At 42.9% G+C, this 288,358-nt stretch overlaps 1 protein-coding gene across 2 annotated transcripts; it reads right to left on the bottom strand.

Annotated features, from left to right (window-relative positions):
- Nucleotides 1-32,290: 32,290 nt before the first annotated feature.
- On the bottom strand, nucleotides 32,291-159,457 carry AMOTL1 (angiomotin like 1). Of its 2 annotated transcripts, none has more exons than XM_061204038.1 (13): nucleotides 158,988-159,457; nucleotides 100,657-100,803; nucleotides 95,365-96,298; nucleotides 79,690-79,981; nucleotides 71,615-71,759; nucleotides 70,337-70,426; nucleotides 51,578-51,723; nucleotides 48,040-48,189; nucleotides 42,296-42,486; nucleotides 38,591-38,716; nucleotides 37,281-37,507; nucleotides 33,881-34,156; nucleotides 32,291-32,782 (listed from the first exon to the last, which is right to left on the bottom strand). In XM_061204038.1, exons 1-13 carry the CDS (start codon nucleotides 159,091-159,093, stop codon nucleotides 32,676-32,678), a joined length of 2,937 nt encoding a protein of 978 aa, XP_061060021.1. In that variant the 5' UTR covers nucleotides 159,094-159,457; the 3' UTR covers nucleotides 32,291-32,675. The 2 variants fall into 2 exon arrangements, with proteins under 2 accessions (XP_061060021.1, XP_061060022.1); XM_061204039.1 differs by lacking the exon at nucleotides 158,988-159,457 and adding an exon at nucleotides 134,990-135,252.
- Between the last annotated feature and the right edge of the window lie 128,901 nt (nucleotides 159,458-288,358).

Genomic DNA, 288,358 nt, shown 5'->3' on the forward strand with positions numbered 1-288,358 from the left:
CACACATATGCACAGCCCCTTCCCCTCCAGGTTTTTTTGTCCTTGGAAGTCTTGAAAAAGGCTTTCCCTGGGGTGCTAGGTAAACCTCTGAGCCCAGATGAGGATTCTAGACATTCTGCAGATTTTATTTTATTTATTTATTAAACTTGCCTTTTTTAAAAATTTTTTTATTTTTGATGTGGACCGTTTTTAAAGTCTTTATTGAATTTGTTACAATATGGCTTCTGTTTTACGGTTCTTTGTTTTTTTGGCCGCGAGGCATATAAGATCTTAGCTCCCCGACCAGGGATCGAACCCACACCCCCTACATTGGAAAGTGAAGTCTTAACCACTGGGCTGCCAGGGAGGTCCCCATTCTGCATATTTGAAATATCTCTCTCCTCCCAGCCTCATGCTCTATTGGACAGATGGCTGTTAAGGTGAACTCTGTGCCCTTTACGTTAGAGATCCAACACATTAAAAAGCTGTTTAGAATAATGGAAAAGAGCAATGGTCTGGGACTCAGTTCTACCATAAAGAAGCTCTGGACCCTGGGCAATTCACTCCACCTCTCTGGGCCTAGTTACCTTAGCTGTAAAATAAGGAGCTTGGACTGAGAGATCAGTGGCTTTTTCTAAACATCTAGAATGCTGTGCCTTAGAAAAAATGACATCATGAAAACTACAAGGGAAGAACAGGACACTTGAGAAAAAATATCTTAGAAAAAGAAACAGCCCATCAAGTCCAGTATCCTCCCCACGATGCTCTGTTGCCCCTATCTCAGGATACATATTGCTCTGACCTTGTGTTACACTGTTTACATAGTGTTAGCCCTGCAGCTGGACTGCCAGCCCCGGAGGGCAGGTTCATGGCATTGTACTTCTCTGTGTCAGGAGCAATAGACAGGCAGAGCTCTCTGTGCTGAAACAGTAACTCACTTAATCCCCATACCAGTTCCCAAGGCGTGATCTATTATTTATCTTCTTTTTACAGATGTGGAAACTGAGGCACAAAGAGTTTAAGGAACTTAACCAGATTTGCATAGTTACTAAGTAGACCAGTGAGGACTCCAGCCCAGACAGACAAGTTCCAGGATCCACCTGTACGCCTTGTTGGGCTGCAGCTCGCAGGCCTGCAGGCCATGGAGGTGCCCAGCCTCAAGACCGAAGAAAGAGCCCAGAGACAGCAACAGAGACATCGCTGGTTTGTTGGACAGGGGATCTTATACGTCCAAAGCAACAGGGTCCTGGAGGGACACACCACCATGGACGGTAAACGGCAGGCAGGACAGGACAGCAATCTTCGCGTCTTGGGGGAGAAGGAGGCTACCATTTACAGGGGGAATTGATAGCAGGTTGGCTCATCAGTTACCGGGGAAACCAGTGGCTGGGGCAGGGAGCAAGCACGAGGCAGTTACTGATTAAACCCTATAATTAAGAGGATTGGATAGTCATGTGAATGAAACAGGGACTGGTCAAGCAGGGGATGTACAGAGAGCAAGAGAACAGCCATTTTCAATGGCCTGACTGTACATGCCTCGAGCAGGTATTCAGTCACTATTAATTGACCCAATGAATGGATCTGTCAAACGAGGCCTATAGTCCTCAGGACAGGCCCCAAATTCTGCACAGAGCCAGGAAAACACACTGCAGGAAAAGCACCCTTGTAAAGGGCTAGCCACCCCCAAAATGTATATTTTTAAATAGTGAAAAACAAGACACCCATAATCCACAGGGTGCCACACCCACACCTGGTACCGATACTTACCAAGATTATATAACAGCCCAGCGCACACACACACACACCTAGACCTCAGTGAAACTGGCTGATTTAACCCCCAAACCCATCTCTCCCAAGGATTCATTCATGCTCAGATTCAGGAGAAACTACCAGGTTTTCATCTCTGAGATTTAAAGAAAACAAATAATAACAAAGCCTGCCTGGCCTGCTACATATTTGCACGCAACATCCAGGGACTTTCTCTCCAGATGGCACACGTGTAAATGACAGGCATCTGTTATTCACCAAGCACAGAGGTAGCAGCCCTAGAGGCAAGACAGTGGTTTGCGTCCCAGCTCCTCCATTTGCCTGCTGCGGAATTTATATCTGAACCTCAGTGTATGCAGCTGTCACATCTCCTAAAGCCTTGGGAGGACCAACTATAGATGAAAGTCATGAAATGGGCCTTGTTCAGGATTGTTCTGAAAAGGGCACCATTCCCCTTGTCTGCCCCATCTTGGCCCTGGAATGGCAACTCCCGCTGTTGCTTGGTGTCTCCAGCTGTTGGTCCATCCTGCCAGAAACTTGTCCCAAATCATGCCTGAAAGGGCTCTTTTAATTCAGGGTATCATAAGAACTGCAAAAGGACGAATGGAGCAGAAACAAACACAGGTTATGGAGTCAGCATGGCCGGGTTTATTAAGTCTGGGTTGGCCCCAATCACATGGGGGCTCAGAGCACGGCCTGGGAGTCAGGCAGGTCTGGGCCGAGCATTCACGCTATTGCATCTTCTGAGGCAAGTGACTACCTACCTAGGTCATAGTTTCCTGTTCTCTAAAATGGGAATAATAAGAGTAAGCACTGCATAAGGTAGCTGTGAGGATTAAGTGTGACGGTGTTCGTTTAGTTCTTAGCAGGGTCACCATTACCCATCTTCATTGGATTGTACACAGCACGCCAGCAGCACACCAACATAATGCCTTAGGAACAAGGCTTCCCTACGATTGGTGAGGCAAGTGGCCAGGGTGTGCGTGTCCGGGTCTGCCCTCTCCTCCTCCATCGTCCTGTTTCTGGATCACCTTCATCATCCAGGTTCCATTCTGGTACATATCAGGACACAGCAGGGATGACTTCCTTGAGTCATGGTGGATCTGCTGCTGTAGACAGGTTTAGTCTCGGAACACTCAAAGACTCGCTGTCTTAGCTATGCCGATGCCTTCAGCTGCCCAGACTTCAACTGCTCTGGCTCTTTCTGTTCCTCTTTGCAACTGCACAGAGTCATGTATTACAAGGGAATGCTGGAGATGCTTTTAACCATCCTAGTGCCTTGCCCAATGCCTGGATCAAAATAGATGCTCCATAAATATTTATGGAATGAATGAATAATGCTTCTGAAAACTGCCTCCTACAGAATGCTTACGAATATGCTCATCCAAACTGAGTAGCTACAGTGGGAGAAGTTACCCGTGCCCCATTTTCCAGTAGCTTTTTTCTTTCCTGGGCATCAAATGTTCTTAATGCAGCAGCTGGAGCTATAAAAAAAAATCTTGTTCCCTTTCAAGAAAATGTAGCTTTGTCCCCACTTTTCAGTGGAACTGTTTCATCTTCACTGCATAGGGATTTCAAATGTAGTTTGAAAACTGGGAAGACCCATAAAAGCATAATTGCTACTGTTTCATGTGAGGTAACAAGGTACTCGAGGTTTAAAGTAAAAGGAGCCTGAGTGGCTCTCTAGTCCTAATTTTCCATAGATATAGCTATTTTTAAATGGGTTCAGTGTCGCAAAATTGCATTTGAAAGAAACAAAGGAAGAGAAACATAAGATCAAGAATTCTTTCCAGTGACTCACTAAACAGTCGTTTGATTCCTAGGAGTCTCTTATTCCTGTAGGCAGCAGACCTCAGTTACATCAGTGAAGCAGTGAGGCAGAAAGCTCACACTTCAGGCTACTTTTTTGCTGTGGCTGAAGGTCGTCAGTGTTTAGAATTTTAAAAAAGGCACACCTGACCCATCTCTCTGACTCTAACCATCCACGATACAATGGCCATAGGGGTCCTTCTAAAACACAGATCCAGTCTTGGTTCCTGGAACACCACTCTCTTCTGGTTTTCCTTCTACTATTTTGGTTTTTCCTTTTCTGTCTCCACCGAAGACTGACCTTTCTCATTCAATTCCTCCCATGAAGCTCCTCAAGGCTTCAGCCTAAGCCCTCTCAGTACTTTTTCCATGTGATCTCCCCCCAAAACCTCAAACATATAGGTTTAATGCCCACTTACAAATAACGAATATATTTACTTCTCCAGCCCAGGTATTTCCTCTGACTTCTAGATGCATTCATTCAGTTGCTTCCTTGACATCTTTACTTAAACATTTCAGCGGCATTTCAGACTCAGACAGTTCAAAATGAACACATGATCCTTTATTTTTTTGCATTGTCACTTGTGTTGGCCAATGGCCCTGCCAGTTGTCTGGCTGCACAAGCTAGATTCAACTGTCATCTCCAACACAGTCCTCTTCCTCTAGTTCCAAGTCTATCACCAAGTTTTCTCTCATTGAAGGACAGATAGCATATAATGTCACTTACATGTGGAGTCTAAAAAAAATGGTACAAGTGAACCTATTTACAAAACAGCAATAGAGTCACAGATATAGAAAACAAACTTATGGTTACCAAGAGGGGAAGGGGGGATCTGGAAGGGATAAATTGGGAGATTGGGATTGACATGACATGTACACTACTATATATAAAATAGATAACTAAAAGAACCTACTGTATAGCACAGGGAACTCTACTCAATACTCTGTAATGACCTATATGGGAATAGAATCTATGTATAAGAACTTACTGTATAGAACAGGGAACTATATTCTATATCTTGCAATAATCTATTATGGAAAAGAATCTGGAAAAATATATATATATTATGTATATGTATATATATATGTGTGTGTGTGTGTGTGTGTGTGTATATAACTGAATCACTTTGCTGTATACCTGAAACTTTGTAAATCAACTATACTTAAAAAAAAAAAAGAATAGGGCAGAACTTCGAGGAAAGAAGGCATCCATAGGCATGTCCAAGAAATCAACTGGAACTGAGTTGGAGATCAACATCAGAATGTTTGTGGTATTCATAGTTGCTTTGGTTCTTAGTTTGTTGATCAGTTGTACAGGACACAAGCACATTGCTGCTTTAATTTTCCCTAATTTCTGCCTTCACCTGCGCCCTGTGGAATCTCTTCCCCATCTATTACCAGCATGCTAGGCAGGTCCCAAGGTGTGCCTGTGAAGTTGAGGAATTAAAATCCAGTCCAGTCTAGTCCTGTTCAAAACTCCATCTTATTAGATTCAAAATTTTCCTCATTCACGATTTAGAGAAAATTCAGAGAACCATGTTAAATATATGCTTTGGGGATGTAATTAGTAAAATCCAGACTCTGGACAAATGAAATCAAACAAATGACTCAGTTTCTTCAAAAAATAAATTGTGGGAGTGGGGGTGATTTGTGGGTGGAGGGGAAGAGTGATGAGTGAGAAACATGTAAATTAAAAGAGACAAAAATATATCAGCCAAACAGTCAGTGGACCTTGCTTGGATGCTGATTTGAACCAACTGTAAAAAGTTAACATCTATTACTTTTCGAGACAAGTGAAAGTTTGATATCCCATTTGATATCAAGAAACCATGAAGTTTCTTTAGGTGATATTAGTATTGTGGTTTTATTTTTTTATTAATTTTATTAAAGTATAGTTGATTTACAATGTTGTGTTAATTTCTGCTGTACAGCAAGAAATACATATATACCTATGTATCAATTATACGTATATATTCTTTTTCATATTCTTTTCCATTATGGTTTAACACAGGATATTGAATATAGTTTCCTGTGTTATGCAGTAGGACCTTGTCATTTATCCGTCCTATATATAATAGTTTGCATCTGCTAATCCCAAACTCCCAATCATTCCCTCCCCCAATCCCCTCCCCCTTGGCAACCACAGGTTCTCTATATCTGTGAATCTGTTTCTGTTTCATAGATATGTTCATTTATGTTGTATTTTTACATTCCACATATAAGTGATATCACATGGTATTTGTCTTTCTCTTTCTGACTTACTTCGCTTAGTATGATCATCTCTAGGCCCATCCATGTTGCTGCAAATGGCATTATTTCATTCTTTCTTATGGCCAAGTAATATTCCATTGTATATATGTACCACATCTTCTTTATCCATTCATCTGTTGATGGACATTCAGGTTCTTTCCATGTCGTGGCTATTGTAAATAGTGCCACTATGAACATAGGGGTGCATGTATGTTTTCCAATTATAGCTTTGTCTGGGTATTGCCCAGGAGTAGGATTGCTGGATCATATGACAACTCTCTTTTTAGTTTTTTGAGGAACCTCTATACTGTTTTCCATGGTTTTATTTTATTGTTTTTAATATCCTTATCTTTAGAGATATATCCTGAAATATTTATGGACTAAATTACATAATGTCTGGGATTTGCTTCAAAATGTTATGAGAAAGAGGAAATTGATGATGATATAGAGGAATAAGACGGGCCGTGGGTGGAGAAATGTGGAGTTGGACCTCTCCCAACGGTGCAACGGCAGAAGATGCCAGGCCTCCCCAAGGCTCAGGAGGCCTCCACCTCCTCCCTCAGAGGGAGCCATGGGCCAGTCCACACTTCCACATGGAGGGAGGCAGCCTTCCCAGGAGGCACTCTTCCCTGGGGGCATTCCCCAGGGACCCACACTCTCCCTACAGGGCCTCCAGCCTCCATCCCTCTGATCCCCACCTGTCCTCATCTCCCAACCTACCAACCAGAGTGGAGGCCACAGTGGACTCACCTGTAAGTGCATCTCACAGCCCTTAGGATGGAGTCCACACCCCATGCATGTGACCCACGAGCCCCCTTCCCACTTTTCCAATCTCATGTCTGTACAGTGCCCCCCGGCCACGCCTCCCCAGAACTCGGCCTGTTTCAGTCCCTCCAAGCTTCCACACAGGCTATTCCCTCTACCTGTTCCCACTCCCCACCCATCCCACCTTTGTACCTGGTGTCTGTCCTTCACACCTTGGTTTAGATGTTGTCTATTCTAGGTGTCGTCCCTCTGAGATAGACATGATGCTGGAAGACCCAGGTCCCCCTTCAGGGAAGCTCTTTCTGCCCTGTCGTGAGGAATGCATGAGTGGACAGCACCGCTGACAGCCACACAGCTGCTGCATCCAGCCGCTGAGGAAGGCGGGGGAGGGACAGGCCCAGCGGTGTCAGCCCCACTAGGAACCCTGTGACAGGCAATCTTCTCTCCAGAGCCCCACACCCGGTGGACTGAGGCTTGTTGAGACTGCATTGCAGCTCAGTTTCTTCCTTGGCCCTGTCCTGCTTCCTTTGCCTTCCTTTCCCAGGAGTTGACCCCATGGAACGTCTCACACCCTAAACTCCATCTCAGCATCTTCTTCCCAAGAACCCAACCTGCAATTCTGTTCTATCCCACACCTCTTTCTGCTCCCACTCTGGAGCAGAAAGAACTCTTCTAGTTCATCAGCCAACACCCATTCTTGTCCCATTCTTTCAGGTCATCCCCCTGCATCATAACCATCTATGTAAGAGTCTGTAGCCCCCACGGATCAGAAGCTACATCTGGCAGGCTCACCCTGGTGCACTCTGGACCTAGCACGATTCTAAGTACATAACTGATACTGAGTCAACTAACAGAAATCCCAGAGAGCAGGGAACTGGTAATCAGTATGAGAATCCCACTGTTTATGGTATGCATAAATGAATGAATGAGTTCCCCTTTTTTTGAGATTTTCCAACATTTGGCCTAGGAAGCCATTGTTAATGAAATGAAAGCATCAACATTTCAGAGCCATAAGAAACTTGAGAGAAGAAGCACCATTCTTAAAAATAGGTGGATCATTAAGAGAACCATGCTAAGATGAGGTATGCAATGGATGTAGCCATTCCTTGCATCTGTTAATAAAGAACTTTGTCGCCTGGACAAGACATTTGAGGACACCATCCTACAGATATGTTCAAAGGAAAGTTTTAAAAATACTCATAAAAGCTGAACATTGAATGGGAACTGGCATCCCATGGGGTGTGGAGGGCCTGAGGAGTAGTATATATATAGTAAGCCTTCCAGCATTTACTTCCTTTAACAGCCATGGGACTCTCTAGGGCCATTTTAGGCCCATTTTCCATAAGGAATCTGCAGCCAGAAAGAGGCTGTCTGGATTCTCTTCCTGAGTACCTGCAGGATCATCAAAGCACAGAGAGAAAAAAAGCCTCCTCTCTCTTTCCTACGTCCTGCAAGCAGATCTGCCAAATCTCTATAAAGCAAAATGAGTAATAAGAATACCTGGCATTTGCTGACTGCTCCATATGCACCAGGCCTGTGCTGGGAACTTGATGTGGGTTATCTAAGTAAACAGGTTGCAGGTTGCCAGCAGCAACCCTGGGAGACAAATGGTATCCCCAAACAGGTGCAGAAGCTGAAACTCAGAGATTAAGTTGCCCAAAGTTTGTAGGAACATCAAAATCAAGGTTTGAATCCAGGTCTCTTTGATCCCATAGCCCATTGTCTGAGCCACAAATGACATCACCTCACAAAGACCGTGCCTGTCCTAGGGACTGACTGCGGCTGCTCTCAGGGCAAAAGGAAGACACTGGGAGCAGTGAGACAGCTGCTTCACTGGGCTTATGCTCTGTTGTGTCGGCAAAGACCCAGTTTATAAAGGTCCAGAGCCTGCCTTGTACTTCTTTCTGAAATATGCTAAGTGCATTAAAAGTTCTGGGACCAATTCCAACGTGGGGTGTGGGTGGAGGGATGGCAGTGAGAGGTGGTTCCCACACACCACCAAGCAATTCTCCAAACACCAGTTGGGTGTCCTACAGTTTAACTCAATTCTGACACTTTCAGGTTCCAGTCTGAAGGCTCAGTCCTACGAGTCTGTCCCCCACCCCACCCCCACTTAAGACACCAATGGCAAGCCCAGAGCAACGGGCTACAGACTGGAGGTTCCAAAGACTTCCTCCTGGGGTTTGTTTAATCTGCTAGAGTGGCTCCAGACACCAGTCACAAGTCCAGATTGTTACCTCTTTGGGTTCAATTAATTTGCTAAAGCAGCTCATAGAGCTCAAGAAACCTGTTTACTTACTAGATTACCAATGTATCTTAAAGGGTATTAAAGGATACAAATCAACAGCCGGATGAAGAGATACATGGGGAGAGGTCCTGAACAAAGGAGCTTCTGTCCTCATGGAGTTTGGAGTCTGACATGGTGGCACTTGGAAGTGTTCTGGTTCCACAAGCTGGAAGCTCTCTGGACCTCCTCCTTTTGGGTTTTTATGGATGCTTCATTACATAGGCATGATTGATTAGATCATTGACCATTGGTGATCGATTTAACCTCTAGTCTCTCTCCCCTCCCTGGAGTATGAGGAGTGGGACTGAAAGTTCAAACACTGTCTTCAGGGTTGGTTCCCATGGCAACCAGCCCTCATCCTTACCTGCTTTCCAAAAGTCACCTCATTAACCTAAACCCAGTTATGGTGGAAAATGGCTTGTTATAAATCAGGGGTCCCCAACCCCCGGGCCACGGACCGGCACCGGTCAGTGGCCTGTTAGGAACCCGGCCACACAGCAGGAGGTGAGCAGCAAGCGAGCAAGCGAAGCGTCATCTGCCGCTCCCCATTGCTCCCATTACCGCCTGAACCATCCCCCCCCACCCCCACCACCGGTCCATAGAAAAATTGTCTTCCACGAAACTGGTCCCTGGTGCCAAAAAGGTTGGGGACTGCTATTATAAATAACAAGACACTCATTTTGCCTTTGTGGCTCTGATTTCAGGAACTGAGGACAAGAGACCATAAATGTAAGGGTTTATTACTAGACTCAATTCCATTCCATTGATCCATACGTCTAAATTTACGTCAGTACCACACTGTTTTGATAATGTAGCTTTGTAGTGTTTTGAAATTGAGAAGTGTGAGTCCTCCAACTTTGTTCTTTTTCAAGATTGTTTGATATATTCTAGATCTCTTGCATTTCTATATAGATTTTATGATTGACCTGTTGATTTCTGCAAAAAAGGCAGCTGGGATTTTGATAAGGATTATGTTGCATCTGTAAATAATTTGGGAGACTAGTGCCATCTTAACAATAGTAATTAAGTCTTCTGCTCCATGAACATGTATGTTTTTCCATAGGTTACTTTAATTTCTTTAAAGAGTGTTTTATAGTTTTCAGTGTACAGATTTTATAATAATCTTGTTATATTTATTCCTAAATATTTTAATCTTTTTGATACTATTGTAAATGGAATTGTATTATTAATTTCATTTTCAGGTTATTCATTGCTAGTGTATAGAAATACAGTTGATTTTTGTATATTTATCTTGCATCCTGCACCTTGGTAAGCTTATTTATTAGTTCTAATTTTTTTTCTTGTTCCTGCAGTTGCTTTGAATTCTTCAGGATGTTCAATATACATGATCATGTCATCTGTGAATAGAAATAGTTTTACTTTTTCCTTTCCAATCTGGATGCCTTTTATTTATTTTTTTTTTTGGTCTGATTGCCCTGGCTAGAACTTTCAATACAATATTGAATAGAAGTGATGAGAGCAGACATCCTTTTTTTGTTGCTGAACTTCGGGGAAAAACATTTAGTCTTTCACCATTAAGTATGATGTTAGCTGTGGGTTTTTGGTAATTGCCCGTATCAGGTTGAGGAAGTTTCCCTTCTATTCCTATTTTATTGCATGTTTTTATCATGAAAAGATGTTGTATTTGTCAAATGCTTTTTCTGCATCTATTAAGAAGATCATGCTGTTTTTGTCTTTTATTCTATTAATATGGTTTATTACATTAGTTGCTTTTGGAAGTTGAACAAACCTTGTATCCTGAGATAGATTAATTATGGTATATAATCCTTTCTATATGTTGCTGGGTTTAGTTTTTACTATTTTGTTGAGGATTTTAGCTCATATTCAAAAAGATATTAGTCTGTAGTTGTTTTTTATTTTTTGTAATGTCTTTTCTGGTTTTAGTATCAGGGTAACACTGACCTCATGGAATGGGTTGGAAAGTGTTCCCTCCTGTTCTATTTTGGGGGGCGGTGGGAAGAGTTTGTGAAGGATTGGTAATAATTGCTTTTTTAAGCTTTTGATAAAATTCATCAGAGAAGCCAGGTTTTCAGTAGATTCACAGAGTTGTGTAACAATCACTGCAGTCTAATTTTAGAGCATTTCTATCATCCCAAAGAGAAACCTTGTGCCCATTAGCAGTAAATCTTCCTTTCTCCCAGCCCTAGGCAACCAGTGCCCTACTTTTTGCCTTTATAGATTTGCCTATTTTGGATATTTTATCTAAATGAAATCATGTAATATGTGGTATTTTATGACGGATTTCCTTCACTTAGCAGATTGCTTCAAGGTTCGCCATTGTTGTATTAATACTTCATTCCTTTTAATTGCTGAATAGCATTCTATTGCATAGATATACCAAATTTTGTTCTTCATCAAATGAGAGACATGTGGGTTGTTTCCACTTTGAGCTATTATGAATAAGGCTGCTATAAACATTTGTGTACAAGTTTTTGTGTGGATCAGCAATGTTTTTAAAAATACGATTTAAAAATTTTATCCAGCATTTTAGTTGTTTTCATCAACTGAACTGCCAGAAACAGAAATCAAGTTGTGCCTTTCCCACTCAACTTGTGCCTCCCTTTTAGGGCGAGGGATATGGCCAAAGGATTTGGTGGCCCAGCATAAAGAGAATCTCCAGCAGTTCCATAACTGAGGGCTTTATGCGGGGGAATATAGGACCCCGAATGAAGGAACAAAGAAGTCCACCCACCTATAAATACCACCCATTAATTAATAGTTTTTGAGCATCTACTATGTATGGGCCAGGCCCTGTATGGGAGGCTGAAGATACAAGAGACTGTAAGACAGACCTGGTCCCCTGACTCAGAGAGCTTACATTTTAACAGAAAACAATCAAACAGGCAAGCTGCAATACAATATAATAAGTGCAATGAAAAAGGAAGAACAGGGGAATATGGGAGTGAATAGGAGGTCTCACAGCCTAGTGTGGAGAGAGCAGGAAAGTCTTCCCAGAGGCAAGACTTCTCCTTCCCAGAGGAGCTACTTCAGTTGTGTTTCTGTGAGGCAGGAGGTTGACATGTGAATGAAATTTCCTTGTACCGCTCATAGTCTGTTATCCAGAGACCCTGACGCAGAAATACACTTCAGCAACCCAGGCCCTCCTCCTGGTAGGACAATGAGCTTAGCACAGTGCTTGGCAGACGCATAGCAGGTTCTGTGTGTGTGTGTGTGTGTGTGTGTGTGTGTGTGTGTGTGGATGTGTGTGTGTGTGTATTTGTATGGGACACACACACACCCACATACACACACACAATGAATGAATCCATGCCAAATTGAGTTGTACCCCCCAGGTGACTGTGATCTAGGCGTCTTCCTAGACTTACAAACTGCTGCATGAGAGCTTTCTTCTTGTAGGGCAGAACAGAATTGGGGAATGTAAAGCTTGTTCTTCAATTCTCTAGGCTGCAGGGCTGTCCAACAGAACTTTCTGTGATGATAGAAATGTTCTAGATCTGTGCTCTGTAATATGGTAGCCACTAGCCACCCGTGGCTACTGAGCACTTGAAACGTGGCCAGTGTGACTGAAGCACTGAATTTTTATTTTCACTTAATTTTAATCGATTTAAATTTAAATAGTCACATGTGGCTAGTGGCTCCTCTATTAGGACAGCATACCAGAACATTTATGGATGCAGTTTTCAAAGAGCTTTCACCTCCCTTGTCCCTTACTGTCTCTTTTGATCCTCACAACAGTATTATGAGAGACAGACAGCAGGCATCTTTCATCCCATTTTACAGATAAGGAAACTGAGGTTAAGAGTTGCCCCAGCTAATGACTGAGCTTGACCTAGGGACCAGAGCTCTTGAATAATCGGAGAGAGTGAAGTTCTTCCCTCTAGACATCAGAAGATGACCATGAAACCCAAATAATGTCTCACCTCATTGCTATGACTGTTTAAAGGGTTGGGCATCTGCCGGGAGCCAGCACTGGACTGGCAGAACTTCCAAGTCCAGATCCTAGAGCGAGAATGGTGGCCAGTCCCACGGTGGACCACTAGAGGGGGCTACTGTCAGAGGAGCAAGCTCTAACACCAGGTTGTCTCCCTTATTATAGGCTTTTCAAAGGTGGAACAGATGGTCATCTTCTTGGTGATATTTCCATGTCATATGCAGGAACTGGCTCCCAAATAGCTTTCCCTGAGGTCCAAATGCACTGATTAGATTTGAGGGTTTGTTTGGCCTAAAGTTATTTAGAGGCAACTTTCCAAAGAATCATTAAGACTTACCAATCATTTTTTGAAAGTAGACTTGAATAGGAGTAAGAAAAAATAGAAAAGTAATGGGAAGAGGAGCAGGGTGGGAAAGGGGTAAGATTTGTGGAAGGAATAGGTCACTGAAAAGGTAGGAGCAGAGGAAACAAAAGACAAACCTCAATTACTAGCCCAATTCCTCTCTCACTGGGACAAAAAACCACATAAGGACTTAAAAGGACTCCCATTATCCCCCCTGTGGCTGGATGGGGAGGTAGGGAGGGTTGCAGGTCCTTCTGGGACTAGGTCCCAGTCTCTGATTTTTAATATTTCCATCTTATCCCAAGAAGAAAATTCTCCCCTGGGTCTTAAGCAACAGCTCTTTCTTATTTCCCTCTTCAAAACTGTGAACAAGTTAGACAAGGGGGCAACACTACATGCTATCAGAAACTGAGCTTCAGTGAGCCCAGTAATCTGCCTGAGATCACTCAGCTGGTAAATGGCAGAACTAGTGTAGAACCGGGTCTGTGTGACTCGGCCTGACCAGTATGGTTGTATAGGTTGGGCACTAGCCAATTGCAGGAGGTGACTTGAACTTAGGCATCTCCCTAGATGTGAATGTGCATAATCATAGTTCTCCAGCAAATGGTAATCAAGTGTCTTGAGGGAGAGTGCCTTTTTCTACTTTGCTAAAAGTGACGTTTGAGCTCTCAGCAGCCCTGGCATGGCTGCAGTCACTCCTCTGCGAGGAAGTAGAGCCATGATGGGTGGTTCCAGAAGCCCAGAAGATCAGCCTTGAGGGCTGCTCTGGCTCAGTTGGCCCCTTTATGTACCTTTGCTCAGCCTAATTCCAAAGTCTATGAGAAGCTGCTGAATCCCAGCCAGGCCTTTGGGTAGGGATAGAGGCTGGAGGTCAGAGGAAGATGCCCTTCAGTGAAGAAGAATTTGCTAATAATAATAATAGCAATAAAGAAGAAGAAAGAAAGGAAGGAAGGAAGGGAGAAAGAAAGAAAAAGAATAAGCCCATTCCTTCTTGACCAGGAAAGGAAGAGAAGCACCCGTGGGAAGATAACAAGCATGGATTGTGGAGGCAGCCAGACTGTGGGCCAAAACTGGCCTCTATCACTTACTAGTTGGCTGACAGGCAGCAAATTCCTTAGCTTCTCTGAGCCTTGGTTTCCTCATCTGTCAATAGTGGGTAGGGAGGGGGTCACACTTTTTCAAAGGTTGTTGTGAGGATTAGATGAAATAATGTATGCAGAGGGCTTGGCACGGTGCCAGGTACAGTCCGGGCTCCACGAAGTTCAGCCACCATCATTGCTATTGTTATGTCTGGTCAGCAGTCAGAGCTGTGGAGCCAAAGGCTAGGCTGGGAATGTGGAAGTCACGGACCAAGAGCCGAGAAACCCTCTGCCGTCCTGGTTGCAGCCTGAGGAGACTGGGCAGCTGGGGAAATCCCACCCTGAATTCTTAACAGGAAAGTTGTTGAGAGGGATGGTCTATCTTGGGTATGCCAAGAATGCAAGGCCCTCACTGTTCTTTACCCAGACCATTTTTCAGGGTTGTATTTGCAGCAAGCAACCTTGAAGAATGGGATAATGTCTCCCTCCAGACAAAGAGGAAGCTTGCTTACCACACTCTATAAAAGCAGTGGCTGCCTCAAGCTCAGTGATCTCCAGCTTTGATGCAAACCCACTGCGTGGACAGCATCCACCTGGGCCCCTCTGCATGACCCTGTGTGACGTGAGGGCATGGAAAACGGATACCTCCATGGTGCTCACACTACTTTCTGTGCCGCGAATAACAAAGTCCTTTGTCTCCGACTCAAGAGTGTCCTGTCTTCTGCCAGCCTCCATGGAACAGAAACAGGCTAGCTTATTACCTGGGAAGTGGGGCAAAATCCCAGACCCAAACAGGAGGCTTTGGCAGCCTTCTGTATGGAAGGAGGGACTATGGAGATTTGTCACTTAGAAATTCTTTTATTTTTAAATTTTTTATTGAAGTATAGTTGATTTACAATATTGTGTTAGTTTCAGGTGTACAGCAAAGTAATTCAGGGAATATATATATACTTTTTTCAGATGATTTTTCATTATAGGTTATTACAAGATATTGAATATAGTTCCCTGTGCTATACAGTAAATCCTTAATATTTATCAATTTTGTATATAGTGGTGTATATCTGTTAATCTCAAACTCCTAATTTATCCCTCCCCTCCCTTTCCCCTTTGGTAACCATAAATTTGTTTTCTATGTCTGTGACCCTGTTTCTGCTTTGTAAATAAACTCATTTGTATTATTTTTTAGATTCCACATATAAGTGATATCATATGATATTTTACTTCACTCAATATGATAATCTCTAGGTCCATCCATGTTGCTACAAATGGTATTATTTCATTCTTTTTTATAGCTGAATAATATTCCATTGTGTGTGTGTGTGTGTGTGTGTGTGTATGTAAACCACATCTTCTTGATCCATTCATCTGTTGATGGAACATATGGTAATTCTATTTTTAGTTTTTTAAGGAACCTCCATACTGTTCTCCATAGTGGCTGAACCAGTTTACATTCCCACCAACAGTGTAAGAGGGTTCCCTTTTCTCCACACCCTCTCCAGCACTTATAGAAATTCTCGAAGTTGCATCTGACTATCAAACACACTAGGGGCAGGAGAACACATTGAAATGTATCGACACTTCTGCCCTTCCCCACAAACATCCCCTTTGGCATCATCACAGCCTTGGCTGGGGCCTCATGAGTCAGGCAGGCAGATGAGTTGCATCAGGAGGCCTGCCACCCTGGCCTGCTTCTGGCTGTGTCCTAGATGGCGCTGCTGGCCTTGGCGAGAGAGTGGGGTGAGCCTGCAACGCTTTATTGACTCTGAAGTGTGCAGACTGCCCTGCCTCCTAGGAAAGGTCTGAGGCCAAGTGGCTCGACTTTTAAGAGATTTCAAAATTCTCTTATGTCACCGATCTTCAGCATGATTAAAGAAGAGCTGAAACTGGGAATTTGAAATCACAAACATCAAGGGTCTCCAGCTTTTATTTTATTAACCATTCTGTGTGTGTGTACTTTGCTGTTAGCCACCTGGAATCCTTGTGGGAAAGATGAAAGGTAAAAACAAGCCAGCAAACAAACGTCAGAAAGGCAGAAAGCCCACACTCAGATCTCCTGCGGGAGATGCTGGCCAAGTTCAAAGGAGGTGAGAAAAGGGAGGGATGGAGATTTTCAGAACACAAAATTGACATGCTCTTTGAAAGCTGTGTATAAACAGAAGTTTTATAAAACTCCCACTTGAAACGCACAGCGAGGCGGAAGGGATAATTCCTCATCTCAGGACTCTCCGGAGGCCCATGGCTACTGTCAAGAAGGTGGAAGTCTAAGGCATATCTATAGTCTTTAATGTTGATTCTTGTTTTTCAAAAAGGAAAGGAAATGAAAGGAGCAAAGGGCAGATTTAGCTGACAAGGAAGCCTGCAGAGGTGATACTATAGAAAGAGGGGCAGACGTTCTCATATTTGGAACCATCAGAGGTCTGACAATGGGGGTCTCCAGTGATGACACACTGGGGTCTGGTTTTGAGATGTTTGGAAGGAGGCCATGCTGTGGATTCTCTATCCTCATTGTGGGCATGAGAAGCAAGCTGCCTGGGTTGAGCCAGGAGCCCTCCTGTGCTTACCTTACTTGGGACTAGAAGGACCCAAGTTGCCAGCTTGGGCAAGAGGAGAGATGTTTTGGCACCTAACCAAATCACCAGAAGGACAGGAGCGCTCTGGGGCTGGGACGACAGGAACCAAGGGCAGGAACCCCGGTCACTCCTCTCCGCTATGTTCTCTCTCAACCGTGCTTCCAAAATGTGGGGTGCCTGTCCACCAGATGCCAGCTCTACCACCAGGGAGGGACTGCAGCCTGGCTCAAGCTGAAAAGGTCAGCATACGGGGGGATGCAGAGTGCAAGGGAGGACTGTGTACCTCCCTGTGTACAACCAGAGAGCTCTCTCCTTTCTCCTTGAAAGCAAAAGCGGGTTTGCCCAAGAATGGAGGTCACAGGTGGTAAGATGCTGACAATCATAGGTGGCTCCTGCTTCCTCGTCCGTAGCTCCTTTGTTAACCCAAAGCACAGGAGCCTAAATCCAGGGCCTCCCCCCATCACGGGACACAGCTGCATGGGCCCTGACTCAGTGCATCAGTTACAACCCTGGCTTTGGGACCAGCTCTCTGCACTTTGCAGCATCCATGAAGCTGCACGGTGTCTGCAAAATTCTCCCTCCCCACCCACCACCTCATCTCATTGGTTGGCTTATCCCTTGCACCTGGCTGGACAGATTGACCCCCCACCTCCGCCCCAACAAGGCTAGTAAAACAAGTTGCTTCCTGGGCCTCTGAAGAAAACAATGCATGTCTCTGCACCATAAGAACTCACCTTCGGAGCTTCCCTAGTGGCGCAGTGGTTGAGAATCTGCCTGCCAATGCAGGGGACACGGGTTCGAGCCCTGGTCTGGGAAGATCCCACATGCCGTGGAGCAACTGGGCCCGTGAGCCACAACTACTGAGCCTGCGCATCTGGAGCCTGTGCTCCGCAACAAGAGAGGCCGTGATAGTGAGAGGCCCGCACACCGTGATGAAGAGTGGCCCCCGCTCACCGCAACAAGAGAAAGCCCTCGCACAGAAACGAAGACCCAACACAGCCAAAAATAAATAAATAAATAAATAAATAAATAATTACTAACATTAAAAAAAAAAAAAAAAAGAACTCACCTTCTACAAGTCAATCCCAAGGAGCCCTTGGTACCAGCCTCCATACTAAGAACAATAGCTGACATCCATCGTGTGCTTTCTCCAGGCCAAGGTCTACATGGCGTACTGTCCAGACATGTCTTATACTCCTGATGGGAATCTCTATGAGAAACAGACTGTATCCTCATGTTATAGATGAGGACACTGAGGCACTGAGAGGTTAAGTGACTGTCCCAGGCTCACACAGCTAGTAAATTGTGGAGCTGGTTTCCAGTTGACCAGTCTGACTCCAGAGAGGGGTCTTCCTAACCACTCCATGGCTGGTGGTGCCCCTGAGAGGGGAGACCATTGGTTCATCTATTCATGACATCATGTTGCTGGATGGGGAAGGGATTCATGGAAGGGAGGTGGGAGGCCCTTGGGGGTGATGCCCTCTCTATGCAACATTAATTAATGCCTTTAAGCCTAACAACAGCAGCAACAATAATACTTGTCCCATAGGGTTATTGTGAATATTAAATTAGTTAATGCACAAAAAGTACATAGCACAGAGCCTGGCACTTGGTAAGTGGCAACTGTCAGCTCTGCCTGCTTGGTAGTTGCACTGACGACCACAGGAAATGCTTGTCATCTGGCATCTATGATGCAGACACAACACAAATTCAATTGGTCTGCAGATCTGTTGATTCAGTTTCCTATTCAGCTCATAAATCACCTGCCCTTCTTAGTGGTGACAACATTCCTTGGCAGAACAATGACTTTGAATTAGTCTGTCTCTGTGCTTTCTTTCCCACGCCTGAAGCTGCAGCAGGGAGAGGGCAAGAGACCTTGGGGTCATTAGACTTGCACACAGAATCCAGCTCCATCACTTCTTGGTGTGTGATTTCAGGCAGACCTCTTAACATCTTCAAGCCTCAATTTCCTGATATCTAAAATGGGCAGGATAATACCTACTTCATAGGTAGAGGGGAGAGTAAGATGAGAAAATGTATGTATAACTTAGGATACTGGGTCTGACATGTACCTAGTGTGACAGACTTTATTTTCCAAAATGGTCACAGCAATAGTAATATCTCTAGTCCCTTGTGCTCTTCTAGAACCTTGCCATTTCAAACACTTGAAGAGATAAAGTCTATCCTGCTTGCCCCCCACCTGCCCTTGAACCCTGGCAGGTCCTTGTAAATGCCTTGAATAGACATGGCAGAGTGATTCTGCGTGACATCTGAGGCCAGGTCATAAAAGGCAATATGTCTTCTGCTGGGTGCGCTACCTCCCTCCCTCTCTCTCTCTCTCTCTCTCTCTACATATATATATGCCTTTGACACCCTGAGCTACCACATAAGACGTCCAACCACCCTGAAGCTGCCACACTGGAGAGACCCTGGGAGAGACCATGGAGGGAGATGCCCCGGGATTCCCCACTCTTGTAGCTTCCATGCTTTTGAGCCACCTCAGCTGAGCCAAGCAGAGATGAAATACCACGCCCCCCCCACCCCAAGCCCTGCCCAAAGTGCAGTTCTGAGCAAAATAAATGGTTGCTTTATGCTGCTAAGTTTGGGAGTAATTGTGACATGGCCATAGAAATGGAAACACCCAATGTCATTATTGTCCCTTCCTCATAGTGTGGACTCAATACCCTTGGTTATCTTTCTATAAAACAGCGTCGATCGGATCACATTCCTGATTAAATATACTTTTGCCCACTCCCAACATCTATGGCCACAGGACAAGGGCCAGAATCTTTGGCACGGTAGCTCACGGATCTAGAGGACCACCCAGACTCATCCCCACCAGCCCCTGCAGACCAGAGCCGTGGTTTCCTGGGCACGCCCTGCCTCTGTGCCCACTGTCCCCTCTGCCCTCTGACCTCAGCACTGTCTCCTTTTCTCACTCATCCACGTTCAACTCACAAGTCGCCTGCCTATTTCCCCACTTCTTTAGACCAACAGAACAACCTGTACAACGCATGAGTTTGACATTTACTATACACGGTACTGTGGTCCCCTCTGGTCTTTTCACCCAGACTATGAGCTTGGGGGCATGGGGCATGGAAGGCAGGTACAGCATCTTATTTATCTTTGCATCTTTCATCTAACACAATAAAGGTTTGTTGAACTAATGTGTGTGTGTTCCCTTTAAGCGTGTTTCTCAGTGTGAATCACGAGTTATTTGGGATGCTTTGTACATCCTCCACATACTGAGAATCCTGAAGAATCAGTTGCTACAGGTGGTCCCTACCAGACTGTGATGGGAGGTGTCTCTCCCACCCTGTTTCTCAAATGCAAAGGGGCCCTGCATCTGCCATCAGCTCTGTTATCCCTGGGAGAGGCCCTTGTCTGTTTTCATCTGCCATCTTGCTGCTGTGGTCATTCTCATCTCAGCACCGCTGTAAAGTCATAGGTTTTGAGGCTGTCAAAGGAAGAGTCCTCAAGCATTGTTTGCTGTGATCCCACAGTCCTGGGCCCTACCTGCCTGGCTCTGACACTGGGAGAAATCCCAACCTCTGAGCCTGGAATTATGCCTTTATGATATCTCTTGGCTCCTTAGACAAACGAGTTAGATGTGAAGCTCTTCTCAGGTGATGGCCCGACCGATTCACATCACACCCCTCACTTCTTGGTTTACTGATCCCCAGGCAGGAAAGGGGGCAGGGCTCTGAAAAGACCCGATGCCCACACAGCATCAGCACAGAGGGATCCCTCTGCCCAAAAAGCACTAAAAGGGCTGCAGGGGAGCCCAGCTCTAATCTGGCTCTGCTGGCACTTCACCATGACCTTGGGAAGGTGCCCCAGTTCTCTGTTCTCATTCTCTCAGCTGTGTAACAAGGAATCACATAGCCATCCCTAGACAGCGCTAATAGCATATAACTAAATAGCAGTAAAAGACACACTTAGGTTCTTTAGAAGAAACGCATTTTGCACAGGGTGGGGATGTTATTAAGTAGAGATTTCACATTTATCAGCCACTCATTGGATGCCTGGTGTTACTCTACGGAAAACAAATGTGGGTGGTGGTGTTTTTTTGTTACCAGAAGCCCTAACGAAATGCGCTCCTCTCCAGATCACTGTGATGGTCTTGACTGAGAGGCACAGACGACTTGAGCAGTGGCTGGCTCTGCCTTTTCCGTTGATTACGTCTGTTTATCACTGATGCATGACGTCAGTTGCACGTTCCTGGACAGCTGTGACATGTGCCCAAGCCTGAGTCTGTGAATTCTGTAGGAAAGGGGAGCAGTGACGTGACAGCGGGAAAGAGGTTTTTATTTTTCAAGATATAAACTATTGACATCTAATTTTAAAATTATTATTATTATTATTATTATTATTATTATTATTTTGGCTGTACCGCACGGCTTGTGGGATTTTAGTTCCCCGACCAGGGATCGAACCCGGAACTTTGGCAATGAAAGCGCAAAGTCCCAACCACTGACTGCCAGGGAATTCCCCCCAAATTTTTTAAAATAAAGATACTGCTTATGGTTATTGCCTCCAACTACCTCCCTTCCAGGTGAAATGGGATTGAGAAAGTAAATAGACCAGCGAGAGAGGAGGGCAGGGAACATCACGGGCTTCTTTGCGGATCCCCTCTCCGTGGCTCTTCTGGAAAGGCTGGGACAGGACAGCTGATGGGCCCTGCTGGTGGCTGTGGAGCTCTTAGAGACAGCAGAAGGGGGAAAAGAAAGACTCTGAAGAAGAATGGATATATGCATATGTATAACTGAATTACTTAGCTGTATACCTGAAACAAACACAACACTGTGAATCAACTATACTCCAACATAAAATAAAAATTAAATTAAAAAAATTTAACCGCCCTCCCAAAAAAAAGAAGGGGGAAAAGATTCAGCCTGGGTTCTCTCACTGGGTCCTGACTGTGAGACTGCCACATGCAAACGTTGGTGGAACCTCTGTTCTTCCCATAGACCCCCCTCACCCCGGCTGGGGACGGCAGCGCGTGACTGAGTACCATCAGCCAAATGCTTGATTCCCAATTGCTGAGTGTGGTGGGGTCTTAACATATCTGTCCAGGGGCCTGGTGTACCTGCCCCAACAAAGATGCGCAAGGAGCAATTTGTTTCCTGTACCCGGGACCTCAATTAGACTTAAACGCAGAGGCTGCATGGTATAATGGGAAAATCTTGACTTTTATGCACCCAAACCTAGGCTCATATGCCACCCGGCCACTTACCTGGGTAAGGCTGGACCTTGGGTCATTTCCTGAACCTCTCCGAATCTCCCTGTACTTGCTGTCCTGAAGACCCAATGCAGTGACTGATGTAAAATGCTTGGCTCACAGTAGGTGGTCAGTTCATCTCAGTCTCCCCTCCTCTTCCTTCAGGGCTGGAATCGCCAGAACAATCTGTACCTCCTGGCTCGCCCCACCGCCACCCCCAGGATCTGACATGTGCTGGGCACATAATTAATTTTCAGTAATAACATGATAAGTGAATTGTGAACTGGGCTTCTGTTTACAGGCTATTCCTAAAGCTAAATATTTGTAAAAATCTGATAGACACTCTGCAAAATGAAAATGCCGGGGACAAGACAGGGATCAACATGACCAACATCACTGGACAAAGTCAGACTGGGCTCGTGTTGAGCTGGAAAATGCCAGGAAAATGTGTCCTTCTCTGGGCCAAAGGCTAGGACATTGGATGGAAAATGAGCCTGTCAGTTAGAACTGGCAGGTTTTCTGGATAGAAACAGGGCAGGCCAGGCTAGGCTGGGCCTGAACCATCAGCTGGGGCCATGGCACTGTCAAGTCCTTGGGGTCCCAGTGTCATCGTGCTTGGACAGGCCAATGGAAATGTTACGATGCCCTGGAGGAACTTGGGGACAGCGTTTGGTCAAGCCTGACACAAATTGTAAGTTTTGGCCTCTTTCTTAGCAGTTAGCTCTCCCTTAACCGCTGGGAAAATGCTGTAGGGAAGCTGGGGGTGGGGGGGCAGCTACGGAGCATGGACTTCAATCAACTCCCCTCTTCCATACAAAGGAACACTATGCAGCCACCAAAGATAAGAAGATAGACCTATATATGCTGGTAGAGAAATCTGCCTGTGATCTATTATTGAGTGAAAAAGAATTTTGTGTGAAACAGCATGCTCTTATTTTAAAATGAATATTCATTCTCACATCTGTATACCTACCTATTTGGTTGTATACACCTGTTTACGGTGGTGACTTACAGGGATTTAGAGCGGGGAGTGGCTTCTATTTTGTACACTTCCATATCATGGGATTGTTCTTTTTATAACAAACGTGGATTACTTGCATCGTTTTTAAGTTTGATTTTACTCTGGTTTCTTCTGCCGGTTTCCCTGAAAACAGTTGCTGAACACATGCAAGCCACTTGGGAGAATTCATATTCGGTTCAAATCTTTATGAGCATCTACTCTGGCTACAGGACAGGGTTCCTACCCCAGATGGACGAGCTGATGACAGACACTGCTGTATGCAGTTCACTGTAATAGGAGGCGGACTAAGCCTGGGAGATGCCATGATGCTCAGAGCCGTCCTGTGGGGAGGGCCTACCATGCGCAGGCACTTTCCAACTCTTCCCCCATGAAATTCTCAGGGTTGATTCATTCGGTCAACACGTGTTCGAGCCCCTATAGAGTGTCATGAAATATACCAGGGCCCGATTCATATTAGTGGAGAAACAGACACGGTACCACCCCCATGTCATCTTACAGGTGAGACGTTCTGAGAAGTTCAGCAACTTTCTCGAGGTGGTTCAGCTACTAATGGAGGAAGGCCGATGCCTGTTGACCCTTGGGGTCTGGATTGCCTCCCTGACGGAAGAGACATTGGAACTCTGCCTTAAAGGATGAGTAGGACTTGGACAGACAGAGAGCGGGGATCCGAGCCAAGGGCCGGAATGGAAACGCACAGAGCAGATTCGGGGCATGGAGGTGGCGGTGGGGTGACTCGAGGGCCGGAGTGGGAGGGAAGTGGCAGGAAACCAGCCTGGGGCCTGGGCCGAGGCCGAGGATTATGGAGCATGAAGGCTTTATCAGCAATTTGGACATTCTTCTGAAGGCCACTGGGAGCTAATAATTCTGTTGTGGTTCCCCTCGAGGGGGTGATGTGATCAGACTTTAACAGCTTGAGGGGAAACAGTGTGGCCTGGAGTCTCTGGAGCTAGTCCGCCAGGTTTGGATCCCAGCCCTGCCATCCACAAGCTCTAGAATTTAGGGCAAGAGACTTAAGTTCTCTGCCTCTTAGTTTCTCCTCCAGTAAAATGGGGATCTAGTAACAGTGCCGGCCTCAGAGTGACCGTAAGAATTCAATATCCTAAGGTAGGAGTGGCTCACAGGAGCGTGGGGTGCATAATGACAATAAATAAACGCCAGTTATTCCTCGTTTCTCTGGTGTCCGTGTCAGGGATGCAGTGGGAGCATTGGGAGGCGGGAGGCTCCTGAAATTGTCCAAGTGAGAGATGAGGTCTGGAGCTAAGGCCGTGAGGATGGAGAGAATGAAAGGAGAGAAACAACATGGGAAGGTGGAGTGAGTAGCCAGGAACAGGGGGCGGGAGGGAGGAGCCCAGATGAGTTGGGTTCCCAGCAGAGGTGATGGAGAGGATGGGACAGCGAGAAGAGCACAGAGGTGGAAGGGAAGGCGCCAGGTCTGGACCAGGTCTGGGGAAACCCACACAGAGAGGTCTGTCAGAGACAATCCAGGACTTCATCTGACCGGAAAAAAAAAGGCACTTCCGTTTTACCCTCAGCATCTCTGGACCGCAGTTCTGTGGGCTCAGGTTGTGCCTGAGGAAAAACAAGAGTGGGACCCCAGCCCGAAAGTGGGCCCTGCGACCACATCTACCTTGGGTCCCTTCTCCCTGGTGCTGCCCCCCAAGTGTACCTGCATCAGTACACAGTCAAGCCGCTCTACATTAAGTCCTCATCTTACAAAGAGACCAGAGGCTTGGATCCAAACTGTCCATCTACACAGGCCTTCTGCTGGAAATACATTTCTGAAAAGAGCCATTTGCCTACCAATTCTCTCTATAAAGTATTTTTTTTTTTCAACTAGCCACTTGTCTACCAATTCTCTCTATAACTATTAAATCCCAAAACAAGCAAACAAACCATTAAAAATAAAATCCACTAAAGTCAAAGGCCACGATGCAGTACCGGAGAGAAGGATGGGGACTTAAAACAAGCCGGCCTGGGCTGGACGTGCAGCCCGACACACATTACACTTCTCGTGAGCCTACTTCCTCATCTGAAACTCAGGGATGAAGATGCCTTCACCTACCTTGGAGGTTGTTAAGGTGAAGCAATATTCCAAAGCCAAATCAAGAAATGTTAGGTCCTCCTTCCCTCAAACAGTCAGAGGGCTGAAACCAATCAGGATGTAAAGTTCCGTAGTATGTTTCCAACACTAGGACTAAGATTCACATTATTTTACTCCAGATTACCCAGCTACATAGTCTGTGAGCCCTGTATTCTCTGTTTTCACATCAGGAACTTGGGAAGCGTCACCCTTTGATAGAAATCCACACCACATGGGAAGGGTCTCCTTCTGGGCTGCATAAGGGGAGAGTTTTGAGGGAGACAGACTCGCTAACAGAGAATGTCTGCCTGCCAGGAACAGGGCAGGTAAAGGTAGCACATCGCAGACATGGCTGTGCCTGATAAAAGGGCCACAGAAACAGGAAAACGGCAACATTCTTTAAAGACCTAAAGCTCCTTTTATTTCATCACCGAGCTTCGTATATTTTAAGAAAGGAATTTCAGAACTCCTGATTTATTTCTCATCTGGGACGTGACTCCTGATTACGATGAGACCAGGCAATCTAAAAGGCATTGCTCCCATTCTTCGCAGTGCAGAGGCCCCAGCCCAGGATCCAGGACAGAGGCCTGGGCACCTCCCACAAGTGGCAAGCATGGGGTCAGGGCAGGGAGATGGCAGAAGTGGATGCCAGCTCGGAAGTGTCCTCATCTGAGCCCTGAGGCATGCGGGGCCTCCAGCTGTCTTTCCAGAGTAGTCCCGGGAGGTGGAGGCTGGGGAGCTGCCAAGTTTGCCCTTTACTCTCACGAGTCACATCTGCACGCGTGCAGGGATCTGGGGGCCCCTGCAGAGAATTCCTTTGGGTAGAAGGCAGGACAGGTCAGAACCCAAGCTCCCAGCCCCTACCCACCTTTCACTGCAAGTGCACGGGCTCCTGGTCAGGTAGATCTGGGTTCAAATCCTGCCATCGTTCGCATGTTATTTGCCCAAAGTTGTTTGAGCCTCAGTTTCCCTGTCTTTAAAATGGGGATGCCCAGGTTGTTGTGAGGACTGAAGATGGTAATGCGTGCAAACCACACCAGCCGCCACTGGGGGACAAGAGGTGCATCCCTCGCTCTCCCTACGCTCACATTTAGGAAGCTCTACCCATGCTTGGGCCAGGGGTGGGCGCGAGAGGCTTCTGCTCAAAGAGACACAACTAGAAAACAAACAGAGGGCACCTTGTCCTCCCCAGCAGTGTTCCCAGGTCACTGTCCCCTTCGGGCGGGGGGGGGGGACCCTTCACTCGGGGACTCTGACGGAATTTGTCCCTTTCTCCTGCTTCAGCCACTGTGGTTCCCACCTGAATTTCACCACTTTACCATGTGACTTCTTTCTACCAAAGCCCCCCACATTTCCTGTGACCCCAAGACACTAAGAAGGCAGCGACATCTGCCACGTCCATCATGGGGCGCAGACACACTTCCGACTCCAGCTCAGACTCAGGGCCCAGGCTGCTTGGGTAAATTCCTGAGTGACGGTGGTCACTGGCAGGCCCTGAACCCAGGAACGCCCAAAGAGGACACTCAGATGTGATCAAAGTGGCCACCGTCTCCCGGGCCCAGGTCCCCGCGTTTCCTCCTTCTGTATTTGTCTGGAGGGGTGGGTGGCGGGGTGGACGGCAAGTTCCAGGGGTTTGGATGACTCATGTCCTCCTCGGAATCAACAGCATGAGGCCCACAGGGGCTGGGGGCAGGGAGGGGAGCACGTGGGATGCCTCTTGCCTCTGCAAGCAAAACAGCAAGTGAGGCTGCCTCCAGCAGTAAAATGAGATGAAATTCAACCAACATTTATTGAGCACCTGGTATATAAGTTCCTTGGGTCAGAAAAGAGCAAGCGTGAGGGAGAGAGCCGTTTTATCCATTTATTATATACAATATTAAGGCACAAGTTTAAGCAGCAAAGAATAGGAAAATCTTTGGCTGACCAACAGTATCAATATTTGCTGTGAGGGACATGCCGTCTTCTTGGATTTCCCCGCTCTGGACACAGACCCAGCTGGCCGTGCAGCTCTGTACCCTCCACCTCTGCTTCAATACAGACTAGCAATGCGAAGATGCCAGAATCTTACATCAGAGTCTGCTGGAGGGAACACAGCACACGCCACCAAGCAGGGCGATGGCACACACAGCTGGCGGGAAGTGTGGCGGCACCCGGGGCCGTTGGAGCTTTGGCTGAGGTGGGTGCACAGCCTGCCCAGCCTCACAGAATGTCCCAGATTCTGCATGCGCCTCACGCGGAAAAGGAGCCTCCCCTCCCCCTCCGCAAAAGGGGAAAACACCTTAATTCAAAGAAAATCACTATGGATCAATTTGCTTACATTCCGGTTTGTAATAAATACTTACAGGTGTCTCTATGTGAACGGAATCTTAGGCAAACCACATGTAAACACACCACTGGGCACCAAAACTTCGGGAGCTGATACAAGAAAATACTGTATATGTACTTCATTATATTGAAAAAACAATATTTTAATTCTGTGAGGAAGCGAAGTTTCATGACAAAGAAACACCTCAGTCTTGGCCTAACATGACAATAACATGCACTTAAGTCTAACAGGATTTTACAGAATTCCTACTGGAGGCGGCTACTCCTGAATGTGCACTTACACTCGCGTGTACGCAGAGACGTGAACACATACAAGGTGTGGCAAGAGATCAGGTTTTTAAAAACGAATCCTCTGGAAGGTACACCTACTAACGATTACTGTCCTCCTTTGAAGTGGTCACTCTGAAAGCCTCTGAGGGTCCAAAGACTCATCCCCCAGGAACAGCTTAAGGACTTCTTTTAAAAAAAAAAAAGCTAAAACGATGTGACTTACCTTAATCACCCATCTTTATTTATCCAACTGAGTGAATGACTTGGGATTATTTCCAAACTTAAACCTGCCTTCAAAGGATGATGATTTCTCATCTCTAAGGATAACCAGAGGAACATGCCAGGCCCCCAAATCCACTCTAACAGAGGCGCCTGCAAAATGTTTCTACTTAGCACGGCAGTAATCAGCACAGAGTCTCGCAAAGGGTCACCTCTTAAGCAACGTGGGGTGAGATGAAACACTTGGATCTTCTGGATATTAAGAAAAGAAACTCGACATACAACCTTATAGTCACACCTCATATGTATGCACTGACATATACATGTCTTTATACCATTAAATTACCAAATGAGAAAAGGGGATACTACTTAAAAGGGACAGAAAATAATTGCTCATTATTGATAGTTCCAGAAGAAATCCATTTACTGAAATGCTGACTTTTCCATGCTCCCAGCTGATCAGCTTCTGGTAACTTCTTAATTACTCTGCCCATCTCCCATGGAGCCACACACCAGAGGCAAACCCATTAAACAACCCTCATGTTGAACGAAGACATTTTAAACCCACTGATTAATCAGCAAGAAAAAAGAAGAGAAAACCAACATTTATAAAGTGTAAACCATGGCTGTGTCAGACTTGGGGAGGAGAAGCAGGAAACGGTGGGCTGGACATTCTCTGTTTAAGAACACTCGCCCGGCTCCCTTGTACCACGGTCCTCCTAGGCTTAGGAGGAGTGTGAGATCACTGGGGGCAGAGAGAAAGCATGCCCCACCGGCACCAGTGCAGACACGCAGCAGGACTTTGTTCTGGAAAACATACCTCTTTGCTCAGCTCCCAGCAGCCCAAGCGTGAGCTCCCTGCCTCAAAACCTTGCAACCCCTCCACCTAGTCTCCACAGACCCCGGGGCCCTGCCCCACCTGACGTCTGTGTTCACATCAGTCTCTGAGACTCAGGCTGCTGTAGGGAGAATTTCTCTTGCCATCAGCTATGGACGAGGACGCAGGAGCCACCTGCAATCGTCGGCACTCAGCATCATAAGGACACAGGAGGCTGCGGGCAAACCCGGGAGAGAACGAACAGCAGTGATGGCTGGCTTCTCTGCAGGGGGCATTCCAACGGCCTCCCCGCTGAGCAACAGAACCAATGAATTCTCTCTTCCAAGTTCACAACCCATTGGGAGCAACTGTCTCCATCCAACCCAAGTCCTGTGTAGTCAAATGCACACATAGGTTCCAAAGAGCAAGTTCTGCAAAACTGAAGAAGAGAGACGTGTCCCCACTCTCTGCCCTCCAACCCAAGCCCTGGGAGGGACGTGGCAGCCCTGTCCTGCATGCCTGCTCCAAGCAGACTTAGCATGACACTGTGGCTGGCTTCCCAACTCCGGGAAGCAGAAGAAAAGCTAAGAAGAAAAAGCTATAAGGAAAGGTTCTGCACACGCTCTGAAATTAGTGCCGGAAAGCAGCAACATCTCCTTCTGCATACAGAACCCCGGGCAGCATGCAGAAACTGCCAGGCGACACACTGAAGGAAGAAGCGGAGTTTCTCCAGCACGTCATCACACAAGGCCGAGGCCTTTACCCTTCACCCTGAGACAGAGCCCGCGAGTTCAGAATCAGACACCACTGAAAAGCTCTGGAGAAGGCCCGGCCTCTGGACCACTCGCAAGTAAGTGCTTTTTAACCAGACTTTGTGGTCCTGCTTACAACGGAACACAAAGACTCCTACCTATACTTGTGTTTATGGGCAGTTCTAGCAGTTCTGGGCTTTAGTCCTATTTCTTAGCTCCCGGGGTGGCAAGGGGGCAGGAAGCTGTGTGTGTGTGTGTGTGTGTGTGTCTACGAGTGCACACATCACATACAGGGGACAGAGCGGGTCAAGCTGTGGCGCTTATCATCCCCAAGTCAGAGGCAGTCCAGCCTGTGTCGAAGGCACAGCTCCTCTGCCAAAGCCTCGGTTCAGATCCCAGCCTCTCCTGGGGAAGGGACTTGACCTCCTGAGCCCCAGTTTCCTCCTCCGTGAAATAAGGATGATAAACTCGCCCCTGCTCCCACGTGGTCTGAGGACTCATTAAAAGGGACTTACCCCAGTGCTTGCATACAGTTGGCACTAAAAAAATGGAGCTAGGATTATTTTCTGAAAATCCAATGAGATCATATATTGTCGACTGCCAGAACACACAGTGGGCGTTCAGTACCTGCATTTCTCCTAAATGCAAGCAAGGCTTCGAGCTATGAAGATGAAAAGTGTCAGGGCCCATAAAAGAAGACATTTCAAAACTATAGGTCCCTCTTCTTATGGAGGAGTCTTAGCAGGTTAGAAGAAAAAAAGATTAAGAGACTGCAGCACAACTGAAAAATGGTGACATCTGTGTTTGCATTCTGACAATTAACACGCCTGGCAACTCGGGGGACCAAGGAAAGCAAATGAGCCTTGTGCCTGAGCTGCCAACAAGATGTGCTGGGGCATAAAGATGAGGCTTTGTGGGAAACTGGGCTGCGGCTGTCACTCTCACCCGTTTCTAGGGGACACAGCCCAAGTTTGGGGTAGCCCAGACACGGATGATGGGGGCTGGCAGAGGTGATGTGCCCTCTTACTTCTAGACGTTTTCTTTCCATCCCCCACATTAATCAGGGGTCAAAATGTCCTTAAGAGAGTTAGTTGCCATCAACTGAGCCTCATCACCTATAAAAAGTGACGGGGAGCTGAGACTGGGATGGGGATCCCTCTGCCCCATCCCTGCCCCGACGTGTCCATACTCACCTGGCCCCCACACCAGCCATGGGGCCTCGCTGCTCCCTCCTCACACCCAGGGCTGCTCTGGTTTCCCAGGCTGCACAATCCTCAGCGATGGTTAACGTGGGACTGCAGGAGGCAACAGGCGCGATGCACAGCGCCTACCGCAGAGCAGGGCTTGAGCAGCATCCGTTCTGCTTACTCTCCTGACCACTAGGCAGCTCAGAGGCCCCCTGGGCAAAGCCATTGGTTTCCTTCCCCACCTCTCCCTCTCCAGCTCACACCTCTGTCATCCTTCCACCACCTCAATTTGGGGAGGCTTCACCCAGGTTACACTCCAAAGACCAACTCTAAAATGAGCTACCCAAGCAAAATTTCCTAAGTGATGCTGTCTTCAGGGTTTCATTTGGGTGGGACTTGAAAAAGCCTCAGACCTGGGGCTTTTTTTTTTCTTTCCTTAAGTAAGTATGAGGAAAGGGACCTGGGAAAACACAGATCCAGCTACCCTGCAGGGAGAAAACTATCAGGATCCTGCATGAGCATCTGACAGCCTGACTAGCTTCTCTCTTCTGATCCAGCACCTTCTAGATTTGTAAAGAAAGCCGATATCTGAGGAGTCAGATGGGAAACCTTACAGCACAGGGATGAGGCCCACGACCTCACTCACTCCTGGCTCTTTGACCTGGTGTTTCCGTCTTACTTTGGACAAGTTGCTCCCAACTGAAATCTTGAGAAACGTGACCACACTGTATAGACACTGGCCTGTTAGGTCACAAAGCAAGTTCCTGGCAGGGCAGAACTGATGTGCTGACACACCCGTGCTGACAGTCACAGAGTCTGCGTGCTCACCAACAATGCCCAGAGGGACGCGAGGGGCGGGCAGAGCGGCGGCCACAAACAGTAGAAAGCGGGACAAGGTGCCTGGGGAGATTCTGGATGCCACCAAGTCAAGTGTCACTTGTTTCCCAGAGTGCAGTCCTGAAAGTCCTACCTCAACAGAGCAATGAGGTGGAGATACCAAACTCCACGCAAGAGCTGATGTGAGAGAGAAAAAAGTCGGGGCCATGAGCTTAATGCAAGACGTCACAGTGCTCATGGATCTTCCGCCTAGTAGGAGCTTACCTAGTTCATGGTCAGAATGAGATCAACCACTGCAGCCCAACTCCTCAAAGGTGGAGGAAGCAGCCAGGGGACCCGCCATATGGCTTTGTCCCACTGGTCACGATGAATGATGACTCTTCAGTTACTGCTCTGATAAACCCCAGAACAAAGGAATTCTGTCATGGTTTGTTGCAAAAGGAAAAAAAAAAAGAAGGAAAAAAGGGTAAAATTAAAGAGTATGAAGCAGAGACAGAGATGAACTCAGAGAAGTGAGGGAGGCTGAACACCAAGACCAGAAAGCTCCCATCCTGTTTAGAAAATACTGCTCAACCCAGAAAAGCTAAGAAGTCCAAACCAAGCAGGTAATGAGGTGAAGATGGCCTTTTAAATTCCCCATCACCCTGGACATTTCTCCTCCCTGCCACACCCACACGCATTCACAGGACACCCCATGGAGGGCACAGGTGATATTACATTATATCAAGACGGACTCTCCGAGATTTCTAGGAGGTTCTTCTCAAACAAAACAAGCTAAGAGGCAAGGAGAATGGGCGTATTTCAAGGAAGATCCATGCTCAGGTTTATCTGTTTATAACCAGAGAATGGGTGTACACAGACCCTCCCCAAGAGATACATTTTCTGTACAACGGAAAAATTCCATTTCCTATTTCTTCTTTGTTTCCAAACCTACATGCATCCTCTCTCTTCCACCATAAGCAGTAAAAATCCACGACATCGTCTTCATTTTCAGTCATGTAGGTCTCCTGTTTTTGTTTTGTTTGGTTTTTAACATTTATAAAAAGTGTTCTCATTACTCTGAAATCCTGATCAGTTCAAATTATTCCTGATTTCCCGTCCACAACCTTCTTGATCTTTCTTTCCCTTTGCCACGTTCCTTGCTTGTCAATGTTCTGTTGCAAAATTCAACAGGGATGCCGGTGTTAGATGAGAACTTCCATCATCTCCCCGTCAGGGAACTCGGGCTTGTGGAGCAGGCTGCTGACGCGACCCTTGTGGTCAGGTGACTTCCCGTGGCCAGGCGAATTCTCTGCCAAACAGAAGGGACACGTTAGCAGCCTGTTCCCCAGGAGGAGCACAGCCTTCCCAGCCGTCTCTAAAACGGAACCATTGAAGTACCACCCCTCACCGTCGGTGCACGCAGGTAAGGCCGTAGGAGTCCAGCCCACGGTGGACCAAAGCTAAATGACTGGCCCTGGGATTCGGACACAAAGAACAGAACTAGGACGTGATGGGAGAGGTCTGAGTGGGTGAAAGTGGCATCGGGACTTTGTGCGGAGCCCTCACCCCCGCTCTCCTCCTCTCCTCTAAACAATCAAGTGCACGCCACGAGCCAGGTCCTTCTCACATGTTCCCTGCCTTCCTTGCAAAAGGGCATCCCAAGAATTAAATCTCCGAAAATAACATTGTGTTTATTTGTCTATTTTGGAGGATGAACACAGGGAACCCCTTTGGAGGAAACAATTCATTTATGTCCAGTAGCTCCCACCTCCTCCTCACCCCATGACTACGAACAGTCCAAAGCCAAGTCTATTCTTTCCATGGATACATCTGGACTCATTGCCAAGCTCCTCCTAAGCTGTCTTCTCTTAAATATTTGACAGCAACTCCTTAGAACTGGCCTGAGTACTGGGCCAGTTCGCCTACTTTAAATCTACCTTCTCCCTCAATCAGGAGGTGCTCTCGACCCCGAATCCTTGACGAGTAAACACCTTGAAGGCAATGTCTTTGTACCTGATGCTCTTGATGGACCTGGTGCCTGGTACCAGCTCCCAAACATACTGGGGGCGGGGGGGGGGGAACTAATTCCCTAACATCCCCTGGAGGGTATGTTTGCACACCTTCTGGGGAAGGGCTAGTTACAAAGCATACACTGAAAGGACAGATGCAACTTGTGGACTCCTTTAAATGGTAATAAGTTAGGAGTCTCTACACACATTTTAATTCCAGAATAATAAAGGGCATGCAGAGCCTAAGTGCATTAGGGTAACCATAATCATAAAATAACCCGTAAAATGAGAGTTGATTGGTAGCCCTTCTCCCTCCCCAGCTCAACAAAAGCCTCCCCCTGTCAGGCCAGGGAGCTCTGAGGATCCCTGGAGCGTGAGAGGAGGCGGGGACCTCATACCCAGCTTCTCTGCCGTGCCCTTGGCCGCTGGGTGCTTCAGGACCGGGCTGTTGGAAGGGGTTCCGCTCAGCCGGCCGCGCGTGGGCAGGGAGGCCACACTGGGCCAGAAGAGCTCGGCGCTCTTGTCCGTCTGTGTGCTGCTGTCCTTGCTGCCTGTCTTCGCGTGGGCGCTGCTGGCCGAGGTGGCAAGGGCCGCAGGAGATAGCGCTGTGGCAGGAGGGGTGGGCAGCACGGGGGTGGATGCGTGTTCGTGGGGCTCCCTCCCCAGCAGCAACCCTGAGGGCGGAAGAACAGCTTTTTCAATGCCATTCTTTAAAAACAAAACCAAAAAACCTAATCTGGGGCGGGGGAGGAGTTGTCAAGTAAATTGGTTCTAATATAACATGACAAATGATAGGATACTATTATTCTTAGGGTGCTATGGAAGAATGGAGAAGAGGCACTTTATAGGCAGAGTGTCAAGGGGTGAAGGCATTCCTGCAAAGTGTTCTAGAGGCGATGCTTGCTTTACCTAATATGGCCCAGGAGGGCTAGTCCTGAGCAGTGGCTGTGTGCTTCAGAAAACCTGAAGGCTTCCCTGCTCCTAGACACGGTCCCATCAGCCTGCTGCTCTGCCTAATAGCCCCCGACACCCCTCCACTCTTGGTAACAGATGGTCTCCTACAGGCCCCGGGTTAAAACAAACACGCTTCCTGGTCAGGGCAACACAGAGCTGTGTACAATATTCCCCAAAGAGATCCTTGCAGTGGAGAGCCATGTCCTCCAAAGAGTAGGAAGCCAGCTGGGCTCCTGGGAAGGATCACTCAGCCCTCTTCTCCCTCCCTGCCCGCCCCAAGAGCAGAGAGGCTGGGGCAGGAAGAAGGCGGGCTGGCTGGGGAAAAGGGAGGCATGATGTGCTGTGGTGTCCCTTTTCCTCAACGTCTTCCTACAAAGCTGGACAGGACAGCCACTGTTATGATGGTGAAATACGGCCCACGTTCAGAAAAGTGCCAGCACTCCAGAACACTAGCCTGTAGAAAACGCGGTAAGCACAATCGAGTGTCTGTTCAATTATTTAATGAGCCAGCAATTCATAACGTCTCTTTGCCAGGGCTATTTCAAGGTGCCCATTCATAACAGAATGCAACTCAATCCAGTCTGTCTACAGCAATGCTTCTCAAAATGTAATGTGCATATCAATTACTTGGATATATGGTTAAGATGAAGATTCAAGTCAGTGGGTGGGGCCTGAGAGTCTGCTTCTCTAACAAGCTCCCAGGAGAGGGTGGTGTCGTGGTCCAAGGACCACACCTCCAGTAGCGAGGGGCTTTGGCTAGGTGCTTCACACACAACATCTCATTTCATATGAGGTAGGGCCTGTTGTGATCCTTTGTCTTACAGAAAAGGAAATGGAAGCTTTGAGAAATAAGTATCTCACAGTTAGAAGTATCAAGTGCAGAAATGGGATTGGAAGCCAGCTGTGCCTGCCTTTAAGTCCACTCTGCGTTCTTTCCACCTCATCGCCCTGTCTGGTGAAAAGCCACCGTCTGGCAAGGATGTTTTGTGGAACCAAGTCACTGGCCTGTCTTCTCACCTGGGAGCCCCTGAGCCATCGGGAAGGTATATGTCATCACCTCTACCTCCTTCCAGAGCCCCTCAGGCAAGAGACTGTGGAAACACTTTGGGGACTGTGCACTGTACCTTCGCGAATTGACTGTGTGCCTCTGCCTGGAACCTCAGAGGGCCCCGCTCTGTTTTGTTATTTATTTATTTATTTATTTATGGCTGTGTTGGGTCTTCGTTTCTGTGCGAGGGCTTTCTCTAGTTGTGGCAAGTGGGGGCCACTCTTCATGGCGGTGCGCGGGCCTCTCATTATCGCGGCCTCTCTTGTTGCGGAGCACAGGCTCCAGACGCGTAGGCTCAGTAGTTGTGGCTCACGGGCTTAGTTGCTCTGCGGCATGTGGGGTCTTCCTAGACCAGGGCTCGAACCCGTGTCCCCTGCATTGGCAGGCAGATTCTCAACCACTGCGCCACCAGAGAAGCCCCCCGCTCTGTTTCTGTGACACGTGGACCCCAATCACAATAACGAGGAGGAACACCAGTGCAGAGAACACAGCAACTCTTCCCGCAGCCGGGTCCTCTGGCTCCCAGGCCTGGTTGAGACACATCAAATGCTAAGGGTACAGGCACAGACCCCAGTGAAATGCCTGCCTGGCTGGATGTCACAGACTGGCCTCTGCCAGGGAGGTTTCTATGGGAGCTGAGCACATTCAGACTCCCCTTCCAGGCCTGCCTGAGCACCGCTTCCAAGGCTCTCTAACTGGGCTGGGGAGCTAAGTGTCCTTGGGAGGGTCTTTGAAGATCCCAGCTGCTGTCCACACACGTCCTCTTTGAAGTGCATTTCCTTGGAGGGCAGGGGCTGCAGAAGTAACCCGTGGGGGAACTTCAAACAGAGATTGTGGCTGGGTGCCTTTGATCACCCCAAGCCTGTCACGTTCGTTCTGGAAGCCCTTATCCCCTTTGGCACGAAGCAGCCAGGCTCCTCTGGGGTTCTGTGCTGAGAAAAACAGCCTCTCGGCTCCTTAGATAAACAAAACACACTCTGAGCCGGGGAAATGCATCAAAGAAAGGCCAGGCCCCTGGGGTTGCGGAGTGCCGGGGACAAGAGCGGAGGATGCGTGTCAGGGAGCGCTGCCTGCGAGCCGGGCGGCTCTGCCGCTTCTCTCCAGACCCAGCCAGCCCCCGTCACCCCAGGAAACGTGTTCAGGGCTGAGACCACGTTTGCAGAACTCTCCTCAACATTCTGCCTGTGTAACAACAATCCGACAAAACCACCGCCACCAGAACGTTGTACTCGAGAGCACCGCTTCCCAAGCGCTTTCTCTCCATGATCTCATTTTGCCCTTGCCATGACCCCATGGGGTACAGCAGGGCAGACACCTCCAGACTCCGCCCTGCTCTGCGAGACACAGAAGCAGAGGCGGAGCAGTCTTACCACTGGTCTGGGGCAGAGCCAAATTCAGAGGCCTGAGGTCTCTGGGTTTTTCCCCTTAGAACATTTTACATTAAGGGTCACCTCAACTTTCAACAATAATGATGATAATTATGATGTGAATCAACCCGTGGTTAACAGCGACTCTGGTGGGGTGGTCTTTGCTTCCACCACCAAAGTGTGATTGATTATCCTTCCATGCTTTACGTACGAGTAAACTGAGACTCGGGAATACTCAATATTTCTGCTTTCACAAGGGTGTCTGAACTCCTTTGGCCAGATGAGGTGTCTCTCAATGTTTGTGTGGCTCCTTCTCTTCAGAGCCTCACCTCAGGAGGGGCGGGGCTTGCCTGAGGGGGCGGGGCTTGCCTGGGGAGGGGCGGGACTTGCCTGAGGGGCGGGGCTCGCCTGAGGAGGGGCGGGGCTCACCTATGCTCCCCTTCCAGGTCTTCTCCTCCTTCCTCTCCTCGGCTAACTGGCTGCTGGTGAGCGAGGTCTGGCGGGAATGAGTCCCAGTGGCTGCAGCGATGGACGGGACAGAGCGAGCGGGCCGCAGGCTGGAGGAGTCCATCTTCCCGGCGTCTTTACGGGATCGCTGCTGGAGGACCTTAATCATGGCATCCTTCTCTATGATTTTGGCATGGAGATTTTTAATACTGTGTAACAAAACAAAACAGTCATGATCAAAAGCCATTTGGCTAGAATAACATGAACATTTCTCTCAAGATGCCCAGGGACTTTAATTATAATTCAAGGACAGAGAGTTAAGCGCAGTGTTAAGTCTTCAGTTACAATCTCCAAATTGTAGAAGACGGATCTTTTGTAGTAGCTGAAAAGGGTGCACCTTCTCTGGCCCCTCAGGAGACTCTGGGATGTCCTGGGACCCCAAGGACACACAGTTTGAGTGACCATGGCCACCCAGCAGGGACCTCCTGGACTGAAGTGTGTCTAGGACCCTGGTAGTGGGAGGCGTGGAGAAGCAGTAGGAAAGCACACAAACTCGAGGCTCACACAGGGTGGGCTGCTCAGGAGAGTCAATTTCCCTATTTTCTGAGGAAAAAAAAATAGACAGGTTTTCTGTGAGAAGATGATGTTTTCCTCCCTGAAGGTCAAAGATGAGAATCAGAAAACACGTGAGTTCTTTTCACAACCCAAATAGTAACTTGCTGAGCTTACCAACGACTCAGCCACTCAGTCCTATTTTCACATCTGCAAAATGAGAAGCTCAGCTTCCCAGGGCTCCGCGGGGAGGGCTGGGGGTGGGCGGCAGGCTAGCTCCATTATGTTACCAAGCCCGCTGGACGTCTTGTTTAGTCCATGAGAAGAATGCATTAGCTATATAAGTTTTTTATTTCTGGCTGGAATATATAAATCCTGGCTCAAAATCTCTGAGACTTTGGAATATGATGTTTCCCCTGTCCAGCTGGTAATGTCTAGGATGTTGTAGAGACAGACACCCAGAAAACACATGGGCATCTAAATTCTTGTTATTAGCCTCCATCTTAAAACCTGCATCTGACGTGAAATTAGCCCCCAGAGACTTCAGGCTCCAGGCCCGTTGTTGAGTGGACCCTTTCCCTTCTCTCTGGGGCAGGGTGTGAGGGAGGACCTAAGCTTGAAGCTGTTCAGAACAGGAAAGGGCTGAAGTGTGAGAGCAAACATCAGGCTGGCGGCCCCACTGGGGTCTTGAGGTAAGTGCCCAGAGTGGAGCCTGGTGGCCGTGCACAGCTTTCCCTTACGTGTACTCCATGTCCTGACATCTCCTGGTGGCCTGCACCACCTCCTCCTCCTCCTGCCAGATGTGGGCCTCCAGCGAGCTCTCGCCATAGCTGCCGTTCCTCGAGTGGTTGATGATCGTGGTGTCCCTGGCAACACAGGATGCACACAGAGAATGATGCCAGTCCTTGTGGGGAGGGGTCCAAGGGTGCCACACTAAAAATATCTCTCCACAGACTCCTTCACCCTTTGCCCTCTCCTAAATCCTGGCCAATTCTCTCCCTAAATTGCTAGAACTAAGACAGTATCTAAGGAAAACAAAATAAAACCCCCAAATCCAAATTCCCTGCCCATTCTACTAATGACATTGAATTCTAAGCTATGTGGCGTGCTCTGAACACGGACACTACTGCACATCTACAGGTTTAACCTCCTGACAGGTGGATACTGATATTACCATAATGGTTAGTATTTCTATGCTTGTAATCGTTCATACTCACTTCTCCTTTCTCAATCAGAGTTAAAGTTTTATTTCTACTTCTCACCCATATAGCAGCTATTTCAAGTATTTTACAGTAAATGGGGACTCAGTAAATCCTTGAAACGGAGACTGGCCCTCCTGCACAGCGAGGTTCCAGCTGAAGTCCCCTTCACGTTTGCATTCGAGCTCACCACTTTTATGAGCCCCTGCCTAGGATTCAGCTCCGTTCAGAGTGACAACCGTGCTGGGCAGCAGGGCACAAAGATGAGGAAGACACACACCCTGTCCTTGGAAAGTCCAGTCGAGGGGGTAGAGTGAGGGGAGGGACAGACAGAGGGAGACTGCAAAGCAGTGTAGCCGGGAACAGATGCCTGACTGAAAATCACTGGTCCAAGGTAACTGTTCCTCCTGCCACTGGTTTTGTCAATTGAATTACTCCTAATTAATGACGACTGGTAAAAATAAGATAACTGTGCCATCTAAGTGATCCAAGTATGTCTTAGGCTGAAAGGCCCAATAATGTCTCTGATCAGTGAATCTTAAACTAGTAAGAAATCATCCAGCCAAATATTTCACATCCCTTTAACTTCATATTCCAGTGTTACAATCATATTCATATTTAAAATCTTACAGCTCTTTTCTAGAACACCCAAGAAAGCAAAAAAGGGGGCCCTTCTTTTGTCTCTTTTAACAACAGCTATCCATGAATGAGCGTTTCCTTCATGCCTGGCCCTGAAGCACGCTACCCGTGGTATCTCATTTAGTTCTCTCAGGAACTTGTGCAGAAGGCATTACTATCCTCATTTCACAGATGAACAAATGGGTGACTTTGCAAGAACACCCAGTTAGTGAAGGTGGAAAGGGATTCAAATCCAGATATCTCTGACTCCAAAGTCCATGCCCGTAACCATCACTCTACACTCCCAAGTTTCCTGTATCTCTATGAAGAAGGCCTCAGCAAAGGTACATGAATGATAAAATAAACCAACGAAGAGGGCACATGTGAGAATGTGGCTAAGTGCAAACTGACTGAAAACCAATCAGAAAGCCAAATAACACAGAAAACCAGCAAAATGCTTTAAACATACTGACAAAATTATAAATTCACTGCATGGTACACAAAAATCATCAATATAGGAATTAGTGGCCAGAAACATTTTCAACTGATTTATTTTTGGAGAATTTGCATAGAGCTGGAGACAAATTTAAAAATTCATGTTTATACTGTCAAGGACGGCAGATACAACTAGATGAAAATGACTTCAAAGGTAAATACACACAACTCTCAGCAAAATATTACATTGCTTTGAAATGCTCAAAAAGTTTCAAAAGCTTCTCCACCCACACAAAATAGGCCCAGCCTCTCAATCTTCTGATCAGTGGTGCCAAAATGCACCAAGATGGCAAAATCAGTTGGTATACAAATATCACACTGCCTGTAAACATGAAGTATGTAGCAGTAGCTGAAAAGTCACAAAACTAATGGCTGGAAATAGTCATTTTTACCAATTTTTATGTAGCCATTTAGATCTAGGCAATAAAAGCTTAGAATTTTGACCTTTCTCAAAAATTCTTCAGTTTCCTTTTCTCCCTTTTTGTCAACAGAAAAGCGATGCTAAACTATAGAGGTCTTCTTTGAAAAGAACATTAAGATTGGAGCTAAAAACATGACCTCCTCTGAACTGATTTTTCCCAAGACTGTGGGAAGCAGTGGTCAGTAGAGGGGAGGGTAGTTCCCCATGGAACTGTTAGATGCTCAATAGATACATGTGGAAGCAAAGAATGGGGGAAGGCAGGGATGGTGGAAAGGGTCCCCATCCATCCATCCATCCATCCATCCATCCATCCAGGACTTCAAACAGAGCAGAGGAGGAGAGCAACAGGGCTGGGTAAATCGCAAAGGATTATTCTCTGAGGGCAAGAGGTGTTTCTCCTGCTCGAAGGATGACGGCCAAGGCTGGGCCTAGCACAGTGTGAGTGGGGCTGACCATCTGTGGGCTCTGGCTGGTTCTACTCACGACATCCCCCCACCCCCATCCTGTGCCCACCCAGGAGTCTCATGCCTCAGACCAGTTCATTCCCCTACTTCTTTTACATTCCATTCCCATTCGTCCTAGGACCCCAAGCATGCATTAATCTGATAAATCAGAAGAGTTGAGACAACAATGACCCGTAAAAGCCCTGGGTCATGCTTCCAAGGTAACGCACTTACATTGTTATTGGGGCTCTAGTGTCCTCAGCCAGGGGAATACGGTCTGGTTTCCTGCTCATAACCAGTCAAGAATTATAATTTCCATTTCAGAAACTAGGTAATTTCTGAATAAAGTGACACTCAGAAAGGCTGGTGCAGTCACACACCTATAGTCCGCAGCAGAGGGACAATTCAATGCTCAATATATTGAATAACTTATGGGTGAAAAGCAGGGCTGGTAGAACGCACAGCCACGCAAGTCAGGCGAGGTCCAGCAGTCAAGGGAAACTACCTGCTCATTCAGACAAAGGTAGAGCTTAACAGGATTATTTTGTGAATTATCGAGCATTTCGAGCTAATTTTTAAAGAAAAAAATAAGGCTGTGTGACTGCAACAAAGGAAATAAAGCAACAGAGGTAATAACTGACAGCAGCAGAAAACTACTGCAAACCAAGTGAAATCAGGCTTTAAGTCAGACAAATTTCAACACTTACTACCAGTGTGATCTGGAATAAACTACTGCATCTTTCTAAGCCTCATTTCTTCACCTACAAAATGAGGATAATAATAGTTCCCACGCTCAGGGCTGTTATGAGGTTTGCATATTCTTGTCTGGTCCATGAAACATACCCACTGCTTAAAGGAGTATAAAGTATACTTTCCAGCATCATTCTTAAAGACCACATAGTACGCCGCTGTGTGGATGGAGTTTAAATTATTGAATGAATCCCTCTTGTTGGGCTCTAGGCTATTTTAAATGTATTGATGTTTACAACCACACTGGGATAAAAACTTATATAACTTCAGGCACTTATATAATATAATGATTTCCTTAAGATAAATGTCGAGAACTAGAATTTTGGAACCAAAGGAGAGGTACATATTGCCAAAATCATCCTCAGAAACATTATACCACCTTGCTCTCCAACTAGCACTACAGCCACTTTATAATTATTTTTAACTGCTCTCACTCCCTGGGATGCATCCGTGAACCCCTTTGGACACTGTGTTTTTCCAGCTGTGCTTTTCCGAGCAGCACAGTTCCATGGGACTCACCTCTCGGCCGCTGCAGTGGCTGCAGCGTTCATGGCGAAGTGCCGGATGGCGCTCTCCTCTACGTATTTCTGCTCCCACTTGGTCATGTCAGCCTCCAGCGCCAGGATCCGCTCTTCCTTCTCCCTTACGAGTTCCATGAGGGCCGGGGCATTGTATTCCGGCAGGCTGGCTGGCTGGCCGTTTCCGTGTTTCTGGAGATGCGAAAGAAGTAACATCTTGATGCTGAATCGGGGCTATAAAGTAGACCCTGGTTGGGCAGAGTTACCCACGTGGAGCACACACGGTTCACCCAGATCCTGCAGCACAGTCACACCCTTGCTCCCTCTCCAGCACTGATGACCCGAATGGGGGTGGATTCTGACACCATCAACCTCTATCCCCACTTCCTCTATCTCATTTAATTCTCCTCGAGCTGTATAAAACAGAGAGTATTATCCCAATTTTACAGATGGAAAAACTAAGCTGCTGAGAGATTGAATGAACTATTCCTTGTCTTTAAGCTGATCAGTAGCAGGGTCAGGGTTCAAACCCGAGTCTGTCTGCCTATATCCAGCTTTGCATGACAGGAAGTGGCTTGTCCAATGTCTTGCAGTTAATTTATACCAAGAGCCAGAACAGGAAAGTTTGGCCTCCTGGTCTAGGGCACTTTCTCCAGAGTTCAAGGAAGTGATTCAGCTGTTTGCTTCCCCTGAGGCTGGGAGACAGAATGTGAAGGCACCGGAAGTGGGAGTGAGATGACTTAAGGGCATGCTTGCCCAGCCTCTCATCTGGGAAACAGAAATTAAGACCTGCCCCAGATGGAAGCCCAGCAATCAGACAGGATCATAAACATGAAAGCACTTAATACACTTTAAAGGGCTAACCAAAGTACAGTGCTACCAGAAAAACCTCTAAGGCAAGTCAAGCTCATTTTCCAGCCCTTTCTCTCCATCTGTGTCCATAAGAGAGAAGTGTTATTCAGATAACACAACACAAAGCGGCTGTGTTATCTGAATAGCTCATGAGCTGAGGATATTCACTTTTCAGATTTTCTCCCTTCTAACTCAGGGATACTATTTCCTCTAAACAGATGACTTATTAGAGGACGAGGAGGTTTGACTTCTGGCCAGTGGGTCATCTCGGGAACTCAGGGCTAGGAGATCAGTCGGGCCTGAGCTACTCAAGGGGAGAACGATTTCATCCCAGCTCTTCTCTGTCCTGGGACATGCATTCCCCTCTTGTTTCCCAGTGATCACAAACTTTAAATGCAGAGTTGTTTGCAAGGTGAGAGGTACCTTTCACCCTGAACCACATAAATTACCCAGAGCAACAGCTGGGCATTTGAGTTGCACTGCTGGAACCTAATCCCACCAGACAGAAGAGAACAAACGGGCCTACGGGCTTTTTGTAAACCATATGCTTCTATTTGATTCTTGAAAGCTACAAATACAAATTATTCTAGGATCCAGTGGTAGCTTGCCAGTGGCCGGCATTTAAGCCAGAATAGAGTGGAAGGCATGTACCTGTCCTCATCAGCCTGCATAGGAAGTCACTGACCCCATCAAGCCAGGCACCTGGCCTCAGGGCAGGAGGACAAACAAACCAGTCCACTGAGATGAGAAACTACCCTGTTTTTAGAAACTTTCCAAGAAAAAGATCCCACAGCCTCACTTAGCTGCCATCTATGTCTGTCAGTTTCTATCCAAATCCCTTGTGTTGTCATCTCGGCTGGTGACCTGCTCAGGTCCTTAAGAGCTGTTTAAATAAACGCAAGAATTTAGACACTCAAGTGTTCAGAGATAGCACAGTCTAATGGGTACGTATGTTGGCCAGAAAAACAGATTAAGGGTCAGGCAGGCCAGCTTTTGCTGCCCGTTCAGCTAGTCACCAAATATTTACTACGCATGCACCCTGTGTAGGGGATACCACAGTGAACAATGCAGATAAAAACCTTTGCCCTCAGCGTGTTCACCTGGGAGAAAGGCCTTAATTTGCTACATGACCTTGGGCTGGTCTCTTAGCTGCCCTGGGCCTTGTTTTGCCCTTCAAGAACATTCCCGCCTTCTTTCTTCTACCTCCTAAGACTACTGTGGAAGATGTGAAAATTACTTTCAGCTCTTTTCCAGAAAGGAAAGATTGTGAGTTCTTAAAAATGTTAATTTCCCTTCCTCTTTTACCATTATTTCTATTTCACTTCCCCCCAACTTCTAGTAATGCTTAAGTACCACACTTTGCCTCCCAAAGTAGAGGGAGATTACTTCTAATAACAGAACCTGTTCATTGAGAGCTGCTCTTTCCTGCTGGTCCTAGTGTCCCGACCTATCTTCCCTCTCCGCCCTTCTCAGTCCAGCCACACTTGCCACTTTTTTTTTCAATGGGATTGGAAAAGTTGGAGTAATTTGGGCACCAAAGATGCCCTATGCCATCAAATGACTCTGAAGGTAATGATGAGAAGAACAGCAATGGTAGTTATTCTTCCTTCACCAAGTGCTAAGTGTCAGGCACTGTGTAAGTACTTTGTGCAAATTTTCTTATTTGTAGTCACAAGTATATGGTAAATATAATTTATGTGCCCCATTTTAGAGACAAGGAAGTGAAGGCTCAGAAAGATTCCTTTTGTAGTAGGAGGAGAAGGCAGCCTAACCCCAGAGCCTATGCTCTGACTCAGTTCACGATTCTATGCCACTCTGCTCACCTCCAGCCTACCCACCCTTCTGGAAGGTTCCAGAAGGAATAACTTGCAGGAGTAACTGGAGCTCACTTAGGAGCTCTGTGGGGAGAGGGCCGGGTGGAGAGGCTCAGCTGTGTCCTGGTGTGGGTCTAGGGCAGAGCCCTTGTGTGGGGTGTTGATTCAAAAGTGCTCTAAGCTGTTCTCTCAACGGTCCCTTCAGAATGATTCTCTATGGGAAGAGGCAGGCAGTGTGGTCTCACTGCTTTGTTGAGGGGAGAGATGACAAGGGGCTTTATTTATTTTGTGTGACCTCAGTATGCCTTCTCATGGGGTCAGATAAATGCCTCGGTGACACCGGGGTGAAGGAGCAGTGTGCGAGGTGGGTTGCCCACATCTGGGGTGGACACACGTGTGAGCTCCTCAGAGTAAAAAGGAGGAAGCAGATCAGAGAGGCAGAGTTTCTCGGGTGACCCCGCGCTCCACAGTGGACGCTGGTCATCCCTGCTGGGGGCCAGCAGAGCTGTGGTCGCCACACTTGTCCACAGACTCCAGGCAGGAGTTGGACCAAACTATAGTATCGGCCACGTGGAACTATTATGGTATTTTGGTGGACTTCTTTGTAACAACATTTTTGTCTTTTCTGGTTATAGAATAATGTATGCTCATTGGTAAAATGAGAAAATGAAGTATTAAAGGAAAAAATAAAAAATAATACTCATCTTTTTAATGAGTAGGCAAAAGCAGGGAAAAGTAGGGAAATCCCCAAGTGCCTTTCATAACAGAGGAGATAGATTAACACTCCCATTAAAAAAACAATTGTAATATTATTTTAAAGAGATGCTGGGCAGCAAAGTTCTGTTTAAAGATTGTCTCCCCCTCTCTGGTCTCACGTCAGCCGTACACAGCTGGGGATCTGCTATCAGCTCCCGAAGACAAGTCCAAAATGCAAGCCACGTCATTCCCCAGGAGAGCCCTGATTCTGAAACTTCTGTCCTCCACAGGCAGCCGAAATCTGACAGCATCCTTTACAAACAGTGGGGAAGTTGTGTTTGCTGCTCTGAGGAAAAACAAACGGGGCCTGAGTGTGTGTGGGTCTGAGTGTGCATACGGGAATGGTCCTCTGTGGCAATAGAGAAATTTTTCAAATAATGCTTCCTTCACATTTCTTCTTGATACACAACAAGGATAATGGAGCTGAGTCTGGTTTCTTTCATCCCCCATTTTTTTTTTTAAAGAAAAAGACATCTTGCAAAACTAAACGTTGATGATATGTACAGGAAGACATTCTTATACATTTTGGATAAATTGGTATATTTACTTTGCAGAGTGATCTGGCAATATCTAGTGATGGTTAGCATATGCATTCGTTATGCAGAAATCCCATTTCTAAGTATATCCTCTTGGGAAATGCTTACATTTTTTTGCAAGGAGACGTAAAAAGGCAGCTCATTAGAGTACTGCCTATAACAGCAATACCACTGGCACAAATCCCAAACGCAATCAATGGGAGAGATACAGTTTAGAATACATATAGTAGCTGAAATGAACGAAGAGTGTTTTCATAGCACTCAAGATAGAAGATCCAGGGATATGTAATTTAACTGTAGGGTGTGGGTGGCACATTAACTGGAAAAGAACATTCTTTTTTGCTCTAAATACTGAGATGTGCCCATTCTGTCAGCCAAAGACTCATAAATACCCACCAGGTGCCAGCACAGTACCAGACACCAGAGAGCCTGCCCTCCAGTTGGAGAACTTACGATCTCAATAACTGAGCAACAGAAAATGGCTGAAGGGTGGCCCTGAAATGCCAGGGAATGCGGCACAGGTTAGAAGGATCAGAAGTCCAGAGACAGACTCACTTTTCCCTGTGAGCTATCAACTAAGCCAAGTTGGTAGGGGCCTGGGTGGGCTCCTTGATTTTCTGGGCAATCTCGCTAACACCTCCATCTCCAGCCAAGTACACACGCCCAGAGGGAACTGTGTGCGCTGCCATGAGAAAGGGCTGAGCTGGCCAGAGCATATGCTTTCAAGTGTTTCAACCATAACCACTATGCCCTATCCACCAGATAATTCCATGGAGTCCTGTCTCGCATTTCCCTGGTTCCAAACTTAGAGCACATTCTTCACCAGCTGCATAGGTGGCTTTGACCACCACACTGGCTGATGACACACCAGGAGCCCTTGACCCGCTTGTAACGGAGCCCGGCCCAGCTATAGGACTTCTCCTCTTGCCAAGGCCCACGAGGACCCTGGGCTGGGGTGTTTTACTCTGAGTTTATTTGTAGCTGAATTACATGAACAGCTGTTACCAGGAGAAAGAGGGAGAGGCAGAGGGACAAGGAGCTTATGGCCAATATTATTTTCTAGGGATAGTCCTGATTCCTTCCTGTCCTTTACCTCTGAAAACTCACTGATGATCCAGTCCTCCCAATTTCACCCCCGTTCTAGGTCCCCCGGGGACTCCCACTGTCACTACACCCTAGATGACACTAACAGCCTTCAGGCTGGCCTCCCTGACTTCAACATCTGTTCCTCCAGCCCCTCCTCCGACACCGCCAGAGGGCTCCTCCTCTGATCCTACAGGAAAAAAAAAATCCAGTCTCTCAACCTGACCAAAAGCCAGCCCTCCACAAACTGGCCGTTGCCTCCAGCTGGTATGCTCCCGCAGCTGGCTGCCCCCAGCTGTCCTGGACCCACCATGTGCCTCTCATCTCTCTCCTCCATGCATACTCCTCCTCTACCTCCGACGCTTCCCCCAGAATGGCCAACAAACTCATCGTTCCAAGTCCAACTCAAATGTCCTCCGCTGTGAAGTCGTCTGCACTCGCATTCCCCCATACCCAGCCCCCAGGGGTCACCACTTTCTCCCTGTCAAGACGTTTGTCTCTCCAGTGAGTGGACTTATTGGCTCCTCCACTGGCCGCTGTGCTGGACCACGGAGGACAGCAAGCTCTCGTTTATCCCTGAATCCTCAGCGCAGAGCGCAGAGCCTGGCGGGCAGCAGGTGCTCGGCTCCGTGGCGTTCACAGAACGCATGCGCCAGACTCCGAGGGCCCCGCCCCGCCCCGCCCCGCCCCGCCCCGCCCCTCACCTGCTGGGTCCTCAGGGCGTCCAGCTCCCTCTCCAGCCAGGTGCGCAGTCTCCGCTCCATCTGTTCCCGCTTCTCACACGCGGACTGCAGCTGGGTCAGGGCCTGCTGCAGCTTCTCAACCTTCTCCACGTATGCCTGCTTCTCTCGGAGCTGAGCGGAGGAGGAGAGTAAAAAGGAACACGGAATTTAGACAGTGATCCTCAAAGCTGGGGTGGAAATGGGGGGTGTGTGTGTCAGAGTACCTGGAGACACTATTTAAACTACAAGTGCACGTACCTTCTCCACTCCTATCCCTCAGGTGTGCTGGGACAGAAAAGATTTAGACGAAGGCCACCAGTTACACCTAAAACAGCTGGGATGCTAGGAACTGAAGACCCTAACAGGACACCTGCTTTCAGTCATTTATACAGCTCTGAGCTCAATCCATGGTTATTGCTTAGTCATTATAGCATCAGCAGGCATTGGAAATGAGGTTAATAAAGATTTTTTAAATGTTATAAGGAAATGCTTATTCTGTAATGTTAACTGAAAAATCCAGAATCAAAAATTATATACAACATTACCACAACTATGCCTGCCTATCTATCTATCTATCTGTCTATCTATCATCTATGTATGAAAAAAGACTGAAAGGAAATAAAAGCATCAACTGTGTTTGTCTGTATGGCAGAATAATAATTTCTCATCTTCTTTACTCTCTTCTGTATTTTTCAAATTTTCTATAACTACCAATTACTATTAGAAAAATTGTGTCTGTATGTATTTATGCATGTGTACCCATTTGTGTATGTGTGAATGAGTATGACAATATCTGATTATAGATACTTGTGGAGTAATTTCCTCCTAAAGATGTCAGAGCCCTTTATGGATGACAGCCCTGGAGAGACAGGAAAGGCCTAATGAACACGCAAACCACACAATCACTGAGGAGAGGCAAATTAAGGTAAAAATTGATTTATGTAAATGTCACATCAGGTATGGATTTAGACTCACTGATCAACCACTTCAAATTCTTACCCTCAGACTTTGTTTTCTTCCAGTTAGGAGTTTGGCCCATGTTCATAAATCCCAGGCACATTTCTAACTTTCTGGGGATTGACTGGTGCCAAAAATCAGACTGAGGCTTTTCCTTGATCTGGTCCTGGGTGAGAAGACACCAGATGCTATTTCCTGTCACTCTGCACCTGGACATGCAGATGCCTTGCAGGTGATTCAGATCCTGAGTTCAACCCATGATTGCACTGGCAAGTTGGAACATGCTAGCGATTTAAGTGCTCGCTGCAAAGGGTGGTTTCTGACTTAGCAGGCAACCCTGCCAGGAGCAATGCCTGTGCCCTAGCCAAAACCACTGTGATAAAAAACGAGGTGCTTCTGACCTTTGGCCGGGGGGCACGGACAGCAACTTATAGCCTTTTCTACACCTGCTCTTGGGATTAGTTTTCATCTGACTCTTTCATTCACTGTGCCTTTGATTGTTTGAGGACCTACTAACTGCAGGTTCCTATGCTAGAAAAGCCTCATCTGATAAACTATTTTGTGAGTACCATGTCATAGACTGTATACCATTCTCTGAGTGTGTAGCCCCTAGAATATAAGTGCCACGAGATTTGTCTGCTTGGGGCAGAGTGCACAATATGTCCCCAAGGCCTGGAACAGCACCTGGCATCCAGTTGGTACTCAATAAGTATTTGTTAAATGAATGAGTTAATATTATCACTAACCAACTGCAAGATTCTTGGAGGCATCGATCTCTCTTATTCACCCTTGGATCAGCCTTAAGTCTAGCAAGGAGTATATAATGATGACGATGACTAGTGGTAACAGTAATTAATCAGCCAACATTTTGGAGGCACTACCATGCCAAGCTTTGTGCTTTATATGCAGTATCTCGTTTAATCCGCCCAATAACAAGAGAAGGTAAACTCTTTTATTACCTCCATTTAACAAGTGAGAAAACTGAGGACTGAATAGGTTGGTGACTCACTCAAGGTCACACAGCTGATACACCACCCGTCTAACTCACGTGGTCTGCCTCTAGAGTCCAAGTCCTTAACCATCATGGGAAGTTCTGGTAAGCGCTCAGTGTGAGCCATCTAAACTGAGTTAAAAGATCCTTCAAAAGAAACTTTAATAAGAACAAGGAGGGACACTGGAAGCCAGACACATGAGACATTTTGAAGAAGTTACATACAATCAATCAAACACAGATCCTATATAGATATAATGACGAGAAAAGACCCATAATGCTCATTATAAAGAACCTGTCTTCAAGGAGTTCACAACTTTTGCTTTAACAGAAATATTAAAATTAAAATATTTCAAAATTATCACTTTCCTTTGCTCCATACATGGAGATGGAGCCTTGATAAGTGCTCTCAGAATGAGTTCTGGCCTCCCTTCCTCAAAGCAGACCTCCTGTCCTTCAGGCGTTAAGGTCACTTTCTGTAGCAGATGTCTTCCTATTTAATGAGTTGCTTGCTGGTGACAAGGAAGGGACTCTGGGGCTGTTGCCTGGGATCCTCATGCTAGTATTAAAACTGTACATAGGACTTGTGGGGTTTAACGGGACAGGTTGAATGGACAAGACCCTACTGACTTAACAATCTTCCCCTTTAGCTGCATTAGCCTTGAAGCTGAAGTTTGCTGAGACACCCAAGCCACATGGCGCCAGGAGATGTTTCCTGAAGGAACAGCTTTTTATTGTCGACAACAACAACAACAGCAGTTGGATTAATAACAGTGCTGTTTCCTGCGTGCCAAGCACCAACTCGGTCCTGGTGGAGAATATCTCGGTCATGCCGCTCTGTGACTTTGAGTTTCTACTCTCCACGGTGGGTCTGCTCGGCTCAGCCTCACCACACACAGCGGATGCAACAGGCTCCCCTGTGCTGCTGTGTCTACAGCCCGGATCCCCTAGCCGGCACCTCAGGAGTGGTCATTCTACTTCCCCAGTCAGGCTTAAAGGAAAAGTCTACTTCTTGAAACTTCATCTAAAGGCTGGATTTCATCAGAAACCGCTAAACCCATCACGCTTGAGCGGCATCAACGTTTCCTGGATTGGGGGGGTCATTACCTGGCCAAGCCAACTTCTGAAAATTGGAGACAGGTTTGCTGAACACCACCCCAATCCCACCCCATCAGAAGACTTGGCCTTTTTTACGCAATCGAGAGCCCAGAGACACAGCACTTGAACTGTTAATTGAACCTCTTTTCTCCACAGGCACCAGTGGTTCCCAGTCCTTCCATTTATTTTCAGCCTTGGACACCTGCCAGCCAGTGGGCAGCAGCCTGGGTTTATGGCTGAGACTGAACTCTTTGCTGATGGTTATTCACGTCTGCCTCTCATCCTCTGACCGGCTCTGGGGTGGATAAATTCTGTTTTTATTCATTTTTATCTGGGAGGTCACCTACCTCGCTCCCCTGACTCAACTCCCTTGGAGTTGGCTGTGGTTAAAGTTGCTGGGTTAGGAAACGGAAACGGAGGCCCTCGGGGCTCTGCGCACCGCACCCCACCCCACGCCCCACCCCGCGGGCTCACCTCCTCTTCCAGCTTGATGACCCTGGCCTGGGCGTTGCTCAGAGCCTGGTCGAGGATCTCGATGTGTCTCCGGTGGTCCTCACTCGCGGTCCGCACTGCCGCTAACTCCATTTCTAACTTCTCCTTTTCCTTCAAGAATTCTTTGTCTAGAAGGGAGATGGGAACAAAACGACCTCTATCAGAAAGCACTCACCCTCTGGGCTCATTGCCAGTCTACATCTGGCAAGGATTAAAAGTAAAAAAAGCATACAAAAAGTAGAGGGTTGAATTACTGCCTTTGCTCCCTATTCATAGTGGTGGTGTATAAAGCAAGGATTTTCTCAAAAACCACTGTCAACTATAGGTATAGTCCAGGTCACAGTTCCAGAGATGAACGGCACAAAAAGAACCAGTGACCCTGTGTTCTCAGGGGCTCACTTCTGTTCAACATTTACTTTAAGGCTTCAAATTAACCTTGGACCTATGATTTCCTTTCAGGCTCACAAGCTCTCCAGCTTCTACCTTCCAAACCAGTGATGGAAAGGCAGGCAATACTAACGATAATACTAACGCTCTCATTCATAGAAACATAAACCAAGGTCCAGAAGGTTAAGCTTTCGCTCTGAGGCCAGGCAGTAGAGGGGAGCTTCAACCCAGGCCTCCAATCTCTGGCTGGGTCCTCTTCCATATGACCTGGCCTCACCTTTTCTCTTAGTTCTGCTCAAGAGAGGAAAGACAAAGTGCTCTGGATGTGGGGAAACAGCTTTCCTCTCACTCAGTGACACTCTAGCTGCTGGTGATCACTGTTTCTCTGCACAGGGAGAGGAAAGGCTGCCTCACAGTGGCTTCCACACAGCTCTCCTATAGACTCATCCACCAATTTACTTAAGCAAGCAGGGCCCACGGTGTCATGAGATCAGTATTATTTACTGAAAACATTTCTCCTGTTACAAAAGCAATGCAGGCGTGCCTCAGAGATGTTGCAGGTTCCGTTCCAGACCACCGTAGTAAAGCAAGTCACATGATTTTTTTTGGTTTCCCAGTGTATATAAAAGTTATGTTTACACTATATCGTAGTCTATTAAATGTGCAATAATAGCATTATGTCTAAAAAACAATGTATGTACCTTAATTAAAAAATACTTTATTGCTAAAAAATGCCAAAACAATGAAAACAGTAACATCAAAGATCACTGATCACATATCACCATGACAAGTATAATAATAATGAAAAAGTCTGAGATACTGTGAGAATTACCAAAACATAACATAGACACATGGAGTAGATGCTGTTGGAAAAATGGCGCCAAGAGACTTGCTCAATGCACGGTAGCCACAGACCTTTAATTTGCAAAAAATGCAATAAAACAAAGCGCAATAAAATAAGGTATGCCTGTATATTTTATTTTTAAAGTACTTTATAATATTTAGATATGCTGATTATAATATGGAAAAACTTGAATGGACTTACTGTGTAAGTTAAGGGATTGGTTAAATAAACTACAGTAAACCCTACAACAGAACAGGATGCACCCATTAAAGCTAAGTAAGAGAATATCAGTGATGAGGAAAAAAATCATCATTGTTGAAAAAAGGTGGTTACAAAACCCTATGCACACTCTTCCAAATTTGTAGAAAACAGGGTGTATAATTATAAGGGTAAGGGCAACAACAACAGTTAGAAATTGATTTCTCTGTGCCCACACCAGTCAGACGCCTTGTACTGGTTATCTAGTCCTCCTAGCAAACCAAACTGAAACACCAAGAACCAAAGTCTGCAAGCTATGCAAGCACGTGACAGTGGTTTCACTCATTCATGATTTCCTTGTATAGCCATTCATTCATTTAGCAAAGAGTTATCAAACATTAAGGACCAGCCTTATGGGCACTGAAGCAATAGAAAGAACGCTGTCTGTAAGGAGCAGGAAAAATGTGGTTTTGAATACAGGGCAAAGACACTTCAAGGCTGCCAATACTCAATAAACAACTTGCAATTTTAAAGCCGGAAGGGATCATAGGAAACGTCACCATCCAGTTCCGCCCCCTTTGTTTTACGGGTAAGGAAAGGAAAGCCCAGGAGCAAAGGCACTCATCCAAGGTGCCCCGCCAGCTGGGGCAGAGCCAGGGCCAGATTCCGGGTCTCCTGATGGCCACTACAACGTCCTTCCCACTTGACTGCACTGCCCTTGCTTTGTGAGCTTATGTCGACGGGAACAGGGTGCAACGGAGCAGCTTCGGAACGAACAGAATGAAGGAGCAGACTTGTAAAGCGAGCATTGGCTGTGATGCCTAGAAATAATGGCGCCTCTCGGAAACAAAACGAGGCCACCAAGATTCTGACCCAGAAGAGAGCATTACTTTTGGGCTCTTATACCCCATTGCAATGACCAACTGCCCTCCCCCCTTCTCCCTTTCAGTGGCATGAAATGCTGCCTCTGAAACTTCCTTCCCAGTGCATGGAGAACGGGCATGCAAGAGGCCTAAACAAATGGGCCAGGAGCAGCCCACTGGCTCTGGGCCCTACCATCCTCTGCCCAGGGCGGACCAGAGCATTTCACGCTTTCTGTGCAAAATTACTGACATTTGAGCACTAGCCTCCTGGGTTTGGACAACATCTGAACAGGCATGGTGCCCACTGCCCTTGTCCAGGCTCTGGAGGGCACCCGGGAGTTAGTTACTCAGTGGGCAGGCCTGGGAATGAACCACCGATTTCAGAGCTTCTACCTGCTTGTCAACCTAAGCTTAACAGTTCTTGTCTTTGTTGAGGGCAGTCAAGGACACATCAATTTTGGCCAGAGGCAAAGTCTAGAGGCCAAAACCAAAGCTTCTTGCAGTTTTCAAATTGATGGTCATAATTATTGCTGTGTCACAATGACAAACATTTGGATTTCTGAATTAATGAATACCCCTCCCCTCCAACACACATGTGCGGGCACACACACACACACACACACACACACACACACGCGCATCCAACAGTTGCTATTCCCTTGATAGGCAGTATCATATTGTGGATACAGAATGGACTTTAGCATCAGAAAGAACTGGGTTCAAATCCTAGGTTCACCACTTTCCAGCTCTGAGGCTTTGGGTACGGTATAACCTCTTTGAGTCTCAGCTCCCTCATCTATCAAACGGGAAAGATAACATTTAGATCATGGTGGTGTTGTGATGACTCTGTTGACGGAGATGATGCATATAAAGTATAAAAGGACCTAAGTATCTAAGACTTTACCTGTTTAGGTCATTATTGATTCCCTGAGCCTAGAACATTGTCTGACTCAATAAATATTGTTGACTGAATGAAGGAATGAATGAATGAGTCTCTACTGTGTGCCAAGTTCACTGCCGATGGTATAATAAATGGCAGCTCTTGTTAGCGTTTAGCATTTGGCATCCTTGGGATCTCCTGACAGCCTTTGTTATGCAGCAGTCCACTCTACCTCTGAAGCCACCACTCATCAGATGGCTGGTACTGACCTTGAACGTCTCTGGTTCCCTTCTCTGCCCAGGCTCCCTGAACCTCACAGTGTGCACATCAGGACGAAGATGTGGGTGTCAGACGAAGACTCCATCCATTAGCTCTGGAATGCTTTTCAGGTCTCTGGAATTCATGGGTCCAAACATCTTTGTCCTAAGTTTGGTGACTTTAGACTTCAGGCTGAAGCAATATCAGTTAGTATCACTCACACTGGCTCAGAACTCCTTGTCCATTGACAGGAAGTAGTGTTCTCGATGGCAAAGTTTTAAAAACCGATGTTCACGACAATTGTGATAATAACAAAACCTGCTCACGTTTGTTGAATGGGTACTGTGTTCCAGGAATGGTGACTTATATTATTCCCTTTAATTACTCCATTTATATTATTTCCTTTAAGTTTACTCTATGAGGTAGGCACTATTATTATTTCCATCTTCCAGTGGAGGAACATGACATTAAGAAAGGATAAGTAACGTGTCCACAGAAGTGATGCTCGTCAGTGGGAGAGCGAGAACCGGCATCGGCCTCTCTCTAATGCATGTTCACAGGCACGGCGCTATACTGCCTCTGCTGTGCAAGGGTGCGGGGATGAAGACCCACAGAATAACAGAAGCAGGGGGCGTGGGAGAGCGCCATTGTAACACAGCTCATTGTGGCACAAATTTAAGTATGTCACAAATCATATCCTGTATCTCAAAATACAGCAATTAATCCTCATGTGTGTCCCTTTGCAAATATTAATTAATTAAGCATCTGCTACATGGAGGCATCACAGAGAACTAGATAAAAGCATGGATCTAGAATCAAGCTTCCCAGGTTCATACCCAGCTCTACCACTTATGGTTTTGTGACATGAAGTAAACGAACATCTTTGTGCTTCAGTTTTCTTGCCTTTAAGGTGAGGATCACAACAGTACCCACTTCAAAGTGCATATAGTAAGTACCCAGTAAATGTCAACTATGATAACGCCAAGGTTATTGTTGTTGTCGAAAAATTGTGATAAATTCTTGGGCTACATGGGGCGGAGGACGGAGCATTCTGCTCTCAGCCAGGTGGGAAGAGAGGCAGGGACACAGGCAGAGGCAATGTGACCAGCTGCTCTAACAGATGCTGGCGCAGGGACTGCAACAACACAGGAAGGACCCCTACCTCAGGCCAGGGTGTGAGGAGGAGGTGGTGTCTGGGCAGTGAGCCTATGTGGTGGGGGTCACTGTGCCCCTTAACTCCCTGGAGACACGGGAACTGGGTGTGTCAGAACCACTGGAAAAAGTTATCTCTTGGGAGATGCCAAGGGTGAGTCCCATGAGTGAAACCACCTCACAGGAAAAGTCCTTTCAGTCTGTTTATTAGCTAAGCCCCCTTGGGATGGATCTCAACAAAGATCAGCCTCACACTGAACTTTTGGCTGTGCTCCAATGTATATACTGAGAATTCCTAGAACAGGCAAGTTGACACAAGGGAACTCTTGCCCAGAATGGTCTGTTTACTCAGTGGATATGAATTACCCTCAACTGTGTGGAGCAGGGCGTTGTTTAGCCTGATGGCTCCGGTCCCATTTACACAGAGGATGTCTGCTCGCACACAGTTTATTCTGGAAACCACAGCGATGGCATGGGCTTTGTAGCCAGGCCGACCTGGTGTGATTCTGGCACCTTCAACATACTGGTTCACTTTGGACACGTGACTTCCCCTCTCCAGACTCCATCTCCTCAGACGGAACTAACAAGACCTATTTTGCAGGACTGTTATGAGGATTAAAATGATGACCTGTAAAACACCTACTATGGGGCTTGGCACATAACAGATACTTACTTAATAGACAGCAAGAGCTAAGACACATGACACCCAGGCACTGTGCCTTCAGTTTTACAACAGAACCTCATTTCCTGAATCCTTATATCAACTCTACTTGACAACTGAAAAATCTGAAGCAAGATGAGCTATGATACTTGCAACAGGTCAAATGGTAGTTGCTTTTGTGCCTCTACGCCTAGGTTAGTCTCTTTGCTTGTAAAAGAGCAGAAGTGGATGGAAGTGAGAACAGGGCCCAGAATTCAAAGACGTTCCCCTTCCATCTTACCCTCCTTTGCCAGCTCTGCGTAAGGTTCGAAGTGGACAGTCTGGTGAAAGAGTTTCTGCAATTACTATCTGAGCACTAAGCTTGACTGCTAGCTGGACCATTGGGTGGTGGACCCTAGTAACCTCTGTTGAGAAACAGGTGGAACATGGGCGTGGGATTTGGCAGTGGAGGTGTCAGGGCACCGTGCGCTGCGCTGCTGGTTTTTAAGGCAGTGCTCCAACTTATGGCTGGAACTCACGGCGGGGTGCAAAGCTGGAACCTGGCCCTTCTCAAGGAGGAATTAATTTTCTAGGCCTTTCCTGATAGAATGGGTTTTTGATGAGTTTTTCCCTAAGCCCAATACAGCTGGAGGGACGGAGGAGTCTGGTTGCCACCAGCTTGACCAAGGGGTGACTAATTCACTAGAATGCTTGGAAGGCCAAAGAGAGGTCTTTCTCCAAATAGCAATGATATCACCTATAGGTGGAATGTAAAAAAAATGATACAAATGAACTTATTTACAAAACAGAAATAGACTCACAGACATAGAAAACAAACTTATGGTTACCAAAGGGGATGGTAAGGAGGAGATAAATTAGGAGTTTGGGATTAACAGATACACACGACTATATATAGATAACCAACAAGGACCTACTGTACAGCACAGGGAACTATACTCAATATCTTGTAATAACCTATAATAAAAAAGAATCTGAAAAGGACTATATATGTATACGTACATACATACATATATATATACATACATACATATATATATATATATATATATATATATATATATAAAACTGAACCACCTTGCTGTACACCTGAAACTAACACAAAATTGTAAATTAACTATACTTCAATTAAAAAACAAAAAGAGGCAAGTGTGTCCTCACCTGGAGTAGACAGCTTTCACAGTGGCTGCTCAGACAACACTCCACTTGGAAGCATGTCTACTACACTCCTCCCTTCACAGGGCTAAGTTCTGAGCAGCCCGTCTGCATCACAAGACCCTGCCCACCCTCCCCTACCCACCACCCCCCATTTGACAGGATCAAACCTGAAGGGCCCTGTGACCCGAGAAGAGTCACGGAGAGTCTCTGATCTGGGACCGTGTGAGGGGGAGCCTGGGCGAGAGGGGGACGCAGACACGGAGAGGCAGCCCAGCTCTGAGGCTAGTGAGCACATCCCGCGTGTGCACTGGAGAAACAGAGCAAGCACACGGTGGAGAGTGAAGACTCAAGCAGATGGACATGGAGAGATGGATGAGAGTCCACGGTGAGAAGGAGAGCGGGAAACAGAGCCACACGGACAAACACGGAGCCCCCCAGAACCATCTGCCCCTTGATTCTCACAAACAGGCCAGCCCAGACCCCCAGCCCCCGGCCCCTGGCCCCTGCGAGGCCTGCCTACACGTCCTGCCTGGGGCCTCCTTCACACACAAAGATACTTCTTTAAAAAAAAAAAAAAAAAAAAATTCCTCTTATCTGGGCCTAAGCTAGCCCAGTTGGATTTTTCTTTTTGTAACCAAAAGATCACTAAGACACTCTCTGTTGTTTCTTTACACCTCTATTCCCATCTCCACCAAGAAAGGACTTGATAGTAACGCCTTAGGACAAGGCTGACCAACACTAATGGCACTGACTCTGGTAACTAGTCACTTCACCATGCTGATAAAATGGACTCCCTCTTCTGAAAAGATATCTGAATAATTACTTGCCATATTATCTCTTCCTAAAATGTTTCCTCCTGTTTCTTCTTCCTCAGGATTCTTTGGCCCTGAGTTCCATATCCCGGCACCATATCTTATAATTCTGAGCAGCTGCTGGGAAGGAGACTATTCCGAGGGTCAGCTATGATTTATGGGGTAACTGAAGTCAGATCCTCTTGGAAGTCCTTTCTTTTGAGGTTGTGGGAGTGGAAAGACAATAGGAAGGTATTCCAACTACTTCACTATCCGCAAAGCTATTTAGGTTCATTCTGCCTCAAAGACCTGTTACCCTTGGAAGCTCATTCTTGTATCTGCCCTCACCCCTTCACCCCAGTTTGAGTGTCAAAGTGACAAACCCGGAAAGAGATCCTCAAAATATAATCCAAACAGAGCACTGTTCACATCGTGTAAGAGTGATCTGTTCACATGAGGTTTATTTGATGCAAAACAACATAAGAGATGACCTACCTTTAAAAGCCACACTCATTCATTCAGAAATGAAAAAGTGATAGAATACAAAGCTGACCCCATACGCCCCTGGTTTGGCTTTCTGTTATCTTTTAAAAATTTGCTGATAAAGTTTCTCAGGTAAGGAAGCTCGTTATTTCAGAAAAGGGTGTTGGGCTCTCTGCCTTCCCTGTATGCGTGTGCAGGTTGCCATGGTTCCAGGCAACGGGAGACAAGGGTTGTGAGTGGGAGACTAAATAGGTCTGTTAACAAACACAGGGACACTCCAGCCAGGGCTTGTTTTAAATGGCTGAGAGTGAACTGTTTTAAAACGAATTCTGTAATAAAGAAAATTAAGAAGGGGAGTTCAACCAAACTCTGTTCTGTGGAGCCCTGGGAGAGGGAAGGATGGGGAGAGGAGAAAAGGGATGCAGTGGGCCAAGTAGGAAGGGGGAGGCTTCTGACAAACGCACCCCTGTCTCAACCAGAAATCTGTTCGGGTTTCGTGCGTTTTACATACTGGGCTTCCAGATACGCTTCCTTTTAAACAAGAGCTCTGAGTTTGAAAGCCAGTGGCTCAGACATCACAAGAGAAACACAGATTTGTGGAAACGGCTGTTGTTAACATGTAGGGAAGACATTTTTTTGGCGAAATGAATCAATACGAGAAAGGGAGGCAAAGCCTGAAGTGTGAAGGATTTATTCAATCTTTGTTGCCCCAAGTTAAAAGGAAAAGAGAAACTTTCCCTTTTACAAAGTATTATGGCACAGCAGAATTACTCTAACATGCAAATTAGTTTCCCAGGCCCACCCTAAAGGCTACACACTGCACGAAGCTTTTCTGATTCCTTCAGTAAAACAGATCTCTCCTGTACGGGAGAACCTGCACACATACACTTCGCTGGGGGAAGTAGTTCTTTCACGAGTCTTTATACCATATTCTGCTTGTACTCCAGGTACAGTGGCTGATGTCTGTCTGACTTATCCTTCCTACTTGGCTTACTTCATAATGTGTCTAAACCCCTCTATCTTTGTAGGACTTTAGGAATCTAAGATAGCGGAAGTGTTGCGTATGTGAAGAAAGAAATATGACAAGTTTAGGCAACAGTCACTGAATAAGAGGATCCTATCGATACAAGATCAAATTCTAACTGGATATTTAAAATAAAATTCGAAAATGATCCTTTTCAGATGCTTATCACTGGAAAGTAACAAAGCCTAACCACAAAGTCTTCTATTAATCTAATGGAGGAAAACAACACATTTTGGTCTTAACATACTTAATTTATCTATTGCTCTTTAATATCCAGGAAGTGAGTTTAACACCCCAAAGTGCTACTTTTTGTAGCACCAAACGTAAACTATCTCAGGTATGATTTGCTAAAATATTTATTTGAATACGAGTAAAAGCTCTCTTAATATAACATTTTCTAATCTACTCATTCTTCATATTGCATTTTTATTTTAGAAGCTATACTTATACACCCAGGTATAAATCATAGGTATTTTTTTACCTGCCTAGATCTATACATATGTAGCCTGCAAACTCACTTGACTGAATATACACCCATTCATCCAGCTCAGCTTCCACAGGTACTGTTCAACCTTCCACTTTATTTTTTTTTTTAACTTGAAGTAAAAACGTACTGCTACTTCGGTGTCACTGCAGACAGCATAATAACACATTAAGCAATGAATTAAAAATGCCACATAGATACAGGATGCACAGGGCATTTGATTTTGACTATACACCTACGCGTGAATCGATGATCAACTAAACCTGATACCTTACACTTTCTATAACCTCCACAGAAGTCCTTTTTTGCTTTCTCTTTTCTTAATACAAAAAAGATAAATAACATACACGTCTATTTTCAGGTATGACAAAGTAAGACCCTACCAGACAATCTGGCTGCCCCTGCAGAAAACAGCCATGAAGCCTGGATATAATGCAGAGAGCAATGACCTGACAGGAGTGAAAAGTGAAGCAGGCAGACAGATGGCGTGGGAGGCCACTCACTGCAGAGGACAGAGCTGCACCTGTGCTGGGGCTGGACTGCGGCCATTGTCACATTTCATGGCACTGTACACTTAAAATGTGTACACTTTATTGTGTGTACATATAGGTATATATTATATACCTATATTGGGTTTAATTAAGGCATTATTATAATATGTATAATAAAACGATGTTTTCTAAATGGGCCCTTTGAAGGGCAGATATGGCTTAACACCAAAACCTGGCTGAAAGATAGAAGCTGATGCTGGGGAAATTGTAATATCTGGGACAGAAGTGACTCAATCTAGGACTGACCAGGGAGAAAGAAATGCATCACCTGCAATTATATGTTCTCCCTTCCTTTAACTTCTGCGACCCCTCCCATTGTCATTTTTGTAACTTGCTTTGAGCAGATCCTTTTATTCTTCTTCTTTCTACCAAACCACAGTCTTTGTCGGCAAGAAGAAAATTAGTAGCAGATGCAAGCTTATTTTTAATGGTCCAAGACCAAATTTTCCGAACTTAAAGCAAACACTTTGTCCTGTCAAAGTTCTTGGATTCCATTAAGATACAACTGTATGTTCTCCCTCCAATTCATGAACCAAAAATAAGTTCAAAAACTAATTGTAAGAAACTATACCACAGGGTTACTCATTGTATTCTGCTAATTTTTTATTCTTATCATCCAGAGAACAAAGAGTTTAATTTCATAGATATTTTGAGAAAACTTTTAAGAGTCTAAACTCCATGCTGGTCTCAACAATTTTTTTGTTTTTGTATCTGTAGTGGATTATCCAGCAAGGCCTTTTATTATAATTGGCTCTGGTTCAAAGACAGATGTAGAAGTCAGAAACACAGAATGTTCATTCCAGTAGTTAGAACTCATTTGAGATGACTTGAATACATTATTATTAAGTCACAGTACTGGGCTAAATAATTTGCAGTAAGACTTCTAGTACAAGAATTATTTATGTTTGCTTACTAAGGCTGGATTCTTCTCTGGGTAAAAATGTGAAATCTTTCATCACCCCCAGAGCCAACAGAGTTGACCTTTGGAGAAGGGGAAGGAAAAAACAAGAAAAAGGAGGTGTTCTTGTCATGGTCTTGCATTAAGCGCCTAGGGGGCCTTGGACAAGTCATCTGATCATCCTTGGTCACAGTTTCTTCTTTAACGAAGCATGGAGGCCATGCTAAACGAGCTCTAAAATCATGGGGAGTCCAACCCTGCCACCTCTTCCCACCTCCCTGGTACACAGGAAGTAGCTCTACAGAGTCAGGATGCCCTGGGTTCAAAACCTGTCTTCTCCACTTACCTGCCTGTATGACCATGAACAAGTTACTTAACCTTCCTTTGCCCCAGTTTCCTCATCTATTAAATACGTGTAACACCTACCTCACAGGGCTGCTTGGAGGATGAACAGAGACGGTGTACCTACAGAGGCTAGCACAGTGCTTGGCTCACAGTAAGCGCTCAGTCCGTGGTGGCAGCTGTTACTGCCGTTAGATGACCTGAACCAGGACCTGAAGGCTAGATGACAAGGGAGCACCCCTGCAACTCCACCTGAAGATAAACTTTGAACCATCAGATCAACAGCCTCCGGAAACACTGTCACTCACAACGGCCATCAGATGGCCTTTTAATGAGCTCTGGTTCAGAGGACACGTGTATTGCTGGTAACCAGACTTGTGACCTTTCAGGTCCTTTCCAACCCTGATATATAAGATCTGCAGACATCATCTCACAGCAGGATGCTTATGGGAGGATTTATGGCCCTGCTGGGAGAGGCACCCCTGAGACCTCACTACCCAGGCAGTTACTAGCCGTGGCTAACCACAGGGCTGTCCTGCCCAGCCCTGTCTCCATCGTTAGCTAACTATGGATCCCCACTGGGCTAACTAAGGTTTGTGACTGCATTTGTATGTGTCTCAGTTTATCTAATGTGAAATAATCACGCTCACCCGATTAGGAATTAAGTAAAAGATGACTCTGAAACTCTCCCAGGAAAGAAAATAACAGTTATATCCTGATTTATAAATTAGGACAATTTACAAAATAAGACCTAAATACTTCTGAAGTTCTTTATTTTCCATCCTCCTTTTGCTGGGGTTTCTTCTTTCCCTTTCTCTTCCATGACCAGTGCCTGGAGCAGAGGTTCACAGACTATGCCCTGCAGGCCAAATCCAGGCCACTTGTCCACGGCTCGTCTATGGCGGCTTTGGGGCTACAGGGACAGAGTTGAGTAGTTATGGCCCCCAAACAGAGAATTATTTACATTCTGGACCTTTACGGAAAGAGTTTGCTGACCTATGGCCTAGAACACTGAACATGCATGGTAGGTAGCCAATAACTGTTTTTGAATAAGTGATAATGGTCATCATTTCATTCAACATCCAATAAATGTTTATTAAATGCTTCTAAGCACCAGGCACTGTGCCAGCTTCTGAAACACGGTGACCTGGGAATACGATGGTGAGGATGACAGTCAGGGTCCATGCCCTCATGGTGTGGACAGTTTAGTAAGGGAAGAGAGAAGATGATCATCCAAACAGTTCCTTATTTGCAGTATGATGACTGTTTACAAAGGGAACAGGCTACTGGCAGAGTATATAAAAGGAAGACCGGATCCTATCTCAGGCAGCCTTCTCTGAATAACTGCCGTTTAATTTGAGCCGAGACCTGAACGTGGATTTCTTGCCTCTGAACTGCCAGCGAAAGTGAGGGGTCCCTGATGCCACATGAAATGCAAATGGGTTTCAGTCTGTTTTTCAGTCTGTGCTTCCTCCATCCATCCGTCTAGCTACGAGTGCAAGGAACACAGATCGTAATGAAGTTCGAGACACTTGATTTTTCAATCCCCAAACAGGAATGCTAAGCAAATAAATAATTTAAAAACCAACAAGGTGAAAATCATAAGCCACGTTCACCTGTTAGACACTGGATATCAACACATGACCAAGAGACCGTTCTGCCATCAGTTCTGTTTTTTTATGCACGGAAAATCGGTCTAAATTGAAGAACATTACTTTTCACACTTGGGGAGAAGATTTGATGGAACATAAACAGATGCCCTGCAGCCTGGGTGCGCTGCTGGTTGTCATGGAGGTTTGAAGTTTCTTGGTGCTGCCTGTCAAGGTTGATCAAGCGGCTTAAGCACTCATATGCTCTGCCTTCCAAACCCAGCAAGGCTCGGCGGGCCACCCGGGCATTCTTTGGGAACACGGCCCATTGACCCCACCCTGAAAACTGGCAGGTCCTTTCAGAGAAGGTGGAGGAAGGATGCAAAGGAGCAGGAAGAAGTGTTGCAGAATAAATGCGTGGTATAAAGTCTTCTTTGCATTTCCTATCACCGATTAGCCCAAAGAGCTCTGCTGCCTAAATGGGGAGATTTATTCCTCTATTTCTTTAGAGGAAATGTAGGTACAGGGAGATTAAGCATCTAACTTCAGGTCACTGAACACGTCAGTGAGAGCCCAGGAACCAGAAGATGCAGTAACTGATCCAAGATTAGTTGCTTTAGCCCATGCCTACAAAATCTTTGCTTTTTAGAATCGCACAGTCCTACGAAATATAGACGTCATCTAAAAGATCATCTCCTTAAAAGGAGAATCATTAATTTAGGGCAAGAGAATTTTCTTGGTTTAAGAGATGCATCTTGGCAGGCTTCGTGGACGATTCCTTCCCCTTTGCCCAGTAGCTGATCTGTGGTGTCTGGCATGGTCTATGGATTGGTTAGTGTGAAAATATGGCCGGCTGCTACAAAAACTTTCATATACCATAGCCAGCTCTCATCTCCAACATAACCACAGCAGAGTAAAGAGAAGGAGTCAGGGAACCAGAAGTCAACTATACTGTAGTATAGAGCAGTCATTTTCATGAAAAAATACTACTGTTCCTCATAGTAGAAGATTTCCCTTACCTGGATATCTTCCTATTTGAAAAACCAAGGAAGGAAGGAAAGGGGGAAGGTGGAAGGCAAAAAAAAAAAAAAAAAAAAAATCAAGCATTTTTAAGTTGCTTCTTATTTTGAAGGTAGTTCATTAATAATTTCACCTAATAGCTTGAAATAACTGAGCAAAACCAGAGGTAGCTCCCAACATGACTGTGAGACATTGAGCTAAAAAGAACATTTTGATACTGATGCACCATGATGAGAATTTCAAGCCTGTTGTTACAGGGATTTCCCACTTTTACTCAGTCCCTCAATAAACATTTATTGAGTGCCAGGTACATAAAGATCCAAAGGGTTTTAATGAGGGTTGGGGATGGATGTTGGTAAAGAATGCCTATAGTTCTCTCACCTAGTGGAGGAGATCCATGCAAAGGAATGGTGCCCACAGAGAATGTAGGCAGAGTAGGTGCTTGTAGTAGGGGTTTCCCATTGAGTCAGGAGCTGCAAGCACCAGCAGGCCCACAGAGGAGGAAGAAGCCCAGTGCATCCACGTGTGATAACATCTAACCTCTCCTTCCTACTGAAGCCTGATAGAAACCCACAACATGATGTAATGAAACCCAGTGAGGATTCAGAATAAGCTCCTTATGCTCTATGTAGGTCAACAGAATTAATGTTTATGTCATTGTAGTTTCTGCTTTGTGTTTCACACAAGCCCTTAGAGGAAATACAAAAACCAGAGATTTTCTTTTAGGAAATTATTTTTGTCTCTTTTATGTTGTATAAGAGACAGAAAATCAAAGTACCTAAGACAAAATTCAAGGGTAAGATGACGATTATAAGATACATTGAAAATGGCAAGTTACTATTATTTTTAATGGAGTGGTCCCACACTTCTTTTTGGTTCATTTTTAAACCCATGGGGATTATAAGGGAAATCAAATCCTATGAATTAGTCTTGACTGATTTACACCCATTACTTATTAATTTAAACAAATAAATGAATGTCCAAAAAACCTTTTTTTCTTAGACAGGGACATTTAACAAAAGCCAGAATCTGACTTACATAGACTTCAGTTTAACCGAATATGCTGAATCCATGGGGCCTAAAGAATCCTAAGGGGGTGGAGGTGGGGAGATGAGTTGATGGCCATCCTGTAACATGACTGGGTTTCATCCTGGAATAATACAAGTGTGCCAGAGCTAATCAGCTCCCCCTCCACTCAAGAATATAAGAAGATCATCTGTGCCAGTCTAGTTTCCCCACATCTAATATTTTATTTTTGGCTTTCTGACCTACTAGCGATGGAAATTCTGCAGAGTTACCAATTTTCAGAAAGAAACAGTTAAAACATTTCACTTATTTAGAAGACAGAGCTAAGAATGATGACAGACATTCCCAGGGCACTGCGTTTAGTGGACAGTGGCCTGTGTCTGGTGTGTGTGTGTGTGTGTGTACACAAGCACACACACATACATGTGACAAATAAGTGAATGGGAAAACTAGGAATCTCAGTAAGTTAAAAAAGCTAAAGGACCAAGAAGTCCCAGTTTCACTCAGCCAGATCAGAAAGGAAATTGGCTAGATGCCCTGTTTTTAAGGAGCAATTTGGCTGCAAACATATTTGGAAAAACAAATAAGTAAAACCAGAAAACACACGCACAAATTTTTGAATTCCTCCAAAGAGAAAAACACAATGCCATGAGGTGATAGGGAAAAACACTCCTCAGAGTCATCAAATTCCTAAACACTTCATTCAGCAAGATTTTTAATACAGACAAATCTCATGTCCGAGAGGAGCACGATTATCGCCCTGTTGAATGTCCATTTCTACTTGTAGAGCTAAGTGGTAATGACCAAGGCAGTCCTTCCAGGCCTTCCTCAGGCTCCAACTAAAGAGCAGAATTCTGTTCCTTTAAAGAAAAACTACTCTGGGCAGCAGGGAAATTTAGAAATCATGCCAGGAAGGATGTTCCCCTTCCGTTAGCTGAGAGTTTACAGAAGTCCTCCCAACCGCTCATGCTTCAAGAGTGCCTTGGGTGTTCTTGGACCCGGACCCCGAGCTTCAACTTGAACACCGAGCAAAAAAGTCAAACATGTTAGTATTCCCTTTCCTTCTAACTTTTCCACTGGCCAAGGTGGTTGTCAGGGGCTTCCCACCGTAGCCTTAGCTCCTGGTAGGCATGATCCAGAGAAGACACTACTATTTGCTATGCAGTCAGACTTGCCTTTCTCTTAGCCAAGCATTAGAATCTCAAAAGACTCATTTGAAAAGGAGTAAAATAGATAGCTAGTGGGAAGCAGCCGCATAGTACAGGGAGATCAGCTCTGTGCTTTATGACCACCTAGAGGGGTGGGATAGGGAGGGTGGGAGGGAGGGAGATGCAAGAGGGAAGAGATATGGGAACATATGTATATGTATAACTGATTCACTTTGTTATAAAGCAGAAACTAACACACCACTGTAAAGCAATTATACTCCAATAAAGATGTTAAAAAAAAAAAAAAAAGGATGGCTCCTCTCGAGTGCCCAATGTTTATAATTATGATTACTAGGCACTGAAAAGTACTCTTACAATAGAGCTTGTAAAAAACTATACAGATAACTGAACACATTAATAATTGCGAAGAGAGATAGTCATTTGTGCCTGCCATTCTGTGCCCACGTGCTAAAAGGAAAGCCTGACAGAGAGCACCACCCATCACCAGCCTCCAGGGTACGTCTGCACTTTGTTATTACACCTGCTCACTTAGCTATGGGCATGAGATGACTCAACATGCTCAAACCTTCACTGGTTACTTAATCCCAACTCCTCCTGCTCCTCCTGCTTTTTATTGGTAAAGGATGATCATACATCTAGTGGCTCTAGTCACACTCTTTTCTCTCTCTCTCTCACTGTCATTATTCAATTGGTCACCAAGTCCTACTAATTTGTCACTTGTTTATCTGTCTCCTACCCTCCACTACTACTTCTGTCTTAGTTCAGGACCTCTACCTCTCTTGCCCAGATACTAAAATATCTGTTAACTAGTCTCCTTGCCTACAGGTTAGTTCTTCATGAATTTCTCTTCTTCTGTGCCTCCCTAAAATATAAGCCTTGCAAACAATGAAATAATAAACATACTTGAAGAAAACATAGGTGAATATGTTTATAATTTTGGAGTGGAAAAAACATTTCTAAGTATGACATAAAACCTAGAAGGCATAAATACAGTCACTTGAAAAATCTTCTGTAAGATAAAGAACACTATATTCAAAGATAAAAAAACAACTGGGGAAAATATCTGCACTATATTTGGCAGGGGACATGCTAATTTCCTTCATATACAAAGAGTTCTTCCAATTCACTAAGAAAAAAACCTACTGTAAATTTGAAATAACATCTCAAGTCCATCTCTTGGCTACACCAGGAGACGAAAAGCTAATGCAAATAATTATAAAGCTGTGAGGAAGGCACAACATGTCCTGAAAAGACCAGGTACTGAAAAATTGGTTAGCTATCACTGTTAGCAAACCTGCTTCAAATGTCCTGCCAGGATGCAATTACATCACATGTCAACACTGAGGCACATTTCAACAGTTGAAAAATGCCCCTGGACTCTCTTGTTTACGCCTCTGGAACACAGCAGCGTATGTTTGCACAGAACAAATCATTCCCTGTAAAGCTGGAAGGGCCTCTTTGCCTACGTTATTGATGTTTTAGTTTTGAGCCAGAAGGTTAAAATCTTTGGGAACATTTCTGAACTCACACGACACCAAAACCTATTAGTCCATTAGCACAGCCTAGGCTGGGAGGTTACAGCAAATGCCCATCAGATGAAACTCACTGACGTTTCCATTTTGACCCAAACTAAGTGACAAAATAATAGCCCCTGACAAGAAGGCAGAGTATCAGCAAAGTGACATCACTGACATAACTGCCACAAAGATACTTACTCTACCTAAGCACACGATCACCCAAAATTAAGGTGTCAAAATCCTAATTGCAAATAGTACAGATGACTCATTTTTCAAATGAAAGCTCAGATGAAATGGTAAATCTACTGCACCCATGAGAAGAAATAACTTTTGTTAGGAAAGTGAATAATTCAAGACGCTGATATATATAGCTTTGTATGTGAGTCTGGAGCATGGGCCAATTCACCTAACTGCAAGACTGCAAAGGAATCTGATGCAAAAGCCCAAGACTGTATTAGTGTCCATTTGCGAAAATAGAATTTTAAAAATGAACCTGAGACTCAAACTGGAGTGCAATCATGAGTAAATCTTGGAAAAACAAAGGCGCTTAACCCCAACGAATAGTACTGGAAATTAGAAAGTTTAACCAATTGTTTCCCAGCCTTGAAAATGTAGAGCTGTGTTGAGGGACCCAGGCATCAGAATACCACCATTATACAATGGATGGCCAGAGTCTGAGCACAGGACTTTTTGTTGTTCAAACTGTCTTTAGTTTGTGAGCACTTAACTCACAATGTTGTTGAGAATTATGACAGAGAAATGAATTCAGTTTTCTAAACAGTTTCCCAAAAAAGCCAGTTGGATTTTTACATTTCTGACTTGGACAATGAATGAATGTGCAGAAATTCGAACCTTAATCGATGGTTTCTCAAAACCCACTTGCTTCTGTCATTTGTCTCTGGTGAAATTAATAGAATATTCTCCCAATAAATCTCGAGGCACAGGAAGCCGTTTTATTCCTGGCTGAAATGGGCTCGATGGTTTGCAAGCGAGCATCACCTACTGAGGCACGTGCTGGGAACGTTTAGGTGGCTTCATGATGCCAGGGGCAGCCAGTCCAGAACTGCTCAACCTAGGCACACACAGAATGTGACGAAAGAGCAAATCCCACCACAGGCTTCCTTCCCTTTCCATGGGGAAAAAGAACTGTGCCTTAGTCCAAGTGGTGAGTGCCAGGAAGTACTCTATAATACCCACGGAGGGCATTAGGGAGAAACAGAAACTGTAGCTAAGGAGGTCGGAATAAACTTTGCTGAAATAATACACATCAACCTTGGCTTTGTCTCTGGCAGACCTAGGTGGGTCTCATCTTCAGCCTAACAGCTTATATGTTAAATTAACAGACAAAAAGCAAGCAGCACAAAACTTACTTAAAACTAACAGGGTTCTTTCCTCAGGCCCCCAGTTTTTAAAACTACCCAGTTGGGATAGGTAAGCATGGAGACTCACTCTGGGAAGCGTAAAGCCCCTCGGCCGCTCTGTCTTCGTGTCCGTCATACTCCCTGCTGGACAGCTGCCTGTTGGCAGTCTCCAGTCGATCTGTGCACAGAGAGGAAACGATTACAAAGAAATGCACGTGCATTTAAGTCATCCTCCAACAGGCAAATGACCTGGGTGCTGAGAGCTGGGTAGGGAGAGATGCCCAGGGAGGAGCCCCAAATTGAACAACTCTTGGGGGGGAACAAGACGCTCCAGAACATCAAAAAGAAAAGTCCTTAGACGCCACGCTGTGCCTTTATGCAATCTAATGCCAAGGTGTGCACCAGTGGCAGGCAGAGAAGAACAGGTTCCTGCAAGGCCAGCAGAGTCCTCGAAAAGGGGTTGAGTCCCCTTGGCCTCAAACCCAGCCCTCCTCTAACCTTGACCATCAGCCCTCTATAGCTGGGAAGCAAAAAATTAAAAATAACAATTAAATAAATACCAGGAAACAAGTCAAGATGACCTAATGGATGAAGATTCTACTCAGTGAGTTCTAGGTTTGCTCATGCCATTTGGTCAATCTTCATCTATTCAATTAAATAATTCAGCCTAACAAGTCTTTATTGAGTTTACATAATACCCAAGACTAAAGGGTTTGCAGTAATAAAAAAAAAAAAGGTAGGTTCCAGCTACAGACTGCCAGTACACTGAGTCTTTTGACACGAGGGAACTGAAAAATGGCTTGGCTGACTGAAAGTGAAGTATGATTTCATGGGTCAGATCATTCTGCGTGTTGGAGGTTGCCAAGATCCTGTAACAGGGGGCCCATAGCTTTCAGGAAGTTGATATATATCTACTCTTTTCACAACTGTAGGTTTTTTTTTTTCTCCAAGAGGGACATGTGTCTAACTCTGCCTTCTACACTATATACCAAGCAAGTGTTAACTGTTGGCTTTCAAAGAATGCAACTAAATGCCTCAGCTTGATGTGGCAAGGGTTGTGCATGGAACATTGGTCTTTTCAGACATTCCCATTCACAACACAAGTCATGTTAAGTACTTTTAAAGCAAGAAGGAGCTGCACACATACTCCCTCCCTGTCAGGGACTCGTGCATAGAGGTTGTCACTTCTCAGGCTCAGTGCTGCAACCTACAACCTACAACGTGAAAAGAACACTTCTGCTCTCTGGTGCCCCTTTCCCAGGGGGTTGGGATTTACAAGGTTATGTAACATAACTTGGACCTGAAGTCAGGCTGTCAGCAACACGGGGCGTTTAGGGTAGAGAAAACATGAGTGAACTTGACATGCCTCGGAGGTCTCTGTTGAAATCATGGAGCCTTCGAATCTCGCCTTCGAGTTTGTTTCTCATCGCCTTGTCCAGCGACTCTCGCTTGGTGGTAGACTTGACCAGGCTCTCATAGGCTTCCGAGATTCTCTGAAGTTCTTTTTCAAACTGAAAGAAAGAAGCAGCACGAAAGTGAGACTTCTGACATTCCCACCCATGCCTTAGCTATGCTGATTCTTCGATACTCCGGCTGTGAAGGCTGTATCTTCAATGCAGCCTTTCTGTGTCTTAAGTTTGTCTACCAAATCCTGCAACCGACTCCACCACCCCCCCATCTGTTTCCCAGGGCCACATTAGGATCCTGTGAATTACAGACTCACAAGTCTGGTGGGACCATCTGATGTCACCTGGTAATAGTCTCTTGGTACAAATATCAGGAAGGGGTGAATTTAAACATAACTTAGGACTTCCCTGGTGGCGCAGTGGTTAAGAATCCACCTACCAACGCAGGGGACACGGGTTTGAGCTCTGGTCCGGGAAGATCCCAATTGGTGCGGAGCAATTAAGCCCGCTAGCCACAACCACTGAGCCCGCGAGCCACAACTACTGAGCCATGTGCCACAACTACTGAAGCCCGCATGCCTAGAGCTCGTGCTCCACAACAAGAGAAGCCACCACAATGAGAAGCCCGCGCACTGCAACGAAGAGTAGTCCCCGCTTGATGCAACTAGAGAAAGCCCGCGTGTATCAACAAAGACTCAACACAGCCAAAAACTAAAATAAAGTAAAATATAATGTTTAAAAAAATAATAAACATAAAATAAACATAACTTAAACCGCTTATATTAAGTATGGCAATTTACAACTATTATTATTTTTCCTAGTTAATGTGAGGAAAATATTAAAGTACAGGAAAACTAAAGGATCACAAGTAGAAGTCTAATTTCCTGACTCCAAGTACAGTGCTCTCCTGAGACCCTCCTACCCATCCCCAAAGGAACATAAAATCCACACGAAGAGAGGTTTCATCGCTCAGCCTTGTTATCCCTTTGTCTATGAAATTATCTATATAAAGGACTAATGGATTTGTATCTAACTGTAAACCATAGAAAACCCCTTTATATGTGGGAGTTGAAAGACATGGGATAAAAAACCATTTTTTTTTTTTTTGTATTTCACGAAATCAAGAGCTGTCACTGGGAAAGCCTTTAATCTACGGCATATATAAATCTATAACAAGTAGCTATAACTGATAGAACAGGAGTCTAACATAATAGCACGTTTTAAAGTAGAAATTAATAAATCCCATTTTATTGTTGTATAACATAAATGCAGGAGAAAGGGTAAAGAGTACCTGCAAACCTGGCTACCAAAAGTTGGAATCAGAGGCAAAGTGGCAGGGTTGAGAACATTAGCGCCTCTCCCTGGGCACCAAGAGACCTGCACCGTGTTTTGGTCCCTCCACAGAGAGCTATGTCACCATAAGGCAGACACCCCGACTGCCAGAACTCCAATTGCCCAGATCAAAAAGTCCCTGCTGGGCTTCCCTGGTGGCGCAGTGGTTGAGAATCTGCCTGCCAATGCAGGGGACACGGGTTCGAGCCCTGGTCTGGGAAGATCCCACATGCCGCGGAGCAACTGGGCCCGTGAGCCACAACTACTGAGCCTGCGTGTCTGGAGCCTGTGCTCCGCAACAAGAGAGGCCGCGATAGTGAGAGGCCCACACACCACGATGAAGAGTGGCCCCCGCTCGCCACAACTAGAGAAAGCCCTTGCACAGAAACGAAGACCCAACACAGCCAAAAATAAATAAATTAATTAATAAAAAAAAAAAGAAAAAAAAAAGTCCCTGCTGAGACTCCTATAAGTAATACATACCCTAACAGATACCTATTGCACACTTACTATGTGTCTGGGTGCCGAGGAAACAGATATAAGACAATTCCTGGTCTTTAGGGTCTCACAGCCTAGAGCTGGCCTGTATGCAGATACATATGCTTCTACAGTGCAATGTGACAAGGGGTGTGGTGATTTAATGCTATGGTAGCCTAGAGACAAAGTTATTAATTTTACAGGGGTGAGAAGGGGTTTCTATAAAAAAGATTCCAGAGAAAATGCCATTTTAAATGAGTCCTGAGGGATGAACAGGAATTTGCCAAGCAGAAAAGAAAAGGCCAAAGGGCTTTGGCATTCTTGGCAGAAGACAGGGCGTGAGCCAAGACAGAGCCACGAAGGGAAGTGCATGTCTCTGACATGACAGGTCATCTGGGGATGACAGCAAGGGGCAAGTGGCAGGAGCAAGCGCCATAAGGAAGGACTTTACGGGCAAAGGTAATTGTGTGTGGGGGGGAGAGCTTGGGGAGGGGACAGCAGCATAAATCGCACCTGAGGTTTTATGGAGATCATATTAAAGGATGGGGTTGCAGGGTGGGTGTAGGGAGAGAAGGCAGGAGAAAGGAATCCAGGTAAGAAGCGAACATAAACAGCTTAATGACAGGACAAGGGCATGAACCCAGATTACTAAAAGGACAAATTCCAAAGACACTGAAGAGTAGAATCAATAGGTCTCCGTGACTGTTCTGGACGGTAAGGGAGAAAGAAATCACAGACATTCATAGCTTAGAAGACAGAGTAACAAGACTTAACCAAGATAAATGATAAGAGAAACAGGTTTACCAAAACCAAAAGTCTGGTTTTGGAGATACCATGTCTGAAGTGCCTGCAGAACAGTTAGCAGGAAAGAGACAGGTCTGAAAGTCAGGTGGGCAGTTGTTTCCCTGTGCATAGATGACAGATGAAGTCACAAAGTGAGACCACTTAGGGAGATCAACAGAAGATCAGAGGGCCAAGGATGGGAGCGCTGACACTGCAGGAGAAGGCGGGGCAGGAGAACCCAGGAGAGAGACTGATGCCAGGGGTGCCATTGCAGCCGGGAAGCCAAAAACTTCAAGAAGGAGACCGAATGTGGTCAATGCCCCGGAGGTTACAGACGGAGCCAAGACCCATCTGAGAAGAGGTGGGTGAAGAGGCTGGAGGGCATCAGGACTTCTGCTCAGTGGCCTCCAACCAGGGAGGGGCCCAACACCAAGGCTCCCTTCGGCACCAGGGGATGCTCCCAAAGGCCTCCTCATAGCAGAGTTGGTTGTTCCACAGTCCCCTCATTTCTACAAGGCCTTTCTATCTCTTCCAAAGATATCATGAGTGATTAGTCATGTGGCAGCAGAAAGAACAGCACGTCCTGAATCCTGTTCACAGTTCTACCGCAAATTATGCTCCTTCCTTTTAATTTTGTTTTCAGAAGAGATGGCTCCAAAATATACCACCATTTCTACGCTAATTCCATCTGTAAAAGGTGGCCTTTGTTTTTGGACAGTTGGACCATCCCCATCTAGACCGAAGGCATCACCTAGTCCCCAAGGAAGCTGAGGGCACCAGAAACCCTGAGGTGTCCACCGTGAGACAGTGCTCATGTTTCAAGCCCAGGGCAACTAGGATGCCTTCCTCAACTAGGCCACCCATAGGAACTTCCCTCCATCTGATGTCACATACTTTCATCTGGAATTCTGATGCATTTTGTGTCTCTGATTTGACTGTCAGCTACCTGAGGGCAGAAACAGTCCCTACAGCCCTAGACCTGTGCCTTCCTATGACAAAAGTACTGACGGTTTACTCAATCTTTATATTTATAACTCCTAAAGACAGACTTGGACATTGATAAAACTACACCCGGTTGTGGTTTCTTTCCTTTCATGAAAAGAACTTCTGTCCGCACGCTATAAAGGGAAACTGTAGCGTCCCCGAGACAGCATAGTTTACCGTCTCAGATACTCAGGCAGACAGGAACTGGGTCAGGGTTATGTGCTTGTAGCTACCAAGAGAGAAAGGGCAAGGGTCATAGTTCTGAACAATGTATTTCCTGTAAGAAGCGATACCTGTCGTGGTGGAGACAGATGAGTCTCCTTCAGTGTGACCGGAGAGGACAGAAGTACAACTAAACGCAGCAAGTTAATGAGATGAGACAGTGATTCAACATATGGAAGAATTTCCTAACTACCTCTCCCAAAAGTCTACCCAGTAGTGAACTTCTCTTTTCTAGCAACATTCAAGTAAAAAATGAATGACTTCTTTTCCGAGACATGAAGCAAGGGCTTCTAAGGGGTGGGAAACTGGACTAGAATTATTGAAATAATTTTTAGTCTAAAGCTCTACAGTTTCTGACTGCATACTCCTTCAGAAGGAGAACCACACCCTCTTCTTCACATCGGCTGCTCCAGAACATCTTCAGTTCCCCTTGATGTGTGTTAGAGGTGAAGGGAGGTGGAGAGGCTGCCTTTGATATACGGACATCTGGGCCAGTTCAGAGTCTGAGGATGATCGTGTGAAGAGGATACTGGGTTTGCCTCCATAGCTCCCATCCTGCTTTCCAGCCTAGACATCAGGAAGCTCTTAGGCCAGGCTTGCAAGATCCCCTGAAATCACATGGAGAAGCACTCCCTGGCCCAGAAATAGAGCTACGAGCAGAGGGGAAAGCCTCACACAGCTTTCACTGGCATTGCTGCCATGAAGCAAATGCACAAAAAAGTGTCCGGAGAAAATCTCAGCCCTTTCCAGCTCTAGAAACTGGCTTGTTCCCTGACAGCTCAGGGACCTACAGAATCGAAGACAGGCCTGCCATCCAAGCCTCAGACTGCCCAATCACAGCCACCGCTGTTTCGCTGACAAAAGAAGAGGGTCTTTGCTAAAGCAAGCCCGGGGGAACAGTAAACATGGAGCCCTTTCCCTTCAAACGTCCATCTCCACCCTGATGGCTTCTGACGCCAACCAGCTCATAGTCTGGTCCAGCTGGAAATTCCGTCCATGAACTATGTTTCAGGGAAACTGGGAGGAAAAAGAAGCAAAATGAGTGCCCAAAAGGAAATAAAGAAAAACCACTGCTCTTTCTGGGGGTCCCCAGCCATCATTCCAACACTAACAGGGATAATCACCACCTTGTGCCTCTCTGGAAACAGGGTCTTCGTTTCCAGGCAGTACTTTGGCAGCCTCTGAGTTTAGTTGTTGTTTCCTGCTGTGTTCCTGGCTCAGTGCACGCAGGCTAAGCACTGCAATTAAAAATTCATCTATTTTTGGTTCTGCCCTGACGATGAATCTCTGCGAGTGCCCCCGAAGCTGTGAGGAAGGATTCTAGGTTGGATGCTCCTGCCACTGGCACTGGGCAGCCACACCCTACGGCGCAGCACCATGGTTCCACCCAAAGTGGGGGTCATCATCCCCAAGGAGTAAAGTCACCTCATTGGACAGGCCTCTCCCTAGACCTGAGGCTTAAATAAGCAGCTGCTGAGACACAGCGGAGCCGTGAGGCCTGGACTAGGATGACCTCGGGAACACAAGCCTTCAACTGTCAAGTCACGATTTCACGCCGCTCTCTGTCTCTTGGCCCTAGCTGCTGAGAAGAGTTATGGAACTTAGTGATAAATATGGCAAGTATCCATCAAAACCTGAGTTTTCAAATTGACAATTCCAGCTCAACATATGACAGGTTAATGAAATATAATATTTATGGAACCATTCATGACATTCAAGGGACTGAAGGAGTCTGGGAATCCAGAAGGGACACAGCTTTTGATTTTTCTCCTTAAGTCATCAAAATGCTTTTGGTCACAAAGTTTAAGAGTCATCCCCGGGCTTCCCTGGTGGCACAGTGGTTAAGAATCCGCTTACCAATACAGGGAACACGGGTTCGAGCCCTGGTCCGGGAGGATCCCACGTGCCGTGGAGCAACTATGCCCGTGCGCCACAGCTACTGAGCCTGCGCTCTAGAGCCCGAGAGTCACAACTACCGAGCCCGCGTGCCACAACTACTGAAGCCCGTGCGCCTAGAGCCTGTGCTCCGCAACAAGAGAAGCCACCTCAATGAGAAGCCCGCGCACCACAACGAAGTGTAGCCCCCTCCTCACCGCAGCTAGAGAAAGCCCGCGTACAGCAACAAAGACCCAACACAGCCAAAAATAAAAATAAATTAAAAAAAAAAAAAAAGAAAAAAGAGTCATCCCCTGTGCAGGGAAAATGAGTCACTGGGAGGCTGATTTTGGTTTTCAAAATGAAAATGGGCATCAACATCAAGAAATAGACGTATAGGGGACTTCCCTGGCGGTCCAGCGGTTAAGATGCCATGCATCCAACGCCGGGGGTGCAGGTTCAAACCCTGGTCGGGGAACTAAGATCCACATGACGCGCGGCCAAAAAAAAAAAAAAAAAGATGTATGTTACAGGCCCATAAAAAAGTGTATCTTAATAAAAAGTCAACAGAGAATCACAAGACCTCCCAATTTATGCAGCCTCCTTGCAACTGTTCAAAAATATCCATGGAAAAGACAGAGAACCACACTCTGCCCTCAGGTGAGTCTGCACGGCTCCTGAAAGCGTCTGCCATAGGGCTTCACTAGGGAGAAGAAAAAAATGACTGATTTCCCAGGAAATGCTGAGTTGGCCTTTCCCAATTTTCAGCCTGTACCAGGAAAGAAGCTACCCCAGGAAGCATCAGAGGCAAGCCTGGGCCTAAGCAGTGACTTCCAGCCAAGGCCAGGAGCCAGCACGTGTTTCCCAACTTCTAAGGGTACGACTGAGGCTGGGAGTGAGGCCTCCATCCTTAGGCAGCCCGCTGGTTCCCGGCCCTCATTTGTTCCCCTCCAATAACGGCAGCCAGACTTCTCCGGGCCAAGCCTGGTCTTGACTCCAGGGAGCTCCAGACCCTCTCGGTGGAAGCTCTGCACAAATGAGCTGGGGCAGGTCCTGTCTGTGAATGTTTGCATCATTCCACCCACTGCTCCCAGCTGACTGCTGCCAGCCCTCAGGGAATCACAGGGGCTGACTGTTCTGACCCCCAGACCAGCAGAAAGGCCAGGCTTAACTGAGAGATCAACACGGCACAGCGAACACCATGGGCCAGCCAGGAGCATGTCCTGTTACACAGAACCAAGTGGCAATGCTTCTGTAGCCAGGTGAGTTTACATTCTCACCCTTTCTCTTTACAAAAGCCCCTGACTGCCCAGGACAGAGCAGGCACCCAGACTCTTACGAGATGCCTTCTACCACCCATGCCTCCTTGCCTCCAGAAAGGAAACTCGAGTGCCCTGGGGCTCTGCTGCCCGAAAAGATCCTATGACTGGGTGGGATAGGGAGGGTGGGAGGGAGACGCAAGAGGGAGGGGATATATGTATATATATAGCTGATTCACTTTGTTATATAGCAGAAACTAACACAACATTGGAAAGCAATTATACCCCAATGAAGATGTTAAAAATAAATAAATAAATAAAATTTTAACAAAACATTGCTTAAAAAAAAAAAAAAAAGATCCTATGACTTTTGCCCCTCACCTCTTCCTTTCTACCTGCGGCATTTCAGGTGCTGGCATGTGGGTCATCATGAAATCACTGCCTGTGATTTCACTCTCGCTGGATGTCTTCCTGCTGACTTTGGCTTTCAGCGTAAAGCCCTAAGAATGAAGGCTGCCGTACATCCTAATATTCCCACGACAATGACACAGGCTGGAAATACGCAGCATCTCCCCACCTGTTAAGTCATAAGCATAAGGAGAGCGCGCAGTAACCTGTACTCTGCCCTCAGTGCTGAGACATCGCTGCTTTTTGCAGAAACCAGCTAATGAAACCAACATGGCAATCACAAGGTTCCTGTCTGAGATCCCAGATTTAAAGGAAAAACCTGTCTCTCTCAACTCACTGCTTTGTGTTACTCTCGGTGTCCCCTTTTCCACACTGTCCATCTGGGGAAATGCTACTCAGCCTCTGAGTCTCAGGTCCAGGGGCACCTCTGCTGCCCCTCCTGCAGCCTCTTGATGTCCTACTGCAGGTTTAACTTAGGCAACTCTGCCCCTTTTGGACTATAAGCTCCTCCAAGGAAGACACCGTGGCATATTTATTTTTGTCTCCCTAAAGCCTTGCTCGGTGCCTGGCATAAAAAGGGGTCTAGTTAAACTTTGGCCAGTGAGTCAGGGAATCAACCCGCCATGGGCAGGTGAGGAATTGTGTTCCCCTTCCAGAGAACTTTCTCCCTCCCCTCCCCTAGGGAAGTCCGGTACCTTGTGGAGCTTGTCGGTGTTGTCGTAGTAACCCTGAAGTTCCTGGTGCAGCACCCGGTTCTCCTCCGTTAGGATCTCCACCATCTGCTGGGCTCGCTCCACGATCGCAAATGCATCCGGACCAAGCTGCTGGCTGGGGGAGGCGGCTGGCGTGGGCTGCGAGGCTGCCAGGGTCATCGGAGGTGGAGGTGGCAGGGACACCGAGTGCAGCGGCCCGCTGACGGAGGAGTTCTGGGAGGACATCGGGCTGTGCTGCTGCACCGTTGATGGGAAAGGAAGCTGGCAGGGGCGGCTGCAAGGGAACAGAAGACCAGCAGTCAGACCCCAGGGCCGTGGTGGGGAGAGGAGGGAAGCCCAACCACATGGGCACTATGGATGGTTTCTACTGCCAGGGGTCATCACTGACGCACGGTCCAAGCTAGGTTGAGTGAAGCAGCTTCAACCCTCCATCCCACAGATATTTAATGTGCTCTCCCCATCGGAATCAGCACTGCTCTGGTCACTGAGGAAAGAGTGGAGCAGACAGACAAGGTACCTGCTCTCATGAAGCTTACGTTCTCGGGGAGAGAGACAGGCACACACCATCACACGATAAACACACAAAGCCAGGTATTGAAAAGTAATGAGCCCTCTCCAAAGAATCAGGGTGACAGGCACAGGGAATGACTGAGAGGCTAGGTCATACCGAGAGGTCAGGGGTAGACGCTTGAGTTGAAGTCTGTTGACAGACAAGGAGGAAAAAGTGGTTGAGGGCAGGGGGTAGAGAAGTGGGAAAAGTATTCCAGGTAGAGGAATCGCCTGCGAGTGGGGCTTAAGGCAGGACTTAGAGGAGAAGATCAACTGGAAGAAAGCAAGTCGATACAGAGCACAGCCAGCAAAAGCAGCACAAGATAAGGCCAGCGGGATGGGCGAGGGTCTTTGCGAGCCAAGGCCAGCCCTTCCCTTAGAGTGCGAAGGGGGGCCAGTGGGGGAGCTGCTTCCACTCTGAGTGGCGTGTAGATGGGATGTACGTTGGCAAGGATGGACCAAAGGTGCCCAGTGAGGAGGCCTGGGTGTGGTCAAGGTGAAACCTGACGAAGGCTCAGAGGGTAGCAGCAGAAAAGAAATAGTCCATGGATCTGGGGTATGTTTTATTTATATTACGTATGGGGAGAGAGAAAGTGAGAAAAAATTTTAAATTACTCCTAGATTCTGGGGTCCACACAAATGGACAGGGGTACCATTTAATGAAATGGGAAAGTCCTAGGGAAGGAACAAACTTTGCGTGTTCTGATTTGCTGAGATAAGGAGGTCTGAGAATCGAAAGTCTGATTTTAACCAGGTTAAAAGGAACACACAGAGGTGTCCCTTGATGGTTCAAATTCTGGGTACTAGCTCCTTTACTTGAATTTCCACCTCCTGTCGCCCCTCCCTAACGATCCCCTCCTCACGATTCTGTTAACCTATTTCATAAGAATCATTGCATTTTCTTTCAGCCTAAGCCAAGGGCTCCTAACAACAACTTCTATAGGTGTAAACAGCAAAGACAGTCTTGGCCTCTAGTTTTCCAACCACGGCTGTCGCTCTTCTGCAGACTTGGGAAAAACCGGTTTTCTTGCTGTCCCCTTCAACCTTTAGGTCTCAGTCTGGGAACTGGGGTGCTAAGAATTATCAGCAACCCCCAAATCATCAACTTTCTCTATCAAGGGGTTGAGATCCTTCTACCCCGTTACAGTTTCCTGTGCCACTTCCCATTACTTGTGGCCATCCGTGGCCAAAACTCTCAGAGCTACCCCACTTTTTCTCGGGAGCTCATCTGGCCTTATATTTCCTTTTGAGTATATTTGCTGGAATGTTTTTGGACCCTGTCAGCCTCCATATCTCTCATTTTGTAAGTATCCCTTAGGGCATTTTAAGCATCCTCTGAATGCTGACTCCTGGCAGCTAAATGTCAAACTCTAGCAGAAAAGTTGACAACGGTCACCTTAGCCCTCCCTACATGGAGATGCAGTTACTCCTAAAGATGACCTCAAAAGGAACCCAGCAGATCCCACCAGAGTGACTAACCACAAGCTCTGCTCTGGTAACCAATGTGAGAGCACTCCACCGCGGCTTAGGAGATAGTTCCCAACTAGATTTCCTTATGCCTTAGATCTAGGCGCCCCATCCATTTCATGTTAAAATAGCTGGGATCTAAGTTCCCCAAGTCAAGGTAGAGAACCATGGAGCTCAATGTGGTTCTTTATTCCTTAAGTGTCTCAGATTTCAGAAAGGAGTACTGTCGATGGGGAAGTGTAAACCCTCCCTCCTCCCTCCCTCTCCGCACCTATTATTGAATACTTAACTATCTGGCCGTTATGAAATAAAACATTTCTGCATTCTGATGAATTTGTGCCCCTTCCACACTGAAGTGTATGTGAATATGTGTCGTCCCGTGTGTATGAGTAGGTCTGTGTGTACAAAGTCCACCTCCATAGTGAGAGTGAGATGCCCCTGGCTGCTCTTCACAACGCCCAACTTTCACCCCAGATCACAGGAACTCCTATCAGTCGTGGACCCAGAAAACCATAGATCCTTAGTGAGTACGTGCATTCCCGCAGGCTGGCTAAATACTACAGTGCAATTTTCATGGAAAGAGGTTACCTTGGCAAGAGACAAAATGCCACAAATTACACTGCCTCAATTCAAAAGCAGACACCCATCCCTACCTCCTCGGTTCTCCCTTCTCACTTCATCCAACGCAAACGACAAGCATGGCACGTCTCCTTGGAGCTGAAGTGGGCACAGATGAGGCATCCGGGCTTGCCTTTGACCCAGGCAGCTTCAGGCTGGGGCTTCTACCTTTTAACATTTATTGGGCTCTGGGATTTGGAACTCACAGTCAGTGATGGGCTTATCTTCTCGGTCATCCTTTTCCTTTATATAACAAAAAGGGAGGTTTTTCATAATGCCAGCCTAAGCCATCCATGACAGTGACGAGTTACCTGAGTGGCAATGCAGGAAAAGGGTGTCTGCCAAGCTTGGAGACAGAAAGAATGGGTTTTTCAAAATGGGAAGTCTTCTATTAAATAGAGAACACCGGCCTCACAAAATAACTCGGTTACACATTCAAAGAAACCGTATTACAGTGGACGACGTGCAGCCGGGAGAGCAAACCTCTGTTCCGTGGCTTCGCTACTCAGCCAGCTGGGGCTGGTAGGCTCAAAGGTCTGTACAAGGCAAATCTGGCTGAGGGTAAATGAAGAGGAAAGAATGGTGGGGGAGGGCAGGAAAATGTCACGATCATACCAGTGCTATGAAACAAGCTATCCCCAGCTTCCAAAGATAACGCTACTGATCAGCCACCGTCAGGATAAACCCTTCCTCATAATGGGGACACACAGAAAAGGGAAAAAGAGGAGATGGGAACCAACATTTATTGAGAAACTACTTGTGAATAGAATTCTATGCCACAATCGTCTATTTGGGAGCCTACGCCCCCTGTTAGAAAGTGAAGGCAGAGAGCTAGGTTACTTGACATCATGTGTCTCCTGGGACCACCCACCACTTGGCTTATTGTTAAAGGACTTAAGGAGTTAATATGTATAAAGCCAGGCACAAATTAAGCAGTGGACAAATGTTAGCTATTATCACCATTATTGTAATTATTATCATCTGTATCCCAGAGCCTAGCCCTGAGTGTGGCTTTCATGAGCAGTCCAATAATTTTTTTCTGTTATGGCTAACATTTACTGGGCACTTTTTACATACCAGTCACTGTGGTATGCACCACTACATGCATCACCTCATTTTGACCTTTATAATTGCCTTATAAAACAGGCATCATTGTCAAGTCTCTGTATTTAGATGAGAACACAAGGCACAGGACGGTAAGTAACTTGCAAAATGGAACAGAGATAATAGAAACATAAAGGAGATCAAAGCCCAGGCTTTTCAATTTCAGAGTCCTTGTAGTTCACTCTTTCCCTGAACAGACCAGGTGAAAGCAGGGAGGGAAGGCAGCCACCCTTTGTCCTCTGCTCCCGCGTTCCTGTGGCTCAGTCTGAGCCACCACCACATCCATGGCTCACGTCCTAACAACAGCATCAGAGCTTTTTGTAGGCTTGAGCCACCTCAGGGGAAGCATGAAGGCTAGAAACCTGCCCCTGAGTTGTTCTCTTGGACTGTTACTTACCTTCAACATTATTATCTTTCATAGGTTAATGTCCCTTCTACAGAGAGCATTCAACTCACATTTATTGAGGGTCTATGCCATCTGCCAGGCAGCACATTTCATCACCTTGCTTAATCCTCACACAAACCAAGGCAGGACCACCAACAGGTCCTGCTCCTTTCTCAAGGAACCAAATGAGCCTTGGGACACCCCAGAAAGTGACCTCTTCCCACATGCCACTGAACTGACCAGTTATTTAAATACATCTGAGCAGGGCTGAAAAAGCCTCTTTGCCCCAAGCCCACAGTGATGTATTAGAAACAAGAATCAAGGAGCATTTAAAGAGCCACATCTAAGAGACAAAATAGGGGGTCATACTGGGAAGCCGTGCAGGCTGGTCTTCCATCTTCAGTGACTTGGACCATGCCAGGCATAGCCTGACCCCAGAATCTGCACCCGCTTCTTGCTTCCAAACTTACAACCTTGCCTGAATCACAGACCTGACAACCTACCTTCTCTTGAATTTTTAAATATAATATTATTTAATTTTTTATGCATGTGTGTATTCTTCTCCCTAATTATTAGCATGCATGTTTTTTTGAGGGTAGAAAATCAGGACTTATACTAAGTTGGTACCCAGTACATTTTTGTCAATTGATTTGGCCCCTGAACCCAAGAGCAAGTTAGGAGACCATATATGCTTGATGCACTTTCAAAGACTGACTCAACCTTCAACATTGTTTTATTAAGGAAGAGACCTCTGGTATTTAGATTCGTTCTGGATAATATAGGTAGAATCTCCAATCATGACATTGCCAGTATAATAACATAGCTCCACGTCACTGCCGTTCTCATGTACTGAGCAGTCACAAAATGCAGCTCAAAACTGGAGTGACAAGGTTATTTGGACTGAGGAAACAAAGTCATTGGAGACAGCTAATCAACAGTCCATTTGCTTCTCTCTGCATACAATAAGCCTTCATAAATAAGCTTGTTTAAATGTATGTGTTTACATTATACCTGTACTAAATGTGCCATGAATAGCACTTTACATCCACTGTCATTTCATTCTCACAAGCTTGGGCACTCCCTGCTCTCACACCATATATTATTATTCTATTTTTAAAGTATGCAAACTAAGGCTCAGAGGATCACAAACCAGAGATCTCAGTCTTTATAAAGCAAAACAATGGGCTATGAACTGGGGGTTGGAACCCACATACTTCCACCACACCAGGGCTTTTGCCCCATGTTGGTACAGGAGAGCACTGTTCCTTAATATGGGGTCTCTTTTCCCTGCTTCTGCTTCTTTCTAGCCAAGTAACCATGGGCAAGTTTTTAACTTCTTCGTCACCTTTAAATGGTGATAATAACAGTATCTACCTCAAGAGTTGTTGTGAGAATTAAATGAGATAATGCACAAACAGCACTGCACATAGTGTCTATCATTAGGAAACTACTGATACTTAATAACTGCTAGCCTCTGCTATTATCACACACTGCTAATGGGTGTTAGAAGAAAGGCAAGGGAGAAATGCACCCTTGGGTGTCGCTTCCTCTTCAAACACTATGTGTTGAGAATCCCAGTCCCTAACACTAAAGCTTCAGCAAGGAATAAAACCAAATGCTAGCACCATAGAATCTTCCATTTCTGAACTGTTTTCTTGCAATGCAATGCAGAACAAGAGTATAAAGGTGATGCCTGTACATGTCAGGACACTCTCTCTTGAACACAGATTCTCACTTTCTTCTAGACCTGTGCTGTCCAAAATAGTAGCCACAAACCACATGTGGTTACTGAACACCTGAAATGTGACTCATCTGAACTGAGATGTGCAGGAAGTATAAAAGGCACATCAAAATTTGAGGACAGTACAAAAAATGTAAAACATCTCATTAATAGTTTTTTATGTTGATTACCTGTTGAAATCATAATATTTTGCATATAATGGGTTAACTAAAACATGTATCTAAAAATACATTTTTAAATGGATTAACTAACTGTATGGAGGTTCCTTAAAAAACTACAACTAGAGTTACCATATGATCCAGCAATTCTACTCCTGGGCATATATTTGGAAAAGACACATGCACCCCAATGTTCATAGCAGCACTATTTACAATAGCCAAAATATGGAAGCAACCTAAGTGTCCATTGACAGATGAATGGATAAAGAAGATGTGGTATATAAGCACAATGGAATATTACTCAGCCATAAAAAAGAAAGAAATAATGCCATTTGCAGCAATATGGATGGACCTAGAGATTATCATACTAAGTGAAGTAAGTCAGACAAAGACAAATATCATATGACATCACTTATATCTGGAATCTTAAAAAATGATACAAATGAACTTATTGACAAAACAGAAATAGACTCACAGACATAGAAAACAAACTTACGGTTACCAAAGCAGAAGGCAGGGAGGGATAAACTAGGAGTTTGGAATTAGCAGATACAAACTACTATATATAAAATAGGTAAACAACAAGGTCCTACTGTATAGCACAGGGAACTATATTCAATATCCTGTGATAAACCATAATAGAAAAAAAAATTTTTAAAGAATGTATATGTGTATGTATAACTGAATCACTTTGCTGTACAGCAGAAACTAACACAACACTGTAAATCAACTATACTTCAATCTTTAAAAATGGGTTAACTAAAACATGTTTTTAAATTAATTTCACCTGTTTCTTTTAACTTTTTAAAAATGTGGCTGCAAGAAAAATTTTAATTAGATATGTGACCCAGATTATATTCTTTTTTTTTTAAGGATGTCAATGTCTTTATTTTTTTTTAATTTAGCCATTTTATTTTTTTTTAATTTTTATTGGTGTGTACTTGATTTACAGTGTTGTGTTTGTTTCTGCTGTACAGCAAAGTGAATCAGTTATACACTGATTCTTTTAGATTCTTTTCCCATATAGGTCATTACAGAGTATTGAGGAGAGCTCCCTGTGCTACACAGTAGGTCCTTATTGGTTATCTGTCTTATATATAGTAGTGTGTATGTGTCAATCCCAATCTCCCAATTTATCCCACCCCTCCTTCCCCTCCTCACATCATATTTCTATTGTTCAGCACTGCTCTAGCCCGCATTGCCTGTACACCAAAAGGCCTCATTTTGGAGACAATTCCAGAAATCAGTGAGCAACAGAACAATTCATGCAAACAGACCAGCAGTCCCCACTCTACTGTCCCCAGATCCCCAAGCATCAATGGTGATCAGCAAGCTATATTCAATATATTAAACTATATATTTATCTACAATTAGGCCATCATGCTAATACTTAATAAATATGGCTTGTGTGACTGACAAAAACTGTCCAAAACACAACAGGAAAAGAAACATCAATGGATAAACAGATGAAGGATATGATCAAGTAATTCAAAAGAGAAAATGCAAACAGCTAAATACATTTCCCAAGGCAAACTTCTTAGTAGAGAAGTAAAATCAAAACAACTCTTTTCCATTTATCAACATTAACAATTCAGTTCAATGAATGTTTACTGCGCCTCTAAGCAAAGATTCTTTAAAATTCTCAAGATATGATACATATTAGGATTTCACCTGAGTAAAAAATAATATATAGAAAAATGACTAGAAGGAACTATGACAAAAGGTCAGAATGACTATCTCTAGGTGATGAAATTAGGGATTTTTTTTCACTCTTCATATTTTTCTGTTCTTTATATAATTTCTACAATGAACACGGATGGCTATTCAAAAAAAATTTCACTAAGTAATATATGTTATAGAAAAATTAGAAAATAGAGAAAAATTAGAAAATAAAGATAAGCCAAAAAAAACAGCACTGTTATTCTAATAATCAGAGAAAGTAAACAAAATAAGATAAAAGAATTTTAAAATGAGATGAAATTAACAAAGGGCTTCTTGGCTGTGAAGAGGTTCAAATTTTAAGACTTCTCACTCAATAAAAATACCTCTTATTTACCTAGAGATTTCCAACTTAGAGTATTTTCTTATAATTTTCTAACCCTCAAAGCAACAGTGAACGGAGTATTTAACACTGGTTACGGCTGGATAATGGGACTGCAGGTAATTTCTATTTTCCTTCTTTTTTTTTTAGGGAGTGGAGGAAGTGGGAGTTACCTATATTTCTAGATTTTCTACAATGAACATGTTTCATTTATGTAAGGAAGAAAATCAGTTAGTTTTAGGAAAAATCAGCTCTAACAAGTTGCAGATAAGGAAACTGAGGCTCTGAGAATGTATTCAATTTGCTACAAAGTGAGAGAGCCAGGACTCAAAACCCCTCAAACCTTCTTTTCCCAAACCCACAGCCTTCCCATCTGGATCCCTTTGGTGGTGCAGACACGAGACCCATCAATGTTCAAATTGAGACTAGGGTCTTGGGTAAGCTAATATCAAAATTATTGCTATGCAGGATGCATATGGATAATCCTCTTGTTTGGAGAAGCCACTCATTTAATGCATTGCTGCTGGAACTGTGTTAGATTTCCTGAGAAAGTAACCTGAACTTGACCCTAGCCTTTTGAAATTCCCACACTGCAGAGTTGCTTCTCACAATAAACAGGGCATTTTATTTGGCTCATCCAGCCATAATTCAGCTTAAAAACTGTACAAACTCCTGAGCTTTAATGCTGGTATTCAAAACACATGTTTAGCTGGTGGAATTTAAATAACACTCCCTGGCCTCACTTTTCTTAAGAGCAACGCATAGTTGTTAATCCAATAGCCTTGGGTCTAGCTCACATTTTGATGCCACAGAGCAATTCATTTTCATAACTGTCTAAACTGCAAATCAGCACTTTGGAAACACACTTACTCCAAAAATCCTCCTTCGCCCTCCAGCCGTTTCCAACTCAGAGTAAGACGGGACCATCCAACATTCTTTCTTGTACTACAGCACATTCCAGACCTCACGCCCACCCAGAGTAAGACCTGTTCTTTAGACCGTATCTTTATGCTTGTTCACATTGTAAACTGCATTCTGGCTGCACTGTTGGATCGATGTGGGTTCTTGGGGAGAGGCTTTCTCTCTCTCTTTAATTCGCCCCATGTGCCCCAGGGCTGTGTCCTCTTTGCTCCCTCCCTCCTCCCTGCGCTGTCTTTTGACATGTTCCCAGAGAGCATCAGGAACTTTGACTTTATGCTAAATAAAACCACACCAGGAGGTTTATCTAGGGGAAAAGGTACAGGGCGATTTGGGAGACCAGTCACACTATAGGGTCCCTCCATTAGTGCAGGAAACCGCGAGCCCCTTGCACTGATGGGAAGGATGGTGGTGGTGATGCTGCCTTGTGAAGAAAAGGAGTAAATGTGCTCTGTGGAAGGGGATCCACGGCACCGCTGGCTCTGACGTCATCTTGTAAGAAGATGCTTGTATCAGCCCAGGACAGAAGGGCTGGGTCAAACGCCACCACTCCTTTCTTTTATAGTATCTATCTACACACCAAGAAAAAAATGAATACATTCATAGATGAATAAACTGTCAATAAGCAGTTATCACTCTTCCCTCTGCTTCTGGGAAGCTAGTAAATCAAACCCCATACGCTGAAAGGCAAGATGCAGCCAAGAAAAAGGGCAGAAAAGGTAATGGACAGGCAGAAAGAGAGTGCCTTTCACTGACAGAAGTCATTTTTAGTCTTTTTCTGATACTGCCTGAAACATAAAAAATCATAAAAATCACTAAAAGAGTACTTATCATCTTCCATAACGGAAACATTCTGCTAAACACAGGCTAAAGCAAACAACTCCATATACTGCTGGTATACTGCTTCAAAGTCCCCGACCTCCAAATGAAAGCAAACCAAAGACAGCCGAAGCTCACAACCTACAGCTGTCAGCAAGGTTCAGGGTGCTCCTGAGTCTTCCGAGGTATCTGGAGAGAAAGGGGATCCTGGTCCTCCTGAAAAAAACAGGGGGGGCAGAACACAGGCTGGACATCAGGTGTGACATATAAATCTGATTAGAAATTCACCGGCTAAGTGATGCCAAATAAAACCGGAAATCTTTGGCAGTGGTTGAGTGTTTACACTCATGGGAGAGGCACTGTGGGGCAGAGAGGTCCAGGGCTGCAGCCCGGCTCCCGCACTTCCAATCTGGTGTCCATGACTAAGTTACTTTATCCTCTCTCTCTCAGCCTAAGTTTTTATCAGATCATAAATCCCCATATCATAACATGGGGATATTCAGAGTATCCATCCCTGAGAACTGTTGTGAAGATGGAGGGGGATGACCCACACTGTGCCTGGCAGACAGCAGGCACTCAGAATCCTATGCTACCACTGCCTCTGTTCCATTGTTACCTGAGAAGGGTGGAGATGGAGTTCCAGAAACTGGAAAATCAGAGCAAGTATTAGAGAAAACAGGTTTTAGTTTCTTCTGAAGCCATGAAAATATACGGATCATATGAACACAAAAATACCAAGGGCCAATTTTCAAAATCAAATCAATCTAACTAGTCAAATACACGCTCCCCACCCAAATTAACCAAGCTAATAATTGCAAATGAAAATTAAAAATTAACACAATTTGCCTATTACATTAGCAAAGTTTTTGTAATTATGATGACTAATATTGGTCATAGGGCAGTGAAACAGGCACTATAATGTTTTCATAAAGTTATCTGGTATCAGAAGTCATTAAATATTTAACTAAAATTTACCCAATAATTTCATTTCTAAATAATGATGCCTAAAGAAGTAAACCAAAATATGGAAAATTCGATGTGCATGATGACGGTCTCTATACTATTTATAGAGAAAAAGATGTAAATGATATAATTTATGAAATATTATGCAGCAATAGAAAGGATGGTTATGAAAACAAACATTGTAGAAAAAAACTTGTAATGCAATACTATCTAAAAAGAGCTAGGATACTAAACGGAATATAATCTATGATTACAACATGTGAAAAAATTAATTTGTACAGGAAAAATGTCAACAGTGGTTGTATTAAGGAAGTAGGATACTTTAAATAATTTTTTAGCATCTTTAGTTTCCACTTTTGGAAATATGGACAGATTTCTTTGGAAAACAAACATACATTTGACAAATGTGCTCCAAACTGCTTTGATGAAAATCAGATCATCCACTGGTATTCATTCGTGCATTCACCTCCATTAATGGTACAGACTGCATAAGCCAAGTCACAACTCTTAGATGTGCTCTGTCTCCACAATGTCAGAGTTAATATCAAAATTCTTCCTTTTCTTTATTTTTTTTAAAGCCTAATTCTCCATAGAACAACCTGTCCAATTCTCACCTTGTCCTTATTTATATCCATTTCCACTTTCAGGTTGAAGGAAACGGAAGATGGGGCAGGAACAAAACCAGAGTCTCTATCCATGGCCGCTCATGGTCCCTGGAGGTCCCCACCAGCCACCTCAGTAGGGCCAGGTCGCCCTAGTCCCTCCATCTCCCCAGCCTCACTAGCACGCTCACGAAAAAGGCCAAGGTGTGCAAGTCAAGCACACCTTGACTGGTGGTCTCTCCATGGTGTTCCCCGCAAAAGGAGCCCATAACCCACCACATATCCTATCGTTAGCAGATCAGAGCAGGTGAGAGAATTTGTAAGCTATGGTGACTCAGTAATGAAGGCAAAAGAACTCCAAGTTCTTCCTCATCTTATCTTAAGCTCTATATTTTTGGACCTTTCCACCTCTATGCAAAAAGAACTGAAGTTTCGACAGCCCGATGGGTTGGATCAGAACACTGAACATTCACAACATACTGAGGCCATTTTTGCAGCACGCGGCCCAGACGTGGACCCAGTAATCTCAGTCAGAGGCCTCTCTGACTCAGAGGAGTCTATGATGTATTGACCCGACAGCCTGCAGCTTCCCAAACCATCACTATTAATGACAAACTGATAACCCGTTAAGCATAAGTGAATGTGTCAGTGAAATTAAAAGGAGCCCTGCTCTTCTTGTGGGTCAAAGATAACTTGAACATCACACACTGCTGAACTTCAGATCCAACCCTTGGAGCTCAGGCCACACTGAAGGTGTCTGAAGCAGGGCTGGTGTGGATGCAACTTTGTTTACCCTGTAGACCAAAGGCTGCACTGCTGGAGTCATGCTGGCTAGGCGTGGCCAGGCTCACAAAGGCGCCTTGTAGCTCTGCAGCCCAGCCTCAATGGCCTGTCTGTTACATTTTGATGTGTCATGTGGACCCAGCTGTCAAGCCTGGCAATCAGGTCAACTCCTTCATACATTTCTTCTTCTTTTTAATGTCATAACTTTGAGACAAATGACACCGCCCACCAATAACTGGGTAGCCCTCCAGGAAGAGCTTCCCTCCTCCCCTTACTGTGTCTCCCACTCACAGCACATCTACTGCCAAATGACAAAAAGCAAAATGATCCACTTTATGCATGGCCATTTAACAAAGAATAAAGCCAAGCAGACGGAAGGAGACTTCGTCTGGGGATATTTTCACTTTCTATCAGGCTCTAGAGGCTGACTTAAACAAATGTGAACGATCACAAACCAAACTCTGATATGATTCTGGGATAAACATCATGGATTATTTAACTCCGACAAATCAATGTTCTAAAACCCAGAGATTTGAAGATTTATTTTTCTTCTTCAAACCTGATAGTTTTTAAGTTTAAATTTCTCCCTGGCTTAAGGAACCATAAAAGGGTAAGAATAAGAGCCCTCCCAGGCCCCATCTTGATTCCCCAGTGGGGTCAGACTGTGCCCACTAAGTTCTGCTGCCTGTCAGGGGCCTAAAGGTTGGTATAGTGCTTCACAGCTGCCATCCCCCACCGACTGCAGGGAAATGTGTCAGCAGCGGGGAAGTAAGTGGGAGGACGATCAGCCAGCTCACTCTCTCTGCCAAGGCCGAGTCACTCCCTTTTTGCAAGATGTACAGCCAAAGTATGCCCTGCACACTGCCATTGGGGTGGCATGGGGAAATCTCAGCTCATTTGATTTAGAAACAGATGAATAAAGCCTTTGGTGAGAATGAAGACATATCCATGATAGGAAGTGGCCACTTGTCTTCTCTTCCTATGCTCCATGCTCTCCCTGAGCAGAGCAAGCTCAGAAACATCTAAACGCTGGTGATTCCCAAATGTGTATCTCCAGACCCAGTTTCTCTCCTGAGAGTTTGTTTTCCAATTGCCTTATTTCCAGCTGCCCTATTATTCCTCAACGTCCACAGCTAATCAATCATTAAATGATGTCAATTCTATTTCTCTTAGCATATAAGGCTCCCCTATACCTATGGCCTCAAACCTAGGCCAACCTCACCAAGTCTTATCTGGACAATTGACCAGGTCCCTGAGGCCCTCCTGGCCTCCAGTATCCCCTTCCTCTAATTCATCCTTCGCTGCCATTGAAGTCAGCCTAGTAAACATCAACATAGTATCTACTGAAAAACACTGGTTCTCCTAATTGTTTATGGATAAATTCTGAACTCTTTAGTATGGCACTCAAAGACCTTCACCAACTGGTCTCAACTTCCCTGTCCAAACACATCTTCTGCTACTTTTTACCCCACCAGTGCTCTGCATTATTGCAGCTCATGCCAGACAAAACCTCCAAAGCTTTTTGCCTGAAGAAATGGCATCTCCCCTGCATAGTACCTACTGCTACTTCACCTCTACCCCACAACTCTTATTTATTCTTCAAGACCCAACTCAAATGTCACCTCCTCTGTGAAGCTCTCCCTAAGCCCTACAGCTGTGAGTCACACCACCCTCTCTGGTGCCCTAATGCTCTCTGCATATTTCCATCCTAAAACAGCACACTGCACCACGAGGATCTGTTAAGATGCTGGTTTCCCCCAAGACGATGCTGGAAGGACCCTGAGGGGAGGAACCATATCTTTATCTCTGGACCAAGTACAGGGTTGCACAGAGTACACACTCGGTAAGCGTTGTTGAATCCATCAATCAGATGTAGGAGGAATTAAGGCAATGGAGGAATAAGGTTTTGACAGTCAGGATACTTGAGCCTTGCTCCAAATGCCGCAGAGTCGAGTACTGTGGGAATTTAGTTTCTCATCTGTTGAATATGGGGGTGGGGCTATATGATTTCTATGGTCCCTTTAACTCCTCTGTTCTAGAACTCAGACTACATTTTCCTTTAAAATCTACAATGAAGAAAGACTCTATAAAACCCCATGGTAATAATATGTTCCAGGAGTTTGGACACGCTCCACAAAGCCAGCCAGGAAAATTGCTGCTCTGCCAGGCCGCTGGGCTGAGCTCCCAAGGACGGCCAGCAATGGAGGCTCCTCCCCTAAACTCATAAATCCCCAACTGCCTTCTGTTACATTTGGAGAAAATACCCAATTGCCCTCTTTTCTGTTTCACTCTGCATATTTTGGCCAAAATGCTGCTTATTAAATATTATGCACCAGAAAAAAAACGACGACAAAAACCTAACACGCCTTGAAAATAATGAGTGCTAAAAACATGAATTAAACCACTAGGCTTACTATGGAAAACAGTATGGAGGTTTCTCAAAAAACTAAAAATAGAACTACCATATGAACCAGCAATTCCACTCCTGGGTATATAGCCGAAAAAAAACAAAAACACTAATTTGAAAAGATACACGCACCCCAATGTTCACAGCAGCATTATTTACAATAGCCAAGATATGGAAGCAACACAAGTATCCATCATCTGATCAATGGATAAAGATGTGGCATATATATACAATGGAATATTACTCAGCCATAAAAGAAGAATGAAATAGGGGCTGCCCTGGTGGCACAGTGGTTGGGAATCCGCCTGACAATGCAGGGGACACGGGTTCGAGCCCTGGTGCGGGAAGGTCCCACATGCCGCGGAGCAACTAAGCCCATGTGCCACAACTACTGAGCCTGTGCTCTAGAGCCCGTGAGCCACAACTACTGAGCCCTCGTGCCACAACTACTGAAGCCCGCACGCCTAGAGCCCGTGCTCCACAACAAGAGAGAAGCCACCGCAATGAGAAGCCCGTGCACCGCAACAAAGAGTAGCCCCCGCTCGCCGCAACTAGAGAAAGCCCACGTGCAGCAACAAAGACCCAATACAGTCAAAAATAAATATAAGTAAATAAATAAATAAATTTATTTTAAAAAAAAAAGAATGAAATAATGCCATTTGCAGCAACACGGATGGACCTAGAGATTATCATAATAAGTCAAGTAAGTCAGACACAGAAAGACAAATACTGTCTGTTATCACTTACATGTAGAATCTAAAAAATACAACAAACTAGTGAATACAACAAAAAAGAAGCAGACTCACAGGTATAAAGAACAAACTAGTGGTTACCAGTGAGGAGAGGGAAGGGGGGAGGGACAACGTAGGGGCGGGGGATTAAGAGGTACACACTATTATGTATAAAATAAGCTACAAGGATATATTGTACAACATGGGGAATACAGCCAATATTTTATAATAACTATAAATGAAGTATAACCTTTAAAAATGGTGAATCACTATACTGTACACCTATAACATATAATATACATCAACTATACTTCAATAAAAAAAAATTTTTTTTAATTAAAAAAAAAAAAACTTCTAGGCTTGATAATCACCTCGTTACCCCATACTCTGGGGGTGGCTGGTACCTCAGGACGGCCACTTCTGTCCTCGCAGGCTGGGGAGCAGGGTAAGGCTTGACCATCTCGTGGAGCATCCCCGGGTGCTGGTCACTGTAGAAAAGTCCATGCTCCTGGGTCTTGCCCACCGGGGACATCATTTGCTTGGTCTTGAAGGGGTACTCGGGTGGAGGACCTCGGGGGTCCAGCACTTTAGCTGCAGGCTGGGCTGGGGAGGGCCCCCCGCCCGCCTTGAACCCCTTTCCGGTCCCTGGGCCAGGGAGGTGTTGCTTTGCCCCGTTCCTCTCCAACGACAGCTGCATGATCCGCTCACTGAGAGAGCGGACGTGGCCCTGCTTGAGTTCCTTCAGCGCCTCGTCCTTGTGCGCCTGTCCGCTGTTGGCGCGGTTCACCGTGGGCCTGCCCTCAGTCCGCGCCTTCTGACTGGCGCCCCCGGCCATGTAGTAGCCGTGACCCACGGCCCCCTGCTGCTGCTGCTGCTGCGGTGGCGGCGGCTGCTGCCCCCGGAAGAACTGGGACTGCGCCTTGGCCTCCTCATACGTGGGCAGCTCCTCGGTGTTTTGCTGAGGCTGCGTGGACCGCACCTGTTTCTCCATCACCGTGTTGTCCACCTGGTGTTCCTGACCCTGCGGTTCCTGGCGTGCCGACTGGTAGACCATTTGTGGGTCTTCTTGAGTGAGGTTTTCCGTGGAAGAAAAGTTGTTTGTGGGGTGGGCTGGTCCTGCACTCCCTGTGGCCTGGTGCTGAATGGCCAGCAAGTTCATGTTCTCGGTCGGGGTACCATAGCGCAGTTGCTCCTGGATCAGCCGCTGTAACACTGTTCCAGCTGCCGCATCCTCGGAACCTCTCATTTCCACCTCTGAGATCCTCGGGAAGTTCGGCGGGTGGAAGTTACAAAGAGGATCCTCAACTAGAAGGTAAACATGGGAAAAAGATGTCAGGCTGTTCCACGCAGATATAGGTCTGGACGTACGTGGTGAATAACGAACTTTCTAATGACAGAGGCATTTAAAGATTTCCAATACACCGTCACTCCCATTTACCCTACAGTTTCTCATGGAAGCATCTCTCCAAATCAAAGTGTCTCTACTACTCTCCCTTCCCTTGCCTACTGTTTCCTCCTAGACCTTACTTGGGCCTTCAAGCCCTCCCTTTCCTTTAAGCTCCCCACCGACCCCTTCTCTTCATCATATAAACAGGTCAAGTCTTTTCCGTCTTAAAAAAAAAAGAAAAAGAAAAAAAACAAGCAAAACTCAGAACCAAACAAAAAGAAACCATCTTTTCATGGCTCTACAGAAACCTCTAAGTGCCACCCTGCATCTCTCCTCCCCTTCTAATCGTCCTCAGAAAGCAATGGATACTTGCCATCTCCACTTTCCAAACGCGCCGTCCACTGCCCTCCCTACCGCTCTGATTAGTAATCATTCCCAGGGAGAACTTTCCAGCCTAACCTTTCTGAAGCATTTAGCATGTTGATCACCCACTTCTTGAAATGCTCTCCTCACTCAGCATCCAGGCCACCCCCTCTCATGGTTCGGGATCCTGCTGCTTCTCTGTACACTCCATCTCTGGCTCCCTTTTCTCCACCTGCTCCTTAAATTCTTTCCCACAGCTCTGCCCTGAGCACTCACCCACCCTCACTTCGACAGATTCTCATCTCATCCACCACTCGTCTGAACCTACTGACCCATGGCCCACCCATTTACAACCACCAGCCGATGGCCCACAGGTCTTCCAAACTCAACGTGTCTTCCTCAGCCCATCCAAACAACCCCTGTATCCCTGCCTCGTCTACTCTTTGCCAAGCCAGAAAACTGAGAGTTTTCCAAAATTCCTTCCTCTCCCTTACCCCCAACATCTGGTCAGCGCCTGCCTGTCAATTCTACCTCCGAAATGAAACATCTCTCCCAACTCTCCCCTTTATTCCCCTGCCAGTCTCCAAGTTCATTATCAATTACCACAGTACAACCACAAAAACCATTTTTAAGGAGCATATGATGTGCCAGGTATTGTACTAAGTTCCCTCCTTTATTTAGTTTAGTCCACATATAATCGCATGAGGCAGGTATTAATTCCCCCATCTTACAGATAAGGAGAGAGGTTTAGAGAAGGTAAATCACCAAGGTCGCAGAGGTAGGAAGAGACAGATCCAGGATCCGACTCATTGCACAACGAAATCTGTGTTCATTCCGCGTGACAAGCCCATGGAGCCTCATACCCAAACCATTCCAACAGCCACCTAATCTATTTCTCTGACACTAGTCTCTTTCCCACTTCCAAACCCACCCCCTCAGACTCCAACTTATCTTCCCCACTGCCCTAAGATTGTTCAAACCGAAAAACTTAATCATATCACTCCTCTGCACAAAATTCCTCAACAAGTAATTATAGGATGAAACTGACAATCCATCATAGGGTGTAGCAGGCATTGCTTTAACCATCCAGCAACATTTCATGCCATCACTGGCCCCCTCACCGGCAACCCCTTGGAGTTCAAGTTCCAGCAATACCCTAAGAAGTTCCCAGACATGTTAGCTCTCTCTGGCCTCCAGGACTTTGCTCCCATTCATCCCTCTGCCTAGAAAGATGCATCTCACCACATCCTTCTTGGGAAATTCCTAGACATGCTTTGAGTGATGGCTCCAAAGCTACCTTCTAAGTAAACTCCTTCCTGCTGTAGCCCAGCAGGCTTGAGCCCTCCTTCTCCAATGTCCGGGCTCCATTATTATACCTCCCTTAGAGCAATCATCACAATAGATGGCAATTACTTATGTACACAGACTCTAAACTCCTTAAAAGCAAAGATCTTGCCTCCTCACCTGGGTATCCCTAGCACACAACTCAGTGCCTGCATGTAATGGGGGTCAAACATGTAACCAGTAAAAGAATATCTGAGCACCATGAAATATATAATTCACCCCATTTCACAATAGTACTAAGAAGTAGTGTATTGAGGATATTTATAGTGTTAGGATAGTAAAAATTCTACTACTTACTACTGGCAAGACTTTGAGCAAATCACTTGCTCTCTTAGAGCTCAACATCCTCCCCTGTCAATAGAGGGATCTGAGCTAGCCCCTTAGAGACAAGCAGCCTTAGAGATAGCAGCCTTCACTCTTACAATTCCATGAAGTGATGGTTCTTTGTTTTTACATATGCACAGGCCACATCATTTTCCCCCAAACTGTCTTTCTTCCCCAAGGTTGCCTTTTTTTTTCTACGAATGGCATCCTCATCAGAGTCAACCAGATAGAAATTTCAGATTCAATTTTGATCCTTTTGTCTCCTTTGCTCCCTACATTTAATCAAGTGCCAAGCACTTTTCAGTCCACAGTGAAATGAGAAAAAATGAAGGTGGTGTGATAAGTGAAATGAGAAAAAATGAAGGTGATGTGATATGCTTAACAAGACAGAGAAATACACATATACATGTGTATATACCTAGATGTATGTCATTGGGTTTATTGTCTTCTTTTGGCAAGGGATTCTGTCAAGGATTACATCCCTCTTACACTTTTCAGTATTAAAATATGAGAAAAGGCGACCGTAGATGACATTTTGAGTGTCTCTGTAACAGCAAAGACTGCAGCCCCAGCTTCCATGCCCTCAGCTACTCCCCGGGTTCCAGCTCCCTAACCAGTTGTCTAAATGTCCTGAGCAGCCTAATATCTCTTGCCTCTGGCCTCTTCTCCTTTTGATCAACACTGTATTTATCTGTATTTGTCTACTAGAATTCAAGCACCAGAGAATAGAGAGTTTTATCTGTTACGTTCACATGCTGTATACCCAGTGCCTAGAATACTACCCCAATATACAGAAGGCATTCAGGAAAGAATTGTGGGGGGCAGGGATAAATTAGAAGTTTGGGATTAACATATACACACTACTATACATGAAAGCGATAAACAACAAGGACCTACTGTATAGCACAGGGAACTATATTCAGTATCTTGTAATAACCTATTATGGAAAAGAATCTGAAAAAGAATAGATATACAGATAGATAGATAGATATACATATAACTGAATCACTTTGCTGTACACCTGAAACTAACATAGCATTGTAAACTAACCCTACTTCAATTAAAAAAGTGGTTAAAAAAAAAATAAGAGAAAAAATAATTGCCAAATAAAGAACTTTACAGACTGGTTCCTGAAGCTCAACTCTGATTGACCCCAAAATCACACCTCTGTGACCTCAGGCAAATTACTTGGCTTCTCTGAACCTCTCTGCTCTGTATAATGGTCAGGCTTCATATCTGCCTCACGGGACGGCATGTGGAGTAAATTCAAACTTATTCCTCACCTTCAGAGAAGGTGTACAGTAACTGAGATATAAACCAGAAGTTCAACAACAAAAATTTTTAAACAACAAAAACAGATCATTGAAAGTCCACACAAAATGAATTGCCAAATAATTGTAATAAGTGATGAACAACCCTAGGAAAGTGATTAACAGTGTGGGTTGAGTTGAGCCATCACTCACTCTACAAATATCAACTGCCAACCTGTTATATTCAGGCATTCTGATAGGTGCTGGGGTTAGGAGAGTAAAGTGGACAGTCCTTACCTTCAGGGCTTAATGAAACAAGCAAATTCAAATAAAAATCAACATTTTAAAATAAAATGAATAAAAATTCAAATAAAAATATATATCCAAAGGAAAAAGATATTTTTTGGATGAATAATAAAAGGAATCGTGTCTCATCAAGCATGAAAACTACTGAATTTCCTTTTCATAAGCACATTTGGCAAGAACCCTGAGATCTTCTTTAAAGTGGTTTTGAAGCTTCCTTTTCATGGTTTAACCAATCTCATAAACCCTCAAAAATAGGCAGAAAGTTTTTTACAAAGGAAGCAGTTCCTTCCCGACTATAGTTTTGAATTTCTCTGAATTTCTGAATCATTTGCAAAAAGAGGTAAAAATGAAAGCAGAGAAGAAAAAAAGGAATGAAAGATTCTGGGAAAGAATACAAAAGAATATTTAGGAATTAGAAGAAAATTAGGGCATAAATGGTATAATTCTGAAGTTCCTACATACTTAGGAACTCTGTTGAGAGGGTCACATATTATAGTAAAACAGTCTATTAAAACCTTGTTAATGTTAACCAAACATTAAAAATAAGGCACCTACCAATACAGAGACAACCAATAATCGAATATGCTGATATTTAAAACAAGGATACAGAAAAAATTACGCAAGAGTGAAAAATGAGAAACATGAGATTGTTCTGCTTTTCCAACACAAGTGCCAATAAAAGAACTTACCAACTTTTTCCCTGATGCTACTGTTTGCCTCCACCGTCAAAGATGCTTCATGCCTCCCAGGATAGAGCTGAAAGTCTGGGAAAAAGTAGTTGGGGTCTTCCAGAATCTGGATGGGACTACTGGGGCTGTAACAGGCAGGAGGGGGACCTGGGGGCAGAAAGCAAAGTGCATATTAGTGCCAGTGAAGTCCTCCTCTCCCACTTTGCCGTGTGACTCACACTAGCTGTTCTCCCACACACATTTCCACTGGCAGTGGCAGCTCTGTCTTTTCGATTCATAAAATTCCAAAGTTACTATTCAGAATCATCACAAGTCTAGCCACCCACCAAAATGACCCGTGAGGTCACAATAACAATTTTCAAGACACGCTGAGTGAAGGCAGGGACCCTTTCTCACAACCTACTTCCAAGGGCAGCAGCAGAAACACTGGCAGAAATCAAGTCCCCTGAGGAACTGGACAAATCACTAAGTTTGGAAAGGTCAAGGTGGGGGACAGAAAGGAGGGAGGCAGGGAGGTCAGAAAAGGAAAACTAAAAGGGGAAGGGCAGCTGTCTCTTGGAATGTATGAAAGATGCAGAGAGGGGTGGTCATTTTGCCAGACCACGTGTTAGCAAGGGCCTGTCCCAACCCAGGACAGACGCTCAGCCCCACTCTGAGAGTTCTGGAGCCCTGTGTGGCAGTGTGAGCCCGGGTCATGGGTTCTGGCCCTCTGCCAGGCACTGGCCTTTCAGCTCCTCTGTATCTGCTTCACACTCAAAGCAGAGTGTGCTTCCTGTTTCAATTAAACGTGACACTGTGTTCAATTCTACAGTCACTGAACATGAGATACCACGACAGCGACACCGATCTGGCATCTACAACATCGTGGGAACACTCAGCGGGATGGGTCTGGGCTGTCTTTCCTCTCTGCACTAGTTTCTCTGCGTGGGCACCAAGTTGAAGGCTCTTTCTGGGAAAAGTAACTTAGTTTACTCTGGGGAAAGAGTCAGGCTATTTTTTTTTAAATTAAAATCCTTGCCCCCAAGGATTCCTCAATATACGCAAATCAGTCAATGTGATACACCATATTAACAAATTGAAGAGTAAAAACCATATGATCATCTCAATAGATGCAGAAACAGCTTTTGACAAAATTCAGCACCCATTTATGATAAAAACTCTACAGAAAGTGGGCATAGAGGGAACCTACCTCAACATAATAAAGGTCACACACGACAAACCCACAGCAAACATCATTCTCAATGGTGAAAAACTGTAGCATTTCTTCTAAGATCAGGAACAAGACAAGGATGTCCACTCTCGCCACTATTATTCAACGTAGTTTTGGAAGTCCTAGCCACGGCAATCAGAGAAGAAAAAGAAATGAAAGGAATACAAATTGGAAAAGAAGAAGGAAAACTGTCACTGTTTGCAGATGACATGATACTATACATAGAGAATCCTAAAGATGCCACCAGAAAACTACTAGAGCTAATCAATGAATTTGGTAAAGTTGCAGGATACAAAATTAATGCACAGATATCTCTGGCATTCCTATACACTAACAATGAAAGATCAGAAAGAGAAATTAAGGAAACAATCCCATTCACCATTGCAACAAAAGAATAAAATACCTAGGAATAAACCTACCTAAGGAGGTAAAAGACCTGTACTCAGAAAACTATAAAACACTGATGAAAGAAATCAAAGATGACACAAACAGATGGAGAGATATACCATGTTCTTGGATTAGAAGAATCAATATTGTGAAAATGACTATACTACTCAAAGCAATCTACAGATTCAATGCAATCCCTATCAAATTACCAATGGCATTTTTTACATAACTAGAACAAAAAAAATCTTAAAATCTGTATGGAGACACAAAAGACCCCGAATAGCCAAAGCAGTCTTGAGGGAAGAAAACGGAGCTGGAGGAATCAGACTCGCTGACTTCAGACTATACTACAAAGCTACAGTAATCAAGACAATATGGTACTGGCACAAAAACAGAAATATAGATCAAAGGAACAAGATAGAAAGCCCAGAGATAAACCCACACACCTATGGTCAACTAATCTATGACAAAGGAGGCAAGGATATACAATGGAGAAAAGATAGTCTCTTCAATAAGTGGTGCTGGGAAAACTGGACAGCTACATGTAAAAGAATGAAAGTAGTACACTCCCTAACACCATACACAAAAATAAACTCAAAATGGATTAGAGATCTAAATGTAAGGCCAGACACTATAAACCTCTTAGAGGAAAACAGGAAGAACACTCTTTGACGTAAATCACAGCAAAATCTTTTTTGATCCACCTCCTAGAGTAATGGAAATAAAAACAAAAATAAACAAATGGGACCTAATGACACTTCAAAGCTTTTGCAAAGCAAAGGAAACTACAAACAAGACAAAAAGCAACCCTCAGAATTGGAGAAAATATTTGCAAACAAATCAATGGACAAAGCATTAATCTCCAAAATATATAAACAGCTCATGCAGCTCAATATTAAAAAAACAAACAACCCAATCCAAAAATGGGCAGAAGACTTAAACAGACATTTCACCAAGGAAGATATACAGATGGCTAAGAAGCACATGAAAAGCTGCTCAACATCACTACTTATTAGAGAAATGCAATTCAAAACTACACTGAGGTATCACCTCACACCAGTTAGAATGGGCATCATCAGAAAATCTACAAACAACAAATGCTGGAGAGGGTGTGGAGAAAAGGGAACCCTCCTGCACTGTTGGTGAGAATGTAAATTGATACATTCAATTTACAGGTACGGAGTTTCCTTAAAAAACTAAAAATAGAATTACCATATGACCCAGCAATCCCACTACTGGGCATATACCCAGAGAAAACCATAATTCAAAAAGACACATGCACCCCAATGTTCATTGCAGCACTATTTACAATAGCCAGGTCATGGAAGCAACCTAAATGCCCATCGACAGGCAAATGGATAAAGAAGATGTGGTACATATATACAATGGAATATTACTCAGCCATAAAAAGGAACGAAATTGGGTCATTTGTAGAGATGTGGTTGGATCTAGAGACTGTCATACAGAGTGAAGTAAGTCAGAAAGAGAAAAACAAATATAGTATATTAACGCATATATGTGGAACCTAGAAAAATGGTACAGATGAACCGGTTTGCAGGGCAGAAATAGAGACACAGATGTAGAGAACAAATGTATGGACACCAAGGGGGAAAGCAGCGGGGGGTGGGGCTGGTGGTGTGATGAATTAGGAGATTGGGATTGACATGTATACACTGATATGTATAAAATAGATAAGTAATAAGAAACTGCTGTATAAAAAAATAAATAGGGCTTCCCTGGTGGCGAAGTGGTTGAGAATCTGCCTGCCAATGCAGGGGACACAGGTTCGAGCCCTGGTCTGGGAAGATCCCACATGCCACGGAGCAACTAGGCCCGTGAGCCACAGTTGCTGAGCCTGCGCGTCTGGAGCCTGTGCTCCGCAACAAGAGAGGCCGCGATAGTGAGAGGCCCGCGCAACGCGATGAAGAGTGGCCCCCACTTGCCACAACTAGAGAAAGCCCTAGCACAGAAGCGAAAACCCAACACAGCCATAAATAAATAAATAAATAAATAAATAAAATTTAAAAAAATAAATAAATAAAATAAAATTCAAAAATTCAAAAAAAATAAAAGGCCTTTTCTATTAAAAACTATATATATACATATATATAGACATATATATATGGTAGCTAAACATGAATATCAATTAGATTAGTTACAAATACAAGGAAAAACAATTTAGAGAGTTAATGGCTAAGGACATCTTAGTGCCTTTTCCGTTAATGTGTAACTATAATGGATCATTGTATAGTTTGTCCTGGTCTTCTCCTCGTCACGTGTAGAATTAATCCATATCAAAACTTTCTTGTAACCAAACCTGAAGGTTTGTCCACAGCTGTCCAGGTGTGTCCAAAGTTTACCTCGACAGCTTCCCTTCCATCCCGGATATCCTTTCCCTAGCATTCTGGACAATGAGCCCTCCCCTCTGATTCTCCACTGTTGGTGGAGATAAGATAGATGGTACAAAGCATGCCAAGAGACTTCACAGCGTGGCGGCACCTCATTGGGTCATCAGCATCCAAATTTTGCCAATTCATTAATTTACCATGAGAAACACAACTGCCAGAGGAAACAGTCTCTTATGCCCTCCAGGCCAGCTAGCACGTTTACTGTTTTGACATTTCCACAAGAAGCCAAATTACAACATGGAAGTTGCATGGTGAGCAAGGAATCCCAGTAAGGGAGGTAGATGCATCCTCAAATGATGGATGCCACTAGGTAGAGTTGTCTGATGCCTCCATAGCCCTCAAAGGAATTTTCCCACCCAGACACCCAAGCAGCACCCATTTCACCGTGGCAATTTACCCGAGTTGTAGACAAAGCTTTTAGGAAAAATATTATCTGAGATGCTTGTGTTACTGACTGTGGAACCCGAAAAGGAGTGGGCAATACCAAGCCTCAGAATTAAATCTGATTACTTTGGTCTATAGTTCCAACAGAAATTGTTTCAACATTTAGTCAGCATGTGCCTGGCATGTTCTAAGTCCCAGGCACCATGCTATAGCGATAAACAAGACAAGAACTCTGCCGTCAGGAGTCTCAGAATTCAGTATGAAGCAGACATGTTGGCTGGCAGTTACGATGCAGGGTAGCGTTGGCTGTAACAAAGGCTTGTTCTAGATACAGTGGGAGCTCAGGACAAAGGGCCTAACCCTGCCTAAAGGTCAAGAAAACCTGCACAGAGGCCAAGGAGCTTAAGCTGATCCTACTTCAGTATCTGATTTTTCACAATGAAAGAAAATGTATTTTTATGATTATATATTACCAATAATACAATCATATAGAGAACTGCTGTTAGTCTTATGGTATGTTTCTGTTTAATTTTATACATTAAGATTTGTACATACAAATTTGGAATCATACAGTGTCATGTTGCTGTCACTTAGCGTGATAACATGAGTTGTTCTCCTGCGATGTAATAAAAATACATTAAAAAAAAAAATCCTTGCCCCAGAAGTAATTCCATTAGAAGAAAAATCATGTTTTTCAGCCATCACTTCAAACAGGTCATTTGCAATTTCTTGCTAGGATTGTTATCTACCCATTTCCCATAAGGCCAAAGCTAGTAGTAAGCAACTAATTATTCTAAGAGGCTGTAAGATGGAAATTTACTCAACTTCTTCCTGAGTTTCTCTACCTCAACCCATGAAATAATATTTGCATGTGTGCTCACATGTATCATAAGCATGTTTAGACTAGAGAGAAAAAGAGAAAAAAGATTTTGACAACCAGAATATTTATCTTACAATGTTAAAATAAATAATGTAGTTGTGACTTAGATCTTAAGGATGAATAAAAACCGAGTATGAATGACATACTATATAAAGATCAGCCTAAAATGACAGTTCCAATGCCTGTGACAGTATCTGTCAGCGTTCTCTTTTTGGCCAACCCACAAAGGACTACTCTGGAAAGAAACTCAGCCCTTTCTGGGCCTCATCTTCTACATCTATAAATCTAAAAGTCAAGGCTAAAATTAGGAATCATCAATGGCCTGGATCCAAAGGCAAATCCTGGCCTGGCTTCTACTTCAGGCAGGTGGAAAATATTGGTGGAAAGTTGGAGAGACGCACAGAGCAACCTTGGCCACCTGTTAGGATCACCTGGGGAACTTTGCCAATGCCAGTACCCCAGTCTCACCCAGACCTGGCCAATCAGAATCACTGGGACAGGGCCCAGGCATGTGTATTTTATAAGGCTCTTCATATGATTCCGATGTGCAGCCACCGCTGAGAAGCCCTAAGCTAGATGGAGAACAGTGCACACAGGCAAAGAAACAAAAAAACACCAACACACCTTCTGCACCCTCCGCCCTTCTCCCACCAAATCAGAGCCAGTGAGGAGTTGAGGACCCATACGCTTGAGTAAAGAAAGTGTGACAGATACACATTACTATATATAAAATAGATAAACAACAAGGACCTCCTGTGTAGCACAGGGAACTATATTCAATATCTTACAATAACTTATAATGGAAAAGAATCTGAAAAAGAATATATATATATTTATATATATATATATAAAAACTGAATCACTTTACTGTACACCTGAAACTACACAACATCGTACATCAACTATACTTCAATTCAATTAAAAAAAAAGTGTGGTGTTCTATTACGATCTGGGTCAGGAATGGCACATGCCAGCAGATTACAACTCTTTGGGCCCTACCATCTAATCATGTGACTAAAAATTTTAAATGATAACAGAGAGTACACTGCCAATAAAACTGTGGCCTACCTAAGAATATATATGTGTATATGTATGGGTGTATAAAGGTGTGTGTAGGGAATGTGTGTATGCATAGATACGTGCTTTCAACATGGAGCCCAGTTAAGAACCCTGCAGTAAGCCATTCCCATCATCACAACACTGGTATAAACTGCTTTTCCACACCTTATCCAACGGCCTGCCGAGTGAGAGTAGGCCCCAGGGCTCCAGGACACAGGGCGCTATAGAGAGAGCAGAGCTGGAAGGGGGGGCCTGAGCTCAGGGGGCACCAAAGATGCGCCGCCTCTCACCATTTCTTCGGCAGGCCTCGGTATTAAGAAAGAACTAATGCTCTTCGTACGTGCACGCACACACACACACACACACCCCTATGCAGACTGAAGGACAGGATGCCCAACTCCATATGAACAGTCATCTAAGACTCAGTGGCCCACACACTGACCGAGAGTTCCGTTCCCACTCTGCCCCCTCTCCTTGGAAGTGCAGAGAGAAGTCCGGCTGAGCAGATGATCCGGACAGACCCTGCGGACAGCCAGGCCCAGGAATGATCACTCCACTGAGCCAACAGACAACGCAGTGAGCTTTCCCAGCACTGCCACACCTGAAAGGAATCATTTCACTTCCAGCTCCCTCACCTGTAAGACACAGTAAAATGACAATAACGTGTATCACAGGGTGGCACGACATTCCTGGGCTACACAGTAAAAATGCAACAGAGACACCATCCGCCGTCCCACGTGCACATAATCTTTCCCTTCCTGTTCTAGTGCAGGATCTTTGTTAGGAACTCCGGTGGCACGATTTGAGTCTGTTTTCTTATGTAAAAACATAGGGTATATAATGTAACCAACAGGGTCAAGGATCTCTGAAATCAGAAACTGGACATCAATACCTGTCATAAGCAGAAATTCGGTTTTCCTTGTTAGCAGGTCTCCAGCCCCAGGAGCAAGAACTGTGAGAAACCACAGGAGATGCCCGGACACCGCCCCTATCCGGTGAGTGCTGCGAGACCTGGCTGGGGCCCAGGGCCTAAGTGACAGTGCAGGTTTTAGGGGAGTCCACAGCTGACCAAGGATTCTGCTTCTATGTAATCTGTACATGGAGTTGCCTCTCAGGGTTTCCATGTAAGGTTCTCTTGACTTAGTAACTTGCAGTCACCTACTTTCAACCCAAACCTTCATCTAAGGACCATGGCTCACACAGCTTTAGTCTGCGTGGGGAAAGTGGCAGAAGCAACAGCAAACCTGCCCAGGGTCTCCCTCTGGGCAGGGGGCTTGCAGCCCCTCGGGCTCCTGCCTGAAGTAAAGCTAGACATTTGTTTGTGCTGTACTCGGCAGAGGGTGAAATTCTGCAATTTCAGTTTGAGGGTTCAACGTTTCTGCCTTATATTGATGATGACCCATTTCAACAAGAACAGTTCCTTTCTCTTTGCAAAAACTGCATGTCATTTCTCAACAAGAATCCTTTGCTTCTCTCTCTACGAGCATGACTACTTTTGGCTGGCTTCTAAAGCACTGAAAACTTCCTTCCCATTATGGTTTTACTCTCTCACTTTCTTTGTAACTGTCCAGAGGCCTTTAGGTAATGTGACCCTGAACACGACTTTTTTCCCTCCCTCCATAGTAGGGATAACAAAGGCCTCGTTGTTGAAGGAAAAATGAATCAAGGTAAAAATGAAGTGAGTTTCCTGGGGGAGGCGAGAGGCACAGCAAGAATCCTGGTCACCTGCTCATCTGTTTCACCTCCACTGTAACTGATTCGTTCCCTAAGATCAGATCCGGAATCCATAAACAGACCAACACAAGAGGCTCAGGAGTCTCCTTCGGGTGTAAACACCAGAGGACATTCAAACCGTCACCCCACTATCATCCTGCCCTCACACAGCTGGGAATCACCTGTCCTTAATTAAACTCCACTGCCAGCATGCCACTCCCTTGCACATAAACATATCGGCTACAGCTTCAAGTTCAAATTCTGTTCGGTTTTCAAGGCTGTCTACACTCGGCCCCCTCTTTTAGCTGTCAACATTCCTGCTGGTCCCCTCAGCATCCCAGCATCCTGTGAACATGCCACCCTCATTCTCCAAGGCCCTGCTGGGAATGCCATCCTCTAGCTGCACACTCCCCTCCCCAAGTCCTCTAAGGTTCATCCCAATACATTTACCTCTTCAGGTTACCTCCCCTACAGTGGTCTGCCTTCCCCCAGTGGCCACGGTAATTATGATCGAAAGCACACAGCTGAGCACTTAAACATCAAGTGCCTAGTAGTTTGCAGTAGTCACTTAATATAGGCTGGTGCATCCAACAATCCCACTCCTGGGCATATACCCAGACAAAACTCTAATTCGAAAAGATACATGCACCCCTAGGTTCACAGCAGCACTATTCACAATAGCCAAGACATGGAAACAACCTAAATGACCATCAACAGATGAATGGATAAACAAGATGTGGTACATATATACAATGGAATACTACTCAACCATTAAGTAGAGGCACATATCTAAAAAACAAAAAGACTCACGGCTATACAGAACAGAGTAGTGGTTGCCAAGGGGAAGGGGCGATGGGAGAGGGAAAGACTAGGAGTTTGGGATTAGCAGGTGCAAACTATTACATATAGGACGAATAAACAAGGTACTACTGTATAGCACAGGGAACTATATTCAATATCCTATGATAAATCATAATGGAAAAGAATATGAAAAAGAATATGCATATGTATAACTGAGTCACCTTGTTATACAGCAGAAATTAAACACAACATTGTAAATCAACTATACTTCAATAAATAAATATATATATATATATATATATGCTGGTGCCAGTGCCCTGGTGAAGCTTGAAGACAAAGCACCATATGGGTACTTGCTACTTTCTGTATAAGGTATATGTTCCCTTACTACCTGCTGACTGATGGAAAACTTGGCATATCCTCTGGGATGGTGTCACTACCAAGTTTAATGAGAGGGTCCCTTCAAAGCCAGTCTCTGAGAGTTCCCGATGATTCCCTGGCCCTCTCAGTTCTCTAAGATGAGGAAGCACTCGCTCTCCCCTTTGCAGCTGGCAGTGATGCTCTGGGGCCTTCACTCACTGCGAAAAAACTCCCAGGTGTCACTGCGCCCAAGTGCAAGACTTTCTGCCAGCTCCATGGAAGCCAAAACCACCTAATGCCTTTAAAAACAATTCCACTGTCGAGATTAGAATAACCTCCTCTAACCTCATAACAGAGCTTTTAACCACAAGCAACAGAACAATTCTGTGGCTTCTACCTTCCTTTTCAAAGAGCTAAGGAATTTACTGAGTGCGCCAGAGGCCGCAAAGTTAAATGTAAGCAAGCAAGCCTTCGGATTCTGGCAGAACTGGAGGTTTCTCCGGGGAGTAGAATACTCTGCTCAGGGAGACAGATGCCCTAGAAACAATGTTTTTAAAGGGAGCATGGAGACTCCACGACCAGTACCTGAAAAATAAGGGGTAGTGTGTTCACAAGCCCTCATGTGAAGCCAAGCTCCCTCCCTGGGGTAGCCAAGTCACACTTTTGAACCTGAGGCCTGAAGGAAGCAGACGGGTGCTGGCACCCCCCTCTATGAACGCCTGCACGCAGCACACACACTGAAAAAGCAAACAGGGATCTCCAACACTAAACTGAAGGCACACACCTGAATATACCTTCTCACTCCCTTTCTCCCAAGGAACAATTATTTGAAACCCAAGATGGAGGGAGTGGGGAGGAGGTGGGAGCAGGGAAGATTTCTAAAATTCCCAGCCTCTACAGATATGGTCTTCCTGGGCATGGAACTTGAATTTGAATCCCTGGAATAATCCATCCATTGTAGAAAACAAGAAAAATAAATACACCTATTTAATTTAGACTCTCTCAAAGTGGAATTTGTGATGAATACCTTTAAAGTTGTGTGAAGTTTAACTTCGTAATGCTTATTTAAAAATATCTCTGAGATAGTATCAGTGTGGACCAAAATACAGAATGTATGCTTAACCTTTAAAGTAACAATTGAGTTCAACAGGGCCATGTGATGTGAGCTATAAATAACAAAGAAATGAGTAAGACCATCCTTAGCCTTAGGATATTTTGATTCCATTCTGGAGACAACATGCACCCAACTATCCAAACTTCATCGCAGAGTAAGTGCTCTATTAAAGGGACACAAAGCTTTGGAGGCTCAGGAGTAATTCCTTATGACCTGATGATTGACAGAGGTGATTCGGAGCTAAAATGGCAAGGAGAAAGAGACTCCTGAGCTGAAGTGGAAAAAAGGAGGATGTTCATCTGCTTCAGGGTGAGGAGAGGGTGCTAGTGAGGAAAGATGAGCCCAAAAACGTAGAGGTGAAGCATAGGGACTGAGTCACCAAAGTGTTTGGTCTCTTTAAGCAATGGAGAATTCATTGGTGCTTGGGTATGGGTAAGGAGGAGGTTGAAGCTGTATCTGCAGACCCAGAATCCAGTATTTAGTTTTAAAAGCCTATAGGGTTATCATATGATCCACCAATCCCACTCCTGGGCATATATCCAGAGAAAACTCTAATTCGAAAAGATACATGCACCCCAATGCTCATAGCAGCGCTACTTACAATAGCCAAGACATGGAAGTAACGTTAAGTGTCCATCAACAGATGAATGGATAAAGAAGATGTGGTACATATATACAATGGAATATTACTCAGCCATAAAAAGGAACGAAATAATGCCATTTGCAGCAACATGGGTGGACCTAGAGATTATCATACTAAATGAAGAGAAAGAGAAAGGCAAATACCATATGACATCTAAACTATGATACAAATGAACAGAAACAGAAAGGGGGTGGGGGAGGGATAAATTAAGAGTTTGGGATTATCAGATACACACTACTATATATAAAATAGATAAACAATGAGGTCCTACTGTATAGTACAGGGAACTATATTCAATATCCTATAATAAACCATAATAGAAAAGAATATGAAAAAGAATATATACATACACGTATGTATAACTGAATCACTTTGCTGTACACCGGAAACTAACACAACATTGTAAATCAATTGTACTTTAATAAAAATAAATAAATAAAAGCACTAGTACATTATTTTCATAACACTACAGAAATGGAAAATAATTTAGAATTAGGTGGTTCAACTTTCAACTACTACCTATCATATCCCTGATAGTCAACCACCTCTAATTAAATACTAATAGTGTTGGAGAACCCTGAACTCACTGTGTGAGCCTTGGAAGCTGGGTCTACCTCCCATTACAGAAGCCAAAAGGTCCCCTCCCTGTTCTAGCAGTTAGGAGGACCGAGGCCCAGTCAACTGATATTCCAAACAAAGACTTTGAATCTTGAGGAAATGACACAAAAACAAAGGATGCTGATAAAGTATCTATGGTAACAGTACCCCCAGGAGTCCAGGAGCAACAGTGGTATACATGGTAGCCGCCATCATCACAAGACAAGTAGCCTACCCCTGCCTGGGTTGCCAGTATATCTTCACCTACGTTCCTGCTCATTTTCTGAGCCTTTCCATTAATATGTGAGCTGCCCAATGTACTTCCAATAAATTCTTCTTTTGCTTAAGTTAGCCAAAGTTACTTTGCACTGCTTACAATCAAGGACTTCTGATAGACATATATCATAGGTCTATATGTGGAATCTAAAAAAATTACACATATGAACTTATTTACAAAACAGAAATAGACTCACAGACATAGAAAACAAACTTACAGTTACCAAAGGGGGTGGGGGAGGGATAAATTAGGAGTTTGGGATTAAAATATATATACTACTATATATAAAATAGATAAACAACAAGGACCTACTGTATAGCCCAGGGAACTATACTCAATATCTTGTAATAATCTATAATGGGAGAGAATGTAAAGAAATAATATATACATTTATGTATAACTGAATCACTTTGCTGTACACCTGAAACTAACACAACATTGTAAATCAACTATATGTCAATAAAATTTTTTTAAAAAAGAACTTCTTATAGATACAGAGACTTACTTTACAAAAAACTTTAATTGTTCTGACCCCTATTCTAAGAACACAACACTGTATGGTAAGTACTACATGACTTAGCACAACCTGCCTTGAATTATAGCAACTCATGTCTATTGCCCCAAATATCCTTTGCACAAAACCTAGAGAAATACTTGCAGTTCCCCCAAAGTTTCCTCCATCTGGAGGGCCTTTCTCCCTATACGGATCAAGGAAACTCTTACTTCGGCACACACTAAATGCTAAAATATATACCCTGACTATCCAAATGTCTCTGGAAGCCCTCCTCTAGTGCCACTTCCTCCAGGAAGCCATCTACCCCTCCTCCCCCAATTTTGTATATGCCACTCACCTGCATTCCCATCACATTTCATGCATATTTATGCCGCAATATATTACATTGCCTGTGCATTTAATTTTTTTAGTTTTTTTTCTCTCCCCATTAACTTATAAGTTGATTAACAGCAAGGACCTTGCCTTATTCACCTCTTGTATCTCCAGTTTCCAGCAGGAATAAGATCAAAGTAAGTGCTCAGTACATATTTATTGAATCAATGACCCATCGGCATATGTTCACAATCCCTAGCAGTTTCTAGCACATAATGGGCACTCAATAAATATACATTAATGGAATTAAGATACATTTTAAAATAACCAATTACAAACATATTCTTAATTCTACAGAGCTTAACTCAAAGGCGAGTTGTCTCTTTCAATCTACTCAGGAGACCAAGGCTTGGTAAAACCTAGTGGGGGGAAAAAAAAAAGAGAGAAAGCCATCTAGTGCTAAAACAGGTTAATTACAAGCATGCTGTGATCCAAATCCTGCAGAGGCTTTGTACATGTTAGAGGTAACAACATCACAGGGATTTTGTAGCTTAAACACAAATTCACATTTAGAGAAAGGGGCTCTTTGGCTCCACTCAACACCCACAGCAGGTCCCAGAGCCCTGGGACTGTGTGCTAAATACAGCCCTTGGTTTCTGCTTCCTCACATGTCTGAGAGCTGGTGCAGTCAGGAGACCTCTAAGGGTATCCACTCATGCACCGTTAAAAAAATAAATACATACAAGGAGTCATCGCAGTCCTACCACCCAGAGTCACAGGGAGTATACAATGAGAGCGTCCGTGATAAAAGGACCCTATCTACCAAGAGGAAATCATTTTTTAAATTTGGGTTTTACTATCAAATCCAAAGGCTACATAAATATCTTGACTCAAGTACACATAATATCATAATTCATATTTCATGTTGATGTATTTGGTGTTTAACTTAGCTAAAACTAAAAGTACCTGGACTTCAGAGATTCCTTTCCTCAGATAAGTTTTTTTCTTTTAAACCACTTTATTAAGGTATGATTAACACATAAAAAGCTGTACATATTTAATGTATACAGCTCGATGAGTTTGGGGATAAGCATACACCGTAAAACCATCACCACCATCAAGGTCACAGACATATCCATCACGTCCCAAAGTTTTCTCCCACCCCCTCTATTATTTGTGTGTGTGTGTGTGTGTGTGTGTGTGTGTGTGTTAAGATCTTAATCTATCCTCTTGGCAAATTTTCAGTATACAATACAGTACTGTTAGCTCTAGGCACTATGCTGTATAATAGATCTCTAGAACTCATTTACTCGGATCAGTTTTAATAAATAAGCCCTATATTAATTTAATAACTGAAATTTAAATAATCTTTAAACATACCCTACTTGTTTATACTTATCTCAGGACCACAAAGGGATTCTTTCGGGTGCCCTGGCTCACATTTTGTTCCCAGTGAGGAAAAACAATTATTACTAGCAGGTAAGCTCCATTGCTCAAACGTGTTTCTATCACTGTTTGCAGACAGTAAGTACTTAATGTTTTGGGAACAAAGGAAAACAAACAGGATGAAGAGCCTTAAAATAAACCCCAAGACTTAAAGTGACAACATGAACGCACATATGTGCTCCTCAAAGCTCCCTCTCACCCACACTGCAGAGAGAGGAACAGTTCAGACACGAGGATCTTAGGACCCTCCAGCCTTCCGGATCCTAAGAGAGCGTGCTGTTGCAGCTTAGTGACACCGAGAGGTCTGCCAGGTGGCAGCGTTTCACAGGCACTGGGACTCTGGAGAGGCAAGTACATTTCTTCTTATCACTCCCGCCCACCTCATAAGTCAGTATCGGCTCATGGATGAGCTACATAATTTAAAGCAACCAATATTCCCCAAGAAATTAAACACCCCTTTAGTAAGAAGAGTATAATCAATAATAGCAGGGGCTACCGTTTACTGAGGGCCTATTAAGTGCAGGGATGATATAAAAATTATTGTATTTAATTATCACCCTATTCCCATTGTACAGATAGGGATACCAGGCTCACGGTGGTAAAGTCATGTCCAGAGTCACAAAACTAGCCAGCAGCACAGCTCCTAAGCCCTTCCAACAGCAAAGCTCTTTTTACGATGCTATTCTGCCTTCCAAAGATCCCCCAATCATGCACACTTAATTTTTTAAATTGAAGTATAGTTGATGAACAATATTATATGTTATAGGTATACAATATAGTGATTCACAATTTTTAAAGGTTATACTTCATTTATAGTTATTATAAAATATTGGCTATATTCCAGGTGTTGTACAATATAACCTTGTACCTTATTTTATACCTAATAGTTTGTACCTCTTAATCCCCTACCCCTATATTGCCCCTCTCCCCTTCCCTCTCCCCACTGGTAACCACTAGTTTGTTCTCTACATCTGTTGAGTCTGCTTCTTTTTTGTTATATTCACTAGTTTGTTGTATTTTTTAGATTCCACATGTAAGCAATATCATACAGTGTTTGTCATTGTCTGACTTATTTCACTTAGCGTAATACCCTCCAAGTCCATCCATGTTGCTGCAAATGGCAAAATTTCATTCTTTTTTATGGCTGATTAGTATTCCATTGTGTGTGTCTGTAGATACATATTTACCACATCTTCTTTATCCACTCATCTGTTGATGGACACTGAGGTTGCTTCCGTATCTTGGCTATTGTAAATAATGCTGCTACGAACACTGGGGTGCATGTATCTTTTTGAATTAGTATTTTTGTTTTTTTCAGATATATACCCAGGAGCGGGATTGCAATGCATACTTAATTCTAAGTCCTCTTTTCCTGCCTAATTTCTTATATTAATATTAGAGGAGTTTTAATGAAATGTCCTTGCTTGTGGATAATGGGGAAAAGCTCTGGGAAAGTTTCCTTCCCTCCATACATGCCTGCATAAATGCCAGTATATATGAGGCAGATTTGTGTTATTTCTTATAAAAGCTTAGAGTAATAAGAGCACAGCACCTGCCAATCACCAGAACACCAAGGCAGTTGATGAAACCACCCTTCCCATCCCTTCCATTTGGCCACATATTATTTTCATGATGGCGTCTCCACTTTAACAGTGAATCCTAAACCTGTGGTGTGTCAAAGTTACTCATGGAGCATGTTAAAATGTCACCTCTAAGCCCCCATGTCAGACCTGTAACATCGGGATCGCCACAAGTACGGACCAGAAAGGAAGTTTTTGGCTATGCTTCACGGTTGATTTGAATGCAGAGTCAGGTTTGGGAAGCTTGTACTTCTCTGCCATATAAGATCTTATACAACACATGAACTGAAAAGTTGTGGTAAACTGAAACTTTATAAATCGATCACATTTTAAGCCAAAACATGTTAGATCTGAAGAATCCAAACAATGATGAACAATTAAAGGAGACAACTTTTCCTAAAACCAACCAGCCAACCAATCTGCATTGACTCCTTTAAAGTGAAAAATCCTTTGCATAAATGTGTTACTTTTTAATAAATTCAGATTTGAAGTCAATAGTTTTAGTGCCCTATATTTCATAATAGCTAACCCGAATGACTGGTAAGGGAATATGACTATTTCAGCTACATCTAAAATATTGTTATAAAGATACAATAAAAAAGTGATCATACAAAAAAATACATCTAATTCAACATGATGAGAAAAAGCCTGGAAAACTGCCTACCATATTATATGATAAATACTTCTAAATCGGAAACTGAGAAATCACAGGGCCAACTATGCCAGCAAGTCATGTAAAACAAGCAGCTATCTAATTATAGGGAAGGAAGGCAAAGAAAGTAACATTACTGAGCACGACATGATACACAAACATTATCTCAGATAATTCTCACATCTCTGAGAATTAGGTTTCATTATCTCCTTTTTTCCTAAACAAAAAGCAGGAATGTCATGCTCTGGGTCACACAAAAATAAACAAATGGGACCTAATTAAACCTAAAAGCTTTTGCTCAGCAAAGCAAACCATAAATAAAACTAAAAGATATCCCACAGAATGGGAGAAAATATTTGCAAACGAAGCAACCAACAAGGGATTAATCTCCAAAATATACAAACAGCTCATGCAGCTCAATATCAAAACAACAAAAAACCCAATCAAAAATGGGCAGAAGATATAAATAGACATTTCTACAAAGAAGACATAAGGATGGCCAAAAAGCACATGAAAAGATGCTCATCATCACTAATTATTAGAGAAATGCAAATCAAAACTACAATGAGGTATCACCTCACACTGGTCAGAATGGCCATCATCAAAAAATCTACAAACAGTAAATGCTGGAGAGGGTGTGGAGAAAAGGGAACCCTCCTACACTGTTGATGGGAATGTAAATTGGTACAGCCAATATAGAGAACAGTATGGAGGTTCCTTAATAAACTAAAAATAGAGCTACCATGTGATCCAGCAATCCCACTCCTGGGCATATATCCGGAGAAAACCATAATTTGAAAGGATACATGCACCCCAGTGTTCATTGCAGCACTATTTACAATCGCCAAGACATGGAAGCAACCTAAATGTCCATCAACAGATGAATGGATAAAGAAATGTGGTATACATATACAATGGAGTACTACTCAGCCATAAAAAAGAATGAAATGATGCCCTTTGCAGCAACATGGATGGACCTAGAAGTAAGTCATACTAAATGAAGTAAGTCACACAGAGAAAGACAAATATCATCTGATAACACTTATATGTAGAATCTAAAAAAAGTGATATGAATGAACTTATTTACAAAACAGAAACAGACTCACAGACATAGAAAACAAACTTATGGTTACCAAAGAGGAAAGGTGGAGGGGAGGGATAAATTAGGAGATTGGGAGTAGCATATACACACTACTATATATAAAATAGATAAACAACAAGGACTTACTGTATAGCACAGGGAACTATATTCAATATCTTGTAATAACCTATATGGGGAAATAATCTGAAAAAGAATATATATATTATATATACACATATATATAATATATATACATATAACTGAATCACTTTGCTATACACCTGAAACTAAGACAACATTATAAATCAACTATACTTCAATAAAAAATAAGTAAATTTAAAAACAAACCTTTTCTTGGATATTCCTCTATATTCTATTACATTAAAATCTACTGGTCCATCTTTCACTTTGAAGGGACTTTTCTTTACCAGTGCAGGATTTCCTAACATCATACATTGGTCATTGGGAAAATAATAGTTCACCAAACTATACAAAATCTTCCATACATGGAAATATTTCAAGTAAGCAATATCGACAAAATTGACAAAATCACATTTCTTACTACAACACAGATCGCAACCATCAAAAAGTCTTTTACGTATTGGGAAGTTGTCAAGCTCATGGTGGCAAATCCAAGTTTTCCAAGATTCTAATTTTCACTTGAAATCTTGAGTTTTATCATTGGTAACAAATACTGTCCATTGATTTTCTTGACGTAACAGTCTCCCTTTATTCACTTTTGAGAAAACAGCTATCAAATATCTAACTCAGAATAACCATAGTTTGTCAACTGTTCTTTCAACTAAAACTGAGAAAAGCTGCTATTAAGGTCACGATTCAAGTGCTTGTCACACAAGGGATCCTCCTCAGTTTGCTGCAGCAGCACTTTATGTGTACTTCCCACTTCGTCACACAAGACACTAAACAGATGTACTTGAGGTCGGAGATTTAACAGAATTGATCATTTGTACTGCTTCAACAAGAACATTCTTAAGTGAAACGGGCTTTTTATACTGTGTGCTGGTGAGAAGCAGCCTGACTTCTAGTACAGTCGGGGGCCACTGCCTTGATTCATGTGGACCCACCTGCAGTTTTACCCACTTTTGCTTTTGGACCATCAGTACAAACGTCAATACAGTGAAAAAGGCACATGTCTTAGTATTACTAAGAAGATAACTTTTAGGTCTCAGAAACCCCCAGGGTTCCACAAGTCACACTTTGAGAAACACTGTTCTATGTTCTATAGCCTTTTCCAGCAAAAAATGTGAAACTTAAGGAGAATTTTAAGACGAAAAAGGTTGCAAACCAGTCATACTTGAAAATGATTTACCTCCCTTCCCAGGCAAAGGAAGATGCCCACAGCCCCCAAAAGCTGGTGAGACATACAGAGAAGACGTACAGAGGCCCTTTGATGCAAAGCGCTGCTTGAACTCTATTTGTCAGAAGAACGATCCTGTTGATTACAGAAAATGCATCTGAAGAGAGAGAGCAGCCCCTCTAGAAAACACTTGCACAGGAATGCATCTTCTTGCCCTTGAGGAATTCCTATAAAAGGGGATAAAAATCAACAATGATATTTGATTGGCAAAAAGCCTCCATGAGATTACTATTAGGAGGTGGGGAGAAAAGAAACTGTAATAACTTGCCTGGCAGGAAGTCAGGCAATCTTTGGACAAAGGGAAGGATGTTAAGACATGATGACTGAAGAGAAAAGAGAATGATGCTGTCAAGCCAAAAGACTTGAGTATTAGAAAGATTTAAAGGATAAAAACGACAGAGGAGAAAATACCCACTGAATGGAAAGGAAGGATGTGCCATGCTTTTTGTTCTGTCTTGACAAATCTGTTTCTTAAACAATGTAAGAACCCAGGCTCTACCATTTATTAGCTATGTGAACTGGAGCAAATGAGTTAACTTCTTGGTGCCCATTACCTTACCAAGAAATGGCAATAATAGGACCTACTACATAGGACTGTTACAAAGCTTAACTGAGACAATGGCAAGGGCTATGAGCAGTGTTCCAGCACACAGTAAGTGCTCAATACATTTTAGCTTCTTTTTATGAGAATGGGGAAACGGAACAAGAATCGAGGCTGTTGGATGGACCTAGAGATTATCATACTAAGTGAAGTAAATCAGAAAGAGAAAGACAAATACCATATGATATCACTTATGTGTGGAATTAAAATATGACACAAATGAACTTATTTACGAAACAGAAACAGACTCACGGACATGAGAACAGACTTGTGGTTGCCAAGGGGGAGATGGGGGAAGGCTGGAGTGGGAGTTTGGGATTAGCAGATGCAAATTATTATACATAGAATAGAAAAACAACAAGGTCCTACTGTATAGCACAGGGAACTATAGTCACTATCCTGTAATAAACCATAATGGAAAAGAATATAAAAAAAATTTTTTAATTAAAAAACAAAATAAAAACAAAACAACAAAAGAAAGAATCATCGCCGTAAACTTCACTTTCAAGAGAGGATCCAATCAGTGTGCTTTTTAGGAACAGCAGCAAGATGCTCAAGCAAACCAGAGATGAAGGCTTTTAGAGTGTTTTAGGTCAGACTATTCAGCTGACTGACAAGCAAGACTAAAATTACATTTTCAAGTTTCCAAGAATTTGGAATAAGGGACATCTTACAACACACAATTCCTCAGAAAATAAGCATAATGTTGTGGTCCTACTATCAAAAACCAAAATAAAAGAATACATGGTGTCATCCAAAAGCTCTCCAAAACTCCTAACCTGTCTGGCCACCCTGGCACACAGGAGCCTAGGTGGACCTGGAGAAGGTGTCAGGAACCAGAGTCTAACCTGAACACCCTCAGCTGCTCCGGAGGCTCCACCTTCAGACAGAAGGACAATAGGGTAGTTATTTGGAGTTGGGGGAGAGGCAGATTTGTCCTTTGTACTGAGAATTACAAATTAAAAAAAAAAAAAAAACAAAAAACCTCCTCGGGGCTTCCCTGGTGGCGCAGTGGTTGAGAATCTGCCTGCCAATTCAGGGCACACGGGTTTGAGCCCTGGTCTGGGAAGATCCCATATGCCGCGGAGCAACTAAGCCCGTGCGCCACAACTACTGAGCCTGCGCGTCTGGAGCCTGTGCTCCGCGACAAGAGAGGCCGCGATAGTGAGCGGCCTGCGCACCGCGATGAAGAGTGGCCCCCGCTTGCCACAACTAGAGAAAGCCCTCGCACAGAAACGAAGACCCAACACAGCCAAAAATTAATTAATTAAAAAAAAAAAACCTCCTCTCCTTGGCACCTGTGCTCCATGACTTTTCTTTCAAATCCACCGGTGGTATAACAGGATGGAGGTCAAGGTGTGAACTCCAAATCTCTTCTCCGCATCTCCTGCAGTGAGTCTATCCCTTTCACTGTCAATGGAGGAAAAAACTGACCCTTTACTACCTATGATCCTGAAAGCCTAGTCCTTCAGGATCATAACACAGGTGGCATCTAAAAGCCTATTTTCATCCCCAAGCAGTGAGTCTTATAACTGGCCAATAAAATGAAAAATCAAAGAATAAAAATGGCAGACCTCGCTTCAAGATGTGTAACGTATCAGTTGACTACAAAGACCCACTAGAACATTTCCTCTAATGCCCAGTGCAACAGGTAACTGACTAATACCTCCAAGTCAAGGGTTTCAAAACTGATTTACAATAATTTCTCTGAAAAAAAAGCCTGAATCAATATGACCGGAACATAATGTAACATTTCTGGAGATCTGAATCTCAGGTCTGAATCAACACAAAGGTCATCAATGTGAGCAGATTTCACTGCTATATTGATGAGGCTTAAGTTTAGCTCCGTGGAGATTTCTAGGTGATAACCAGAATTAAGAGTCTGAGGGTTGTTTTCTTCTTAACTTCTTAAATGGACGAGCAAACAACAGATCACAGATTCCTAAATCCTTTTTCTATATGATGAAATAAGGCAGATTTTGCAAACAATGATGTATAACTAGCACTAATTTTCCACTGGTCTTCCCAGATAGAACAACTCACTCAAATCAAAGAGAAAATGGAAAGGTGAATGTAGTAGACATAACCCATGCTGTCGCCATAGAACATGTCTCATATGACTCCCTGACATGCCCCACCTGGTGGTTTTCCGAGGGCTCCCCTCCCTCATCTGGGAGAACCTACTGAATCTGATCTGGTCCTTGTCGGTCACGATTCCAGCCACCTGAGCTTCCTGCCGGTCCTCCAGGGCTCCATGTCCCTTTTCAACAAATGGCATTCTTCAGGTCTAAGACCTACACTGTTCCTACCCACTTCCAGTTCTCAGACTGGCTGTCACTTTCTCCAGGGAGACCAAAAATGACAGTGCATCACAAACCAAGGATCATGATTTTTAAATTATGACTTAAAATATGATTATGACTTTTTAAAGGGGGAGGTCAGGAAAAAAGAAAGAGAATAGAAATTTTTAAAAAGCAAAAATAAAAGACCAGGACAATACTGATTTAGCCACCCTATCAAACTCAGAAAGCAGCTGATTTATGTGAACGTTCTGAGCTATCTTTGGATGATTCCTCTAAGAGCAGTTCTTAGTGAAAAAGAGCTGAAGTAAAAGGCCATGGAGGTCTTTAAGGCTGCAAGTTAAGTCGAGGGCATTAGAGGGCTACATACAGCCAATGAAAAGAAGTCTGCCAATTCGAACACTTTTTTAAACAAGATGACTTTTTCAGAACTCAGTCCAGAGCATATTCTATCACTGAACTGCTCTGCAGTGCTGATGACTCTGTTGGTCTGTTCTGTGGGTGCTGATCAACTTCCACCTAGCAAGTGTCCAGGGCTCTCACAGTCCAAATCTTTAAGAAATGGGAAACGTCATCAGCATAGGGCTTTCAAGTGTATCACCCAGTACCTCTTGCACATAGAACACGTATGTGAATTTTTACACTAATTCTATCATCACTTTGCACCTTCAGTTACTACCTATTTTAGTTACTATCCTATTTCAACAATGGGTAGAAAAGCATCCTCTTGGAAGATAACTGTGGCGCTTATATTTAAAAAATGAGAATCACTGTCAGCAAATATTTGTATTATCTATATACCCTTCTCCCCCCACCCTCAATTCAAACAACACATCACGTTAATTGATGTTTCTAATGATGATTCTGAACCATCAAGAAAAAGTTACATAAGGCAAGAGCTGAGGGAGTAGAGGGGCGGAGTTGGGGTGGGAATCAATCTTGCAGAAAAACTGCCACATTTACCTTTAACTACACAGAAAATTCACATCTTCAGAACAATACATTCTCTAGGTGGTCCAAATGCTGAGGATTTACTGTGTGCTCAACTGTTAATACTTTATCTTAATATTGGCGACATGATTCTTATGATGACTTTAGCAGTTTAATACACGTCTGCAAATTCCTTGACACTCCTGTAGAAAGATGAGCTCCCCCTCCCTTGGATTTAGGCAAGCTTTTAAGTCCATTGCCCAAAAAAGAACAACAGAAGTGACTCTAGGTGACTTCCAAGATCAGACCATAAAAGGCAGGGCAGTTTCTATCTTGTTTGCTGGGATACTCACATCTGGAGCTCTGAGCCACCACGTAAGAATTCTGGCTAGCTTGATGCCGTAAGAAAAGGCCACTTGCAGGAGCTCCAGTCTGCAGACCTAGCCTTCAAGTGCATCCCAGCCCTGGTGCCAGACATGTGAATGTCTCCAGATAACCCAATCCCAAACCGTCCAGTCACCCCCAGCCTCCTCCCAGCACATTGGAGCAGAAACAAACCATCTCATCTGGTCTGAAGTCCAGACCCACAGAATCTGGAAGCAGAATAAATGAGTGTTTGAAGCCAGTAGGATGAGGCACTTTGTTGCACAGCAATGGAACACATGGGTGATAACTAACACATGACTCTTTTAATGTGTCAGATATTGTTCCTAGCACTTTACATATTTTAACTCACATAATACACATAAATTCTTACAATGATCTTTTGAGGTAGGTGTTACTATTATCCCTATTTAACATATGAGGAAACTACTTAACAGAGAGGTTAAGTAATTTGCCCAAAATGACAAAGCCAGTGAGTGGCACCGGTGGGAAGTGACTCCAGGGTTCCAGCTCTGGAGTCTTAACGATTCAGCTCCACAGATGAACACATCACTACTGGCCCATTAGGCCCACCTCCCATCATCTCTATTGAGTGTGAGCCACTAAGTCACACTCACACATCTAGTAATTCCCTGGTTGCGTCTGTGTCCTCCATACCCTCCCAAGCTCCCTGGCAGGGAACTCTTCCATGCTTCTAGAAGTCATGATATCTGTCATTTCAACACATTTCCTCTTACGTAGTCCACAGTGAACACAGAATACTTGAAAGGCAGTTATTAATCGTTTCTTGGCCTTCGTTTCTCAGAGTGGAATAAACCAGTTCATTTGCCTTCTGTTTTCTAACATTACATTCTTTTTAGAATATAAATTCCATAGGTGCAAAGGACATACACCCCACACCGAGTTCAGTTCCACGCACGTGACAGACCCTCAAATGTCAAATGGAGGAACTCTATCCTTTTACTGTGTCCTCACCAAATTCTCTACCTCACTATTGACTTGCACTGTCCAAAGTTAGTAAGTCAACAATTTTTATTGAGCAGTGAGAGCTTCTGTATCCAAAATTTTCCCTAATTTATATTCTGTCCCCAAATAAGAAATGTCATGCTTCCCAAATGTTCAACATGTACCATCCTTAAGAGAAGCTGAAACTAATTCAGAGTAGATTCAATTAGAATATGTGTGATTGCTGCCTAACTACTAAATTTCATCCTACAAAAGCTGTTCACTTTATGAGCACGCTTAATTACACGGAGCCCATTTTATGTTCCTAAACTACAGTGTGATCTTGGTCAGTTAACAAATGCCATTAAAATATAAATATTTGTATTTCTTTCCATTTTTTTTCCACTCTATATTCCTGGAATTTATTTTGGAGAAAGTTGAAGGTAAGTAACTTCAGAATTTCGGGAAATTTTAGCTCTAAACTCAGGACTAAGATAATCCCTATTTCGGAGTAGACCTTTTCAGACATGCTCTTTCCTTTTTTAGGATGAGTATTTTACAGGAGCAAATCTAAAAGTTAGCTAAAGTGAATTTATTCACCACTTTTCATGCTGCCACGCATTTTGGACCTACCAGGCCAGTCACTACCATGGAGAAGGGTGAGTCTGACAGGATTCTGTCCTTTAACAAACCTCCAGCTTCTAACCTCACACCCCCATTATCTTCAAGGTTTGCATAAATGGTTTTGTGCTGGTTACAGTACTTTCCCAGGTGTCTTCATTTAAGCCTATTGGGATTTCAGAAGACATTTTCTTTTACTCTTCCAGATAAAGGAACATTAGTCCATTTCTCCTTTCAGAAACTAGAGTGGGGTTAAGTGTGTTCTGCAGTGAGTTTACTACTATGCACTAAGGAATGTCCACTGCCTCCACGGGTTTCCATAAATCTGAAAAAGCACATTTCCTAGTCTCTGTTTCTATCCTTCCTCCTCCTTGCCCCATTCCTCAGAAAAGATCCCAGACACTCCCTCTTGTCTGCCCTCACACCTTTTTTTTTTTTTGACAATTAATGGCTCATCCTTTAATGTATGAGGAGATTTTATAAATGGATAAGCAAAAGTTTAACATAAATAGAAAGTTTTCAGGAAAACAGATACAGATAGTTTATAAACATGTAAAACGATGCTAAATATCACTCATAATAAACAAATAAAAATTAAAAATATAACAGTCTTTTGTCTATCAGATGGTAAAATTTTAACAAAACTGAATTGGGGAGAATTTACGGAAAAAAAATAGAATCCCTGGATGGCAACTTGGCAATATCTATTAAAATTCAAAATGTACTTATACTATGGTTATCATTCTAGGAATTTATAGTAGATATATATTAGTACATTTGCAAAGAAGTATGGAAAAGACAAAGTACTGCCTGTGATACCCAATAACTGAAAACAAACCTAACATCCCTAAAAGGAGGATTGATTATAAATTACAGAGTTCATACGAGTGAACAAACTGCCCTCACATCTTTCAACCTTTTCCCACATCACCAGGATGAGCAACCTAGTTGCAGTGATTTTAGGGACCCGTCCCTCAGGAAACAGGGCCTTACTAGAGAATTTTACATTCTCTCCTTTCCCCAGACTTGCCAGATAGAAAGGCTCACTCACTAGAAACTTGGTGGTCAGAGCCCTTCAGAGCACAGCTCATGGAAGGAAGGGAAAGGCCTGCCTCACGCCTGCTCTCAGGGGTTCCGTTCCTGGGCCACACCATCTGAAGCAGCCCTTACAGCTAAGAAGCAGCAGCTGGAAGGGAGATGCCTCCTTCCTCCCGGGCACAGGGCCACAGGGTATGTGTGCGCCCCACCTCACATTGAGGAGGCAGAGCGAGCCTGAAAGACATGACATCTGTCACCCTTGTCCTGATCTGCCTGTCCTGAGAGGGGTGGAGGGAGGGAGGGAGGAAGGACAGAGTTCATCAGAAGAGGTGTAAGACAACAAAGGGGGGACACCTGTCACAGGGCTCCCACAGAGTCCAGGTAATGAGGAGTCCAGCTGGTTGGGTTGTGTAGACACGTGAAGGGCGGGGACGTAGGCAAGAACCATCCTGGGGGTCAACTGCGAGGACCTGGTGACAGACTGGACGCGGGCGAGTAAGGAAAGGAACTTGACAGTTTACAGAACATCTTCAAAGGAGGCAACAGTGAGGATGACGCAGCGCGGAATGGCATCCAAGCAAGTCCAAACTGGCGCCACAAACTAGACGAGTGAGCCCCCAGCCTCCCACGGACAAAGGCTGGTTCAACAGGGCAGCCGACCCAAGGCGGAGGAGTCCAGGCCGCCTCGGGATCCTACCCAGGAGAAGGGGGTCTCAGGGCTAAATCCAGCCTAACATTTCCGTTTGTTTCTCTCAAGGACCAGATTCCTGGAAGAATCCCACGAACTGAACCAAAGCCTCGAATATCCCCTAGAAACAGTAGACCACCCCTCTTGATAACAGCCTGTTAACTTGATAAGCTCCATGCCCAGATGCCTTGCTGACCCACCTTCCAAACGAAATGAGCCTCCGAATTGCCAGGTGGCAAAGTGAGGTTCAAGCTGACAGGGCAGTATCCCCGTGGTATTTTCTCCCCATCAGTCACACCAGACTTCCAAGGGAAGAGTGGTACATTTCACTCAAAAACGTTGCCTGGTCCCACGACATGAAGCCCAATGAGGCTGCCTTCAGACAAACAGGGCTAGCATCCCTCTAGAATAGCACTGGCCAGTGGAACTTGCTGTAATGATGGACATGGCTCTTAGGCACTTGAGTCGTGGCCAGTATGACTGAGGACCTGAATGTTTAGTTTCATTTAATTTTCATTAATTTAGATGGTCACATGTGGCTAGTGGTTAACATGGAAGGTGTAGATCTAGAACTTAAAAAAAGAAAAAGAAAAAAAAAAATCTGGGGTCCAGATTAAGCTGTGAGGAAAAAATCATGGAATTCTAATTCTCCACTGAGAGGAAGCGGACTCTCTTAGCAGTGCAGCATCTGCTCAAGCTTTTTTCCAGCCCTGAGCTCTTCTCTGGTCATTACAACTACACATCAATGAGCCTCCAAAACATCGCAGCTTGGAAAGCCCTCAGAGACCCTAGCCCAGCCGCCGGTCCACTGCAGGAAACTTCTCCACAATGTCCCTACAGATTTCTAAGCAGTCTTTACCGAATCCCCCCAGCAGCAGTGGAACTCAGCATGGGGAGAGGCAGTCCACCTCCAAATCCAAGGACACTCTTCCAAAGGGAAATCAAGGACGCTCAAAATAATAAACAAAAAAATTTTGCACCATGCTTTACCTCTTATACTGCCCTTTAACATGCATTATCTCAGGTTAGCCTCACCATAACCTTAGGATAGAAGCATTAGTAAACACATTTATTTTACAGAAGTTAAGTGAATTAGCCAAGGCGATATGGCTGGTATATGGTCACCATGTACCATAACCTGGCATGTCTTCCAAGGACTGAGAGATCAAAAGACAGCAGAGACAAGGAAAAGTCGGGGTGGGGAAGGGGGAAGGCATGGAAGAGGGATTAGAGGAAAGGATACAGTCATATACATCAACTAGGAACCTCAGAAATCAAATCTATGTCAATCTCAACCATTAAGCATGAACAGACTCAGTTCCAAAGAGTAAGGTACCTCAGTCTAGGTCTAATTTATAGGGGCCTATGCTCTAAAATAGTGCTTCTCTAAGGGTGGTCCCCGAACCAGCAGCGACAATATCACCTGGAAACTTGTTAGAAATGCAAATTCTCAGGCCCCATCCAAGACCTGCTGAAACAGAAAGTCTGGGGCTGGGGCCCAGCAGTCTGGTTTTAAATAAGCCCTCTTGACAATTCCGATGTCCACCCACGTTTAAGAACCACTGCTCTACAACTGTACATCTAAGGCGCAGTCCGTTTCCTCTGGGAAATAAACAACTTGGTCATCAAGGGAAAGGAAAGGGAGCTGCCAGTAGTGAAGTTTGGGACACAGTGACATCAGCCCTGGCTTACTGTACCTCGGGTAATAAGGACCCCAAACTCTGAACTAGCTCAGGACAGCACACACCTCCTACCACCTCCTGTGGTCAGGGTGGAGAGAAAACTGTTCTTTACTCAGAAACTCTTGGTTTAGAGGTAGGGAAAAGGTATATTCTATAAGGAGCACTAGATTGTGAATAGAGTATCCTAGCTTCTAACCTCAATCAATAAATAATATTTGTAAACAACAAGGTCCTACTGTATAGCACAGGGAACTATATTCAATATCCTGTAATAAACCATAGTGGAAAAGAATATGAAAAAGAATATATATATGTATAACTGAATCACTTTGCTGTACAGCAGAAATTAACACTACATTGTAAATTAACTATAAGGACATAAAATAAAATTTTAAATAAATAAATAAATAGTATTTGGTATACAACACAGTTTTCCCAAGTGTGAAAAGGTAAGCTTCTATGAGTAAGAACTGGGATTCCAGTTTCTCAAAGAAAAAGATATATGAGAAAACACATAACGTTATAAAACCATTTGTCTTTCTGCTATTTTACTACTACTACTACTACTAATGATAATAATAGGCATTTACTGAATGCTTTGAATGTGCCAGCACTGAGCTAAGTGCTATATATGCATCAATTCATTTCACCTGCATGCAACTCCACCAGGTAAGAACCATTACTGTCTCCACTGTCTCCATGAAGTTGCACGGGTCACACTCCCTGAGATCACACAGAAAGGAGGTGGCAGGGCCAGGAAGCAAACTAAGTCCATCTGACCCTAAACAATCCAAAATACTACTGCCTTCTTCATTTTGACACATATTCTAACTTTAAATCAATTCAACCTTGCTCATACTCAGTTTTAAGTACTGCATTTTCTTTTTTTTTTTTTTTTTAACCTATTATGCCATGTGCTGTTCAAAAAAGCCCTCAACCACTCAATTTACCCAAAGTCCTTCAGCCTGTGTTCAAGATCCAGGGTAACACACACTGAAGAATTCATGCCAGTAAAATATCCAAAAACTAGATCAAAGGCAAGAACCCATTTTCTTCCCACTGTGCTTGGGCAACATGCCCAGGGAAGCCCTCCCTGACCACCTGATCAAAGCGAGACCTCCCTGCTGCTTCTCTTCTCTGTGCTCCCAAATACATCACGCTCTTCTCTTCTATCATAATATTAACACCTGGGAATGTCCACATACCACCTCACCAATAGCGAGCTCTGGAGAGTGGGAACTATGCCTGATTCACCCGTGTGCTTCCAGAGCAGTAAATACATAATCAACACCTAAGAGATGGTTTATAAGATGGATAGCAAGACATACACGTTCTTAAGAGGGTAAAAGTGAACTACAATTTGAATATAAAATGTAAAACTATGAATTTTTTTTTTTAAAAATAGAAAATCTTTGGAATATTAACCTAGGCAAAATGTTCTTAGATGTGACACCAAAAGCACAATCCATAAAAGGAAAAAAATCAATAAATTGGACATTAGCAAAATTAAAAATTTTTTTCCTGCAAATGAAAAGACAGGCTACATACTGAAAAAAAAATATACGCAAGCCACATATCTGACAAAGGACTCATATCTGGAATATATAAAGAATTCTCAAAGTTCAATGGCAAAAAATAATAATAATAATAATCCAGTTAGAACACGGCAAGACAGGAGCAGACATTTCACCACGGAGGATATACAGATATTATATATACAGATATACAGGATATACAGATATACAGGATATTCATGTGAAAAGACATCCAACATCATTAGCCATTAGGGAATGCAAATTAAAACCATGATGAGATTAAAAAATTTACTGGGACAGCTAAAATAATAAACAAAAGCTGGTGAGGATGCAGAGAAACTGCATCTCTCACACATTGCTGGTGGGAATGTAAAATGGTAGACACTGGAAAAGTTGGACAATTTCTTAAAAAACTAAACATACACCTACCATACAAAACCCAGCAATCCCAATCCTAGGCATTTGTTCCAGAGAAACAAAAACTTTGTCCTCACCAAAACCTGTACATGAACATTCATAGCATCTTTAACTGTAAGAGCCAAAAACTGAAAACAACCAGGTGTCTTTCGGTGGGTAAATGCTTAAGCAAACTGTGGTATATCCACACCAGGGAATACTACTCAGCAATAAAAAGGAACAAACTAGTGATAAAGCAATAGTTTGGGTGGATCTCAAGGGTATTAATGCTGAGTGAAAAAGCTAATCTCATAAAGATCACATACTGCATAATTTTATGTATGTAATATTCTCAAAATTATACAGGAGAACAGAGTGGTTACCACAGTTTAGAGATGGAATAGGGGGAAAGGGAGGGTGACCATAAAGGGGTGGCACAAAGCAGAGCTTTGAGGTGATAGAATAACTCTGCATCTTGATTGTGGTGGTAGCTACAGGAAGCTACACATGTGAAAAAAAATTGCACAGGAGGATAACACACACAAACCCAAGTGTTTGCATGTAAAACTAGTGAAATCTGAATATGGTCTGGATCGTACCAAGGTCCATTTCCTGGTTCTACTGTTGTACTCTGGTTATGTGAGATGTTACCAATGGGGGAAACTGGGTGAAGAGTACAAGGGACCTCTCTACTATTTTTGCAACTTCCCGTAAAGTTATAATCATTTCAAAACTAAAAGTTAAACAAACAAACAAGTGAGCTACAGGCATTTTACTTAAAAACAAAGCAAAAAAGAAAAGAGGGGTACATAGCTGCACTACTGGCCAGTGAAGTCCCAAATACAGATTTAAACACACACAGTAGGACCATGTGACTTTATTATTTTTTTTAAGTTAAACCCAATTCTCCAGAGGCTTAACAGGGATACATTTCCTAACATGTTAGAGCTACTCCCCCAGCCCCACCAATAAAGGGAGAAAAAATGCCTGATGTGTGAGACACTTTGGGAGTCCAGGAGTCTGGTCCTAAGAGCCTGGAATGAATATACCCTAAGATTTCGCAAGGATGGAGGCCAAGGGCCTCACAAGTTAGAGGAGAACTCAGAGTGGTGCCAACACACAAGCCCAGGCGTGCCTCCGTTCCAGAAAATGTAGTGTACGGATCTACCCACAATGGCCAAGATTTAAATGTTGCCTTCCCTCCAAGACAAAACAAACCAACAAAATAAAAATTTTTTTTAAAATCGCTAAGCAAACAAATAAAAACCTCAACAACCTCAGACTATTTCCAACAGACCTTACAATTAAATATATCCTCTTACTTGACCTCCAAGTTACCCCTCGCTTTTCAAGTATTCTATTGCCTAGTGAATTCTGGGACATAAGAACCTACCAAAATTAATGAAAGAATAGGAGGAGAAAAATTATTCAAAACACTAGAGAATTTCCTGATCTAAGCTTCCATATGCATTTAAAATGCAGATAGCTACTTGGAAGGAGTGAGGATGTTACTTTGGGAGAATTTTGCTTATCAGGACTACTAATGGGTCTTACAAAGTCACTTCCTTTTTAATGTATTGGCCTGGAAAATCAGATTTTTACGATTTTCACTAGCAATTCCCTTGTTTTCTAAGTCGTTCATTATTTTTTTCTTTAAAAAGCTTTATGTTATACAGTGCTTTATCATTTTCAAAGCGTTTTCACAAATTGCTATGAAGCACTAGAACCTAGGGGCTGTACTTTTCAACAGAACTCTCACCAGCCAGACTGCCATCTAATTTCAATTAGGTCGGCCATCTTTCCCCCAGGCCCTGGGTCTACACTTCTCCACAGGGGTAGACTTAAAAAAAAAAAAAAAAAAAAAAAAGCAGAGCTCTATCCACAGAAGCCTTCAGACAAACTGGCCAAGGGCAGACACTCTCAAGTCTAATCAGCAGAGTGCCTTCCCAGAAAATCACTCTCATTTCTGCATTCCTGTGCTTTTCTTAACAGCACTTTAAAATCTCATTTAATCCAAAAGTCCTCCATTAGCTTGCATGAACAGATGTATTTTTAAGTGCTTTGATCTCCACATGCCCTTCAGTACATTAGTATTCTTCACCCCCCACCATCACACAGAACCAAAAGACCAAGACTTGTGTGCATTTTAAAAAGAAGGGAGAGGGGACTTCCCCGGTGGTCCAGTGGTTAAGACTCTGTGCTCCCAATGCAGGGATCCTGCAACAAAGACCCTGTGCACCTAATAAATAAACATTTTTTTAAAAACTAAAAATAATAATAAAAAGAAGGGAGTGGGGAGTGGAGTTAAGAGCACCTTCTCTTCTCCTATCCACTTGCAGAGTTCACAAGGGTTTCCTCATTTATCTTGAAAAATGTATCTCACAAAAGCAAAGTACACCCATCCAGAAACTAAACATCCCCCCCCTCCCCCGCCCCACCAGGGAGAGTAGAGGCAGGCAGCTCTAAAGCCTTCTACTCTATGCCCTACTCCTTTTAATTCTGGTCAAATCAGTGGTTTCCAACCCTCTGCTCCTCTGTAGAACAGTTCAAAAAGTGTATTAAGTATTGTGCTCACGTTGCTTCCATAAAAAGCATTATAGTAGATGCACTATGATGATCAGAGCAGCGTCCTGGGAGATAAATGTCACACTGGTCTAGATGCTTCAAGAACTTGCAATCTAGAGAGACACCAGTGCTTAACTTGGGTCGGACGTCCACGGAGAGCTGCCGGGTCCAGGAGAGGTGGGCAGCCCGGAGTGGTGGGCAGCCGGAGTGGTGGGCAGCCAGGGGAAATCTTAGTTTGGCAGCGACACACTGGCCAGTTTTGGAAGCAAAGAGAGAGAAATGACTATTCAACATTTCAAGCCCAGACTTTTCACTTCCTGAAAAGGAAGGAAACTTTTTGGAATACTAGCTATTAATAATCCCTCTATTCTGGCTGTATTTGCTTATAGCAAGTAACGTTATTGTTTGGGGTAGTCCCAAGCATCTTCCGGGATCATAAATGGCTCTAGTGACCCACTATCTCCAGCACCACCAAGGACTTTATAAGCAGTACAAAAACTCGATTCTCCTAACATGCCTCGGAAGAAGAAAACGGGCAACCATGTCCGCACTGTATCAGGACAGGGCAAAAGAAGTGAGGGGGACCGAGGGCGGAAAATGTTCGGTCCCAACCTCAAAGGCTCCGAGGCCCATCATCAGGGCCACGTCTACTGAAGCCCCAGTTCAGGTGATCCACACACTAGCCGGGCATTTTCCAAAGCATGTGCCACTCGGGGACAGGAAACCGACGCCGAAGCCAAAGAAGCAAACACCCTTCGAACAAAAATGGAAAGGGAAAGTCTTTACAGCCACCAATCAAGATACTAGAGAGTAGGGCGTGGCGAGGCGCGGGAGCTGCGGGCAGGCAGCCGGATTCTCAGCCTGGGCTCCTAAAGAGGGAAACTTGGAAAGGTCGCCGCGGCAGAGGCCCTAGAGGTGGGTGCGAGCCAGCGCTCGTCGGTTCCGCCGCCTGGTCCTCCAGCCCGGCTGCCCACGGGGCACGTCCGGCCCCTGCCACAGCGCGGGCCCCGCTCTGCCCAGCTGTCATCGACCGAAGTGCAACGAAAGTACCATTCCAAGAAGAGCCATCTCCACTTGGAAAGTTTAATGCTTTTCCCCCTGAAACCAGATTCTTTTGAAGCAACACGAACAGCAAGGGAGAGCTGGATCTAACTCCCCAGTTTCTGTCAAAGAAACTTGTCCCGGGAGAACAAAGAAGCAGCAATCAGAGAACGCGATGCGAGGCCAGGGTTCCGCGGCGCGACCCCTTCTCCGCCCCCACCCGCCAGAGACGAGACTTTGGGGCTGCAGGAGGGGTCCGGCGCGTCGGGCGGGCCACCGTGCGCGCCTTTGTCTCGCGCGCAGGGAAGCGGCCACCGGCCACCCCTTCCGCCGCCTCCCTCGGCCGCAGGAGAGCCGCGCGCCGGCGCGTCGCGGAGAGGGCGGCCATATGGCAGCGCCCCTCCGGAAAGGCCAGCCCCAAGGCGAGGGCGCGCCTGCAGCCCCGGCCACGGGCCACGACGGCCAAACGACTCCCAGTCTTCGAGGGGACGCGGGGAGGCGCGGCGCTGCGACCCGGCCGGCCGGCTCCGGGGCCTGCAGAGTGGCGCGGGAACAGAGTTCTGATTTTTCTTTTTCTTTTTTTAAAGCAATCTGGGTAAGGGAGATCAAGATTCCGGTGGCCAGCACTCCCGGCCCCCGGCACCGAAAAGGCTGCCCAAGTCGTTCCGGAGCCGGGCCGATCTCCGCCCCGAACTCCCGGAGAGGAGCCCCCGGCCCGGAGCGGCAGGGGGCGGGGAGCATCGATCGGCCGGGTCCTCTGCGCGGGAGAGTCGGAGGCGCCCGCCCTGCGCCCGGAGCGGGGACTGGTTACCTTTCACCGCAGACTCACAAGTTCCCCGCCGCAACTTTGCCCTCCACATGAGGCGACCATGGCTAGTTCAGTGTCGCGGTTGGGGAAGGCGGCCGCCAGGCAGCGCGCTGGGCATGGCGTGTGGCAGCCTGGGGAAGCGGCGCCCGACAAGCAGCTCCATTCACAAGGAACAGGAGACACGCCGAGGCTTCCCCTCCAGCCCCAAGCCGGACCACCGCCGCTGGGTCCTAGAGCGTCGCGTGCGCTCCCGCCGCCGCCCGCGCTCCCCGCGCCCCGCGCGCCGCCCGGGGTGGGTAGTCCGGGATCGTCACTGTAACCCTACACTCCACCCCCGCCCAGCGCCCGGCCGCTGGGCCCTAGAGCCCGTCTCCAGGCTCCCGCCGCCCCTCCCGGGGCCCGGGAGATCGCCGGCTGAAATTGCCCCGAGCTCTAGCTGACGTGTCTCCCCGAGAGTTAGGAGGGCGACGGCCTCCCTTGTTTTGGTCCCTGCCGAGGTTTAATTCATGTCAGACTCCACTTCTCTTTCCTTTGACTTTCTCTTTCTTCCCACCAGGCCAACTCCGGCCGAAATCGGTTTCCCGATCTGCCCTCAAAGTCCAGATCAGGTCTGTGTAGGATTTTTTTCTTCTTAAGCGGAATTTCCAGATGAAAAGTGGCCAGACTTTTCGCTTTGCATTCCCCTAGCCCCAGTGCTTCTATCATGCACTGGGATTGGGCGACAAGCTGCTGCTCTGGGCTCCGTTGACTAGCAGAAGGGCCAAAACAGATTCTACAACCTCAGATATTACAACCAGTGGTCACAAACCTCTAGGCTGTTACCTGCCCGAGCAGAGGCGATTAAAGTAATTCTGGGAGAATGTTGCTGATTCTGTCCCACCTCTTAAATCAGGCTACACTGAGTAACACTCCTCACCCACCCCAGTATACTCAATTGCAGGCCTCCGGAGCCTTGATCTGGGGACCCCAAACCCACCCACACCATGTAACATCTCTCCCTAGCTTGCAGGAGCTGGCTCTGCTGCTTACAGGAGGAGTGGCCAGGTAATACTATTGCAGTTGCTGAGGAAGATGTTAATAGGGGAGCCAGGGCAAACCACACCTCTTACCTTGTGCTCCTCTCCTCTCTGCCTTCTCTCTAGACCAGAATTCTTTCAGGGATTCCCGTCTGGATTGTGGCAATTAGCTATCTAGTCAGCCAGCAATTTGACCCCTCCACTCAATCCTGGTGGGTTGTGTGCCCCTCTGATTCCAGTCTTTTCTTGTGATACATCCCTGATGGTGCGGTAACCTCTGCTCTCAAGATAAAACCCAAATGCAATAATTTAACAATTATTTACCAAAAACCTACCACATTTAAAGTCCAATACCCTAGTACTCGATAACACATAAAAGAAACAAAACGGCAGCTAACCAGCCCTTCAAGGATTTATTTATTTAAGATAACAAAATACGCAACCACAGAGCAGGAGAGCACTGGAGATGCGTGGAAAAAGTGGAGAGCAGCGGTCCCCTAACCTTTTGGCACCAGGGACCGGTTTCCTGGAAGACAATTTTTCCAAGGACTGGGCTGGGGGATGGTTCAGGTGGTAATGTGAGCAATGGGGAGCGGCAGATGAAACTTTGCTTGCTCGCCGCCACTCACCTCCTGCTGTGCGGCCCGGTTCCTAACAGGCCAGCGGACCCCTGGTGGAGAGGACTGACTGCATGCAGGAGAAAGGAGAGCCTTGAAGAGTGGTGGAGCTCAGAGCCACTGGCATTGTATGAATTTAGCATAGGCTGGGGGAGAGGTGATGGATAGAAAAAGGAGGGAAAGTAGGAAGGAAACTAACATTTATTAATTGCCCCCTATTAGATACCATACTATATCCTGAGAGGCAGCAGAATTTAACAGTTACAAGCATCCACTGGAACAAAACAGAAATGAGTGGTTGAGTCACAGCTCAACCACTCTACCTGTGGGCACTTGGGCAAGTCATCTACCTTCTCTAAACCTCAGTTTCTTCATTTGCAAGATGAGGGAAATTGCACCAACCCTCACAGGGTGGTTGTACAGACTGAATAAAGCAACAAATATAAAATACTTAGCACGATGCATATAAGTGCTCAGCACACATTTGCTATTCTCCATTAGCCCTGGACATAGGGAGCCCATCCGGGAAATAGCTACAGGAAGCAATGACAACTGAGGTTGGGAGATAGAAAGGAAGAGAGAGATACCATGTAGATACCAAATCTTTGAAGATGCCAAATACAGGGAAGATACAAAATCTTTGAAGCAAGATTTTACTCTTTTCATTGACTAGACAGCTATCCTGGGAGAAAGAACAAGGTAATCAAGTTAACTCAGATTTTGTGCCTGGGTCATAGGAAGAATGGATCATTCTTGGAACATTTATAAACCAGTTGGTCCAACGGATGAACCAATGATGGAAGAAGCAGAGTTGAGAGGGGGAACTGGTTTGAGAAAGATGTTGACAGGCTTCCTGTCCTCTGGGCAAGAGAAATAAGGAACAAGAGCCTGGGTGAGAAGTCAAGAACAGAAATGCAGAGGAAAAAAAGAGATGAAGCTTTGAAGATCAGTTTACTTGGAGAATGCCCACGACAGAAAATTCAGGAAAGAAGGAGGCAGAAGAGGCAGACGCTGGGGAAGTAGAAGAGCTAGGAAGGTTTCCAGGCATGGAAGCCAGAGGAAGCTTTAAGAAGATGGTCCCCCTATCAAATGCTACAGACTCCTAGACTTCTGAGGAAGTGACAGGCACAGCTTGTGGGCCCCAGAATCTGCTGATTCAATCAGGTGGACCTAGCCTAGACTTTTCAAATTGATACCGAGTGATAGTTCAGTAGGCCAATTTTCCCCCTCCACTCACCTTAATTTCCTCAACCATTAATAATCACTATATCAAATGTAGAAAATGAATAATCTTCTACATCAAATATATCTGACTCTTGTTCAGAACTAAGGCCTGAGAAAAAGACTTCAGATTTAACCAGCAAGAGGTCATCGATAACATTTTATAGTATATTTGGCTGCAGATTCTGACTAAGGTTGGGGCCAAATAGAAACAAGGTATGTTTACAATAAAAACTGAATGAATCTTTACTAGCAGTAAGGGAGTGAACCAGTCAGCATCTATGATTTTGGATCTATATACTCACTCTACAGGTCAGCATCCTTTCTATAAAGCGACCCAAGTTGTCTTTTACTCACCCCTAGGAAAGTTAAGAAGGTGACAGAGCAATTTTGGCACCCTTAGAGACAGCTCAGGGAACAGTCTTTAACTCCAGACAGGGCAGGTACCAGGATGTTCCAGGCAAGCACAGAGGCTGGAAGAAGAGTGAGGGAACAGAGGCTTCCAGGAAGAGGAGGATGAGCATAGTCTTTAGAGTTAAGTCCTGATTTCTAGTCCGGGTCCACCTATTTCTAGCTATGGAGAGTAACAAAACATAAGCCTCAGTTACCTCCTCTGTAAAATGGGAATCATTACATTTAGCTCATTGGCTTATTGTGAGGATTAGACAATATATGCTGGGCACGTAATAGGAATTCAGTAAAAGAAACCCTTCCCTTCTCCAGTGATTTGAAATACCAAGGAATTTAATTCTCTATTACAATGGGAATCCTCTTCCCTCCCCCCCACTCTTCTTCTCTGCACCCACCAAACACAGCCTTAAAAGTCTTTATCATCTGCTACTTGGACTAGGATGGGCCCTAAGAATGGGCCTGAGCTTGCCAGGAGGGAAACAGCAAATGGCAAAAAAAGAGTGGACAGGCATGTCCACAAAAGGGACAGCTACTGCCCAGCATCACCTAGGACAGGTCACACTACAATTAGTGGTTCTCAATGAACACCTGTTGCGTGAACAAACCAATGGCTCAATGCAGCCAGGCTGTCTTAATCAAAACGCTTGTTTTGTTTCTAGAACATAGAAACCCAAGTTCTGTAGTGCTTCCCAAAGTGTGATTTATAAGCCAAGGCATGTAAAATTTTAAATTCCTGATGTCTCACCTCCAAATTCTAGAGATTCAGGGTCTCTAAGGATGGAGTCGTCATAGAATCCACTGTAAGCGATGCCAAGCACACCAAAATTTGAGGGTCAAGGACTAAGGCCTCCCACTGGTTCACTGGGGTCAAGGTGCTCTTCCATTTCTCTTTCAGCAGCATTTACTGTATCAGAGCTTAATATGATAAAGGTAAAGGACAATGGGTGACACATTAGAACGTTAAAAACAAAGCATTATGGGAGCATGCAGGAGTGACTGGCTTCGTACAGGGAGGGAAAAGGGCAGGTTCCAAGAAATCCAAGTGCTGAGGGAAGGAGGTCATTACTAGCAAAGGCAGGGGAAAGGAGAGCACACATCGCTGTGCTTCTCAACACTTTTTCTTCGAACTTCTTCTTTTCCAAAACATAAAATGGTCACACCAACCCCAGATTTGCTAAATCCATATATTATTGCCAGGCAAGAAGATTTCTTCCAAGCTTTTCTTTCAGTTCTCTGTTTTACAAAGACAATAGTTGTATTTTTTTTCCTGCTTATTTCCAAATACAAAATCCCGTTCTCAAATAAGCTCCTCCTCTGCAGATTCTGACATATGCCCTGCCCCCATCTTGTAAACTGTTAACAGGAGCAAAATGCAGGGAGTCCTGGAAGTGCCCAAAGCAGAGGATGCCAGGAGAGCACTGCTGTGAGGAAGGTGGGGTCAGGGATGAGCCTTTTCCAGGCCAGACTGACTGAGAATGGACAGTGAAAAACAAAGAGGAAGATGAGATGTGCAAGGCAAGTGGAAGATGCACAGGTGAGACCGCTCTGCAGTTCCGAAAATGCCGGGTGCCTTAGAGATGGGTAAACTGTTCCCAGGAGGAGTTAAATGTTATATAACAGAATGGGCCACTTGAAAACCCTGCTCCATTTGAGGCTTACCCCAGGACTCTGTCGATTATGAAAAAATTGCCCAATAAATATGCATTAAGTACCTACTAAGGGCCAGGCTCCGTGCTATCATCCTCCACAGGCGTTTGGCTCATTTAGTGAGTTATGGATCTGAGGCCTGTTTGTCTGGATGTTTTCAGCTTCACACCCATGGTGACACACTGGTCTCTTCTTGCCTCATAGCTTTCTCCTCTGAGCGTATTACATAATATGCATTAAACGCATAATCTGATCTATATAAAACCAAGAAGCAGAAGGTGGATACCATCATGTCCAGGCAAAATGCACCTACACCAAAAAGCTAAAAAGGAAGAGTAGAGACATTGGCCCCAAATAAACCTTGGGTCAGATCCTGACTGAGACACTCAGTAGCTATGAATATAAAGCGCCTGGCATGTCACAGGTATGTAATAAATGATGATCATTCTGTTATTTGCTACTCTTACTACAGAAACCTCGGGAATACTGAAAGCTCATACTTTTTGGCTAATTGGTTATTTCAGGGTTTCTCAACCTTGGCACTCTTGCCATTTGGTGTTGAGATTTCTTTGTGGTAAGGACTGCCCTCTGCATTGTTGGATGTTTAGCGGCATCCCTGGCCTCTACCCGCTCGATGCCAGTGGCAACCACCCTACCTCCCACTCCAAGTTGTGCCAACTAATAATGTCTCCAAATATTGCCAAATGTCTCCTATGGGCAAAACGTCCCCCCGGTTGAGAACCACTGAATTAGATGAGTAGTTAATGGTGCCCAGTTTACAGGCTCCCAAGCTTCTAACCATACTGATCATTCCATTGAGCTGTTGGGTGAATCCAATTGCGTACTAATAGGAGGCAGCCTCAGTTTTGTTCGTTCTACAGTATATATCACACTATGGCAATTTCTTCCCATTTCTCTCTTCATGAACAAAAAACCAATTAGGTTTTATTCTATTTCCAATGATGGTACAGATACGTGTTTTTTTCCTAAAAACTGGAATCATACTGAGTTTCTAAAACAACAGCAACATACAATCGCTATTAAAAACAAGGACTGTCACAATAACTGAAGATAACTTTGATCGGAATGTTCAGACTTAATAAAGATCCCTTGTAGTCGCCTTTCTGAAAAGGATGCAGGTGTGTTTTATGCTGAAAACATGTCCTCTCTGTTCACAGCTAGAAAGAGCAGTGAGAAGAATGGCCCCTCCATAGCCTACACAGCAGTTCTAGCTCTTCTCTTTCTATAATATGCACTAAAGACCAGCATCCTTCCAGCACGTCTTATACTTTAAATGCCGAAGACAGAGAAGTGCGGAAGCTCTCACCATTCCCAAGGGCTCCGGCCACTCTGGATAGTTCAATTCAGGAGAAAAATTTGTTTTACAGCATAATCTCAGAGTGGGGTGGAGGGTAGGGTAAGGGTTAAAATTCCCATCTTACATGATAGGTGATCCATCCAGAAATCAGGAATTATTTATTGTGTGTCAGCAACAGAGCCAGTATCATGCTAAGCAGAACAGAGTCTTCAGAAAAGTCCAAGGTTGGGAGGAGAATAATTAGAAATAACTAGAAAAAATAAAGTCCTAAACAGAAGGACTAGCTGAAGGGATTAACCGAAAGCACAAGAGTTTGAAAGAAGGCAGAGCCATGTGAAAGCTGCAGCGGTTCATTCATTCATTCAAAAAATATTATCAACTACATTGAATAAGCCACACCCTCCACTAGGTGTGCAAATACCCTGCTATGGGCTCTGCTTATTAAAATGTGTATAAATAAACCTATAATTTCAAACTGGTCTATGTGCGACGAAGAAAAGGAACAGGGTGCAATAACAAAGACTCACGAGGGAGAAGGTGGCTACTTAGAGGGAGTGGAAAGGGAAGTCTTCTCCAAGGAGATGAAGAACAGGGGGAAGAGCGATCCCAGCTGAGCAAACAGCCTGTGCGGAGATCTTGAAGCAGGAAGGAGCTTAAAGGAGGCAAAGGGAGGAGGGCCTGCATGGATCCAGTCTGGAGCATCCCAGGATGAGTTCCTTAGGAGTGTTACGAGCCTCCTTTACCCAGCATCTGGGAATGGTCCCTTTCCAGTCATCCTTTAGGATGTAATACCTTATGAGTTTCAAACAACATGAGTTTCAAATTAAGTGGAAGAGAGAAAAGGAACGTCAGAAAATGACCAATTTGGGATGAAGAATAATAAAAGGATTAAATGGAAACAACCTGAAAGTGAACTCCACATTGGTCACCACCATATCCACGTGAAGGTTGCAGTCTCTCTAGAGCCTTCATCTGAGTCTTGTTGAAAACAGGGGAAGACCTAGGATGCTCAGTGCCAGTAAGGCAGTGGTTTTTAAACTTGAGCTGCATCAAAGTCACCAGAAGAGCTTGCTAAAACAGACTGCTGTGTCCCACCCTTGAGTTTCTGATTCAGCAGGTCAGGGTGGGGCCCAAGAATTGCACTTTTTTTTTTGCAAACTTTTTTTTTTTTTTTTGATGGACATAGTGGTTCTTTTTTATTTATTTATTTATTTATTTATTTATTTTTGGCTGTGTTGGGTCTTCGTTTCTGTGCGAGGGCTTTCTCTAGTTGTGGCGAGCGGGGGCCACTCTTCATCGCGGCGCGCGGGCCTCTCACTATCGCGGCCTCTCTTGTTGCGGAGCACAGGCTCCAGACGCTCAGGCTCAGTAGTTGTGGCTCACGGGCCTAGGTGCTCCGCGGCATGTGGGATCTTCCCAGACCAGGGCTCGAAGCCGTGTCCCCTGCATTAGCAGGCAGATTCTCAACCACTGCGCCACCAGGGAAGCCCAAGAATTGCACTTTTAATCTAACAAGTTCCCAGATGATGCTGATGCTGCTGGTCCACGGACCACACTTTGAGAACCCCTGGTTTAGGATATTTGGGGACCTACATTTCTGTGCACTCAGAATCCCAACCTAAATGAGGGAACAGGCAAGAAGCATTGTAGGAGGAGAATGATCAAAACCCAGTTTTCTGTCTCGAGTGAGCAAGTACGGAATAGTGTCTCCTCTGTACCGGGGGATTCCATATGTTACCTCATTTCATCGGTACATAACACACTGCATGGTAGGCTTCATTATCCTTGTTTTACGCATGAGGAAAAGAGGCTGGGCCCCAGGTTATGGGAATCTCCTGAGATCACATGGCTCAAAAGTGACAGGGCCAGGATTCAAACCTGTTCTTCAGAGCAGAGCTCTTGATCTTGACGCTACACTACATTGCCTTGCACACACACAGCTCCTTCTCCAGGCTCCCCTGGACGGGAGAGATGCTCCCCGGGCTCCAGACCCACTGCACCGCTGCAGAGCACTCTGAGGCCGACCCTGTGCAGCCAGTGATGGATGCAGACACTTTTCACAGACTCCTGGGGGCTGCTAGGGACCTGAACTTGTTACTAAGTTCTTCCCTTTCTTTAGGGAAGGCAGTAAACTCTACTAAGCCTCCACAAATGCACTGTCCTAAGCGTGTTACATACATCATCTCTTTCAAAACCACCAGGGGTGGTTTTCAGTCTGTGGGGGGCAGTTAAGTATTCTAAAACACAAGCTGAGGAGTGAGACAGGCCTGGGCTCAACTTCCCTTCTGTCATTTATTAGTTATATGACTTGACTTGACTAAAGCTCAGTTTTTCTTCTTTTGAGAAGTGGTGGTTGCAACAGTATTCGCCTCAAAGGGTTGTGAGAAATTCATGAGTCACTTGCATGTAAAGCTCTCAGCTCTTAACATGCAGCACGTACTCCATAATTATCAGCTACGATTACTAACCTGTTATCCATTTTCTTTCAAAATATGGCCATTTTAGAGAAGCTTTAATTATTGTTGTGCTAGACGGTCCTAGACACACAGCTTCTTCTGTTGACATTTCTCGAGTTTGGGGATATTTAATTGGTAGAGCCAGGAAATATGAATGGTAGGCATCTTGATCTGAGCCTCTCCCACACCCCAACTAGGAAAAATATCTCAAGAGATCCTTACAAACAAAACAGGAAAAAATGGGCTAGCTTAGGTATTTTAGGTGAATTTAAAATAATTAAATAACTACACCCAATGGGTATTGATTAATGGAATGATATTAACTTGGGTGGGGGGTTGAGGGCAAGGGGTCTGATGATCCCACTATGCTAAATATTGGTCAAGTTATATGTGAGGTCAGGCTCAGTTCTCGGTGCCAGGTTAAAACAAAACTTTCACTCAGCAAAGGTTGAGCAGGATGGGAATGGATGGAGAAACCAGAGCATATTAAAAAAGAGACCTACAGCCACTGTGGAAAACAGTATGGACGTTTCTTAAAAAACTAAAAATAGAGTTACCATATGATCTGGCAATCCCACTCCTGGGCATATACCCAGAGAAGAGGAAAGCTCTAATTTGGAAAGATACATGCAACTCAATGTTCATAGCAGTACTGTTTACAATAGCCAAGACATGGAAGCAACCTAAGTGCCCATCGACAGATAAATGGATAAAGAAGATGTGGTATATATATACAATGGAATACTAGTCGGCCATAAAAAAAGAATGAAATAATGCCATTTGCAGCAACATGGATGGACCTAGAGATTATCATACTAAGTGAAATAAGTCAGACAAACATTATATGATATCACTTATATGTGGAATCTAAAAAAATAGTACACATGAACTTATTTACAGAACAGAAATAGACTCACAGACATAGAAAATAAACTTATGGTTACCAAAGGGGCAAGGGGGAGGGATAAAGTGGGAGTATGGGATTAACAGATGCACACTACTATGTATAAAATAGATAAACAACAGGATTTACTGAATAGCACAGGGAACTATATTCAATATCTTGTAATAAACTATAATGGCAAAGAAGAGAAAAAAGAATATATATATACACATATATGTATAGCTGAATCACTTTGCTCTACACCTGAAATTAACACAATATTGTAAATCAACTATACTTCAATTAAAAAATAATAATAAAACAGGAGACCTAGTAGGGAGAAAAGATTAAGATACAATTTGATAGCCATCTTAAAATATTTTGAGAGCTTACAGAAAGAAAAGAGGTACAGACTGACTCTGTATTTACTATAAACACTCTAGAGCATTGTTTTTCAAACGGTAGTAGGCAACCTATTAGTGGAAATCAACTGAACAGGTTAATCAGCATCTTAAATAAATAAAATAGAACAAAGTGGAAAATATCAGATGCAGCCAGTCTATTAAGGAGTAATTGCTATTCCATGAAACTTCTGTTTTAGTTATATTTATATTCAAATTTGTATGAGTCTAAATGTAAAATGTATCTTTATGTAGGGTCACAGTAAAAAAAAAAAAAAAATGTTTGAAAGCTCTAGAAGGTAAAACATGGACAACTGGGTGCAAGAAACAGGAAATCAGGTTTCAGCTCCCTCAAAGAAAGTGTTATAATAATGATCACTGCATAACAATAAACTAGGTTTTCTCATGAGGCAGGACCCCCTCCCCCATATATACATCACCCCCTCTGGTGATGGTCTAGCCCAGGCTGAGGGACCAGGCATTAAGGAAGGAGGGCCCTGGGTGTTCCCTCCAATGAGGACACTAAGATGCTCTAAACGAGTAGATCAGACCTGAGCTTCTGTTACAAGAGAGAATGGAGAAAACCAAAACCTCAATATCCAGACTCCATAAGTCATGTAACCCATCCAGGAGCAGGCAAATGCTCCTGTGTTTATATATTATGCAAAATAAGCATGCATCAAATCCCTGAAGCTGTTCAGGATTTCTGCTGTAGGAAGGGCTAATTTCCAACAACCATTTTCTAATTGATAAAATAGCGCACCCGTCAGCAATCAGTTCTCAATAATGTAAGCACCTAAGTGGAGTCCAGTGGGGACTAAATACCCAGTGACAGGACCTGAGCCATGTTTTACCACACCTTCTAGCAGAGCAAGCTAAAATCTGACATGAAAAGCAGAGCACCCCCAGATGCTGCTCCCACACCAAGAGCTGCCAGACACCACCAGTTGGATGTGAATATCAGATAAGCAACAAAATTTTTAGTATATTATGTCCCAAATATTGCAAGGGACATATATATACTACTAAAAAAAATCACTTGCTGTTTACCTGAAATTCAACTGGGTATCCTCTATTTTTGGATACCCAGTTTGGATTTTGCAAATTCTGACAGTTACCTGCCTACATGGGTGATATCGCTATACTTGGTTTAGAGGATTCCTCAGTCTCTCATTTGGCAAACAGTGTGCAATGTCAAGCTGACAGTAGTAAAAAGCAATAATGATGATAATAATGGAAAAAGGAGTGAAATTCAAATGGACACAGTGTAACAGCTTTGTCCCACTGAACCCTCCCATGCCAAATTTAAAGGCCTATTAAGAGTGGGACAAACAGACCCTGTGAGTCATCAGGATGTGCACGGCATTTTGAGGAAAGAGTTAATGAGGTCACAGTCCCACTTTGTAGAGTTTCCAAGCTCAACCTGGGCTTGTACAAAGGAGAAGATTCCACTTCATTCACCTTCACTCCAGTATTCAGAACTCAGTTTCGGGGACCCCAGAGGAGGAGCTGACTTTGGCTGCCACCAGCTGTCCTAACACAGACATAATCTGTTCATGCCCTGTACCTTTCCTCTTGCAGCACATGCTGTGAAGGGTAGATGACCTCCAGTAAGCCTGCCTGGCTTCCCCTTGACCTCCATGACTGAGTCAGGTTCCTCTTCTCAGGGGTCCCACGGTCCCTTGAATACTTCCTATATAGCACTCACCACAATAAAAAATAATTGCAACCACTCATGGAGTGCCAACTATATGCTAATCACTTTGTGTGTGTGTGTATCATCTCATTTAATCCCTCCCAACTACCCTATGAAGTAGGTATCTGCATTCCCATATCACAGATGGGTAAAGCCTAGAAAGCTTAAATAACCTACACAAGGTCACACAGTCAATAAGGGCCCACTGGTCTGGAGGAGCCAGAGTACCACATTGTAAACTTTTCTATTAACTGGGCTTTCTCTCCCAGGGAAGGATTATTTCTCATTCACCCTTGTGTCCCCAAGCCCAGCCTGCAGTGTGTGGCAAGTTGTAGGCAGCATTGCAAATGGGTCAGCCCATAATTTTACAGTCAAACAGGCCTGGATGCAAATCATGGTTCTGCCAAGAATCAGCCACTGAGAATCAGGAGTTTGGGTTTTAGTAACTTGCTCTGGAATTGAGGACAGAGGTTAGGAATCCCAGCAAGAGAGAACAAAGCTAGGCTCAAGCCCCAGCTCCACCACTTCCCAGGTGTGACTTGGCAAGTTGTTGAACTTGTCTAAGCTCCAGCTCCCCATCTGTCAAATGAGGGAAACAATAGTACCTGCTTCACAGCATTGCTTTGAGATTCCTGACATAAAGTTCTTAGCAAGACACCTATACATGAAAAGCACTCCACAAATATGAGCTCTTTTTATTTTAATACATTCTAAAATGACATTTGAACTGGAGTAAATAATTTTCGGTTAACTATTGGCATAAGTATTGCAAGTTTCAGACACAGTTTTTATTCAGGAAATCAGAACTTGGGGAAAATAATGTAAATAATTTGGGGGAATCTATTTTAAAAGAACTGTTCAGTGCAGCTCAATATTAAAAAAACAAACAACCCAATCCAAAAATGGGCAGAAGACCTAAACAGACATCTCTCCGAAGAAGACATACAGATGGCCAAGAGGCACATGAAAATCTGCTCCACATCACTAAGTATTAGAGAAATACAAATCAAAACTACAATGAGGTATCACCTCACACCGGTCAGAACGGCCTTCATCAGAAAATCTACAAACAATAAATGCTGGAGAGGGTGTGGAGAAAAGAGAACCCTCTTGCACTGTTGGTGGGAATGTAAATTGATACAGCCACTATGGAGAACAGTATGGAGGTTCCTTAAAAAACTAAAAATAGAACTACCATATGACCCAGCAATCCCACTACTGGGCATATACCCAGAGAAAACCATAATTCAAAAAGACACATGCACCCCAATGTTCATTGCAGCACTATTTACAATAGCCAGGTCATGGAAGCAACCTAAATGCCCATCGACAGGCGAATGGATAAAGAAGTTGTGGTACATATATACAATGGAGTATTACTCAGCCATAAAAAGCAACGAAATTGGGTCATTTGTAGAGACGTGGATGGATCTAGAGACTGTCATACAGAGTGAAGTAAGTCAGAAAGAGAAAAACAAATATCGTGTATTAACGCATATATGTGGAATCTAGAAAAATGGTACAGAAGAACCGGTTTGCAAGGCAGAAATAGAGACACAGATGTAGAGAACAAACGTATGGACACCAAGGGGGGAAAGTAGCGGGGGGGGGGGGGTGGTGGTGGGATGAATTGGGAGATTGGGATTGACATGTATACACTAATATGTACAAAATAGATAGCTAATAAGAACCTGCTGTATAAAAAATAAAATTCAAAAAAAAAAGAACTTGTTACAAGGGCAATTAAATAATAATTTGTGTAATTATATTTTAATGACTGCCCTCTCTCCAGTGAGCAAGGCCTGTGACTGCCTTGCTTACTTCTATAGCCCTAATGCTATGTCAGTCAGATAACTGAGCAGAGACTTTGTTATCTAGAAAAAAAATATGTCTACTTGTTTGCATTCTATTCAACTAATAATCCCAACTTCGTATCATATCTAAAGTATCCAATTAACACCTAATAAAAATATTCTGTTGTTATTTTTTTAAAAAAGGACTATTCAGGGAAGAATTTAGGCTTTCTAGTAGTTACACAACACTGAAAGAGTTCCCAGAAAAGGGAAAAAATATCCAAGAGAAGGCTGGGAGTGGGGAATCCAGGTTACCATGTCCAGTTGTATAAGCTGTTCACTGCACAAGAGTGCCGGGCTGACGGGTTGAATGCAGCAGAGGTGTCAAAATCTAGCTTGCCCTCTACTCGCTAAACTGGGAACATGGACTCTGCTCTTCATCCACTTGGAGGGGATGCTTTTTTCTAATTTGCTCAAAGGCACTGTTTGGGCTGGTGGCAGCTCTAGCTTTATACTTTCGTAATTGATTCTCTTTCCCCTTTTCTTTCAGTGTCACTAGATGAACAGAATAGGGGAGAAGAAACAGAATGGAACTCAGGGAAGGAAGACATACTTGAAAGTGATGAGGGATGTGAAGGAAGGCGGGGAAAAAAGGAAAGCAGTAAAATCAGGGTAACATTTACTAAACACTGGTCATCTGTCAGACACTGTTCTAAGTGCTTTAGATGTGCTAACTCCCTGGATGCTTGTTACACTCCTACACGACAAGGGGGAACCACTAGAGGGGGAGGCACCGGGTGGGCATGTGAGGTTAACCCACACAAGGGTCCGACAGGCACGGAAACAGCCTGCCACACTCCTCAGTCTACAGCAAATGTTCAGAATCTGGAAATCCCTCTTTTGAGTCTGTGGTGGAAATGGCTTTTAGAGCCAAAAGGGAAATATTTTTTTAAAGGAGATAGTCTGAATTCTCTGGCTGGCCAACCACAGGGGCTACGTAATGGACTTTTATTTTTGGTCAACAGCCAGTAAATAGCAAGCCTTTTGGGAGACAGAAGCAAAGGACCTCTGGCAGGTTACAAGTCCCAGCAGGAGACCTTCAACCATGAACTTTCCATAGGGTTCATTTCAGACCAGGTTCTGCACCCACAAGTTCCTTCTCCATTTTCTTAAGAACCTGAAGCTTCCATAAAATATTTACAGTGACCTGAAAGCAGCTCCAGTGTCCACTCTTCCTGGTAGTCTTAAAAAAAAGCCCTCTGAGGGTGTGGAGAAAAGGCAACCCTCCTACACTGTTGGTGGGAATGTAAATTGGTGCAAACAGTATGGAGGGTCCTTAAAAAAACAAAAATAATGTTACCATATGATCCAGCAATCCCACTCCTGGGCATATATCCAGAGAAAACTATAATTAGAAAAAATACATGCACCCCAATGTTTATTGCAGCAGTATTTACAATAGCCAAGACATGGAAGCAACACAAGTGTCTATCAACTGATCAATGGATAAAGATGTGGTATATATATACAATGGAATATTACTCAGCCATTAAAAAAAGAATGAAATAATGCCATTTGTAACAACATGGATGGACCTAGAGATGATCATACTAAGTAAGTCAGACAGAGAAAGACAAATACCATATGATGTCACTCATATGTGGAATCTAAAAAAAAAAATGATACGAATGAACTTATTCACAAAACAGAAATAGACTCGCAGACATGTAAAACAAACTTGTAGTTACCAAAGGGGAAAGTGGGGGGAGGGATAAATTAGGAGTTTGGGATTAACATATACACACTACTATATATAAAATAGGTCATCAACAAGGACCTACTGTACAGCACAGGGAACTCAATATCTTGTAATAACCTATAAGGGAAAAGAATCTGAAAAATAATATATATATATATAAAAGTATAACTGAATCACTTTGCTGTACAAGAATTTATATTTCAATAAATTTTTTTTAAATAAATAAAAATTTCCTAGCCAAAAAAACAACCCTCTGAGAAGAGGCTGAAAATAAATCTTTCTATCAGGTGGTCAGTAATCTTGCCAACTCTGGATTTGGGGCTACAAAGGTCATGGAGAGAGGAGAATTAAGCAGAGACAAATACATAGATACAGATTTGACATTAAAACAAGCACATGTGTGCCATGACGATGAATGTCTGTATCTAGCTCTCCTATAAGGAGTGTGTTTCAGCAGGTGGCAGACAGCCCGAGACAGCAAAACCACCCCTGAACATCTGTTTCCCCCATTTTGCCAAAGAGCATTCTTTTTTAATCCTTTTTTATAATTTGACCTGTTCCATTTTTCTGGCAGAGGGGCCCTAGCAAGGCAAGCACTGCCTTTTCTGTCTGTATTCCAACTTAACATGGGAACAGGAAGGAGGCAGCAAGAGGGGAAAGAGGGAGGGGACAGACTGAGGGGAACTGAGGCGGAGGTGGGGGCTGGGGGCGGCGGGGGAGACAGGGAGCCAGAAGCGGGGAGAAAGGAGAAAAGGGGAAAGGGTAACCCAGGAGAGACAGCGAGAGCTGACAAGTCCCAGCAAGCCATTTTAATGCAACCACCATGGGCACAACTGATTTGAGAGAAACCAAAACCAACGGGACATATTCCAGAAAGATCATTCAGTAAGAATGTGACCCAGAAACCATAATCACAGCATTCTTGAACAGATCAAGCTGGTTATTTTACACTCTTTAGGCTCCGGAAGTCCTTAACAATTAATGACATATCATGGTTTCTAGGTGGTTTGTGTTTAACATTCAGGAATGACTGGACACAGTCCTATATTTTTCTAGTAAAACATCTCTTCGGCAAGGAAAATGCCCTTTCCATTTTCCTGTGTGTGTGTGTGTGTGTGTGTGTGTGTGTGTGTGTGTGTTGTCTGTATTTTATCCCACTATTGCATACCACCTTCCTTGCTCTTTTAGCCAAGGTAGATAACCCTTTATCTCCCAGAACTGATTGTCATTTTCCCCTTCCTACTCCATTCTCCCTCCCAAGGAGAACACCCTGAAATAAAATCTTACCTCCTGGGCAATGAGTAGTGTCACTTCACAAACAAACATTAGGGGAGTTGGGATGAGTTTTACACCCAGACCCAAGTCCACCTGCCCTCAGTTATGCTTTCAGATTCCCCTCCAGGCTGCCACTGTCCCGCCCCAAACTGTGCTGCTTCCAAGGTCTAGTTTCCTTTAGAAATGGCGTCAGTACCATCAGGAAACCATAAGAGGTTTCCTGTCCCAGGGACTTGGCCCTGTAATACAGACCAGGAACTAAATGAAGGAAGGTAGGAAGAGTTTTTCTGGTTGTTGCTTCAGATCCCATTATGGAAAATTCCTTTGGAGCATATTAATCATTATTTGGTGGTCTAAAGAAAAAAATATATATATATGGCTTTGAGCACCTACTATTCATTCATTTATTCAATAGAGAACGTACCGAACAGCCATATACTGTGCTGGCAGGCCCTGGGCTAGTTCCTTTTGCATCATTTATAGCATTCAGCCCACCACCAAATCCGCCTGGGAGGAGGGCAACTTGTATATTCTCCTCTCCAAGAAACTGAGATTGGCTCTGGAGCCAGAGATTATATTTTGAATGGAAGTTTTGCCTTTAACTAGCTGTGTGACATTGGGCAGATAAATTAACCCCTCTGAGCCTCTGTTTCCTCCTCCATGAGGTGAAAATAATTCCTTCTGCTTCACTGAGTTGTTCTGAGGATGAAATGAGCTGATAAACTTAACAAGATCAACTGTGGAAGAGACTGAGTGCCCAGGTTTAGGAAACTATAACAATGGTGAGCCTTTCTGTGATTGTTTTGTTGGAGCTGGGAGGCCAGACCACACCCCTGTGGTAGGGTGAGGTTTCCTGTGAAGGGAATTGAATTTTCCACTGTCGATCATCCTGAGGAAAAGTTAAACTGGGGTGAAAACTCCCTCCCTCTCAGAAGCTATGCTCGGAGCTGGGGGAGGAAGAAGGCAGGACAGATAGGCTTCTAAGGGTGGAGAGATCTGGGGGTGGATCCAGGGATGGGGTGAATGGCCCTGGCCGTTTAGAGACCAGCTCAGAGCTGGGAAGGTAGCCAACCTGATCCCAGACCATCAGTGAGTCTGGGCTTGTGTAGTGATTAGAAGGCCCTGGGCCCACTCTGCGGCCAGCACAGGGCAGGACACTGGGAAATCAGTCAGGCTCCCAGCAGGCGAACACCAAGCCTCCAGGTTCTGGTGTAAGCAGGGGCAGCAGCAGCCATGGCTGTGTCGTGTGGTCACTGGTTTCTGAAGAAAGAGGACGTGGAGCAGTTACCCAGGTGTCCACTGGCCTCAGTAAGGTGTATCTGGACTCCAGCTCCCTTGGCAAAAGGCTAGAGCAGCCAGAACTGAAGCTGTGGATGCGAACAAGCACCCCTGAGAATTCTTGGGCCTAAAATTAGAGGGTAGCCTTAGAGAAAGACTTGATTTGTTAGTAATATGGGCAGGCAAATCCTTGGAAATCATTATATTTGGGGCTATCAATGTGGGTGACATGATTTAAACCCCAAGCTGGGAAGCTGGGTAGACTGTTTACACCTGTAAAGTGCCCAGCATAGAGTAGGTGAATAATAATAAAGGCCCGGGATCTTTCTCCTTATTCATCCCCATATGATGGGAGGGAAGAAAACTTTGGATGCAGGAAGAGATTTGTTCACTACTCTTAGGTCTTGCTGCATCTTCCTAACACGGGGTGGGGAAGAGGAGATGAATGGCCATATTATTTCATTTATACGTCAAAAGTCAGGTCTTTCAGAAGGTATGACCATGCCTGAAGGGATTGGAGCATTTGGCTAGGGACATGAAACATAGTAAACATTTAATGATGGTTACGACATTCAAGGGTTCCTTCTAAAACCCATTTGCCCTCACCACCATGGTCTGAGGCTGATACTATTATTACCCCCATCATATCAGCTAGGGTCCCAACAGGAAATGGATGGTATGCTTCAACAAAGTGACTGAAGAGAGTCTGATGAAGGGACTGCTGATCAAAGTGTGATGGGCAGGGTTAAGGGAAAACGGAATGGAGGAGCAGCCTGGGGCGAGCCACGTGGGGAGCCACCCCTCAGTCAGAAGGGGAGGTTCCAGAACCCAGCACGATCTGATGCTGTAAGAGAGGAAGCAGTGGCCTAAACTAATCCAGCCACATTATCCCACAGCCTGACAGGAAGGGACTAAGTACCCTGACATCCTTTGGTTTCCACCCTCCCATATGCTGCCAGTAGCTCTCACTGGCCAAACTGGAAGCCGGAGGCTACATTCCGAAAGGTAAGTTTTCCAGGGCACAGACCAGGGTAGTGAAGGATGGTGAGTGGGTCCGGAAGGACATCAGAAAAGAGCCACCACATGATTTTACAGATTAGGAAACAGATATAGATGAAGTAACTTGCCCAAGGTCATAGAGCAAATAAGAGGTGGGACAAAATTCAAACCATACACAGAGTATTACTCCGAGTCCATGCACTTAACCACTAAGACATGCTTCCTAGAACTGGTTGAAAAGATTACTTGTTATCCAGCACCTCTTTCTCCCTGTATCCTACTCAATCATCCTTCCAGTAATAGACTCCACCTTACTCCCACCCAGATTTCCCAGCCTTCTTGGAGTTAGGTATGGCCATCTGACTAAAGTTCAGTCCAAAGGAATGTAAGTGAAATAATGCGTGCAGCTTTTAGGTTATGCCCTCCACTTTCCTTCTCTTCTTTCCTATAGACTGGAATGTGGATGTGATGGTGGGATCTGAAGCAGCCACCTTAGCCCACTGCATGGAAGCTCGATTTGAGACTATCAGAGGACAATGAAGCCACCATATCAGCACTGGATTGCTTACGCTCCAAGTGAAAAAGAATTTAACTTGTTTCTTGTTTCAGTCACTGTCATTTTAGCCTTGGTTGTAGCAGCCAAACCAGTACCCTAAACAATACAAAGACCAGGATGTAGCTCAGTCATTGTGGTTAGAACAATAAGAGGCATGTGACAGCTGGTGATCACCAATGTAAGTGTACTCCTCTTCTTCCTGGCACATTACTAGACTACGTTTCCCAGCCTCCTTCCATGTGGATGAGGTTATGGGACTAGCTTCCGCCTTTGGAATATGAGGGAAGGTTAGTGTGTTACCTCCAGGCTGAGACAACCATCGGTGAACATACCTTGGTCTTGCTCACCTTATTGACTTGTCTGCCAAATGGATTCAAAGGATCCAGTGAAGGAACCTGATGCTGTAGGGTAGGATGGAGCCAAGGCAGGGAAGGAGCCTGGGGCTCTCCATGACCACGTGGAGCAGAGCCCTCCGACAGCTCAACACAAGACTACAACACAAGCAACAAACACCGCCTTTATGGTGTTAAGCCACTGACATTTGGGCTTGTTTGTTGTAGCAGTTAGCCTATCTATCCTGACTAATTTTATACTTACCGGCTGCTGCGCTCTGAAAGACATAAGTACTTTTATCCAACAATGCAATCTCATCTCCTACTTTAGGAGGGCTAGCGGGTGGGCTGGCAAACATTTAAGTCATTATTTTAAAGAAGTTACACAACTGTTATCATTTATTCTAATAAAGCCCCTACATCCTGCTTGAATGAGGAAGGCAAGAATAGCACAAGAAAACCCTTTCTCCTGGTACACTGGCCCTGGGGGCATTGACCCTGTTCTCTCCCAAGAATGCTATTCTCATGAGCACTCCTTTTGGAACTCAGGAAAGTTCACAGGGTCTGAGCAAAAGAGAGCATCAACTGAGCTCAATGAGGTGTGCCAGAGGGTCAAGCAACTCCCATAAGGGCAGCAAATTAGGAAAAGTTACGGAAACAAGGACCCATCCGTGTGCTTTTGGATGGTGAGGGAGTGAACTTTCCCCCTATTCTTTCTAATGTTCAAATTTTCTAAAGTAAGCATGTGTTACTTTTATACTAAAAAGTGGTTTTAGGATTTCAATTTTTAAGAAAGAAAATAAACTGGTTAAGCCTAAGGAATGAACAAAGGAGAGAGATATAGGTCAAAGGTCAAAGGATTCAAGTGCCCCAAGGCACTGTTATGACAAGCAGAGAGGCCAATCTTAGGAGTATATAACCACGAAAAGACAAAGCATCTCAGCGGTGACCCTCACTCACACATTCAACAAGCATTTACTGAAGACTTACATACATGTGCCAGGCACTGGGCTGGCTGCTAGATTTGCAAAGAAAAGTGTGGTGACCACAACCTAGTATGGTAGCTAACAACCATGGCTACACACTGGAATCACTGAGACCCAATTTTTAAAGTACACACTGATGAAACACTGATGCTTCAGTCCACACTCCAGGGATTCTGATGTAATTGGTTAGGACTTGGTCTCGGGACTTTTAATAGCTCCCCTGATTCTAACGTCTAGGGTTAAGAACCACTAGGAGCACATGACACATGGACTTAGTGTTGAAAGAGGGGTAGGAGCCAGCCAGGGGAGGAAGAGAGAAGGGGGAGGAAAGGCAGGCAGGCAACGGGAAGAGAGCTGCATTTAGAGGACTGTCCCATAGTTCAATGTAATTGGAAGGTTATGGTGGCTGGGGGTAATGCAAATCATGGAGGTCCTCCCATGGCTAACCAAATGTCTATCCTCCAGGTAGTGGGAAGTTGATAAAGGTTATTAGACAGGCAGACATGATCACATCTGCGTTCATCCCAACTCTCCATGCATTCTTTCTCACCCCCTCAGATGGCCATCACTTCTACCTATGGGTGGGACTATAGAAAGACTATGGAAAGGTGTAGAAAGTGGTACCATCACAGGAGAAAGGGCATATTTCTGGACTCTCCATCAGAGGACACCTTCAATACAGCGTTCATCTAGAGATAGGCTCCTTTTTCCATTCTTTTCAAAAACCCCTTTTTGGTTACTTAATTCCATTACATGATCTTGCCACAACACTGAGAATAAATCCCCCAAAGAGCAAGTCATAGTTCATTTGGAGACTTACATGAAAATTTGGAGGCAAAACCAACTACCTATCATGCCACAAGAAAGTAGTGGGATCGTCACCAAAGACCCCAGATGGAACCCCATTCCACACTCTGCTCCAAGAATAAATCACTAAATAATTCAATCGACCTGATCACCATTCCTAAGAATCTGTGGTTGGAGACTAGGTAAGTTGCAGAGAAATTTCTAGAAATGAAAATGGTTTTAGTTAATAGGTTGGGACAATTGATGAGAGCTATTCCATCATGCACGGGAAATAAGTGTCTTTCAAATGAATACTACTAATAAAGTAACAGCAATAAGCACTTCCTGAATACCTGCACATACTACCCATGGGGCTAGGACCCTACACACACCATTGACCCCAGCCATGCAAGGTCTCCAATTAGGTTGAGAGATAACTGAGGCTCAGAGCTGTTTAGTCACCTGCCCAAGGTCACAGGTAAGTGCAGTGATAGAATTCAAACTAAGTGTTTACGACCTCCCTCCACCTCTTCTCCAGTTCCCTTAGATCCTGGCCAGGGGGTGAATCTGTGCTCTTCTGTGCTCCAGAAAGAATGGCTGCTGGACAAGCTCATCAACTGCTGTAGGAGGTATCTTTCCTGCTGTGTGTCTTAGAAAAGCACCCAAAAGTATCACGACTCTTTCCAAGGGAGAAAGGCCAGCTCCCTGTTTGACCTGAATAGCATGGAAACAATGCAGTCTCATCCAATGAGCTGCTCTGTCAGGAAGAGAAAAACCCTCTGGAGCCACCACGCACCCAAACAGCATGGCACCTGAATGTAAATAATAAATACCCGATAGCTATGGGCCTCCTTTGGCTTACGGTCTCAGGAGGCTGGAACTGGATGATGCTTAGAGGCCACCTGGCACAACCCCAGCTTTTCAAAGATGAGAAAACAGACTGGTTAACATATCTGCTAAGGAAGGTGAAGCAGCCAGAACCCTGGTCTCAAACTCTGAATTGTGTTTTATATTCTCAATCATCCTGCCATCCCAGAGCCCAGGAGGGACCAGGATTCCTATAACACTCTCATTTCCTCTTGAGAAACTGGGCTTTTCCCACAGAAGCGCTGAAGAGAAAAAAGGTTATTTTCTGAGTTTTCTACTGCTAATCTGAAGGGCTCCCCCTACTGATCAGCACCTCAACTGGGCCGTCCAGTCTGTTGGGGGTGGGGGAGGGAAGAGATGAAAACAAAAAAGGGTCAATCACCTGGGCCTTTCTGGTACATAAACCATTCTGTGAATGCAATGGTGCCAATTCTGGCGTCATTAATACACAATTAAACACATGTGGAGCAGATCACCAAGAATCTGCTCTCTTAATAAACTGCTTCATGTAAACCTATGGTTTATATGTCATTTTCATTTCATAAAAAGACTCACCATAGTGTACCTTTAAAAGCTAGTTTTGCTCATGCATTTAATTTATGATTCCATTTCCAAAGCTGTGATTGCCTCATAACTTTTCAGAAACACGTCTTCTGAATAAAACAAGGTCCTCTTCCCTGCCTCACAACGCCATCCTTGATCCAGACCTATTTTGGGTACCTGGCTCCTAGAAAAGGATGAAAGTCCTTGCTGCGGTGGAATTTTACTTCAGGTGGTGTGGGACTTGCTGAGGACATACAGCCCAGGAGGGAGGCTGACCAGACACACGGTACCCAAGGCTGAGAGCCTTAGTGTGGATAAACATTTTTAAACAGCTGTCATTTCATGGAAGGCAGGCAAGATGTGCAAGCTGGTGATAAAAGAACATCAAGGACAGACTTGACAGTCCAGATTGTTAGCAGCTTAACTAAACCCTAGAATGAGAAAAACAAAAAACAGAAAACAAAAAACCATCAACCACTAAGCCACCAAGTGAGACTGGGTGGCAGGAATACTTAGAGGGATCCCGACAATGCAAATTTCCTTCTCTTCACAGGAGGAAGTCTGTCTCTGACAAGACTGTCGCGTTCACCCACCACAAATCTACACTTAGAACGACAGGCACAGGAAGATGAAATGCCCTATTCCCAGACACCTGAAGGAGAAACAAATCAGGGAGGAACGCAGCTCCCAAGTCTTGAAATTTAATTACCAGAACGTTTTTGGCCCTGGACTTCATTAAATTCAGGTTAGGAACTAGCCACACGATGTCATTCTTGTGGCAGGTACTGGCTAGACTGAGCCAGCCCGCACCGCATCCTTCCAGGCAGGATGAGTCAGGCTGCTTGCAGAGGCCCCCAGGTCGGGAAGTTTGTTGTGCCGCGCTCCAGGGAGCAGCACCACGAACCTGGACACACACACACACACACACACACACAAACACACACACACACACACACGGCACAGTTGACACTTTCCCCGCCATTCCCAAAGCACACGCGCCAGGAAAAGGCCAGTTCTCACCGCGAAGGGAACGTACAGCTGGGGAAGTGTGTTCCCTGGCCGTTTCTCTCCGCCCCTCGGGCTGATTGGACCCGGGCGCCCCCCAAATTCCCGGTTCTCGGGCTGGATTTCGAGAAGAAAAAGCAAAAGGGGCAGACTTACCTAACTCCTCGGGGCTGTAGGGCGCGGATGAGGCTTCTTCCACAAACTCACTGTCTGGAGGAAGAAGAAAAGCAGAAAAAAAAAAAAAAAATAGAATCGCAACCATTCAGGGCTAATGGATTAAGCATCAGTTACCGCGTAGGTCTCTTAGAAAAGCGCGGGTTTCTCTCCCGCAGCGACCGGAATCCGTGAACCGGGGGCCACGCGGGGTCCCAGATGCCCCATCCACTGGGGGTAAGAAATTGTCAAAGAAACTTGGCAGGGGGGGGGCAGTTCCACCCACGGACCAAGCGTCTTCCGGGCGCGGGCAGGTGCGCGCCAACTTTCCGTGGGGGCGACCCCACGGATCGCCCGGCCGGGCGCGCAGGGCCGCGACCTCATCCTCTGCCCTCAGCCCGCGGGGCGCATCGCGGCGTCCGCTGGGTCTAGCGTCGACGCCCCGGCGCCCAGGAGCCCCAAAGTTTCCTGGTGGGTCCCGCAGACCCGAGAGCGCGCAGCAGCGGCGGCGAGCTCCCCGCGCCCTCCCGATGGAGCGCCTCGCGCGCATCCCCGCCGCCCGTTGCTAGGCGACCGCGGCCTTCAAGCTCGGCAGTGGCGCGCGCGCTGCCTCCCAACTCCCGGTTGGAGGGTGGCTTCCCCACCCCCACCCTCTTCGACCATTCCTTACAAATTAGAGCATAACCAGTTTTAAAACGATCCCTGCTTTTTTGTACTATGTCTGTCCTACTCCGATGCTTGGGAAATCGTTTTTCTGTGCTTTTCATGGGGAGAGGCAGAATTTTCAGAGCTTGAATATTTCTTGCAAGGAAGGAGGAGCTTTCAATACTCCCAACCATCTCCTTGTTTTTGAACCTGAATTCTAACTCCACTCCAAACAATATTTCCTCCTCTTAAGAGACTACGTGGTTCGAGCAAGGAAGGCAATATGTCTCCATTTCACAGGTAGGGAAACTGGGGCTCAGAAGTTAAGTAACTTATGGATGACTGCACAGAACTGTGATGGGTGTCTGTGTGTGTGTGTGTGTGTCTGTGTGTGTGTGTGTGTGTGTGGTGTGTCTGGGGAGAGCAGAGCGGTGCTCCCTCTATTGTTGAGCGGTTTCAAATACAGAATATAGGAACAGAAGTTAGGGTCTGAAAGTTAGGGTCCTAAAGAAATTCACCTCAGACTGCGGGAATCTCCCTATTTGGGTCAGTGGCCTGAATAACCTACGCAGATGCATTATGTGTTTTCCACCAGGACTGACTGACTGCTTGCCTGGGAGGGCCCTGGGCTATGGGGATGTGCTCTAGAGAGCTGCTGGGAGAAAGCCAGAGGAAGGAAGGAGCAAACATGGAAAATGGTTGTCTATTCTCCATCCCTGTCCTTGGACACTGAGAGTTGGAGAGTCAACAGTCTGGGCAATGTCCTGGGGGCCTTGTATAGTCTCAGACTGATCAGATCACCAGCTGCAGCAGCCTGAGGGCTCCCGGATCGGTGCCAAGGTCTTCTCATTCTGTAAACTCTCAGTCATCTCTGGGTTTTCCACTGTCAGTTTACAAATTACCCAAATTACCATGGAGGACAGAAAGAAGCCACTTTGGCCAGAGTGCTCACAGAGGAATGGCTGGGGACCAGGTTGAGACTGTCCTTCTTCCTCACCAAGGTAACCATTCTTCTTCTTTTTTTTTTTGTTTTTTTGTTTTTTTGTTTTTGGTTGCCCTGTGTGCCTCCTGCAGGGATTGAACCAGGGCCACAGCAGTGAAAGCCCAGAATCCTAACCACTAGGCCATGAGGGAACTCCCCAAAGTAACCATTCTTGAGCTGCCTAGCCTTTCTCTCTATCCTCTTCTTTTTCCCCCACTCCTGACAATCTGAGCTCTCAATCCAAGAAGTGAATGTGCTTGGGTGAATGTTTGCACGCATCAGTCCATCCCCTCCCACCTCCTAGAAACCTCTATTTGCCCTCAGGAATTCATGGTTCATCACACTCCCCAATATCCTCAGCCTCTTCTCTGAATGTTTCTCTCAATTCCTTACTCTGATGGAAACCTGACTCTCCTTGAAAATAAGAGACCACATGGCCCACCACCTCTACTCCCTGCAGCCATCTACAGACGCTTGTGTTATTCTACCTCATTCCTTGAAGATATTGGCATCTGGATCACTGTCACTTCCCCCAATACCATTCCCATGATAATTCTTATTTCCAGTTCTACCTAATGGATTCTTCTCATACGCTGGTCTCTCAACTCTTCAACATCCTCTCCCTTCCTGGATCTCCAACTATCCCAGCTCCCTGCTCTCAGAGTGACACCAACTGTAATCTCAACACCAAGCATCCCACTCTCCAACCACCACCTCCTATCTTTCCAGCTTATTTTTTCTGTTATCCTAACCCAATGTTTCCTTGACCCCAACAGCTCCTATAATTTACTTATCCCATGATCTTTGATCATGATCTGTGTTCCTCACTCTCCTCTTGACCTTCCTTCCTCTTTTAATCACCCTAGTTTCTAGGTTTATTATTATCATTTCTCTCTTACATACACCTTCAAATCCATCTCTCCCTCTCTACCCCTCTCTCTCTTTCTCCTTCTCCCTGCCCCCCATATTAAGTCCTTGGGAAAACCATAACCCTAATAAAATCTAATTCTTCATCTTCTCTCTGCCATCACCCAGTGAAACATCATTGGAGAAGCACACCATCATGCTGACTGGTCTTGTTTTCAATTTGTAACCACTAACCTCAAGTGGATATTAGTGCAGCCCAGCACTGGCCTTGACATTGCCAAATTCCAACAGTCAGTTCTTGGTCCGAATAGGTGCTTTTGACCCCTGAACCCATAAGTGGGTGAGCTCAGAGGGACTGTCTGCAGGACCAGTCTCCTCTATTTCCCCATCATACCGGGAGGCAACTAGCCTTTGTATTCCAAGACAGACAGTCTACAGAGGGCTTTGGGGTCAGCCAGACCTTGGTTCTAATACCAGCTCCACTATTAACTAATAGTTTAATTTCTGCTAACCTTAGTTTTCTATAAAAACGGAGATAATAATCATATCTAACTCATAAGGTTGTGGCGAGAATGCAATAAACTACAGCATTTAGAGAGACTGTCACATTGTGAAAATCAAGTAAATGTTAGTTCTTATTAGATGGCATGCTCCTTTACAGCTGAGAAAAAATGGGCTCTTTTCTCTCCTTTAATAATTTTGAGTTACTGAAAGGAATCACTAAACCACAGATTACGCTTCAAATTAAAGGCTATGCACATTGCCCCATCTTTTAGTTTGCTTTCTAAGAGGTGCCTTGAAAGTTGGTTATGTGGAGTTGAGACCAGGCATTCCCACATAGGAAGAGCATTACAAATATTCTACCAGGTGATTAGGTTCTGGAGCCTGCCAAACTGTTCTAACTCACAATGGATTCCCCTTCAATTTGTTCCTATAAATGGATGGCTCATAAGCCAAGATCTTTTCTTACAGCACTTTAGTTATTTAAATTTCCTAATCAACTGAAGGTTAATGAGAGAATATTTTTCTTGTTTCAATATCTGTTGACAATTTTTCTAAAATATATGATTCCAATTTTCTGTCTTAGGAAGCAAAGCAGAGCAAACAATATGTTTCTTGTTAAGCAAACAATATTTATGGGGAATATACCATGCTTCCAGGACGGTGCTAGGCAATGCAGATACAAAAGTGATCAGAACAGGTTCCTGCCCTCATGTTGCTCACCTTCTAATAGGTTCAGAGGACCTTACGAAACCTTAGGCAATGTCCAAAGTGCTTACCCACACTTGACTTTTATAGGCCTCTTATAAAGAAACGATTCTGCTGGAGGGTCACTGAGTTATAAAGGACAGTGCACAATCTTATAGGTTGAAATAGTGCTGTCAAATTATTAGGGGAGAAATCACAGGGATGTTACTAGATCTCTCAAAGCCTCAGTTTCCTGATAATAATACTTATCTCATTGTATTGTCAGGAGAAGCCAAACAGGAAAAGTGTGAGACAGACCAAGCACAGTGCCTTTCTCTCCCACATAGAAGACTTAGGCATGCTGGAGTCCCCTCTTTTTTTTTTTTTAATAAATTTATTTATTTTATTTATTTATTTTTGGCTGCATTGGGTCTTCGTTGCTGCACGCGGGCCTTCTCTAGTTGCGGCGAGTGGGGGCTACTCTTCGTTGCAGTGCACAGGCTTCTCATTGCGGTGGCTTCTCTTGTTGCGGAGCGTGGGCTCTAGGCACGTGGGCTTCAGTAGTTGCAGCACGTGGGCTCAGTAGTTGTGGCTTGTGGGCTCTAGAGCACAGGCTCAGTAGTTGTGGCACACAGGCTTAGTTGCTCCGTGGCATGTGGGATCTTCCCAGACCAGGGCTCGGACCCGTATCCCCCGCATTGGTAGGAGGATTCTTAACCACTGCACCACCAAGGAAGTCCCTGGAGTCCCCTTTTTTGACTGTCCTTGGAGGAGAATGGGCTTCCTGCTGCCGTGGCCACTGAAGACAGGGAAGGAGTCTCTGATCCTATTTCTAGGGCAGCATTTATTAGAAGGTGGGACAGGTGGGGAGAAAGCAGCAAGAAGGAAGTGTTTCTGGGGCTCTGGGTGAACTATTTCTGGGACTCGGCTTTTCCACAGAAACAGAGTACACAGGGGGCTGATGTCTAATATCCACTCTAGCTGTTACCCACTACATCATGAGTTGAACAGACTTTTGGGAGCTAGCCTGGGAACCCAACCCCTAGCTTTAATATTTCTTTATATATATAAAGTTAATAATATATTATTCATCAATATTAATAATCTTATATAATATAGATTATATTATATATAATTCTAAATGTTTTAAATTAATTTTTATTATATAAGCAAATAATATATATTCAAGGTGAAGGAAAAAACATTTAGTACCCATGGGTATAAACTGAAAAATGGAAGTCCTCTCTCCTGTCCTATCAGAGTCTCCATCCCCAAACTGAAGCACTATCCACACCTTCCTGTGTGCCCTAGTAAAGATTATTTTTTAGGCGTATTCAAACATGTTTATGAATTGTTGAAACAAGTTGGATATCATATTATGGCTTCTAAATGAAAGACAATACAATTCTAAATGAGATTTTGGTCCAACCCCAATCATAAACTAAAGTGTGACTATTTTCTGGTTAGTAGGGCAAGAAAGTTTATAAAAAATCATAGGAAAAAAGTTTTATCAGCTGTTACAAAACAGTAAAATCCTGAACAAAATTTAGGCATTTAAAGAGTTATACTTCAGTTATCTGGAAAACTCACTTAATCATAACCCTCATTCCTCTGTAAATGAAGTATGCTCACATAGCAACATTGAACATAACTCTAGGATCAAAGGAATTCTTAGATCCATTTCTAGAGCTAAAAGCACACTCCAAATGCTTTTCAAGTGGCTAGAAGAGGGGTTTCTAGCAAAACAGCCATCGCTAATATCCTGCTTAGTGTGCAGGACTGCAGCTATGGACCAGGACCATGGCCCACAGGAGTCTGGGCGTGCCATTAGCCCCTGGCTGGCCTCTGCTGCAGCGGTGGCAGGGCCTGCCTTGACTGCAGGTTCTGCTTGGAGGAAAGGCCACAGAGCGGGCAGGCTTGTATGGGCTGCTTTGACTCTGGAGGCCCCCCAGGGACTACAGCCCCTTGGTCAGTGGAGAAAAGGAGAAGATGGGGTCTCATACAGATGTGGCTTCTTCCCCCAAGAGATGGGTGAGGGCTAAATGCCACATAGGGAGAAGTTTTTTTTCTCAGCCAAGGGATGTTATCAATTCCTTTACAAGAAAAAGCTGCACGGATGCCATAACAATAAGTTAGAATGGTACCCAGAGGCCACTCGGATCTGTGCACAGCCTTCCCAACACCTACCCCGGGAGGTCACCAATCTCAAGCATGAAAGACAGGAAGAAGCGAGCTAAGCCTTACCTCTGCCTCCCTCTCTACCCTGGCATCGCCCTTTGCTCACCTTCTCTGCAGGTAGTCTTCCGTCTCCTGGAGGCCCTCTGCTAGTTAACAGCAGAACAGAGTGGAGAAGCAATGCTTGCCCCTCCTCCCCTTCTCACCCTGGGGAGCATGGGCAGGACTGATTTAGGAGGGAAGAGTGGGTCTGTGTCTGCTCTAAACAAGGCATGACTCTCTCCTGTTATCCTGTCTCTTATCTGCATCCTCTCAGGACGAGCCAACAGAGGACAGCAGGAAAATATATGCACCCACCCATGTAGTTTCATCAAAGAGAATTTTGCATTTATTGGTCTCAGCATTAGTTCCAGGGCTGAATTGGCCCAAAGGACATCTCACCTTCTCCTAGGGTTTAATATTCTTTTATTTTACTACAACCCCACTTTTTTTATAATCCTTGATGAAAGGGAGAAAGAAAATATAGTTGCTTTGTTTCCCTTAAATGAAAATCAAGTCTCAGATAACTGCTTTAAGTGTTTGATGACGTCCAGAAAAAAGAAATGGGCTCTATAGGAAGAATAGTTCACTATATCTCACCTGAAAAAAAAATCATTACTCTTAGCAGAAACAATACAAGCCAAGAGATGATATGATATTAAGTCTGACAGGAAGCCAAGGATTCATTTTGGTAAAAATGCTAAATATGGCCTCTGAAAAATTCAAATACCATGAAGTAGATGCTACTAACAAAAGCAAGACATTTTATGAAATATATAAACAACTTGGATCTATCCAGCCCCCTGCAACCAGTATTCCTTTTACCAACTATGGAATAGAGATGAAGATTTAAAAGACGCCCCACTCAACATCATATCAAAGGAAATAAACTCTGGCTGAGCCAAGAAGAAACTAGAAGGTGTATGTGGCCATGAATCAGAATAAACCATTCCAAAAATACACAAAGAAAAAGGTCCCTGCAGAGGAAAATCATACATTTCCAGCTCACACTCAGTTGGATCTATTGAGTGAAATCAGACAAAATACCCTGTGTTAAGATTAAGGGTAAAAACATTTGCTGCCATTGAAATCTATGACTACACCATTACAAGAGACATCCATAGGATGGGTTTGAGTTTCTGCTGAGATGCAGAGACCATCCTGATCTCCCATTTTCCACCCCAGTATCCTGGACAGAGGCCTGAGAGGGAATCGCTTCTTTCAGACACTGCAAATAGAGTCTACCTGGTGCACAAGAGTCTCTCTTTTTTCACATTAAAATGGTTTTTCCAAGAAGCTATGGCCTTAGCAGTCAGCATACCATAGGTGCTGGCAGGAGAATCAGAGGCCTGAGTTCTGGCCTTAGTTTTGCCATTAATCTTGACAAGTCTCCAAACCTGCCTAGCCTGTATCTCCTCTGTAAAAAGAAATGACCTTTATGAAACTTGTTAAAACGAATGTCAATAGGAGACCATGGATAACAGATTCTGTTGTATTAATCTTTTTACCACCCTGTATGCAAGAGAAATAGACACAAAGCTCAACTTTACCCCAATATAAAATTAAAAATTAAAAAAAAAAAAGAAATAGACACAAAGGATCAAGCTTCATGGAAAGGTGGAGGTGCCCTTTGAAGCTGATGGAAAAGTGAAATGGACAGAGCAGAGCTCTGGGGAATGAAGACCTGAGTGTGAATGTGAGCTCTGCTGGTGTTTGCTATATGAGTCTTATGGTGCCTTAGTTATCATGCCTTCCCAAGCCTCAGTTTCCTCATCTGAAAAATGGGGATAATAATAACTACTTGAAGAGATTTCAATGAGGATTTGAATAAAATGAAATAATGCCCACAGCAGTGCTTGGCACCCAGACCACACTCAGAAAAATTTCCTTCCTTCCTTCCTGACATGTTAAAACTCTCCCTGACCTTGAGAGGGACCAGGAGGGAAATCCGCTCCTTCCTGTTTTTATAACCAGAATGGGAAAAGCACCACTGGATTTCTAGACACACCTGGCCCCTACTGCCAGGTTATGTTTCCCACGCTTCCTGACTCTTCCCTAATGAGGAGCTTAAGCAGGTTGGGTCCCCTGGGAAGAGTGAATGGCAGCAGGATTCCCAAACAGCTGAGCGAGCACATCTATAACAGGAAGAAGTGTTTTATGGATTCACTGAGAAGGGCTATGGAGGCCTCCCCTCCTGCACAAATCCCCACACGTCTGATGTGGCAGCTGGCAAATCAAAGGAGCGGCCAGAGGAGCTTACACTGCGCCGATCAGAAACAGCGCTCTGGCCCCCTTTTGTTTTGTGTGTCAGGCACTGCATATGATTTCATTTGGAAAATGTGTTCCAAGCCTTTAAAATAAGTTTGCATAACCACCGGCCCACGTCCTTGAGGGTATTTTAAGAGTGTAGGAAGCGGGAGTGGCAGAGGGACTTTCCTGCAGAAATTCTGTATCACCCTCAGACATCCTGGGTTCTCCCCAGCCAGCTTCCTGGAGGCTGACCCACCCTCATGGCAGCCCGAGATGCTCTGAGGATAACACAAAAGCAGATGTTGCGTGGATCTGGCCCTGGCTCAAGGCCCATGACTCACCAGGATGACTGAGCCTCCCTAGCAGATAATGCAGTTCTCAGAGGACTCCAGAAAGCCAAGAATAAAACCTCAAGGCCTGGACACTTCCAGGACTTTCCCTGGTACCTCACTGGAAATGTAAACCCCATTAGCCGACAGTGGGCCTCAGAGATGGAGCAGATGGGACCGGCCAGTGTTGGGAAACAGGGGATGTGGGGTAGGGGGTGGAGGAAAGATGCTCTGAAGCAGGTGGGTCAAGGCCTTGGCAATGCATTAGCTGAGGCGGCCATCAGAGGGTCTTGGATGATAATCCACACTTTGCGACAGAACTGCTGATCTTCTGGCCCAGCTCAGAGCTAGTGCTCTTTTCTACTGCGACAATTAAGTAAGCAATAAAAAATCTGTAACTGGGCCACCAGAGCCTTTAACTGAGAAGGCAGAGTAGCGAGGGTTGGAGGATGAGTTGTGGAGCAATAGCTTGGCGCAGCTTGGCGTTAGGCAGACCTCGGTTCAAATCCTCCCTCTGCCAGTGACCTTGAGCAAGTTTCTCAGTCTCTTCAGGCTCAGGTGTTTTCATTCATAAAAGGAGAATAAGGTTGTTGTGAGAATGAATGGCAACAGTCTATATCTATACAAAAAAGGCACTTTGGGATTGACGTATACCCACTACTATATTTACAAGAGGTAACCAACAAGGTCCTAATGTATAACACAGGGAACTCTGCTTAATATTCGGTAATAACCTAAATGGGAAAAGAATTTCAAAAAGAATAGATATATGTTCATGTATAACTGAATCACTTTGCTGTACCCCTGAAACTAACACAACACTGTAAATCAACTATAGCCCAATATAAAATAAACATTTTTTTCTAAAAAAGAATATCTTTCAAAAATAAAGATGAAGGGCTTCCCTGGTGGCGCAGTGGTTGAGAATCTGCCTGCCAATGCAGGGGACACGGGTTCGAGCCCTGGTCTGGGAAGATCCCACATGCCGCGGAGCAACTGGGCCCGTGAGCCACAACTACTGAGCCTGCGCGTCTGGAGCCTGTGCTCCGCAACGAGAGGCCGCGATAGTGAGAGGCCCGCGCACCGCGATGAAGAGTGGCCCCCGCTCGCCGCAACTAGAGAAAGCCCTCGCACAGAAACGAAGACCCAACACAGCCATAAATAAATAAATAAATAAATAAATAAAATAAAGGTGAAAAATGTTACCATACGTATTTAGGTAGAATTCAGAGTTTTACCATTATTTTTTTAAAAACAAAAAATAAAAATTAAATAGACATTTTAACAAAAAATAAAAATAAGAAATAAATTTTTAAAAATAGGGGGAAAAGGGCATAGCATAATGTCTGGTGTAACGTATCTACCTAATAAATGAATACAAATATGCTTTTGTAATTCGTCCAGTTCTGACTTAGGTCTGGCACAGCAGGGCTCCCACTTTGTTTCTAGTGTGCGTTTTCTCATCTCATTTCAACATTTCTCCATGTTTCCATTTTGCCACCCTACCTAGTCCTCTTAGGACCTACATCCTTTCCCTGGACCACAGCCTAGGCCTCTGAGAACCAGCCCAATACAGCTGCTCACAAGGACCTTCACATTTCAGCCACAATGATTCACTGTGACAGTGCGTCACCCACATATGGCAATGCAACCATACTCTGTCTTGGACACCTCCATCGTCACATTGATTGTCTGAACTGGGGCCAGATATCATGGTATCTGTTGCCCACTCGAGCTGAGCTTTTCCATCCACCCCAGAAGCTCATCACTTACCCAAGAGCAGTGCCTCCCTATTAGGTAGATCCAGACACAGGTCTGGTTCCCCTTCCTATGAGCCAGCCATACCTCCAAAGATTGTAGATACATGATGTGGTGAACTCAAGGAGGTGTGTGATAATGTTTGGAGCTGGTCACAATAGAATTTCTAGCCACCCCTTTGTCACAGTGATCCCTAGGGCTTCTTCCCGCTCTAAAATTGTATGATGGATGATTCTATTGCCTAGGTTACAAAAGCACCAGTGGACAAACCACACCTACTTAATTCTCTCCTCTGCCATCCAGCTTTGGTTAACAAGCCCTGGGGGGAGAGGGGGGTCACTGAATGAAATGCTCTAGGTATGCTGAAAGTAAGGTGAAGTGATGTAGTGGTGCCAGAAGAAGTTATGTGACCAGTTGGGTTGCCACAGTCAAAAAAGATTCTCAAGGAAAGCAGAAATATGTAGAGGATATGTTCCTAGCCATCATTCATTCATCCATCCATTCATTCATCAAGCCAGCCAGCTGGCCAGCCACCAAAGATGCATCAAGTATTTGCCAGGCTACTTGTGAAAGGGATGCAAAGGTGAATAAAACAAGATGTCTGCCCCCAAGAAGCTCACACATTGTCTAGGATATAGACAATGACAATACAGTGTGGCAACTCTGTGACACAGGAATCTGCAAGTTCTGTGGCAGCACTGAGGATGGACCACTCATTCAGATCAGGGTGGGGGTGGGTAGGTGGCAGCAGCAGGAAGAGATCCCAGAATAGATGACTTAAGCTGGAACTTCAAAGATGTGCAGGAGCTGGCCAAGTAGAAGGCACACAGCAATGACAGCCTTTGCAAAGGCGCACAGGTGTGTGAGAGCATGATGTATTCAAGGATCCAGGGGGAGGTCGATACAGTGATGAGAAGGGGGTTTGTTTTTAGTGAGGAGCAGCAGGAGATGAGTCTAGAGAGGCAGGCAGGGGTCAGATCAGGAAAGGAAGGCTGCATGTTAAGCTGAAGAGGTTCAACTTTATTCCATGGGCTGGGCTGTGAGAAGACACTGACTTAAGGACCTCTAAACGTGACTAGGGTTGCAATGCGACAGGGCACAGGAGTGAACAGCTATTGGTTTTTGTCTGGACTGCATCCAAGTGTCCTCTCTTAGAGTATCAAGCTTCCCTTTGGGGAATCTCCCATTGTGTGCGGTTGTCTTGGTTGGAAGATGTACCCTGATGCAGTGCAGAAGCTCAGTAAATGTTTATTGCTGTATAAGTTACCCCATTTTAGAGATGGGGCACAGTAGAGAGTGTAGTCTGGTGACCTGCATGTCTATCTTACTCTCTTTTTTGTATTCCCAGTGCTTGGCACATAGTAGGTGCTCGATATTTATTGAGTGAATGAATAAACAACAACAAATGGGAGGCATATCCTCTCTAAAAATATCATGTGAATGTGTTAACTTCAGTGGCCTTTGTTCTCCCATCCATAGAATGACTCCTACCACCCAAGTGGATCTCCATTAGATCTGGGGGATGGGTGATGGGGCAGACTCTTAGACCTGAAAGAGGATCACTGCTCTGTGTCAGGGTTGTGACTCTTACACTTGGATGCTCCAAGCCAGGACAGTAAACAACATCCCCATCAATTAATGCTGAGTTGCATTTATCAGATGCTAGGACACAGAACCAGAAGGAAGGTGGGCTGACCTAGACTGTTTATACCAGTTGCATTATCCTCAACTTTAATCTTTGCAGGGCTGTGGAGAGGAGAGGAGAGGGGAGGAGGGGGGAGACGGGCAAGAAAATAGTGCCTGACACATGTTAGGTGTTCAAAGATATGTGACTAACTTCCCATCTAGCTAGGGTAAGGGCTCAGTCAATGACAGCTTACATTACTCAGTGCTGCTTATCACAACCGTACAAGTAGGCATTCTTACTCTCATGTTAGAGCTGAGGAAACGATCAATTTTCTTAAGGCCACATAGCTTATAAGAAGGAAATTCCAGATCTGAACCCAGGTCTGTCTGACACCAAAGTCCATGCCCTCTCCTCTCCACCCAGCTGCTTCTTTGAAAAGGCAAACAGCACTGGGCACGTACAGAGTAGAGCTGGGGTGACACAATGGGTGCAGGAGTTGAAGAGGACCGCGTGTATCAGGGACAGCAAAAGCAGCCATACCCCCTCTGGTGTTGGCAAAATGATGAATTCCAGCATGAGACAGCCAGGTTCCTTCCTCCAAAGGCCATTTTTCACTGAGGTCCATGCTTGCAGCAAGTCTCTTGTATGTACAGCTCTCTGATCAAAGGGAATCTCCTGAAATAAATAGAGCATGAAAAAATGGAGATAAATGACTACTGATGCTCTCCTGGAAAGGGGACACTTTCTTGAAGGAAAGTGGTCAGTTTCTAGTTTATTATGTTTCTTTAGCATGCAAAGACTGTTGTCAAGATTCGGGCATTCCAAGACATGGAAACAACCTAAATGTCCATTGACGGGTGAATGGATAAAGAAGATGTGGTACATGTATATACAATGGAAGACTACTCAGCCATAAAAAAAGAACGAAATAATGCCATTTGTAGCAACATGGATGCAATTAGAGATTATCATACTAAGTGAAGTAAGTCAGAAAGAGAAAGACAAATACCATATGATATCACATATATGTGGAATCTAAAAAATGACACAAATGAACGTATCTACAAAGCAGAAACAGACTCAAAAGACATAGAGAACAGAGTTGTGGTCGCCCGGGGTGTGGGGATGGACTGGGAGTTTGGGGTTAGTAGATGCAAGCTATTACATATAGAATATAAAATAGATAAATAACAAGGTCCTACAGTATAGCACAGGGAACTATATTCAATCTCCTGGGATAAACTATAATGGAAAAGAATATTTTAAAGTGTATATATATGTATAACTGAGTCACTTTGCTGTATAGCAGAAATTAACACAACATTGTAAATCAACTACACTTCAATAAAAAATAAAAAATAAAAATAAAGATTCGGGCATGGTCTGAGTGTGAGATCTTCCGACAAGGCTATTCAGGTCTAGACACCGTGGCTTCCCTCTTCATTCAGTTAACAAATGTTTATGGAGCAACTATTGCAGGCCAGGCTTTGAGCAAAGAACTTACTGTGTATAGTTCTGCATGCTTTGTAGAATCCTAGAATTGCAGGGTAGGGTATCAATTTCATAAAAAAATAAATAGCTATATACTTCTATATAGGCCTAAAAAACAGACTGGAAAAATTGAACTAAAATTTGGAGGTGTTTCTCATTGTATTGGAAATATGAGTTCTTTTTATTTTCTTTGCAACTTTCTGCATTTTCCATAATAAATATGCATTACTTTTATAATCTGAAAAAAGTATATAATACATTTTATTTTAAAGGAAAATCCCAGGGCTGAGAAGGACCGTGAAGACCAATTTTCCACTTCCTCTTGAAAACCATGATAGAAAGTCCATGACAGGAGGGTTCTTGTTTTTCCATAAAAAGGACGCCTCACTGGCTGCCTCCAAGAAGTCCAGCCTGGGAATCTCTACCTGTAGACTGTATCTGGGAAGATTACAACTCATGGCCAAACTTCTGCCTACATTACAAAGAGACTTCATAACACTTCATAATGCATAACAGGTCCTCCAAAGGACGTGGCTGAATAACTGAACATGACTGATTGACCTAATCTGTGAATGCAGCCAGAGGGACATCCAGCAGGGCAGAAATCCTATCAGCCTAATTATGATGGGCACCAGTTATCAATGGTTGTAATCAGAGCAGCTGGCTTGATTTGGTCTCAAGAATGCTGTTCAGAGTTGCTCTGCAGGTTCTTGCACTGCCCATCCAACTGTAGACAAGGCAGTGTACTGCACTTTATTGGGTCCTGGCTCACTAGGGATTTGTGTTCAAGGCAAGCACCCAAAAATTTTAGAGGGGAATTCTAGACCAGAATGGGTATAGCATAATGCCATAGGGAAAACACTGGACTTAACAATAAATCCAGATTTTAGCCCTGACTCTTGCACTAACTGGGTGACTTTGGGCAAACACATTTATGCTCTCAGGGCTTAATTTCCTCAACTTCAAATGAAGGAATTAGGACTAGATGATGTCCAAGATCTGTACAGTCTTCCAGGATTTACAGTCTATAATAATATGTTTTTACATACAAAGATGACCTATCCAACCACATTAGTAGGCCAAGAAAGCTGTGTTATTTGTCCATTAGCAAATTGAGATATCAGCCTCAGCATGTGAGAGGTGGCTGATTGAGGCTAGAGGTAGTCTGCCATTGGAACAAGACATGTTCTCTTTTAGTGCAGAACTAAAAACATATCTGGAATACAAATCCAAACCTGGGCCATGATCTCCCTAGTATCAACATTTAAACAAATGAACTAAATAGTTAACATCTTATATCTTTACCAATTTTGAAATAATATCAACAATAATAACTACATCCTTAAAAAGCAACATTTATTTACCATACACTGATCACTCAAAACCATTTTATTAATCCTTGCAGTACCCTTGAGAGTTGGAGATTCTAGTAACTTTGTTTGACAAAAATAGAGCTTTACTGCTACAGTAATCAAGATAATATGGTACTGGCACAAAAACAGAAATATAGATCAATGGAACAGGATAGAAAGCCCAGAGATAAACCCATGGTCACCTAATCTATGACAAAGGAGGCAAGGATATACAATGGAGGAAAAGACAGTCTCTTCAATAAGTGGGGCTGGGAAAACTGGACAGCTACATGTAAAAGAATGAAATGAGAACACTCCCTAACACCATACACAGAAATAAACTCAAAATGGATTAGAGACCTAAATGTAAGACCGGACACTATAAAACTCTTAGAGGAAAACATAGGAAGAACACTTTTTGATATAAATCACAGCAAGATCTTTTTTGATCCACCTCCTAGAGTAATGGAAATAAAAACAAAAATAAACAAATGGGACCTAATGAAACTTCAAAGCTTTTGCAAACAAAGGAAACCATAAACAAGACGAAAAGACAACACTCAGAATGGGAGAAATTATTTGCAAACGAATCAACGGACAAAGGATTAATCTCCAAAATATATAAACAGCTCATGCAGCTCAATATTAAAAAAACAAACAACCCAATCCAAAAATGGGCAGAAGACCTAAATAGACATCTTTCCAAAGAAGACATACAGATGGCCAAGAGGCACATGAAAAGCTGCTCAACATCACTAATTATTAGAGAAATGCAAATCAAAACTACAATGAGATATCACCTCCCACCGGTCAGAATGGCCATCATCAGAAAATCTACAAACAACAAATGCTGGAGAGGGTGTGGAGAAAAGAGAACCCTCTTGCACTGTTGGTGGGAATGTAAATTGATACAGCCACTTTGGAGAACAGTATGGAGGTTCCTTAAAAAACTAAAAATAGAATTACCATATGATCCAGCAATCCCACTACTGGACATATACCCAGAGAAAACCATAATTCAAAAAGACACATGCACCCCAATGTTCATTGCAGCACTATTTACAATAGCCAGGTCATGGAAGCAACCTAAATGCCCATCGACAGGCGAATGGATAAAGAAGTTGTGCTACATATATACAATGGAGTATTACTCAGCCATAAAAAGCAACGAAATTGGGTCATTTGTAGAGACGTGGATGGACCTAGAGACTGTCATACAGAGTGAAGTAAGTCAGAAAGAGAAAAACAAATATCGTATATTAACGCATATATGTGGAATCTAGAAAAATGGTACAGATGAACCAGTTTGCAAGGCAGAAATAGAGACACGGATGTAGAGAACAAGCGTATGGACACCAAGGGGGGAAAGGGGGTGGGGTGGGATGAACTGGGAGATTGGGGTTGACATATATATACTTTATGTGTATAAAATAGATAACTAATAAGAATCTGCTGTGTAAAAAAATAAGTAAATTAAATTAAATTTATTTAAAAATAAAAGATAGAGCTTATTTATTAAAGTAAATAAGTAAAATAAGTAAATTAAATTAAATTTTTTAAAAAATAGAGCTTTACTTAATCATTGGAGAAGAGAGTAGTTTTCAAAGTAGATTCTCCATCCCTCTTGGCCCAGTGACCTCGACACTCACTGGCCCCAAGGAAATAGATTCGCAACGTGATATCTTCTAGATGTGTGAGGTTAGGCTCTCACACCCATATATTTTATTATATTAATCTGAACTACATAGGTTCATGTTGAGTGTTTTATTGACTTCAACTCAAAAACCCTGCTGGTTTCTCTGATGCTTGAATTTCACACCTCGGCTTGGGAAAGCCAAGCACAAAATGTGAAATGAATTGCATCAAACACAAGTATTTCAAGGAAGACTGATCAATCACATCTGTTACTGAAACTCTAACACCATCACATCAGTCACAGGAAGCCCCAGAGTGGCTCATGAAACTCTGGAGGCTAGAAAATATTTTCCAGACTCCTGGCCATATAAAACAACTTATTCAGAGTTTTCTATAAAATTTTTAACCTCTATCCAAGTCAAAATTCTATCAAAGACTAAGTCCATGAAAAAGAAACTAAAAGGCAAAAAAAAAAAAAAAAAATTTATGCAGCCATAGGAATAAGAAGTGAGGAAATAGTTTTGTCTAAAATAGCACATGGCAGCTCAAACAATAATATATACAATAAGGTAGGGTGGATGGCATGAGTGGGAAAGTCTATTGAAAACTTAACAGTTGTAACTCTGACTTTGAGAAGCATTTTTTCAAAGAGATATCTATAGTCCATGTTTATTGATGTATTATTCACAATAGCCAAGATATGGAAACATCCTAAGTGTCTTGTCAATGGATGAATAGATAAAGATGTGGAATATATATACAATGGAATATTATTCAGCCATGAGAAAGAAAGATATCCTGCCATTTACAACAACATGGATGAACCTGGAGGGCATTACGCTAAGTGAAATAAGCCAGACAGGGAAAGACAAATACTGCACCCTATCATGTACATGTGAAATCTAAAAAGAAAAGAAAAGTGGAACTAATAGAAATAGAGAGTAGAAAAGTGGTTGCTAAGGGGAAAGGTTAGTATAAGGGTAGAAACGTTCAACTCTAAGATGAACAAGGTCTGAAGATCTAATATATAACACAGTGACCACAGTTGATAACACTGTGCTGTATAATAGAAACTTTTTTTTTTTAATAAACTTATCTATTTTATTTACTTATTTTTGGCTATGTTGGGTCTTTGTTGCTGCGCGCAGGCTCTTCTCCAGCTGTGGCGAGCGGGGCCCACCCTCCGCTGTGGTGCGCCGGCCCCTCACCATGGCGGCCTCCCTCGCCGCGGAGCATGGGCTCCAGGCGCCTGGGCTTCAGCAGCCGTGGCACGCAGGCTCAGCAGTCGTGGCCCGCGGGCTCCAGAGCGCAGGCTCAGCAGTTGTGGCGCACGGGCCCAGCTGCTCCGCGGCACGTGGGATCCTCCCGGACCAGGGCTCGAACCTGCGTCGCCTGAATTGGCAGGCGCATTCTTAACCACTGCGCCACCAGGGAAGCCCAATAGAAACTTTTTAAAAGAGTGTAATTTAAATGTTCTCACCAAAAGAAAAAAAGATAAATATGTGAGGTGATGGATGTATTAACTAGATGGGAGAATCATTTCACAATGTATATGTATATCAAATCATCATGATGTACACTTTAAATAGCTTACAATGTTATTTGTCAATTACACCTCAATAAAGCTGAAAAAAATAAATAAATAGCAAAGAAAAAAAAAAGGTGGAGTGGGGAGAGAGAGAAAGAGAAGAACTAAGCCACCTGCAGAGTGGGACACTGGGATCTATGGAATACTGGCATAATATGAACACATAATTGATATTTAACAAATATTGGTTGATTGAATGAGTGAATAAATGATAATGGCCAGTGTGGGTAAGGACCCTAGTCAGCTATTACATCCCATTAAGCTCCCAAAGGAGACCTGTCTACCTTAAGAGAGGGTATGAGGCCAGATGGACCTTTGAACTTAAGGAGTTTAGCCTTTGGTCTCCCCGACCACCAGAACTCTTTTTGGATCCACCCCTGGAGCTGCCTAAGCCAGAAAATGGTTATCTTTTTTTTTTCTGGGCGCGCCACGCAGCTTGTGGGATCTTAGTTCCCCAACCAGGGATTGAATCCAGGCCCCAGCAGTGAAATCACCGAGTTCTAACCACTGGACTGCCAGGGAATTCCCTGGTCATCCTTGATTAATTGATTACATCTCACATCAAATCAATCACCAAGCTTTGTCCAGTTTAACTTTCAAATGTCTCAAGGATGCAACTCCCCTCTGCTTTCATTGTCTCATCCTTAGCTCAGCCACCATCCCTTCTCACTGAGACACGGCAATGACTTCAGTGGGTCCTGGTCTTTCTTTCCTCCAACCCTTTCTCCACTCTTTGTTGTAATATTTTTAAAACACAAATTTGATCATGTCACTCCTTGATCAAAATACTCCAATGGTTCATTATTCCCAGGAGAAAGTCTGGACCACTGAACGTGGCATAGAAGGCCCAACTATTGCAAAGTATTTGCAGTCCCTGAATTAGCTGCCCTCTTGGTCCTTTGGATATTCAGCCATTCCCAGAGCTGGAGCAAGAGTGTTCTTCCTGCCTCACCTTGCAAAATACAACTTATCCTTCACATCTCAGAATTGGTTACGTGTCCCCCTAGACTGCCCTGTTCTTGCTTCATTACAGCATGTATCACCCTGAACTGTAATTGTCTGTTAATATGCCTGTAGAGTTTAGTTCGTAGTATATGTATGTAAGAGCAGAGATTCTATTTATTCGTATCCCTAGCATTGGTACAGGGGCTTCGCAAGGTAAGCAAACACCCAATATGTGTTTGTCGAATGAATGAATATAGTACTGAATGGTGTTTGGTACAAGCATCCCTCAGTTTAACACGTCCCTTTGGAAAGTATTCTCTTTGCAACCTCACCCCCCTCCTCTGCTCCTTTGGCAATTTCTCCACCTAAAACCCGCACCCTATCTGCCTCTGTTTCCTGGCCTTATTCTGACCTTCTCATCCAGTCTAACTGGCTGAGATTATCCCATTTATGATCCCACTTCAGTGTGCATACCTGCTCCTCTGCCCAGCATGCCCCTGGAGCCCCTGCCCATCATATACCTGCCTCCCTCCCCAAGACTGGCATGCAACTACACTTCTGATTATCCACAGGAGATACCTGCCCACCTAATGCAGCCAAGTCATACCTGGACCTCTAACCAATAACCTCCAGGGTCATTTCTGGGGTGGGAGGTGGGGGCTTAATCTGGAAATACAATTCAGAAAAACCCTATCCATACTTTGATTCTGCCTTAACTGCCATAATACAGCTCCATTAGTAGAGAAGAGATTAATTAACTAGAAGTGCCATGCTTAGGGAATCGGATGGCATATTCCATCATTCAGGCATTCAAGCAGCCATGGGTTCTAAAGAATATGAACACCCTCATAGCAAGCAGGTCCACTTGCTGATATCTTATACTATAAATCAAGATATACATAAAAGTATGTATAGATATAAATATATAAAATGAATTCATTCATTCATTTGATAAATATTTACTTGGTGTCTCCTATGTACGAGTCACCGTGCTAAGTGCGTGGGATAGAAAAGGATAAATATAGCCCTTCCTTCAAAGAGTTTTCAGCCTTGTAGGGGAGACAAATATCTGGACATATTATTACAGAACAATGTACTAAGTGCAAGCTTAGAGGCATGCACAAAGTAAACCAAAGATCTGCAAATAATAGAATCTGGAAATTAGATGGGATCTTAGGACCTTTAGTCTAACCCTTGCCTTATGCATGACTCTCCAGTATATGTCTATGCAGCCTGTACTTCAATACCCAGTGAGAAGGACCTCACTTTCTCCCCAGGCAGCCCACTGTATTTGTGAACTCTTCAGTCAAGCAATTCATTTTAAAATTTTCAACAAAATACTGACATTCACCAACAACTCTCAGTGCTGCTGAGCCATCCTAGAACCTCCTGCCCCTTGTTCTATTCTTCAAAGGCTGCTTGAAGGTGAGATTCTCTTCCAGGAATATCAAGATTTTACCCCAGTTCTAATACTCTCCAAGCAGATCTGGACCTTATTCTTCAGTGAGTCAGGAATCAGAAGGAACGTTCCATCTTGGTTATGAGTAGGGGGTATAAATCTATCTGGTCACAGAAACAAACCAAACGACTAAATTGAAGCACAAGAAGGAAGAGGTCACAAGATGGGATCTTCCTGCTCAACTAGGAATTTCTAGCTAAGATCTCTATTATCTAGGATCTACGTGTCTTAGTCAAGATGGGGTGCTATGACAAAGTACCACAGACTGGGTGGCTTATAAACAACAGAAATGTATTTCTCACAGTTCTTGAGGCTGGAAGTCTGGGATTAAGGTACCAGCAAGGTCAGATTCTGGAGGAACTCTCTTCCATTTCAGACTACTGACATATTGTATCCTCACATGGCAGAAGGAGAGCTAGAGAGCTCTCTGGGGGGGGGGGTCCCTCTTAAAAGGGCAGTAATCCCATGCATGAAAGCTCCACCCTTATGATCTAAGTTCTTGCCAGAGGTTCCACTTCCTAAGGCAATCACATTGGGGGTTAGGACTTCAACATACGGATTTTGAGGGAACACAAACTTTCAATCCTTTGCACTAGGTCTAGCCTGGTATCAGCTATCAGAAAAAAACAATCATTGGCAACCTTGTGGACCACAGTATGATAGAGGGCACTCTCTTCTTGGGCTGCCCCAAGGGTTTGGCTCTGATGAATTTCAATTTCTAAACTTAGAAGGATATTTTCCTTTCAGCTCCAAATAAACCACATATATCAGAGTATACATCTGGGCTCTTAATATTTAAATGATAAAATTCAATGGCACTTAAAATACAAGGCTTTTAAGCTTGGATGGAAGAAAAGAGAGAGTAGAATACTGTAAATATCCACTGTGAAATAGTACATCTCTTTATGTGGATAAAAAGACGTGAAATGCTAGAGGCACGGAGTCTTCCTCTGTCTGAAATGGCTGTTTAGAGAGTTGACATGATTTCCCTGGGTTTCGTATTTGTTTCCACATATTCTTATCAACTTTGTAGAATTGGAAAGTTTGAGTAACTTAAAAACCAGTCTTTCAGATTGTCTTATCCAACTCGGCAGAGTATTTGTGAAGTTCCTGTGGAATTTATTGATGTTAATATTTTAAGTACTCCAATAAATAATCTATGCTACTACTCTCTAAGGAGCTGTGGCAACAAGCATATTTTTAGGAAACTTAATGAAGTTATAAAATGATGAGATCCTTTGCAGAACTCTCAGTGACTCAGGCTTTTCATGTCTAAAGTCAGTCCATTGAGACCAAGCTCAGAAGTTCCCTCCACCACGAAACTTTCCCAGGCAGAGTTATTTCCTTCTCCCTTTGCACTTCTCAGAACTTTTTATAGTCCATTAAGACCACACTTTTCCATTGGATGGTAATACTCTCTTTACAAGACGATTGTCATCCTCTTTAGAAGGTAGTCTTCTTAGGACAAAATCATATCTTATCCACCCTTTCGTGCCCACCGTTAGCACAATGGCTGGCCAGACTTGGGCTCAGGCAATGCTTGCTGAATGAATGAAACTGACACACCTACAGCTGAGAAACTCAAATGAGTCTGTGCCTGCAAACTCTTCACATAACTCACGTTAAATCAGCAAGCATAACACATGATTTGCCACCATATGCTGCCATCCAGGCAGCATAATGCCCAAGGACACCCTGATGAGCAAAGAAAAAAGAGAATAAATATTTTCAGAAAACTGGGTTCTTGCCTGGCTTGGGATTGCTACTCAAATTGTAACCCCAGATGAATCACTTCATCTTGTTGGAGCTCAGTTTTTCCAGTGTATGAAATAGAGCTCATAAAGTCCATTATTCCATCTTTATCAGAGTTTCATGAGAATTGTATGTCTGCTGCAGAATCATCAAAACAATATGCAAATGCACAGCAAATTTGCTTATAGATATCACTTGATAGGCAGCATTGAATTCCAACTTGGAGTTGCCCAACTTGGGAGGTGACAGAGCATCCAGGAGGCAGTGTTAATGTAATGGGTAAGAACAAGGACTTTGGGAACGGATCTAGATTGAAATCACAGGTCCACCATTTCCTAGCAAGAACTGCAGGCAAGGGATATAATGTCATTGAACCTAATTTTTCCCATCTGTCATAGGGGATCGTACTTTGTGAAGTTGTTGTCATGGTTAAATAAGAAATATCTATAATGTACCTCGTATAGATCCTGGCCAGTAATAAAACTCAATAAATGGCAACAGTAGTTTTTATTAAAATCATTATTAACTCTTTAAGTAGATACACTTCTAGAAGTGACTTAGTCCCATCCACAAACTTCATTCCATGGGGAACCAGGATAAACTGTGACAAAGCATTAGGAAGAAGTCATTTGCCCCCAAAGGAAGGCTGCTGGAAAAGGACAGCCATCCCGGAAAAGGACATTTGTAAAAAGTGGGCAAGAATACAAATGCGAAACATTTGCTGTGTGCCGGTCCTGGAAAGGAAGGGGGAAAATGAGGCAGGAAAGAATAACAGAGGCCAAGAGGCAGTGCAAAGTTCTGTAAGGACTTGCTGAGGCAGAGTCGTGAACAATGCTGCCTGGGTATGGGATGTTGGAAAACCACAGGAGAAGATTAAGTGGCTCAGTTTGAGAAAAGGAATCAGGCTGCAGTCTATGGGGCAAAGAGAGAGAGACCCAGAGCAAGATGAACTGCCACAGCTCTGATTATGAACCAAGAATAATATACTGATGTGGGTCCCACAACAAAGAACTGTCGTTCATACACAGATCTTTACAGCCAGACCTGTGCAGGGGGAGATAGCAGAGTCACCATCTAACCCAGCTGTCCATGAGAAAGATAATGTGAGTCACATGTATCATTTTAAAGTTTCTAATAGCCACATTTTAAAAAAAGTAATACAGGTGAAATTAATTTTAATAATATATTTTCTTTAACCCACTATATCCAAAATAGTATTTTAACATGTGTTCAATACAAAAAGTTACTAATGAGAATGTCAGATTTCTTTTTTTCATACCCAGCCTTCAAAACCCAGTCAATTACAGCACAGTCAATTTGTACCAGCCACACCTCAAGTGCTCAAAAGCCACATGTGGCCCAGAGCTAATCCCAAGGGAACGTGAATTCCATTCTCCTGACCTAGGCTGCTGTTAAGACCTTTTAAAAACCCAGATTCATAGAGCAAGAAAAGACCTTTGGAGATGTACAGCATGCAAGGGCCATCTATTCATTCCTGACAGTTTTTCTTTCACATCTTTGCTTGAATTTAAACAGTTTCACACCCCACTGAAAACCTCCTCCAATTTGGCACTCACCGATGACCAACTTAGTGCTTGGCCTGGGCAGGTTAATCGTGGTGGATGTTCCGTTCACTTTCCCATTCTAAGGGGAACTGCCTTACCCACACCTTCCCCCTGCAATCCCAAGGCAGCTTTATGCACCCACTTGTTCTCCCCAGGCCCTCTCTGGCCCGGGTGACCAGGGATGAATAGGCGTATGACTCATGAACTGTTAGCTCCATCTCTGTAGTCACCTGGTGTGGAAAAGCTTGTCCAACCAGAGACAGACCACAGTGGATTAGTTGGGCCAATCAGTTCCTCTATCAGTATTATAGAGGCAGAATCAGGCAGTCGATAGGGAAAAGCATCAGAAGAAGACACACACACAAGAAGCAGAAAGCGTTACAATAATGTGGGGTTTCCAGTCAATTCTCAGGTTTCTTCAGGCTCCTCTTTGATCTGTTTTCCAGATCAGGCTTCCAAAGGGCATTTCATTTTAACAAAGCATTTCTCCAGATGAAAGAACTTTGAAAGCCTCCTATGGGAGGGTCTCCAAGTAACCCTGGTTCTCTGTTGGAACCTTCCAGTATCAAACACAATCTGGGCTCCTGAGGCACAGCTGTTTTGCTATTTCTGGTTTTCTATGAGATTCCTGTATCTTTTATGGTCTTGATTAGTTTATATGAATCCCTTATGTATGGAGGAAGCCTGAATGAATCTATACCTTTCAACAAAAAGGCCTACTACAGAGATGGATGCTTTCACACACATTCAAGCAAAGCTCTTTCCACCACCTCCCTCTGGACTGGTTTGCACTCCATCTCATGCCTACATTTAGCCTGATAGAGAAGTGATGGATTACTTTGGGTTGCATTCCCAAATAACTATATTCTGAAAAGACCTCATTGCGGTGGCCTTCTGGGGACCCTTTAAAGCCTCACATTATCTACAGGAGTGGTTCTCAACCGTGACTGCACATCATAACTACCTGGGGTACTTTTAAAATACTCTGATGCCCACAGCCTCTCCCAGACCTGTGAAATGAGAATCTCTGGGGGCAGGTCCCTGGGCATCCGTATTTCTTAAAAGCTTCCCAAGTAATTCTAATGTGCAGTCACAATTGAGAAACACTAATATACATGATATGCCCTTGTACAGGCTTGGGCTTCTGGCAGAGAAAATCATGTACTGTTTTTAATTATAAAAGAAATACGTATTTGTTTTTTAAAGAGTACATAAAAAGTGGAGAATTGTCCAAAGTGGAAAAAAGTAAGTCTCACTCATCAATAGAATCCCCAACAGTCTCACTCCCTGGAAGTAACTATTTTAGATTCATGTGTGCCCTTCCAAAAATTGTCTATGCCTATGCAAATATATATGTACATGTATGTATATATATGCACATGTATTTATACATACAAATATATGTATATATAGAGAGAGACACACACATGAATAGTATACAAACACACACGCACATACGTTTTTTTGCTGTGACTGGCTTTTTTTTCACACTAATATATTTTGGTTATTAGCCTAGAAATTTTTGATTTGAAAAATAAAGGCAGGGTTTGAGAGGATATTTACTTTCTCAGATAACACAACAAATTATAAAGCTAAATTAATTCAAAGAGGGTAATCTTAATCCTGGAATAAACTGTTTGACTAGAATAAAAAGTTTAAAAAATAATCAATGAAATTGATTTGGTATATGAAAAAAATTGACATTTCAAATCAGTGGGGAAAAGATGGATTACTCAATAAACTGTATTGGGATAATTGGCTACTTTTTAAAAAGTGGACTCTTTCCAAGTGGTGGCCAATTATCCCAGTGCTACTAGATTGAAATGCCACATTGCTATGTTTATTGGATCTATTTCTGGACTCTTCATGCTTTTCCATGATCTCTCTAGTGTTGCACCACTATTTTAATTATTGTAAATGTCATGACATGCTTTAATATCTAGTATGGCTAGACTACCTTCCTGACATTACTTTTCCCCCCAGAAATTGCCTGGCTAGGGACACATCACCCACTCCACATCCACCAAGCAGCCCAGGAGGCACTTGCAGTAATAAAGCAAGAGCCCAAATAATCCCAGAGGAAAAAGGAAGCCCATATTAGTATTGCAAGAGTGCTGAAAACAAATTGTCATTGCAACTATAGCTCACAAAAGTTGGCCAGAACCTGTACTTTAAGTCTAAATAGGGGAAGAACTTCAAGATGGCAGAAGAGCAAGAAGTGGAGATCACCTTCCTCCCCACAAATACATCAGAAATACATCTATCTACATGTGGAACAGCTCCTACAGAACACCTACTGAACGCTGGCAGAAGACATCAGACCTCCCAAAAGGCAAGAAACTCCCCACGTACATGGGTAGGGCAAAAGAAAAAAGAAAAAACAGAGACAAAAGAATAGGGACGGGACCTGCACCCGTGGGAGGGAGCTGTGAAGGAGGAAAGGTTTCCACACACTAGGAAGCCCCTTCGCGGGCGGAGACTGCGGGTGGCAGAGGGGGGAAGCTTCGGAGCCACGGAGGAGAGCGCAGCCACAGGGGTGCGGAGGGCAAAGCGGAGAGATTCCCGCACAGAGGATCGGTGCCGAGCAGCACTCACCAGCCCGAGAGGCTTGTCTGCTCACCCGCCGGGGCAGGCGGGGCCTGGGAGCTGAGGCTCGGGCTTCGGTCGGATCCCAGGGAGAGGACTGGGGTTGGCTGCGTGAACACAGCCTGAAGGGGGTTAGTGCGCCACAGCTAGCTGGGAGGGAGTCCGGGAAAAAGCCTGGAGCTGCCGAAGAGGCAAGGGACTTTTTCTTCCCTCTTTGTTTCCCAGTGCGTGAGGAGAGGGGATTCAGAGCGCCACCTAAACGAGCTCCAGAGACAGGCACGAGCCGCGGCTATCAGCGCGGACCCCAGAGACGGGCATGAGACGCTAAGACTGCTGCTGCAGCCACCAAGAAGCCTGTGTGCAAGCACAGGTCACTATCCACACCCCCCCTCCCGGGAGCCTGTGCAGCCCGCCACTGCCAGGGTCCTGTGATCCAGGGACAGCTTCCCTGGGAGAACGTATGGCGTGCCTCAGGTTGCTACAACGTCACGCAGGCCTCTCCTGCTGCAGGCTCGCCCCCCATTCCGTACCGCTCCATCCCCCTGGCTTGAGTGAGCCAGAGCCCCCTAATCAGCAGCTAATTTAACCCCATCCTGTCTGAGCAAAGAACAGATGCCCTCAGGCGACCTACATGCAGAGGCGGGTCCAAATCCAAAGCTGAACCCTGGGAGCTGTGCGAACAAAGAGGAGAAAGGGAAATCTCTCCCAGCAGCCTCAGGAGCAGTGGATTAAATCTCCACAATCAACCTGATGTACCCTGCATCTGTGGCATACCTGAATAGACAACAAATCATCCCAAAATTGAGGCGGTGGACTTCGGGAGCAACGATATGTATATATTTTTTCCCTTTTTCTCTTCTTATCAGTGTGTATGTGTATGCTTCTGTGTGATTTTGTCTGTATAGCTTTGCTTTTACCATTTGTCCTATGGTTCTGTCTGTCCATTTTTTTTTCTGGTTTTTTGTTTGTTTGTTTGTTTTAGTATAGATTTTAGTGCTTGTTATCTTTGGTGGATTTGTTTTCTGGTTTGGTTGTTCTCTTCTTTCTTTCTTTTTTTTATTACTTTTTAAATTCTTTTTTATTTTTAATAATTATTTTTTATTTTTTATTTTAATAAATTTATTTATTTTTCTTTCTTTCTTTCTTTCTTTTTTTCTCCCTTTTATTCTGAGCCATGTAGATGACAGGGTCTTGGTGCTCCGGCCAAGTGTCAGACCTGTGCCTCTGAGGTGGGAGAGCCGAGTTCAGGACATTGGTCCACCAGATACCTCCCAGCTCCACGTAATATCAAATGGTGAAAATCTCCCAGAGATCTCCATCTCAACGCCAAGACCCAGCTCCACTCAATGACCAGCAAGTTACAGTGCTGGACACCCAATGCCAAACAACTAGCAAGACAGGAACACAACCCCACCCATTAGCAGAGAGGCTGCCTAAAATCATAATAAGGTCACAGACACCCCAAAACACACCACCAGATGCAGACCTGCCCACCAGAAAGACAAGATCCAGCCTCATCCACCAGAACACAGGCACCAGTCCCCTCCACCAGGAAGCCTACACAGCACAATGAACCAATCTTAGCCACTGGGGGCAGACACCAAAAACAATGGGAACTACGAACCTGCAGCCTGCGAAAAGGAGACCCCGCACAGTAAGTTAAACAAAATAAGAAGACAGAGAAACACACAGCAGATGAAAGAGCAAGGTAAAAACCCACCAGACCAAACAAATGAAGAGGAAACAGGCAGGCTACCTGAAAAAGAATTCAGAATAATGATAATAAAGATGATCCAAAATCTTGGAAATAGAATGGAGAAAATAAAAGAAACGTTTAACAAGGACCTAGAAGAACTAAAGAGCAAACAAACAATGATGAACAACAGAATAAATGAAATTAAAAATTCTCTAGAAGGAATCAATAGCAGAATAGCTGAGGCAGAAGAATGGATAAGTAACCTGGAAGATAAAATAGTGGAAATAACTACTGCAGAGCAGAATAAAGAAAAAAGAATGAAGAGAATTGAGGACAGTCTCAGAGACCTCTGGGAGACCACTAAACGCACCAACATTTGAATTATAGGGGTCCCAGAAGAAGAAGAGAAGAAGAAAGGGACTGAGAAAATATTTGAAGAGATTATAGTTGAAAAATTCCCTAATATGGGAAAGGAAACAGTTAATCAAGTCCAGGAAGTGCAGAGAGTCCCATGCAGGATAAATCCAAGGAGAAACATGCCAATACACATATTAATCAAACTATCAAAAATTAAATACAAAGAAAAAATATTAAAAGCAGCAAGGGAAAAACAACAAATAACATACAAGGGAATCCCCATAAGGTTAACAGCTGATCTTTCAGCAGAAACTCTGCAAGCCAGAAGGGAGTGGCAGGACATCTTTAAAGTGATGAAAGGGAAAAACCTACAACCAAGATTACTCTACCCAGCAAGGATCTCATTCAGATTCGACTGAGAAATTAAAATCTTTACAGACGAGCAAAAGCTAAGAGAATTCAGCACCACCAAAGCAGCTTTACAACAAATGCTAAAACAACTTCTCTAGTCAGGAAACACAAGAGAAGGAAAAGACCTACAATAACAAACGCAAAACAATTAAGAAAATGGTAACAGGAACATACATATCGATAATCATCTTAAATGTAAATGGATTAAATGCTCCAACCAAAAGACATAGACTGGCTGAATGGATATAAAAACAAGACCCATATATATGCTGTCTACAAGAGACCCACTTCAGACCTAAGGACACATACAGACTGAAAGTGAGAGAATGGATAAAGATATTCCATGCAAATCGAAATCAAAAGAAAGCTGGAGTAGCAATTCTCATATCAGACAAAATAGACTTTAAAACAAAGACTATTACGAGAGACAAAGAAGGACACTACATAATGATCAAGGGATCAATCCAACAAGAAGATATAACAATTGTAAATATTTATGCACCCAACATAGGAGCACCTCAATACATAAGGCAAATACTAACAGCCATAAAAGGGGAAATCGACAGTAACACAATCATAGTAGGGGACTTTAACACACCACTTTCACCAATGGACAGATCAACCAAAATGAAAATAAATAAGGAAACAAAAGCTTTAAATGATACATTAAACAAGATGGACTTAATTGGTATTTATAGAACATTCCATCCAAAAAAAACAGAATACACTTTCTTCTCAAGGACTCATGGAACATTCTCCAGGATAGATCATATCTTGGGTCACAAATCAAGCCTTGGTAAATTTAAGAAAATTGAAATCGTATCAAGTATCTTTTCCAAAAACAACGCTATGAGATTAGATATCAATTACAGGAAAAAATCTGTAAAAAATACAAACACATGGAGGCTAAACAATACACTACTTAATAACCAAGAGATCACTGAAGAAATCCAAGAGGAAATCAAAAAATACCTAGAAAAAGATGGCAAGGAAAACATGACGACCCAAAGCCTATGGGATTCAGCAAAAGCAGTTCTAAGAGAGAAGTTTATAACAATACAATCCTACCTTAAGAAACAAGAAACATCTCAAATAAACAACCTAGCCTTACACCTAAAGCAATTAGAGAAAGAACAAAAAACCCCAAAGTTAGCAGAAGGAAAGAAATCATTAAGATCAGATCAGAAATAAATGAAAAAGAAATGAAGGAAACGATAGCAAAGATCAATAAAACTAAATGCTGGTTCTTTGAGAAGATAAACAAAATTGATAAACCGTTAGCCAGACTCATCAAGAAAAAAAGGGAGAAGACTCAAATAAATAGAATTAGAAATGAAAAAGGAGAAGTAACAACTGACACTGCTGAAATACAAAGGATCATGTAAGATTACTACAAGCAACTATATGCCAATAAAATGGACAACCTGGAAGAAATGGACAAATTCTTAGAAATACAAAACCTTCCGAGACTGAACCAGGAAGAAATAGAAACTATAAACAGACCAATCACAAGCACTGAAATTGAAATTGTGATTTAAAATCTTCCAACAAACAAAAGCCCAGGACCAGATGGCTTCACAGGCGAATTCTATCAAACATTTAGAGAAGAGCTAAAACCTATCCTTCTCAAACTGTTCCAAGATATAGCAGAGGAAGGAGCACTCCCAAACTCATTCTACGAGGCCAGCATCACCCTGATACCAAAACCAGACAAAGAGGTCACAAAGAAAGAAAACTACAGGCCAATATCACTGATGAAGATAAACGCAAAAATCCTCAACAAAATACTCGCAAACAGAATCCAACAGCACATTAAAAGGATCATACACCATGATCAAGTGGGGTTTATCCCAGGAATGCAAGGATTCTTCAATATACACAAATCAACCAATGTGATACACCATATTAACAAATTGAAGCATAAAAGCATATGATCTTCTCAATAGATGCAAAAAAAGCTTTTGACAAAATTCAACACCCATTTATGTTAAAAACCCTCCAGAAAGTAGGCATAGAGGGAAATTACCTCAACATAATAAAGCCCATATATGACAAACCCACAGCTAACATCGTCCTCAATGGTGAAAAACTGAAAGCATTTCCACTAAGATCAGGAACAAGTCAAGGATGTCCATGCTCACCACTATTATTCAACATTGTTTTGGATGTTTTAACCAAAGCAATCAGAGAAGAAAAAGAAATAAAAGGAATCCAAATCAGAAAAGAAGAAGTAAAGCTGTCACTGTTTGCAGATGACATGATACTATACATAGAGAATCCTAAAGATGCTACCAGAAAACTACTAGAGCTAATCAATGAATTTGGTAAAGTAGCAGGATACAAAATTAATGCACAGAAATCTCTTGCATTCCTATATACTAATCATGAAAAATCTGAAAGAGAAATTAAGGAAACACTCCCATTTACCATTGCAACAAAAAGAATAAAATACCTAGGAATAAACCTACCTAAGGAGACAAAAGACCTGTATGCAGAAAATTATAAGACACTGATGAAAGAAATTAAAGATGATGCAAATAGATGGAGAGATGTACCATGTTCTTGGATTGGAAGAACCAACATTGTGAAAATGACTATATTACCCAAAGCAATCTACAGATTCAATTCAATCCTTATCAAACTACCAATGGCATTTTCCACAGAACTAGAACAAAAAATTTCACAATTTGTATGGAAACACAGAAGACCCTGAAGAGCCAAAACAATCTTGAGAAAGAAAAACATAGCTGGAGGAATCAGGCTCCCTGGCTTCAGACTATACTACAGAGCTACAGTAATCCAGACAGTATGGTACTGGCACAAAAGCAGAAATGTAGATCAATGAAACAGGAGAGAAAGCCCAGAGATAAACCAAGCACATATGGTCACCTTATTTTTGATAAAGGAGGCAAGAATATACAATGGAGAAAAGACAGCCTCTTCAATAAGTGGTGATGGGAAAACTGGACAGCTACATGTATAAGAATGAAATTAGAACACTCCCTAACACCATACACAAAAATAAACTAAAAATGGATTAGAGACCTAAATGTAAGGCCAGACACTATAAAAGTCTTAGAGGAAAACATAGGCCGAACACTCTGTGACATAAATCACAGCAAGATCCTTTTTGACCCACCTCCTAGAGAAATGGAAATAAAAACAAAAATAAACAAATGGGACCTAATGAAACTTAAAAACTTTTGCAAATCAAAGGAAACTAAAAACAAGGCCAAAAGACAACCCTCAGAATGAGACAAATATTTGCAAATGAATTAACAGACAAAGGATTAATCTCCAAAATATATAAACAGCTCATGCAGCTCAATATTTAAAAAACAAACAACCCAATCCAAAAATGGGCAGAAGACCTAAATAGACATTTCTCCAAAGAAGATATACAGATTGCCAACAAACACATGAAAGAATGCTCAACATCATTAATCATTAGAGAAATGCAAATCAAAACTACAATGAGATATCATCTCACACCGGTCAGAATGGCCATCATCAAAAAATCTACAAACAATAAATGCTGGAGAGGGTGTGGAGAAAAGGAAACCCTCTTGCACTGTTGGTGGGAATGTAAATTGATACAGCCACTATGGAGAACAGTATGGAGGTTCCTTAAAAAACTAAAAGTAGAACTACCATATGACCCAGCAATCCCACTACTGGGCACATACCCTTAGAAAACCATAATTCAAAAAGAGTCATGTACCACAATGTTCGTTGCAGCTCTATTTACAATATCCAGGAAATGGAAGCAACCTAAGTGTCCATCGACAGATGAATGGATAAAGAAGATGTGGCACATATATACAATGGAATATTACTCAGCCATAAAAAGAAATGAAATTGAGTTATTTGTAGTGAGGTGGATAGACCTAGAGTCTGTCATACAGAGTGAAGTAAGTCATAAAGAGAAAAACAAATACTGTATGCTAACACATATATATGGAATCTAAAAAAAATGGTCATGAAGAACCTAGGGGCAGGACGGGAATAAAGACGCAGACCTACTAGAGAATGGACTTGAGGACATGGGGAGGGGGAAGGGTAAGGTAGGACAAAGTGAGAGAGTGGAATGGACATATATACACTACCAAATGTAAAACCGATAGCTAGTGGGAAGCAGCCTCATAGCACAGGGAGATCAGCTCGGTGCTTTGTGACCACCTAGAGGGGTGGGATAGGGAGTGTGGGAGGGAGGGAGATGCAAGAGGGAAGAGATATGGGGATATATGTATATGTATAGCTGATTCAGTTTGTTATAAAGCAGAAACTAACACACCATTGTAAAGCAATTATACTCCAATAAAGATGTTAAAAAAAAAAAGTCTAAGTAAGGTGACTGCTACCAAAATACAATATTTAAGTGTGATCAAGAGTCTAACATGTTATCCAAAATGTCCAAAATATAATTGGAAATCAGTCATCATACCAAGAACCAGGAAAAACACAACTTGAATGAGAAAAGACAATCAACCATTGCCAACATTGAAGTGAATCAGTTGTTGGAAATATCTGACAAGGATTTTTAAAGCAGCTGTTATAAAAATGCTTCAACAAATAATTACAAATTTTCTTGAAGCAAATGAAAAAATATAAAATCTGAGCAAAGAAATAGAAGTTATTAAAAAAAACCAAATGCAAAATATAGAGTTTAAAAATAACAGAAATAAGAAACGAGATAGGAAGGAAATAATAAAGATAACATCAGAAATACATTAAACTGAAAACAGAAACACAATAGAGAAAATCAGTAAAACAAATAGCTGGTTGTTATGAGAAAAAAAAATCACTAAGATCAGTAAACCTCTAGCTAGACTGATAAAGATAAAAAGAAAAAAAGACACAAATTACCAACATCAGGAATGAAATAGGAGATATTGCTACAGATCCTGTAGCCATTAAAAGGATAATAAGGAAATATATGGACAATTTTACACTTTTAAGTTCAACAACAACAAAGGAATGGACTAATACCTTGAAAACCATAAACAATGAAAACTCAGTCAAGATGAAATAAGTAATGTGAATAGTTCTACAATTATTATAAAAATTGAATTTATACTTAAAGAGCTCCTGAAAAAGAAATCTCTAGATCCAAACTATTTCACTGGAGAATTTTATCAAGCATTTAAAGAATTAACACCAATTTTACATAATCATGTCCAAAAAATAGAGAGAAGGAATCACTTTGCAACTCATTTTATGAGGCCAGTATTACCTTGATACCAAATCCAGACAAAGACAGTACAAAAAAGGAAAACTACAAATCAATAACTCTCAGGAACTGAGATGCAAAACTTCTCAACAAAGTATCAGTAAGTTGAACCCAGCAGCTCTTTACAGAAAAGAACTATATACATGACCAAGTGGGATTTATTTCAGATATGCAAAGCTTGCTCAAATTTAAAAATTATTCAAATGTAATCCCCTGTATCAACAGGCTAAAGAAGAAAAAACATATGATTATATCAATTGATGCGGAAAAAATTTTTTTAAAATTCAACACTCATTCATGACGAAAACTTTCAACAAACTAGGAATAGAGGAAAACTTTCCCAACTTGATCAAGAGCACCTAAAAAAAAAATCTACAATTAACATTATTCTTTTTTTCCTTTTTTAAAATTTTATTTATTTTTTTATACAGCAGATTCTTATTACTTATCTATTTTATACATATTAGTGTATATATGTCAATCCCAATCTCCCAATTCATCCCACCACCACCACCCCCCTTAACATTATTCTTAATGGTGACAGAAAGACTGAAGGCTTTTCCTCTAAGATTGGGAACAAGGTAAGGATGTCTGTCTCACTACTCTTACTCAACATAGAACTGAAAGTTCTAGCCAGCACAATAAAGCAAGACAAAGAAATAAAAGTCATACAGATTGGAAAGGGGAAATTAAAACAATCTCTATTTGCAGATGATCTCTGTAGAAAATCCCAAGGAATCTACAAGAAACAAAAACAAAACAAAACAACCCAGAAGTACTAAGCAAGTTCAACACGATTATAGGATTCAATATCAACACAGAACATTTAATTGTATTTTGGGAAGATATTGATCAAAGGATACAAACATTCAATTATAAGATGAATAAATTCTGGAGACATAATGTACAGCATGGCGACAATAGTTTAATAATGTATACTTGAAATTTGCTAAGAGAGTAAGGTCTAGAATAATCTCCTCAAATGTTCTCACAATACACACACACACACACACACACACTCACACAAATGGTAACTGTGTGAGCTGACTGACATGTTAATTAGCTTGATTATCATAATCATTTCACAATGTATGTGTATATCAAAATAGCACATAGTTTACCTTAAATATATATTCTTATTTGTCAATCATACCTCAATAAAGCTGGGGGAAAAAGAGAAGAAAAATAGTCATTGCATTTCTATATACTAAATGTATACATGAAAAATGTAATTTAACAATGCAATACCATTTTCAATTGTTCCAAAGAAAATGAAATACTTAGTTATAAACCTAACAAAACATGTGCAGAATCTGCATGCTGAAAAGTACTGATTGAAGAAACCATAGGAGACCTAAATAGCACAGAAATTTTCCACATTCAAGAATTGGAAGACTCAGCTTAGTAAAAATGTCTTCCCTCCAAATTAAACTACATGTTTAACAAAATTCCTATCAAAATCCCAGCACGGTTTTTGTAGACATAGGCAAGCATTTTATAAAACTTATATGGAATGTGAAAGACCTGAGGATAACCAAAGCAATTTAGAAAGAAACCACTAACATGGGAGGAATCGCTCTGCCTGGTGTGTGGTTTACTATATAGCTTTTGATTTAGTCACCTAGATGGTGTGGTACTGTCAGATAGGCACATGGATCAATGGGATACAATGGAAAACCCACAGATGGAATCATACAAATACTTCCATTTGATTTTTTAAAATAATTTTTGATGATAGATCACCATATAATTTATATATATATATTTATTTTTATTTATTTTGGCTGTGCCGGGTATTAGTTGCAGCACATGGGATCTTTGGTTGCGGCCTCTGGGATCTTTAGTTGCGGCGTGAGAACTCTTAGTTGTGGCATGTGAGATCTAGTTCCCTGACCAGGAATCGAACCCAGGCCCCCTGCTTTGGGATGCGGAGTCTTAGCTACTGGACCACCAGGGAAGTCTCCACTCACTTGATTTTTGACAAAGGTTCAAAACCAACAGAATGAAGGAGAGATAGGCTTTTAAATAAATGGTGCTAGAGCAACTGAACATACTTAAGCAAAAAAATTAACTTTGACCTAAACTTCGACTTACACAAATCTATCTCAAAATGGATTACAGATCTAAATGTAAAACTATAGGTTTTTAGGAAAAAATGGGAGAAAATCTTTGAGAACTAGGACTAGGCAAAAAGTTTTTATTCTTTGCTCTAAAAGAACAACCTATAAAGGGAAATATTGATAAATTGGACTTCATCAAAATTTAAAATTTTGCCCTTTGAAAGATCTTATTTAGAGGCTGATGTACAAATTTACAATGCAGGAGAAAATGTTTGTAAACTACACATCTGAAAAAAAGATGCTTATCTAGAATATATAAAGAACTCACAGAACTCAACAATAAAAAAAACAAAGGATCCAGTTAGAAAATGGGCAGAAGTCATTAAGTTGACATTTCACTGACTAAGATATATAGAAAGCAAAGAAGCACATGAAAAAAAAATGTTCAACACCATTAGACATTAGGGAAATGCAAATTAAAATCACAATATGTTATCACTACCCACCTATCAGAATGGCTAAAATAAAAAATAGTGATAACACCAAATGCTGACAAGGATGCAGAGAAACTCCATTACTTACACATTGCTGGTGATAATGCAAAAAGTTATGGCCACTCTGGAAAAGAGTTTTCCTTTCACCCTAAAACTAGAAATGGACTTACCACGAGACCCAGATATTGTACTCTCAGGCATTTATCCCAGAGAAATGGCAATTTATGTTCATGCAGAAACTTGCATACGAATGCTTATGGCAGCTTTATTTGTAGTAGTCCCAAACTGGAAACTACCCAGATATCCTCCAATGGGTAAATGGGCAAAAGATTAAACAAACTTTGCTACAACCATGCTGTGGATTACTACTCAACAGTAAAAAAAGAACCAACTATTGATACATGCAACAACTTGGATAGATCTTAAGAAAATTATGCCGAGTGGAAAAACTCAATCTCATGCATGTAAATACTCATGATTCCATTTATATAATGCTCCTGAAATAAAATTATACAGATGGACAACAGATTAATGGCTTCAAAGGGTTAGGGATGAGGAGGGTGGATGCAAAAGGATAGCGCAAGAGAGCCATGTGGTGATGATACAGTTTTGTATCTTGATTGTGGTGATAGTTACCTGAAATAAACATGACAAAATTACATACAATTATACACATACACACAAATGAGTACACATATAACTGATAAAATCTGAATAAGGTCTATGGATTGTACCAATGTCAATTACCTAGTTTTGATATTGTACTATAGTTATACAAAATGTTGACACTGGGGAGGCTGGGTGAAGTGGGCACACACTTGTGAATCAATAAATATTTCATTATAAAAGTTTTTTAGAAGTACACAAATCAGCTTTTCTTTAATAGTCTGAATGTTTGCATTATTCTTTGTTCAAAAAATCCACATGACTAGACCAATCATAAATTTAATGAGACAAGTCTGCCTAATGTCAATTCATAGATTAAAGTTTTAGTAACTCGTATTCACAAAGTATAAATAAAGCACGAGAACTTAACACTCACACTTCGCTCTCAAGAATCATGTTATCCTTCACCCTGATTGTCCTACCACAGTGACGGCATCTGCAAAATGGTAAACTTGATGTTTCTGGAGCACCCTGGGCACAGGATTCCTGCAAAAGTCACCCAACTTCACTTTCTTCTTAAACAGAATTTAAAAAATAATAGTAGTTAAAATGTGTTGATCACTGAACTACTCAACTACCTGCTACACAGTAGAAGGTAAGAAGAGGACTCACAAGAAATAAGAAAATATGGTTTTAATTCATATTGCTTAAGATACAAGAGAAATAATGCACAGTCATGCTTTTAAAGCCTTTGGAAATATATCTGGGGGACAATAAGAGAAGAAAATTGGCAGTAGAATAAACATTCAGAATATAGATATTCGGTCTGACTTAAGTACTTATTGAATACTTATCTTGGTCACCTGTAGTGTGACTGACTGACTGACTCTCTGGGCCTGCGGAGAGCCTGTGACTCTGGAACTTATGACAACAGTAAACTAGTATGACTCCAATACCATCGCTACTACTAAGGTTGACTGCTACTTATTCAGCCCCAGGTATTAAGCATCATCTCAGTTAATCTTCACAAGAACTTTGTGAGATGGCATTATTATCCAAATTTTAAAGATGAAGAAACTGAGAAGACAGCCATAGTAAAGAATGAAATAATGCCATTTGCAGCAACATGGATGGACCTAGAGATTATCATACTTAGTGAAGTAAGTCAGACAGAGAAAGACAAATGTCATATGATATCACTTATATGTGGAATCTAAAATGTGACACAAATAAACTTATTTACAAAACAAAAATAGATGCACAGACATAGAAAACAAACTTATGTTTACCAAAGGAGAAAGAGGGTGGGGGAGGGATAAATTAGGAGTTTGGGATTAACAGATACACACTATTATATAAAATAAACAACAAGGACCTACTGTATAGCACAGGGAACTATACTCAATATCTTGTAATAACCTATAATGGAAAAGAATCTGAAAAAGAATAGATATACATATGTATAACTGAATCACTTTGCTGTACACCTGAAATTAACACAACATTGTTAATCACCTACTATACTTCAATTTAAAAAGATAAAGGAAACTGAGAAGAGAGATGTCTAGATACTTTCCAGGGTCACCCAAATAGAAAATGTCAGGATCCAGATTGGAACCCAGGTCATCTGATTTCAAAACTCATGCTTTGGGGACTTCCCTAGTGGAGGAGTGGTTAAGAATCTGCCTGCCAATGCAGGGGACATGAGTTCAAGCCCTGGTCTGGGAAGATCCCACATGCTGCGGAGCAACTAAGCCTGTGCGCCACAACTACTGAGCCTGTGCCCTAGGGCCCACGTGCTGCAGCTACTGAGCCCATGCGCTGCAACTACTGAAGCCCATGTGCTGCAATTACTGAAGGCTGTGCACCTAGAGTATGTGTTTCGCAACAAGAGAAGCCACCACAATGAGAAGCCTGCGCACCGCAATGAAGAGTAGCCCCCGTTCGCCACAACTAGAGAAAGCCCGCACGCAGCAACGAAGACCCAACGCAGCCAAAAAATAAATAAAATTAAGCAAAAATAATAATAATAATAAAGTTGCTAAGAAAAAAAAAGACTCATGCTTTGACCACTAATCCCTGTGTCTACACTAGAGCCTGTTTTTAAATTCTCCTCTTGGCTGCTCTTTTCTAGGGGTCTCAGTTGCTTTCCTCCAGGGCTCTGGCCTCTGGGCATTTCCTTGACTTCATGTTTTTTCTGTCTGCCTGCTTCTCCCGGCAAATTCCATGTGGAGGATGGAGCAGAGCCCAAAGAGCAGGTAAGGGAGATATCCCAGCAGAGCTTTATGTGAGTTGAGTTAGATGGGGAAGTGATGGGGCAGATGAAGAGGGGTCGGGGGGAGAGAGAGAGATTTCTTTCACTGATTTAGTTATAAGGGTAAAACTAGTTAGTAAAGTCATTGAGTCTCTTTCTCAGGCCTTTTTATTTATTTATTTTTCTAAATTTATTTATTTATTTTTGGCTGCATTGGGTCTTCGTTGCTGCACGTGGGCTTTCTCTAGTTGCAGCAAGCGGGGGTGTGCAGGCTTCTCATTGCGGTTGCTTCTCTTGTTGCGGAGCACAGACTCTAGGCAAGCAGGCGTCAGTAGTTGTGGCATGCGGACTCAGTAGTTGTGGCTCGTGGGCTGTAGAGCGCAATCTCAGTAGTTGTGGCGCATGGGCTTAATTGCTCCACAGCATGTGGCATCTTCCCGGACCAGAGCTCGAACCCATGTCCCCTGCATTGGCAGGTGGATTCTTAACCACTGTGCCACCAGGGAAGTCCCAGGACTTTTTAAATGAAACGCTTTCTTCCTCAGTGGTCTGAGGCCTGAGAATATGCATGGACAAAGAATTCTCTGGATAGATCCCTCTACCCCTCCACACCCTTGGAGGCTTAATCTGGGCTGCCTTCTGGGTAAACAAGAATACCACCTTGTTCCAGTTATTTTTGCTGTGTAACAAACCACCTCTAAACCTAGAGAATATGAATTGTCACATCTCTCAGGATGCTGTGGGGTGACTGGACTGAGATGACAAGTTCTCCCTCAGGGTCTTCTATACAGCTGCAGTCAGATAGTGGCTGAGTCTGGAGTCGTCTGAAGGCTTTTTTCCTGTAGCCTAAATCTGAATGGCTGGAAAATCTGTGGCTGGTTGGGCTTCTCTCCATGGAGCCTCTCCATCTAGTTCGGTTGGGTGTCCTCACAGGATGATGGTCTCAAGGGTAACTGGCCATCATGCACTGGGACTGGTTTGTACAAATTTGTAAGAACTGATTCTGTGTATTTCTTTCCAACCCTGCATTCAGTGCTGTCACTTTGGTAGCTTGAAATCAGCCTTGGTGGGAGGGAGTATTTATAGAATAAAAACTGGTAAACACTGCAAATCAGGGTGATCCCCCCACCCCAGAGAGCCAGGTTACCATCACATGACTTTATGTGGTGGTTGGCTTCCCCCAGAGTGAGTGGGCCAAGAAAACCAGGGGGAAGCTGCAAAGCTCCTGAGAACCTAGCCATGGATGTCCCCGAAGGTCACTTTCTTCTTATCCTATTGATCATCAAGTCCCTAAGGCTATCCCTGATTCAAGAAGAGGAGAATTATCCATGTCCCATGGAAGAGTATAATAGAGAACCTGGCGCAGAGTAGGTGTTCAATAAGTGTTTGATGAATGAATGAATGAGTAAAGTCACTTAAACTCTAATGCGTATGTCCTTAAATCACTCTAAAAGTGGAAAGCCTTCTGGAAAGTTTTACTTCAACATCAGAGAGGCCAATGATTTTTAAGTGCCTGAAGAGCCTAGATCTAAAATTGCTTGATACAGATCTATTTACACTCTGTCTGCAGGTATTCACAGACCTGTTTTCTCAAGTTCTTCCCACTTATGTACTCAACTGGGACTGTACACATGACAATGGCAGAATGCTTTTTTTATCGATGTTTTCATACTATGTAAGTTTGCTTTACCTCTCTAAGTAAATCGCAAATTCCTTGAGAGAGTTCTCACCTATTTCTTTGCCACTCCTTCTCCCCACCTTGCCAAAACTCGATAATCATACATACATACACATACGGATACTTACAAGATATATGATAGAGATTATAAGCTGTAAAAGAGAAGGAAAGAAGGAAAGGAACTAAAAACTCTTAATGGCTGTGTTTCATAAATGTTCTTATTTGATTCATATTCACCCAGAGAAGTAGGCATTATTATTTCCATTTCATAGTTGAGGAAAATGAGTCTTAAGAAAATTTACCAATTTGGTCAAAGCCACACTAGGAAGTAGGGAGCTAGGATTCCAATGCAGACCTGCATGGTTCCAGGGCCTGAGCGTTATGTGTTCTTCAAGCCATCTTCCCACTGCAATATACATCTCCCATCTCCCCCCATTCTCTCTGCCTCCCTCCTTGAAGTATCCACAAGAGTCCTAGAAATGCTAATGCTTCTAAACCCCAGATAGGGTAATAAGTGTTTCAAGTTCTGCTCTTATAAGAAATGTCCTTTAAAAGCTTGGGAAGGGACTTCCCTGGTGCCGCAATGGTTAAGAATCTGCCTGTCAATGCAGGGGACACGGGTTTGAGCCCTGGCCCAGGAAGATCCCACATGCCGCGGAGCAACTAAGTCCGTGCGCGACAACTGCTGAGCCTGCGCTCTAGAGCCCGCCGGCCACAACTACTGAAACCCGCTTGTCTAGAGCCTGTGTTCCGCAACAAGAGAAGCCACCGCAATGAGAAACCCGCGCACCGCAACGAAGAGTAGCCCCAGTCGCTGCAACTAGAGAAAGCCGGCGCACAGCAACAAAGACCCAACGCAGCCAAAAATAAATAAATAAAATTTAAAAAAAATTCTTGGGAAGACAAGAAGCTTGAAGTGTCTTATACTAGGAAGGGAGCGAGCGTGGTTAGCAGGGAGGTCAGCTAAGTGGCTATTGCAATAACTCAGGCAAAGAGTGCTGGTGGGACAGACCAAGGTAGGGTGGTGGGATGGGTAGGCGAGGAAAATTTTGAGGACTATTAAGCAGACAGATCAAGAGACTAGTGATGGATTGGATCGTGCAGGTGCCAATCAGTCATTGTAGAATCATCACTCTGGCTGCCCGGGGAAGATGAGGCTGGAGAGACGAAGCTGGGATAAGAGGTTTCTGTATTCCTGGAGAAGGTGATAAGGGCTTAAAGTAGCCATGGAAGTGGGAGAGTGGATGGATCTGAGAGGTCACATGGAGACAGAATCTGTGGGACGTGTTGCCACACTAGATGTGGGAATGTGAGGGCGAAGGAGAGGTCAAGGGTGAAGTCCAGAAATCTGTCGTGGACAGCCAGGTGCTTTTCACGTAGCTGGGGGACATGGGGGTGGGGGGAGGTTCCGCAGAGTTCAGGTAAGGATAAATTCTGGATGTGCCAAATTTGAGGTGAATGAGTAAGCAGGCGCTCGCAGCCAGTATGCAGTTGCATTTAAAACAAAGCAAGCATCTCTTATCTCAGTGAGATTCTTTGTTGCCTTCAGAAGTTATAGATGAAAGCACTGACTCCTGTGTGGGACAGGGTTCTGTGTCAGGTCATAAAAGCACCCTGCAATTCTCAGTGTTTTCACTTTACTGTGGTTCAACTCTCTCAAAAGCCATTTATCACCCTGTAGGCGCCTCCGTCATCACCAAGATGTCTTTATTGAGACTTCCAGAGCTCATAAGAGCTGTATGATTCAATTAGTGGCAGTGACTCATATAACTCATAGAAAGTGTGGCAGGGAGATTTCAGGGGCCCCTAGGACCACAGGTCGACCATACACACACACGCACACACACCAAAACTTAGAACTTGCACGGACAGGCTCTAAGACGTGTTTGCACGCTTCTGCCCCACAGGAGAGCACAGCCATTGTTTACACAAGGTCCCTGCATGTCAGGACAAGGAGGCTGGGCCTTTGTCCCTGCTACACTCTGAGGAAGAAGGGAAGAATTCAAGCTGGCAAATGAGCAAATGAAGACTCTCCAGAGAGCTGCTGCTTTTCTATACATCCACTTTTATCATGAGACCCTCTAAGGGTTCTACCCAAAACACAAAGCCAGTTGTAGGAAGGCAAAGCAGGTAGGACAGCCCCAGCCTAAGGAGACCCCTTGTAGTTGCTTCACCAAAGGGTTCATTGTCCCACTGTTAGAACAGGCACCTGAAACCAAGCCCGGGTTAGATTTCCATGCCACTGCAGCCCGAGCTGAGTGGTCACCCAGCCCAGGGCCTGCCAGCCCACCAGGTGGGTACCAGCTGCCTGGGAACCAGCTGTCCTCCTCACCCAGAATGTCCCTTGACCCAACTCCAACTTTACCCTGAGGTGCCCTAAAAAGTGCCCCCCCCCAATCAAGCTTTCCTGAATGGAAACCCACTAAAGAGGAGCTTTCTTACCTGAGAGAAGGTCCTGGTGCCCAGCTGTGGAAAAAGCACCGAGTTCCTGCAGACGTGACAGGGACTCACAGGGCAGATCTGTTGCTTTTAAAAGAAGAAAAGTGACTTCATCTCTGGTGCCGTGGAGTTTAGAAGAGCAACAAGTGCTTCCTGGCTGAGCCAACTCGGCCTCGCCAGTGATGACTCCATCCAAATTATGCAGCCGCTGCCCAGACACGCTCAGCCTTCAGAAGGTGAAGCGTTGGAATCTGACTTGCCCTGTTGTTTTCAAAGAGCTTCAGAAAGTCCGGAAGCACTAACCGCCTTCACCAGCACCAGGGGTAGGGAAACCACACACTTATTTCCCTAAGTCATATCATTATCTCCCAAGAATCCAACATTCTAAGGAAGGAAAACAGGTATTTAAACGTCTGAGGGGTAAAAATTCTTGGGGAAGGAGGGGAGAGAGAAGAAGCAAAGATCTTTCAGGCAGGAGGAGGGGCAGTAAGAAGCTGGAAAGGATCACTGTGCTAAGAGATTTGCAGAGCTGGTGATTCGTAAGCCTACAAAGATGACAAATAAGTGATGGTCTGGAGTTTGCAGAGGGGAAAGTATTCAGTTCTGCAAAGGGAATGAGTCACTGTATGAAAGGAAAGTTGACAGTCTTTTTAATGAAGGCAACCTATTTTTATTTTCTTTTTATTGCCTGTGGTACCACTCAACTCATTTGGGGTCATTTGTAACATTAATGTATTAGCTCATAACGTGCCCACATTTCACTAAATTTGGGAAAAGAGACATTTGTTTAAGTCAGGAATTTTCTCTTTTGTATGTTAAAGGTGAGGCTGGAGCAATCGGATTTGTAACATGGGATTCAAGGTCATGTCAAGCTACCCAGGAAGCCAGGCACCTCTGCTTGATGTCACGTCCTTGGGCTAAACTTTGGGCAGACCTTCTGGCTGTGGTGCCAGGACAAGGCATGGTAATGGCTGTGACCTCCGTTGGAAGTAGGGCAGAGGGTTGAGCTTAGCAGCTGACTGCCCTTTCTATCACATCTCTACTTCAGGAGAGTGTACAGTGACTTGGGGTCACTAGGCATGTGTCCAATTTCTTGCTGAACTATTTTGAGGCTTTGGGGATCTTCCTGTGTCAAGCTTCACCCCAGAGAGGGTAAAACAAGAAAAAAATCTCTTTCTGTTGAGATAGAGATATTCAGTTCCAACATTAGAAAGGGGTTTTTGAATTCAGAGCTTTAAGAAATGTCAACATGACTTGTAGAAAGATTTGCAAGTCTTCTAGTCAGGGTGTAAGTAGTGAGAAACGTAGAAGAGGAGCAGAGTTTCATCAATGTTGAGATCAAAAAAGGGCAGGAGGCATTTTTATTCGGTTTATCATAGACTCCTCAGAGCCTTGCACAGAGAGTAGCACACAGCAGGCGCTCAGTAGATAGAGAATAAATGGTGTCCGACGGCCCCTTCTGTTCCAGATTTCTAGAACAGATCTGTTGAGGACTTTTTGTTAAATTGCAGTATAATTGACATACAATATCGTAGTAGTTTTGTATGTGTTCATCATAGTGTACATCATAGTGATTTGATATTTATATACATTGAGAATTCTTAAAGTCACCATCTGGTAAGCGAGAAAATTGCAGAGAGCATGAGCCAGTGGGTCTTATGGAATGCAAGCGGCACTTGGTCCTTTGCTTTGCCTCAGCCCCCAGGTTCATCGCCACAGTTAGAATAGAGCAAAGAAAGCCAGTTTCTGGACCCATGAGTCCCTTTTGCCTACCCTGTTCCCCTGTACATCAGCTAGACCCTGGTGTCTTTCCCCAGGGCCGGGACTCTATTTCACGGGCAATCTGCCAGTTCTCTTCAGTTATCTTTGTTCTCAGCATTCCATTATAGAATGTTCAAACTTAGAAATGTGTTGAAAGAATTTTATAGTGAACACCCATATACATACCACATAGTTTCTTCAACTGACGCTTTACTGTATTTGCTTTATCATATATTAATTCTCTATCCGTTCCTCTATCCATCCAGCCGCTCATTTAATTATTTTTGCTATTACATCCCCAAGTAAGTTGCAGACATTAATACATTCCCCAAAGTACTTCAATGTTATTAACCAGAGTTGAAAATTTGTTTACAATTCCTTTATTTCTTTTCAGATGAAAATCGTGTACAGTTCAATGCAAAAATTGTCAGTATATCATTTGATGAGTTCCTATAAATGCACACACCTGTGCAACCCAGATCCTATCAAGGGACAGAACATTGACCATCACCCTAGAAAGTTTCCCATGTCCTTTCCCAACAAACTCCTGCCTTAACACTCCTAGAGAGATCCAATATTCTCATGTTTTCACCATTGATCAATTTTGCCTATTCTAGTACTTCGTATAAATAAAATTGTACAATTTGTATACTTTTGTGGAATTTCTGTTCACTCAACATGTTTTGGGGATTCATCCATCCATGTTGTTGGTTTCTTTTCATTGATGAATAGTATTTTACTGTATGAATATGCCACGGTTTATCCAGGCTCCTATTAATGGACACCTGGTCCTCCAGTTTGAGGCTATTATGAATAAAGCTAATATGAACATTTTTGGACACATATTTTGTGGACATGTGTTTTTGTATCCCTTTAGTAAATACCTAGGAGTAGAATTGCTGGGTCTTAGAAAGGGGATGTATTTAATTTATATGAAACTGGAAGATCTTTTTCAATGTTTTTGACCATTTTCCCCTCCTACTAACTATGTACATTTACATTTTTCTGACAACATTTGGTGCTGTCAGTCTAATTTTAGCCATGCTGGTGAGTGTGGAATGGTACCTCACAGTGGTTCAATTTGCATGTCCTTGATGACTAAAGATGTTGAACATTTTTTCACGTGCTTACTGACCATTAATTTACCATCTTTTGTGAAGTGTCTGTTCAAATCTTTTGACCATTTTTAAATTGAGTTGTTTGTCATTTTATTATTGAGTTTTAGGAGTACTTAGTATATTCAGAACACAAATTCTTTGTCAGACATGTTTTGCAGATAGTTTCTCCAGCCCTGTGGCTTGCCTATACATTTTATTAATGACATTTCTTCTGATGAACAGAGACTTAATTTTGATTAAGTGTAATTTTTTTTTTTTTTTTGGCTTTTGTCTTCCCCCAAGTCATGAAGATAATCTCCTATGTTTTCTTCTAGAAGTTTTATAGCTCTGGCTTGTATGTTTAGGTCTATGGTCCTTCACAAATTGATTTTTGTGGATAGTATGATTTAGGGCAAGATTAATTTGTTTCCATATGAATATGTAATTATTTCAACACCATTTGTTCCTTTCCCAAGAGGGTTGCTTTCACACCCTTGTCAAAAATAAAATAAATGTCTAAGTATGGGTCTATCTCTGGGCTCTTTATTCTGTTCTATCCATCTGTTTGTTGATCCTTGTGCCAGCACTGCACTGTCTTGATTATTGTAGCTTTAGGGTAAGTCTTGAAGTCAAGTAGTGTTAAGTCTACACCTTTGACTTCTTTTTTCAAAACTTCTTTGAATATTCTAAATTCCTTACATTTCTACATAAATTTTAGAATCAGCTGGTCAATTTTGACTAAAAAGCATATTAGGATTATGATTAGGATTGTAATGAATCCATAGGTCAATTTGGTAATTGCCATCTTAACAATACCAAATTGTTCAATCCATTAACTTAGTGTATCTCTCCATTTATTTACATCTTCAATTTCTCTCAGCATTGTTTTTTTGATTTTCTCTTTGTCGTTGATTTTCAGCAGTTTGATTATGATATGCCTGAATGTTTTTATCTTTGTTTTTTTTTTTTTTTAATGATATTCTTGTCTGCTTACATTCTTTTTATTTATGTATGTATGTATGGCTGTGTTGGGTCTTCGTTTCTGTGTGAGGGCTTTCTCTAGTTGTGGCAAGCGGGGGCCACTCTTCATCGCGGTGTGCGGGCCTCTCACTATCGCAGCCTCTCGTTGCCGAGCACAGGCTCCAGACGCGCAGGCTCAGTAATTGTGGCTCACGGGCCGAGTTGCTCCGTGGCATGTGGGATCTTCCCAGACCAGGGCTCGAACCTGTGTCCCCTGCATTGGCAAGCAGATTCTCAACCACTGCGCCACCAGGGAAGCCCTTATCTTTGTTTTGTTTGGTTTGGTTTTGATATTAATCTTTCTTGGCATTTATTGAGGTTTTAGAGTCTATAAATATTTGTCTTTTTCCAAATTTATAAACTTTTCACCCATTACTTATTCAAATACTTTCCTGTGTTGTTCTTTCTCTCCTCTCCTTCTGGGACTCCAATTGTATTTATATAAGACATTCTGATATTGTTTCAAAGATCTATGAGTCTCTGCAGATTTATTATATCTCTGTTCAGTTTGAATCATTTCTGATGATCTATCTTCTAGTTCATTGACTTTTTCTTCTTTCATTTCCCTTGTGCTTTTAAGCACACTTATTGCATTTTTATTTCAGATATTTATTTTTCAATTCTTATGTTTTCATTTGATTCTTTTTAAATAATTTCTATTTATCTGCTAAGATTTTCTATATTTTCATTCATTATGGACATATTTTCCTTTACAAACTTGAGTATAGTTACAATAACGTCTTTAAAATTCTTGTCTGCTAATTCCATCATCTAAGTCATCTTAGAGTTGGACTCTGTTGATTGTGTTTTCTTTTTAAAATCTGTTTTGTTGGATGTTGAATCATTTTGGAGTGTATCTTGGTCATTATGAATGATATATTGTAAAAAGTCTGGATTCTATTATGCTATTCTAGTGAGTATTGACTTTTCTTTATTCAGGCCTTTAGAGTGGCTGAACTCAAACTACAAAACCCTATCTCCCCAGTAGCAGCTGAAATTTCAGTTCAGCTCTTTTAGCTGTAGCTGGGACTCTTAAAGTCTGCCTCTTACATATGTGGTTTGGGGTCAGCCACAGATCTAGGCAGAGTTTATTCATAGAATGTAGGGCTTCCCTTCTGCCCTGCATATCACAGACAGGGCCTTATTCTTAGGCTAAAAGTTGTAAATCAGGAAACTTACCCCATGCCATTCTTTTCTTCCAATGGTTCAGTCTCCTCTGGTTTTTGCCTGTTTTTTTCTCTCCAGTACCTTCAACTAGGTGTTCTTATATTTTGCCCAGAGTTTATATTTGTTATCTACAAGATGTATGGTCCAAGAGGAGCTACTTGGCCATACCAGAAGGTTTCAATTACCTTTTGAGTCATCTAGTTTACTTTCAACAAGATAATTCATAGCTCTTTCCTGGGATACTATTTATGTTTTATTTCAAGCACCACCTCAGATTGATCAGTTATGTTGAAGTGGATACTGAACTTCAGCAGAAAAGGGTGAGATAATCAATAAGCAATGTCTGTCTTGGACAAAGGAGAGAAAATGTAAGCTGGATATTTGTAATTTCTGTTATGGCTACTTACAAAACAATATAATACTCAGCTGTTTGTACCTACTAGAACATCTTCTTGAAGTCTGTATTTGCTTGTTTGATGATTAATCTTCCCCATTAGATGTAGACTTCATAAGAGCAGCGATTGTGCTTGTAAAATTCACTCTTACATGTTCAGTGTCTATCATGTGGAATACAGCAGGCTCTCAATAAATATTTGCTGAGTGAGTGAGAATAGTGTCTGATCAGGACCCATTCCAACTTGGTACAAGTTATCATCAGTGATCTATCTCTGAAAAAATTAAACAATTTTAGGAATACCTAATCCAGTTTCATTTTTGTTTTAGTCTTATTTTTAAAATTATATAACCAATGTGGAGAAGCAAATAGAGAACACAGATTAGCAAAAATAAAATAAATCAAATAACCCCATTTTTCTCCTCACAGACATAACCATTTTTGTAACTTTTTTTCACATAGCTTTTTTTTTTTTTTTTTAAGGATTTGTTTATTTATTTATTTATGGCTGTGTTGGGTCTTCGTTTCTGTGCCAGGGCTTTCTCTAGTTGTGGCAAGCGGGGGCCACTCTTCATCGTGGTGCACGGGTCTCTTACTATCGCGGCCTCTCTTGTTGAGGAGCACAGGCTCCAGACGCGCAGGCTCAGCAGTTGTGGCTCACGGGCCTAGTAGCTCTGCAGCATATGGGATCTTCCCAGACCAGGGCTCGAACCCGTGTCCCCTGCATTGGCAGGCAGATTCTCAACCACTGCGCCACCAGGGAAGCCCTCACATAGCTTTTTATTATCCTTCAATTTTGTTTCTCAGCCTTGGGTGCATATTCTAATTATCTGTGCATCTTTGAAAAGTCATGATGTTCATGCCACATCCCAGACCAATTAAATCACATTCTCAAGGATTGGGACCCAGGCATTAGTATTGTTTTTAATTTCCAAGATGATGCCAGTATGCAATCATGAGGACCCAAAGATGTCCCAGCTAAGACTATGAGAGTTTTTTCAGATGTTATTTTCTGTCTCCTACATGGTACAGTCCCTGCCCTCCAGGAAACTTCAAAGAAAGCAAGACTTGAAGTAATTAAATATGGAACAATTAGAAATCTAAAGGACACCAAAGATACATAATCGAAGGCTAAACTGCATAGAAGCTGTGAGTTAAATGTGCCAGAATAGACATTCCTGAGTGAGATCAGAAGTGGACTCACCTGTACTTCTTACTCCTGGGCAGGGAGTCTCCTCTCTCTATAAAGGTTTGGTGAAATGGGCACAGTGACATGTTAGAATGATAGATGATGCTGATTCTACTCCTCTCTTCTTTGAAAATTTCTGCTTTATAGAATCCTAAGTCCCCAGGTTCCTGGCCTCCACCCTCTCTTTGTGGGAAAGCATTTTAATTTATTTTTTTAGTTTCATCTGTCTTTGTATTTTTAAAAATTTTTTTAAATTAATTTTTATTGGAGTGTAGTTGCTTTATGATGTTGTGTTAGCTTCTACTGCACAGTGTGGGAATGAGTTTCAATTCTTTAACTGACTTCAGAATTTGAGAAGACCAACCCTCAACCAGAGAATCTTCTGTGGAAAATGCCATGGCTGACCAGGTAGCCTGCCCCTCTGGAGTGGAACCCAGATAAGTCGGGCATAAACATCTATCCCCACCCTATTTCTCCAGCTTGCCCTAGGGGAACTGATCAGCAACCAAGCACAGAGCCTTGTTCTTGACCCAGGTGGCATAAGAGAATCTGCTGGGAGACTGTAAAATACCTATTCTTAAGCCCTGCCCCAGAGCAATTACATAGAACCTCTGGGTGATGGTACCCAGGCATTGGTACTTTTGTCAAGGCTCCCCAGGAAATTAGGATGTGAGAAATATTGGTGAGGCAACTTCGTGGTCCATTCTCATGGGTTGTGGGTGGATCTGAAATCTCCCTTCCTGCTATTCCTAGAGGCAGCCAGGCCTTATGTTAAATAAGCCAAGATTTGAATCCCTCCTTTGCCATATATTGGTTGTGTGATATCGGCTAACTTACTGAACAGCTCTGACATTCCATTAGTCAATGGTAAAAGAGGCAAAGTAATAGTTCCTACCAATGAGATTCCACAAGATACCGTATATAAAGCATTTGGTACACACTGTACCTAATAAACGTCTGCTTCCTTCCTTTCCTGTACCTCCCAGCCCCACCCTGCCTTAGCATTGCAATAAGAGCTACAGGCAGCTCTGGCTTGGTTTTTTGCTATTTCTCCTTGATTTGACCGCGGCCACTGCATCAGTCTGGATTTGCAGCCCTTGTCCCTGGATCTGGCATTCTGATCCAGCCTCCTGAACTTGATCCGGCTCTTCTTTCCTGCCTTGCAGGTTCCAGGCCCAGTTTCCAACACCTGTTTCTGTTGCTCAGCCCTAAGCCCCAAAGTGATGGTTTCTAAAAGTAACTGGCCCCATGTTGCTCCAGCTGACTTTTAGCACTGGGAGGGGGTGGGGCTAATTTTAGACTTGTCCTGGACTAACGTCTGAGAAAAAACAAGGCCAGGCAAATCCAACTTACCCCCTCCACCACCCAACACTCAGTATCTGGGTTGGAGTTTACAGAGAAAGTTTGAGGAGATGTTGCCACAGGGTTTGTGTGCCTGCATCCTACCAGGCACCTTTTATGGAAATATAATACATGAAACCATTTCCCTCAAAATCTATTTGGATTTGAGCCTCAGGGGTTGTGCTGAGTGGGAGTAACCACAATGTAAACCAGAGTTTTTGATATGCTAATGCTTGTTCTGAGCTGGGATGGATTGTTTTCTGCCTCCCCGGGGACAGGACCAGGCAGGTGTGAACAGAGCCCTGGACCTGAAAGCCTGCAGGAAAGAGGCTTATGAAGAGAAAAGATAGAAGCGGTTACTGATTTATTTGTGTTTTAGAGAAACTGAGAAGGAAATAGGATGAAGCAGCACGGTGACAGAAAGCCCTGATTGAGAGAAGTAGGGATGACTTGGCAGCTCCTAGAACAGGCCTGGCCCAGAGAAGGCTTTTAATGACCATTTGCTTCATGAGTGTGGAGTGAAAGGCTTCTGAGGTGGAGAAAGAGAGGCTTCAGGGATGCCCAGTGAGTATCTCGTGTTTTGGAAGGAAGGGCAACCAGTTCCAAGCAAATTAGGTATCAAAGGACTGTCCAGGGGACCCACAGCATCAGAAGGGATTTGTGGCCTCTGGGTCAAGAGGAAATGAGAGAGGTAATTAACTCTTACAGAGTCTGGCCCATAGACTAACAACAAAGAAGTGTTGAGGTCCCCCAGGGTCAAGAGATAAAGAAGACAGAGAAGATTAGTGAAAAGAGTAGGACCTTTAGAGTGAGTCAAACTACTGATAGTTTCCCCACTCCATCACTTAATGCTGTGTGACGTTATGCAAATAACTTAACTACTCTGAGCCACAGTTTCTCCGTATATTTATTAAACATTCACCAACAGATATTTATTGAACACGCACCAACAATTTACTGAGCATCTATTACATGAGCCAGACAGTTGGATACTGTGGTGAACAGACCCGTTTCTTGTCCAGATGCATCTAACAATCTGGTAGGGAAGGCAGACAAGAGAACAGGACAAGACAAGGGCAGATGGTGCTAAGTGCTGTGAAGAAAGTAAACAGGGTAAAGGATGGAGGGTCATTTGGAGAGGGATAAGGAAAGCATCTGTGAGGAGGGGTCTTGGAACTGAGTTCTGAATGGTGGGAGGAGCCGACCCTGCAGAAGAGCGCTCTAGGCGGAGGGAAGAGCCGGTGCAAAGACCCCCAAACAGCAGTGAGCTGGACAGGTGTACAGAACAGCAAGGATGTTCTGTAGACCTGTGGATGGGGAACAGTGAGCCAAGAGGAGGTGGACTGAGGTTAGGTGAGAGAGAGGCAGGAAGGCACAGGGCCTTGAGAAGGAGTCTGAATTTTGTAAGAGGAGAATAACTCCCATTTCCGGGAGCATGAAGACAGGCAGGGCTGGAGCTGCTCCAGTGGAGGACACAGTGCAGGGCAGACTCTGAGGGCAGAGGCTGTGAAGAAGTGTGTGTGAAAGAGGTGCTGGTGGGACTTGAGATCCTTAGAATGCCTCCTGGATGTCAGCTGGAGCTGAATAGGTAGGAACCCCTGCCAGAGAAAAAAAAAACATTTGAAATCTGGTCTAGGACAGAACCTTTTTTTCTTTCTTTTGGCCTTGCGGTATGCCTTGTGGGATCTTAGTTCCCCGGGCCCTAGGCAGTGAAAACGCCGAGTCCTAACCACTGGACCACCAGGGAATTCCCAGAACCTTTTTGATTAATATAATTCAAAATCTACTTCTGGGAAGAAATGAGTGTTCCTGATAAAATGCTTAACAACTAATCAATTTTCTGATCAACTTTAACTAGATTAATCTTTGTTCTGGGAATCTAATCACTTAACCTCCTACTTGCCAATTGTCTTAATGTTTAGCCAAATGTTTAACCAAATAATCTCTCTTTTCTTTTTGTATCGTAGTCCAATAATGATGTAACTATTCTCTTCTCCTAAAAAAAAAAAAAAAAAAACCCTACCAAAAGTGAATCTTTGAATTCGTCGACTAGAGGCCTTTTCACCTGCCACAAGATTGTAATAAAACACTGACCTGTGCTTTCAATGGAATTTTCTGAAAAGTTGTCTGTAACACCCTGGTGTGGTAGCCAGTAGATGTGTAAAGACTTCTTCAGGTTTTCTGTGAGCCCGTGGCCCCTTCGCCCCCTGAGCTCCTTGTAGCTCCTGTGCTGTCTCTGGCTGCACATGGCCTTAGCTGTGGGACTTCTGCTAAAATCCAGCTCCTATGAGCCCTTGTGATTTGGTGAGGAGTGAGAGGAAGGCTATTATGCATTGAGTTGTGTCCCCCCCATTATGAGGTACTGGAGTCCTAACCTCAGTACCTCATAACACCATCTCATCTGGAGGTAAGTTCTTTACAGAGGTCATCAAGTTAAAATTAAGTCATTAAGGGGCTTCCCTAGTGGCGCAGTGGTTGAGAGTCTGCCCGCCAATGCAGGGGACGCGGGTTCGAGCCCTGGTCTGGGAAGATCCCACATGCTGCGGAGCGGCTGAGCCCGTGAGCCACAATTACTGAGCCTGCGCGTCTGGAGCCTGTGCTCCGCAACGAGAGAGGCCGTGATAGTGAGAGGCCCGCGCACCGCGATGAAGAGTGGCCCCCGCTCGCCGCAACTGGAGAAAGCCCTCACACAGAAACGGAGACCCAACACAGCCAAAAATAAATAAATAAATAAAAACAAAACAAACAAACAAACAAAATCCTTCCTTGGCAAAATAAAAACTTGGTAGCCCTAAGCCAATCCCCCCAATTTAAAAAAAAAAAAAAATTAAGTCATTAAGGTGGGCCCTAATCTAATATGACTAGCTTCCTTATAAAAAGGGGAAATTTGGAGGCAGACCTATACCCAAGAAGAACCATGTGAAGATGAAGGCAGAGATCAGGGTGATGCTTTTACAAGCTAGGGTACATCAGAGATTTCCAGCAAATCACCAGAAGCTAGGGGAAAAGCATGGAACAGCTCACGGCCCCCTGAAGGAACCAACCCTGCCGACACCTTGGGTTTTGAACTTCTAGCCTCCAGAGCTGTGAGACAACGCACTTCTGTTTAAGCCACCCAGTATGTGGTACTTTGTTATGGCAGCGCTAGCAAACTAATAGGAGGACTTTAAAGGGAACATTTATGAAACATGATTCTCAAAGCCTCCTTCAGCATCCCCAGCATGGAGTAGCACAGAATCTTCGACCTACCTTGTCCTAGCCTCTCTCTTTCTTTCTGGCTCTTTCTCCATCTCCCTTATACCCCATCTCCTCCCAACTCCACCCCTTCTCCCTCTTTCTTCTCTCGTCTCCCCAGAAAAAAACAATATTTCTTCTCTTATATCATGCATAAGGGTCTCGCGCCCACCTGAAATAGCTTATCAAATTTTAAAGTAAATTTTGTATACAATTATAATAAATGCCCTCAATCTTTAAGGTAAAGCTTGATGAAGCCCAGCTTTCCTGCTGAGGCTTCCCTCCTTCCCCCCATCCCCCCACGGTGGATCCTAGACACTCCGTACACTGCCCATGTCCTTCAGAGCTGCCACTTCCCAATCCTTGAGGTTCTCCATTCATCCAGAGAGGCCCTTTTCATTTTAATCACCCAAGGAAAACATGCTGAAGATATTTTTTTAAATGTGGGGAATTAACAAAGATGAAGGTATCTTTCCATTGCTTTTTTCACCTCCTGACTTCATGTTGACATGGGAGCAGAGAGTGCCTCTGGATTTTTGTCCTCTCTTCTTATTCCTGAGAGTGACTCCCACTGCCCAAACTTCTAGAAGGGAATAATGACCCTTCTCTGTAAAGGCTCTTTTCCTCAGCACTGGTTCTGTGAGGTAATTAGAGCAGAAAAATGGGTGTCGCAGGGGTTGAGTTAAATTTGACATAAAGCTAGACCTTGAGAGTTAGCATACAAGGAGAAAATTGCATAGAATTCAAAATAGCATAGAAAGTCTCTTATAAACTATCATTTTGGAGACTGAAATGCTATTTTTCAGTAAGTCCAACACAACCGTTGCATCCTTTACAGAAGTACACTGCCATTCCTTCAGATGAAGTAGCTGCCTTTTAGACAGACAAGCATTGTACTGTGTCTTTTTATCTAGCATCACATTTAGAATGGCAAGTATCTCAAACTGAAGCTGACTGAGGGAGCCTGAGATTCATGTCTCCCATCTCACATTCCTTCTGGAGCACATTTATTACATAGACTGGTTTATTAAGCAGAATTGCCCACAGTATTTAAATGGTTGTTCTCTCTCTTGAACCCCAAGTTCATAGGGTTTGATTTGCTTCATAATGAGCCTTCACCATATAGTAATTCAGATAAATTTTTATCATCTTAAAAACCCATTCAGAATTTGTCTTTAGGTGAAAATCACCTTTAAGTGGAATTTTGTTAAAAAAGGAGGAATAACTGACTTTACTTTCAGTGGTGTCAACTGCATCAGACTGATTTGCAAGAGACCAAACCTCAAACCTCCCACTGACAAACAAACAAACAAACAACAGAAAGGCTATATGTTAAAAACAGCTGAAGGAATTAGAGTGTTACCTTGGAAGCCAGGACTTGAGGGGACAAGGTCTCTGAGTGAAGAGGAAACTCTGGTTGAGGTGAGCCTGATATTTTACCCTCTCCACAAGGGATTTGCCAGCTCATAATTAGTTTAGGTTGAGAGACTGAGAAGCCAAGCAGAAAGCAATGCAGTGGTTAAGCAGAGTTTTGAGCACAAATTGAAGTTCAGGGCCACCAAGGGAGCCAGGATAGAAGGACCAAGAGAGAAAGGAGCACAGTGAAGTGATTTTGACAATCGGAGATGCTTTTCTCCTCAAAGCATTTGTCTATTCCTAAGTTGCATGGTGTCATGCTGATTAGCCAAGCAGAAAGCGTCAGATAAGAGGCTGAGAACTTAGGCAGGCTTCAGCCATCTCAGCATGGTAAGGAGAGGGAACCTGGGAATCTTAGGCTTCCATTTGTCGTTTTGAGATCTGTGCCCCAGAAATAAGGGCAAATATGAAAGAGACTCAGTGTTACAAAAATTAAAATGCAGCTTGAAATCAGTTCAATCCCCATTTGGACTTCCTTGGAGAAGTAATTTGGGCTGTAAATTTACAGTAGGTGACTGTTGCCCACTGACTTCTGGTTACAAAAATAAGCAGAGGCTCTAAGGCAGCCCTAGAAGGCAGCCCTTTGCAGGAATTCTGAAAGAATGGTTGTGCTTGTCCCCAAGTTCAGCAGCACCTGCCCCTGTTTAGGTACCACTCAGAGTGTGATATGAAAAGAGGCTTTAAGATGTATCTTTGTCCTCAAGGCATTTGCCATCTATGGGGTGGAGGAGTGGGGGTGGGGAAGGGAGGAGACCAACCAAAGATTGTGACAAGTGCTATGAAAGAATGAATTAAAAAGATGTCCTGGGAGCTTAGGGGATGGGGCACCTAATCTACTCTTGAAGTATGTGTGTTGGGGGCAGGAGGGGAGAGGCTTCCCAAAGAAAGTGACACCTCAGCTGAGCCCAAAGGACCCGTAGGATTTTCCCAGATGAAGAAGGCGAAGTGTATTAAAAGCAGGGGGTAATAACATGTGCAAAGAAAAAGAGAGCATGACTTGTCCAGCCAACAGCAAATAATTCCGTCTGATGAACTTACACAGTACCATGAGGGGAGAATCAAGAGAGAAAGCTGGAGAGAGAGGCAGGAACCAGATCATGAACCGGAAGTGAAGGAGAACCTCAAGCCGTGCTCAACAATTTTAACAGTCTACTTGAAATGGTACACTCACCTAGGGCAGTGCAGCACAGGACCACATCATTTTGTTCCTTCTAGAAGCAGTGGTTATCTCATATGATGAACTCTAATTGCCAAGTGCACATGTCTTTGATGAATAAACTGATCAATAAAGAGGCTAATATTGCAGTACAAGTGACATGTTATCATAGCTTGAATTGGTGAGCGGCCTTGTAAAGGGAACAGATATGAAAGATATTTGGGAGCTAGACCTGGCTGATTGACCTTCGTGAGTGAGGGCGAGGGAGGAATTAAGGATGACACTTAGGTTTCTAGCTTGGGCAATTAGACTAATTTTCTTATGAAAAATAATTTTAGTCAGTGCCTTATTTATCTGCCTTCTAGAGTGAAAGCATCTTAGATGAAGAAATCCAAAACCACAAAAATATATTGAATACTGGCTACTTGTCAGGCACCTCTATTATCCCATTCATTCCTCACAACAACCCAAAGAGGTTAGTACTATTATATTTTACCATTTGAAAGATAAGAAAACCTGTTCTAGATCCCCCAAATTGTAAATGGATGACTTAGAATTTGAGTCCAAGTGTATCTTACCCTAGAGCCCGAACTCTTAATATTAAGCTTTTTTAGGCGCTCGTACTTGGATTTGAACATTAAGCTGCTTTGAGTTGGTTCTTGAATCCACCCAATTTGGTGTGACTCATAGAGCTGACCCCACAAGTGATGGAATCGGTGTTTGTAGGTCCTCTTATGCTGGGAGCCTTGGATGCTGTGTAGACGGAAACTGTGCCAGTGGTTAAGTGGGCCGAGCCCTGAGAATGGAAATCCAGGGGCCTGGGGCTGGTTCTTAGCCCCCCTCCCCTCTGTGGGTCCCATCTGGGGAGGCTCAGAAACAGGAGCTCTGCCCAGCCATTTAGCACTTCTGCTGAGGAGCCACACTTGCCACGGAAACCAATTAGTGTCAGCTGGGTGCAGGTGCTGTTCCCCGGGCTGTGACCATGAACAGCGCTCAGCAGCGTGTGCAGGGAACTCATTACATTGGCGCTTCCATCCCATCCCTCTTCCTCCAGAAAGGGGACCCGGAAACGCTCTATCGCATCCCTCTCCGAAAGGACAGCAGCCCCCTTCTCTCTCTAGCCCTCCAATGGCAGACAGGCACATTTTAATCAGTACGGCCCTACGACTCCCAGATTGTCTTCAGACTCGTCCTGGATTCATTGGCTGGGTCTCCGGGCCCAAACCAGGCAATGACCCTAATGATCCTGATAATAATCATTCCCATAATCACGGCTTAGAATTTGCAAAACACTTTCACTTGGATGAGCTCCTGTCATCTTCACCGCAGGGCAGGGTGGATATTATCATTGCCCTTGCAGCCGAGGAAACCAAGACAGAGCGGTGAAATGACACTGGTCAGTGACCACTTCAGGGCAAATGCTGCTCTCACGGGATCGCCTTAGAACCCAAGGTCAGTGAAGGCAGGGCACCCTAGCCTCGGGTACCAGCCAGGAATGGGGGTGTGGTGGATTCTCTAGGGCTGCTGCTGTGGGTGATTCCTTGGAAAAGGAGAACTTCTGAGCTGTTCCCCTTTGGTGCCCAGGGCTCATTTGAGGAGCTGTCTGGACCCAGCCCAAATCTGTCTGCACAAGGCTACCCCAGTCTCTTCTGCAGGTTAGAGGGCCAAGAATCTTCACCCACAGCTGTTGGGACAGGTCTAGACCCCTTCTAGTTCGCCCCAGAGAGGAATGTCAGCCATCCCCAATGCCAGGCTGACAGGCTGCTCTTCAAAACAGCCTCAGGAGAGAGAGGCCTGGAAGTGGTACCTGTCGTCTTTCTCACCCCTGGGAGCTTTTCACATCAAGGTTGAATGGAATCTAATACAGGGTGGGCAAACTGAAGCATGTTCTCCTATAGAGGTGATGATTGCTCCCCTCCCCCTGCATGGTTATTTGGATGAGGCTTACAAGTCCATTTGAAAGATGTATGTTTCTGTCTGCAAGCAAAGCGGCATGCCAGGTCCCTGCCCTGGGCCCCCAACGCTCTTTGTGAGGTCTGTGTCTGTCAAAGACACCTCTCATCACCTTGGATTAAGTCCCCTGCCCCTGAGCCAGTCTTTTTATATTCCCAACATTCCAGGAAATGGAAGGAAGGAAGGGAAGGAATAAAGGGGTCAGGGGCCCTGGTCAATTCCATTACTTTGGTCTATAGGAGCAGCAATACAACTTTAGGTTCAAGAAACCTGGTGTTGAATCCTGGTTCTGCCACTTAGTTCTGTGTTCGTGAACAAGTTTTTCCACATTTTGGAGTTTGGATTCCTTAGCTATGAAATGGGGATATTAACACCGGCTCAGCCTGACTCAGAAAGATGTTGTGAGGACTGCGTACCATAAAACAAGGCAAAGTGCTTCAGTGTAAGCCTGGGACAGCCTCATTGCTAGGACTTGCCCTATCGGCAGTTCTGATGGGGAGGTCTACATTACCAAGCCCAGTTTGGGCATGGAGACTGGGGAAAGCAGAAAAGAAGCAGTGGGTTGGTGGGCTTCAATTCAGGAAGACAGGCAGGCCTGGGGCATCAGGATAGAGGAAAGCCATGCGCACAATTTCAGCTTTACTCTGGACCTTAAATTTTGCACAAATGGCTATCTGCCACGATTATGATCTTACTGAGCCTCAAGTGATTCTGGAAGGGGAAACCTCTAAGTGACAGCTCCACAGGAGTTAAGGGACAGGGCTGGGACTAAACTCTGTGCCTCCTGAGGCTTATGCCTGTACCCTTTCTCCATATCAGTCACCCTGATAGCGAGGGACATTTTGATTTGGGGATAGAGCAAGGAAAGTCGAGATTATTTTGGAGAATGGACCACTTCAGGGAGATTAGGCCTGGGCTAAGAGGAACTGTAGCGAGACTTGTCTAAGAACCATGGCATAGGATGAGGGCCCTGGGAATCTGAACAGGAAGTAGGGGAGAAAGTACAGAAATGTACTCATTCATTCCTTGGTTCAGCCATTCATTCATTCTGATAGGTCTTCCAGACAAGTGAGAACTGGGATGATCAGATCCAGACTGGCAACTTGGGGGCGGGAGAAGCTCACAGAGTGGGGTGGGGATGAAGGGAGGAATAGGGATGCTCTTAGATCTGCCAACAGGGGTTGTCAGAGCATCAGCGTGAGTCTGAAACAATAAGCAAAGCCAGGCAGATGTGTAACCAGTTCACCAATCCAGAGGGACTGGTCAGAGAAAGATCTAGTTCCCAGGGCTCAGGACTGAAACACAAAGCTCCAGAGCAGAGTGAGAAAGTTTTAAAGGCTGGAGCTGGGCAGAAGATAGCCTGGGGAAGCTCCCTGAGTACAGGGGTTGAAGGGTGAGAAAGAGCTGGAGAGGTGAGAAGTCAGATGGAAAGGATGCCAAGGTAAGGCTTTAGATTTATTCCTGGGACATTGGGCACCATAGGAAGGTTTCCACAAGGGAAGGGGCATGATTGGTGTTGCATTCTAGAAAGACCACTCTGGCTGCAGCAGGAGTCACTGGAGGAGGACCAGTAATTAGAAGGTTGCTGAGGGTCTTCTTTGATTCAGTGACAATGGTGAGAGAGAGAAATGAGAGGTGTGAAGAGGCAGAATCCACCCGACTTAGGAATACTTTGAATATAGGATGACGTGTGAAGCAGAGGGCAATGTCCAGAATGACTTCCAGATTTACTGACCTGGAGACCAGAGAACTTGATTCAGAACCCCCCAGTTGGCCATTATTTTCAAACTTTCACAACACAGATCCCCTTGTTAGCCTCAGTTTCTACTTCTCAGAACAAGAAAGTTCATCTGGAGTAGGGATTTTCTAATTATAGTCCCCAGGGCCATCCTGCTGGGTGTGGCTGGATTCAGAAGATCTGGCTCATGTGCTGTGACATTAGGCAGGACACAGTATTTCTGAACCTGGGTCTTCATTTGTATAAGTGGAGATAATTATCCATTTATTCAAGAAATAGACACACTCGGCAAGAGATGAAAAGACTGAAACTTGGTTTGTGCCTCAGGGAACTCACAGCCCAGGAAAAGAAGCAGACATATAAACAAATTATTATAATACAAAGGAGCTTAGTGAGTGCCATGATGATGTAAAATGTAGACGGAGGGAGGTGGCCCAAAGAAGGCAGGGACAAGAGAGTGCAGGGGCGGCATCTAGAGATAGGACGAGGGTAGCCAGGTAGATGCCGGGAGAGCAAGCTCTGCCTTGAAAGACTCAGACTGAGCCTTGCCTCCCCTCCCCCAACCCTTTGTTGCCCTTCCTTGACCCTTACCTCTCCCTTCTGCCATCTAAATAGCAATCCTCTTCCTTACCTGCAGGTGAGGCTCTGAGGGATTTCTCAGAAAGCAAGACTTTGATCAAGTCCATATTATTAACACCCAGCATCATGAGGTGGACACACCAATGGTGGAAGTCCAGGCATTCGAGACTCCACCTTACTTCCATAAGGTGATACTGACATATGGAGACTAAGTTGTGCAGGTTCTGGAGAGCTGACGCTGCATTTAGTTCATAGTTGTATCCCCAATGCCTCACACCATGCCTGGGACATGATAGGTGACCAATACTTGTGTGTTGAATAAATAAAGCTCCACAGAATCTTTCAACTTCAAAGGGTCAGTGCCTCATTTATTTCCCAGCCTCCAAGCAGAGCTGCCTCTCAACCACCACACCTCGACCGTTCAGGCTCTTTAAGCGATTTAATGGCACCCACCTAAGAAATAGGCAGGGATGGAGCACATCTCATTTTTTTTTCAGATTTTTTTTTTATTGAAGTATAGTTAATTTACAATGTTTCGTTAGTTTCAAGTGTACAACAAAGTGATTACATACATATTAATTTATACATATATATTTATATAGATGTATTCTTTTTCAGATTCTTTTCCATTATAGGTTATTACAAGATATTATGTATAGTTCTCTGTGCTCTACAGTAGGTCCTTGTTGCTTATCTATTTTATATACAGTAGTGTGCATATGTTAATTCCAAATTCCTAATTTATCTCCCCCCACCCCTAACCCCTCTAGTAACCATAAGTTTGTTTTCTATGTCTGTGAGTCTATTTCTGTTTTGTAAATAAGTTCATTTGTATCATTTCTTTTACATTCCACATATAAGTGACATCATATGCTATTTGTCTTTCCGTCTGACTTACATCACTTAATATAATCTCTAGGCCCATCCATGTGGCTGCAAATGGCATTATTTCATTCATTTTCATGGCTGAGTAATATTCCATTGTATCACATCTCATATTTCTAAACTTTATTTCATTTGATGAGTGCACATTGGGCACCTCCTCTGTGCCAGTCTCTGGACACAGAGATGAATGTCACAGCCTAGTTGGGGGACAGATATTGCATTCATAATTGCCATACAGTAGAGGCCCAAGGAGGAAGGGATTGGCGATCTAGGTGGGAGATGCTTGAGCTACATCTTGAAAAATGATAGGTGTTCAACAGTTGGCTAAGCTGGTGGGGCCAGGGGAGAGAATATGGTAGCTAGGATAAGGGCATTTAAGACGACAGCTACCCATAGGTATAATGTTTACAGCAGTGCTACTCAAAGAGCTAAGGAACTCTCCCAGCACTGCTTCCTTCAACAAGGAGGTCTTATGATAAACAAACTGTTGGGCTGCATCCCGTAGGCCTGCAAGGCTGTACTTGCCCAGCTTCAAGACTGAAGAAAGAGCCTGGAATCAGTAACAGAGACATCAGTGGGTGGGGGAGCGTATATGTCTCAAGCAAGGTCCTGGAGTGACACCCCACCTTGTGTGGTGGATGGTGGGCAGGGCATGGCATGGCAGAAGTCTTCACTCCTGGGGTGGGGGAGATTGCCAGTTATAAGGGGAGTTGACATCAGGTTGGCTCATCAGTTACCAGGGAAACCAGCAGGGGGGCATGCCTCTCACTGCCCCTTTGATAAGAACAGTCACTAACTGGGGCCTGGGGTGATTATGCAGGAAGGTCAGTGTTGTGAGTAGGGTGTAGGTGAAGCAGGCACTGGTCAGGCAGGGGTTGTACAGGGAGTGAGAGAACAGCCATCTTGAGTGGCTTGACCATACACCAACTGTCCTCTGAACTAAACTGTGTGTTTAGTGACCACTGATTTACATTCTGGCACAGGCTTCTCTATGGAATCAGTAACAAATGATTTGTAGACAGGGATTTTGCCCCCAGAAAAATCTTAAGAGGTTGGCAGGGTAAGTATCCATATATTCATTTTACAGGATGGAAGTTAAAACTCAGAGAGGTTAAGGTTCAAGTCACACTGCAGCTCAGCAGTGAGGCTGGGATTTGGAGCTGGGAGGCGCCTCTTAGCCCTCCTCTTTTCTAGGCTGCATGGGAAAGCACCACTGACTGGTAAGAAGGCTTCATGTCCAGCACATCCCTAGAAACAAATGTCAGAAAGAGAATCTGGTATAGGTGGTCACATGTGTGACCTCAAACGGCCTTTCTCATGTTCCTCTGTCTCATATTCTTGCTGTATCATAAATAGAGGCAGGATGACTCTTCTTTTCATCCATCCACCCTGGAGCCACCCCCACCTGCCATTCCAGGAGGGCCTCTTCCAGCTCAGCCCTCTGCTTGAACACTTGACATTTCACTACCTGGAAGGGCTTGGCATCCACCCCATGGGAGAGATTATCTCATAGATACAGCAAGCATCTCCTCAAAATAGGCTTCACTTTCAACAGATGCCATTCTGGGCATGTTGTTCTTACCCTGGCCAGGCGGGCCATGGTACTATGCTAAGATAGGTAAGCTATCCTGTCTATTCCCTTAGAACACAGCTCCCTAGGCAGGGCTTTTTTTCTTTCCCACCGCCCCCCACACCTCAGGTGACGAAGCCAAGAACAATTGGAGACAGCTATGGAAGAAGTCACACAGGCCAGGAGAGAAGGGACTTTCCAGCTCTCAGGAAGTATAAATCTGCAGTTATGATCTGGCCATTCCTCCAAGCAGCAAGCTAGTGGGGAAAGCACCAGGGTCCAGCTCTGTGGTTTCCACAGCCATCTGACTGTGGGACATTCCATGAAACTGGAGTGAGCTGCAGAGGGTCAAGGGCTCTAAAGCCCAGCTTCCTGGAACACAGCCATGCATCCTGTCCTGGAGGGGTTCCTGCCTGGAAAGGAGCTCAAACACGACCTCTCCCAGCTGCAGACCCTCAGCTGGGAAGAAGTCTGGGTCTCCAGACTTTTAGAAGCTGAGTCTGGGACGTCAGGAGGATAAAGAAGTAAACTATTAGACATTTATTTCTCCAAAGAAGATAGACAGATGGCCAAAAAGCACCTGAAAAGATGCTCAACATCACTAATTATTAGAGGAATGCAAATCAAAACTACAATGAGGTATCACCTCACACTGGTCAGAATGGCCATCATCAAAATATCTAAAAACAATAAATGCTGGAATAGGTGTGGATAAAAGGGAACCCTCCTACACTGTTTGTGGGAATGTAAATTGGTTCAACCATTATACAGAACAGTATGGAGGTTACTTAAAAAACTAAATATAGAACTACCATATGATCCAGCAATCCCGCTCCTGGGTATATATCTGGAGAAAACCATAATTCGAAAAGATACATGCAACCCAAAGTTCATCGCAGCATAATTTACAATAGTCAAAACAGGGAAGCAACTTAAATTTTATCTATTGAAAGAGGAATGGAAAAAGAAGATGTGGGTCAAGACGGTAGAGCAAAAGGCTGTGTACTCATTTCCTCTTGTGAGAGCACTGGAATCACAGCTAACTGCTGAACAGTCATTGACAGGAAGACACTGGAACTCACCAAAAAAGATACCCCACATCCAAAGACAAAGGAAAAGTTGCAATGAGATGGTAGGAGGGGCAGAATCAAAATAAAATCAAATCCCATAACCACTAGGTGGGTGACTCACAAACTGGAGAACAATTATACCACAGAAGTCCACCCACTGGAGTGAAGGTACTGAGCCCCATGTCAGGCTTCCCAACCTGGGGGTCCAGCAATGGAAGGAGGAATTCCCAGAGAATCAGACTTTGAAGACTAGCAGGATTTGATTGCAGGACTTTGACAAGATTGGGGGAAACAGAGACTCTCAGAGCACACACAAAGTAGTGTATGCATTAGGACCCAGGGGAAGGAGCACTGACCCCATAGGAGACTGAACCAGACCTACCTGCTAGTGTTGGAGGGTCTCCTGCAGAGGTGGTGGGTGGCTGTGGCTCACTGTGGGGACAAGGACACTGGCAGCAGAAGTTCTGGGAAGTATTCCTTGGCATGAACCCTCCCAGAATCCACAATTAGCCCCACCAAATAGCTGGGTAGGCTCCAGTGCTGGGTTGCCTCAGGCCAAACAACCAACAGGGAGGGAACCCAGCCCCACCCATCAGCAGACAAGCGGATTAAAGTTTTACTGAGCTCTGCTCACCAGAGCAACACCAAGCTCTACTCACCACCAATCCCTCCCAACAGGAAGCTTGCACAAGCCTCTTAGATAGCCTCATCCACCAGAGGGCAGACAGCAGAAGCAAGAAGAACTACAGTTCTGCAGCCTGTGGAAAGAAAACCGCATTCACAGAAAGACAAACAAAATGAAACATCAGAGGACTATGTACCAGATGAAGGAACAAGTAGAAACCCCAGAAAAACGACTAAATGAAGTGGAGATAGGCAACCTTCCAGAAAAAGTATTCAGAATAATGATAGTGAAGATGATTCAGGACCTCATAAAAAGAATGGAGGCAAAGATCGGAAAGATGCAAGAAAAGTTTAACAAAGACCTAGAAGAATTAAAGAACAAACACCTAGAAGAATGAAAGAACAAACAAACAAACAGAGATGAACAATAAAGTAACTGAAATGAAGAATACACTAGAAGGAATAAATAGCAGAATAATTGAGGCAGAAGAATGGATAAGTGACCTGGAAGACAGAATGGTGTAATTCACTGCTGTGGAACAGAATAAAGAAAAAAGAATGAAAAGAAATGAAGACAGCTTAAGAGACCTCTGAGACAACATTAAATGCAACAACATTCGCATTATAGGGGTCCCAGAAGGAGAAGAGAGAAAGAAAGGACCCGAGAAAATATTGTGAAAACTTACCTGACATGGGAAAGGAAATAGCCACCCAAGTCCAGGAAGTGCAGAGAGTCCCAAGCAGGATAAACTCGAGGAGAAACATGCTGAGACACATAGTAATCAAATTGAAAAAATTAAAGACAAAGAAGAAGTATTAAAAGCAACAAGGGAAAAATGATAAATAAAATACAAGGGAACTCCCATAAGGTTAACAGCTGATTTCTCAGCAGAAACTCTACAAGCCAGAAGGGAGTGTCATGATATATTTAAAGTGATGAAAGGAAAGGACCTACAACCAAGATCACTCTACCTGTCAAGGATCTAATTCAGATTCGACGGAGAAATCAAAAGTTTTAAGACAAGCAAAAGCTAAGAGAATCCAACACCACCAAACCAGCTCTACAACAAATGCTAAAGAAACTTCTCTAAGTTGGAAATAAAAGAGAAGAAAAGGACCTACAAAAACAAACACAAAACAATTAAGAAAATGGTCATAGGAACATACATATCAATAATTACCTTAAATGTGAATGGAATAAATGCTCCAACCAAAAGACACAGGCTCGCTGAATGGATACAAAAACAAGACCCATATATATGCTGTCTACAAGAGACCCACTTCAGACTGAGGGACACATACAGAATGAAAGTGAGGGGACGGAAAAAGATATTCCATGCAAATGGAAATCAAAAGAAAGCTGGAGTAGCAATTCTCATATCAGACAAAAAAGACTTTAAAATAAAGAATGTTACAAGAGAAAAAGAGGACACTACATAATGATCAAGGGATCAATCCAAGAAGAAGATATAACAATTGTAAATATTTATGCACCCAACATAGGAGCACTTCAATACATAAGGCAAATGCTAACAGCTAAAAAAGAGGAAATTGACAGTAACACAATAATAGTGGGGGACTTTAACACCTCACTTACATCAATGGACAGATCATCCAGATAGAAAATTAATAAGGAAACACAAGCTTTAAAAGACACAATAGGGCTTCCCTGGTGGCGCAGTGGTTGAGAATCTGCTTGCTAATGCAGGGGACACGGGTTCGAGCCCTGGTCTGGGAAGATCCCACATGCTGCGGAGCAACTGGGCCTGTGAGCCACAACTACTGAGCCTGCACGTTTGGAGTCTGTGCTCCGCAACAAGAGAGGCTGCAATAGTGAAGAGGCCTGCACACTGCGATGAGGAGTGGCCCCCACTTGCCGCAACTGGAGAAAGCCCTCGCACAGAAACAAAGACCCAACACAGCCAAAAATAAAAAAAAAAATTAAGAAAAAGACACAATAGAAAAGATATATTTAATTGATATTTTTAGGACATTCCATCCAAAAACAGCAGATTACCCTTTCTTCTCAATTGCACATGGAACATTCTCCAGGATAGATCACATCTTGGGTAACAAATCAAGTCTCAATAAACTTAAGAAAAAAGTTGAAATCATATCAAGCATCTTGTTCTACCACAACGCTATGAGATTAGAAATCAATTACAGGGGAAAAAACCTAAACACAAACACATGGAGGCTAAACAATACGTTACTAAATAACCAAGAGATCACTGAAGAAATCAAAGAGGAAATCAAAAAATACCTAGAGACAAATGACCACAAAAACAAGACAATCCAAAACCTATGGGATACAGTAAAAGCAGTTCTAAGAAGGAAGTTTATAGCAAAACAATCCTACCTCAAGAAACAAGAAAAGTCTCAAATAAACAATCTAACCTTACACCTAAAGGAGCCAGAGAAAGAAGAAAAAACAAAACCCAAAGTTAGCAGAAGGAAAGAAATCATAAAGATCAGAGCGGAAATAAATGAAATAGAAACAAAGAAAACAATAGCAAAGATCAATAAAACTAAAAGCTGGTTCTTTGAAAAGATAAACAAAATTGATAAACCTTTAGTCAGACTCATCAAGAAAAAGAGGGAGAGGACCCAATTCAATAAAGTTAGAAATGAAAAAGGAGAAGTTACAATGGACACCGCAGAAATACAAAGCATCCTAAGAGACTACTACAGCATCTCTATGCCAATAAAATGGACAACCTGGAAGAAATGGACAAATTATTAGAAAGGTGTAAGCTTCCAAGACTGAACCAGGAAGATATAGAAAATATGAACAGACCTATCACAAGTAGTGAAATTGAAACTGTGATTAAAAATCTTCCAACAAACAAAAGACCAGGACCAGATGGCTTCACGGGTGAATTCTATCAAACATTTAGAGAAGAGCTAACACCCATCCTTCTCAAATTTTTCCAAAAAATTGCAGAGGAAGGAACACTCCCAAACTCATTCTACGAGGCCACCATCACCCTGATACCAAAACCAGACAAAGATACTACAAAAAAGAAAATTACAGACCAATATCACTGATGAATATAGATGCAAAAATCCTCAGCAAAATACTAGCAAAGAGAATCCAGCAACAGATTAAAAGGATCATACACCATGAGCAAGTGGAACTTATCCCAGAGATGCAAGGTTTCTTCAATATATGCAAATAAATCAATGTGATACACCATATTAACAAATTGAAGAAGAAAAACCATATGATCATCCCAGTAGATGCAGAAAAAGCTTTTGACAAAATTCAGCACCTATTTATGATAAGAACTCTCCAGAAAGTGGGCATAGAGGGAACCTACCTCAACATAATAAAGGCTGTGTACAACAAACCCACAGCAAACATCATTCTCAATGGTGAAAAACTGAAAGCAGATCAGGAACAAGACAAGGATGTCCACTCTCACCACTATTATTCAACATAGCTTTGGAAGTCCTAGCCATGGCAATCAGAGAAGAAAAAGAAATAAAAGGAATACAAATTGGAAAAGAAAAAGTGAAACTGTCACTGTTTGCAGATGACATGATACTATACATAGATAATCCTAAAGATGCCACCAGAAAACTACTAGGGCTAATCAATGAATTTGGTAACGTTGCAGGATACAAAATTAATGCACAGAAATCTCTTGCATTCCTATACACTAACAACAAAAGATCAGAAAGAGCAATTAAGGAAACAATCCCATTCACCTTTGCAACAAAAAGAATAAAATACCTAGGAATAAACCTACCTAAGGAGGTAAAAGAACTGTATGCAGAAAACTAGAAGACACTGATGAAAGAAATCAAAGATGACACAAACAGATGGAGAGATATACCATGTTCTTGGATTGGAAGAATCAATATTGTGAAAATGACTATATTACCTAAAGCAATCTACAGATTCAATGCAATCCCTACCAAATTACCAATGGCATTTTTTACAGGACTAGAACAAAAAATCTTAAAATTTGTATGGAGACACAAAAGACGCTGAATAGCGAAAGCAATATTGAGGGGAAAAAAACGGAGCTGGAGGAATCAGACTCCCTGACTTCAGACTATACTACAAAGCTACAGCAATCAAGACAATATGGTACTGGCACAAAAATAGAAATATAGATCAATGGAACAAGATAGAAAGCCCAGAGATAAACCCACACACCTATGGTCAACTAATCTATGACAAAGCAGGCAAGGATATACAATGGAGAAAAGACAGTCTTTTCAATAAGTGGTGCTGGGAAAACTGGACAGCTACATGTAAAAGAATGAAATTAGAACACTCTCTAACACCATACACAAACATAAACTCAAAATGGATTAGAGACCTAAATGTTAGACCGGACACTATAAAACTCTTAGAGGAAAACATAGGAAGAACACTCTTTGACACAATCACAGCAAGATCTTTTTTGATCCACCTCCTAGAGTAATGGAAATAAAAACAAAATTAAACAAATGGGACCTAATGAAACTTCAAAGCTTTTGCACAACAAAGGAAACCATAAACAAGACGAAAAGACGACCCTCAAAATGGGAGAAAATATTTGCAAATGAATCAACAAAGGATTAATCTCTAAAATATATAAACAGTTCATGAAGCTCAATATTAAAAAAACAAACAACCCAATCCAAAAATGGGCAGAAGACTGAAATAGACATTTCTCCAAAGAAGATATACAGATGACCAAGAAGCACATGAAAAGCTGCTCAACATCACTAATTATTAGAGAAATGGAAATCAAAACTACAATGAGGTATCACCTCACACCAGTTAGAATGGGCATCATCAGAAAATCTACAAACAACAAATGCTGGAGAAGGTGTGGAGAAAATGGAACCCTCTTGCAGTGTTGGTGGGAATGTAAATTGATACAGCCACTATGGAGAAGGTATGGAGGTTCCTTAAAAAACTAAAAATAGAATTACCATATGACCCAGCAATCCCACTACTGGGCATATACCCAGAGAAAACCATAATCCAAAAAGACACATGCACCCCAATGTTCATTGTGGCACTATTTACAATAGCCAGATCATGGAAGCAACCTAAATGCCCATCGACAGACGAATGGATAAAGAAGATGTGGTACATATATACAATAGAATATTACTCAGCCATATAAAGGAACGAAATTGGGTCACTTGTAGAGACGTGGATGGACCTAGAGACTGTCATACAGAGTGAAGTAAACCAGAAGGAGAAAAACAAATTTCATATATTAACACATATATGTGGAACCTAGAAAAATGGTACAGATGAACCGGTTCGCAAGGCAGAAATAGAGACACAGATGTAGAGAACAAACATATGGACACCAAGGGGGATAGTGGGGGGTGGTGGTGGGATGAACGGGGAGATTGGGATTGACATATATACACTAATATGTATAAAATAGATTACTAATAAGAACCTGATGTATAAAAAATATATAAATAAAATTAAATTTAAAAAAAAAGAAGAAGAAAATCCTTCCTTTTACAACAACATGAATGAAACTTGAGGGCATTATGCTAAGTGAAACAAGTCAGAGAGAGAAAGACAAATACTGTATAATCTCATTTTCATGTGGAATCTAAAACTGAGGTCATAGAAAAAGAGAGCATGTTGGTGTTTGCCAGGCATAGGGGGCAGGGATGGGTAAAAAAAAAAAAAAAAGGAGATGTGGTACATATTTACAATGGAATATTACTCAACCATAAAAAAGAACGAAATAATGTCATTTGCAGCAACATGGATGGACCTAGAGACTATCATACTAAGTGAAGTAAGTCAGACAGAGAAAGACAGATATCATATGATATTGCTTATATGTGGAATCTAATAAAAACAATGACACAAATGAACTTATTTCCAAAACAGAAACAGACTCACAGATCTTGAAATCAAACTTATGTTTACCCAAAGGGAAACATGGGAGAAAGTGATAAATTAAGATATTGGTATTAACATATACACACTACTATATATAAAATAGATAACTAACAAGGACCTACCTTATAGCACAGGGAACTATACTCAATATTCTGTAATAACATTTATGGGAAAAGAATCTGAAAAAGAATGGATATATATCTATTCTTTGTTGTATATATACATATATATATAAACCTGATTCACTTTGCTGTACGCCTGCAACTAACACACCATTGTAAATCAACTATACGCCAATAAAAATTTTTTAAAAATAATAGCATTTAATTAAAAAAAATTTTTTTTAACAATAGCATTTAAAAATAATAGCATTTAAAATATTAGAGTGAGTCTTACTATATGCTATATATCTTCACCTTGGCCTGGAGTCCCATATTCTGAAATAGTATAATAGAGAAGGAAGAAGAATACTGGATGGCAGTTAGGAAGTCTGAACACCAACTCTGCTTTGACCAACCAGGGCAAATCCCTTAACCTCTCTGAGCCTCTGTTTTCTACTATATAAAATGGGGATGCTGTTAACAATTACAGCTGCCTCAGGAATGGGAGATGATCCCAACCAATGCCAAGGGCTATGGGAAGGCATCAGACTCCCGCTGGCCATCCCCCTGGCCACAGTGCCCGCCATATTATTTACCTCTCTATTCTGTTTAATTAGATCCATTGGCCCCATGTACTGTGATTCTTCCTTTCCCTCTTTTCTTTAGAACAACCTTATAAGATCCTCCCATACTGATAAATTTTGTTACTGAACCAAACTTGGGTCTGCTCGCTCATGCACAGTAAAGCCAATCTACTGACACCAGATTGTGGTGAAGGAGAGCGCAGTGTTTATTGCAGGGCACCAAGCAAGGAGTCCAAGGTAGCTAGTGCTCAAAACACTGGAACTCCCCAATGGGCTTTAGGGAAGCATTTTTAAAGGGAAGGTGAGGGAGGGGAGTCCCAAGGTAGTGATCAGCTTGTGCACAATTTTCTGATTGGTTGATGGTGAGGTAACAGGGTGATGTCACAGGGGTTAACATTACCAATCCTTAGGTGCCAGTAGGTCTGGGGACTACATGCTCATGGTCATCAAGTAGTTAATTTCTTCCATTTGGTGGTAGTTTTAGCACCTGTAAAACAACTCAGGAAATGTGCATCTGATACTATTATCTAGGTACTTCAGAGAGGAGCTAAAGCAGAGGACCTGGGGGGAGGGATCTGTCCCGGGAAGGCCCCAAAGGGTTTTGCTCGGTTACAATTTCTCTCTTCATCCAGCTGTGACCATCTTGAAGTCAGGGTCCTCACCTTGTTTGTAATCACAGTGCCTAGCACAGTGCCTACCTGATCCAATAAGTGTCTGCTGGGTGAATGAAATTTTCTCCCAACAGAACCCCCATGTGTTGATTTTATATTTAACAAAGTATTGATTTTATATTTAACATGCACTTATCTTAGGTTCACTGTACCAGGCATTATTCTGAGCATTAAACATGCATTAGCTCATTTAGTAAGCATTATTGTTATACCTATTTTATGTATGTTTGATAATTCCAAAAGCTGGATCTCTCATTGGTCTATTTCTCTTGTCAATTTTTCTCTTGGTTTTGATCCTTTCTGTTCTTGATTCCTGGTATGTCTGATGATTTGGGATTGAATGCTAGTAATAGTACGTGGAAAATGGTAGAAATAGTTCAAGGCTCTGGAGATGTTATCTTTCTCCAGAGAGGGTTTACTTCAGCTTCTGTAGGCAGTCAGGATAGAAGCAGGTCAGGTTCATAGATTCTGAGATTACGCTGATGCTAAGATGTGCCTCGGTCTGTGATGACTGGTGTTTCCAATTCACCTTTGTTCCTAGGGTGTTACCTTTCAGTATGTTTATTAGGGTCTCTCCACCCTGGGGACAGATAATGCTAATTTTTAACTTCAAAACCTGAGTGACTACTGAAACCCTGCTCAGCTTCTCAGCTCCTTAGCTGTCATTTCCTGCTCTTGGCCTCTTGGCTGCTGCTGGAACCCAGCAAATACCTTAGGGAAAAAACTGGTTCCGAATGTTGGGCAAATTTCCCTTTTTCCTTCTCTTTGGGATTTTGACCATTTGAGTCCTAACTTCCTTGTTCCTGCCAATACCCTTTAAAAATTATATTTTATCTATATACAATATAATTTTTTAAATATATATTTATGTAAGGGTATATGTATATATACACATATGCTCTTAAATAGATATATTCAATGTAACTTAAATATATATAGTTCCTCTTTTATAATTTTTCTTAGCAAGAGAGTTATTCTGATACAAACTAGTCCACCAGAGTTGGAAAAAGAAATACTTATCCTTATTTTATACACGAGGAAACGGAAGCATAGGAATGTTCAATAACTTGCCAGATTACTATGTTTGAGTGAAACATTTACTCATTTATTTTTAAAAATATATTTACTAAGTACCCACCATGTATCAGACACTGTCTTGGGCACTGAGGACACAAAATTAATAAGCAAAGTCCTTGTGTTCTAAGATCTCAGTGTCGAATGGACATCACTTATAATTCAATGTAGCTGGAGCAATTACTGATGAAGGTACATGTGCTCCTGGAGCTCAGGCAAGGGTTTATCATGCTGACCTGCACTTTCTTCGCTACAGAAATTTCCTGCTTAGAATACAGTGAACTTCTTATGATCAGAGTCTGTGACTCTTTCACTTCTCAACCTCAATGCCCCACACAGTGCCTGGGACAAGGCCGGTGCTCCATTAACATCCCTTGATTGAGTTAAATTAATTCTCAAACAGGGAAGAAGAAAACTAAGATAACATAAAGGCCATAGGATAATGGAGATTATCTTAGCCTAGCAGTCAGGAATCTCTGGTCTACCAACTAGGTCAGTAACTCTGTGTGAACATGGAAGTCACTTCCCCTGTCTGGGCCTGTTTCCTCATCTGCAGATTGGAGAGGTTGGACTGTATAACATCATAAGGTCTCTTCTAACAATAGGTCCCTGTAGCTGAGTGTGACCCAGAGAGGATGAATGACCACAGCCCACCCCACTGGGTCCCCATGTGCCCTGTTGGGCCTCAGTACTGGGCCAGACGGTCTGTCAGACAAAACCAGGTGACTGTTCCAACGTCAGTCTCCCCTGCTTTCTCCCATGGAAAAATGTCGAGTGAAAAGTTTTTCCCGAGTTCACCTAGCAAATGTCGGAAGTCTTCTTGTGCACGAGAAGCCAGTCGGAGACAGGAGTAGTGCAGGAAAACATTTTCTAGGTCCTCTTCTCCTGGCTCTGGCTCCAGTCAGCCTACTGTCCAAGCACAGAGTTTACTTTCCTGTTTGAGAAAATATGCTGTCTCTATGGCAGGCACAGTGCTCGCCCTGGCTTAAATATAGGAAGGAAGCCAATTCCCTTGCCTCATCTGGCTGAGGGAGGCCCCTCTTTCCAGACACCCATCTCTCCATCTCCCTGGGATCTGGACATTCGCACCAAGGCATCCAGAGAAACAAGTGGACACAGATTCACCCTCAGCTGATTAGTGGGAGAGATCTGTACCCCCTGAGAGGGCACCTGTCCCCAAAAGGCTCTGTCGAAGCACAGAAGTACTGGCGCAAAAGCAGCAAGGGATGGTGTAGAGATCCAGCCAGCTCGCCTCCTTTTATGGATAAAAGACTGGACCCAGAGAGGGCTGGTGGCTCTCCCAGGGCCACACCGTTGATTTGCAGGGTGGGGCAGAGAATTTAATATCACAGTGAGACAGCTCAGCTGGCCCCCTGGGCTGGGAGCATGGCTTGACTTCATGAATGAATCACACAACCAACTTTTGGGCCCTTTTCTCATCACAGGTCCTGCGGGCAGCAGAGCTCACCAGCCACTCAGCATTCCCGGGCTGGGTTCTCACCAAAACACTGAAGTCAGCCAGGGGCAGCATTTGGGCCCAATTACGTATTTCCAAACATCCAACTCCATAATTGGGAGGAGGGAGACAGGCAGCCAGGGTTGTTTTTGTGGATTATGCAGTTACTGACCTAAATTTCATATTGGGGGAAGAATTTTTTAAAAAAGAGGAAGAAGTGCTGCAGGTGACACTGACGCTGGAGAAAGTGCTGAGATGAAATGCCTGACTGGGGTCTTTGAAAATGTTGTCTGTTTTAATTGGACATGTCTCTTCAGAACTAGCTGGTGGCAGACCCATCACGGGTGGCTTTTAATCAGTGCATCTGCACACTGAAGAAAGAGCACTGGGGTGGGGGCCAAGGGCGGGGAGATGTGATTCCAATTTGAAATATGATAATTTAGGAGAAGGACTTTATTTAAAATGAAATTGCCAGGCTCCTTCTGCTTTATGCCTTGTGAGTAGATTTTTCTAAGGAGAGAGAAACCCTTCTCCTCTTGAAGCAAGAGCCCAGAGTGATCTTCCGGCCCATTTTCTTCTCTTTTTTCAGAATATATGTGTGGGGGGGTGTCCTTCCTTTCCAAGGTTCCCAGCAACAGACTTCACTGTTCCTGGCCCACGGGGTGGTGTAGAGATGTGACAGAGAGGTGCCTGACGCTCCGGGTGAACAGGAGGAGACACAGGAGGGGTCAGGCCTTGTCACTGCAGGGGCTAGGCAGGAGCGGAACAGCCACTGGCCTGGGACTCAGACCCTGGGACTCACAGCCAGGCCTGTGCCTTCCTCCTTTAACCTCAGGATAGAGAATCTCTGACCAGATGGGGGACCAGGGTTGCCCCTACATTCATTCATTCACTCGACAAATGTTGGTTGGACAGAGCTACTCATGGCTAAGTGCTGGAAGTCTCACCTTATCGCATTAAGGGCTCCATTTCTGGCCTTAGTCAGAGGTCTAGGTCCTAAGTTCATCTTGGGACCACCCTGGAGCTGATGCAAACATTTGGGAAGGTCTCAGGACCAACAGTGGTACCTGGAGCTTATGAGCACCCAGCCATGGAGCACCCTGTGGACCACTCACATGCTGAGGGCAGCCTCAGAGCCATTTGAGATTGAGAGACAGTTGTAGGGAGAGGTAAGAAGGGAGAAGGGAGAGATGTGGGACGGAGAGAGCACATACTGTTAGCTACAGAGTCCAACCAACTCTCCGAGAGACTCTTTCAGGCCTGTTCCTGCAGCTTAATCTGCAAGCAGTGGGGAAGGGGGGAATTGCTACCTATCTCTGGATTTCTCATTTCTGATTTAAGTATACTCAAGCCTGATTCATTCAATAGTTACTTAGTAAGCACCCATGGTGTGTCCAGGACTGCACCAGACTTGGTGGGACCTGTCCTTAAGGGGCTCACAGTGTAGTCAGGAGAACAGTTAGTCTTTGTGCCAACACATTTTTATCGCGTGCTCCCTTTGATCCAGGCCTGTGCTGGGTGATGGGCATATATCAACACATAAACAGGTTTTCTGCCTTGAATTGAAGGTCTCTACATTCTTTTTTGGTTTTTTTTTGACATTGAAGTATAGTTGATTTACAATGTTGTGTTAGTTTCAGATGTACAGTAAGGTGATTCAGATATATATACATTCTTTTTCAGATTCTTTTCCCTTATAGATTATCACAAAATATTGAGTGTAGTTCCCTGTGCTATATAGTAGGTCCTTGTTGGTTACCTATTTTATCTATAGTAGTGTGTATATGTTAATCCCAAACTCCTAAATCATCCCTCCCCTCTGAAGGTCTCTACATTCTGTTGTGGGAGGGGGATTCTGACAGTAAACACGTAAATCAATAAATAGCACATAACAAGAAACAAGAGAATTTCAGGTAGATAAGTGCTAAGAAGAAAAAGTATGTGTTCGAGAGAGAGCGACTGGGGTGGGGTCTGCGTTAGACAAGAAGGTGGAGGAGGGTCTCTCCAGGCAGGTGACAAAAAGCTGAGAGATGGGAAGGTGCAGCCAGGAGGGTACCGGTGGGATTAGGCACATGGAAGAGCCAGGACAAAGGCCAACGCATTCAGCATGTTTGAGGGGCAGCAAGAAGGTGAGTGTGGCTGGAGCAAAGTGAATAAGGGGAAGCATGCAGAGATGACAGCAAAGTGGGAGACAGTGGTCGGCTTATGGGGAGCCTGGATTTTATTCCATGTATGATCCCATCAAGAAGTCAGTGGTCTATGCCTCTCCCCCTTGAATCTGGCTGCCTGACCAATAGAATTCAGGAGATGTGATGCTTAAGAGACTGGGGGCTTCCACTTCCTGTCCCTTAGAAACTTACCCTTGGAACCCAAGCTACAAGGAAATCCTAACAGCTCCTTGGAGAGGCCCATGCAGAGAGGAACAAGCGCTCCAACTGAGCTCTCAGACAACAGGCAGTATCAACATGTGAGCCGTGGGAGTGGGCCATTCAAGAAGCGGACCCGGCTCAGTCTCCCAAGGCAATAGAAATAAAAGCAAAAATAAATGGGACCTAACCAAACTTACAAGCTTTTGGGCAGCAAAGGAATCCATAAACAAAATGAAAAGACAGCCTACAGTCTGGGAGAAAATATTTGCCAATGATGCGACTGAAAAGAGCTTAATTTCCAAAATATACAAACAGCTCATCCAACTCAATAACAAAAAAACGAACAACCCAATTGAGAAATGAGCAGAAGACCTAAATACATTTCACCAAAGATGACATACAGGTGGCCAACAGGCACGTGAGAAGATGCTCATCATTGCTAATTATTAGAGAAATGTAAATCAAAACTGCAATGAGGTATCACCTCACACCAGTCAGAATGGCCATCATCAAAAAGTCTACAAATAACAAATGTTGGAGAGGGTGTGGAGAAAAACGGAACCCTCCTACACTGTTGGTGGAGAACAGTATGGAGGTTCCTTAAAAAGCTAAAAGTGGAGTTGCCACATGACCCAGCAATCCCACTCCTGGGCATATACCCTGAGAAAACTATAATTCAGAACCAAACATGCACCCCTCTGTTTATAGCAGCACAATTTACAATAGCCAAGACATGGAAGCAACCTAAATGTCCATTGGCAGATGAATGGATAAAGAAGATGTGGTACATATATACAATGGACTACTACTCAACCATGAAAAAGAATGAAATAATGCCATTTGCAGCAACATGGATGGACTTAGAGATTGTCATACTAAGTGAAGTAAGTCAGACAGAGAAAAACAAATATCATATGATATCACTTATATGTGGAATCTGAAATATGACACAAATGAGCCTATCTATAAAACAGAAACAGACTCACAGACATAGAGAAGAGACTTGTGGTTGCCAAGTGGGGAGGGGCAGTGGGGGAAGGATAGATTGGGAGTTTGGGTTTAGCAGATGCAAACTATTATATGTAGAATGGATAAACAACAAGGTCTTACTGTATAGCACAGGGAACTATATTGAATATCCTGGGATAAACCATAATGGAAAAGAATATGAAAAAGAATGTATATATATATGTATAACTGAATCACTTTGTTGTACAGCAGAAATTAACACAACATTGTAAATCAACGATACTTGAATAAAATAAATTTTAAAAAAAGAAGAAGTGGACCCTTCACCCCAGTCAGGCACCCAGCTGACCCCACATGAAGCAGAGAAGCATTGTTCCTATGAGCCATGTGCTAATTGCCCACTCATGAGCAAAATTAATGATTGCTGCTGTTCAGTCCACTAAGTTTTGGGGTGGTTTGTTATGTAACAGATAACCCAAACAGATGGGAAACCAATAGAGCAGGAGTTTTTCAGCAAAGTTTTTCTGTAAAAGGCTAGATGGTAAATATTGGGGGCCTAGCAGATCAAAGGGTCTCTGTGGCAACTACTCAGCTCTGCCGTTGCAGTGCAAAAGCAGTCATTGACAATACATAAATAAATGAGCATGGCTGTGTTTCAATAAAACTTTATTTACAAAAACACATGCAGCACCACTCAGCCAACAAGTTGTAAATTGTCAGCTTTGGCAATAGAGGGTTTTAAGCAGCGGAGTGATATGTTCTCATTTATACCTAGAAAGCTGCTTCCGACTGCCACATGCAGGATGGACTGTAAAGGAACAAAAGCAGAAGTGAGGCTATCACCAGGTGAGAGAGGATGAAGGCTTCACCAGTAGTAATGGGGGATCTCTGTTGGAGGTGGCGCTGAGAACTACCAAGATAGCTAATAACCAATTGATCATTGCTTTGAGAGAAATATGCAAAAGGAAGCTATGGGAACTCAGAGCATGAGCACCCACTCTGAGGATCAGGGCAGGCTTCCCGGAAGAGGCAACTGCTGATTAGAAACTAGTCAGGGGAAGAATTATCTTCCACATGAACAGAGCAGAATAGCAGTTCATGATGGCTAAGCTTCAGGCAGTAGGGAGCTTCAGAAATAAGAGATAATAGGAGGTAAAGACTCTAGAGAGTGGGCAGGGGCCAGATCTTGAGAGATCAGGGGGCCATCCCCTGCAAGATCAAAGATGAACCAGCCTGCTGAGACTCACCTGTGCTTTTCTAGGGCTTCTTCCTAACCATTCCTTCCAATGGTTCCCAAGGCCACACTTCCCAAGGCTCACACTTCCCACTGTGAGTTTTGAAGCTCTCCCCTATGATGGGAGCTCAGATTTGTCATCAGGAGCTTTGGCTGTACATGGAGGCCAGGCTCTGTTTGTGGCACCTGCCATGTAACGGCCAGATCGCAGGTCTCTCTGAACCTCAATTTCCTCATTAGTAAAATGGCGATGACAATGACCTCATAGAGCAGTTATGAAGACCAAATGGGAAAAGAGTATGGAAATGCTTTGCAAATGCCACAGAAATGCCAGGGTTTGTTAGAATGACAATGTTGATTATTAAAACTCAGCAATCTGCCTGTCTTACAGGTTTCTTTTGTTGTTTTTTTCTTCCCACCACCGTCACAACCCTTCCTCCTAATGGTTTTTCTGAGTTTGGGGGAGACCTCTTTGTTTCTTGCTCCGAAGTTCTATGAGGATATGGCCACCACTTTCCTGCTGAGAAGAAAGCCCTGTCAGCTTTGTTCACTTCCCCAAGATGCCCGGGAACCAGCTTGGATGTTTCTCAAGCAGCCTTGGAGGCACATGCTGCAAGCTCCCTGGCCCAAGAAGCAGTCCCCACTGAGCCTTCTCAGTGTCCCTTGGAGCCTTGCTTCTCCTGCAGCCAGACTATCAACATGTCCTCCTGCTCTGTGCTCAGAGAAAGTGCTTTTCCCTGAGATGAGTAAACATGGCCTTTGACTTGCTCTGCAGAGCTCTCCAGGCCTCCTCCTCTTGTTCCTTTTTACTGGCAGCATTTCAGAGAACATTTCAGAAGGCCAGCATGAGTGCAGTGTTTCAATCTCGTGGCTCAGTGAGCCATGGGGCTTGACCATCCACCTGAGGCGATCTAGCCCTCAGTGTCACTCCACAACCTGCAGATGTTCCAGCTCAGCTCAGGGCTACAGTCCTGAGTTCAGTGCAGGCTCCAGTCTTCAAGTCTATGTCACTGCACAGTGTCTGGGATAGCAGTTCATGTGGACTGTAATGTGAATGACACCTCCTGGGGTTGACAGTGCACAACCTGTGCAGCTGTCCGTGATGGCCCTACTTACTCATTCTTATCAATGGGTTCTATGGTAACCAGCAGAGCTCAGAATCTCACTGCTCTTTTGAACTGACCAGGCCTTCAGAGTTTGGCAATTGAATGCTTCCAGTGGAGGAGAAGGCATGGGTTTTGGAGTCAGCCTGACCTGGGTGCTAATCCCAGAACTTGTGCTTATAAGCTAAGAAACATAGACAACCTCTTCAAACTTCAGTTTGCTCATGTGCAAATAATAATACTTAATGGAATCGTTGTGAGAATGAGCATTTTACAAACAAAGCACATTTTATAAATGAAAGGACACAGAGATGGAGCATTGGCTTGAACCCAGCTGTTGACACCAAGTGGCATATGATAGGCACTCAATAAATGTTTGATTAATTGAGGAATCACACTAACAACAAGCTTTCGTGTGGTGATTCAGTGGGAATTTTATTTTATTTCTGTAATTTTTAATGTTTTCCAAATTTCTGACCAAGAGTATGAATTAGTTTTTTAATTAAAAAATCCAATAAACATTAAAAAATAAGTACAAGCAAAAGGGCAAGAGAACTTAACAGTGATCAGAGATGAATTTGACCATAAGAATTATATGCAAATTAGGAAACTGCAAGTACTGTGGGGTTCTCCTTTGTTGAACTTTGGAGCAAGTTCTTATGATTTTCCACCTGGCTATTTCCTGTCTCCCCAGAGGAGCTTACTCTTTAGTGGAAAGAAAGCCCTATAAATCAAAATGTGTGATAAGGATAAAATAACTAGGAATAAATCTAACTAAGGAGGTAAAAGACCTATACTCAGAAAACTGTAAGACACTAATGAGAGAAACTGAAGATGTCACAAACAGAAAGATATACCATGTTCATGGGTTGGAAAAATTAATATTATTAAAATGACCATACTGCCCAAAGTAATCTACAGATTCAATGAAATCCCTATCAAAATACCAATGGCATTTTTCACAGAACTAGAACAAATAATTCTAAAATTTGTGTGGAAATACAAAGACCCTGAATAATCAAAACAACCCTGAGAAAGAACAGAGTTGGAAGTATCATGCTCCCTGACTTTAGACTATGCTACAAAGCTATAGTCATCCAAACTGTATAGTACTGACACAAAAACAGACACATAGGTCATGGAACAGAATAAAGAGCCCAGAAATAAACCCATGCACTCATGGTCAATTAACAAGAGTATGCAAAGGAGAAAAGACAATCTCTTCAATAAGTAGTGCTGGGAAAACTAGACAGCTACATGTAAAAGAATGAAATTAGAGGATTCTTTTTTTTTATTGGCTGCACTGTATGGCTTGTGGGATCTTAGTTCCTCAACCAGGGATTGAACCCAGGCCTTTGGCAGTGAAAGGGTGGAGTCTTAACAACTGGACTGCCAGGGGACTCCTGAAATTAGAATATTCTTTAACACTGTATACAAAAATAAACTCAAGATGGATTAAAGACCTAAATGTAAGACCAGAAACCATAACACTCCTAGAAGAAAACATAGGCAGAATACTCTTTGACATGAATCACAGCAATATTCTTTTGGATCTGTCTCCTAGGGCAAAGGAAACAAAAGCAAAAATAAACAAATGGGACCTAATTAAACTTAAAAGCTTTTGCACAGCAAAGGAAACCATTGCCAAAATGAAAGAACAACCTGAATGGGAGAAAATATTTGCAAATTATACGACCGATAATGGATTCATATCCAATATATATAAATAGCTCTTACAACTCAATGTCAAAAAAACAACCTGATTTTTAAAATGGGCTGAAGACCGGAATAGACATTTTTCCAAAGAAGACCGGTGCCAACATGCACATGACAAGATGCTCAACATCACTAACTATCAGAGAAATGCAAATCAAAACCATAGTGAGATATTACCTCACACCTGTCAGAATGGCTATCATCAAAAAGACCACAAATAAAAAATGTTGATAAGTATGTGGAGATAAAGGAACCCTCGTACACTGTTGGTGGGCATGTAAATTGGTGCAGCCACTATGGAAAACAGTATGGAGGTTTCTCAAAAGCTAAAAATAGGACTACCATATGACCCAGCAATTCCACTCCTGGGTATGTATCCAAAAAAACCAAAAACGTTAATTTGAAAAGATACATGCATCCCAATGTTCATAGTAGCATTATTTACAATTCCCATGATATGGAAGCAACCTAAGTGTTCATCAACAGACAAATGGATAAAGAAGATGTGGTATATATATACAATGGAATATTACTCAGCCACAGAAAAGAATTTGCAACAACATGGATGGACTTGGAGGGTACTATGCTAAGTGAAATAAGTCAGACAGAGAAAGACAAACAACACTGTATGTTATTACTTAAATGTGGAATCTAAAAATAAAACAAACAAAGAATATAACAAAATAGAAACTGACTCACAGATATAGAGAACAACTAGTGGTTACCGGTGGGAAGAGGGAAGGGGGAGGGTCAAGGTAAGGGTAAAGGACTAAGAGATACAAACTATTGTGTATAAAATAAATAAACTACAAGGATATATTGTACAACACAGGGAATATAAGCAATATTTTATAATAACTTTAAATGGAGTATAATCTATAAAAATTTTGAATCTTTATGTAGTACACCTGAAACTAATGTAATATTATAAATCAAGTATATTCAAATTTTTAAAAAAAGAATAGAAACAAAGTATATGACAAGGGCAGTGATTGTGAAAGGTAAGGGGACAGAGGAGAGGTCCTGACCTGGCCTGAGAAGCTGAGAGTTGATGGGTCAGAAAAGGCCCCAAGAGCAATCAACACTTGAGCTAAGCCTTGATGAGTGACCAGGAATTATCCAGACGGAGAAGGAAGAGCAGAATGCTCTGGGGATGCAGTGGCAGGACACTTGGCTTTCTGATCCTGGGCAAGTCACTAACCTCCCTTGATTTCGACCTTTCTGTGAAATGAGATGGTCGGACCAGCTCTCTGGGTCTGAATCCTGGCTACAGGTGAGAATTGTCTGGGGCACTTAAAACAGTGCCAAAGCCCAAGCCCCACCTCGAATCAATTAAATCAGAATCAATAGGGGTAGAAATCAAGTGACAATATTTTGAAAGGACCCCATGTAATTATGAAGTGCAGCCAGTACTGTGGGCCACTGGAGAAGAAGGTCACTAAGTTGTTTTCTGAGTTTTTCTCTTTCAGGTTGAGATAAGCCTGATACAGCTTTCCCTTTCATTTTTTTTTTTTCACTAATAAATATTTAACATTATAAGATATTGTAAAAGGGAATATACATGCATTTCAAAGAGGTAAATAAATCTTGGAATGACATCAAAGCACGAAGACAAGTCAAAATAGAGACCTTCTAACAACACATTTATATGCTCCGCAGAGACATTTGAAAAAAAAAAATTATGCATCTACCTTACCCTAAAGTGTTGAAATAAATAATGCAGCTTTTCCTAAGTTCAAAAAAATTTTTTAATGTTATAAAACAAAAACCCACCAAATTGTTTTTGTTTTTTTTTTTTTAACCATTCACAGTTAAAGTGGAAAGAGAGTGGTGGGAGAGAAAAACCAACAAGAAGGGTGTTGTTTTCACACTAGTAGTTCATTGGTACAGTCAGTTATATGACAGAGGATGTAAGCCTGCTCATTCAGGAACATAAATGGATGGGACTTTCACTCCAGACCACTTATTTCAAGTTTACATTGGTCTCTTACTTGACTTGGAAGGTCATTTATCAAACCCAGAGCAATAAGCCATGGTGCCCATCACAGTGACCAGGCCCACCTCAAATGGGCCAATGGGAGAAACAGCTGTGTTTAGTTTGCTAGGGCTGCCATGCAAATACCACAAACTGAGTGACTTAACAGAAATTTACTCTCTCATAGCTCTGGAGGTTAGAAGTCCCAAATCAAAGGCCCGTGCTCTCTCTGAAGGCTCTAAAAGACAATCTGTTCCATGCCTTTCTCTTGGCTTCTGTCATTGCTGGCAATCCCTGGCTTTTGCACACATCACCCTGATCTTCGTCATCACTTAGAGATCTCCCTGTGTGTCATCACGTTGTTTTCCCTCTGTGTGTCAGTTTGTGTCTCTCTTTCTCATATAAGGACACAAGTTATTGGATTAAGGCTCACCCAACAACCTTGATTCCATCTACAAAGACCCTATTTCCAAATAAAGTCACACTTACACGTATTGAGAGTTAGGACTTCAACACATCTTTTTGTGGGGGAGGGGGACACAATTCAACCCATAAAAGTGGCCAACCTGAGCAATTTGGGGAAGGCCTGGGGAAGTTCAGAAAATCATCAGTCTGAGCAGATGCTGACCTGAAACACCTGGTTCTTTGCATAAACTAATCTAGCAAAATAATGGAACTGACTAGACACAATTTCAGTTTTCACCACAGAAATGGAGATTAAAACATAAAAATACAAAAACAACAATAAAAATCTGACCCAGGTTGGTATGTAAAGATCGAAACTTACAAGGTAGATAAATGATGGGAGGATTATGGGAGGAGCATTTTGATTTATGAAAACGTTTTACTGCTTAGTCACAGGCCAACACTTAGACATCACTTTATACTCTACAAATGACTTTCATATATACTGATGATCTCAGATAATCTCAACAACCCTGTGACTTAGATACTATTAACCCATTTTACCGAGAGATGGAGGAAGCTCCCCGGAAGTGGGAGACCCAGGGTCCCCTGTACCCCCTAAACCCCTACCCAGGGCCCTGTTAACAGTAAGCACCCCTCCTTTCACATAATTGAATTCATGGAATGTTGATTTGCAGCTTATTGGGAACATGTCTACTGTGTAAAATAGAACTTATCTCTGCTGTGGTTACACTAAAGCTCTGTATAAAAGAATCAGATTCTTTAGAGGGAAAAAAAAGAACCTAAAAAATTTCACTCAGAGCTTGGTGAATTTAGCCCATTCTCCGTCAACAGTCTTGGTGAGAGATAGGCCATATCTGCCCTCACCACCACCCACCTCCCTTGGGTGCCCAGGCAATTACCGACTCCTGGTAAAGCAGCAGACAGGTGATTTTCTACTGACATTTGATGGTAAAATTGGCATTGGCCTGGTTTGTTTGCTCTGGTTGAGAAAATGAGAAATGAGAAAGAGGTCTCATTCAAAAAAAGGATTTCATTAAGAATGAAGTTTCCATTTGGGAAACCAGTATCACAAATAAGCACCTGTCACAGTTATACTGCTCTTAATTTATTTCCCATATTAACTTGCGCCTTACTCCCTGCCATGAGGGTATCCACCACCCACGTGATAGACACCGAGAATCACATCACTCTCTAAGTACTGGCCTTCAATAAGATCCCACTGCAACATCAGGCAAATACTTTTTGAACACCCAATATCTCCTAGTGTTGCCTAGGTAGGAGATACATAATAAGTAGTAATAAATAAAACAGAGCAAAATCCCTGCTCTCTGATGGAAGGGAAAAGAAATGATAAGCCTACTAAGTAAAGACGTGGTATACGGTATGTCAGTAGGCGATGGTGTCAGGAGAGAATGATAAGTCAATGTAAGGACTTTGGCTTCCACTCTGAGAAATATCAAGGTTTTTGAACAAAGGAGGCCTTAGAGATATTTTTAACAAAGTGACATCATCTGATTTATGGGTTTTTTAAAAATAAATTTATTTATTTTTTTTTAATTTTTATTTTTGGCTGCGTTGGGTCTTTGTTGCTGTGTGCAGGCTTTCTCTGGTTGCGGCGAACAGGGGCTACTCTCTGTTGCCGTGCACGGGCTTCTCATTGCAGTAGCTTCTCTTGTTGTGGAGCATGGGCTCTAGGCACTCAGGCTTCAGTAGTTGTGGCACACGGGCTCATTGGTTGTGGCACACAAGCTCTAGAGTGCAGGCTCAGTAGTCATGGCACACGGGCTTAGTTGCTCCACGGCATGTGGGATCTTCCCAGACCAGGGCTCGAACCCGTGTCCCCTGTATTGGCAGGCGGATTCTTAACCACTGCGCCACCAGGGAAGCCCTGATTTACATTTTAATAGCATCCTCTGCCTGCTGTTTTGAGAACAGACAGTGGAGGTTGGGAGTGGGTGGCAGGAGTAGAAGAAAGGAAATGGTTAGGTAGCTCCCGTATAATCCACCAGAGAAGTGCGATGATCTGGGCCAGGTGGTAGCAATAGGGATGGTGAGAAGTGGCCAAGTTCTGGGTCTATGTTGAAGTTCGAGCTGACAGAAATCTCCTGATAGATTTGATGTGAGGTGTAAGAAAGAAAGGAATCAATGATGACTCAAGGTTTTTGTCCAAAGCAACTAGAAGGATATTGTCATCAACTACACTGTGAAAGAATGAAAATAGAACAGGTTTGAAGGAGAAGATAAACATTCAGAGACATTTCACGTTTGAGATGTCTGCCAGGTATCCATACGGAGATGTCTGGCAGGCATTGAAATATGGTTGTCTGGAGTTCAAGGGAAGTTGTCGGCATGTAGGGGAGATGTAAAACCAGGAGACTAGAAAGGACGATCAAGAAGCGTGTAGGTGCAAAGGGGAATAGACCCAAGGGGCCCCTGGATGTTCTGACATTCAGAGGCTGGAGAGATGAGGAGGAACCAGCAAAGGAAACTGAGAAGGAGTAGCTAGTGAGGAGGGAAAAGAATCAGGTGAGCTTGGTGTCCCAGAAGCCAGGCAAAGAAAGCACATCCAGGAAGAAATGTGATTAACTCTGCCCAGTGCTATAGAAGTCTGTGGGTTGGCTCGGATTTAGCAACATGGAGGCCATGGAAGTGCAGATCCTTAACATTAAGTGCTATTCCTAAAGATCTGTGTCCAGAAACTTTGTGAGGATACCCTCAAGAATCCTCAAATTGGCAAATTCTTCTCTAACATAATTTTCCCCACTGTTTCATTTACTCAAAACCTTTTCTAAAGAAGAATCCCATTCTTAAATTTCTTCAGAGTCTTTGTCCCTTTTCACCAACTTCAGAAATCACTAGTTCTAGTTGTATGTTCTCTGTTCCATTCTGTTGGTTTTGAACCTGGGTTTGATTCCTGACTTCACTTGCTGGCTGTTTATATACTTTCTTTTTTTTTGGCTGTGTTGGGTCTTCATTGCTGTGCGCGGGCTTTCTCTAGTTGTGGCGAGTGGGGGCTACTCTTTGGTGCAGTGTGCGGGCTTCTCATTGCATTGGCTTCTCTTGTTGCGGAGCACAGGCTCTAGGCGCACGGGCTTCAGTAGTTGTGGTGCGTGGGCTCAGTAGTTGTGGCATATGGGCTTAGTTGCTCCGCAGCATGTGGGATCTTCCCAGACTAAGGATCGAACCTGTGTCCCCTGCATTGGCAGGCGGATTCTTAACCACTGTGCCACCAGAGAAGTCCCACTGGCTGTTTAAATGTGGGAAAAATATTTGTCTCAATTTCCTTACCTGTAAAATGGGAATTTTCATAAGAACTCATGGGAGTTTCATTAAGGGTTACATGGAAATACGTTTGTATAGGGCTGAATAGGTAATATTGTAGGTAGGGGTCAACAAGTTTTCATCCCTCCATGAGATTACTGCCTATGTGACCACAAGCAGGGAGGACACGTCACTTTGAAAGGCAAATGCTGGGTGGTTGACTAGATTCTCTCACTAGCTACGAACCACCTTCTAGAAACCTGTCTCCCAGCATGTATAACACAAACTACAGCCTTGGCAAAATTAGCAAATTCTTATATGTCATGGATGTTTCAATTGTTTGATAGCATTCAAACTCATGGAATTTAAATCTGAAATTAACTAATAAGGGTCAACTACACTAGGTATAGTGGGTGCATGAAGCAACAAGTAGGGAGAGGTGGTTAGTAATTAATTCTCCTTGAGTGGGTCTTCCTAGAAGTCTCTTACATTTAGACTTTTTTTTTTTTTTTTTGGTTGCACTGGGTCTTAATTGTGGTAGGTGGGCTCCTTAGTTGCTGCCAGCAGGCTCCTTATTTGTGGCATGTGAACTCTTAGTTGTGGCATGCATGTGGGATCTAGTTCCCTTACCAGGGATCGAACCTGTGTCCCCTGCATTGGAAGGTAGATTCTTAACCACTGCACCACTGGGGAAGTCCCTTGCATTTAGTCTTGATGACTTAAAAAAAAAAGATATGCCACACCAAGGGAGTAGCATGTGCATGTGTACAGTCTTTAAAGAGCATGGCTTTTGCAGGTAAATTGTTCAGTAAGAACAGAGCAAAGGGTAAAAGGTTGGAGTGGGGGTGAGGCAATGGGTAATAAGCAAAGAGTTGAGGCTGGAGAAGAAGCCAGTGCCACATCAGTGAGATCCCTGGGTTATGCTAAGTGTGTGAACTTTCCCGAATGGAGATGACTAGAGCTATTGAATCGCTTTTTATAGGAAGTGGCATGGCCAGATTTGTATTTTAGCTCTATCAACTTGGATGACAGAGTGTAAGACAGTCTAGAGAGGAGAGGACAGTGGGACCAAAGCCAGCTGACATCATTTCCAGTTCCCTCTGTATGACATATTCCATTCCTCTTCAATCCGCATGGACATCATGCAACTTTCATCTATTATATACCTGAAAAACTATCCCAGTTTCAAAGGTCATCACTCTATTCTCTTCCAGCTATGTTGTTCTTTTTCTTCCAGGACACCCCTGAGACCACTGATATTATCCTGAAGGATTTACTTGACCTCATTCATTAGTATTCCAAAGATTTCCCCTAAAGTCCTGAATAATGGTGCCAGTTTCTCCAAAGTCAGTGATGCCATCTGGAGTAATGGATGCCTTCTCCCTAGCAACCCTGCATCTCCTAAACATGATGTGCCTGTCACTAGGGACCTGTGGATGAGGACCAAGGTCCCCCAAAGGACTCTCCTTGGGGTTCGAAGAGTATAATCATCTTAAGATAATTCCTCCCAGAATGAGGTTTTATGGGATACAAAGAACAGCAGATTGGAGTCAAGTGTGTGTCTGCTCAGAAGCCCTGCCCATCTATATGTGCATGCTGGTACCTTCTCTTAGTCCAGAGAGAGACAAAGCTGCTTCTCCCCACCTGCTCCTGCTGCCCTTTCCTCAGCACACCACTGCTGAAAGCAAGGATGCACTGTCCTTGGCCTCATAAATAGCTTTAGATCCTCCGGACCGTCTATTGAAGGTCGGTTCCCTTCATTCTTGCCCCCACCCGCTTCCCACCAAACCTCAGGTATATTCTGACACTTTCATAATTAGAAAAATGCATGGCCATCTCCAGAGACACCTGAAGCCAGCTTACAGTCCCTTCTCTGAGACCCTCTCTGAAGCTGCCAACATTGCCAACAGCCGCTTTGCAGACATGGTCAATCTTGCTGAGATTTGGGGCTTCCCAAGGTTCTTATCACCCAAGAACTTCAATATTTTGTTTCTACTGAATATCTCATGGAAGTGCTACTTTGATGACACATTGTCCTGTTCCCAGAAGCTTCTAAATTATATGGAGGAATAGAATTGCCAGGTTGACTTCTAGACGTCCTCTGTCCTCTCTGCCTCTGGGCAGGAGAGTAATGGAACAAAGTATTTTGCCAAGAACAATAGCACATAATACCTGGCAAGTCACAAAATGTGTATTTGCGTGGCTAGGAGAATGGCTTGGGAACGCACATAGCAACCTAAGCAATTATAGAGACAGGCACATGCTCTCCTCTGAGGATCTGGGTCTGAGCCACAGGAGGAATGGAACACAGTTTGTGCATTTCCAGGTAAGCTTAATTAAAAAAAAAAAAAAGGAAGAAAGGAGTCTTCTTCTTTGACTTTGCTTTGACTTTCTCAGAGTGCTGTATCTGAAAAGAAGAAACAGACTAGGTAAAGACCAAATTCTGGCTAATGTTAAGATTAAATGACTCATCTTGATATTTGCTAGAGGGTCTTACTAATGTACCCAAGAAAAAGGAAATGTAATCAACAACAAATATAGCAAAGTCAACATAATTAAAAGCCAGCAGATTTGTAAATTTTTAAATATACAAGTGATTGAGCGAAGGTTTTGAAGCCAATGGGAGTTGGGGGGGAGGGGCTGAACATAATCAAGCTTTCTAGTTGGGGTTCAGACATTCCTGTTCTTTAAATATCTTAAACCTTCTCCTGATACAGCACATGGAACTCATCTGCACTCAAGTATAAATGAGCAGCTACAGCTTAAAATATGTGTCTGTTTGTAAACAAGGATCAAAACTTGTAGCTAAAAGTAGACATCCTGAATAATGGTGAGAAGGTATTTGGGGCAGAGTTGGTTCAAAGTTGTGTGAATCAGAAAGCATGAGAGGTTGGCCGTGGCTTTGTCCTCCTGGGAGCTGGGAGAGGTGAGGCTTGTTTGGAGTTCCCAACTGTGTATATTTCCTGAACACCATTTCTTACCTCCCCGTTCCCTCGTCCTTCTGTTGAATCCTGTTCTCTCCTCAAACCCAGCTTGGACATCCCCACCTGCCCTCAACATCACCCTCTCCTTTGTGTGACCTCTGAACCTAGAACACATCTCTACTGCTGTACTCTGCACGCTGTTTCATAATTTATCCGTTGACATGCCCGTCCCCTCCACTAGCCCATGAGATCCTCAACAGAGCATTTTACCCACGGGACTGCCACAGAGATGTTCAGAAATACTCATGACTTTGAATTGAATTGAAAATTGGTTGGAGCCCTCAGATCTTTCACGATGGGGTCTGTTCAGGCTTATTTTCTCTGGCAGCTATTTCTAAAGCAGATTTTTTTTTATTGTTGAAAACTCACGAAGTTATACCTTTTAGATAAAGGTCAAATGACTCTGGCTTTACGGGTAAATGTCAGAGCAGTAATCTCACACATCCTGAAGCTGACGTATTTTATTCCAACCCATTCCAAAACAACTCTTAATTGCTTGGGGAAACTGTTCTTCCTTATTTTTTCCGAACTAGCAGTTAGGGGTTGCATTCAGACATGAGGAAAGTGGATCTTATCACCAGCCATTGTCCCAGCCCCACCACCCCCGCCAGATAGCAATTCTTACTTATGAGAATACCCACCCTCTCTGTCCTCACCTGCAACTTAGCCCACCTGGACCTAACCGAGCTCCCTTTCTGGGTCTTACTTTATGTCTCACCCACTGATCTGTATGTTTGTCTTAACGCCTCTTTGGTCCTCTCACATCATCTTGCAAAATGATTAGCACATTGTAGATGTTCAATAAATATTCGTTGATTTTTTTGAAAATCAAACCATTCACTTTGAAATTGAAATGATCTTTTCTATCATTGCTAGTGAGAGTGAAGAATTTTCCATTCACTACCAACCGTCAAAATCTCTTTTCCTTTAAACATAAGCATGACAACATTGCCACTAACATTTATTGAATGTTTACTCTGTGCCAGGTACTATTTTTTTATTGAAATACAGTTGCTGTACAATGTGATATAAGTTACAGGTGTACAATATAGTGATTTACAATTTTTAAAGATTATACTCCATTTATAGTTACTATAAGATATTGGCTATATTCCGCGTGTTGTACAATACATTCTTGTAGCTTATATTATACCTGTATTGGTTGTGAATGCATTGTCTTACTTTTCATAATAACCTGGGACTAGAGGTTTTATCAGTTTTTATCGCCGTTCGTGATACAGAAAGGGTGACATTTATTCAACATCATGCAGCTAAGAAATGGAAGAAGTAGAATGTGAACCAAGCTCAGATTCCAAAGCCCATGTATTTTCTACTACACCACTCTTTAATAGACATGAATTGAATGCCCCCCAATTCCTTTCTTTCCAATTTGTCACTCTCAGCGGTGCCCTGACTCTTCTTACGTACAAATTGCCCCCTCCAACCTAGAATTTTGAGTAGAAAATGTAAGGACAATTTTTTTTCTAATTCTAAATAATTATATTGTCATTGCTAACACCAGCAGCCTTGGTATTCAGAAACTGTGCTAAGACCAATGGGTTATCATCAATATAGTATTTTGAACATTTTATGTAACATGACAGTTTCCCATTTGTGTTATATAACAAGTTATTTTTTTTTTCCCCTGCCTGGGGAGAAGTTCAATGTCTTCTTGAAAGAGCTGGATCAAACAGGTGAGAATCAAATGGGAACATTTTGCCTCCTTTCCCAATACTGTGGGAATCCCTAATGATGGGATATTTGGAGAGCTTTTCTGAGACAAAGCTGAAGTCTGGCTGTGTTACCTTTGTGTTCCAGCTGCTGCGTGGAAGGGCCTGGTTTTGTCTTTGTTCTGGAAGAAGGAAAGCAAACACAAGAAATGTACCCTGGGAGATAGCACCGTAGAGAGAGGAAAATCTTTGAGGGTGTTTCTCCCTCACCACCGCCATATCCAATCATAGAGCCTGTCTGCTTCCCTGCATCCCCGTTGCCATCATTCTCACCACACCCTTACCCTGGACTATGGCAGTAGCTCTTCATTTGTCTCCTCATTTCCGCTCTTGCCATCCTCTACCTTCAGCCAGTTTCTTACACAGCAGGCAGAGCAATATTTTAAAAACACAAATCTGTATATGTAACTCTTCTAGTTAAACACCATCAAAGTTTCACATTGCTTTTTTTTTTAATTAATTTTTTAATTGGAGTATAGTTGATTCACAATGTTGTGTTAGTTTCTGCTGCACAGCAAAGTAAATCAGCCACACATATACATATATCCACTGTCTTCTAGACTCCATTCCTATATAGGTCATTACAGAGCACCGAATAGAGTTCCCTGTACTATACAGCAGGTTCTTTTTTTTTTTAATTTTATTATTTTTTTTGTACAGCAGGTTCTTATTAGTTACCTATTTTATCCATCTTGGTGTATATATGTCAATCCCAATCTCCCAATTCATGCCACCACCACCACCACTGCTTTCCCCCCTTGGTGAAATTTTCTCATTTTTTAAAAATGGGTATAATAATAGCTATTTTGAGGGTCCAATATGAGATTAACTATGATAATATAGGTCAAGTATCAAGCATGTCCCTGGGAACCAGAAGACACTCAATGAACAGTAGTTATCATAAATTTGTCTGTCCTTGTAGGACATTCTTGGATTTTTTTCTAAGAAATGGCAATTCAGTTCCCATTATGCAGGCATAAAACCTCTTTTTACAACATGATCCTAAATGTAGCTTATTGTAGAAACAGCCCATCTGCACATGTTACTCCATATTTTGGAAATAATAACTCTTGCCAACCATAAGGATTACATTCCTGGTAAATGTTATTGTTGGTAAAGATTGTTGCTAGTGAAATCAAGATATAACAAAAACTATGGGTTTAAGGGATAAACAATAAAATAACAATACATGTATTTTATTTTATTTTTTATTTCTTTTTAACATCTTTATTGGAGTATAATTGCTTTACAATGTTGTGTTAGTTTCTGCTGTATAACAAAGTGAATCAGCTATACGTATACATATATCCCCATATTGCCTCCCGCTTACGTCTCCCTCCCACCCTCCCTATCCCACCCCTCTAGGTGGTCACAAAGCACCGAGCTGATCTCCCTGTGCTATGTGGCTGCTTCCCACTAGCTATCTATTTTACATTTGGTAGTATATATATATGTCCATGCCACTCTCTCACTTCTTCCCAGCTTACCCTTCCCCCTCCCCGTGACCTCAAGTCCATTCTCCAAGTCTGTGTCTTTATTCCTGTCCTGCCACTAGGTTCTTCATGACCATCTTTTTTTTTTTTTTAGATTCCATATGTATGTGTTAGCATACGGTATTTGTTTTTCTCTTTCTGACTTACTTCACTTTGTATGACAGACTCTAGGTCCATCCACCTCACTACAAATAACTCAATTTTGTTTCCTTTTATGGCTGAGTAATATTCCAATGTATATATGTGCCACATCTTCTTTATCCATTCATCTGCCGATGGACACTTAGGTTGCTTCCGTGTCCTGGCTATTGTAAAGTGTGCTGCAATGAACATTGTGGTACATGACTCTTTTTGAATTATGGTTTTCTCAGGGTATATGCCCAGTAGTGGGATTGCTGGGTCATATGGTAGTTCTATTTTCAGTTTTTTAAGGAACCTCCATACTGTTCTCCATAGTTGCTGTATCAATTTCCATTCCCACCAACAGTGCAAGAGGGTTGCCTTTTCTCCATACCCTCTCCAGCATTTATTGTTGGTAGTTATTTTGAAGATGGCCGTTCTGACAAGTGTGAGATGATACCTCATTGTAGTTTTAATTTGCATTTCTCTAACTATTAGTGATGTTGAGCATCCTTTCATGTGTATGTTGGCAATCTGTATATCTTCTTTGGAGAAATGTCTATTTAGGTCTTCTGCCCATTTTTGGATTGGGTTGATTGTTTTTTTGATATTGAGCTGCATGAGCCGCTTGTATATTCTGGAGATTAATCCTTTGTCAGTTGCTTCATTTGCAAATATTTTCTCCCATTCTGAGGGTTGTCTTTTGGTCTTGTTTATGATTTCCTTTGCTGTGCAAAAGCTTTGAAGAATCATTAGGTCCCATTTGTTTATTTTTGTTTTTATTTCCATTTCTCTAGGAGCTGGGTCAAAAAAGATCTTGCTGTAGTTTATGTCACAGAGTGTTCTGTCTAAGTTTTCCTCTAAGAGTTTGATAGTGTCTGGCCTTACACTTAGGTCTTTAATCCATTTTGAGTTTATTTTTGTGTATGGTGCTAGGGAGTGTTCTAATTTCATTCTTTTACATGTAGCTGTCCAGTTTTCCCATCACCGCTTATTGAAGAGGTTGTCTTTTCTCCACTGTATATTCTTGCTTCCTTTATCAAAGATAAGGTGACCATATGTGCGTGGGTTTACCTCTGGGCTTTCTATCCTGTTCCATTGATCTACATTTCTGTTTTTGTGCCAGTACCATACTGTCTTGATTACTGTAGCTTTGTAGTATAGTCTGAAGTCAGGGAGCCTGATCCTCCAGCTCTGTTTTTCTTTCTCAAGATGCTTTGGCTATTCGGGATCATTTGTGTTTCCATACAAATGGTGAAATTTTTTATTCTAGTTCTGTGGAAAATGTCAGTGGTAGTTTGATAGGGATTGCATTGAATCTGTAGATTGCTTTGGGTAGTAGAGTCTTTTTCACAATGTTGATTCTTCCAATCCAAGAACATGGTATATCTCTCCATCTGTTTTTATCATCTTTAATTTCTTTCATCAGTGTCTTATAATTTTCTGCATAAAGGTCTTTTTTCTCCTTAGGTAGGTTTATTCCTAGATATTTTATTCTTTTTGTTGCAATGGTAAATGGGAGTGTTTTCTTAGTTTCACTTTCAGGTTTTCATCATTAGTGTATAGGAATGCAAGAGATTTCTGTGCATTAATTTTGTATCCTGCTGATTTACCAAATTCATTGATTAGCTCTAGTAGTTTTCTGGTAGCATCTTTAGGATTCTCTATGTACAGTATCTGCATACAGTGACAGCTTTACTTCTTTTCCGATTTGGATTCCTTTTATTTCTTTTTCTTCTCTGATTGCTGTGGCTAAAACTTCCAAAACTATGTTGAAAAATAGTCGTGAGCGTTGGCAACCTTGTCTTGTTCCTGATCTTAGTGGAAAGGCTTTCAGTTTTTCACCATTGAGGATGATGTTGGCTGTGGGTTTGTCATATATGGCCTTTATTATGTTGAGGAAAGTTCCCTCTATGCCTATTTTCTGGAGGGTTTTTATCATAAATGGGTGTTGAATTTTGTCAAAAGCTTTTTCTGCATCTATTGAGATGATCATATGGTTTTTCTCCTTCAATTTATTAATATGTTGTATCACATTGATTGATTTGCATATATTGAAGAATCCTTGCATTCCTGGGATAAACTCCACTTGATCATGGTGTATGATCCTTTTAATGTGCTGTTGAATTCTGTTTGCTAGTATTTTGCTGAGCATATTTGCATCTATGTTCATCAGTGATATTGGCCTGTAGTTTTCTTTCTTTGTGACATCTTTATCTGGTTTTGGTGTCAGGGTGATGGTGGCCTCATAGAATGAGTTTCAGAGTGTCCCTCCCTCTGCTGTATTTTGGAAGATTTTGAGAAGGATAGGTGTTAGGTCTTCTCTAAATGTTTGATAGAATTCGCCTGTGAAGCCATCTGGTCCTGGGCCTTTGTTCGTTGTAAGATTTTTAATCACAGTTTCAATTTCAGTGCTTGTGAGTGGTCTGTTCATATGTTCTATTTCTTCCTGGTTCAGTCTCGGAAGGTTGTGCGTTTCTAAGAATTTGTCCATTTCTTCCAGGTTGTCCATTTTATTGGCATATAGTTGCTTGTAGTAATCTCTCATGATCCTTTGTATTTCTGCAGTGTTGGTTGTTACTTCTCCTTTTTCATTTTTAATTCTATTGATTTGAGTTCTCCCTTTTTTTCTTGATGAATCTGGCTAATGGTTTATCAATTTTGTTTATCTGCTCAAAGAACCAGCTTTTAGTTTTATTGATCTTTGCTCTTGTTTCCTTCATTTCTTTTTCATTTATTTCTGATCTGATCTTTATGATTTCTTTCCTTCTGCTAACTTTGGGGTTTTTTTGTTCTTCTCTCTCTAATTGCTTTAGGTGTAAGGTTAGGTTGTTTATTTGAGATATTTCTTGTTTCTTGAAGTAGGATTTTATTGCTATAAACTGCCTTTTCAGAAAAGCTTTTGCTGCATCCCGTAGGTTTTGGGCCATCGTGTTTTCATTGTCATGTTTTTCTAGGTATTTTTTGATTTCCTCTGTGATTTCTTCAGTGATCTCTTGGTTCTTTAGTAATGTATTCTTTAGCCTCCATGTGTTTGTATTTTTTACAGTTTTTTTCCTGTAATTGATATCTAGTCTCATAGCGTTGTGGTCGGAAAAGATACTTGATACGATTTCAATTTTCTTAAATTTACCAAGGCTTGATTTGTGACCCAAGATATGATCTACCCTGGAGAATGTTCCATGTGCACTTGAGAAGAAAGTGCATTCTGTTGTTTTTGGATGGACTGTCCTATAAATATCAATTAAGTCCATCTTGTTTAATGTGTCATTTAAAGCTTGTGTTTCCTTATTTATTTTCATTTTGGTTGATCTGTCCATTGGTGAAAGTGGGGTGTTAAAGTCCCCCACTATTATTGTGTTACTGCTGATTTCCCCTTTTATGGCTGTTAGTATTTGCCTTGTGTATTGAGGTGCTCCTATGTTGGGTGCATAAATATTTACAATTGTTATATCTTCTTCTTGGATTGATCCCTTGATCATTATGTAGTGTCCTTCTTTGTCTCTTGTAATAGTCTTTATTTTAAAGTCTAGCTTAACTTATATGAGAATTGCTACTCCAGCTTTCTTTTGATTTTCATTTGCATGGAATATCTTTCTCTATCCCCTCACTTTCGGTCTGTATGTGTCTCTAGGTCTGAAGTGGGTCTCTTGTAGACAGCATATATATGGGTCTTGTTTTTGTATCCATTCAGCCACTCTATGTCTTTTGGTTGGAACAGTTAATCCATTCAAGTTTAAGATAATTATCGATATGTATGTTCCTATCACCATTTTCTTAATTGTTTTGGGTTTGTTACTGTAGGTCTTTTCCTTCTCTTGTGTTTCCTGCCTAGAGAAGTTCCTTTAGCATTTGTTGTAAAGCTGGTTTGGTTGTGCTGAATTCTCTTAGCTTTTGCTCATCTGTAAAGGTTTTAATTTCTCCATCGAGTCTGTATAAGATCCTTGCTCGGTAGAGTAATCTTGGTTGTAGGCTTTTTTCCCTTTCATCACTTTAAAGATGTCCTGCCACTCCCTTCTGGCTTGCAGAGTTTCTGCTGAAAGATCAGCTGTTAACCTTATAGGGATTCCCTTGTATGTTATTTGTTGCTTTTTGCTTGCTGTTTTTAATATTTTTTCTTTATATTTAATTTTTAATAGTTTGATTAAAATGTGTCTTGGCATGTTTCTCCTTGGATTTATCCTCTTTGGGACTCTGCGCTTCCTGGACTTGACTATTTCCTTTCCCATATTAGGGAATTTTTCAACTATAATCTCTTCAAATATTTTCTCAGTCCCTTTCTTTTTCTCTTCTTCTTCTGGGACCCCTATAATTCGAATGTTGGTGCGTTTAATGTTGTCCCAGAGGTCTCTGAGACTGTCCTCAGTTCTTTTCATTCTTTTTTCTTTATTCCGCTCTGCAGTAGTTATTTCCAATATTTTATCTTCCAGGTCACTTACCCGTTCTTCTGCCTCAGTTATTCTGCTATTGATTCCTTCTAGAGAATTTTAATTTCATTTATTGTGTTGTTCATCATTGCTTGTTTGTTCTTTAGTTCTTCTAGGTCCTTGTTAAACGTTTCTTGTATTTTCTCCATTCTATTTCCAAGATTTTGGATCACCTTTACTATCATTACTCTGAATTCTTTTTCAGGTAGACTGCCTATTTCCTCTTCATTTGTTTGGTAGGGTGGGTTTTTACCTTGCTCCTTCATCTGCTGTGTATTTCTCTGTCTTCTCATTTTGCTTAATTTACTGCGTTTGGGGTCTCCTTTTCTCAGGCTGCAGGTTTGTAATTCCCAGTTTTTTGGGTGTCTGCCCCCAGTGGGTAAGTTTGGGTCAGTGGGTTCTGTAGGCTTCCTGGTGGAGGGTACTGGTGCCTGTGTTCTGGTGGATGAGGCTGGATCTTGTCTTTCTGGTGGGCAGGACTGCATCCTGTGGTGTGTTTTGGGGTGTCTGTGACCTTATTATGATTTTAGGCAACCTCTCTGCTAATGGGTGGGGTTGTGTTCCTGTCTTGCTAGTTGTTTGGCATGGGGTGTCCAGCACCAAAGCTTGCTGGTAGTTGAGTGGAGCTGGGTCTTAGTGTTGAGACATAGTTCTCGGAGAGCTCTCACCGATTGATATTACGTGGGGCCGGGAGTCTCTGGTGGTCCAATGTCCTGAACTCAGCTCTCCCACCTCTGAGGCTCAGGCCTGACACCCAGCTAGAGCACCAAGACCCTGTCAGCCACATGGCTCAGAAGAAAATGGAGAAAAAGAAAGAAAGAAAGAAAGAAAAAAATATAGTAAATAAAGTTGTTAAAATTAAAAATTAAAAAATATGTTATTAAAATAAAAAATTAAAAATGTATTTAAAAAAAAAGAAGAGAGCAACCAAACGAATAAACAAATCCACCAATGATAACAAGCACTAAAAGCTAAACTAAGATAAACATATAAATCAGAAACTAGTCAGTCGCATACAGCAAACCCCAAGTCTATAGTTGTTTCCAAATTCCATCGCCTCAATTTTGGGATGATTTGTTGTCTATTCAGGTATTCCACAAATGCAGGGTACATCAAGTTGATTGTGGAGATTTTACCCACTGCTCCTGAGGCTGCACTGAGAAATTTCCCTTTCTCTTCTTTGTTCACACAGCTCCTGGGGTTCAGCTTTGCATTTGGCCCCGCCTCTGCATGTAGGTTGCCCTCTGACATCAGTTCTTTGCCCAGACAGGAGGGGGTTAAAGGAGCGGCTGATTAGGGAGCTCTAGCTCACTCAGGCCGGGGGGAGCCAGGGGTACAGAACGTGGGGCGAGTCTGCAGTGGCAGAGTCCAGCATGATGTTGCAACAGCCTGAGGCGTGCTGTGTGTTCTCCTGGGGAAGTTGTCCCCAGATCACGGGACCCTGGCAGTGGCAGGCTGCACAGGCTCCCAGGAGGGGAGGTGTGGATAGTGACCTGTGCTTGCACACAGGCTTCTTGGTGGCTGCAGCAGCAGAGTTAGCATTTCATGCCCGTCTCTGGTGTCTGCACTAATAGCCGCAGCTTGCACCCATCTCTGAAGCTCGTTTAGGTGGTGCTTTTAATCTCTTCTCCTCGTGCACCCCAAAACAATTGTCTCTTGCCTCTTAGGCAGTTCCAGACTTTTTCCTGGACTCCCTCCCAGCTAGCTGTGGAGCACTAGCCCCCTTCAGGCTGTGTTCATGCAGCCAACCCCAGTCCTCTCCCTGGGATCTGACCTCCTAAGCCAGAGCTTCAGTTCCCAGCCCCCACCTGTCCCAGTGGGTGAGCAGACAAGCCTCTCGGGCTGGTGAGTGCTGGTCAGCACCAATCCTCTGGGCCAGAATCTCTCTGTTTTGCCCTCTGCACCCCTGTTGCTGCGATCTCCTCCGTGGCTCCCAAGTTTCCCCCTGCACACCCCCTGTCTCTGCCAGTGAAGGGGCTTCCTAGTGTGTGCAAACTTTTCCTCCTTCACAGCTCCCTCCCAGAGGGGCAGGTCCCAACCCTATTCTTTTGTCTCTGTTTTTTCTTTTTTCTTTTGCCCTACCCAGGTACGTGGGGAGTTTCTTGCCTTTTGGGAAGTCTGAGGTCTTCTGCCAGCGTTCAGTAGGTGTTCTGTAGGAATTGTTCCACATGTAGATGTATTTCTGATGTATTTGTGAGGAGGAAGGTGATCTCCATGTCTTACTCCTCTGCCATCTTGAAGGTCCTCTCTCTATTACATCTACAGTAGGTTCTTATTAGTTATCTTTTATATATGCTTCCCATTGCTTTTTGAATCATTGCTTTTGAAACCTTTAACTAGAACTTTTAGGCACTTGTGGTCTATCCCTGCCTGCCTCCCCAGCCTCATCTTGCCCCACTCTTCCCAGTTTCTTGCTTGCAACCATATTAACATAATTTATTCTTCCATGAAGATGCCAGACTCTTCTCTCTGTCTGGAATTGTATCCCCACTGCCAATTTTCTCTCAGTTAACAAGTTTTGGCTCTCAGATCTCAGTTAAATGTGATTATCTCTGAAGAAACTTTCCCACCTCTGCAAACTAGGCTAGGGAGTCCTCTAATAAACTCTCATAGAATCTTGTACATCTCCTTCATGATCACATTTTAACTAAAGATTCCTGGGGCTGTTTATTTGATGGCTCAGGACTACACCTGCTCTGTCCATGGCTACATCCCCTGGGCACAGTACAGTGCCTGACATCTGGAAGACCCGTGGCACCTCTTTGTGGAAGGAGTAAATGAGCCAGGACTCACTGTGAGGAAAGACTTGGCTTCTGGTCTTGGTTCTGCCACTCAGTGAGCTGTGTGATCTTGGGCAGGTCATTTAACATCTCTGGGCCTCAATGTCCTCATCCGTAAAACAGGGATGATGAAATCTGATTTGCTTCCAGGGCTATAGAAAGAACCAAATGATAAATGTAGCTTAAAGTACTTTAGAAGCTGTAAAATATTATGTGGAAGTCATATATTATTACTCTTTTACAATTGGGTTGGTTACTGGAGGATTCAACAGCCTCAACATCAAAATTTCAAGCCTCTTAGGTTTCATGGTTTCCAGAAAAGTTCTGAATGGGCAGGGGCCTGCTGCTGCCCATAAATTCTGGATGCTGGCCAATGGGGCAGTGAGCTGGATTAAGAGGTGGGCAGTAAGCCAGGGTTCTTCCTGCCAAAGTAGAATTTCTGCCTAATTTCCCCAGAGAACCCTATGTCTATGAAGAAATGAGGAAAGTCCCATCAGTAAGCCTCATGCCCATGTTTTGTGTCAGGGCCAGCACAATTTCCTGTGGGCTTTTGTCCTGGGGATCAGGCATTCCTGAAAATCTCCTTCTCCCACTCTCTCCTCACTGCTGCCAGTGGCAGAGTTATTCTTTATGACAAGCCACCAATTCCGTGACAGTCAGAGCTGAGTAATGATCTTCATAAGATTTTGTTGAAGTAAAAGGCTAAAGGATGAAAAAGTAAGAACTAGGAATATAGTGAGCCTGAACCAAGATGGCAGAGTAGAAGGACGTGCTCTCACTCCCTCTTGCGAGAACACCAGAATCACAAACAAACTGCAAACTGCTGAACAATCATCGACAGGAAGACACTGGAACTCAACAAAAAAGAAACCCCACATACAAAGACAAAGGAGAAGCCACAATGAAACGGTAGGAGGGGCGCAATCACAATAAAATCAAATCCCATAACTGCTCGGTGGGTGACTGACAAACTGGAGAACACTCATATCACAGAAGTCCACCCACTGGAGGGAAGGTTCTGAGCCCCGCGTCAGGCTTCTGAACCTGGGGGTCCGGCAACGGAAGGAGGAATTCCCAGAGAATCAGACTTTGAAGCCTAGCAGGATTTGATTGCAGGACGGTGACAGGACAGGGGGAAACAGAGACTCCACTCTAGGAGGGCACACACAAAGTAGTGTGCACATTGGGACCCAGGGGAAAGAGCAGTGACCCCAGGGGACACTGAACCAGGCCTACCTGCTGGTGTTGGATGGTTTCCTGCAGAGGTGGTGGGTGGCTGTGGTTCGCCGTGGGGACAGGAACACTGGTGGCAGAAGTTCTGGCAGGTAATCCTTGGTGTGAGCCCTCCCAGAATTTGCCATGGGACCCACCAAAGAGCCTGTAAACTCCAGTGTTGGGTTGCCTCAGGCCAAACAACCAACAGGGAGGGAACACAGCCCCATTCATCAGCATTCAAGAGGATTAAAGTTTTACTGAGCTCTACCCACCAGAGAAACACCCAGCTCTACCCACCACCAGTCCTTCCCATCAGGAAACTTGCACGAGCCTCTTAGATAACCTCATCCATCAGAGGGCAGACAGCAGAAGCAAGAAGAACTACAATCCTGCAGCCTGTGGAACAAAAACCACATTCACAAAAAGGTAGACAAGATGAAAAGGCAGAGGGCTATGTACCAGATGAAGGAACAAGATAAAACCCCAAATAAGTGGTGCTGGGAAAACTGGGCAGCTACATGTAAAAGTATGAAATTATAACACTTCCGAACACCATACACAAAAATAAACTCAAAATGGATTAAAGACCTAAATGTAAGGCCAGACACTATCAAACTCTTAGAGGAAAACATAGGCAGAACACTCTATGACATAAATCACAGAAAGATCCTTTTTGACCCAGCTCCTAGAGAAATGGAAATAAAAACACAAATAAACAAATGGGACCTAATGAAACTTAAAAGCTTTTGCACAGCAAAGAAAACCATAAACAAGACCAAAAGACAACCCTCAGAATGGTAGAAAATATTTGCAAATGAAGCAACTGACAAAGGATTAATCTCCAAAATTTACAAGCAGCTCATGCAGCTCAATAACAAAAAAACAAACAATCCAATCCAAAAATGGGCAGAAGACCTAAATAGACATTTCTCCAAAGAAGATATACAGATTGCCACCAAACACATGAAAGAATGCTCAACATCATTAATCATTAGAGAAATGCAAATCAAAACTACAATGAGATATCATCTCACACTGGTCAGAATGGCTATCATCAAAAAATCTAGAAACAATAAATGCTGGAGAGGGTGTGGAGAAAAGGGAACACTCTTGCACTGTTGGTGGGAATGTAAATTGATACAGCCACTATGGAGAACAGTATGGAGGTTCCTTAAAAAACTAAAAATAGAACTACCATACGACCCAGCAATCCCACTACTGGACATATACCCTGAGAAAACCATAATTCAAAAAGAGTCATGTACCAAAATGTATATTGCAGCTCTATTTACAATAGCCAGGACATGGAAGCAACCTAAGTGTCCATCATCGGATGAATGGATAAAGAAGATGTGGCACATATATACAATGTAATATTACTCAGCCATAAAAAGAAACGAAACTGAGTTATTTGTAGTGAGGTGGATGGAGTTAGAGTCTGTCATACAGAGTGAAGTAAGTCAGAAAGAGAAAAACAAATACAGTATCTAACGCATATATATGGAATCTAAGGAAAAAAATATTCATGAAAAACCTAGTGGCAAGACGGGAATAGAGTCACAGACCTACTAGAGAATGGACTTGAGGATATGGGGAGGGGGAAGGGTAAGATGTGACAAAGTGAGAGAGTGGCATGGACATATATACACTACCAAATGTAAAATAGATAGCTAGTGGGAAGCAACCGCATAGCACAGGGAGATCAGCCCTGTGCTTTGTGACCACCTAGAGGGGTGGGATAGGGAGGGTAGGAGGGAAAGAGACACAAGAGGGAAGAGATATGGGAACATATCTATATGTATAACTGATTCACTTTGTTATAAAGCAGAAACTAACATACCATTGTAAAGCAATTATACTCCAATAAAGATGTTAAAAAAAAAAAACCCAGAAAAAAAACTAAATGAAGTGGAGATAGGCAACCTTCCAGAAAAGAATTCAGATCATGATAGTGAAGATGATCCAGGACTGTGGAAAAAGAATGGAGGCAAAGATCGAGAAGATGCAAGAAATGTTTAACAAAGAAGACCTAGAAGAATTAAAAAACAAACAAACAGAGATGAACAATACAATAACTGAAATGAAAACTACACTAGAAGGAATCAATAACAGAATAACTGAGGCAGAAGAACAGATAAGTGACCTGGAAGACAGAATGGTGGAATTCAGTGCTGCGGAACAGAATAAAGAAAAAAGAATGAAAAGAAATGAAAACAGCCTAAGAGACATCTGGGACAACATTAAACACAACATCATTCGCATTATAGGGGTCCCAGAAGGAGAAGACAGAGAGAAAGGACCTGAGAATATATTTGAAGAGATTATAGTCAAAAACTTCCCTGACATGGGAAAGGAAATAGCCACCCAAGTCCAGGAAGTGCAGAGAGTCCCATACAGGATAAACCCAAGGAGAAACACACCGAGACACATAGTACTCAAATTGGCAAAAATTAAAGACAAAGAAAAAATATTGAAAGCAGCAAGGGAAAAACGACAAATAACATACAAGGGAACTCCCATAAGGTTAACAGCTGATTTATCAGCAGAAACTCTACAAGCCAGAAGGGAGTGGCATGATATACTTAAAGTGATGAAAGGGAAGAACCTACAACCAAGATTACTCTACCCAGCAAGGATCTCATTCAGATTTGATGGAGAAATCAAAAGCTTTACAGACAAGCAAAAGCTAAGAGAATTCAGCACCACCAAACCAGCTCTACAACAAATGCTAAAGGAACTTCTCTAAGTGAGAAACACAAGAGAAGAAAAGGACCTACAAAAACAAACCCAAAACAATTAAGAAAATGGTGATAAGAACATACATATCGATAATTATCTTAAACTTGAATGGATTAACTGTTCCAACCAAAAGAAACAGGCTTGCTGAATGGATACAAAAACAAGACCCATATATATGCTGTCTACAAAAGACCCACTTCAGACCTAGGGACACATACAGACTGAAAGTGAGGGGATGAAAAAAGATATTCCATGCAAATGGAAATCAAAAGAAAGCTGGAGTACAAATGCTCATATCAGATAAAATAGACTTTAAAATAAAGAATGTTAAAAGAGACAAGGAAGAACACTACATAATGATCAAGGGATCAATCCAAGAAGAAGATATAACAATTATAAATATATATGCACCCAACATAGGAGCACTTCAATACATAAGGCAACTGCTAACAGCTATAAAAGGGGAAATCGACAGTAACACAATAATAGTGGGGGACTTGAACACCTCACTTATACCAATGGACAGATCATCCAAAATGAAAATAAATAAGGAAACAGAAGCTTTAAATGACACAATAGACCAGATAGATTTAATGGATATTTATAGGACATTCCATCCAAAAACAGCAGATTACACGTTCTTCTCAAGTGCGCACGGAACATTCTCTAGGATAGATCACATCTTGGGTCACAAATCAAGCCTCAGTAAATTTAAGAAAATTGAGATCATATCAAGCATCTTTTCTGACCACAACGCTATGAGATTAGAAATCAATTACAGGGAACAAAAAGTAAAAAAGCACAAACACATGGAGACTAAACAATACGTTACTAGATAACCAAGAGATCACTGAAGAATTCAAAGAGGAAATCAAAAAATACCGAGAGACAAATGACAATGAAAACCTGACGATCTAAAATCTATGGGATGCAGCAAAAGCAGTTCTAAGAGGGAAGTTTATAGCTATACAAGCCTACCTCAAGAAACAAGAAAAATCTCAAATAAAAAATCTAACCTTACACCTAAAGGAACTAGAGAAAGAAGAACAAACAAAACCCAAAGTTAGCAGAAGGAAAGAAATCATAAAGATCAGAGCAGAAATAAATGAAATAGAAAGAAAGAAAACAGTAGTAAAGATCAATAAAACTAAAAGCTGGTTCTTTGAGATGATAAGCAAAATTGATAAACCATTAGCCAGACTCATCAAGAAAAAGAGAGAGAGGACTCAAATCAATAAAATTAAAAATGAAAAAGGAGAAGTTACAACAGACACCGCAGAAATACAAAGCATCCTAAGAGACTACTACAAGCAACTCTATGCCAATAAAATGGACAACCTGGAAGAAATGGACAAATTCTTAGAAAGGTATAACCTTCCAAGACTGAAAGAGGAAGAAATAGAAAATATGAACAGAGCAATCACAGGTAATGAAATTGAAACTGTGATTAAAAATTTTCCAACAAACAGAAGTCCAGGACCAGGTGGCTTCACAGGTGAGTTCTATCGAACATTTAGAGCAGAACTAACACCCATCCTTCTCAAACACTTCCAAAAAATTACGGAGGGAGGAACACTCCCAAACTCATTCTATGAGGCCACCATCACCCTGATACCAAAACCAGACAAAGATACTACAAAAAAAAGAAAACTACAGACCAGTATCACTGATGAATATAGATGCAAAAATCCTCAACAAAATACTAGCAAAGAGAATCCAAAAACACATTAAAAGGCTCATACGCCATGATCAAGTGGGATTTATCCCAGGGATGCAAGGATTCTTCAGTATATGCAAATCAATCAATGTGATACACCATATTAACAAACTGAAGAAGAAAAACCATATGATCATCTCAATAGAGGAAGAAAAAGCTTTTGACAAAATTCAACACCTATTTATGATAGAAACTCTCCAGAAAGTGGGCATAGAGGGAACCTACCTCAACATAATAAAGGCCATATATGACAAACCCACAGCAAACATCATTCTCAATGGTGAAAAACTGAAAGCATTTCCTCTAAGATAAGGAACAAGACAAAGATGTCCACTCTCACCACTATTATTCAACATAGTTGTGGAAGTCTTAGCCACGGCAATCAGAGAAGAAAAAGAACTGAAAGGAATACAAATTGGAAAAGAAGAAGTAAAACCGTCACTGTTTGCAGATGACATGATACAATACATAGAGAATCCTAAAGATGCCACCAGAAAACTGCTAGAGCTAATCAATGAATATGGTAAAGTTGCAGGATACAAAATTAATGCACAGAAATCTCTTGCATTCCTGTATACTAATGATGAAAAATCTGAAAGAGAAATTAAGGAAACACTCCCATTTACCATTGCAACAAAAAGAATAAAATACTTAGGAATAAACCTACCTAGGGAGACAAAAGACCTGTATGCAGAAAACTATAAGACACTGATGAAAGAAATTAAAGATGATATCAACAGATGGAGAGATATACCATATTCTTGGATTGGGAGAATCAATATTGTGAAATTGACTCTACTACCCAAAGCAATCTACAGATTCAATGCAATCCCTATCAAATTACCAATGGCATTTTTTACAAAACTGGAACAAAAAATCTTAAAATTTGTATGGTGACACAAAAGACCCCGAATAGCTAAAGCAGTCTTGAGGGAAAAAAGCAGAGCTGGAGGAAACAAAGCTACAGTAATCAAGACAATGTGGTATCGGCACAAAAACAGAAATATAGATCAATGGAAAAAGATAGAAAGCCCAGCGATAAACCCACGCACCTATGGTCAGCTAATCTATGACAAAGGAGGCAAGGATATACAATGGAGAAAAGACAGTCTCTTCAATAAGTGGTGCTGGGAAAACTGGACAGCTACACGTAAAAGAATGAAATTAGAACACTCCCTAACACCATACAGAAAAATAAACTCAAAATGGATTAGAGACCTAAATGTAAGACCAGACACTATAAAACTCTTAGAGGAAAACATAGGAAGAACACTCTTTGACATAAATCACAGCAAGATCTTTTTTGATCCACCTCCTAGAGTAATGGAAATAAAAACAAAAATACACAAATGGGACCTAATGAAACTTCAAAGCTTTTGCACAGCAAAGGAAACCATAAACAAGACAAAAAGAGCACCCTCAGAATGGGAGAAAATATTTGCAAACAAATCAACGTAAAAAGGATTAATCTCCCAAGTATATAAACAGCTCATGCAGCTCAATATTAAGAAAACAAACAACCCAATCCAAAAATGGGCAGAAGACCCAAATAGACAGTTCTCCAAAGAAGACATACAGATGGCCAAGAAGCACATGAAAAGCTGCTCAACATCGCTAATTATTAGAGAAATGCAAATCAAAACTACAATGAGGTATCACCTCACACCATTTAGAATGGGCATCATTAGAAAATCTACAAACAACAAATGCTGGAGAGGGTGTGGAGGAAAGGGAACCCTCTTGCACTGTTGGTGGGAATGTAAATTGATACAGCCACTATGGAGAACAGTATGGTGGTACCTTAAAAAACTAAAAATAGAATTACCATATGATCCAGCAATCCCACTACTGGGCATATACCCAGAGAAAACCATAATTCAAAAAGACACATGCACCCCAATGTTCATTGCAGCACTATTTACATTAGCCAGGTCATGGAAGCAACCTAAATGCCCATCGACAGACGAATGGATAAAGAAGATGTGGTACATATATACAATGGAATATTATTCAGCCATAAAAAGGAACGAAATTGGGTCATTTGTAGAGACGTGGATGGATCTAGAGACTGTCATACGGAGTGAAGTAAGTCAGAAAGAGAAAAACAAATATCGTATATTAATGCATATATGTGGAACCTAGAAAAATGGTATCAATGAACCAGTTTTCAGGGCAGAAATAGAGACACGGATGTAGAGAACAAACGTATAGACACCAAGGGGGGAAAGCAGCGGGGGTTGGTGGTAGTGGTGTGATGAATTGGGTGATTGGTATTGACATGTATACACTAATGTGTACAAAATTGATGACTAATAAGAACCTGCTGTATAAAAAAATAAAAAAATAAAATTCAAAAATTCAAAAAAAAAAAAAAAAACTAGGAATATAGCTAATCTGACCCCTTAGGGTCCATCGAGACAATTACAGATCAGACGTGCAAGACAGTGCTAGTTTTTTTTTAAAGGAGAAAAGGGGGGAAGAAGGAGAGTCGAATAAGAAAAAACACAGCCATTCATTTGCCTTCTTAGTTTTCTATTTCTGTGTAACAAATCTTCACAAACCTAACAGCTTAAAACTTAAAACAGTTTCCCTAGAGCAGAAGTCCAGGCATGGTGTAACTGGATCCTCTGCTCAGGGTCTCACAAGTCTGGGGTCTCAGCCAGGCCTGCGGTCTTGTCTGAGGTTTGGGGTCCTCTTCCAAGCTCATGTGGTTGTTGGTAGGGTCAGGGAGGAAGACATTTTCGTCTACCCTTCTAGGCTTTTGTGGCTGGTCTAAGAATTAAATTGACATGAGAATTAACAAAAGAAAATCACACAAGAGTTTAATAACGTGTGTACATGGGAGAGCCCCAGGAAAACTGAGTCACTAACCAAAATGGTGGAAACCCTCACCTTAAATACTATTTTCAGCTAAAGACCAAAGAGGATGTTCAGAGTCATGGTTGGGACTTCAAGGGGAGGAAGGCAATTCACACGAAGATAGAAAAGCAAATGTTTGGTAAATAAATGTTTGCTGGGCCACGCAGAGACAATGGGACACAGGGTGGATTCTGATCTCTAGCCCCGGCCTAGAGTTTCCCCACCACCCCAGACCGTATTCTTTGCAGATATCTCTGGTGATGCTCTATTCTGGGAACAGGTCTGCTATCTAAATTCTTTAGGCAGCTAAGAGGGAAGGTCAAAGTTTCTTCCTGAGTCTTTTAGGCCTCGATTGTTTTCAGCTCAAAATCATCCACATGCCAAAGAGACATTTTGCGGTGGCAAATTTTGTTCCCATACAATAGAAATCAGTTTTTTGTAGCTATAGAACTCATTCATTTGTTTCTTTAAGGTTAGAGGAAACAAACGAGTCTCTGATTTTTAGACCCTCTTTCAAGGGTTCACCTGACTAGGTCAGACCCACCCAGAATAAGCTCTTATTTGATTAACTTAAAATCAACTGATTAGGGACTGCAAATTTCCCTCCTCTTGCTATAGTTTAGGGGTTAGAAGCAAGTTACTGTTCCCTCCCACAACTCAGGGTGAGGGGAACACACAGAAGCATGGATACCAGGGATAGAAATCAACGGAGGTCATATTAAAACTCTCCCAGCCACACCTTCCATTTGCTGAGCTTCTATGGGATGGGTGTGTGTGTGTGTGTGTGTGTGTGTGTGTAAGCAGAAATCACCTTGCTCCAACTTACTTCAACAAACTCAGGGGAAATTGGTTTTATGGAAATAAGGATGTCTTGTAGACAGAAGGTAATGATGCAGCTTGGCCGGGGGAAGAACAGAGATTAGGCTGTGGAATGCTGTAGGGAAAGTTGTGTCTCTGTGCGCATTTGCTTCATCATTGTCACTCTCTGTGGACTGACTTTATCTGATCTCCATTTGTGCTCTACAGTTCCAACCCCATGCTGTCTTGGGTAGAATCAGTCTCTCTCTCTCTCTCTCCCCTGCCCTCTAGTTCTAAATTCTCAGAGAAGGAACCTTGGACCAGGTGCTCACCTCTAGAGCAGTCATCTCTGGCCACAGCGGGTGGGAACACACACTACGATCATAGCTGCCACCCATGGTGACCACGTACAGGGGGGAAGATGGGAGAGGCTTGGTCAGAGATAGAGGCTGATGTTCCCAAAAGACGCCCACTGCATGGTGTAAGGAATTGTCAGTGACCATATTCCACATCATCTTGTACATGACTTAGCAACAAGGCCCTTCATGTAGCAGTCGAGAGAGCAGAACGGGCTATGTTTAATGGTTAATGAGTTTAAAATGATGCTCCCGTGACCACAGCACTTAGAAGAAAGGTCATCCCACTGAAAGAACGCAGCGGAGGCAGAGAATGCAGGTCCAGGCGCAGAGGGTCCAATTTAGAGACAGAGTCACAGCTGCATCTAACAAAACCTTTCCTAGAAATGGCTGAGAAAGCACATGTTTTGAGTAAGTGCAGAAAGCAAAAAAGATGTGAGTAACAAAAGCCGTGAAGGAGGAAGGGAATGTTCCAGCACAGATTGTATGGCTCAAGTTCTGATAAGAACAAAGTGAGACACAGAGAGGATAATCCAGACAGGGCCAGCCGTTTAAACCCAGCTGTGCTGCTTAAGAGCTTTTATCAACTCTTACTTATGAGGAATCAGTATCAGAATCCCTTGTGTGTCTTATAGTTGGCTTGTATAAATGTACATAGTGATGTGTAAACTGAGTGTGGTTCTTACCCTTGGTCGTGGGTGCATTACCATCAAATCCTCAGTGATCTTATTATAATTGCAGTTAAAGGATCATTACCAATATTGTCATACTTGTGTAAATGTGCATTTGATGATCACAACTGATGATCACAGTCAAGATTCCCAGGCTCAGAGTGGGCTAGACTAAGTAAATACTCCCCAGTCCCATGCTGTTAAAGACCTTAGTTTCAGTGAGGTTTATTTATATCCAGGTGTTCTACATGTTACAAAAACATTCTCAAAAGGGGGGATTTGACCTGGCTAGTGGTAAAGTTCTATTAGGCTGTGGGCCTCTTGGTGACAGAGGCCAAGGCCAAATCATCTCTGTGTTGTGGTGCCAGCCCATATCACATCCTCAAGAAATGTTGGTTTTTTAAAAAAAATTTATTGAAGTATAGTTGATTTACTGTGTTGTATTAATTTCTCCTGTAGAGCAAAGTGACTCAGTTATACATATATATATACATATACATATATATATATATTCTTTTTCATATTCTTTTCCACTATGGTTTATCACAGGGTATTGAATATACTTCTCTGTGCTATACAGTAAGACCTTGTTGTTTATCCATCCTATATATAATAGTTTGCATCTGCTAATCCCAAACTCCCAATCCTTCCCTCTCCCACCCACTCTCCCCCTTGGCAAGAAATGTTTATTGAATGAAAAAAAGATTATTTATGATTTCAATATCATATAATCATTGTAATTACAACCTGCTGTTTGTCCTGGTAGATTGTGACTTTTTAGAACTGCACTGTCCAATATGATCACCATGACCCACACATAGCTTTTAAAATTTTAATTTAAATTAAGTAAAACTTTAAAATTCAGTTTCTTCACTGTAATAGCCACATTTCAAGTGCTTAATAAGCACACGTGGCAAGTGGTATCAAATAGAACTTTCTCATCAGCACAAAGTTTTATTGGCCAGCAGTGCTCTTGAAGGTGGAGACTTCATCAGTATCCCTCACAGACGGTGTTCAACCACCATTTCTTGAACTAATGAGAGTTAGACTCGCCTGGTAAATCTCAGCCTAGTCTTCATTTCTGCACGGAAGACCTCACTGAGTTCCGTTCTGTTCTCCCCCTGAGACTGAGGCGAATCCCTGTCTTGTCAGATTCTGACTCTTACACTGTACACAAAAATCAACTCAAAATGGATTAAAGGCTTAAGTGCAAGACCTACAACTGTAAAACTTCTAAAAGAAAACATTGGGGAAAATCTTCGTGCCATTGATATTGGCAACGATTTCATGGGTATGACACCAAAAGCACAGGCAACAAAAACAAAAATAAACAACTGGGACTACATCAAACTAAAGCTTCTGAACAGCAAAGGAACAATTGACAGTGAAAAGGCGACCTATGGAACGGGAGAAAATATTTGCAAATCATATACCTGGTTTGCAACTATATATAATCTGATAAGGGGTTAATCTCCAAAATATACAAGGAACTCTTACCACTCAATAGCAAAAAAACCCCTAATAACCCAATTTGAAAATAGGCTAAGGACTTGAATGGACATTTCTCCAAAGAAGACATACAAATGCCCAAAAGGTTCATGAAAAAATGCTCAAAGTCACCAATCCTCTGGGAAATGCAAATCAAAACCAAAATGAGGTTTTACTGCACACGTGTCAGGATGCTGTTATTGAGAAAACAAAAGATAACAAGGATGTGAAGAATTGGAACAATGCACACTATTTATGGGAATGCAAAATGGTGTACTGCTGTGAAAAACATTATGGAAATCCCTCCAAAAAATTAAAAATAGAGCTACCATATGATCCAGTAATCCTACTTGTGGGTATTATCCAAAATAATTGAGATCAGGGTCTTGAAGAGATATTAGCCTCCTATGTTCTTTTTTTTTTTCTTCTAATTTTAATTTATTTTATTAGAATATAGTTGAACATTTTGAAAACTCAAAATAAAAAATACTCCTTTTCATCCTTGTTCCAAACCACCCATTTTCCCCCTTTATGAGTAACTTTTGCTCAGAAACTGGAAGCAACGTAAAGAAAGTACTGTTTCCTTAATTAGGTAGTGCATTGAGGAAAAGTATAGTATAGTCTCCTATGTTCATTGCAGCCATGTTTACAACAGCCACGATGTGAAATCAACCTAAATGTCCATCAACAAGTGAATAAATATGATATATACATACAACAGAATACTATTCAGTCTTTTAAAAAAAGAAAATTCTACAATATGCAACAACATAGAGGAACCTTGAGGACACTATGCTAATTGAAATAAGCCAGTCACAGAAAGACAAACACTGCATGATTCCACTTACATGCGGTATCTAAAACAGTCACATTTATAGAATCAAAGAGTGGAATGGTGGTCACCGGGCTGGGGACAGAGGGAAATGGAGAGTTAATAATCAATGGGCATCAAGTTTCAGTTAAGCAAGATGAATAAGCTCTAGAGATCTCCTGTACAACATTGTACCTATAGTCAAAAATTATGTATCGTACACTTAAATATTTGTTGAGGGCACATCTCATATTAGGTGTTCTTATCACAATAAAATAAAATAAAATAAAATAAAAAGTTTCTGCTTCCTATAAAAACACCCCACCTTGTGGAGTGATGTTGCCTCTAGGCAGTAAAGCCCTTGGCAGCAGGGATGGCTCTGATGACTCTGCACCTCCGTCATCTGGCTCAGTGGTTGACAGAGAGGAGATGTGCAGTCAAGTTTATCAAACAAAACCTTGAGGATATGGGGAGGGGGAAGGGTGAGATGTGACAGGGTGAGAGAGTGTCATGGACATATATACACTACCAAACGTAAAATAGATAGCTAGTGGGAAGCAGCCGCATAGCACAGGGAGATCAGCTCGGTGCTTTGTGACCACCTAGAGGGGTGGGATAGGGAGGGTGGGAAGGAGGGAGATGCAAGAGGGAAGAGATATGGGAACATATGTATATGTATAACTGATTCACTTTGTTATAAAGCAGAAACTAACACACCATTGTAAAGCAATTATACTTCAATAAAGATGTTTAAAAAAAAAAAAAACCAATTAGGGAGCGTAAATTGCTGGCTTAGAGCAATGCCTCTGTTACACGTCAAGCTGATGGCAGGGCAGGGGCGAGTGCTCCAGGCTGCATCTCTGCAGGAAGGTAGGACTCCTGTGTGACCCATGGGAGAGGGGAAGCAGGAGGACACGATTCACATAAAACACCATCATGAAGGTCCTCATTTACCTAATGTCTAGTTCCTCAAGGCATCCCAGGTTCTTGAGAAAGTTTTCATGCTTTTTGGCTTCTGCCCACTCAACTCCTTATATCTCTGATATTTCTTCTTCTTCTTTTTTTTTTTTTTTTTGGTATAGTTTTTAAAATACAAAAATTGCAGAGAAATAGCAAACATCTCATACCTTTGTATCAAGAAGCGTCCTGACAGGAAATATATGGCAAAGGAGTGAGCAAGGTATAGGAAAGCCACAAGAGATAGTGCTGTACCCCAAGGATTCAGGAAACCTTAGCATCTTAAAGGCACAAGGTGGGGAACTGTTATCAGAACCTGACAGAGAGGGCTTCCTAATAGGAGCTTGCATTTCTGCAGAGAGGGAAGGAGTGGAGGAATAAATACCCCGACTCCCTCCCTTCCCTCCCTCCCATCTCTGTCCCTGTTCCCAGCTGGATGAACCCAGTGGGAGCCAGAAGGCCAAGAATCTGAGCAGAGGGCCCAGCCTCCTGGGGCATCGCAGGGTGGAGAATGGTGAAGTGTGGATCTGGAGGGCAACAGGAATAACCCCCATAACCCTCCACCTGGAATTAACTACTGGCAACATTTTGCTACTTTTGCTCCTCATTTAAAAAATAAATAAATAGAACTTCACAAGATAGAGTTAGAAGTCTTATTTGTTCACCTCACTGTTCCATTCTCCCCCTTCATCAGAGATAACCAATTTCATGAATTTGGTGTATGCCATTTGTGCATATGGTTTTTTTTAACTTTTATTACATATATATATAAATAAGCATTGGATAGCATTATTTTGACTTTTTAAGATTTTTATATAAATGTTTTCATGTTGTGCATATAATTCTGTGAATTGCTTTTTTCATTCAATGGTGTATGTGTTTTGGAGAGATTTGCACATTAGTATATGTCAATATATTTCATTCATCTTAACTGTTGAATAGTATTCTACTCTATTTATCTACTCTCCTACTGATGGATATTTACCTTGTTTCCAATATTCACTATTCAAACAGTGCTGCATCCAGGCTCAGAGGGTCTGAACATTCTCAACTCGACCAGAAATTGCCAAATTACTCTCCAGAATGGTTGTGCTAATTTATATTCTCACCAGCAACACATGAGGGTTCCTCTTTCCCCACATCCTCACCAACTCTCTGTATTTCAGATTTTAATTTTTGCCTACATAACGGGTATGAAATGGTATCCCATTGTTGTTTAATTGTCATTTTCCTGATCACTAGTGAAGGTGAGCAACTTTTTCAGACATTTATTGACCACCTGGCTTTCCTCTTCTGTGAATTGCCTGCCTCTATCCTTTGCCTACATTTTACTGAATTGTTTCTCTTTTCCTTTGTGATTTGTAAGCCTGTATGTCTATTCTGGATGTTAAATCTTTGTGTAAAATGTGATTTGCAACCCAAGACGCTTCTAATTAGCTCAGGATGAGGTTTTATAAAAATCTGAATCAAGGGCTTAACAGGTACCAACATCTTCAAGGAAAGGAAAAGGCAAGGTGGTATTTGCCCACTTTGCTTCAGGAATTTTTTTCCAACATACTGGAGAATAACAGGAAAGTCTCGAAAATTCCAAGGGAATCACTGCATTAAATTGGGGCTTGATTATCTCTTCTCCACAGAGGTGCCTTGTTCCCTGGCTCCAGCTGCATGGCATCCCGAGGGGAAATTGTTGCTGTGTTTTCAGCATCGGCTGTTTGGCCTTGATGACACACTCCATGATGAGTTGATGCTGCCAAGGAGGCAGATATGTGCTGCGTTTCAAGCCACTAAAGTACGTGAACTAAATCCCCCAATTCCTCTCTCAGGAACAACTGCCCGAGGAGAGGGCTCTCTCTGAAGACTCTGGTGACAAATTTAACTCAACACTGGCACCTTGTTTTAGAAGATGCTTCTTCAGCCAGCAAAATAATTCACATCAGGACACATCAAGAGACACCTCTGTTTGGGGAGAGGTGAGAGAGATTAGGTCCACCCATCATTTGTTCACCTGTGCAAACTTGTGTTTCTACTGTGTGGGCCCATCACTGAACACACTGCACACACGTCAGTGAATTAGACACAGGACCTGCCCTTGAAGAATTCACAGAGTAACAGGGAGAAGGATGTGTGAACCTGTGGTAGGTGCCATAGAGAGGAATGTGCAAAGGGTTATGGGACCATAGATGGAGGGACTAATCCTCTAGCTCCTTCCAGCCTCAGCTCGAGAATCTTCCTACCCCATTTCTGTACACCACTCCTCTCTCTTCACTTCCCATATTACGTTGGCATTGTCTGCTTGTGGGTTCCTCTCCCCAACAAGGCTTTAAGCCAGGGTTTCTCAACTTCAGTACTATTGACATTTCGGGCCAGATGAATGTTTGACTAGGGAAGGGGCTTTCCTGGAACTTTGCAGAATGTTCAACAGCATCCCTGACCCCTACCCACTACATGCCAGTATCACACACATGCATACACACACAACACACACTCACGTACATTATGATAACCAAAAATGTCTCTAGACATTGCCAATGTCCCCTGGCATCCAAATCACCCCAGTTGAGAACCTCCTGTAAGCTCTAGCAAGGCAGTAACCACATTTTTTCCTCTCTCATTCCTGGTGCCTTGGACAAGCCACTGTGAACCAAACAGAACTTTGCTTGGAGGGATAAGGAAAAGCCTTGTGTTAAAGAAGTATCGGATTTGGATTTTGAAGGATAGAGAGGAATAATCTATGTCAGCACTCTCCTGCAGAACTTTCTGTGATCATGGAAATATTCTATATACTTTCTAATACAGTAGGCCTTCGAGCACTTGAAATGTGTGAACAAGAACAAGAAACTGAATTTTTAGGGACTTCCCTGGTGGTCCAGTGGTTAAGAATCTGCCTTCCAATGCAAGGGACATGGGTTCGATCCCTGGGCGGGGAATTAAGATCCCACATGCCGCAGGGCAACTAAACCTGTGCATTGCAACTACTGAGCCTGTGTGCTCTGGAGCCCATGAGCCACAACTAGAGAAAAGCCCATGCCGCATCTAGGGAAGCCCCACACCACAATGAAAGAGCCCATGCACTGCAACAAAAAGATCCCACATGCCACAACTAAGACTTGACACAGACAAATAAATAAACATAAAAATTTTTTTAACTGAATTTTTTATTTCATTTAGTTTTAATTTCTTTAAATTTCCAAGGCTACATGTGGCTAGAAGCTGCCATATTGGATAGCACAGCTCTAAGCATTGAGTAGCCTGCCCCACTGTAAGCGCTACTCACCAAATGTGAGTTTGGGTTTGGATAATTCCCCAGATATTCAGAAACATATTTACACTACCAGTTTCTCTGACCATTATCCAAGCCTAAAGCAATATGTTATGGAATAAAATGAATATTATCATGCATTATTCTACAGAGGTGATAAAAGAGGCTCACCCCACCCATCACAAAGCAACCAGGGACACCATTCTTGAGGTACTTGAAGATGGATGCTGATGGAATTCTCATAATCACCCCATTTATTTAAAAGCAGCCCATCCATCTATCTACCTTTCGCACACTTCTCCAAGGAACACATACTGAGAACCTACCGTGAGCTCTCACTGAGATCACAAAAAATATGCAGAACAGTCAGAGAGACAAATGTGTAAACAACTAGAATACATTACAAGGAGAGCAGTGATGGAGTCCTGTGTGTGAGATCTTAAGTGCCTGACATGGATGGAGAAAGCTCAACAGCGAAGCTGATGCTGAGCTGAGCCTTAGAGTTAGGGAGAAAACTAGGTGAGTCACTTTTCTAAACGTATCTGAACTATAAAAAAAAAAAAAAAAATCACCTAGAGGCTTTTTAAAAAATAAATTCTCTGGCTTCTTCTCTGGAAATTCCTGGCATAGAGCTTAGAGTTTCACACGTTTAGCAAGCACCCCTGGAAAATCTAGGAAAGAGGTGCTAGGAGGATGGGGCCAATAACTCCCATGTGTAGATAGGAACAATGTCAGCTCTTAGTGATGGTCCTGATACCTGATATGTATCAATATATCATACCTGCCATATAATAAATGGTGGGAGTTTGAAAATAGGCATTTTTTCTCAGATATCAAAAGCAATTGGAAAAGTGGGAGATTAAGAAAAATAAAAGAATTAAAGAGAAAAGGAAAGCCCATACATAAGCCCACCATCCAGACCTAATCATTGTCTGAAATTTTTTTTTTCAATGGTGTGTTAGTTTCTGCTTTATAACAAAGTGAATCAGTTATACATATACATATGTTCCTATATATCTTCCCTCTTGCGTCTCCCTCCCTCCCATGCTCCCTATCCCACCCCTCTAGGAATTTTTGATAAATATTTTGCTGGTCTTTTTCTCTGTATACACATACACACACACAAAACTGGAATAATACTGTACCTATTCTGCTTTTAAATAAACTTTTCTATTTTAGAATAGATTTAGATTTAAAGTTGAGGAGGTGAAGATAGCCTCATCCACCAGAGGGCAGACAGCAGAGGCAACAAGAACTACAATCCTGCAGCCTGTGGAACAAAAACCACATTCACAGAAAGATAGACAAGATGAAAAGGCAGAGGGCTATGTATCAGATGAAGGAACAAGATAAAACCCCAGAAAAACAACTAAATGAAGTGGAGATAGGCACCCTTCCAGAAAAAGAATTCAGAATAATCATAGTGAAGATGATCCAGAACCTCAGAAAAAGAATGGAGGCAAAGAAAGAGAAGATGCAAGAAATGTTTAACAAAGACCTAGAAGAATTAGAGAACAAACAAACAGAGATGAACAATACAATAACTGAAATGAAAACTACACTAGAAGGAATCAGTAGCAGAATAACTGAGGCAGAAGAACAGAAAAGTGACCTGGAAGACAGACCTGGAAGACAGAATGGTGGAATTCACTGCCATGGAACAGAATAAAGAAAAAAGAATGAGAAGAAATGAAGACAGCCGAAGAGACCTCTGGGACAACATTAAACACAACAACATTCACATTATAGGGGTCCAGGAAGGAGAAGACAGAGAGAAAGGACTTGAGAAAATATTTGAAGAGATTATAGTTGAAAACTTCTCTAACATGGGAAAGGAAATAGCCACTCAACTCCAGGAATCGCAGAGAGTCCCATACAGGATAAACCCAAGGAGAAACATGCCGAGACACATAATAATCAAATTGGCAGAAATTAAAGACAAAGAAAAATTATTGAAAGCAGCAAGGGAAAAACGACAAATAATATACAAGGGAACTCCCATAAGGTTAACAGCTGATTTCTCAGCAGAAACACTACAAGCCAGAAGGGAGTGGCATGATATAATTAAAGTGGTGAAAGGGAAGAACCTACAACCAATATTACTCTACCTGGCAAGGATCTCATTCACATTCGATGGAGAAATCAAAAGCTTTACAGACAAATAAAAGCTAGGGAATTCAGCACCACCAAACCAGCTTTACAACAAATGCTAAAGGAACTTCTCTAAGTAGGAAACACAAGAGAAGAAAACAAACCCAAAACAATTAAGAAAATGGTCATAGGAACATACATATCGATAATTACCTTAAACTTGAATGGATTAAATGCTCCAACCAAAAGACACAGGTTTGCTGAATGGATACAAAAACAAGACCCATATATATGCTGTCTACAAGAGACCCACTTCAGACCTAGGGACACATACAGACTGAAAGTGAGGGGATGGAAAAAGATATTCCATGCAAATGGAAATCAAAAGAAAGCTGAAGTAGCAATACTCATATCAGATAAAATAGTCTTTAAAATAAAGAACGTTACAAGAGACAAGGAAGGACACTACATAATGATCAAGGGATAAATCCAAGAAGAAGATATAACAATTATAAATATATATGCACCCAACATAGGAGCACCTCAATACATAAGGCAACTGTTAACAGCTATAAAAGAGGAAATCGACAGTAACACAATAATAGTGGGAGACTTTAACACCTCACTTACACCAATGGACAGATCATCCAAATGAAAATAAATAAGGAAACAGAAGCTTTAAAAGACACAGTAGACCAGATAGATTTAATTGATATATATATAGGACATTCCATCCAAAAACAGCAGACTACACTTTCTTCTCAAGTGCGCACGGAACATTCTCCAGGATAGATCACATCTTGGGTCACAAATCAAGTCTTGGTAAACTTAAGAAAATTAAAATCATATCAAGCATCTTTTCTGACCACAACACTATGAGATTAGAAATGAATTACAAGGAACAAAACGTATAAAACACAAACACATGGAGGCTAAACAATACGTTACTAAATAACCAAGAGATCACTGAAGAAATCAAAGAGGAAATCAAAAAATACCTAGAGACAAATGACAATGAAAACACGATGATCCAAAACCTATGGGATGCAGCAAAAACAGTTCTAAGAGGGAAGTTTATAGTTATACAAGCCTACCTCAAGAAACAAGAAAAATCTCAAATAAACAATCTAACCTTAAACCTAAAGGAACTAGAGAAAGAAGAACAAACAAAACCCAAAGTTAGCAGAAGGAAAGAAATCATAAAGATCAGAGCAGAAATAAATGAAATAGAAAGAAAGAAAACAATAGCAAAGATCAATAAAACTGAAAGCTGGTTCTTTGAGAAGATAAACAAAATTGATAAAGCATTAGTCAGACTCATCAAGAAAAAGAGGGAGAGGACTCAAATCAATAAAATTAGAAATGGAAAAGGAGAAGTTACAACAGACACCGCAGAAGTACACAGCATCCTAAGAGACTACTACAAGCAACTCTATGCCAATAAAATGGACAATCTGGAAGAAATGGACAAATTCTTAGAAAGGTATAACCTTCCAAGGCTTAACTAGGAAGAAATAGAAAATATGAACAGACCAATCACAAGTAATGAAATTGAAACTGTGATTAAAAATCTTCCAACAAACCAAAGTCCAGGACCAGATGGCTTCAAAGGTGAATTCTATAGAACATTTAGAGAAGAGCTAACACCAATCCTTCTCAAACTCTTCCAAAAAATTAAGGAGGAAGGAACACTCTCAAACTCATTCTATGAGGCCACCATCACCCTGATACCAAAACCAGACAAAGATACTATAAAAAAAGAAAGTTACAGACCAATATCACTGATGAATATAGACGCAAAAATCCTCAATAAAATACTAGCAAACAGAATCCAACAACACATTAAAAGGATCATACACCATGATCAAGTGGGATTTATCCCACGGATGCAAGGATTCTTCAATATTTGCAAATCAATCAATGTGATACACCATATTAATAAATTGAAGAAGAAAACCCATATGATCATCTCGATAGATGCAGAAAAAGCTTTTGACAAAATTCAACACCCATTTATGATAAAAACTCTGCAGAAAGTGGATATAGAGGGAACCTACCTCAACAAAATAAAGGCCATATACGACAAACCAACAGCAAACATCATTCTCAGTGGTGAAAAGCTGAAAGGATTTCCTCTAAGATCAGGAACAAGACAAAGATGTCCACTCTCACCACTATTATTCAGTATAGTTTTGGAAATTCTAGCCATGGCAATCAGAGAAGAAAAAGAAATAAATGGAAATTAAACTGGAAAAGAAGAAGTAAAACTGTCACTCTTTGCAGATGACATGATACTATACATAGAGAATCCTAAAGATGCCACCAGAAAACTACGAGAGCTAATCAATGAATTTGGTAAAGTTGCAGGATACAAGATTAATGCACAGAAATCTCTTGCATTCCTATACACTACTGATGAAAATTCTGACAGAGAAATTAAGGAAACAATCCCAATTACCACTGCAACAAAAAGAATAAAATACTTAGGAATAAACCTACCTAGGGAGACAAAAGACCTGTATGCAGAAAACTATAAGACACTCATGAAAGAAATTAAAGGTGATACCAACAGATGGAGAGATATACCATGTTCTTGGATTGGAGGAATCAATACTGTGAAAATGACTATACTACCCAAAGCAATCTACAGATTCAGTGCAATCCCTACCAAATTACCAATGGCATTTTTTTATGGAACTAGAACAAAAAATCTTAAAATTTGTATGGAGACACAAAAGACCCTGAATAGCCAAAGCAGTCTTGAGGGAAAAAAATGGAGCCGGAGGAATCAGACTCCCTGACTTCAGACTATACTACAAAGCTACAGTAATCAAGACAATATGGTACTGGCACAAAAACAGAAATATAGATCAATGGAACAGGATAGAAAGCCCAGAGATAAACCCACGCACCTATGGCCAACTAATCTATGACAAAGGAGGCAAGGATATACAAGAGAGAAAAGACAGTCTCTTCAATAAGTGGTGCTGGGAAAACTGGACAGCTACATGTAAAAGAATGAAATTAGAATACTCCCTAACACCATACACAGAAATAAACTCAAAATGGATTAGAGACCTAAATGCAAGACCAGACACTATAAAACTCTTAGAGGAAAACATAGGAAGAACACTCTTTGACATAAATCACAGCAAGATCTTCTTTGATCCACCTCCTAGAGTAATGGAAATAAAAACAAAAATACACAAATGGGACCTAATGAAACTTCAAAGCTTTTGCACAGCAAAGAAAACCATAAACAAGATGAAAAGACAACCCTCAGAATGGGAGAAAATATTTGCAAACGAATCAATGGACAAAGGATTAATCTCCAAAATACACAAACAGCTTATGCAGCTCAATATTAAGAAAACAAACAACCCAATCCAAAAATGGGCAGAAGACCTAAATAGACATTTCTCCAAGGAAGACATACAGATGGCCAAGAAGCACATGAAAAACTGCTCAACATCGCTAATTATTAGAGAAATGCAAATCAGAACCACAATGAGGTATCACCTCACACCAGTGAGAATGGGCATCATCAGAAAATCTACAAACAACAAATGCTGGAGAGGGTGCGGAGAAAATGGAACCCTCTTGCAGTGTTGGTGGGAATGTAAATTGATACAGTCACTATGGAGAACAGTATGGTCGTTCCTTAAAAAACTAAAAATAGAATTACCATATGATCCAACAATCCCACTACTGGGCATATACCCAGTGAAAACCATAATTCAAAAAGACACATGCACACCAGTGTTCATTGCAGCACTATTTACAATAGCCAGGTCATGGAAGCAACCTAAATGCCCATCAACAGACGAATGGATAAAGAAGATGTGGTACATATATACAATGGAATATTAGTCAGCCAAAAAAAGGAACGAAATTGGGTCATTTGTTGAGACTTGGATGGATCTAAAGACTGTCATACAGAGTGAATTAAGTCAGAAAGAGAAAAACAAATATTGTATATTAACGCATATATATGGAACCTAGAAAAATGGTACAGATGAATCGGTTTGCAGGGCAGAAATTGAGACACAGATGTACAGAACAAACGTATGGACACCAAGGGGGGAAAGCCGTCGGGGGGTGGGGGTAGTGGTGTGATGATTTGGGTGATTGGGATTGACATGTATACACTGATGTGTATTAAATTGATGGCTAATAAGAACCTGCTGTATAAAAAAATGAATTAAATAAAATTCAAAAATTAAAATAAAAATCCAAGTGGAGATATTATGTAGGCAAATGAATATAGATCTTGACAATTTATGACCAAAAACCACAATGTGTAATCTGTGTTTATTATTTAAAATTTTGTACTCCCTAAGCCTTAAAAAAAAGAAAAAAGATTATGGCATAAGAGACATATAATAAACTGTACACACACACACACACACACACACACACAAAAGTTGAGGAGGTGGTACAAAGAGTTCCCATATACCCCACACCCTGTTTCCGCAATTACTAATATCTTATAGCAATACTGTGCATTTGTCACAATTAATGTAACAATATTGATACATTATTGTTAACAAAAATCTATACTTTTTTCAGATTTCCTTAGTTATTTCCTAATGTCCTTGTGTTGTTCCAGGATCAGATCTAAGATACTATATTATACTTAGCTATCATATCTCCTTAGGCTCCTCTTGATGCCTACAGAATCTCAGACTTTTCTTGTTTTTGATGACCTTGACTGTGTGAGGAGTATTGGTCACACATTTTGTAGAATGTCCTTCTTGGGATTTATCTGATGGCTTTCCCATTATTAGACTGAGGTCTAAACACGCACATATCCTCAACACAGAATTCACAGTTGTTACCATTGTGTGATATTTGATTCATTTGTAAAAAACATATAGAATTGAAATTAGATTCCCTTCATTCAAATAACGCTATTTGCAGCAACATGGATGGACCTAGAGATTATCATACTAAGTGAATTAAGTTAGACAGAGAGAGACAAGTACCACACGATATTGCTTATATGTGGAACCTAAAATATGACACAAATGAACTTATTTACAAAACAGAAATAGTCTCACAGACATAGAAAACAAACTCACGGTTACGAAAGGGCAAAGGAGTTGGGGAGGGATAAATTAGGAGTTTGGGATGAAAATATACACACTACTATATATAAAATAGACAACCAACAAGGACTTACTGTGTAGCACAGGGAACTATGCTCAATATCTTGCAATAACCTATAATGGAAAAGAACCTAAAAAAGAATGTATATATATATGATATACATATGTATAACTGAATCACTTTGCTGTACACCTGAAATTAACACAACATTGTAAATCAACTATATTTCAATAAAAAATTTTTTAAAAGATTCCCTTCATTTAGCATGCCTATCTACTGTCTCACAACCATCCCTGCCTCGTAGATGCAAGCACTGTCTTCAGTTTAGTGTCTAATCTCCCATCTCCACATTTTCCTTTTTATGTGTGTACACTCACACCTATACAACCAGGAAAATATGGTATTTCACTGCGTTTTAAATTTTTTCCGTTAGTGGCATAATATATACATCATTCTATAACTTGTTTTTTTTCACTTAACATTGTTTTTGAAAAAAGATAAATATTTGAGGGGATGAATGTGATAATTAACTAGATGGTGAAACTCCTTTCACACTGTATACACTTAAAAGCTACCTTGATGTTCACTCTAAATATCTTACAATTTTGTTTGTCAATTATACTTCAATAAAGCTGAAAAAAAACCCAACATTATCTTTGTGGTTTTTTTTTTTTTTTTTTTTTTTCTGCGCTGGGTCTTCGTTGCTGCACCCTGGCTTTCTCTAGTTGAGGTGAATGGGGTCTACTCTCCATTGCGGTCCACGCGCTTCTCATTGCAGTGGCTTCTCTTGTTGTGGAGCATGGGCTCTAGGCATGCAGGCTTCAGTAGTTGCAGCATGCGGGCTTCAGTAGTTGCAGCACGCGGGCTCAGTAGTTGTGGTGCGAGGGCTCTAGGGCACACGGGCTTCAGTGGTTGTGGTGCGCAGCCTCAGTAGTTGCGGCTCAAGGGTCCCAGAGCGCATGGGCTTCAGTAGTTGTGACACGTGGGCTTAGCTGCCCCACGGCATGTGGGATCTTCCCAGACCAGGGATAGAACCCGTTGGCAGGTGGATTCTTAACCACTGGACCATAAGGGAAGTCCATTTTGGGGTTTTTTTGTGCCTTTTTTATCCTTGTTGATTATTTATTTTAAATATAGCAGTGTGTACATGTCGATCCCAAACTCCCTATCTATCCCTCCCCCTCCCCCTTCCCCCCCCCGGTAACCATAAGTTCATTCTCTAAGTCTGTGAGTCTCCCAACATTATTTTTGAGAACCATTCATGTAGGTCTACATAGAACAAACTAGCTCCTTTCTTTTAACTTCTATATAGTATTCTATAGTATGACTGTAGGATATTTTATTCATTCTCTTCCTTTACACATGTACAGGAGACTCTCGAAAGTACATACCTCAAAGTAGAATTGCTGGTTTGTAGGGTATAGGCCTTCCAATATGGTTGTACGACTTCACACTCCAGAAACGATGTTTAAGTTTGTTTTCTTACATTCTCAACAACAATTAGTATCTGAAGACTTTTAAATTTTTTCCAATGTTAGGAAGTGAAATTAAATCTCATTAGTATTTTATTTTGAATTTTCCTTATTACTAGTGAACTTGAGCAACATCTCATGTATTCATTAGTCATTTGGTTTCTTTTACCGTGAATTGCTTGTTCATCTTTTTGCCCACTTTTCTATTGGGTGTTTTTTTTTTTTTTTTTAATTAACTTGATAGCATTTTTTTCACATTTTTGGGGTAATAATCCTTTTCTTATTGTATGTGTTACAAATATATTGTTTCAGTCTGCTGTTTGTCTTTTAACATTACTACTATCTCATTTGTCATTTGGAAGCTTACATTTTGACGTGGTCAAAGTTAACAATTTTTTCAATTTATGCTTTTTTATGTATTGCTTAAGAATATATAAAATACATTTCCTTACCCTAATATCTTAAAAATATTCCCTCTGTTTTCTTCTAATTGTTACAATTTTTGTTTTTAATGGTTAGGTCTTTAATCTACATGAAATTTCTTTTTGTTTTTCATGTAAGATGAAAATCTAATTTTCTTTGTGTAGGAAGCCCAGCTACCTGGTCCCTTTGATTAAGTCATTCGTCCTTTCCTTTCAGATCTGTAACGCCAGATCCATTAAATAAGTTTCCATACATGTACTTGCTTTGGAATTTCTAATCTGCACAACTGATCTTTTATCTATGACTCAACCAAAGCCACACTGTTTTACTTATTTAGTTTTAAAATAAACTCTGATAATGGGTGGAATAAGCATTCTTTTCTTGTTATTCTTTTTCAGAATTATGTTGGATATTTTGGGGCTTTTATTCTATCACATTAATTTTGAGATAACTTCACAAGTTTTATGAAAAACCATATTAGGATTTTTATTGGAATTGCATTAAAAATTTAGATTTATTTGGAGGAGCGTTACCATCTTTACCATATTGAATCTTCCTATTCATGAGTACTGTATATCTGTTTACTTTTTAAAAGCTTTTTATGTTTTTCAATACCATTTTTGAAATTTTCTCAGCAAAAAATTTTACAAAGTTTTTGTTTTATTTACTCTTAGGCATCAAATTACTTTTATTGCTAAATTAGATTTTTTTTCAATTTCTTTGTATAATGCTAGCCTGTGGAAATGTTATTTGTTTTTGAAGGTAGTTTTATATGATCTATCTTGTTGAGTGATTTTATTAGTTCTGAAGAATTTCTTAGGTTTTCTAAATAGACAATCATACCATGAATGATTAATGATAATTTATATTAGATGTAATTATAACACAGTATTGATGATGTGGTGGTGGATAACTTTGTCTTGTTTTTGACTTTAATGGAAAGCTTCTAAGCACTTGTTTTATGTAATATGATAAAATTTATTATGATATGATGTACGTTTTTATTAGATGCCTTTTTTCAAGTCAAGGATGTTCAAGTTTTCTTCTATCTACACTTTGTTAAGAATTGTCTTTTTAAGTCACAAATTAGTACTAAATTTTCTTGAAAGCTTAGTCTGCACCTTTTCAGTGATCATGTGGATTGTCTCTTTTACCCTGCTAACATGGTGAATTACACTGACAGATTTTCTTAAGTTAAAACTTCTGTACATCCCTGGGATAAATCATGCTAGGTTATATTTTTTAAATTTATTCTTCTATTCAGCTAAACTGGATCTGTTAATATTTTACTTGGATTTTTTACATCTATGTTTATAAGTGAGGTTGGCATGTGGTTTTCTTTTTTATACTGTCTTTGATTTGGGAATCAAATTATATTGCCTCATAAAATAAACAGAATGGCT

This window comes from Eubalaena glacialis, chromosome 10 (genome assembly GCF_028564815.1).
Source record: "Eubalaena glacialis isolate mEubGla1 chromosome 10, mEubGla1.1.hap2.+ XY, whole genome shotgun sequence".
NCBI classification, from domain to species: domain Eukaryota; kingdom Metazoa; phylum Chordata; class Mammalia; order Artiodactyla; family Balaenidae; genus Eubalaena; species Eubalaena glacialis.

Coding starts and splice junctions, on each gene's coding strand:
- AMOTL1 (XM_061204038.1), bottom strand. CDS start 159,093: ATGGTTGCGATTCTATTTTTTTTTTTTTTTTCTGCTTTTCTTCTTCCT. Junction 79,982..95,364: donor CCAGAGTATGGGGTAACGAG/GTGATTATCAAG, acceptor GTTCCCTTGCAG/CCGCCCCTGCCAGCTTCCTT. Junction 37,508..38,590: donor TGTCAGGACATGGAGTACAC/GTAAGGGAAAGC, acceptor TTTGTTACACAG/TATTAAAAATCTCCATGCCA.